At 44.8% G+C, this 243,793-nt stretch overlaps 1 protein-coding gene across 1 annotated transcript; it reads right to left on the bottom strand.

Annotated features, from left to right (window-relative positions):
• Window positions 1-998: 998 nt before the first annotated feature.
• On the bottom strand, window positions 999-209,610 carry ANKMY2 (ankyrin repeat and MYND domain containing 2). Its single transcript, XM_085630799.1, is given in 12 exon segments — window positions 999-1,220; window positions 1,223-1,356; window positions 22,395-22,536; window positions 71,118-71,246; window positions 101,481-101,616; window positions 102,757-102,971; window positions 116,025-116,185; window positions 163,926-164,024; window positions 165,539-165,677; window positions 198,177-198,241; window positions 209,270-209,561; window positions 209,563-209,610. Coding segments are annotated over 12 exon segments (1,629 nt in total). The 3' UTR covers window positions 999-1,151.
• Window positions 209,611-243,793: the final 34,183 nt, after the last annotated feature.

Genomic DNA, 243,793 nt, shown 5'->3' with positions numbered 1-243,793 from the left:
AAACCTTTAATTTTAGGTTATGTCTGAACATCTCTTCACTACGTATTGTAGACATTCCTCTGGCAACAAAACCGTTAAAGGCAATATAAATCTAAGTGAACAGTCACTTACATATGGAAATCTCATGACATCAGAGGAGTTGAAACTCCCTGGGCATGTCGTGCTCTTTTAAAAAAAAAAACTAGGCAGCATCAGTTATTTTTCACTTTTTAAATTTTACTCCTTTGCCTCAGACACATCATGAAAAGAACCAATGATTGGCTTAAGACTATATTTTGTTCCACAGAGAAAAGACATGTTATTGCAACAGCTGGACAATTTTACCATAACATACATTCACTAAACACGAATGATGACCCCACTCTGAAATTCACCTAGAAGTGCGAGTATTTGCTATGAAGGTGTATAACGAGAGGATATGAAAGTCTTCTTTCTACCGATGACAATAAATAAATAGGTGACCACACTGCACCATAACACCTTCTGCTGCATGGAATAAAATTTGTCTTTGGGCTCATGGGTCTAAAGCCTGACAAACAAAAACTACACAAAAACACATTTTTATATATAAAGACATATTTAAAAAAATATATTTCTGAGCAATTTAACTCAAATGCTTCAAAATCGTGCAATTGAAAAATACATTTTATATTCAACCCCAAAAGACACTCGTAATTTAGATTTTGTTTTTAATGCAGCAGCCCCTAACCAATCAGTTATATATTATTGCATACCACTGTAGAATATATATATACACGAGTATTCTGAGGAATCGAAAATATCGTGGACCGTTTTCCTCTTTTTAAAAAGGTCTTCCCAGCGCTCTCCTTCACACCTGCAATGACTTTGATCGAATACATAATTTTTATAAATGTACACTTAAACATTTTAATTAATGTTACAATTAAATTTTATAATTCTTGATTGGGAGGCAACGCATAGGCATTTGTCTCTGGTCTACTGCTTTTCATTGATGCAAAGATGGAAACACTGTATTCAAACACGATTTGGAGCTTTTATGAAATTATATTTTTTCTAGACAAATCAGAGGCATATCCTACAATGCACATTTCTCAGCAAAGTAGATGATGTCGCGATTTTAATTCACACCATTAACCCAAATAGCTGTGAATGCACGTCTTCCACATTGATCACTCCTCTGCTGCCTCCACTGTTTCAGAAATTGCTACATCGCTCTCAGCTTTGGAAGTGATTTTATGTCTTTTTTACGTGCAAGTACTGTTTCAGGTTGTCCGTCTCTTTCTGTGCCATCAGCACAAGAGCTCACATCTTCAGTTTCTTCTTAATGTGGGGTGGATGATTCTTCATTTGTGGTGCTGGTCTCTACTTCTTCTACTAAAGAAAAAGAAGAGTAACGAATGTGGCAAATTGTACACAATTCTCAAACCTAAAAACATCAAGTTTTGATATATCTGAATAATGAAAATTTGAAGGCAAGTGTTTAAGGTAAACGGGTGTAGAACAAAAAATGGTTTGCCGTTGTGAACTTTTCACAAACTAGCACATCATGCAAAAACAGGCTTTAGCAAGGTGGCCTTTTCTGCATGGCCAACCTCGAGTTTAGCCTTTTGGTGGACCTCATGTTTACTGGTATTATGACTTTGTGCACAGTGACACTGCTACTCAGTGCCAGGGTGTGTGTGTTCTGCCCTAAATTGGCACTGTCAAAATAGATTTCACCCAACTGTACAACTTGACTTTTCGGGCAAATGATCAGTCATGTGTGCACCGCAATGTCTTTCTGTACTACTCAAATATATGACAAAGCAAGCATTTGCAATGCAATAGGTCTCGCATTTGTGAGACTTTGAGCTACTGGCATTGTAAATGACAAACCTTTTATCTATGTGTTGGTTTTGAAAACAGATAAAAGGCATTGTCATTTATAATGCCAATAGCTTAAAATTTAGCAAATGCGAGACCTATTGCATTGCACGTTTGTATCCGTTGCCCCCACAGACCTGTCTACACACAATCATCGACACTGTGGGTCCGATCTATAGACAGCCATCTCCTAAAGATCCCTTGGTGTATGCAGACACAATACCAGTAAATAGCAGCCACCAAGAACTGCCTTACAGGTGAAACAGCCGCAGTCCCTTTCAGACCAGACCCCTCCTGCCCCCTTTTGGAAAGTTTCCACAGACACGTATCCACCATGGGACTCTTTCTACACACACAAACAAGATTGACCTCCCCTACAGGTACGCTGACGCGATTTTCTGTACAAACCACCCTGCCTAAAGGTTAGTTTAGAATGCCCCACCTTAAGATGAAATTGCAGAACGTGCTCCACCAAACACCGATTCACACAGCACCATCCGCTGGAAACCAGTGAAAAGACTACTGTTCTGCTTTACAGACCCGCCTGCCTACAGCACTTTCCTATAGACCAAGTTACAAACAGTCCTTCCGTAAACAACAACACTCAGAAACCACACCTTTCATTTTTAGGTCCGTCTATAGCTAGTCCTGCCTTACAGATTTGTCCACGAGTCACCTATCCCCACAGATCTGTCCATGGGTCACTATCCTCACATATCTGTTTACTGACGGCCCTCCTCCGCAGACCAGTCTACAAGCAACTTCCATCTGCGCCTTTTGTTTTCCTCAAACTTCGATATCTGAACAGCTGATGAAGCTCATTAAATCGTTAATTGCGCCTGATGCGGACTCTCGCTCTCCCCTGCAGCTCTCACTTTCCCCTCTCCAGCTATGCATCGCCTGGCCGCCTTGCCTGATATTCCTTCACGGAGCCATGCATAGCGAGGGATGTTGCTCTGCCACCTCCAGACCCTCTCTCCCACTCCACCTCACCTCCGCTTTCAACATCTGTGCATCCATTTCACTCACCTCTCCACACCCCCCCCTCCACCAAACAACTGTTCTCAATCATTGGTCACCTTTAGCTAGTGCCCCTCAACCAACTCCCTTCCCGCCCCACCCTCCCCTCCCCTCCCCTCCCCTCCCCTCCCAGACCCTGATAGGAAATAGATACCTCGCCAGCTCGGCACAGTCAGTAACAGCCAAGTGACAGTCCCACTGATCTTCAGTGGCTCGCCCACCTCTAACTGGAATATATTTGACATATTAATAGGTTTAACAACCTTTAACAGCATTGCATTTGCCTAAAAAGGAGCGCATGCTGCAGCCCCCCCGCCCAAAAAACAAACAACGACGAAAAACCCGAGTTAGGATACAAAGGCTGAAAAGGAGACGCGTATCAGGAAAGTCTAATGCGTTCTGTGGAGCGCTTGTGACGGCGCTATTGGAGACATTCTTAACAGTTACTTCACTGACAACAGCACGGCCCCCGAAAACCGAACGTCCTGAACTTGCGCTACGTGTGGCCATGCGTTACGCTCGGTTCTCCAATTTTTTTAAAAAAAGCATTTTGGCGGCGCGCGCGATAAAAGAGTTGCGCGGCCCGCCGTATGCGCTTTATAACACAAGCTGCCTCCATTGCCAAAGCAGAAAGAAACAAGCCTGAAAGCGTCCTTGGTTACAAACGCAACACTCTGTGTCACAAGTGCAGCAGGGGCATGCTTTGAGCGCGCAAAAGTGAAAACGAGCCGTACGCGTGCACATCTCCTGTCCTCGCACGCCTGCTGTCTTTGATGCTTGTCCTGTCCTCTGGGCGGGTGCACATGTCTTGTCCCCCTTCGCCCACCAAACCGACAACAATAGATCTCGCCAAGGCGAGCAGCGCATGCGCTGCATCGCTAGGCGAGACCTAAACATGTGGCTCACAGAGGCACCACTGTGCTCTGGCTGGCTGCACTTTGAAAGAACTACTGTGACACATTGATAATTCATTAAATGTGCCTTGTAAACCGCAGCCCTGGGTGGTTAATATATAAAAACTAGGTACATTATGCATTAGTGTGCCCTAACAACAACGAAATGTCTAAAAGATGTTCACACTAATAAGTAAAGGTAGATTTTCCATTAAGAGACATAGGCATAAATAAAACACTTTATCTTCAGCTGGGGGAATGCGAACACATATTCAAGGTTTTCACTTAGCTTTAAATATCTACTTTTGTGGTCGAAGATTTATTATAAATTTGGTAACTCTATAAAACTATACTTTGTGCTGACTTAGGCAAAAATGTCTTGGAACCAGATTTTTGCTCATCTCAAGTCCAGCAGCCCAATTCACATTCATGGCTTGAGTGAACTACCTTGCTCTGCAGAGGATAAGTCTGACCTCTGGGCCCAGGAAGACAGGAGTGTTTTCAACAACTGGCCACTTAACACAGATTATCCATCTCCGAGGGAGACTAGAACATTTGTCAGTACAAAATACAGCTGTCACATTGCCTCTTTTGACTTGGAGATGCCAACTGGGGCCAACATAATCTGCTTGCATACATTTCCAGGGGGAAGAAGCCAGTTACTGACCCTGATAGAGGGTAACGATTTCTCTAAAAGACAGGAATGACATGGGTTAGGGAGAGTTATGCCCCTTCTGATGGAGGAGGAAATTATCCATGATGGACTATTTACACTACGTGCTGCAAAAGGAGGTGAGCATATGGTGAGAAAGAAGGCAGGAGTGGGTAGGCACAATTCTACCCTCACTGGCTAGCACACAAAATACAACCTCACCACCACCTTCTCAAATCATTATTGAGCCAATGAAAACCACATTCTCCTTGGTCTTGTTCTTGCTCAAGAACACCGGATGGTGCCTCTCTTCCTCTTCATGTAGTGATTTATTCATGGGTCTTAGTGACGATTGGCCTAGGGAGGTGATGGCTGGACCAGGGAGTTGGGCACCAGCGATGTACAGTAATGTGGTAGGGCTTATTGGTGTGGTGTAGTTGTCACAGCCATATTTTGTAAATATCTGAAGACGACAGCCCTGCTGAAATAAATACTCAATGGGTCCTGACTCCTGCTGGCACTCAGTGACTGAAACTGCTCTCCAAGGGTCAGGTGGGTGACACCCTATTTGCCTGATCCAAACAAATTGAAAGAAGTAGGACTCCTAATTGCAAGATGGCCCGGCTGACTAGAGAGGACTGGAGCCTGCAGGTGCACTGGCTTGAGAGACTTGGTGTGTAAACACCTGCCCTGAGGCCATGGGGGCTGAGGAAGTGAATAGAAAAAAGTGTTCTAGGAATTGGAAAAAAGTGGGATTTAGTCATTTGTTCCACCTCTGGAGGACCAGGAAAAGGCATTGAGGTTTACTCAGGGAGGACACACTCATGGCACTCAAGAAAACCATGATACTCACTCTTAAAGCTTTTTTGCCGCGATGAAAACTAGCCCAGTGGAACCCCATGTTACATGAATATGGTTTTGTGGAGCTCTGTGCTGGTTACTGCTTCCAGCCATGCCCCACTGGTAGATTACAAGAACAAAAAAGTCCAAAGTTAAAACATGGGACTGGGGTGACACCAAAACCAATGGCTTCAGGAGGAGCTTGATGATAACATATCCAATTTCAACCACCTGTACCCACCCTCAGGTTTGGATCTGGCCCTACTGGAGAATTTTGACCTTCTAAGTAGAACAAACAAGATGATGTATAGGTCCTACACAATGCAATTGACAGTTTTTTTGCCTCTTTTTTGCAATAAAACTTAAAAAATGAATATCTCCAGTTCCCATTATCCAGAACTGTTGGGGGGAGGAGGAAAGGGGGGGGGGAGGGAGCGTGAGCGCTTTTATTGTGTTTTATACATAACATAAGAACACCCCCTCCCCCCCAAAACCAAAGTAACACTGGTATGACACACCCTTCTATTACAGAAGATCTTTGGGAATGCAGACTTGCTGAGACATTGACAACCTCTTAGCTCACTCCAGGTTCCTGTAGATCAACCACTTGATCAAATTTCCTGGAACCAACCCTGACTTTATATACTAATTCTTTGGCCCACATGCATGACTCCATGCCTACCTTCCATTGTGACACCAATGGAGGTTCCTGTTTGTCCCACATATGAGCAATGTCCCTCATGGCCACCGCCAGAGCCACATTGCAAAACAGGACAGTGAATTTGGGTGAAGTTTCATCACTCCATATCCCTGGGGAAAACAATAGCTAGGTAGCCTCTGAGAGGTACAGATCCCCCTGTGGCCAAAAGCGTTGTAGCCTTGAGCACTCCCATATAATATATAACAGTGTTCCACGCAGACAACAGCCACCTATCATCCAACGTCTTGCCCAATTGGAAGACCCTAGTTCTGGTGTAGTATACATAGTGAACTATTTTCAGTTACACCTATCTGAATCTTGACTTAATGGCTGCCTCCCGTGATTTATCGGATTACCTCACCCAAGTCATCATCTGTCACCATTGCCATGTCTCCTTCCTATTTACCCCTGAGAACCGAGAGGGAAGATTGACAATTATTAACAGTGTCCTGTAGATTTGGGAGATGTATTTGAGTAAGGGCGCCATCAAAAGTCTGAACTCAAGTGGTCTTTCATGCGCCACTTCTTGTAGAAAGTCCTTACACACCTTGAAGGCATGTTGAATCTGTCTCTGCCAAAATATCTGGTGGCCCCCTGGTCGAACTGCTGCTGCAGCTCAGAAAATGGGAGGAGGCTCTGTGGACCCCAAACATCCAAAAGCTTAATTATCCCAATCACAGCTCATTGTTTCACTACACTCTAGTCTCCAGAGGTCTCCCAGAGCAGCGGATTCCCACAGCAGGCCCTTCAACGTTAGGCACCCCTATCCCATTTTCTTAGTTGCTACCTTCCATATATTAACTACCATGTCTGTGGAGGAGTGATGGCGAGTCGGTCGTTTTTGGTCATTTAACTTCCTCCTTATGGGAGGGTTCCTGCCAAGTGGCGAATGCCCAATCATTGATGTCCAACAGCTGTGTGGCCCAGTAATAGAAACGAAGGTCTGGTAAAGCTAATTCCCCCTTTAGGAGCACCATGTCAATGTCTGCAGAGCTATGCGGGGGGAGGGTTCCCCCATCCCAGAGTCCTAGACCTGTTAACTTCGTGCATTGCCCTGAACAATTCCTACGGCACCTCTTGAAATGTGTTCTTCAACAAATAGAGAAACTTGGGTAAGGTAATCCTTTTGTACAGGGTGGCCCTACTCACTAGCAACAGCGAAAGGGACCACCAGTGACCTACATCTCTCCTGCATTCATCTGGAGCTCATCCAAGGTTGCTCTTTTCCAACGCCCCAGGTTCCAAGACAACCTGGACACCCAAATATCGGAACCCCCCTTCAGTCCATCGCAGAGGACAGGACAAGTCTGCAGCTGGATCCAAGCAGTCAAAGGTAAGGCAATAGATCTATGCCAATCTCAACGGACGCCCGAATATCTGTTTAGAATCTGCAAACTAATATGTCAATCACCTGTATTAGGCGACTAGCCAGTAGCCCTAATTCTGTCCAGGATTTCCACTTTCTTGTTTAAAAGAGTAATCGGCCCATAGGAGGCACATTGGTCCTCTGACTTTCCCTCTTTATGGATAAACAAAAGGGTACCCTTCATTAAATCTCAGGACAGACAGCCTTCTCTCCTGGCCTCGTACAGCATTTTACATAAAATTACATATTAGTCTCCAAACTCAGAAAAATAATTCGGAGGGGAAGCAATTTGGCCAGGAAGTGTCCCTCTGGTTAAGTTGGTGTATGGCCCCTTTGATCTTGGTTGTGCTAATCTCCCTGTCAAGAGCCACTGAGTCCTCCCTCTGCAGAATAATGGTAGGCAGGTCCCCTACAAACCCCCATATATTGTCGCCCAGCACCCAAGGCCTAGGGCTGTACTGTACCACGAGGTGAGTTAAGAGGGTCCTGTCTATATCATCCGCTGACTCTACATGCAACCCATCTGTTTTAACCACTTGGGTACCCAGTGTCTCCTTCCTCTCCTCTCCCCAGCCATGCCAGCAGTTTGCTTGCCTTGTTGCCAACTTCGTACAGTGTTGTTTGGCCCGATATTGGTCATTTGCCTCGTCCTTCACCAGCCATCTTTACTCTTTCTTAGTAAGGGCAATATGGTGCAGGAGCTCGGGACTAGGCTGGAGCATATATTCTTCCTCCCATTCCAACAGTTCAACCTCCAGTTTGGTTACCTCCGCATTTTATCCCTCTTTTCCCCCACATCAGTGTGGGATATTAAGCACCCCCGCAGAACCGTTTTATAAGCCTCCCATTTCACCACCTCTGTGGTCACTAACCCCCTATTTCCCTGAAATACAATTCTGTGTTATAGTCCTCAACATGCGATCAGAGGTTCCCTTCGGCAGATTTTTAGTGTCATGCTAGAGACCCCCTTGTGTTCGGGGGCCAGAAATTAGTCCAGTCTGGACATACAGTCAGCCAAGCCAGCTGTGTAAAAGAAGTGCCTTTCCCCGGGGTGGGTATTTCTACAAATTTTAAGTAAGCCCATGGCATCTGTGAACGTATGCGGTCACATATCACTTCCTGAGGGCTGCACAACCCTCATGAGCCAGTCCAGCTCCCCTTGTAAGGTAAGGATGAGATCCCCGCCTATAATAGTGGTGTCTTGCAGGGCCTGCACCAACCACGAACCCCTCTTTCTGAAGAAAGTTGAATCCCAGGCAGGAAGTACCAAGAAGCAATGACCATCCGCTCTCTGTTCCATTGCTCCAGCAGAACCGCATAGCTCCCTCTCCGGCCTGACTAAGTCTGAGAGATCTCTAGCAAGAGGGACTTCTTTACCTTTATCCCCACGCCCCTGAAGCCTGGTGTGAACCCCAAGTGGACTATTACTGTGTATCTGCCTATCCTCAGAAAAGCAGTTATCACCCACCAAGTGGGTCTCCTGGAGCAGAATTATACCTGGATTGTCTCTAAACAGGAGATGATCTTATAAACAAGGATAAACCCAAAATGTTTAAGAATCTACTATATGTACAAAAAAATGGTTCACTATGACCTCAATCAAAATGAGAGAACATGGTCTTCACTGATTTAAGACACATCTTGAAGTACCCAAGGCAAGACAAATAGAGTTTTCAGCTATTGCATTCTTTTTATCATTATTATGAATTTTTAGCTTTATTTTTTTTAAGGAGATCGAGTGTTCACACATAAGTGAAGAAAAGTGCAGTTACAAGTGATATAAGAAGAAAACGTGTGTCACACATAAAATGACAGATGACTCCTTTTTGCTATTATTGTAGTTTAGGAAACGGAGTCTATACAGTCTATTGTTGACAGTGTTTTGACCAAACACTAGCAGATGCGCACCTTGAGGACAGTGGAATCACACACCAGTCTCCACAATCAACGATTCTTGCTCATTATATTGATTTGGTCGCAAGCCGGCCTTTCGTAATATGAACTGGTTCATAAAAGCCCTGATTGAATGCTTACTTCAGCTGGTCGCCCTATCAAGTAACCATTTAGGACCATTCCCCATAACAGGGCACCCCTCAATGCCCTAGGATTTACTCCTTCCCTGCGCTGCAGGCAGGGCTCACACGGTTTGGGACCGACTCCCACCTTACTGTTGCCCCACATACTGGGTGCTCACGCCTCGTCCAGATAATGACCATTGCCAGTGGTCGAAGCGCCGTTGAAAATAGACTGGTATACACTCTGTTTCCCAAACTGCTAAAAAGGAGTCATATGTCTTTTTATGTGCAATGCATATTTTCTTCGTATATCACTTATCACTGCACTTTTCTTCACTTATGTGTGAGCACTGGATCTCGTTACAAAAAATAAATGCATATTAATGAAAAAAGAATGCAATTACTGAATAAACTGTTAAACCGTATTAACTGCCTGCCTTTAGCCCCCTTTTTGTCTAGCCTTGGGTACTTATTGATTATAGATGTGTGATTGATGTTATGGTGAACTATTGTATTTATATAATCTATATATAAAACAGGAAACAGGACATCACTTCTCTCTTCACCCCGCTACCCTTCCCATTTACATTCCAGGAGCTTACGACTGACTCCGGTTGTCAGGCTTTGTCCCCATACTGATGGAAGGTTGCTCTGCACCCCACCTATATGTCCGTTGCAGTGTCAAACAATCCCCCCTCACTTTCTCAAACCACAAGTGTAAAACTGCCTGCTTCACTAACACCAAACCTTATTTAGATTATATCGACATCAAGTCCCGACCCCTTACTATCGGGCAGACTAATCACTCAGTCTGTTGTGCAAGTTTCAGTCCCAGCATGTAATGTGCCTCAGGTCACCGGGGTCCTTGCACCTCGTCAGTCTCCGCTGTATTCTCCTCTCCTCCGTAGTCTGTCCCAGCACTGCTGATGTCTCGTCTCATGATTTGGTGTATTGGGAGAAACTTGTGTGCTCCCCTGTCTTGTAGAGCTTGCAGGGCGCCAACCCTCGAACCAGCTCCATGCATCCTCAGGAGTGGAGTAAAACCAAAATGTACCCTCATCCAGGACACACAGTTTCGCCCTGAACAGCATGGAGTATAGCAGGTTGTGTTTCTAGAGTTCTGGCTTATCTTCGTCAAACAACCATCTTCAGGCCTCAACTTCTTGGGTCAAGTCTGGCTGAAAATCCAGGTTTAACATTTACTCAGTAAGATGTGAGCCATATATTGTCTGGTTCACCATTACAGATGGGCCTAAATATGGGACAAACCATAGTTCAAAGAATTGGGAAACACTTACTGAACAAAAATGAAATTGAATCAGGACAATACTCCATGGAGTCATAATGACTGAGTATTTGAGATCTAAATCTGCTATGCTGATAGAGATCCAGATTTCAGAAAAATCGTTAAAGACTACAATCATGACATAAAAGAGGCCGGATGAAATAAACAAGGAGATGCCACAATGTAAAGAAGCAATCTAAGATTTAAAAATTCCTCAAAAATCGGAAATTTCCTTTGTGAAAACATACCCTTACTCAGCACCAGATTATGTAATTTCGGCTATAAGAAAAATAATTAATCGACAGATAACAATTCAATAGATGGCAAATAATCAGATTCAGATGGGCGGAGTAGTGGAGAGGAAAATAAGGGAAAACAAAGAGGCAGAAATAAAAAACAAAACGTGGGCACAACATTGGCAGAGCTTTAACCGCTACCAAAATACAATTCCTGTTTCTTCCCACCTCCAAACGGTTTTGTGGATGGGGCATTGTTCCAACAGCCCAACCTGATAAATCCTGTCTTCATTCTTTAGGAAACTGAAAGCCTTTTTTGAGAGAACACCTAGTAAACTAGGTGACACAGAAAAACAGGGGACATAGGTCTAAAGGAAAAACACCCTTTCTGTCCCCAAGACCGTCCCAGTCAAGGTCCTAACCTTTTAATAGGCTGGTTTCAATGAGGTGGAGACCTTGCAAGTAGAAAATACAGAGGTGTTTCACAATATGACCAGAGAGGAGACTAAAGCCCTAAATGAATTAAAAGCTACCATGGACATTGCCAATACACTAGTGGATAAAGGTGGAGGCACAGTTATACAATCCACATTGGCTACAACAATGAGTGCTGACGACTCCTCCACGACCCAAAAAACTGCAAGATCATAGAGATTGACCCTACACCACAAATTAAGTTAGTGATTAAACAATAGAAGGAGCTGAATCTGACCAGATTATATCCAAAAAGGAAGCAGAGTTCCTATATACTAGTAATACTGTTACTCCGTATTTTTACACTCTCCCAAAGATACACAAAAATAGGACTGCTCCTACAGGACGCTCTATAGAATCAGGGATTAGTTCACTGCTTGAATATGTATCCAGTTTGTGATTTTTTTCAAAAACCTTGAGTACAAAAGACACCCACATATTTGGAAGATACTAAGCATCACCTGAATATATTAAAGATCTCTTGAATATATTAAAGGAAATACAGTTTGATCCTGACCAAAACCTATTAATGAGCTTAGACATTGAAAGCTTATATACGAGTCTACCACAGGATGAAACCCTTGAAGTCATACAAAAAAAACCTTGAGCAGGGACAATGGGAGTACACAACACCAATAGCGTTTGTGATAAAATGTGCATGTTTATCACTTACAAAAAAATGTCTGAATATGAAGGTACCCTCTTTTTGCAGGCATATGGAACTTCAATGGGGAGTACCTTTGCCCCTAGTGTGGCCTGTCTGTATGTCCACAATTCTGAAAGCAGATTTATTTTAAATTCTAACAACCCCTTTCAGAATATCGTAATTTTATGGAAAAGGTAAATAGATGATGTAATGGTCATCTGATTAGGGGGTCTTTTGTTCAGCTTACGTTTTTTCCCGTGACAAGAATTTAAAGTGTGTGTACACACACACGTGTACACCCCCCCCATTCCTTAACCTGACTATTTTGACAGAGGAGGGCAGACTACACACAACAACTTATAGAAATCGTACAGATAAGAACACACCCCTCACGTTTGACGGCTTTTACCCTCGCCCTCTTAAGGAAAACCAACCCTATGGCCAATTCTTACAGCTTAGACAGAGTTGCAGTAGAACAGTAGATTTTAACCAAAAAGCCAAGACCCTTTCTGAAAAACTGCAGTTCTGCGAATATCCGGAAAACATAATAAACAAACAAAACAAGGAAAGAGCTAGAACAGGAAAGCGCTCTTGGAACATAAGATACGCAATATAAGAGAGATGCCTTCAACCTATGTTACCACCTTTAATATAGTTTCCAACCAGGTCAAGAAAATCAAACAAAAACTGGTGCATCCTTAACACAGGTCCAAGTAAATGGGGAAAAACCATACTTTCTTATAAGTGTGCAAGACGTCTGAAGAATATGCTGGTATCTACTAGACCAAAGAATTACAGGGACACTAGAACCATGGTCCTAAACTGTTGGGGTGTCCCAGACGTTGTAGAGAAATATCCCTGTGGAAACTGTAGTATCGATCACCAAACAATCACAACAAAAACTCTGAATTTAGGACTAGAAACCACATGGACTATGAGTAAATACACAAACTGCAATTCTACATAAGTCATATATATGATAACCTGCCAGTGTGGGTTACATTTCACTGGCATGAAAATGAAAACTTGAATCTGCAAGCATAGTATCATCAGTTGCAAGAGATGTAGCACCAAAATATTTCTTGTCAACAGAACACACCACAAATGACCTGCAATAGGTCATCATTGAACAACTTGAGAGTGGTTCACGGAACCCAGACAAGATTAGATAAGAAAAAGAAAAAAATTGATTTACCGACTTTCCATCCATAAGACATGATTAAATGATTATACACCTTAGAACACAGTTCTAATTTAAAATTAGCATACTTGTAAAGTGAGTTCTAAAATTCTTCAACCACCAATGTTCACTGATATTTTCACAGGTTTTAGAATTCGTATGGTTTCAACATGATATTAGGTGAGAAATGTAAGGCCTTGCACAGTGGACAGGAACCACTGATCAAACACGGTTAATTTGCATTATTTTTGTATGATTCAGAACTTTAAACAGGGTTAGTTTCCCTATCCTTCGCTCAGGCCCGGACTGGCGATGCCGGGCACCGGGCAATCCCCCGGTAGGCTGCCAGGGGTGGGGGCCGGTTTTTTGGCCGGGGGCCGGTTTTGTTGCTGGGATGGGCGGGGGCCTATTTTTGTGCACTAAGTACTGTTCAGTAGTCACTTTACTCACTACTGTACTCTGCTGCATCTCACTCTCTCCTCGGCTCGCTCCGTGGCAGAAAAAAGCACAATTTAATCAATCTCTCCATGATTTTCGGAGGTGGGTCGGGTGACGGGTCTCGCGTGCGCGCGCGCTGCGCAGAGGTCTCCCTCGCCGCGTCTGCGCGACCTGCTCTTAGGTTTCAGTTCACCCACCTTAGGGGGGTGGGGCGGGCGCCGTGGCTGTTGGTGGTGACACATGCGCATTGGGGCTCTCACAATTAAAAGTGCGCGTGACCCCCTGATTCCAGAACCCAGAGACTGAGACCGTGACAACGAGAGGCCTTCTCTCGCAGTTGCCACCCCTTAATTTAATTATTAATTATTTCTAGTTCTATCTCCCCCTGGCCCTGCCTGTCCCTGTGTCCCAGTGCCGCCCGCCGCCAGGTGAGTGGTGTTTGCATTTTTGCAAATTACATTTGTAATCCGATAATGCACAGCAGAAGGTGTGCAGTAGGAGCGTGGGGTCAATGGGTAGGACCGAAGTATATGTAGGCAGGGAGCTGAATAAACATTGGCCATAAAACTGCTTGTTTCGCGCTGACCCGTTTAATAAGATGTTGTGTGTTTTCAACTAGATCAATATTCTTAGAAGCAGTTCCGTGTTACAGTTTGGAGAGGCATTATTCTAGTGCAGCACTTTTGAAGTCAGTACTAGTTTGTTACACTAGGCATTCTTGCCTTTTTTTGTTGTACAGGAATGCAGTTGTGTTGATGACATTACCTCTTTTGGTACAGTATTACCTGTGGGCGTTACTTCGGCTGAAGTTCACTGTTTCAAGTTGAGCCAATTTTTGAAATTACAAAACGTTTTTAAACATGTTTGGGCGGGAGACATACATATTTAGGGACTGCAAAAGAACAGTTCATCCTACTTAATTGATCTAAAAAATTATTGAAAAATATTAAATGATATGACCCGTGATACAGTTTGTAAATTTTAACGTTTCTCTACATGTTTCCTAAAAATTACAAATATGGCCCAACTAAGAGACACAGAGTTCCATTTAATGTACCATTCAGTCCGATTACAGTAATGCCTCATTGTCTCCATTTCAAATGATCCATGGAACGTGGTGATTCGACTGTTGTGTGAGTACAAATAATTGATTTTCAATGGCACCTGCGACTCAAGACCGGGCTGGAGCGGGCCAGAAATTTCAAAAGCAAAAGGGGCCTAAGGAAGTAAGGGGCAAGTGGGCTACTACTAGGCACAGGCCCGGGTTCCGCAACGTAGTGGCACTGCACCGACTTTTGTTTGTTGCTGTTGCTTGCCTAATATGAATGTGAGCAGGGAGCGAGGTGGTGGCTGGCCTCAGGCCTGGCACTGCAGCCAGCACGGGTTTATGATTATCGCCTACTGCCTGACACGCGACGCTGCTCCCTGACACTAAAAGCCGCAGGACTGGGTGACTGTCCAGCGCTGATTGACAGTCTAGTTCACGGTGCGATGTGCGTCCCCTGTCTCATTCCTCTCCTTTCTTTTATTTGCTCCCCTGTGAAATGGATCCAAAAAAAAAAAAACACTTTTGCTGGAAATGTCGTATTTTTCTGTTATTTTATTTCCAAGGTGCAGCTTCGGGAATAAAAGGTTAAAATATGATAAAATAACTAAATAAAGTAAGACAGAGTGGTAGCAAGCTGGCCAGATTGATTTTATTAACACCCAAACACATTAGCGTCACTTTTACAGAGTTTGCCAGTGAAGCGCTATTTTTGTTTTCTTGTCTTTGTTTTTCCTGGGCTTGCACCTAGTGCACCAATCCTGGAGGTGCTGCAATGTGTGGATTGGAGAAAAGAAATGTGTACTGCGGCTCTGCGTCCAGGGATGTGGTCTTTTTTACCCTACTGCTTACATTTTGTAAGGATATAAGCAATGGACGTTAAAATGGGTCCATTCAGGGCCTTGTTGTCATGTCCTCAACTTTTCAGGCAAAAGCACTCACTGATTTCTGAATAGTGAGTGTAAAAGCGCTAAGCTAACCATGTTGTTCCTGCTTACATTTCACATGGTTTGCTAATTTTGCATTCCCTTTGAGTGTTTGCTTTTCCAGGATGTTGTTACTATTTTTTGTAGGCCACATATTGCTCTTGTCTAGTGCGTCATTTAAATTGAGCCACATCCAGGTGTTTATAGCCGGCAACAATTGGGTTGTAATTGAAGGTAGTGTGAGTTTTTCTCAGTGGGGCAGTATGGTTTTCAGTGGGGAAGAGGATGTGCCACTATGGCCAGAGCTGCTGAATTTGGAACTGGTGAACCAGATTCAGCCTTAATAACCAGTCCATTAGACCACTCTCCTGAGTGAGCACAACCCATGCTAGACCTTAGAAGGCTTCGCAAGACCTTAGAAGCTCTGGTGTCTTAGCACCAGCAGGCGGATCCTAGCAGTGGCAAGTGTGGTTTAACCTTCAAGGCTTGTCCACCACAATCCATACTGAAGTTCAACTCCAGTCTTGCGGGCAGGCCTATGAAGCAGCACACCCTAGAACAGTGACTGTCATTGAGGTCACAGGACCCTTGAAGGGCCAGCTCTAGGGCAGTGCAACCGGTGTGACCGCACCGGGTGCTGACTTTGGGTGGAGGCATTATGTTTGCAAGTATATTAAGAGTTTAAAAGCGCTTGCTGCCTCCTTCCTGGCCTCCAGCAATTTTCGGCATCAATAAAAATGGCATGATGAATCTGGTGTTGAATGTTCTTCCTTGAGAGAGATCTGCATATTGTTTAGTGGAAGTTTTGACTTATGGAAAGGTAGCTCAGAGTGTTAATGTGCCTGCTGCAAAGAACATGTACCATGCAGATCACAAAGTGCACATAATGTAAATAGGTCAGTGGGCTACTGCTTTTGTCAGAGAGATCCTATTGTTACTTGCAGTTAATAAGTTAAAATCCTAACATAGACCAGTGAGCTATTAATGCAAAGGGCACCACCAGTGCTAAGGCCGTCCCTGCCCTTGAGGGCAGTCTTCCTCACTGACCTGCCTGTGCCTGAGGCTGCGAGCAAGACTCCGGCTATGCTAGCAGGCTGCACCACTACCTACCAGGCCCGGTTCTAGAGGGTGGGCCAGGCCCACCAAACATGAGCCTCCTCAGCCCTCGCAGTCGCAGTGAATCTGCCACCGATGTACAACAACAATAAAAACTGTTAACTTGTGATTTACAATCCTGCTGCAGAGCAACCATTTGTCGGTTGGTAGTTCGTAAATGCAGATAAACTGAATTTTGTGGGAATAGCTCAATGGGTTACTACCTCTGTCACAGATATCCTTGTGTTACTTGCAGTTCAGAAGTTAACATAAGACAGTGACCAATGAACTGTCATAAAAAAACTACATACAAACTTCGCTTTTTTTGTGTTGTGATGTAGTTAGAACTTCTCCATTCTTTCATTATTCTAATGTTACTAATAAGAGTTTGTTTGGGCAGTTATACATTTTTATCAGTAAAGCCAACCCTGACCACTGGAGTACTCTTTAAATCCTGACTTTGTGCTTCTCCGAGTCCCGACCAAACCCCCGTAAAATATACTGCCCACCAGAATGGATGAAGTGATTTCTACACCTTGTAATCCTCATTAGTTTATGTGACATTTCGCGTAAACTGATTTTGATTTATTGTCTCTGTATAATGTGTGCTTGCTGTTATGTAAAGTACTGTGACACCTTACACTGATATGAGTAGTGCTATACAACGAATGGAATGGGTATGAGAGAGGGGCAATGGAGAGATAAGGGGCACTAGTGGAGGGTGGCAGTGAGGGAATACCAGAAAGAGGTCATGGGGTGGGGGGAGCTACGGAGAGATGAAGGGTGTGGGTGGCAGACAGTGAGGGAGGGTGGCAGTGAGGGAGTCAGAGGAGGAGGTCACGGGGTGGGGGGGAACTACAGAGAGCTGAGGGGCACTAGTGGAGAGTGGGAGTGAGGGAAACCGAGGTGGAGGTCATGAGGTGGGGGAACTACAGGAGAGATGAGGGGTACTAATGGAGGGTGGCAGTGAGGGAAGCCAACGAGGATGTCATGGGGCAGGGGGAACTACAGAGCGATGAGGGGCAATAGTGGAGGGTGGCAGTGAGGGAATCTTATGAGGAGGTGGGTCACAGGCTGGAAGGGAACTACAGAGAGATGAGGGGCACTGGTGGGGGTGGCAGTGAGGGAATCCGAGGAGGAGGTCACGGGGTAGGGGGGGGGAACTACAGAGAGATGAGGGGCGCTAGTGAAGGGAGCAGTGAGGAAATCCGAGGAGGTGGTCACGGGATGGAGGGGAAACTACAGACAGATGAGGGGCGCTGGTGGAGGGAGCGGTGAGGGAATCTGAGTAGGTCATGGGGTGGGGGGCTACAGAGAAATGAGGGGCACTAGTGGAGGATGGAAGTGAGGGAATCTGAGGAGGAGGTCATGGGGTGGGGGGGCTACAGAGAAATGAGGGGCACTAGTGGAGGATGGCAGTGAGGGAATCCGATGAGGGGGTCATGGGGTGGGGGGAAACTACGGAGTGATGAGGGGTGCTGGTGAAGGATGGCAGTGAGGGAATCTGAGGAGGAGGTCATGGGGTGTGGGAGCTACGGAGAGATGAGGGGCACTGGTGGAGGGTGGTAGTTAGGGTGTCTGAGGAGGAGGCCATGAGGGGGAGTGGCTACGGAGAGATGCTTCATTTGAGCACTATTTACAAAACTCAGGATATAAAAATCATTTAATGTTTGCACATTGTCTTGTACACTTTTTACTCTGAACCGTTGCACAATTGTTTGAAGTTAAGTGCGTTTTTAAATGTCTTTATGCTATTTTATATGAAGAATAAATTGGTTATATTTAAATTCATGTTTTGTGCTCGACATTTCATTTTTTAGTGTTCTCTGTAGGAATGTCTGTGTTTTATGACTGTGTATCTTGGTGCTCCTTAAGGTAATCATTTACTATGCTTTAAAAGTTAATACAATCCAATATGTAATGAAAAATGTGTTGAAAAATACTTTTTTTTTTTGGCCTTTCCGTCTCCCAAATTTCTTGTGTGGGGGGGACAAGTTCAGCCCCCCCAAACTCCCCCTAATAGTGGTTGCTCACTGCGCTTGCTTGCTACACACCATGTGGGGGCTGGTCTCACTTTTATTTCTCTCTGATTTACTACTTGTGCCTATTTTTGGTGATCTCTGAAAGAATGTCTATGGGTACATATGACTGGGTGGGTAACCTGGTGCTCTTGAAGGTCATCATCTACTATTTACTGTGGTTTGAAAGTTGATACAATTGAATATGTAATGAAAAATGTGCTGTAAAATTCACCATTTTGGTCGGTTGTTTTCCAAAATTTTCTTGGGGGGAGAACCCCCCCAAACCCCCCTAGTAGCGGCCGGGCTCGCTCGCTGCGCACGCTCGCTACGCGCTGGACGGAGGCTGGTCTGCAAAATTTGACGGGGGCTGGTCTGCCACATTTTGCCAGGGCTGATTTCCGTTCCCAGTCCGGCCCTGCCTTCGCTCAGTACCAACAGTTCTTTTCAATATAAAGACAACATTTCTCTTTTTTTTTTTAATGAGTTGGGTAGTCTTAACAGTCACATTCTATACACTCTGTTCGTTGCTGTTCCAATTACCGAACAAGGACCACACTGTGGGTAGAAGGAGTATGTATTCTTTTTGAAAAATCAATAATGTTCAAAATCTTTGCTTGTTAAAATATATAAAATACAGTGTCTTTGAAAGCTTGTAACCTTTTAGATCTGCTGTCCTGTCAAGTTTCGGGTTCGGCCGCCAAGTCCACAGCGCCATGACGCTTGATACCATATGTACAATACAGCGTCTTCGAACACCTGATACCTTCTAGATTTGCCGTCCCCATTCTAGCTTTGGGACACGGACATCACTCCCACAAAGTGTTGAGATGCGGTCATGCGTGTTCCACGGTATGCACCCGGAAGACAGCAATTAAGCCTCCATCTGCGTGCAGAGGCTAACATGCAGAGCTTAGAGGACATCAACCAGGTCTGTAGCTGGCGCAACGCCTTGATGAAGTAAATCTCTGGGGGATGGGGGCTCTTGCACATAGAATATTGTCTCTGTGGGAGACACATGCGATGCCAACAAGATTTTAATGAAAATAACTCTTGTCCAGTGTGTGACTACAGGGTCCGCCCACCTTTAAGTCTCTATAATGCATTAGACAATTCCAATCAATGAAGGTCAATAGGCCTTATTATTGAGTTTTGTTGCTCGTTATGCACGTACCCCAACGCTAATGATTAGAATCAAGATCACGGGGGAACTTCAATGTCCCTCTTTGATGCACTTTGAATCCGACTGCATGAGCTGGATGCGGTTTTAACAGATCAAACTACACAACTCATATATACAGCTACAGATGAATACTTTCAATATTACCTGTATAACGATGTCCTCTTACCTTAATCATTACAAGTGATCCTACAGGACACAGTCCTGTGTTGAGTGTAACGGAGAACGTAAGTTACGATATCATTTTATGAAAGCACAATCAATAGTATGCATGTGTTCACTCGTGTTTAATTAGCACACGATAAAACAGATATTTTGGTCCTGAAGAAAGCCATTTAACCCTTAGTAGAATCTAATAACATAGCTCTAACATGTAGACCAATATGTGAGTGATAAGACTCTTGTGTCACATCTAGTGTTATCTTTAACGTTATCCAAGGTTCCCATTATTAAGTATTTTCCTTCCTGGTAGGGATAACTTAAGGTAAGTTGAATAATCTTGATCCCTGATAAAAACAACCAGCCCCCACTATAAAACAGACCTTGTAGCGCACACAGATGCATTAGGAGTCTTGGGTGGGAACCCTATAATGAAGCAGGTCACTAACGGATGTTAGTGGGTGAGGGTTCTTCTAAAAACGAACTAGGAGTTCACGTTCATTTGGTCAAGGGATTTATTAGGACAATGGAAGTGGGCTCTCTCTTGTTGTTTGGTTGATATAGATGGGAGGGGAGTGAGCCCTTACCCTTCCCACTCTCTTCTGATAGTGACTCCGAAGTCTGGGAACACCATCACAGTCTGGTTATCGAAGAGCAATGCGCCCCGTTGCTGTGCCCTTCGGAGCACAGTGTTCGGATGTCTAAAGTGCAGGAAACGTGTGATGATTAGTTGTGATCTCATACCTGTTCTGGAGGGGTCCCAGGTACTCTATGGGCATTCTCCACTGAAAAGTGTGGATAAATGCCACTCTTGATCAGTTTCGTACTCACAACGTTCTTTTTTAAATCTTTTTATTAACAAAGCTCGAGAGACCATACAGTACAAAACAATACCAAAAGTCCATACGTGGAGAGACCCCAGTAATCAGAAGCGGGTTAGATATAAGGGAGAAGAAAGACAATATCACATTACTCATGCCACCAGCATCTAAGTGCCTACCCCTAGCTCTCTGTACTTTTGCCATGGTGCCCACACTCTTTCCCATTTCTTGGCACAACCCCAGCTTTTATATATAGTTTCTTCGGTCCCTGTTCCAGGCATCTCGGAGGGTAGTGAGGGAGTCCGGTACGTTGTTAATTAATTTACGATATATCGTGGAGGTCGGTTTCTCGGTGATCGGGTCAAGTAGCAACCTGTCTTCTAACGGGGAGTACTCTGGGATAGAAGTACCACTATGCACATGCGAGCGCAACGCGTGTAGGAGTCTAACATGGTGGTATCCCTGTGACTGATGAAGGTTATATTCGCTCTGGAGATCTGCGAACGTGATGGGGGAGTCCCCTTTCTATACATCCACTAAATACTCAATTCCTATCAGTTTCCACCCCCTGAAACCCGACAGAGCGGCCACTTCGCGCAGCTTGTTACCCAACCACAGTGGGGTTTTACAGGTCAGTTTTACCGCCCACCCCAGGAGTTTATTAGCCTCTCTCCAGCACTGCAGCACCACTTTGGTGTGATCGGGCCACTCCGGACGCGATCTGCGAGCGTACAGGAGGGATTCACAGTTTCCTCCCGGCATAAACATTCTGTCCACTCTGTATGCAGGTTCGTCAACGCCCACATACATCCAATCATTTATCACCTGAAGCTGCGAGGCCCAGTAGTATATAGCCTGATGTCCGGAACTGCCAGGCCACCATCATACACCCCCTTGTGGAGCTTGTGCAATGCAATCCTTGGAGATCCACCCTCCCACAACAGAGTTCTAACCGCCTGTGGTATTCGTTTGAACTCAGTCGGGAGGACAGGGTATGGAGTGTTTTGGAGAATGTAAAGGAGCCTCGGCGTAGTCACAAAGTTCTTGATGATTTTTTTCTACATTGGTGCGCTCTGCTTTCTCAGAAATCCAGACAAATCTTACATTGTTGTGGCATGACCTGCCTTAAGCATCCTCTGCTCTAGCGCACAGACACTGTGTGATGACTTGGTGGACTTCTGCGCTCAGGATCTTGTTGGAGGCCTCATGTTCCAATATGGCTGTTTCAGCAGTGCCCATCCACTCCGCTATTTTTCCCATGTCATTTCAGATCAGAGTGAAGTCAACTGCCACTGTGTCTATTTTGGTCTCAGGCACCATGAGGGACTCCAAAATGGTCCATAGCAGTTCTTTAAGGGTATAGGCCTACCAGCTTGCTTGTACCTCAACAGCAGCATGTAAATAGATTTATGCAGATTTACCAAGGCTGTTGATGGCTTATTTAATTTTCTCAATACACATTACTTAATACAAGCGCACATTGTCTATTTAATGTGCTCAGACAAATATTAGTGTAATGTATATTCTTTAATTGCATGCAAAATACAATTTATTACTAACCTTTTCTCTGCAAATGATCTGGTTTCTCTCTTAGTTTGGCAGCTTCAGCTTCCTGCTTTTCTCGTTCTGCTTTCAGATTTTTGCAAACTTTTTTGTGAGTAAACCAGTGAGCCTTCTGACAGTCCTGATCACAATAGATCACCTGTGAAGAAAAATAAAGAGGATGATGTATTTTTTCTCACAATAAACTGTGAGAGTCTATTTACATGAAAGATTCCAAGAACCTGGTCATATGCTGCAAATAAATGCTGTTCCCCCCAACTGAAGTATACTGGCACTCCTTTACTTGCTCAATCAATCAATCGGAACATTTGTAAAGTGCACTACTTACTCGTGAGGGTCTCAAGGCGCTGGGGGAGGGAGAAGAGGGGAGGGGGGGGGAGCGGTGCTGCTACTGCTCGAATAGCCAGTTCTTGAGGAGTCTTCTGAAGGTTAGCAGGTCCTGGGTCTGCCGTAGGAGGATGGGGAGGGTGTTCCAGGTCTTGGCGGTGAGGTGGGAGAACGATCTGCCGCCGGAGGTCGCTCTTCGGATGTGGGGGACTGTGGCGAGTGTGAGGTCGGCGGAGCGGAGCTGGCGGTTGGGAGTGTAGAAGCTGAGTGGTCTGTTGAGGTATGCTGGTCTGGTGTTGTGGAGTGCCTTGTGTGCGTGGGTGAGAGCTTGAAGGTGATCCTCTTGTTGACGGGGAGCCAGTGCAGGTCTCTCAGGTGGGGTGTGACGTGGCTGCGGCGAGGGATGTCGAGGATCAGGCGTGCAGAGGCGTTTTGAATGCGTTGAAGTCGTTACAGGAGTTTTGCCGAGGCTCCTGCGTAGAGAGCGTTTCCGTAGTCCAGCCTGCTGCTGACGAGGGCCCGGGTGACCGTTCTTCTTGTTTTGGTGGGGATCCACCTGTAGATCTTGGAGGGCATGCGGAGCGTGTTAAAGCAGGAGGAAGCGACGGCGCTGACCTGCTTTGTCATGGAGAGAGTAGAGTCGAGGAGGAACCCTAGGTTGCGTGCGTGGTCGGTGGGTGTTGGAGCTGTTCCCAGTGCTGTCGGCAACCAGGAGTCGTCCCAAGCCGAAGGGGTGGAGCCGAGGATGAGGACTTCCGTGTTTATTGAATCTTTTTTTTTTATTATTTTTTTATCCTCATACGCCTCTGACCCCAACGAACAAGTTACTTACCTTCGGTAACGATGTATCTGTAAGAAACATTAGTTAGTTAGATTCCTCACCTTAGAATATCCCCAGGCGTCAGGCTGGATCCGGAAAGATTTTTCGTCAGCAATACCCCTTGCGCGCCGCTAGGCGTCGTCTGCGGCTCCGCGTCCGTCGTCGGCGTCGTGCTCCAGAATGACGTCGGAGTACTTAGACGCCGCCCTCGCGCGCTGACGTCAGTTCTTGTACATAGCGTTCCGCGCCAGGAACGCAGAGCCATGCAAGAGGCCGACACTGGTGCCAAAAAATCTAGGGCCCTGAAAAGGATAGCCTTAACCCTAGATGTCGGTTCACAGAATGGGGAGGATGGGTGGGTCGGTGAGGAATCTAACTAACTAATGTTTCTTACAGATACATCGTTACCGAAGGTAAGTATCTTGTTCATCTGAAAGAAACATGTTAGTTAGATTCCTCACCTTAGAATAGATACCCCAGCAATACCAACCCCGGTGGTGGGTCTGCGAACCAAGATCACACCAGTAAGTCCTGGAGAACAGCCAAAGAAGCCGTCTCACCGGACTTGGCTGTCCAGGCAATAATGTTTGGCAAACGTGTGCAGCGAGGCCCAAGTTGCTGCCTGACAGATGTCCTGCAAAGGGACCCCTCGGCCCAGGGCAGTAGTCGCCGCTGGGGCCCGGGTGGAATGGGCTCTCAGCCCTACATGAGGGTTCTTTTTAGCCAAGGAGTAACAAGCCTTTATACACAAGACGACCCACCGCGAGATGGTCCACTTGTGTACTGCCCTCCCCTTTTTAGCACCCACATATCCAACAAAAAGCTGGTCATCCACCCGGAACTGTTTGGTGCGGTCCAAATAAAAGGACAGCGCCCGTTTTGGGTCCAGACGGTGGAGCCTTTCTTCCTCTTTCGAAGGATGCGGAGGCAGAAAGAAGGTGGGCAAAGTGACAGTTTGCCCGATGTGAAAGGATGTCACCACTTTCGGAAGAAAGGAAGGACGAGTCCGGAGAACAACCTTGTCCGGATGAATAGAAAGAAAGGGAGGCTCAGAAGATAGAGCCTGGAGCTCACTCACCCGTCTAGCCGAGGTGATGGCTACCAGGAAAGCAGTCTTAAGAGTCGGAAGACGAATGGGACAATTGTGAAGAGGCTCAAAGGAAGCGCACATCAGAAAAGTCAAGACTAGATTCAAATCCCACTGAGGCATTACGAAGGGGACAGGGGGAAACATGTGAGTAATGCCCTTGAAGAAACGAGAAACAACAGGGGATTTGAAAAGAGAAGGCTGATCAGGAAGCCATAAGAAAGCAGAGATAGCAGAAAGATAACCTTTTAGGGTGCCCAGAGCACAGCCCTCCTGGGCCATAGAAAGAAGAAAGAGGAGAACCTCAGCAAGAGGGGCAGAAAGGGGATCCACAGCCTATGCTGTGCACCATGCCACAAATTTGTTCCACCGGCAGGCATATACCGATTTTGTGGAGGGACGCCTGGCTGCCAGAATGACATCACAGACTTCAGGAGGCAAGTCAAATGGCATCAACTGTCGCAGCTGAATCTCCACGCATGGAGGTGGAGACTCGGGTGGAGGACCGTCCCTGCTGCTGCAACAGAAGGTCCTCCTGAAAAGGTAGTCGTATCGGGGGATCGATTGACATACTGAGTAGCTCGGGATACCAGTACCTTCGTGCCCAATCCGGGCGCCTGATCTTCTTCAGCACTCTGGGCAGAAGTGGTATAGGCGGAAAGGCGTACAACAGACCACAACTCCACTCGCGACGAATGGCGTCCCCTAGCGAGTGCCGCCTTGGAAACTCCAACGCGCAGAAGTGCTGACATTGCGCATTCTCTTCGGTGGCGAATAGATCTAACCAAGGCTCTCCCCACTGCCGAAAGAGGCCTTGCGCCACGTCCGAGTGTAGACGCCATTCGTGATCCATCATGCACCGGAGCTGAGTTAGTCTGCTCTGGCGTTCAGAGAGCCCGCCAGATGTTGAACCACCAGGGTGATGCCCTGATGTTCCAGCCTCGTCCAGAGGCGCAGAGCCTCCTGACAAAGGGTCCACGACCACACCCCGCCCTGTTTGTTGCAATACCACATGGCGGTGGTGTTGTCCGTGAACACCTGCACCACACTTCCCCGGATAAATGGAAGGAATGCCTTCAGTGCAAGTCGGATCGCTCTCAGCTCCAAAAGGTTGATATGGAGCCGAGACTCCGCCGGAGACCAGAGGCCTCTGATCTCAGCCTCCCCCAAATGGCCCCCCCATCCCAGGAGGGACGCATCCGTCACTACTACGTGCTCCGGTTGGGGTAGGGAGAGGTATCTGCCGCTGACCCAATTGTGGTTCGTAAGCCACCACTGCAACTGCTTCGCAGTGCCCTCCGAGATCAAGACATGGTCGGACAGGTTGTCCCGTTGCTGGACCCACTGAAACTTCAGGTCCCACTGCAGAGACCGCATTCACCACCTGGCGTAATGCACTAATAGGATGCAGGAGGCCATCTGACCCAGAAGCCGCAGCACCAACCTGACCGAAACCCGGGATAGAGGCTGAAAAATGGGAATCAGAGCCTGAATATCCCGGACCCGCTGTTCCGGCGGATAGGCCCGGAACTGTGCCAAGTCCAGAACCGCTCCGATGAAGAGGAGCTTCTGGGAGGGACTCAGATGCGACTTCGGCACATTGACGGAGAACCCCAGCAAATGCGGGAGGGCGGCACTAGTCTGGAGGTGGGAGACGACTTGCTGGGGCGAACCCGCCTTCAACAGCCAGTCGTCGAGATAGAGGAAGACTGGAACCCCTAATCTGCGCAGATGAGCTGCGACCACCGCCATCACTTTCGTGAACACCCGAGGGGCACTGGTGAGGCAGAAGGGGAGCACGGTGAACTGAAAATGCTCCTGACCCACCGTGAATCGCAGGTAACACCGGTGGGCCGGCAGGAAGGAGATGTGGAAATAAGCATCCTGCAAGTCCAACGCTACCATCCAGTCTCCAGGGTCTAGGGCAGCCAGAACCTGAGCTAAGGTGAGCATCTTGAACCTCTCCTTCCGGAGGAAGGACATTGACGCTCCTGAGGTCCAAGATAGCGCGTAGGCCCCCTTTGCCCTTCTTGGGAACCAGAAAGTAGTGGGAATAGCAACCACGACCTACTTCTGGACCAGGAACGCGCTCGACGGCCCCTTTGGCCAAGAGGGCTGCAACTTCCTCCCGCAGAAGATTCAAGTGATCCCCCGACATACGGTGGTACTGCGGTGACATGGCTGGAGGGGTCGTTTCGAAGGGGAGGGAGTAACCCCTTCGGACGATTTGCAGCACCCACCTGTCCGACGTGATGGAACGCCAGTGGAGCAGGTGATAGCGAACTCTGCCACCCACTGGCGAGGAATGGGCCTGAAAGCTCGGACTAGGAGGGCTTTGAGGCGGATGCTGCCGGGGTGGATGTGAACTGACCGGCACGTTGTCCCCCGGGACCGCCTCGGCGGAATCCACGTCCGCGACCACGTGCAGGTTGAGTCTGCGGCCGGTGGCTAGGCAGACGTGAGGGGGCGCCCCTTCCTTGGCCACGAAAGGGGCGAAAGGCAGAAGTTTGCGGTCGCGGGGCCGAGAGGCCCAAGGACTTGGCCGTAGCCCGGGAGTCCTTGAAGCGCGCCAGCGCACTATCCGCCTTCTCGACAAAAAGGCGAGTGCCATCAAAGGGCATATCCATGAGGGTACTCTGGACATCCCCCGAGAAAAGACGTGGTCCGCAGCCAGGCATGGCGACGGAGTGCCACTGTGGTTGATATCGCCCTACCCAGCGAGTCCGTAGTGTCTAGTCCACATCGTATAGCATGTCGTGCTGCATCTCGTCAGTCGGCGAGAGCCTGGGCGAGCCGTGTTCGGGCCTCCTCCGGACAAAGGGGCAGCCTGCCCTCCACCGTACCCCACAGAGAGTGGGAATAAAGGTCCAAGAGGCAAGTGGTATTCAAGGACCGCAGGCCCAAACTAAGGGAAGAAAACAGCTTCTTTCCGAACTGTTCTAGCCTCTTGGATTCCAGATCCGGAGGAGCGGACGGGAAGGAGGATTGGGAAGTAGAGGCCTGGATAACCAGACTCTCGGGCGTGGGGTGTTGGGACAGAAAACTGGGGTCGCCCAGAGCGGGGCGGTGGCGCCGGGCCACGTTCCGATCTACTGGAGGTACTGTGGAGGGCTTGGACCAGGTGCCCTGCAGAACGTCCACTAGTGCCTCATTGAACTGCAGCAGAGGCTCCGAGGAGCTTGCTGACGGTTGAAGCACTTCAGTGAGGAAGTTAGTCCTCACGGCCACAGCAGGCAACTCCAGCCCAAGGGCGTCGGCCGCCTTGCGCAGCACCACTGAAAAAGCTGCACCTTCCTCCGAGGCCACAGTCGGAGGAGAGATGAAACCAGTGTCCGGGGAGGTGTCCAGACCACTGGCATCCCCCAGTTCGTCTGCCCAGTCCTGTGATAAAAGGGCCTGCCTGCCCATAGGGTCCTCAGTCGCCCCCGTCATCCGATTCCTGATAAACAGGGGGGAATAACCGGAGCCGGGCGGTAGATGAAATGTTCATCCATCGGCGTCGGACGGCGCCACACCGGTGACGGGCCCGGACCGGGGCTGAACCGGGGAACGGCGTCTACCGGAGACGGCGCCGGAGGTGGAACTGGTGTCAGCGCCGGCGTCGTGAGGACGACCGGCAGAGATCCAGGCCTGGATCCCTTGGGGACCTGCGGCGTCGGGACCGAAGTCGTCGACAGCGCCGCCGGCTCGCGAGGTCGCCCAGTCGAGCCCACGGGGCCCAAAGGCGCGCCGGCAGGCGTCGACAGCGGAGCCAGGCCCCTCATGGCCGAGAGGAAGGCACTGATCTTCGCCGGAGTTGCGTCAGTCCCAGGGACTGGCGGGTATGGGGACCGACGCGGCTCCTGCGGCTCCGACGGAGCCGCGGGGGTGGGACCACCCTGACCCTCGACCGAGTCGCGCGACCGGAGAGGGGAGTCCGAAGAGCGGTGTCCCCTCTTGGACTTCTTTGAGTGCTTCGACTTACCCAAAGACTTCGAGCCCGACGAGCGGTGATGGTGGCTGTGGCTCCGCGACCGGTCCTTTGACCTCCTCCTGGCCCGGGACCTTGAACGGCGCAGGCCGAGTGTCGAAGCTCGAGAAGCTTACAGGACCGCTCCCGCCTAGCCTTCGAGGTCAAGGCCCGACAGTCGAGGCACGATTCCGCATCGGGGTCGGGCCCCAGACAGTAAAGGCACCGGTGATGGTGATCCGTCACCGACATCAGTCGGTGACAGGAGTCACAGGCTTTAAACCCAGGCATCCTACCGGCACCAAAGTCGAGTCGACAGTAGACCAAAAAGAGTCAAAAGGTTTAGTCAAAAAATGATTAAGGGGTAAGCTCTTCCCGGATCGGCACTGTCTGGCGCGGAAAAAAGAAGAACTGACGTCAGCGCGCGAGGGCGGCGTCTAAGTACTCTGACGACGTCATTTCGGCGCACGACGCCGACAACGGACGCAGACGACGCCTAGCGGCACGCAAGGGGTATGGCTGACGAAAAATCTTACCGGATCCAGCCTGACGCCTGGGGATATTCTAAGGTGAGGAATCTAACTAACGTGTTTCTTTCAGATAAACTGGTAATCCGCAGATCGCCACTGTTACTCATTTTGGAGAGGTAGGTTTTATGGGGTGCTGCCCCATCCCAATGTCGCCCGCCTACCAGTGGTTCACCTACATCCTACCTGTTGCTGACCTCTCGTTATTAGTAAGAGGATGGTCATGCTCTCCGCAGATTTCAGGAAACCGAAGACTGTGGCTGAAAATAGAGCCCATCTTGGATCACTATTACCTGATGACCCAGCGATACCAACGGGGTCCATCGCAGTCGGAGAGCTTCCCATGAGGCCTAATCGTAGGACAAAAAGAAGGTTTCCTATACATAATACAGAGACAAGTTAGTTTTATCTCTGTCTAGGCTGGAGTCGAATTTAACAGGCAGTCCCAAATAGCTCTCTTCTTGCTATTTTTTAGTCTGGCCAGGTCAATTTTAGATGTCTTATACACCGATGAGAGCCATTCCGAATGTGTAGGAGGCAAGGCCTCAGCCATTTCTTACAAATTTCTCGTCTGGCCAACAGGATAGCAAAAAAGAGAAAACATCTACTGTGGCCAGTAATTTCAGTTTGAATACCAAAAATTATTAAGCTGAGGGTAATGTGTACTGGGTATCCTAAAATAGACTTTATAGTGGAACCCACTTTTTGCTAGAACTCAGAAATAGCAGGAGAAGTCCAAAACATGTGTGTGTCGGGGGGCCCTTTCAATGCAAAATTTTTTGCATCTGGCAGGTGGACCATTGGACATCTTAGAGAGTCTAGATGGGGACAGGTAGGCGCTGTGTGTGGTGAAATAATGATTTCTTCTCAGTCAAGCTGGCTTCACAACTGAGAACAAAGTATTATAAGATACCTGCGATAACTCAGCCCAATCCCCCTCCAAAATCAGTTCTTCCCATAATTCACCCGCTAGTCTGAAATCCCAGTCTATGGCCTCCTCAATTGCCCAATAGAAAAAAACTACCTCCTTCTTGCCTGCTGGGTTTTTAACAAGGTGTTCTTCAAGATCATTCCCCAGTCCAATCGGTTTTTTATGATTTTGGGACCAACTTTTTAACTGAATATACTTAAATCTAGACATGCCCCCTTCCAATTTCTCATCGAGTGTTGCCCAAGAAAGGAGAGAGCTGTCTTCAGTTAAGTCTCCCCATGTTAATAGACCTGCTGTTTTTAGTGGTATGGCCAGTGTGTCCCTAAAACAACTTGGAGACCCCGGGCTGTCCCACAATGGAGCTAATCTAGAGTAATACCCCAGACCCGTTGACGTTTTAATTCTGGCCCATATTTGGGCTGCTCCCCATAGAACCGTCAGCCTAACTTTCTTTAAAAAAAAATTGTCTCCATATTTAAAAAGAAAACCTTCATGGGGAAGCCCCGCCTGATCCAGCATTGCTTTGAACATTTTCCCTCTATCTGATGAATCTGGGGATTTCAACAACATTCTTGAGTGGGTTAATTGAAATGCCCACGCATAATACTGAACATCCGGGAGTGCAAGACCACCCTTTTCTCTTCTCCGTCTTAATTTTTTCCAGGAAATCCTGGTTGCTTTGTAGGCCCACATAAATGAATTAATTGCCTGCTGGAATCTGTCGATCAATTGTTTGTCGAAATGCAATGGAATAGTGTTAAAGAGAAAAGTTACTCTTGGTAAAATTACCATTTTTATCAGGTTTACTCTGCCTAAAATGGTCAAGGGAAGATGAGCCCAGGATCTCATTTGTTTTTGGCTCTCTTTAGGAATATTTGAAAGATTCACCTTGGCTATCTCCTCAATGTTAGGGACGATTTTAACTCCCAAGTACCTCATCTCATCTTTAGTGTGATATCGACCCTTTGGCAAGTTTCAGGTCATGATTTCAGTCTTTCCTGCATTAACTTCGTAGCCAGAAACTCTACCAAACTCCTCTGCGAACCTGATGACTTGAGGAAATGATGTCTCTAGATCTCACGAGAGGATTAAAATGTCCGCATACAGGGCTACCTTCCTCACCCATGTACCACTCTTGAATGGCAATATGGCTGACTCCTCCCTAAGAGTCTGAGCAAATGGCTAAATGTACAAGTCAAAAAGGAGGGGAGAGAGAGGGCAGCCCTGTCTTGTTCCTCTCTTAATGCTGATAGGCTTGGTCAGTTTACCGTTGACTACCAGCCTTGCCGACGGGTCACTATATGAGTTTAATAATTCGGCAGAACTTTGGACCAAAATTCAGTTTCTCAAGTACGGCAGCAAGATAATTCCAATTTACCCTGTCAAAGGCTTTTGTTGCATCAAGCGTCATGGCCGCCAGTGGAAGGGTAAAATTGGAAGAAAAATCAATCGGTCCTATCAGGTCGTGCGTGAGATCAAAAAGATTTCTGCCTTTGAAAAACCCCTTCTGGTCAGTATGTAGCAGATCTCCTGCAACTACTCCTAACCTGTCGGCCAAACTCCTAGTGAAAACCTTATAATCAGAGTTAAGGAGCGAGATGGGTCTATACGACCCACAGTTGGTAGAGGATTTACCTGGTTTCAGAATCAAAGTGATGTTTGATTCTCCCCACGAAGTGGGTGGTGTAACCCCATCTACTAGGATCTTATTAAAAAGTATGGCCATGAATGGAATTATGACTTCACCGAAGGATTTATAGACTTCGGCAGGAAGGCCGTCCGGCCCAGCCGCCTTTCCAGCTTTACAAGCGGAAAGTGCTTTCCTTACTTCCTGCTGCGAGATTTCCACCTCTAGATTTTCCAGTTCAGTAGATTCTAAAACTGGGAGATGGACCGAGTTTAACCAATCTCTAGCAATGGTTTTATCTATGCCGTTATCCTCTTCATACAATTCCTTAAAAAAGGTATGGAAGGCGTCTCCTATCTCATCTTCATTACTTGTTAGTGTATTAGCATCTGCAACATATATTTCCTTGATCAGGTTACGCACCCTGTCTGAATTAGCCTTCCAGGCTAGTAATCTACCAGCCCCCCTCGCCGTATTAAAAATGAGCAAGCCTGCTCACCTCCCACCTACTGGAGATTCTAGCCTGAACTGTGCTTTCCAGAAGCGCTTTGAGAGATTCCAATTTAGCAATTAATATTTGAATTTGCTCCTGTCTCTTACATATTCCTTTTTTCGACCTCTTTCATTTGACACTCTGTAAGTGAGATTTCTTCCCTATATTTCCTGTTTTTATGCAAGATCCTATTTGTGACTAAACCCCTCAAAAAGGATTTCAGGGTGTCCCAGACCACAATGACATCAGCAGAGCCAATGTTGATGTCTAGGAAAGTTTTCATCTCCTGGGACATATAACTAATTTCCTCTTTATCTAAAAGGATTGTACGGCCAAGCCCTTTGCTGAACTTTCCCTACAAGATCCCAATCTATAGAAACGGCCGCAAGATCCGAAAGGTGGGGGGTCAAATAGCCTATACCTTTGATGTTGCTTCTTAAATCATTGTTGATTAGAATATAATCGATCCTGGATTTGTGTCTGTATTTTTTGTTATAGAAGGACATCCCCAATTGGGTGCCCGACCTCTCCCTCCAGATATCGATTAGCGCATTTTGCCTCATCATTGTTTTCAAAAAAGCTCTAGATTTAGACGGGATGTTACCTCTGCTATTTGGGGATTTATCACGTAGAGGATTCAGAACTATATTAAAATCCCCTGCAAAAATTGTCCTGGCAGGAAGCCCCAGCAGATTTAAAAAGATTGTTTTTAAGGTTGAAGGATCATCCTGATTAGGACCATAGTAACCAACTACAGTGATAGGGGTACTCTCCACAGAAATCGTTGCTATAAACCATCTACCACTTGAATCCGTCTTCAGATCCAGAAGGCTAACATTAGCTTGCCTTTTAATTAGTATAGCGACCCCCCTAACATTAGCCGATTGATCAGAACAGAGACAGTGTTCCACCCACCTAAGCTTCCGACATATTTCAGTAATTTCTTTTTTGTTAAGGTGGGTTTCCTGCAAAATAATTATATGTGCGGGTGAATCCTTTAAATATTGTAAGATTTGTTCTCTCCTATTCTTAACTGAGAGGTCATTTATGTTCCATGACAAACATTGGAGAATTCTCATGGAGGATTAAGGAGACCACAGTTTGACTTTACCCCATCCTGCAAGGAATCTACGCTTGACCAAAAGCGGTGGAAAAAAGAACATGGAAGGACTAAAAGGTGAATGAGAATTACTTTTTTTTCTTTTTTACCCCTCTGCTCCCTCACCCGTGCTAACTCCACCCCCCCCTAACCCTGCCCCTCCCCCCTTGGAGAACCCAACCCCTATTTACCTGGAGAATCCAGGTTATGCCTGCCGGTGAACCCTGCTCTGCCTTATTTTTACTTTTAGTTTATGATCGTGCTGGTGCTGGGTGTATAAATATATTTTAAAAAAGTAGTTAACTCATGTGTACCTAGTGTGTATCAAATATTTCTGAAAAGGCTAAATGTTCAAACATATTTCCAATAATGCAGCTACTGGGACAGTACTTAACCAAATTCTTTTTGCACCTCACCCAAGTTCTAGCAGATGAACTACGAAAACTGCGTAGTTTATCGTAATGTAGAAAAGATTATTTTAAAGTCTCTAGAAGATCATCTGCCTCCTGCACTGTTCGCACATTGTGCATCTTTTTATTAAACATGATCCTCAATTGGGCTGGGAATTTAAGTTGGGCAACGGCCCCCAACTTCTTAAAGTCTTCCATTCTCTTCCCCAGCTCCAATTGGCGATCTAGAGTGACACGTGAAAGACCCGACCTAATCTCAAAAATAAAGTCTCTCGATTTCAAAGATTTCAATTTAAGGGCACCTTAATATTCTCTCTTTTAATTCAAAGGTGAGAAAATTTATGAGGACTTCCGTATTGTCAGAGTCAAGCTTCAGTCGGCTGTTCTTCAGCCACTCGGCGACGGCTTTCATTCCTTCGTAGAGGTTGGTTTTGACAGTGAGGGGGTCCTTGGTGAGGGAGAGGATCAGCTGGGTGTCGTCGGCGTAGGAGATGATGTTGAGGTCATGTAGTCGGGCGACATGGGCAGGCGGTGCCATGTAGATGTTGATCAATGTTGGGCTGAGGGAAGAGCCCTGGGGTATGCCGCAGATGATCTTGGTGGCTTCGGAGTGGAAAAAGGGAGGCGGACGCTCTGGGTTCTGCTGGAGAGGAAGGAGGGGGCCCAGTCCACAGCCTTGTCTCGGATCCCAGCGTCGTGGAGGAGTGTGCGTAGGGTGCGGTGGCAGACAGTGTTGAAGGCGGCTGACAGGTCCAGGAGGATGAGGGCCTAGGTTTCTCCGTTGTCTAGCAGGGCCCTGATGTTATCGGTGGCAGCCATGAGGGCAGTTTCGGTGCTGTGGTTGCTACGGAAACCGGACTGGGAGGGGTCCAGGATGCTGTTCTCCTCGAGGTAGCGGGTCAGTTGTCTGTTGACTGTCTTCTCAATGACCTTCGCCGGGAACGGGAGCAGGGAGATGGGTCGGAAGTTCTTGAAGTCCTTGGGGTCGGCCTTGGGTTTTTTGAGTAAGGCGTTGATCTCGGCATGCTTCCAGCTCTCCGGGAAGGCTGCTGTCTTGAAGGAGATGTTGATGGCTTTCCGGAGATGGGGTGCGATGGTGGTGCTGGCTTTGTTGAAGATGTGGTGTGGGCATGGGTCTGACGGAGATCTGGAGTGGATGGTGTTCATGATTTTGATGGTGTCGTCGTCGCTTATGTTGGTCCAGGAGAGCAGGGGGGTCGGTGCGGACGGTGGCCATGGGGACGGAGGTCTCAGTGGTTGTTGGGGCGGTCGTGACGTTGAAGCTTTCGTGGATGTCTGCGATCTTGCGATGGAAGTGGGGGCAAGGGAGTCGCACAGGTCTTGCGAAGGTGGGATGTCATTGGTGTTAGAGCTGGGGTTGGAGAGTTGAAAAGCTCTCTGCTGTTGTGTGCGTTCTTGTCTAGGCGGTCTTTGAAGGAGGCTCTTTTGGCGGATCTGATGAGGTGATGGTGTCTGTGGGTGACGTTCTTGTGGGCTGCGTAGCTGTCCAGTGTCTGTTCGCGGTGCCATTTCTAATCTAGCTTACGGCAAGTTTGCTTGGAGGCCTGGAGGTCTTCAGTGAACCAGCTGGCTTTCCTGTGGGTGTGTCTGTTGGAGGGTTTCTTGATCGGGGCGAGGGTGTTGGTACAGTCGTTGATCCATTGCCTGAGGTTGAAGGCGGCGGTGTCGGGGTCGGCGGGTGGGCTCCGGGCGAGGGTGGTGGTTAGCTGGTCTTTGGTGACTTTGCTCCAGCTACGGCGGGGGATCTGCTGGGTGCGGTGGGTTTCTGGAAGGTGAAGGGAATGAACCGATGGTCGGTCCAGTCGAGTTCGGTGGTGTGGTTGAAGGAGACGTGGGAGCTTGCGGTGAAGATGGGGTCAAGCGTTTGGCCGGCGGAGTGGGTGGGTGTTGTGATGAGTTGTCTGAGTCCGAGGTTGGTAAGGTTGTCGATCAGGGTGGTGGAGTTGCTGTCGTTGTTGTTTTCGAGGTGGAAGTTCAGGTCCCCGAGAAGGATGTAGTCTGTGGAGGCGAGGGCATGAGTACTGACGAAGTCGGCGATGGAGTCGCTGAACTGTGGTCAGGGTCCCGGGGGGTCTATAGAGGAGGGTTCCTCTGAGGGTGGTGTTGGGGTTGGTGTGGAACTGGAAGTGCAGGTGTTTGGCGGTGCTGAGGGTGTCGTCGGTGTTGGTTGAGACTCTTAGAATGTTCCTGTGGACGATGGAGATTCCTCCTCCTGCTCCGTTGGTGCAGTCCCTGCGGGTGATCTTGTAGCCGTCCGGGATGGCTATGGCGATGTCGGGTGCCGAGGAGGGGTTCAGCCAGGTCTCCGTCAGGAAGGCGACGTCTGGGGAGGTTGAGTCGAGTAGGTCCCAGAATTCAACAACGTGTTTGCGGGCGGAGAGGGTGTTGAGAAGGATGCATCTGAGGTGGTTGCGTTCCTTCACGGTGGGTGGCTTGATTGATCGGATGCTGAAGAAGCTGTAGTTCCGTCAGGTGAAGGTTTCTTGGGTGCGCTTCGGGCGGCCAGGAAGCAGGTGTGTGATTGTCCGGTTTTGAGGGCGTCTTGGTGTTCGCGGGGGCCAGGGGTTCTGGCGCCTGGCGCGGTCCAGGTGCGGACAGGCGCAGACGGGCTTGCCTTAGGCGCACCTTCGGCACACCAGCTGCGTGCACGCTGCACGTGTCTGCTGCGCGGCCACCATAAGAAGGGGAGGTGGGAGGGAGGGAGAAACAGCTGGGAGGTGGGACTGGACGATTGGGTGAGAAGTGGCGCAAGTGGGAAAGGAGCACAGAAAAGCGAAACTAATAAACTAATACACGAAATGCAAGCAAATGCTCTAAGATGAAGTGTAGCGAGCGGGGGGCGGGGCCGCAGGGGCGGGAGAACCACAGGAGAAACGGCGAGCAGGTAGAAGGGTACAGGGGACAGAGATGGCACAAGGGGGAACAGGGGGAATGCAAGAGTACAAATAACAGTACAATCGGGAGCAAAACAATTATAAAACAGTTACACAAGCAACCTACGGGCCTCAAACACTAGTCAGTGCAGCAGCAGCGGGCTGGGAAACACGTGCGAACAGGTGGTGCTGTTGCGGCGTGGGGGAGCGACCTGCCGGTAAAGTATACACCACGATCAGAAGCACATTTATACAGCACTGGGACAGGTGGAGAGTGGTCTTCGAGACAAACGGGTGCAGGCAAAATGGGACAAGTACACCTAGCTATGAATGGTTCAATTGCCAATGTGTAGCTGACCCCACTTTCCCGTTTCTGGGTCAAAATGGACGGGAAATGTGTGCATCAGAAAGAAGTGAAGTCACAAGCCCATCTCTCACTGCTAAGGAAGGGTAACAGTCCCAGAGATAGAGAACAGATAAAATGTTTGAGGAGGAGAATTGCAGTTGTGTGAAGAAAGAAGTATCCATCCACTACTAGCAAGGACTGCCATAATAACTGGAAATAATCTGCAAAAAGAACCACCAAGAGAAGTAATCAAGGGTGCCGTTTATAGAAAAAGACATTGTTGAACACACCCTTAAGGTATCTAGAAACGCCAGGTTTAAACTAATAATTTATTATATCCTACATAGGGCGTACCTTACACCAGCCAGAATCAGGTGATACTTCCAAGTGGAGGAAGTGGCCTGTCCACGATGCATGGAGAGAGAGGCGGGTATTCTTCACATGCTGTGGGATTGTCCGGGCTTGAGGGGATTCTGGGAGGCGGTACTAACAGTAGTCGAGAACTCTACAGACAAAGAGGTACCACATACACCAGGCCACTGTATACTAAACTGGTTCCCACACATGGGCAAGACAAAGGTCACTGGGAGGTTTCAAGACCCAGCATATGTATTAGCGAAAAGGGAAATCACGAAGAATTGGAAGGATGCAAGGGGGCCAAGAATAGAGAGTTGGAAAAGGGAGCTAGAGAAGTGGGCAGATGCATAGGGAACCTGGAAACTGCAAGAGCATGGGGAGACTATTGGACCACATGAGGACACCGGACTTAGATGAGACAGCAGAAGCCCTACCAAATTCGCTGTTACCGGAAAGGAACAATGAGATGGGGACACAGACGGAATAAGATAGGACAAAGGCTGTACACCCACCCACCACACACAGACCCCAGACAAAGATAGAGCATACAGAGCAAGAAGCGAATACACAATGCTGGAAAATCTAAACTACAAATGAAGCGAATCGTTAGGGGGTTGGGGGAATGTGATTTGAAACCAGTTGACTCTGGTGAGATGTTTTTCATGGAGAAAGGTGCTGAATCCCCTAATGCTATGGTTTAGACAGACAGACCTTAGGCATGTTCTAGAGGGATGGGCAGATACCTTTAGTTTCATATAAGGAGGGCAGAGCAAGGGGAATCAAATTATCTACATGTACCATTATTTCCCCTCACATCCTGGTCTCAGTGCAGATTGAGGATTGTCCCTTTGGATGCTGGGCAGAATGCCTCACGTTTTCTCCTATATTTCAGTGGTGGTGTGAACTGGCCCAGATACGTTCCACCAGGCTGTCTTTCACATAAAACACTAAGGGTGCACTGACAGCATTTTTTTTATTTTGCTCCATATTAATGACAATAGATTTTCTTTGTTTTTGTTTGTGTTTAGGTGACAGATACTCTTGTCGGGGAACCTATGAAGATTAACAAGGCCATCAAGGCTTAAAGAAAGAAACATACTATATCCTTACATAAAACAGAGAACAGATATGATGAAAAGTTTTTGAGTTCATTTACTAAGTGTGTCACAATCCAAAAAGCATTTATTTTTATATATCAGTTGAAGAACAATGGAGGCCATGTGTTAGAATGTTTTATGAGGCCGAGCATGCACCTTTCAGACCTAAAACAGGACAGGGTTTGTGAACTGGTAGAAAAGTCCAACACTTCTTCAAAAAGACAAATTCCTGCAGCTTTCTTTGGGAGAAAAACTTAACAACTCTGAATTTGTTTGTGCTTCTGTGTTGACAAGAAATTCATCTGGTTACTGGAGTCAGTCAATTGGTAATCGCACCAAAGGACTTTATCCAGGGAAAAGAAAAAGTTACTTTCCCTGTGTCTTTTCACAGCATCTAGTGCTGTAGATTCACATGCTCTTATTCCTGCTATCTAGTGTTGGGCTTGGATATTTGCAAGTTGTTTTTCTTCGAAGAAAGTCTTTTGAGTCACATGATGCACTGACTCCACCCTTAGTTGGCAATGCACATGGGCACAGACTCAACAGAAATTATTAATATTTTTGTTTACACAATGAACAAGTTACTTACCTTCGGTAACGATGTATCTGTAAGAAACATTAGTTAGTTAGATTCCTCACCTTAGAATATCCCCAGGCGTCAGACTGGATCCGGAAGATTTTTCGTCAGCAATACCCCTTGCGCGTCGCTAGGCGTCGTCTGCGGCTCCGCGTCCGTCGTCGGCGTCGTGGGCCGGAATGACGTCGGAGTACTTAGACGCCGCCCTCGCGCGCTGACGTCAGTTCTTGTACATAGCTTTCCACGCCAGGAACGCAGAGCCATGCAAAGACCGACACTGGTGCCAAAAATAAAATCTAGGGGCCTGAAAAGGATAACCTTAACCCTAGATGTCAGTTCGCAGAACGGGGAGGATGGGTGGGTCGGTGAGGAATCTAACTAACTAATTTTTCTTACAGATACATCGTTACCGAAGGTAAGTAACTTGTTCATCTGAAAGAAACACGTTAGTTAGATTCCTCACCTTAGAATAGATACCCAAGCAATACCATCCCCGGTGGTGGGTCTGCGAACCAAGATCACACCAGAAAGTCCTGGAGGACAGAACGGCCAAAGAAGCCATCCCTCCGGACTTGGCTGTCAAGGCAATAATGCCTGGCAAACGTGTGTAGCGAAGCCCACGTCGCCGCCTGACAGATGTCCTGCAAAGGGACACCCCGTCCCAAAGCAGTAGTAGCCGCTGTGGCCCGAGTGGAATGGGCGCGCAGCCCAACAGGAGGGTCCTTTTTTGCCAAGGAATAACAAATTTTAATGCACAAAACGACCCACCGAGAGATGGTCCGTTTGTGCACAGCTTTCCCCTTCTTAGCACCCACGTATCCAACGAAAAGTTGGTCGTCCACCCGGAACTGCTTTGTGCAGTCCAAATAAAAGGAGAGCGCACGTTTTGGGTCCAGACGGTGGAGCCTCTCTTCCTCTTTGGAAGGATGCGGAGGCGGAAAGAAGGTGGGCAAGGTGACAGACTGCCCAAGATGAAATGGAGTCACACTTTCGGAAGAAAGGAGGGACGAGGCCGAAGGACAACCTTGTCCGGATGAACAGAGAGAAAAGGAGGCTTTGAAGATAAAGCCTGGAGCTCACTCACCCGTCTAGCCGAGGTGATGGCTACCAGAAAAGCAGTCTTAATCGTCAGTAGACGAAGAGGACAATTATGTAGAGACTCAAAGGGAGAGCACATGAGAAATGTGAGAACAAGATTCAAGTCCCACTGAGGCATTACAAAAGGGACAGGAGGGAACGTGTGAGTAATGCCCTTTAGAAAGCGTGTAACTACAGGGGACTTGAAAAGAGAAGGCTGATCAGGAAGCCGCAAGAAGGCAGAGATGGCAGCAAGATAACCTTTCAGGGTGCCCAGGGCAGAGCCCTGCCGGGCCAAAGAAAGAAGAAACAGTAGAACCTCAGAAAGAGGGACGGAAAGGGGATCCACAGCCTTTGCTGTGCACCATGCCACAAATTTGTTCCATCGGCAGGCGTATACCGTCTTTGTGGAGGGACGCCTGGCTGCCAGAATGATATCACAGACTTCAGGAGGCAAGTCAAAAGGCATCAACTGCCGCCGCTCAATCTCCACGCATGGAGGTGGAGGCTGGACAGGTTCGGGTGGAGGACCGTCCCCTGCTGCTGCGACAGGAGATCCTCCCGAAGGGGCAGACGTATCGGAGGATCGGTCAACATACTGAGTAGCTCGGGATACCAGTACCTTCGTGCCCAATCCGGAGCCACCAAGATGACTTGGGCCCGGTCGTGCCTGATCTTCTTCAGCACTCTGGGCAGAAGTGGTATAGGCGGAAAGGCGTACAACAGACCGCAACTCCACTCGTGACGAAAAGCGTCGCCGAGCGAGTGCCGCCTTGGAAATTCCAACGCGCAGAACTGCTGACATTGCGCGTTCTCTTCGGTGGCGAATAGATCTAACTAAGGCTCTCCCCACTGCTGAAAGAGACCTTGCGCCGACCTTGCGCCACTTCGGAGTTCAGACGCCATTCGTGATCCATCATGCACCGGCGGCTGAGTTTGTCTGCTCTGGCGTTCAGAGAGCCCGCCAGATGTTGAACCACTAGGGTGACGCCCTGGTGTTCCAGCCACGTCCAGAGGCGCAGAGCCTCCTGACAAAGGGTCCACGACCCCACCCCGCCCTGTTTGTTGCAATACCACATGGCGGTGGTGTTGTCTGTGAACACCTGCACGACACTTCCCCGGACAGAGGGAAGGAAGGCTTTCAGTGCAAGTCGGATCGCTCTCAACTCCAACAGGTTGATGTGGAGACGAGACTCCGCCGGAGACCAGAGGCCTCTGATCTCCGCCTCTCCCATATGGCCACCCCATCCCAGGAGGGACGCATCCGTCACTACGACATGCTCCGGTTGGGGAAGGGCGAGGCTCTTGCCCTTGACCCAATCGCGGTCCGTGAGCCACCACTGCAACTGCCGTGCAGTGCCCTCCGAGATCAAGACATGGTCGGACAGGTTGCCGTGATGCTGGGCCCACTGAAACTTCAGGTCCCACTGCAGAGCCCGCATGCGCCGCCTGGCGTGATGCACTAGTAGGATGCAGGAGGCCATCAGCCCCAGAAGCCGCAACACTAGCCTGACCGAAACCCAGGATAGAGGCCGAAAGATGGGAATCAGGGCCTGAATATCCCGGACCCGCTGTTCCGGCGGATAGACCCGGAACTGCGCCGAATCGAGAACCGCTCCGATGAAGAGGAGCTTCTGAGAGGGACTCAAGTGTGACTTCGGCACGTTGATGGAAAATCCCAGCAAATGCAGGAGATCCGCCGTAGTCTGGAGGTGGGAGACGACTGTCTGGGGCGAGCCCGCCTTCAACAACCAGTCGTCGAGATAGGGGAAGACTGGAACCCCTGATCTGCGCAGATGAGCTGCGACCACCGCCATCACTTTCGTGAACACCCGAGGGGCACTGGTGAGGCCGAAGGGGAGCACGGTAAACTGAAAGTGCTCTTGGCCCACCGTGAACCGCAGGTAACGCCGGTGGGCCGGCAGGACGGGGATGTGGAAATATGCGTCCTGCAAGTCCAACGCTACCATCCAGTCTCCAGGTTCTAGGGCAGCTAGAACCTGAGCCAAAGTTAACATCTTGAACCTTTCCTTCCGGAGGAAGGCATTGACGTTCCGGAGGTCCAAGATAGGGCGTAGGCCCCCTTTGCCCTTCTTGGGAACCAGAAAGTAGTGGTAAAAACAACCACGACCTACTTCCGGGCTCGGAACGCGCTCGACGGCCCCCTTGGCCAAGAGGGCCGAAACTTCCTCGTGGAGAAGATTCAAATGATCCCCCGAGATACGGTGGTGCTGCGGTGGCATGGCTGGAGGGGTCGTCTCGAAGGGGAGGGAGTAGCCCCTTCGGACGATTTGCAGCACCCACCTGTCCGATGTGATGGACCGCCAGTGGAGCAGGTGATGGCGAACTCTGCCGCCCACTGGCGTGGAATGGGCCTGAAAGCTCGGACTAGGAAGGCTTTGAGGCGGATGCTGCCGGGGTGGATGTGGGCTGACCTCGTCGTCCTCCAGAACCGCCTCGGCGGCAACCACGTCCGCGACCGCGCGCAGGTTGGTTCTGCGGCTGGTGGCTAGGCGCACGTGAGGAGGCACCCCTTCCTTGGCCACGAAAGGGGCGAAAGGCGGAAGGCGGGGGTGTCCCACTTGTGGGACACCCCCGCGCCGCACGGCCACCAGCTGCTGCGTGTGCCCCATTGCCTGCCTTACTGCCTCGCCGCCGGCCTCGCTGCCGCCTTGGTCGCTCCCCATTGGTTTTCGCCATTTGTTTTGCCCTACATTTGTGCTTGTATTTTTTGTGCCGTGTGATCGTTTCTCTTGCTGTTTTCGCCATTGTTTTGCCCTCCATTTGTGCTTGTATTTTTTGTGCCGTGACATCGTTTTCCTTCCTGTTTTTGCCATTTATTTTGCCCTCCATTTGTGCCCGTTTCATTTAATGTAATCTCTGTACCGTGTCTGTTTCCTTCCTGTTTGCCCGCCTACCTCGCCGCCCTCCGCTCTCCCTCCCCGCTTCCCGCCACCGCCATTTGCCCCGCCCCTTTTCTCTTCTGTTCCCTCCCCGCTCCCGCCTCCCAGCTGCTCCGCCCACCCGCGCACTTGGCCTTAAATGGCGACCGTGCGACGCAGGTGAGTGTGACCCACTTGTGGGACACCCCCGCGCCGCACGGCCACCAGCTGCTGCGTGTGCCCCATTGCCTGCCTTACTGCCTCGCCGCCGGCCTCGCTGCCGCCTTGGTCGCTCCCCATTGGTTTTCGCCATTTGTTTTGCCCTACATTTGTGCTTGTATTTTTTGTGCCGTGTGATCGTTTCTCTTGCTGTTTTCGCCATTGTTTTGCCCTCCTTTTGTGCTTGTATTTTTTGTGCCGTGACATCGTTTTCCTTGCTGTTTTTGCCATTTATTTTGCCCTCCATTTGTGCCTGTTTCATTAAATGTAATCTCTGTACCGTGTTTCAGTTTCCTTCCTGTTTGCCCGCCTACCTCGCCGCCCTCCGCTCTCCCTCCCCGCTTCCCGCCACCGCCATTTGCCCCGCCCCTTTTCTCTTCTGTTCCCTCCCCGCTCCCGCCTCCCAGCTGCTCCGCCCACCCGCGCACTTGGCCTTAAATGGCGACCGTGCGACGCAGGTGAGTGTGACCCACTTGTGGGAAACCCCCGCGCCGCACGGCCACCAGCTGTTGCGTGTGCCCCATTGCCTGCCTTACTGCCTCGCCGCCGGCCTCGCTGCCGCCTTGGTCGCTCCCCATTGGTTTTCGCCATTTGTTTTGCCCTACATTTGTGCTTGTATTTTTTGTGCCGTGTGATCGTTTCTCTTGCTGTTTTCGCCATTGTTTTGCCCTCCTTTTGTGCTTGTATTTTTTGTGCCGTGACATCGTTTTCCTTCCTGTTTTTGCCATTTATTTTGCCCTCCATTTGTGCCTGTTTCATTTAATGTAATCTCTGTACCGTGTTTCAGTTTCCTTCCTGTTTGCCCGCCTACCTCGCCGCCCTCCGCTCTCCCTCCCCGCTTCCCGCCACCGCCATTTTCCCCGCCCCTTTTCTCTTCTGTTCCCTCCCGCCTCCCAGCTGCTCCGCCCACCCGCGCACTTCGCCTTAAATGGCGACCGCGCGAACGCGCAGCGGTCACGCGCAGCGGTCACGCGCAGCGGGCGCGCCGATGGTAAGCCCGTCTGCGCCCGTCCGCGACCGGACCGCGCCAGGAACCCTGGCCCACGAAGACCCCGTCCTACCCGCCTGACGTACTCCGCCGCCACCCTCATCGCACTCAACACCGGCCGACTCCCAGAATGCCACCAAGCCACACCACGACGCACCCACGGACCTTTCAGCTGCCACGCCTGCAAATTCACCTGCATCCGGACCTGCCTCGCACCAGCACCCGCCAAGTCAAACACCAGCAGCACCCACCTCAAGTGCATCCTGCTCAACACCCGCTCCGTCCACAGCCATCGAACTCTGGAACCTCCTAGACGCCACAGCCCCTGACGTTGCCTTCCTCACGGAGACCTGGATGAACGCCTCTTCAGCTCCCGACATCGCCATCGCCATCCCAGAGGGCTACAAGATCGTCCGGAGGGACCGCAACGCCAACCAGATGGGAGGAGGCATCGCCATCATCCACAGGAACACCATCCGTCTCACGACCAGCACCGACAACACCCTGACCAGCGCCGAACACCTGCATTTCCAGATCCACACCAACCCGAACACCACCCTCAGAGGCACCCTGATCTACCGACCCCCGGGACCACGCACCCCATTCAGCGAGGACATCGCCGACTTCGTCAGCCCGCATGCCCTCCCCTCCGCTGACTACATCCTCCTGGGAGACCTCAACTTCCATCTGGAGAACAACAACGACCGCAACACCAGCACCCTGCTCGACAACCTCGCCAATCTTGGACTCAAGCAGCTGGTGTCCACCCCCACCCACCTCGCCGGACACACACTCAACGCAGTCTTCTCCTCCAGCACAGACATCAACTTCAGCCACGCCACAGAGCTTCAATGGACGGACCACAGCTGCGTCCACTTCACCTTCAAGAGAACGACGACCCACCACCACCAGCAACAGGCCGCCCGCAGAAGCTGGAACAAGATCACAGCAGACCAGCTCGCCACCTCCCTGAGCCAGCACCCTCCTGCCAGCTCAGCGAACCCCAGCCAGGCCGCCGACAACCTCACGAAGTGGATCAGCAACTGCGCGGACGAGCTCGCCCCGCTGAGGACCCCGCCCAGCAGACCCGGCAGCAAGAAAGCCCCGTGGTTCACCGACGAACTCAAGAGCTCCAAGCCGAGCCCTCGAGAAAGTCTGGAGAAGGGAACCTACACCGGACAACAGGACCACCCTCAAGCGGGCCACTCGGAAGCACCACCAGCTGATCCGCGCCGCCAAGAAAACTGCATTCAAGGACCGGCTGGACAACAACGCACACAACAGCAAGGAACTCTTCAACATCGTGAAAGAGCTATCCAACCCCAGCGCAGGAAACAACGACATCACCCCGTCGCAAGACCTCTGCAACTCCCTCGCTTCATACTTCCACAACAAGATCGCGGACATACACAACAGCTTCAACAACCAACCAACGCACACCATGACCGAACAACCACCCCCCACCACCACCCTCCACGCCTGGACCCCGATCAGCACCGAAGACACCATCCGCACGATGAACTCCATCCACTCCGGATCACCAACCGACCCCTGCCCTCACCACGTCTTCAACAAGGCTGACGCTGTCATCGCACCCCACCTGCGAGACATCATCAACACATCCTTCGACACCGCCACCTTCCCTGAGAGCTGGAAGCACGCCGAACTCAGCGCTCTACTCAAAAAACCAACAGCAGACCCCACCGAACTCAAGAACTACCGCCCCATCTCGCTCCTCCCGTTTCCAGCCAAAGTCATCGAGAAGACCGTCAACAAGCAGATGGCCGCCTTCCTCGAGACGAATGGATCCCTCGACCCCTCACAGTCCGGCTTCCGAGCCAATCACAGCACCGAGACCGCCCTCATCGCCGCCACCGATGACATCCGAGCCCTGATGGACAACGGAGAAACAGCGGCCCTCATCCTCCTAGACCTCTCCGCGGCATTCGACACTGTCTGCCACCGCACCCTAGTACAGCGCCTCAGCAACATCGGAATCCAGGACAAGGCGCTGGAATGGATCATCTCCTTCCTCGACGGAAGAACTCAGAGAGTCCGCCTACCACCGTACAAGTCAGAGGCCTCCGAAGTCATCTGCGGCGTCCCTCAAGGATCCTCTCTGAGCCCCACCCTCTTCAACGTCTACATGAGCCCCCTCGCGGCCATCGCACGCCAACACAACCTCAGCATAATCTCCTACGCCGACGACACCCAGCTGATCCTCTCCCTGACCAACGACCCCGCCACCACCAGAGCCAACCTACACGAAGGGATGAAAGAGGTAGCCGAGTGGATGACGACCAGCCGCCTGAAACTGAACTCTGACAAGACGGAGGTCCTCATCCTGGGCTCTTCACCCTCCGCCTGGGACGACTCCTGGTGGCCTCCCGCCCTGGGCACCGCACCCAAACCGACAGACCATGCACGCAACCTGGGCTTCATCCTGGACTCCTCCCTCTCCATGACCAGGCAAGTCAACAACGTCTCCTCGGCGTGCTTCAACATCCTACGCATGCTACGGAAGATCTTCTGGTGGATCCCCACCGAGACCAGGAAGACCGTCACCCAGGCCCTCGTCACCAGCCGACTGGACTACGGCAACGCCCTCTACGCCGGTACCACCGCCAAGCTCCAGAAGAGACTCCAGCGGATCCAGAACGCCTCAGCCAGACTCCTCCTCGACATCCCACGAACCAGCCACATCTCCGGACATCTGAGAGACCTTCACTGGCTCCCTGTCAACAAAAGAATCACCTTCCGCCTCCTCACCCACGCACACAAAGCCCTACACGACCAAGGCCCGAGCTACCTCAACAGCCGGATCAACTTCTACGCTCCCAAACGCCACCTCCGATCAGCCAACCACGCCCTCGCCGCCGTCCCCCGCATCCGAAGAGCGACTACAGGAGGAAGGTCCTTCTCCTACCTGGCCGCCAAGACCTGGAACTCCCTCCCGGCCGACCTGCGCCTGACCCAAGACCACCTCTCCTTCAGGAAGAAGCTGAAGACCTGGCTGTTCGAGCAGTAGCGGCACCCCCCCTCCCCCAGCGCCTTGAGACCCTACGGGTATGTAGCGCGCTCTATAAGTGTCACTGATTGATTGATTGATTGAAGTTTGCGACCGTGGGGCCGAGAGGCCCAAGGACTTGGCCGTAGCCCGGGAGTCCTTAAAGCGATTCAGCGCACTGTCCGCTTTCTCGCCAAAAGGCGAGTGCCAACAAAGGGCATGTCCATGAGGGTGCTCTGGACATCGCCCGAAAAGGACGTGGACCGCAGCCAGGCGTGACGTCTAAGCGCCACTGAGGTAGAAATCGCCCTACCCAGCGAGTCCGTAGTGTCAAGCCCACATCGGATAGCATGTCGCGCTGCATCCCTCCCATCGGCCAGAGCCTGGGTAAGTCGTGTCTGGACCTCCTCCGGACACAGGGGCAGCACGTCCTCCACCGTATCCCACAGAGAGTGGGAATAACGGTCCAAGAGGCAGGCGGTGTTCAAAGAACGCAGACCCAAACTAAGGGAGGAGAACAGCTTTTTGCCAAACTGTTCCAGCCTCTTGGAATCCCGGTCCGGCGGAGTGGTCGGGAAGGAGGATTGGGAGGTAGAGGCCTGGATAACCAGGCTCTTGGGGGTAGGGTGTTGGGACAGAAAACTGGGGTCGCCCGGAGCAGGGCGGTGGCGCCTGGCGACGTTCCTGTCCACAGGAGGGACTGTGGAGGGCTTGGACCAGGTGCCCTGCAGAACGTCAGTGAGGGCCTCATTGAATGGCAGCAGAGGCTCAGTGGAGCTTGCTGCAGACTGAAGAACCTCAGTGAGGACGTTAGTCCTCACAGCCATGGCAGGTAGCTCGAGCCCAAGGGCTGCGGCCGCCTTGCGCAGCACCACAGAGAAAGCAGCACCCTCCTCCGAAGCCACAGTCGGAGGAGAGATTAATCCAGTGTCCGGAGAGGTATCCAGGCCACTGGCCTCCCCCAGTTCATCTGCCCAGTCCTGTGACAGTTGAGCCTGAGCGGCCATAGGATCCTCGGATCCCTCCCAGTTGTCCCCATCATCCGATTCCTGGTATGCAGGAGGAAGGATGGGAGCCGGGCGATAGACAAAATGCGTCTCCAGCGGCGCCGAACGCGGCGTCCATCGACGCCGTATCGGCGCTGGGCCCGGAGTGGGGCTGAACCGGGGCTCGACGCCGAGCGGAGTCGGCGTCGGAGGTGGTACCGGTGTCGATGCCGGCGGAGGAGGCGTGACGAGGTCGACCGGCGTCGGCGGGGACTCGGGAACGGGTCCCTCGGGCGCTTGCGGCGTCGAGGTCGGAGCCGTCAACGGCGCCGGGGCCGGAGCCGCCAGCAGGCAAGGTTGCCCAGTCGGGTCCGCGGGGCCCGAAGGCGCGCCAGCGGGCGTCGACGGCGGAGCCAGGTTCCTCATGGCTGAGAGGAAGGCACTGACTTCCGCCGGCGTCGCGTCAGTCCCAGGGACCGGCGGGTATGGGGACTTGCGCGGCGCCTGCGGCTCCGCCGGAGCCACGGGGGTGGAACCACCCTGACCCTCGGCCGAGTCGCGCGACCGGCGAGGGGAGTCCGAAGAGCGGTGTCGCCTCTTGGACTTCTTGGAGTGCTTCGACTTACCCGAAGACTTGGATCCAGACGACCGATGATGACGTCGGCTGCGGCTCCGCGACCGATCCTTGGACCTCCTCCTGGACCGGGATCGAGAGGGGCGCGGAGCCGAGTGGCGAATCTCGAGAAGCTTACGGGACCGCTCCCGTCTAGCCTTCGAGGTCAGGGCCTTGCAGTCCGAACACGACTCCGCGTCGTGGTCGAGGCCCAAGCAGTAAAGACACCGGCGGTGATGGTCCGTAACCGACATCAAGCGGCTACAGTCAGCACAGGCTTTAAAACCAGGCATCCTACCGGCACCGGAGTCGAGACAAGATCAAAAAGGATCGAAAAAGTTAGTCAAAAAGTGACTAAAGGGGTAGCTCTCCCGGATCTGCGCTTACTGGCGCGGAAAAAAGAAGAACTGACGTCATTCCGGTGCACGACGCCGACGATGGACGCGGAGCCGCAGACGACGCCTAGCGACGCGCAAGGGGTATTGCTGACGAAAAATCTTCCGGATCCAGTCTGACGCCTGGGGATATTCTAAGGTGAGGAATCTAACTAACGTGTTTCTTTCAGATGGGTGATATTAGTATGGAGTGGCAAACAAACGCAAAATAGTGCATGTGAATTGTGAAAAGGCGTACGTTGTTGATAGGAAAGAGATCTGTAGTGTCACATGCTTCTGTGGAGGAAGGCGGGAACATGTGAATCTACAGCACTGCACATTCGGAACAGATGCTTCACATGGTGCTGTAGATACATATGCTCTCCGCAAACTACAAAGCACTACCCTAGTAAATGTGGTAGCTAACATGTACATGATGCAGATGTCTGAAATAAAGTCCTTTTAAATGGAGTACCAAGCTGTCTGCCAGGATATCCACGCAATAATACATGTTGAAAGTGTCTGGCGTTGAGCAAGTGCCTGCCCTACATATGTCACCTAGCGGGAAATTGTCAAGCCCATGGTTGCTGCATTTTTGCATGGAGGCAACGGGAAAGACACTTTTGGCCTGGTGATACAAAGTTTGGATGTACTTTACTATCCATCGTGCAATGCTGGATTAAGAAATAGGCTGGCCTATATGGGGTTTGGCAAAGGCTACAAATAGTTGGTCAGCTTTGCGGAAGGGCTTTGCCCTATGAACCTATTACATGAGAGCTCACTTGGCATCTAGGGTGTGAAGGGCTCTCTCTGCTACTAAGTATGGTTCACGAAAGAAGACTGGGAGCTCTATAGTTTGGTTTAGATAAAAGGAGAAACACACTCTGGGGAGGAACGTTGGGTTGGTTTTGGGTACAACCCTGTTCTTGTGGAATGGAATGAAGGGTTCCTGAAATTTGAGGGCCTGTAACTCAGTAATGCACCTGAGAGATGCTATGGCTAAAGAATAGGGTAAGGGCTGAATGTTAGGGGGGTCCCATGAGCCTGCTAAGGTCGATATTAAGATTCCACACAGAAGCAGGGGGAACCTTGGAAGGAATGATAGTTTTGAGACTATCTATGAAAACTTTAACCACGGACATGTGAAAAAGGATAGAGTTTTCCTAGTTTTGCATCTAAGTAGCTATTGACATTGTTAACTGGATGAATGTAAATTCACTAAAGCTAAATGGGGACAAACCTGAATTTCTATGCTGCTCGGCAAGTAGAATCCCCATGACTCTCCCCCATAACTTTTGGCCCCTTTCATCTGGAGAGGAACGGCAGCCAACACTTTCCGAAAGTCAAGACAATGAAGTCGGGCTTTCCACAGCTGAGCAGATTTGACTATGAATGAGCTGCCCTCCCCGTTTAGGTCCTCAACTGAATTTGTGCAATTTAGGAAGGCCTTGAAGTCCGGGATATGCCTAAGTAACCGGATTGGTCTGCTGTGTGTGCCTGTGCATTCTGTGGACAGTATAGTTCCTATATGTAAGCTTAGCACCAGGATACTAGTTGGTGACAGTGCGCGCTACAAATGTAATAAATAAATAAATGGAGCTTAATTGAAATGTATGTAAGGCCTCATTTCTGTAGAGGAGTAGGTAACAGATCGGTTACAATGTCTTGGACTGTAGGCTTGAGGGAGTCCAGGTGATGGGGGATACAATGATGGGCAAATCTTTTCCATTGTGCTGCATACAGGCTTGTGTAGTGGACCTGCGAGATTCACATAGATGTCCATGCACTCCTGCGGAAGGCGCAGGTAGCCAGATTCTAGGACCTCTGGTGTCAGATCGCTAGATTGAGCTGTTTGGGTATCTGACGACCTAGGTTTCTGGTGAAAATTGCTGTTATTGGGGAGCTTTTTTTTTTTTTACTACTACGATGAGGGTTTGGGACGTTTGCCACACCTTTCTCACCACATGTGGTAAGAGTGGGAGCGGCAGAAAAGTATAAGCAAAGATTCAAAACCAGTTCAACCAAAGTCAATTTCCCATGGATTGTGGGTAACTAGAGGTAAAGTTTGGGCATTTTTTGTAGTTTCAAGCAGGGCCGGCTCCAGGAATTTTTATTTGGGTAGGCCAAGAGTGCTTTCGGGGGGGGGCCACTGCAGCAGTCACGGCCGGCATGATGGGGTGGGGGCACGGGGGGTTGTCGCATTGGGGTTTAGTTTAATAATATTAATTTTAACTAATCAGCATGGAGAAGGACAGAGTGTGCATGACTGGTTTGGACGGCCCCAGAGCGCCGACCAAATAGTCTTTACGCACTCAGGAGTGGGCACACCACTCCTCCCCTGCCCTGCTCGCAAAGCAGCCCCGCCCACCCACAACCAAACAAAAATGGTAATAACTGAAAGTTATTACCATTTTATGTTTCTGCTTCTCGCAAACCGTGAACCCTGTGCTCCGAAGTCAGCTGCCCTGGCCGTTGCACCACACCTCCAACAGCAGCGGTTTGCCACGGCTACTGCAGGCTGACACCCACTAATCTGATGTGATTTCCTCTCAGCTGGGAAAGAAATCTTGTAAGTCTCCCCTGACAGTTATGTGACTGGGGGAAAGATGGGGCAAGTTAGTGTGCAGAAGCAGAGGCCCCCTTGCTGGAGCTGCATCTATACCTACGCTTGTGTGTGTGCCCCCTGTAGGCCCCCCTGATGTACCCTCTAGGTGCCTGCTGGTGGAAACAGTATTGTTGCCACTGGTATGAAGGTTCAAGATCCAGGCAGGCAGCCTTGGCATCTCCTCTGGACTGCTACCTCTGAAAGAAGCCTCTGGATTGGGGGGCAGCGGGTCTGAAGGGCACCCATGGATATGGTAATGTCAGTATCCTCCTTTATTTTCTACAGCACCTCTTCAACCTGAAGGCCTGAATAGATAGTCCTCATCTAAGAGCAGGTTGAGGAAATGCTGTTGTTCCTCTCAGGCTTTAAGCCTGAAATGAAGACCCAAGAGTGTTTGCGAATAAGGATCCTTGTGAAGCTATGCTGGCAATGTCTAGGCTGCAGCGGATAGTGTCACTTGTTATAGTCTTACCCTTTGAGACTATTTCCTTTCCCCTTTTCTGGGATTCCTTAGAGAAATGCTTGATTGGTTCCAGCATCTCTTCTCATTGAGCCCAGTCACAGCAGGAGAAGAGCCCCACCACTGAGTTGGCTATCCTCCAATTGGTGGTTGCCCCTCCCAGCACCCGTTTTTGCCTGCAGCGCCAAGCTTCTGGCTTTCAATGTCGGGCGGGAGAACAATGGCGATGGCTTGGGTGGAAGCAGGAGTGCGGTCATTTAGGATGGTGTCACCAGGCGGGCAGGAGCTTCTTCGGCTACAAGGCGTTTGGTTGGTGCCAACCGCATCCTAAAGGGAGCAGAGACCCTGAAGGCTGCCCAGACTTGGATACCTAGATATCTTAGCAGCCTCTCCAGGCTAAAAAGGTTGGGGTGGGGGGGGATTGGCTGTGACAAATTACAGCACTGATAAGTCCTCGAGGCCCGAAGATAGAAACAAGGACGGGCAGGGGGGAAGAAGGCAGAGAATGGTACCTGGACTGTGAAGTAAGCAAGTTATGACTTTAATTGTCACAGATTGTCACGGATCTACTGATTACCAGCTATCAACCCCCAATCGATAGTAGCAAACCCACAAAATCCCAGTGATACCACATGGAATATTTAAGTTTCATTGTCTATTGGTTACTGTATGCTACTGGCTGTTTGCTTGTCAATATTATCATCATCCTTACCTGAGGAGACCGATACGACAAATTAAAGCGCTCAACTATGCGCTCTGGAAAAGCAAGAGCGGCGCAGCAAAGGACTAAGCCAGCAAAAAGAACTAGACAAAAAACTCCGGACCAAGACCCAGTAATATGTCTGGACGAAATTATAGGGTTGGACACATCTATAACTACTACAGTTGGTCCCTCAAAAAAATGAAAATATGCTCTCTGCACAGGGAATAAAGGGGACAAAATAACAGATTACTAAACTTCGCAATCAAATTAAGTGTATTTATTAGATTCCAGAAGCCCTGACGTAAATCAACCTATGGCAAATAACACAGTATGAGAAAGATCTAATTACAGTAAAAGAAGCAGTGGGCGCCAAGATCCACAGCAAGATAGGCAACCAGTTAATTCAGGCATAATAGAAGTAGACATCCATAATAATCATTTTACAGATTCCTTCTCAACTTTAAACCTCAGCAATTGGTAAAATGTAAATGCCACATGGCCCAACCAACACTTAGTAGGACCAGAGACTTGCGAATAACCATCAATCAAACTATTAGAAATGGCATATTAAAAAGATAAAGCAGATATGGTACAGATAAATTATCAAATAGTACCTTACGTAAACCGTGTGGATGGTAGTAGGAGCCAGGGGGACGTTACCACGACTAGTTTGAGTCCTTTTATGACACGTAGTAGCAGCTCTCTGATACTAATGTAACTTATCAATGGGAAAACCAATACCGAACCACTGGAGAAGGAAGATATTGAGCAAACAGCCAGAGAAGTATCTGGGAGTACCTGGGACGCCTTCCTGTCAACCATGGATGCCATGGCATCGGCACTACATCATCAGCCGGATAAGCTGGAACTACAGTTAGACCTCTTAAACATCTTAGCAGTCCACGTAGTGGGTATAGACAAGAAACTGCAGGCTCTAGGTCTTATTCAGAGAGCGCAAAATTATAATTACACACAAGTTACATGTCAATGCGCAATTTTAGGGGATAAGCCACAAGTGTTGTCCTCAATTATTTCCAAAATTTTGACAGAGGTAAGATGCCAGTCGGTCAGTAGGACGGAAAATGTACCTGCGACTATTCATATAACGGACGAAAAAACAGTTTGCAAGATTCAAACTGAGAACCTCGTTTTAATCTCTCAGCTACATTCGAAACAGGCAACAGTCCAGTAACTGAACAATTACTGAGTGACAGAGAGATCAGTCCCTCAAAACAAGTAAATGAGGAAAAGGTTGAGAGTCAAGAAACAACAAAAACGGAGGAAGTCTTTATAAAAAGGGAAAAGAAAAGGCAAAGGAAAGCACGAAAGAAAGGGAAAATAGACCGACAAAAAAACATACTGCAATTGTTCTCGAAAAATAGTACATGGGAGTCAGGACACTAAGCATGGGAAATTAAGGCTAGATTGAGCAAAAGGAAGCCTCGCAGGTATGCCAACAGGAACCTTCACAGAAAACCGTGCAGGAACTAAATTAAAGTCTCCACCTCAAATTAAGGGGCGAGAAGACCAAGCTGTACCTAAAGAGGTGCAACAGGCATCAGACCAAGTGGCAAGAAACGAAGGCCAATTTGAAGGGGTAAACTGGGACAAACGCCAAAAACAGGAAGACAAAGTTATAAATTTTACATGGAAAGAGCGGGATACGCTGAAAATGGGATCAGTCTTTGGCCCCTCTATGACACAATCAAGAAAACTGAATGTTTTTCTTCAAACTAACTTAACAGTACCTCAGTACCAGCAGGAATGCCAACACACCCAGTACATTAGTTCTCAAAAGGATAAAAGAGTACCTGTATATAAATATGAGCATGGAAGAGACAATATTCAGGGAAATAAAGTGCTGTTAATCCCCAACTATAATTCAATAGGGGCTTTTGATTTCCTAGAGGAACAATCGTAAAACTCATCAATGAAATTAACGACTTAGCACATATTACCTCTTTAGATTTGACTTTGGTTGAATTTAGACCACATCCACACAGAAGTAATAGAGAAGCAACCTTTACAACTTGGTCGACGACAGCTATAGCACAGCGAACAATGGAAAATGAAATCACCTTTACCTCATGGGGTACTGAGCTACAAAAATGTGAACCTCTGCGATATGCTGGACCACTCCTACCTGACAAACCAGGAGGAGTATCAGTTGTAACAAGAGGTACAGTGCTAAGGGGAGCAGTGTACCAGGACTAGATCGTTTGAAAATGTAACTATTGTGAAGCCTTTGATCAAGACCCCATTGAACGTGGACAGAAAACCTCCATGCTCGTTTACAATCTAGGGGCTTGGGTGGGGGTGAATCGGCAACACGTGGATCTAATTTTTAATCGATCTTAACAACAAAAACACAAAATGCCAGATTACAGCCATCCCTTCTAAACATCTGTTCATGGAACACACATGGATTGAGTAATATCTCACAAGAAGAAGCAAGATCATTTCTGCAGAACTATGATCTTATTTTGTTACAGGATACATGGTGCCTGAAGGCACTGCATATAGTAAGCTATGTAGGGTTCATTGCCCAGCGGAAAAATCCTTGAAATATGGTCACCCAAAAGTGGGACTTGCAACATACTGTTCAGCCAAATACATCTAGGTTACAGAGTATCTGGACATGGAACTTAATTGGCTTCAAGTCATTAAACTGAACCCTAAGGTGGTATCAAGACCGGTAAGGTATTGTTGCTTATAAATGTTTATTTACATCCAAATAAAGCAAAGAAAGAGGCACATATGGCAATACTGATCAAAACAACAAAAATCTTGCAATAACAGTATAACCATGCAATAATATTGATAAGCGGTGATTTTAATACTGATCTCAGTAAAATTAGTGCCACCAGCAACAATCTCATGGGGGCAAAGTTTAGGAATAAATTGGAGGAATTTAAAATGAAAATTCAAAGGACTCCCCAGCATCAATTACTTTCATTAGTGGTACTAAAAGCTCGAAAATAGACTACACTGCAATCAACGAGACAGCGTTGTCCAAAGTAGGACACTTTTCAATTTACCCACGCTCTGTAAGGGATCTCTTTCCGCTATCAATCAGGATCTTTTATAATGATACTCGGATCCCGACGACAAACAACTTAATGTCTCCACCGAGAACATATAACTTAAAACGCTTAAGATGGCCGGGTAAGGGGATTGAGGAGTTGATGGCAGTGCCGGAACAATCGAGTCTATAAAAAGTAAGTTAAATGAGCAAGAGGCAGTGAAATCAGAAACTGACAAACGTGTAAAGGAGTGGAAACACCTGAGGGATTTACTATTAGCTACATTTCCATCAAAACCCCAATGGTTGAAATATCTGTAAGGAGCTAAAATAGGAGGGGACAGTACAAGGAATCCTTGGAACAACAAGGATCTATGAAGGCAAAAATCTCAAATAACACGAGAAGCAAGACTAGTGGCACAGGAGCAAAGACAAGGCAAGAGACCCAATAATATCCTGCTACAAAAACTAAAAAAGAAATATTGCTGAAAAGAAAAAAGAAGATATTACGAGGATCTATGGAAAAAACTTCTTTAGTCCAGTAAACAACAAAATAGTAAAATATTCTGGCAAATAGTAAATGGCCTGGTATTAGGAAAGGAAAGGCAGAATAATACAGGAATTGATGCAGCACCTTGGGAAGCCCACGTCCTGGTTATGTAGTCAGTGCTGGAAACAAAGAACAATAATGACATACTGTTGTCCCAAGCAATTGGTAAACCTACCCAAGGAACTCAAGAAAGCAAAGACGAAATAAAGTCTCATAAGGAAAGATCGAATGACCCTGCTTGGCAACGTAGAACAACTTAAAGGAATAATAAGATTAAAACTTGAGGGAGCACTAGGCCCAAACGGTATCCCAAACGCCTTATTTAAAGCAGATGTAGATTATTGGGCCCAGTATTTAATCCAAATGTTCAATGATCTTTTTTACACAAATCAGATAACGGAGTCCTGGAAAGGCAATATTATCCATCCTATATTTAAATATGGCAATCCAGCAATGCCCCTCAATTAGAGGCTTATAGCATTAAATTATGTTAAGGGAAAACTCTACGAATCAAGTTTATTGGAACACCTAAAAACATAAGTAGAAGAAAAACACCGAATATCAAAATTCCAGGCAGGACTTAGAGCAGGAATGGAGACATTAACTAACCTTACAGCGTTACCCTACTAAATCGAGATGGCGTAACATTGAAAAAACAGTTTATTTGCATGTTCTATTGACCTTAAACTGCCTTTGACTGTGTGCCTAGAGGTCGTTTATGGGAAAAACTGGAAGAATGGGGCGCTCCGGAAGAACTCCTAAGGGCAATTATGGAGCTACACGTAAACATGGGCACAAGCTAAAATAGGAGATGGAAGCGGGGTACCATCCAAAATTAGGACAAATAATGGTCTTACACAAGGATGTGTCTTTGCTCCGAGCCTGCTTAATTTATATCTAGCAGATCTGGGCCAACGCTTTGGATTTGGAAAAGTATCACCCACCAATTCTTGCTGCAAAGCAATTGGGCTGTCTACAATATGCATACGATATAGTACTACAAAGAAAAACACCAAAAGATCTACAACCGAGTATTAATGCCCTAAACAAGTAGATGGTAAATCAGGGGCTATATCTGAATCTCAGCAAAACCAAAGTGATCCGGCTAGTTGACTTTAAGTTTAAAAATCATGCGTGGTTGTTGGAAGGGACAAACTGAAGGAAGTACGCTCATATACATATCTGGGGTTTACTATGGATAAGCAAATGTCTGGCAAACCCCATCTGTTAGCCATTCAGGCCAAGGCACAATCAAGAACATATGGATTCAAAATACTAAAACAAAAATTGAATTGTCAGTCGTTAACCTATCTACTCAAGATTATGGAGGCTCGGTTTCTACCTTCGCGATCTTATGGTACAGAAATTATGCGGGGTTCGGAAATAGAACGTTGAACAGGAGCCAAACAAAAGTTTATAGATCCGTATTCAATATTCCGAAATCGGTATCACCAGCTCAAATACATTCGGAGTTTGGTCTAAAAGAAAAAATCAAGCACATCAATGTAAAAGTGCTTTTATAAAATTGTGTTGGAGTTTGCGAGCATCAGAAAGAGGATCTATAAGCAATTTATGCTGGAAGGAAATCAAGGATCAGCAACTTAGGAATACAAAAGAGTCCTGGGGAAGTCACTTAACTCTGGCTATAAAGGATTTAGGCATACAAGGAGCAAGGGGACTAACAATGTGGAAAGCATCTTTCAATCAAGTTCTAAGAACTGCAATGTGAATAGCATCAAACCTAAAAGATAAAAATGCATTTGCACAAAGGAGACGTGCCTGGACAGTAATACATTTGTATTCCAATATAGGCGCTCAAGAGTATTTGGCAGAACATTTTTCATTAAGATAAAAAAAACAATTTATGTTATTCCGGTTTGGTATTATGGAATAAAAAGACTTTATCCCATCCTGGAAAAAACAGCCACAGAAGTTATCTTGTAGATTATATGGAAACAAAAAATAAACATTAACTCAGTTATTATATGTCTGTCCTGTACCCTTGGCGCAAAGGAAAATTATCTTGAAATAACTATTTAGGAACATGGGAATTCGCTCATGACAGCAAGCCGTTATCATCCAGCTAAGTGGATACTCAGCTGCCCTTGGTTGTAGGGGAGTACAGTTCATAATGCATTTATTCAAGAAAATTTCTAATATAGGGTTAAAGGACTAAGAACTGTGCTTGTCAGTGCTATCAAATATATGCATTATAATATTAACTGAATCCTGTTTTTAAGTATAAATTGGCCCTTCTGGCCCAGCAGGATAGAGGTTATAAGGACCATAGCTCACAATAGCTTGTTATTTTAAGAAGAGGCCATAATAATAAGTTTCCATATTATGATTTTATGCTTGGTGAGATGTGATGAAAAAATAGGAGGGTGGACGCTCCAAGCTCTGGAAGAAATGAATTAGTGATGGTTTTAAAAATGTGTTGTTTTTAGAGTGTTAATAATACATTTGTGATTGAGAATGTTAATTAAGAAAAAGTAAATAGTGCATATAAAGAACATTTAGCTTTAGAAAATCAGCAAATGGAACTTAATATGTGGTAACATCTGGGAGGCATCTAATGAACAGTGATATAATAATTAATTGTATGCAATTTTTAAAAACTGTTTTATGATAGTTTTGTACTGCAGACTTACATCAATGATTTTAATTTTGTAGTGTTGAAAAGGCTTTAAATAACTAAATACAATAAAGACATTCTGGCATCTTACTTCACATGTGTGAGAAGCTGTGCTGCTAGTTGAGGGAGGTGAAACCTTAAGCAACAGCCACAATCCTGGTCAGTACGACCCACAAAATGTCACTAAATTAACCTGTGCTTAACCCTCAAGTAGCTTGGCACACAAGCAGTCAGGTTAAACTTAGAGGCAATGTGTGAAGTATTTATGCAGCACATAAACTGCAATAAAGAGAAAACATACAACACAAACAAAATACCCCATCAATTTAGGAAAATAGATACATTTTTAATAAATGACGACTGCAAAATGACAAAAATCCAATCAATAGAACTGGAGTTATGAATTGTTTAGTTTAAAGTGAAAAATAGTGCCTAAAAGAACAAAGCACCAATTACGGACATCAAGTCACCTGAGACCGGGGCAAAGTCAAAAGCTATGGCTGCCCGCGATGGAGCGTGGTTCAGATACACGGGATGGATTGGGCCCAGTCTTCACTTACTTTTGGACTTTATGGAATTTTTAAAGAAAACTGAGAAGGTAATGTTCAGCAGGGCTAGGAAGCTAGCGGCGTCAGAGGATGAAAGGTCGTCCTCGGGAGCTGCTTGACAAAGTTGGCGGTGAAGATTTCTACATTTGGACTTAGTCTCTTTTATAGAAGTCAAAAATCTCCAATGGGGACTATGCTGCAGGTTGTACCCGACAAGGGCTCCACAAGACCAGATAGCCCTTCAGCGAGGAGCCGCTGAACAGTATTAGCTGCTGCGGAGAAGAATGTAGCTGGAGCTCCCACATAGTTAGGCCAACCAGTGATGCAGCTAGGGTGAATCAGCGAGGAGGTAGGCACGGTCTTCTCTGGTTCTCAGAACACTTTTTTCCTCAAGTTTTGGATTTAGGCTATCTGAGCACTTTTAGCACTACTTCCAGCACTATCTGGGCACTACTCAGTCTGGGTACGGTTCAAGATGGTTGAAGCCTTTTCTGTCCCTGAGGCTCTGATCAGGAGGGCAGCAATTAGCCCATGGAGTCACTCCTAAAGTGTAGGGTGCAAGCAGGTGTCAAGCAGCAAGCAGTCCTCTGAGGGCACAAGGCAAGCTTCAGGAAAGCAGCAGGGGAGTCATCTGAAGTACATAGCCAGCAGGCCACAGTCCTCCGAGAGTCCTTCTGCAGGTCCAGCAGTGAACTGAAGATTGGGTCTGAGGGTCCTATTTTTATACCATATGCCAGCTTTGTAATGGAAGAAGCTTCTGGAATTTTCCTCCCACAGACGCGTCTCGAATTTCCTACCTCCCAGCCCTGGTCCCAGTCTGTCTGCAGTCACAATAAGCTAGTGTGAAGTTTTTTTGGGTGAGGTCAGGCAGTTTCTCTGAAGTGTAAGTTGGGGTTATGCACTGCTCTGCGCACCCCATCCTACCAACACCCATCCCTCTACTGTGTGGCTGTCTGGAAGGAATATACAAAGGTCAACTGCAAACTACACCTAGCCATGTGACCCAGAAAAAAGTATGCAGGCACCAAATGGCTAGAACAAGAAATTGCCAAAATCGAAAAATCTGATTTTCAGAATTGAGACTTACAATTACTTAGACAGCAAGCACAACATTTTTACCTGCTCCCAAACAAACGCTATCAATTATTAAATGCAATAAGGTTACCTATTTTATCCTGAGGGAGAGGTAGTCCTCATAGTAGTGAAAAACAAATGTGTTCGTTTTTCACCAGCGGGACGTGTAAACATACCTTTCCAACCTTTTAATTCACTAGATTATGACTATACACAGAGATCCCCTACTACAGAAGGAGTAGTTTCTTTTCTGTAACTCCAGTTCTGTAGTAGGGGTATTTCTGTTATAGTCATAAGCGCCCGCCCTCCTCCCCGGTGGAGAGATAAATGTTAATGTAAGGAATGCTACAGGTCTGGCGGGTTACGCCTTCAAAAAGAACTGAAAGTAAAAGGGACCTGCTGTGCATTCTGGGATACTGGAAAAGTTCTGGAAAGTTTTCTTAAAGGCACAGTATCCTGTTCTGAGCCACAAAATGGCAGCCTATGGGGCTTGTCTGTCCATTCCTCCCTCTCTATCATTCCAGAGGCTTTTGCTGGTAGAGGCAGGTTTTTCTCTGTGGAGAAAGCTGGGCAGGCAGTGCTGTTTGTGGATGTTGGTGGAATTTTCTAGTTGAAGTACTGGACAGTGTAGCCTGTGGATATAGGCTGCATTATCTGTCTTTGAATCCTCTCTTAAGTGTAGATGCAGGTCTGCATGGCTTGACAATTTAAGAGATTATTTTTATTGCTCCGGGGTCCACGCACATGGGCGGGACTATTCACTAGATTATGACTATACACAGAGATCCCCTACTACAGAAATCTGTATTTCATGTGTCTGTATAATCTGCTACTCAAACATATAAAGTCGCTTGGAGATACGATACAGTATAGGGAACTCTATAATTTCAGCTGAATATGAATTAATTTCTCCAGGAACAAGAAACCATTTCTCATAAGGGATGCATAGCATTCAGGAGTTATATCCTGTTGCAGCACCAAGTTGATGTTACAGGTTGCGGGCTCATAAGAGTAAAATAGTCATGCTTAGGAAGACCACCAAGATGAGTGGCATAAAAGGCTGGTAACTAAGAACTTTGACTTCCAAATTTTCACTGGCGAGTTAATGGGTGGGCAAGAGTTTAAAGTGTAAGTCAATTCTTTCCTTGCTCTGTGGGTTACCACCCCTTTTCCTCTTCATTGATGGAAGAAAGTTCTAGAGCACTAGAAGATTTGTTGTGATGGACAGAGTGTTTTGTAAGGGCGGGTGGAGTGTCATTCACAAGTCCTGATCAGCTTTTACATAATCAGTACTGCAATAAACATCAGCAGAAAATAAAATACCTACCTCCAAAGGGAAGACAGGTGAAAGAGCGAGTCTTATGCACAACTTTTAAAATGGGCCAACCAGAACACCAGTGCCAATAAGCTCAATCTTGCTTTTTAATCATAATTTAGTAAACAATGTAATGAGTAGTCACTCACAGAGCCAAATAATCCTATGAACGGAACACCTACTCTTTGTAGAAATGCTCCACAGTATCCATCTCTTAGCTTCAACAACAGATAGCTTTTATACTCTCAGTAATCTTCCCATGTCAAGGAGATGAAAGGCTGTCAAGTGGCATCCAGATACTGAGTAGAGGCAAGGAGGGGATACGGAAGGGGGCACAATTTAAAAAGCACTCAAGATTCTGGAGGAATATTTGTCTAAACCTACATAAATTCTAGGACAGCATTATTGCCACTTCCAATGGTTTCACTTTAGATAGAAAAACAATACCACTGCAAGGAACAGTAAAACAATAATTCACAAATAAATGGCACAGACACCATTCTTCTATGTAATAAAAACTAAGGGCAATCAAGAAGTAAATGGCGCACAAAGTAGTAAAGTTTTATTGTACACAAGCAACATTCATCAGCTTCATCTATCACCTTCATAAAGCCACATGCACTCTAGCAGGATTAACCCCCCACGCTCTATTAAAGCAATCTGACTCTACGTTTTCTGTTGGGGAATTCAGAGAGCCACTTATGAAATTGGTCAAATAAGGAATGATCTAGGATATCCTGACAATAACGGATATGGGCAAATTCAGACCAAAGAGTTATTTCCTTGCTTTCAGTGCACACCCCATTTGAATAGGAACAGGTTCCAACAAGTTAGAGTAGATACTAATGTAATGAGCTTTAAAAAGTCTGTAGGTGTAAAGAGAGAGAATTCTACCTATGGGATCACGTCTATGCAAGGTTGTGATATAATCTTGAAGGGTTTCCCTTATGTCGAAGTAATTAGTTCCAAGAATAACTTGGTTTTCATTGTTTATCTATGCTGTTCAGTTGTTCTTTGTTATGTTTTAATACCTAACTCGTGAAGTCAAATCTGGCAACTATTCAACCAAATGTATCCTGTGATTCTGGGCAAATCACTTAGTCTCCCCGTGCCTAACAAAAATGAAGGTGTCCACATGTAATGTAACTGGTGCTATGTAAAGCGCTCTGATACCTGGTTCGGGTCAAGTTCGCGCAATATAAAACTCAGTAAAATAAAAAATAAAAGTTAAAAAAATCCACACACACTAAGTTATATGGCAATTTCTGCAGGTTCATCCCAAACTTTGTCTTCCTGCTCCCCCTTTTTTTTAATTTAAGAAATGTATTTATTCATTGGACAGTAACATCATGATAATGAAAAATGGCAGTCCTCATATAACAAAAAAAATCTGCCTTATGAAAAAGTAAGATTATACATATACATTTCATGTCTAGACAAGGCGTATAACCACATTAAATATGAACAGACTAAGGAGTTTCGAATAAATACAGTCTGGAAAAACAGTGTAAATATGGAGAGAGAACCTGCTAATGAAAAAATGTCAATTAAATAATACAGGTGTTCCTCCCCAGACCACCTTGGCAGTCCTAATAGCTTCAGATAGCATAAAAATAGTGCATAAAAGATCAAAAGATAAATTGCAATCCAAGTTGTATTCAGGGTCGACCAAGGAAAATTAATCTGGCAATTCTTAACCGAATCAAGGCAGTTAAAGCAGCATTTGAATCAATAAAGTGCAGGAGTGCATAATTTAATGCTAGTTTGCCTATATATATGTACCAGAAACACCAGTCCTCCATCGCGGAACATTGCGACCAGTTAGTTACCAGGCATAAAATGCATCCTATACCCATAATATTAAAACATATGGCTAGTGATTTCCAAACAGTTGTATACCTCATTAAGGCACCAATCTGCTTGGCATATGCCTCCTCGAAGGCCGAGGTTCTCTTTAGCTTCTCGAGCCAGCCTTTAACCGTAGAAACATTAGTGGGCTTCCAGTATTGGAGAATCAGGGATCGAGCAACAGATAGAGCAGCGGATAAAAATATTGCGCATACATATTGAGTTTCCCAGTGTCAGGGGATAAACCAAATAACCAGTCAAGGCCTCCGGCATAACCGTAATCTGTAAACATTTGCTAAAAATTGAGGATACATCCTGCCAGAAGCAGACCAGTTTGGGTCACAGGAAAAGAGTGTGGAGCCAATCCCCTTTAACCTGCTGTATACATCTAAAACAATGGTTTGAAAGATTAGGGGATATTGTATGAATCGCATGTGGGGTAAAAGAAGCCATCCACCTCGAGAGGAATACCATTTTCTTTTAAAATATGCAGCTCAAACGGATTTATACCGAACTACAGAAATATGCTCCCATTAACCATAAGACACCTGGCACAACGCTACTTCTACAAGTTTATTAGGATGATCTCTTATCAAGGGTGAATCAGGGGTTTTCCTTAGAGCCCGATGGCAATTTCCAATCCTCAGTAATTCAGTTCGCACTAGCAACTGAACAAGGCCCTGAGTGGATTAATTCATCTCTTCACAGTTACTAGTGAGAAATCCTGAGATCTGCAAAAAGCTATGCCAGAAACTATGACATTCTGGTCCCAAATGTTGCAGCATTTCTTCCCAGGTTAATGGCTGATTACCGATGAGAAAGTTAACTAATGATATAGAACAACAAGAGTTCCAGAATCTAAGTGAAGGCTTGAAAATATCTAAGCCTAAAACTTCACAGTCCTGTAACTAAACAAGCTTATGACAAGGTGGCACTTGAAGAAGCGTTTCAATATAACATCCAGGTCCACTAACACCTAATATCTTGTCCATTTCGTCAACCTGGCCGTCAGGGACAGAGGGCTGGGGACCTGCACCAGGCAGAATCTTGAACAGCACACCCAGGGTGTGTTTCCCTTGATGGTGGGTAGTTGTACTCCCCTGAAGTCCTTGCTTGCCAGGCACATGTTAAGCATAAGGGTACAGACCCTGGGTTAAAGGACCAGTGTCAGGACACCACCCATGAACTGGTGGGAGGTGAAGTGGAAACGGTGCGAGGCACCTGGGGCAACTGCCCCCCACTTTGAGAAACCACAGAGGTCAGAGAGCCCTGGATGGACTAGGGGCCTGGCTTTACAGTGGGCAGTGGCCTCTATTGGTTGTTGTCCTTGGGTTCAGAGTTTTCTCTGGGTTTGGGACAGAAGTTAGACCCAAGGGTTGGAATGGATCACATCATTTTGTTGTCCATGGTGGTACTGTCTGCCTACTGGGACGCATTTGTGAGCAAAGTAAGGGTAGGTGCTGCACAGATGGGGTCTACGATGAGGAGCAGGGATCTCCATGGGTCAGCTCAGTGGATCTAGAGAGTACAGACAGAGGGATCCAACTGTGTTAAGAGAGGCATAAAACTGGCAAGTGCCCCTACAGTAGTGGGCAATTGTCCATGTCCTATCGCCCTAAGCAGGAAAGTCCATCAAGGCATTCATTATTCTACCCTGGCTTTAAAATGGAGAGGGTAGTGTTGGAAATGGCCCCTCCTGCAGGGTCACACAAAACCTTTCGCCTTCCTCTTCCCCTTTTTCCTGAATTCGTTTTTGTTGCCTTTAGGATTCTGGGCACTTTACCACTGCTAACCGGTGCTCAAATGCATATGCTGTATACTTTAAACAAGGTAATATTGGCTTATCTAAAATTGGGGCATATTTACTTTACTTAAAAGTCCTCTGTAAAGTGCACTCCATGTGCCCAGGGCTTGTAAATTAAATGATACCAGTGGGCCTGCAGCACCGACTGAGCCACCTGCTTTGGTAGCCCTTTAGACATGGCCCAGGCTTGCTACAGCAGAGCCTGTGTGCACTGTCCAGACGTGGGTCCCTTGCTCACTTCGCCACTGGATTCAAGCTAGTCTGGCTGATGACAAGTGTTACCCTGAAACCGGTCCCAGGATGCTTGTTTCCAGTCCAGGGAAGACCTTGGAAGTTTTGGCTGGACTGTTCCCATGAGGAACAGGGTCAAGACTGATTTGCATATGGCTGGCTCTGAACTAGGGTAGCTAAAGAAAGATGATGGATCCAACCCAGATCTAATGGTGACTGGGGAGTGTCTGAAAAGTTTCAGCTGTCCGTCCATCATCTCCTTGCGTTTGCACTGTTTTAAATTACCATTTCAACCTGGCAAGTTAAACTGATTGCCAGGCCGACACCTTCCCTTTTATTACAAAAATGTTCCCCTAAGGTAGGCCCCTAGGCAGCCCTATGGGAAGGATGCTGTGTATTAAAAAAGGAGGATATGTACTTTTGAGTTTTACATCTTTGTAGTGAAAAACTGCTAAATTTGTTTTTCCACTACTGCAAGGCCTAACTCTCCCAAAGGCTAACATTGGGAATGTCTTAAAACATCTTTTAAGTGAAATCTCTTATTGGGAAAAGATAGGGATTAGCAGTTTGGAGTCTCTGGACTCCCAATTTAAAATCACAAATTATGGTGAAGTTGGATTTTAAATTGTAGGTCTGAAAATGACACTTTTAGAAAGTTGGCTTTTTTATTTTTTTACTTTAATCATGCTATGCCTCTGCCTAGCTTTGAATACACGTCTGGTTTGGGTGACAGCTGGGCTTTGTGCATTCCCTCTCTAGACAGTCACACAAAGGGAGCTGGGGTATGACATTTCCATCCTGATGGTCCATCACCTGGTAGATAGGGAGGGACGAGCGGACACTTGCACCTGATTAGGGCTGTGCCTATCCCCACACAAAGAGTTGAATACCCTCATATAGTGAGTCTGGAGCCAGGGCAGGAAAGGCATGAACCTTGTGATCTTCAAAAGCCTCTTTGAATTCTCTCCCTCTTCAAATGCACATCTGTGTAGGAGTACTGGACCCCTGACACCACCAAATCTGAACTTTGCTGGAACCAATGCCATTCTGCCAGGAAGAAGAGCTGTGCTGTAGAAGGGACCACCACTTTGCTTACTGCTTTGCTGTGTTGACCTGCTGCTTCTTGCCTGGGAGTTAGAAGGACTGGACCTGCTCTCTACATTCTTGCACCCAGGTTCTCCATGGGCTTGCTGACTTGCCTCCTGTTTTTGAAGTCTTAGGGCCATCATAGACTTCCTACAACCCTGCTCAAGCTGGTGGAGTCTGCCAAATTTAAGTCCTCCTTTGCCTGAGGTACCCACTCCAGTCCTAGTGCCTCAGTAAGTCGCAGCTTTTCTACCTCGACATCTGTGAGTTTGACCTGCTCGGCGCCGACGCATCGGACTTTGACGCCAATACAGCGGCTGTTCAATGACTGCGTTTCTACTATCAAAAGCGGCTCAACAGCGCTCCTACCACGAATGCCGCTAGACAATCTTTCGCGGCTCGACGATAGCTATCCTACTATCAAAGCCACTTTGTGGTGATGCAGCACCTGCAGTTCAATGGAGCTCGATGAAGACGCAGAAACCCTTTTCCACGGCTCAATGTTGACGCATCAGACTCTCAACGTCGACACTTGCTCTAGCTCATGTATTTCTTCGGCGGGACCTGTTGCCGGCCTGCCTTTCATCGCAATCGGCCTCAACTTTGGATTTACCTTTGTCTAGCGTGACATCAAGTAACCTTTTAGCGCTACTGACTTCTAAGCACGGTTTTAGGACTCAATCTTTAAAAATTTATATATCTTCACTTCTACTTATTGGGTTTTTGTCGTTTTGGTTTGGTTTTACTCAAATAAATATTCTCTATTTTACTAAACTGATGTGTAGTCTTTTTGTGGTGATTTTACTGTGTTAATGCAATTTAAGTGTTGCAAAAAATACTTAACACATTGCCTTACTGCTCTTTGCCAAGCTATCACCTGGGTGAGCATAGGTTAATTTAGGTTGTGTATCTGACTTACGCTGCCTAGGATTGTGGTCCCTACTTGGACAGTGTGCATACCTCTGCCATCTAGAGACCTAATTTCTAACACTGAGCTTTCTTTATCCTACCAAGGCACATTGTGATAGCCGTAAACGAGGTCACCGTTATCCACAGTCTACATTCATGCACCTTGATAGTGCCAGATTTGGACAATAAAAGTAATAAGATACTTGTCCGGTGCAACTGACTCATGGCAAATGAAATCTTTTCAAAGAACCACAACAGCAGACTTGAGTTGAAAGTTAATACAGATCTTGTCCAGAAGAAAAATACATTGTACCCCTAAGTTGCCATACAATTCTCCACTTCATAGACCTCTTAGCAACTTTAGATCCACATGCAATAAGCCAAACAATACCGCTGCAAATTATTCAACCTCTCATATGGCCCTCTACACATGCACGGTTAGGTCCTTTTATAAGGCACACCTGTTTAGTGGCGGCAAATCAATGTCTCCAACTTCACTGTAAAACCCAAAATGTCTCCCATGTCAATGGATAGCTTGGAATACACTTGCAGAAGTGGTCATTGCAGAGTATGCTGCAACTCAACAAAATGCCACCAAGAAAGCACATACTGGCTGGAGTCCTTCCCCTCAACAGTAATGATTAATGATTGCTGCAGAGTAAAGAGAGGCTCGGTCTTGGAGCAGCCAACAAGAAACATCTTGGCACATGGATGCACTGATGCCAAGTACCAAGATACAGGCAGGGGCAAGCCACATTGACTCGGTCCTGTTTTCCTCTTACAAACCAGGTGCCACTTTTTTCTTTTTAGCATTTCATATGCTTTGAAAGGTAATTCTGGGTCTATGGTAGAGGTATTATCACATCTTGCAGGTACTATGGCATGCATGTTCAGAGGTAGAAAACGATGACAACGCCGCATATGATCAAAGCAGCCTTTTCAGTAACATTAGCAATTTGAAGGTTGAAGTTAAAGTGCAATTCCAACACTAGGACAGACTCAGCAGAAAATGTGAGTTTAAACAATTTCAAAAGGAGGTGTAAAAATAACTGTTAATGGGACGGACAGGATTTCTCTGGTAAGCAAAGAAAGGTCATTTTACCCAAACTTTGTAGCACAATATATTACAGGCAGTGGCGGCTCCCCCATTAGGGCGTTGGGGCGTTGCCCCACTGCTTTCTCGCGGTGCGAGAAAGGCAGAAACATACATGGTAAAAAAACGGCCATTTATGTTTCTGCCTTCTCGCATTGCGAGAAACCAGAAGTGCCTCTGTGCTTGGTTGGGGGCGGGAGGGTGGGCGGGTCCTGCTCGAGGGCAGGGGGGAGTGGCTTACCCACTGTTGTAGGTACTGACTGTTTGGCCGTCGGCCCTGAGCCTACCAAACAGTCAATACCCACAACAGTGGGTAAGCCACTCCCCCCCCTGCCCTCTAGCACGACCGCCCACTCTCCTTTTTCCCTATGCGGGAGAAAATGGCGCGGCTGGGGCGCTCTCCCCAGCGCCTCACCAGCATTGAGATTGGTGGAGGGAGGGAGGGAGGCGGCCTTTCCAGTTGACGAGGAGCGAGGCGGCCTTTTCAGTTGACGAGGAGCTGCAGGAATTAGCGCAGGACCGGACGGCGGGAGTCGGAAGTCGTCGGACCCATCCAGAAGCTCAGTAAGTTAAAAGTTTTATTTATATTTTGAAGTAAGTTAATAATTATTAAACCCCTCCCGCCTCCCCCCATACCCCACCTGACGACCCCGTTTCCACCCCCCCGCCCATAATGCTGGCCGCGACTGTGCAGTACCACCCTTTGAGGAGTCCAATGTCAAAGTGGGTGCCGACCAAACTCGCAGTTCCAAAACCCGATAGATTTCGTTTCACACACCCGCCCCCTCTTCTTCTCAGTTCATACATAGTGCGTCACGAAGGTAGTTAGGAGTCTTGGTGCCTCTAGTACTTTGAGCCTGAAGGGTTTGCAGTGGCAAAGTCAGTGATTAGGGGGACCGAATGCTTCGTGATTGCAACCCCCTTGGGTACGTCTGCTCCGAGGACTTGGGAACGGAGCGGGTGCCCTAAGAATGACAGTCCAGAGCCGTGTGTGCGTGGGTACATTGTATGTGTGGCGTGCGTGGATGCATGGTTCTGCCTGTTGTGCATGTGTGCCTGTGAGGGGTGTGTCTATAAATGTGGCAACAGAGAAAGGTGGAGAAAGAGTGGGTTAGAGACAGACAGTGTCCGCTAGTTAATTAGATAGATAGAGGAGAAATGAGTCAGGTGCTGGGGGCTCGAGAGAGACCGGCTGAGTCAGACCGAACGAAAGACAAAGTGAGGGTGAAATTAAATGATAAATCAATCGATTCGTTCGGTAGGTGAGGTGAACGGACACGCACTTGATCCGTTATCAGACTAACCCCTTTCAACCGATCCCTCTCGTGGTTTATATGGCTCTCTTGTTCTCCTAAAGTTTGTTATTATACACACTTGCTGTCGCCGATGTCTTAAATATTCTGTTGTTGCTGTAATGTTGTTTGTAACCTGCCATTACGATCAGTAACTAAGCAATTTTAATTGTAAATATGGAGTATTTTTAATAGTTCAATATTCCAAATCTACACTGTCACAATTGCTTCATAAACCATCTTGCTTCATCAAATGTACTTTCAAATGCACTATTTTCCCACTTATTTTCAAAATTCTCGCAACACGACACTCATCAACAACTTTTACGCCCTACCACTTCCAAATGTCACCAGCCGCCACTGATTACAGGAGAAATAGAAAATGACTTTAGGTCCAGTCTAGAGACAGCTTTAGCTTGCTTACCTGCCTGGATTTTTCCTAACAAAAATACACAAATACATACAAGCATAAATACGCACATACGTTTTCATCCAGACATGATCACCCAATGGCCTGTTCAAGTTTCATTCACGTTTTGCTTCCCGACAGAAATGCACAGTAGGTCAGTTCACTTAACCAATAGGCTATCTTACGCTGTCAGACACAGCACTTTGACCGATCACATGTGCACTCCTCCCTGAAAAGGAGTGCAATTCTGTGCCAGCACTGCTGGGCCTGTCCTTTATATTTAAATTCGGATGCCAATTCTTTGCAAAATGCATGTGTTTTAGAAAGAATACATAAAAAATGAACCACTGCACACTTGCCTCAGTCACACCTATTGGCTGCGCCAGTGCTTGTTTATATTTGTACTCTCCGTACCTTTAAGTTGCCAGATAACACGCAGTAAATCTTACCATTTTGCAGACAGAACATCTTTTTTCTGCTCCTTTCTCCCCACAAGTGGTACAAAATTCAGCATCTACAAATCCCACCTGCCCAATAATAGCTTGTGTGAATATAGAGAACGCTGTTGGTTCGGAGCCCTGAAGAGAACAATAATAATAAATAAGGATTAATAACAGAAAACGAACTTGGAATTCAAATCACCTTCAGAGCTATGTCATCATTGTTTTGTTAATCACAGACCTTTATTTTCCCATATAAAATGAAAATAACAAATTAAGAGCACATAATTAGTTTAAGCATCCATTAAGTACGACACATTCAGTAAAACTGCCATTAAAACGTAAACAAGCATATGAAAGGCGTTTCTCATGTAAAATATTTAAAGCACAGGTAAAACAACTTAGTCACCAGACAAACCCTTGATATTCTTGGCCTGAATTTCCGGGTTTCTGATCGTACACTTGAAGGCAGATTCTGTTGTTAGAGAAGTAATTCCTCTTGCTGCTTTTTAAAAGCTAACATTTTATTTATTTACAAAGTTTTATATAGTTCGAACATGACCCACGGGGGTATCAGAGCACTTTAAAATATACAGTTTTTGAGCTTTAGATGGTTGAGGTAGTATACATAGATTTGGTATTCGCCATTTAATACAAAAGAGGTAGATAGGAGTATATGGATGGCACAGGAGACTAGTAGTTAACAAGGAATGATCCACGAGGGAATCAGAGCGCTTTACAATACACAGGTTATTACATATTAGGTGGTTGAGGTAGTATACATACATTCCAAATTCGTCATTCAGTACAAAAGAGGTGGACAGCAGTATAAGGGTAGCATAGGAGACTGGTAGTCATCATAGAGTTAAAGACTTAGGATGTGAATTTGTTCATTAGGAGCAGTTTTACTTATTTTTTGAAGGAGGTAAAGAAAGGAAGTGATTCCGCGAACCACTGAAGGTAGGAAGTTCTAAATCTTCAGAGCGATCCCTGAGAATGCTCTGCAACCTGTTCTCTTTTTGTGGAAGGATTGTGGTTTCAGTAGTAGTGAACTCACTACACAATAGTCTGCATCCTCCTTATCGCTCAAGCTTTCGTGCTAAGTAACTGGGGGTATTGCTATGCAGGGCTTTGTGGGTCATGCAGGTGATCTTTAGGTGTATTCTTGCCTCGTAGGGTAGCCAGTTCAATGCTTTCAAGGTCAGAGAAATGTGGTTATTTCTTTTAGTTCCTGAGACCAGTCTGGCTGCAGCGTTAAGCGAAGCCCTCAGTGGAGCAAGGTTGTATTTGGGAAGACCGCATAGAGTGGTGCTTCCACAGTCCAATTTTGGTAGCACTAGGGCTTATACCGCCATTTATAAGTCGTTCTGTGGGAGGAAGGGTTTAAGTTTCCTTAGCATGCTCATCTGATGATTAGCTCCCTTGGTGGCAATATTGATTTTCGCATGCATGTTCAACTGTTTGTCTATGGTGACTCCCAAGGATTTTGCGGAGTCAATGATTTGGGGAGCACAGTCAAAGGAAGTAAGGTGCTTCAACCATAAGTCTATCTTGGGTATGTGATTGGGAGTGGAGATGAGAAGGAATTCAGTTTTTTTGATGTTAAGCACGAGGTGGTTGTCAGTAAGCCAACTTTGAGTATTCTGCAGAATAGCGTTGAGGGAGATGAAGTCTTCTGGTTGGGACATTTTCATATACAGTGGACTGTCGTCCGCATATAGGGGATATAGATTGTTCGCAGAGTTCAGTGCGTTGCCAGGGGTTCCACGAGTAAATTGAAAAGGATGGGCGAGAGTGCTGAGCCCTGTGGAACCCCTATGGTGACCATGGAGGGTTGAGAGAGTGAAAGCTTCATCTTAATTCTTTGTGTTCTGTTATTTAGAAAGGAGGTGAACCATTGTAGCACTGAGCCAGTTAGGCCCATCCTTCGTTACAGTAGGGATAATAGGTTGTCATGCTTAACCGTATCGAAAGCGGAGGAGAAGTCAAGAAGTATCAATAGACATGCTTTGTTGTTGTGGTTAAGCATTTTAAGTATGTCGTCCATTATGTGGGTGAGTGCAGATTCAGTGCTGTGACCTTGCCGGAAGCCGGATTGGTGTTTGTCTAGGAGGTTGTAATTCTCGATGTGGTTGCATAGTTGTATTTGAACACATTTTTCCAGCAATTTCATCAAAGTGGGGATGTTGGATATAGGGCAGTAGTTGTTGAGATCAGTGGGGAGGGAGTTGGATTTCTTTAGTATAAGTGTGATCTGTTCTATTTTAAGACAGTCCGGTATGGACCCTTGTCTCAGAGAGGCGTTTACGATCTTTGACCATAGGGGAAGAATGGAGGGTTTAATCATTTTGAATAAAGGAGGTAAGGGGTCCAAGAAGTGATTTGAGAGGTTAATTGTTACAAGAGTGTTATAGATTTCTTGTTCAGGGATGGGCGAGAAGGTGTGCCAAGAGGCATTGTTTTTTGGGATTTCCGTCGGAGTACTAAAATGGACCTTGATCTGAGGGTGAAATCTAGCATCATGGGCCATAGTTTGTTAGAGGGCTTTCTTAGATTGGATGTCAAGTTTAATGGATTTTGTTTTTTCTAGGAAGAAAAATTGGCCAGCTCATTGCAGTTAGGTGTAACCAAGTCGCTTGGTTCCATGGAGTTAGGCTTGTTGTCACTTGTTATTTGACGATTTTGAAACATTTTGGGGCGTTTGATGGCTTGGTTCAGCTGGGATTTGAAAAAGTCTGCTTTAGCCTTTAGGATCTTCCTATTGTATGAATTCCTCAGCACTCTGAGTTGTTATAGGTGCTCAATGGAGGGTGCTGATTTCCATAGACGCTCCGCTGATCTTAGCTTGCGCCGATCCGAATTCAGGTTCTCAATGAACCATAGTTTGGAGAGTTTGGAGGAAACGTTTTTTTCTTGGAGGAGTGCTGCAGAGTCAAGAATTTCAAGCATTGTGTAATTGAAAAAGACTGAAGTCATGGACGTCAGCCATGTCTATCGTGGGGATCAGGGCGGAGTTGCATCGTTTTACCAGGTAGATGGGGTTGATATTTTGTATATTCCTTTTCCATTGTTTTGTTTTTGAGGGTTGACCCCTTTTTGGAGTTACTTCGATATTGATGGAGAAGGCGAAGAAAATGCTATAATGGTCTGTCCAGAGAGCAGATGCCACTCGTGGTCAGCAAGATGACATGTTGAGTTTGTCTGCCCTGAAAAATGGGTCAGAGAGATTCTCAGGAGTACAAGCTAGAATCACACCCTAAACGTATCCAGACGGGGGTTTGTGGCCCCAGAAAGCCCAGCTTGCTGCAGTACCACATGGCAGACGTGTTGTCCCTCAGCACCAGGACTGAAATGCCCAGAAAGGTGTTGCAAGTCAGCAGGATGGCATGGCTCGCCAGAAGATATATACGATAATGCTGCTGCACCGGAAACCAGAGGCCTCTGAATTCCTAGGTGAGCATCTCGACCAAAACACAAACCATCGGTAACCACTGTGATTTCCAGAGAGGATATATAGAATGTGCTGCAGGTCAAATTTGTACCAGTTATTCAACACTGAAGCTTCTGAGCTGCGTCGTCAGAGCACACAAGTCTTGTCCAACAGGTTTTCCTAATGTTAGGACCCCTTGAGGATGCAGGTACCATTCAAGGACCTCATGTGCCAAATAGCACTGGGTATCAGCAGCACACAAAATGCAAAACGGCCCAGGTTCAGAATAGCTCTTGTTCAAAACACTGGGGTCATAGAAAAAAATATACCAGACTCGCTGAGGAGGTACAATAGTCTCCGAAGCGGACATGTCCAATATAGCCTTGATAAGCAGCAGCCTCTGTTAGGGTTGAAGATGAAATTTGAATCTGCTGATGGAAAACCCAGGGGTGGATGGTCGGCAACATGAACCGGATAACAGGAATACGTGTGACCCTGGCCTGAAAAGGAGGGCAGCTACCACTGACATGACTTTCATAAAGACTAGAGGGGCCACTGTAAGGCCAAAAGGCAGGATGGTGACCTAGAAGTAGTCGGATTGCATGTCAAAGCAGGGGTTGCAGGACTCGTATATGTAAGTATGTTACCCGCAGGTCTAGGTACATCATCCATTACTTGTGGTTCAAGACCAGCAGAACCTGCCAGGGTTATCATCTTGAAACTCTTCATCTTGAGGAAGGAGTTAAAAACTCCCATCCTTTTTAGGAACTATGAAGTAACGAGAACAGCAGCCAATTCACTGCTACACACTTCCTGGGAAAGGATATTGATGTGAATTTGCTTACCTCTGAGCAAAAACGGGGAATTTAAGAATGGGTGTGTAGAAACAGAAGGGCATAACTAACTTGGACTATATGGACAGCTTATTAGACCAAGGTGTTTGAGTGCCAGCTTGGTAAGAAATGTACATGGGATTTTATCGCCAGTTTGGTAGGCAATGTCTAATCGTGCCAACCTCCCAGTCCCAGATCATGTTTGAGCGCAAACTACTGGGGTTTGGAAATGTCGCCCGGAGACAAAGATGAAGAGTATTGCTGCAGCTGCTGTTCTCGACCCCTGGTCCTACTTCTGCCTCTAGCACTATCATAGGTCTGTGTAAGGTGATGGATGGGTGAGGACGGCTGCAGCTGGCATAAGGCATGGCCCGTAGAGTAACCCTGAAACTTGCTGAACTGCTGATGGATTTGGTGGGCTGGGGATTACAACAGAAAAGAACAAGTCACACCTCGCCTGATGCTGCTCAGTAGTATTTCAGAAACAGTATTCTCTCCAAAAAGCCCCATCAAAAGCAATATCTATCAATGAAAATTGGACATAGAATCCAGGCATGTCATATGATAAAGACACTGGTACCCCACTGCATGTGTTGTTGTCAGACCCTAACATAAAACTGGTTTAGATGTGTCTGGTCCATCCTGAAAAGTTTGTACAAAGGTATCTCGTAGGACTTCAGGACATGCAGGAATAACCTCAGGTGCAATGTTTAAAAGGGTGTGACCCAAAAGACAGATGGCTTTCAAAGAATGCAGTGCAAGACTGCCTTGAGAAAGAACGTTTCTGCCCACAGCGTCTCCTCCTTTGGACTGCTTGTTTGAAGTGGCTGCAGGACAGGCGTTAAAGTTCACCCTGCAAGTGGAGGCCGGTACATTAAGACCCTATAGAGTGGAATGGTGTGACAAAATCATAGGATCACAAGGTGAGGTCTATAGCGCCTAGCAAAGGTCAGTGCAGAAAAGGGTTTTGAGCAGGCTGATACAACTGGATCAATTAGAGCCTCATTGAAGGGTAATGGAGGTTATCAATCGAGGGTCCAGGCTGCAGACTTCCATTAAGCACATTTACCTTATTCTCCTCAGGGTGGAGGGGCAGCTCTAACACTTCTGCTTCCCTCCTAACCATAACAGCGAAAGGGGGGACACTCTTCTCAGTCAGAAGCCCCCAAGGGGAATCCAGAACAAGTTCTGGAGCTGTATCTAGGCCACTGGGAGTCTACAAATCGAGATATAAGCCAGCATCAGTATATAAAAGGGACAATAAGTTATCTGCCTCCTCGTCATTTTCAACACACCATCATGTTGGGTAGGGTATTACATCAGAGTCAGACCCAAAAATAGCCTCCCTCCTCCTAAAGTACTGCTGCAGAGGTAGAGGAGCTAGAGGAGAGTGATTCTGCCTTTGTTATAATAGAAAGCCTATATGTTAAACCTAAGCTGAAAAAAGATCCGAATCTGGGCCTGGAGTCAAAACCGGATCCAGAACCAGTGCCGTGATGGAGGAAAGACAGGCAAGGTCTGCAGCACAGGGGTGGATAGACGGTCCAGCTCCACAGCAGGTGATTTTGTCGGCCTTGGTTGGCACTTTTGAAGGGCATACTGGCAGCAACTCGACTGAAGACCAGTCTGGTCCCTGAGGGGGTGCTGGACTCATGTTGTATATCTGCAGCAATGAACATCTGAAGGCCTCAACTTCCTGTGGAGCAGACAATGGCCCACATAAGTGGAGGAAGCACCGACTCTAGGTTTGACATGAGGTTCTGAAGAGGAAGGCAAAGCCAGTGGCAGGTTTCTGGAACGTCGACAAAGATCGGGAGCATCTGGACATCAAAGAACCTCTCTATATTTTCCTATGCCTTATTTGGACTAGTCCCTCAGCTATGCTTTTGATTTACCGGACAAAGACAATCTTGTGACACAGATTGGAATTGACCCAAGATATTGTGGTCCGCGACTACGTTTGGCTAGCTGCTCTTTGATGGCTTTGGGTTGCATTAGACAGCATTTGTCACTGAACTTGGGACTTGTTTGCTGCTGGTGAGGATAGGCAACTGCCAACTGCTTTTGGCGCAGTGTCCATGCATCGTTTCATAAGAGGAGTAACTGCAAAAATAAATACCTAAATGCGCATAGGAGCACTATTGTCACCTCTGTGGATAACAACTGGTCTTCCTGGACAGTTCAGTGTTATAGCCATGCTGACTACCAAAGGGAGAAAAATGAACATCTGTGTAGCTGAGAAGACTTTGTCCCTGGGACAGTCTGGGTAAAGATTCTTCCAAGTAGAGTTCCTAAAACTGTTTGGAGAAAGGGTGGCTAAACTGTACACTACAGAAGAAAGCCTGCTGTAGAGGAGTTGATCTTCCCTGCTGTAAAAGCATCTTAGACTTTGAGGAGGTGAGCGGGAGAGAAAGCATTAACAAGCAACTCCACTCTCTGGGCCCTAAAAGAAGGATTGTCACCTACTTTGCATTTGTGACCTCTTCAATGTCCCACAAGCTTCCTTGAGAAGAAGTTGATGGTCACATCGATCTCATCTCAAGGCCTGAAGACTGTCAAAGGTGAGGCTTAGCTGTTCTTTGTATTGCAAATTGCATGCAAATGTCTTTGGTAGCTGGGGAGATTTCTGATGAATCGCAGCTCTATTTTGTTTTGCTGTATTTTCTCGGAGCACCGTTTCCCATAACTACGGACATAACACTTGTGTGGGAAGCCTTAAATAGGCTTGTCAACTTCAAAGAATTAGTGCCCTTGAGTAAAAATTATTCCATCAGCTCTCCACAATCTCAATCGCGATCAGAAATTGCAAAGACATTGTGGAATTTAAAGTGGAGGCCTCAGGGTGAATAACCACAGGGACCTCTTTTATTTTCCAACGTGGTGGACGTCTGTGGACAGTACTATCTCTGATACAGGGCACTGGACGCTTTAACCACTTGTGTACAGGGATCAGCAATTCCATGTTGAGTGTGCTCTTCTGGCTAGTAAGAGTGGTATGGGTCAACAGACTCATCTGCGACAATGCAGTCTAATAACATCTGACAACTTTGCAGTGGTGCACATTTCCCATCTTTGATATACCAAGACCGTAGTTTATAACTGCTATGCTGCATCTATTAAAGGCTGAGCAAGCATGCTCATTTAATTACAAGGATCCGTAGATCCGGAAGTAGGATAATGGTATGTAAAAATGAGTGAAGGGCGCGCACTCACCATTCAGTAGATCCACTACTACTCTCTGTAGAGCTGAACTTCTGAACTTGAGCTGAATGAAAGGGGGCAAGGGCATAACACAGTCTGACTGCAAGCACAGGCAAATGTACATAATTAGTATACAGATTTTCATGCCACAAGCAGTGGCATGTTAACCACCATGTTTATAATTTTTGCCCGGAGGCAGACACACTCAAAGGATGCCTAGCACTCAATTCATCTTGGGGACAAGGTGACAATTGCTGGTAGCTCTCGACACACCCGCACATGAACGCTTCATCAGACTGTTAAAAAGAAAAAACAAGGCAGCACATATTTTCCAACTATATACTTAGGATCTGGATAGCATCCTGTATCCATTATGGGCCGCCTCAATGGTTCTTCAATTTCGTAAAGAGTTGAAGAAATTCCTCTTTAGAAAACACACTTCTATGCTTTATGCTTGCCTTTGACCCTTTACGGCCTTTTAAGCTAGGTTTGTATTATACAAATACTACATGCATGTACCAAACTGTTTCACGTCCTTTATGAAAATCTGAACAGTTTGTAAAAGTAGAATCATTTAGATCCTGTGTTGAATATCTCATCTACTGTGCATTATTTAAACAATTTTCAGCATTTATATTGAAACAATGGACATTTTACTGGGTGCTAAGGGTGTGATATAGCCATTCACCAGTATGCAAACTGCTATTATTTTTACCTCACAACTGCTTTAAAAAAACACGAATCTGCGCATTCCAGCGCAACCTAGAAGTAGTCATTCCCATTAATACCACACCCTAACAAAACACAACTTCAGCATTGTGGCAGAAAAAACTCAAACATACAGAAATTACTATAAAAGCAAAATCTTCTAGGCATCACACCAAGTCTAGCACCGATAAACAGAAATCTCAACATGTATTTCCATGTCGCACCATTAAAATAACATCAACTCAGAAAAATAAAACAAATGGTACTTCAAGACGGTGTTTGCCAAAGTATCCACACTGATGATCTCCTACATGGTTGAAGTTTATGCAGTATTAGCAGGCCTTCACTAGACAATTTCAGCTCTGCCAAGAGGTATAAATGCACGTAGCACCAAAACTGGTACAAGTAGCCAAGGTATTTGACCATTTCAAACCAATGCTAGTAAAACCGTGCTGGTTCCCAATGGAAGTGAGAATTACCTTCAAACTTGTGCTATCAACGAGGTATTCTCTGGTCTGACCTCCAAACCTTGCAAACATTTATCCCAAATACAACCCAACTTTCGGGAGGACCCAAAAAGCCCGTCTGTTTCAAATAAAGATGTCTGCCAAAACAAGTTAGAGCCTTCTCTCTCATTACAAGTCACTTGTTTCCCCACTACACGCAAGCCTTCCCATAAGTTTACTATAAACGACCATGAATTTGATGCCACGTTGTAGAATGCCAAACATAATTATTTAATAATGTATAATAATTTCCAGAGAATACAACACAACTGTGACTGGACTGACTCTTTCCATGCACTGGGACTTACCTGACAGCTATGCCATCTCCAGAAACGTTAATGTTGTGGGGCAAGTGCCTTGAGAGAATGACTCGAGGAAGTGACAGTTCCATCAATCTGTACAGTGTGTTGTGTAACACCATAATAATTTTGCTAACAAAAGTCAAAGAGTTTGGAATTTCATTAAGTTGTTGAACAAAACACGTCGGCTTTTCAAAACTGCATTAATCACTGAGGTGTTTATTCCAGCCACTAGTTTCTCTAAGACAGACATGAAATGGCAGGAGGTGAAGCAAACGATAGGGTTTGTTTTAAAGGCAATATTTTATTAGTTACAACAATACAAACCGGTACCATGTCACAGAGGAGGTTTATGTTTCACATTAGAATCAAATTAACATCGCATTGATGAGCTACCCGGGATACATTTTCACATGCCCTTCGTAATACCATCCCACTCCTTCCCCCTCATATTATTCCTCCCTGACCATAAACATAAGATTCCTATGCCTCATCAGAGGCCGACGACCCTTCATCATGGGACGCGGAGGTAGAATATACCCCATCTAGATCAATGACCCTATCCAGAAGTACCACCCACACATTAATGTCCTCGTGTGCCCTCTCATCGCGCCTGCATCTCCTCAGACTGACCGCCCCAGCCATAACCCATTCCACCACTTCTGCTACCCACCTTTCCTTACCCGGTCCAACCTAAGCCATGCATGTAATCGCAAAACGTATCTTGGCCAATAACAGGAGCAAGTGAAGGAACTTAAACGTCATTTTCTGGCCCTTTGGTCTATGGATGTCTCCCAACAAGCAGCCAACAGGGTCCATATTAACAGGGATCTACACTGCAGACCTCAAACGAACACATTCCCCCAGTAGTCATACACCTTAGGACATGGCCATGCAGAGTACAGGAAGGAGGCGGCCAGGCTGTGACATGAATCAAACCTACTAGGATCTATTCTATGCATCAACACTGGTCTGAAATATGTAAGATGAGTGAAGTGGAAGTGAAGGAGTTTGAAAGGTGCATTACTAGACACAGTCTTCACCAGTGCACATATCTGTTGACAATAGGCCTCCTCGAGTGGAACCCCCATATCCTCCTTCCAGGCCCCCACGTTGGGAACAGATCCCGCTTACGGTCCACCTTCAGTGTCTTATAAAGGGATAAGAAGTATAAGCTCCTACCCAATTCTAGAAGGCATCTAAAAGTGATTGAGGTAGCTGGGCCATAGGAAATGAGGGCCATATGTCCCGCACAATAGCCACAATATTCGCATGCAGCAGAAATTGGCCTGGCTCGATATGGAATTTTCCAGTGCCGCCTCATAGTCTACAAACTCATAATTAGGAAACAGCTCTCCCCCAGAACCTCACAACCACCTGCCCTTCAGGCGGTTAGGTCCACAGAAGTCTCTAGTAGTGTAAAGACCAGGAGAGCCCAGAAAGCCAAATCCTGAGCGTAATGGCGTAATAAAAGTTTAAGGCCTCCCCCCTGCAATGTACACAAAGGGGTCCCGCTCTGGATTTTATCCTGAGCGCTCAGGCCTGAGTACTGTTCTGAGGGGGCCCCCTGCAGCTGCCCCCCCCCCGCACCCCAGGGGATGCGGGGGCCTGTGTTACGCCCCTGCCTGAGCAAACGGGTCTCAGCCCCAACACTTAACAGTACGTTTGCATTATGATGCTGTATGTCTGTCGAAGTATGAGATATACTTCACATCCCTGCTCCCCACCAGTAAGAGCTAAGGTAGGGAGTACAGCCCCCTCAAATCCCCAACAGCGACCTCTCCCTGGGGTCCTCCTCGAATAACCAGAGCGTCGAGATTTGTATTTGGGCAGCTAAGTAGTATTGTTCTTGATTAGGTACCGCCACACCTTCCTTCTCCAACAGTAACTACTTGTAGACCCCAACCATTCTGCTCTGCCCATCGCCCCACTGGGATCAGTGACGTCAGGAGGGAGGGCAACTTACAAAAAACAGGCCCGGGAAAGCACATCAAAGGAATGCTGGATAACGTAGAGGTAACGAGGAAGAAACACCACCTTCGCAACAGACATACAACCCATGAGAGATAGTGGGAGGGAAGTCCATATTCCCATTGTGGATCGTAGGCCCTCAAAGACTCTCTCTATGTTGCATTGTTTATGCCTTTGTGGGGTATGTACTTCACAGGTATCGGAAGGAGTCCACCTCCCATCAAAGGGGCACCAGCAGTAAATTCCCTCCTCCCAAACCACAGGCAGCCAGAGACCCTAGCAGAAACACGAGGGACTTACCATAATTAAAGTGGAAGCCTGATATCTCCCAAAAGCAGTTAAGTACAACCGCAGGATGAGTAGAGGCCGCTGAGGAGATATGGGGTAATAAAAAAAGAGTCTTGTTTGCATATATGGACAACAAGTGGGTGACACACCCATCAATGAGTGCACTCTTCAGAACTGAATTATTGTCAACATCCACTCCTCTAACAGTGAGGAGCTCATCTTTTCTTTGTTAGCAAAGGAGAGACACCGGATAGCTGCCCACTGCCCTTGCGAGAACTTCAAAACTTTACAGGCCCTCTTTAAAGCAGTGATCCATTTCTGGAGGTCATCCCCGTTCAGGTAAGGAGGGACTATCCTGCCCAGGTTCCTAGTATCCAAAGAGTTTTCCTTGACTCTAGGGACACTAGGGCTGCCACCATGGGAATCTAATCCCAGATTCGTTTTTTGGACTTCCAGGCCCTCCTTGTTAGTGGCCAACTGATCTCGCCTGAGCTTGAATCTAACTCTCTCAAGTTTGATTAGGTGGTATTCCGTCTCCAAGGAGTCCTTTCTCTGACTAGAGATTGAGGTCCTTACGGAACATCCTGAAGCATTGGAGTCAGCAGCGGGAGACCTAGATCTCCTCTGTCTGCTCTGAACCCTCCTAGGAGGAATAAAGGGGGACCTATTTCTAGGGACACCCTCTGTGCCATCTGCACTATCCCCTGGATCAGAGTTCTTCCAGGTGGAGACCGCGGACTGTTCTTGATCATGCTCAGAATTAGGGAAACTAGGGGTTACCCCTCCTGCCCCATCTTCTGGAGCATCCCCATCCCCTTGTTCCTGATCCCCTGATCTGTCAGGGTTCTGGAGATTATCTGGGATAAGCAGCTCTAATAGATGCTTAGTGGTTGGATTGCTACCGGTCTTTAACTTCCTAGAAGTACACAGGGTCCTTAGTTCCTGGAACTTAAGGCCACTGTATCTAGAAGACTGGGGTACACTAGTATCCCAAAATAAAGACATGGTTACTAGGTGTAATGTGGCGCACCTACCTAACCTAGTGTAAACTAAACTTCCCAAGATTGGAGAAAGGGTTGTGCTAAACCCTTAACACCCAATCTACAAGTTCAGTAGAACTTACTTAGTCTATCTAAATACTATATGTGCCTAATGCAAGTGATTATTTTTCAATTAATCCAAGCCTATATTAGCTCGTAAAACAATGCAGGCTTGAATCCCACTGCTGCCACCAATGTGATAGGCTGGCTTAGTATATGGTGCCTACTTATGTAAGTGTAGCACCTTGCACTAATCCAGACAACCCTTATGGTGATTTTAATTGTCTTAGACAACCTTAGAAGGCTCTCTAAGTGGTAGCTGTGGAGAGCAGGCTTCAGGCTTAGTCCAAAAGGAGTGTAAAGCAGCTTGTTTTACAAGTACTTAATTTTATGATATAGGTTAAGTGAAAAAGAATCGCACAGTGTAGTTATAAAAATAGGTATTTCATTACAAACACTCACATACACAATGGTACTATCTCCTAACCGGAGATAGGAAACACAACACACAATACTTAGGTAATAGAGCACGTAAATAGCACAAATTAACAGTGGTCTCCAGGGGGAGTCCAAACCATAAATTAAAATAGTGGAATGTGAACCACGACTCAAATCAAGAAGGGACCCAAAAGACACACAAGTGTTGGGGACCCAAGGAACCACCAAAGGTGAGTACCCTGGAACCCACAGAGGCCGTATGCAGAGTGGAAACACAACTGTGTGATCAACACAAGTCAATGAGTAAGACGCGGTTGCAGTTTTAAAGAAAAATGACCCTTCCCAGTGGACCCTGAAGTAACCCAGTGGAAGATGTAAGGTTGGAGAGTCACCCCATCCGTGGATACCCCAGGAACTAGGATACTTACTCCATGGAAGCCGGGTGCATAGGTGTCAAGTGATGTTGGAAACCGCCGTAGACCACAATGGAGGACCTCAGGAAAGATGCCGCTGGAGAAGACGACGAAGGAGCCCGGTGGAACCCGAAGGTGGATTCAAGATGAGCGGTACCTGCAAAAAGAGGGGACAGAGTCTATAGCAATCACTAGAAGAGCTCCACAGAGTGTGGAGGGGGGGAACGGGAGGCACGGGGTGCTAGGAGCTAGCGGCCTCCATTAATACTATTGACCACAAGAAGCTGCTCCTAGAGTGATGTGACCTAACTACAGTTGTGAATTGGTTGTGAGTGTGGACATCTCACAAAAAGTGACGGACTGGCCTCACACACCACCTGGTGTCATGCTTCATCATCGGCCAGTCCTCGCCCTCCAAAACCTTCGTTTGATGGAGGGCGGGCATACACCTGGAGACAGGGATGCACTTCTAAACTAAAGAGTGGGGGCCCATGGGGTAGAACGTGAAGTTAAAAATCATTATAGTTACCAAGATATTTTTAATGTGATCAGTAACTATATGATGCTAAAAACAAAGTAGCGGCAGGTGGGGTATTTAGGTGTCCCCTAGCCGTCTAGTGTAAGGTCGACATGTTTCTGCCTTCTTGGCCCGAGCGGGTCCAGGGCATTCATCAGGACCTAGAGTTACAAAGAGAGGGCTCCGTTCTTACCAACTGGTAGCAAGAGAATACCACTGTGCGGGTGTGGCGTAGGCCACACTCCACTACCTAGATGGCTTCCAACTGTCAAGCTTATAGGAAAGATCAAACAAACAAATATATATATATACAACTGTAGAAGAAAGGTCAAAAGTGAAAACATGAATAACATTAATGTCAAGACATACACATGCGTAAATACCTTAACCCCTTCGGTGCTCATGACGGAACGGTTCCGTCATGAGCCACGGTTGAGCTGTGCTCATGACGGAACCGTTCCGTCATGACCACGCCCGCGCAAGAAACCGTCAGCACAGCGGCGGAATTTGCGCAGCATGGAAGGGGTTAACCCCTTGCATGCCCGCCCCTTTCCCCGCCCAGTCCCGCGCCTTCCATTAGCGGGCGGAGTTCATGACGAGCTGGACTCGTCATGGGCACAGCGCCACCGCAGCCCATGACGAGTCCAGCTCGTCATGGGCACTGAAGGGGTTAAGGTTAGTGACTAATCACGTGACATGTGCCACTCTACGTGAGTACACAAACATGTTGAGAGTAAAAAGTGCTCTCATGAGGCTTACCCTAGTTAGACAAACTACTTGCCACATGGGGGGAAGGGAGGAGACACTTCTGTTCAGTCTAAAGGGAGAGAAGAAGAATGTGATAGTCAACGAACTGAAGGTATCAAGAACGTGGACCCTTGCAAGCCTGCAATCAGGATGGAACCACAATCATTCCACAATAAAACCGGCGAACGGGTTTTAAAACAACGCGAAACCACCATTCATACTCTTACTGTCTGAGGCAGAGTGTCCCGTATTCAGCCTAAGGTGTTGCTCCTCGTCCGCCCGAACATGGGAGTGAGACCGCAAGGGCGGGTTTAAATAGCGTGCTTAATGATAAAATTGGAATCAGCCTGGGGTGATTACGGCTGTGCGGCAGTTCCTGGTGCGGTGCATCCGGAGTCCGGAGCTATCGTGGCGGCGTTGCATGCAGTGCAGTGCCTGGTTGTGCAATGGCCGATGGAGCGGGCCTATCAGAGCGTCCAGGCTGAGTCCTGTGCCCAAATAAGGAAAGCGAGTCAGGGAACCCGCCCAAGGGAGGCGGTCCCGTGTGGGCGTGCGCGTCTAGAGTTGTCAAGGGAACGCGGGCACGCATTCGGCGTACAAGCTAAGTACTGGGCCCAGCAAGGGGGGGGAGGAGCCGCCCAGGGTGGAGGTCACGTGTGGGCATGCGCGTCCTAGGTTGTTAGGGGAACGTGCCGGTGGAAAATAACAACACGTGCTATGGTGCCCCGGAGGGTGTTGTGGAAGTTCAGAGTCACGTGTGCGCGCCCCGGGTTGTAAGGGGTACGTAAAGGGGGATATTAAAACCGCATACTGCTGAGACCCTGGAGGAGGGTGCGAGGGCTTGCATGCAACGTCCGTGGGGTGCGTTGACTAAGAGAGTTCGTGAGGGGGTGTGACGGTTGCTGACGGCAACAGTGAAGGTCAACAACATGCCCTCTATATCACTCTGGGCTGGAATGGCTTGTATCCCAGGGCAAAAGGAGAATCAGGCCGCTCATGGAGGGGCCAAGGGGTCACAAAAATCTACGTGGAGTGCAATGTACTGCCGGGACACCCCTGTAACTGGGATCATGTACTGGAGATCCCTGAGGTGATTATTTCAAGACCCAAAGGGTAGGCAGGTTGCGCAACAGGAGGTGTTCGATGTATTAGGGCAAATGGCACAGGGCAGGAGGGCTGTCCAGGTGTTCATTGTCGGTGGAAGGGTCATCTATGTAGATGGAGCCATGGGATATCGTCGTTAAGTCCCTTTTCGTGGGACCGCAGGCGGAACACCCAACGTTGTTCTCTGATATGAAGAGCTCTGGAGAGGTCAGCCCTGCTTTTATTCATGACTTCAAGGACTGTCCATCGAAGATCAGTGTCTTTGTGGTGTTGCTCTAAGAAATGGCGTGTGAGCTTAGTGTTTGTTTTTTTGCATCTTATGGTGCTGCAATGTTCGTTGATGCGTACCCTGACCTTTCTGGTTGTCATGCCAACGTACTGGAGTTGGCAGGGGCATGTTAATAGGTAAACCACATTCTCAGTGTTACAATTGCTAAACTTGCGGAGTTGCCATGGTCTATCTGTGCCAATGTCGACTTCTTTGGTGTTAGAAGTGAGTTTGCAGGAAACGCACCCACCGCACGTGAAGTGTCCCACCACTCGTGGTTGATCCCAAAGCCTCTGTTGTTCCGTACCCTCTGTATTTGGCATAGTGGCGTGAACAAGTTGATCTCGCAGATTTTTGTTCCGTTTGAAAGCAAAAAGTGGGGGATCCCACTGCTTTCCCGCGCGGTTTAGAATATTCCATCTTTTCTTGATTATTTTTTGTACGGCATTAGAGGCAGGGGTAAATGTTGTAACACATACTGTTCTTTTGGTGTTCTCCTTTGTTATGTCCTCCAAAAGTGCTTCCTTTGGGTTGTTCCTTGCTCGTTTCCTAGCCTTGCGTATCATTTTTTTGGGGTAGTGGCGAGCAGCAAGTTTTTCTTCAAGGTGGGATGCTTGTTCCTCAAAGGTTGAGGTATCAGAACAGTTCCTCCTTACTCGAAGGAACTGTCCAACTGGGAGGTTCTGTCGCAGGGCCTTGGGGTGGTAGCTCTCGTACAATAGAAGGCTATTCCTATCGGTGGGCTTGTTGTGCACCTTTGTTGAGAACCCATCGTTGTCCATAGTGATGTCTAGATCGAGGAAGATAGCGTGGTTCTTGCTGATTGTGTGGGTGAATCTAAGGTGTACATCTTTGGTGTTAACCCACTGGACGAAACTCATCGCTTCTTCCTCTGATCCATTCCATATTATCAGCACATCATCTATGTAGCGCTTCCAAAGTTTGAGATTCTGTAGAAATGGATTGTGTGGGTTGTATATGAAGTCGTCCTCAAACTGTTGTACGTACAGACAAGCCATACTAGGGGCAAAAGTGCTCCCCATTGAAGTGCCAGAGATCTGGTGGTAGATGACTCTCTCGAATTCAAAAAAGTTCTCCATTAATGCGAGTTCCGCACATTCCATCACGAACTGCTGTGGGGTTAAAAAGTCCCACTCTCTATTCAGGATGATGTTTTCCACCACTTCCAATGTACGCCTCTGTGGTATGCTCGTGTATAGAGCTTCTATATCCATGGTTATTAGCCAATCGTTGGTCGTGTCCACCGTGAGGTCTCTGAGGAGACATAGGACGTCCTTCGTATCCCTGAGGTAGGACGTAGATTTTTGAACGATAGGGCGAAGGAACCAGTCACAGAATTGTGACAGTGGTTCTAATGCAGACCCTATCCCGGACACTATTGGTCTCCCAGGAGGAGGCGTCCGGTTTTTGTGGATTTTCGGGAGTGTGTAAAATTTAGGCATTCTTGGTTCTTCATTCACGAGGAAGTCTGCCTCTTGTTTGGTTATCCAGTCATTGCCGAGTGCTTCTGTGACCATGATCTTGATCTTGGTCATCAAAGGACCAGTAGGGTCAGTCCTGTGTACGGTGTAGCTGTTTGAGTCAGAGAGAAGTCTCAAGCATTCCTCTCTGTACATATCACTGTCCATGATCACAATGGCGCCCCCTTTGTCAGCTGGTTTTATGGTTAGGTCTTTATTACTGCTCAATTTCGCAAGGGCCGTGCGCTTCTTTCCCGTAAGGTTGTCAAACCCACGAGTGTTCTGGAAGTCAATCTTCTCAATATCTTTTAGTACGGCCTGTTCGAAAGCAAGTATGTTGCACGAAATGTTCTGATTCAGCGCGGGAAAGCAGTGGGATCCCCCACTTTTTGCTTTCAAACGGAACAAAAATCTGCGAGATCAACTTGTTCACGCCACTATGCCAAATACAGAGGGTACGGAACAACAGAGGCTTTGGGATCAACCACGAGTGGTGGGACACTTCACGTGCGGTGGGTGCGTTTCCTGCAAACTCACTTCTAACACCAAAGAAGTCGACATTGGCACAGATAGACCATGGCAACTCCGCAAGTTTAGCAATTGTAACACTGAGAATGTGGTTTACCTATTAACATGCCCCTGCCAACTCCAGTACGTTGGCATGACAACCAGAAAGGTCAGGGTACGCATCAACGAACATTGCAGCACCATAAGATGCAAAAAAACAAACACTAAGCTCACACGCCATTTCTTAGAGCAACACCACAAAGACACTGATCTTCGATGGACAGTCCTTGAAGTCATGAATAAAAGCAGGGCTGACCTCTCCAGAGCTCTTCATATCAGAGAACAACGTTGGGTGTTCCGCCTGCGGTCCCACGAAAAGGGACTTAACGACGATATCCCATGGCTCCATCTACATAGATGACCCTTCCACCGACAATGAACACCTGGACAGCCCTCCTGCCCTGTGCCATTTGCCCTAATACATCGAACACCTTCTGTTGCGCAACCTGCCTACCCTTTGGGTCTTGAAATAATCACCTCAGGGATCTCCAGTACATGATCCCAGTTACAGGGGTGTCCCGGCAGTACATTGCACTCCACGTAGATTTTTGTGACCCCTTGGCCCCTCCATGAGCGGCCTGATTCTCCTTTTGCCCTGGGATACAAGCCATTCCAGCCCAGAGTGATATAGAGGGCATGTTGTTGACCTTCACTGTTGCCGTCAGCAACCGTCACACCCCCTCACGAACTCTCTTAGTCAACGCACCCCACGGACGTTGCATGCAAGCCCTCGCACCCTCCTCCAGGGTCTCAGCAGTATGCGGTTTTAATATCCCCCTTTACGTACCCCTTACAACCCGGGGCGCGCACACGTGACTCTGAACTTCCACAACACCCTCCGGGGCACCATAGCACGTGTTGTTATTTTCCACCGGCACGTTCCCCTAACAACCTAGGACGCGCATGCCCACACGTGACCTCCACCCTGGGCGGCTCCTCCCCCCCTTGCTGGGCCCAGTACTTAGCTTGTACGCCGAATGCGTGCCCGCGTTCCCTTGACAACTCTAGACGCGCACGCCCACACGGGACCGCCTCCCTTGGGCGGGTTCCCTGACTCGCTTTCCTTATTTGGGCACAGGACTCAGCCTGGACGCTCTGATAGGCCCGCTCCATCGGCCATTGCACAACCAGGCACTGCACTGCATGCAACGCCGCCACGATAGCTCCGGACTCCGGATGCACCGCACCAGGAACTGCCGCACAGCCGTAATCACCCCAGGCTGATTCCAATTTTATCATTAAGCACGCTATTTAAACCCGCCCTTGCGGTCTCACTCCCATGTTCGGGCGGACGAGGAGCAACACCTTAGGCTGAATACGGGACACTCTGCCTCAGACAGTAAGAGTATGAATGGTGGTTTCGCGTTGTTTTAAAACCCGTTTGCCGGTTTTATTGTGGAATGATTGTGGTTCCATCCTGATTGCAGGCTTGCAAGGGTCCACGTTCTTGATACCTTCAGTTCGTTGACTATCACATTCTTCTTCTCTCCCTTTAGACTGAACAGAAGTGTCTCCTCCCTTCCCCCCATGTGGCAAGTAGTTTGTCTAACTAGGGTAAGCCTCATGAGAGCACTTTTTACTCTCAACATGTTTGTGTACTCACGTAGAGTGGCACATGTCACGTGATTAGTCACTCACCTTAAGGTATTTACGCATGTGTATGTCTTGACATTAATGTTATTTATGTTTTCACTTTTGACCTTTCTTCTACAGTTGTATATATATATATATTTGTTTGTTTGATCTTTCCTATAGGCTTGACAGTTGGAAGCCATCTAGGTAGTGGAGTGTGGCCTACGCCACACCCGCACAGTGGTATTCTCTTGCTACCAGTTGGTAAGAACGGAGCCCTCTCTTTGTAACTCTAGGTCCTGATGAATGCCCTGGACCCGCTCGGGCCAAGAAGGCAGAAACATGTCGACCTTACACTAGACGGCTAGGGGACACCTAAATACCCCACCTGCCGCTACTTTGTTTTTAGCATCATATAGTTACTGATCACATTAAAAATATCTTGGTAACTATAATGATTTTTAACTTCACGTTCTACCCCATGGGCCCCCACTCTTTAGTTTAGAAGTGCATCCCTGTCTCCAGGTGTATGCCCGCCCTCCATCAAACGAAGGTTTTGGAGGGCGAGGACTGGCCGATGATGAAGCATGACACCAGGTGGTGTGTGAGGCCAGTCCGTCACTTTTTGTGAGATGTCCACACTCACAACCAATTCACAACTGTAGTTAGGTCACATCACTCTAGGAGCAGCTTCTTGTGGTCAATAGGGACAGAGTCTATGCCACTCAGGAGTGACCACCGAAACCTGAGATGCAGGAACTGTTCACGGTGCCCTTGAAGTTGCAGCTGTGCGGACCAGGCAACGCTGTGGAAGACCAGGGGCCGGAGCCGTTTACGAGCTGACCGACGTCAGATGTCAAAGCCCATGGGGTCAGTGTCCGGCTGGGGCACCAACAAACCTTGGCAGCAGCAAACAACGTAGACGACAAACAAGGTACATTGTCAGGACCAGCGAAGTCAGAGCAGCAATGTCCAAGTGACTCACCAAGACCAGTGAAGTCAGAGCAGGCCCTGAGCAAGCAGGGGAGCCCACTGAAGCCAAAGAAGACCGTCAAGAGGACCCACGGGCCGAAGGCACAGGAGTAGCAAGAGGACCTCAAGCAGCTCACCAATGAAGAAGGCCCACAGTGCAGAGGAAGCGGTGAGGGCAAAGATCTTGGCTGCAGGAGTTGCTTGAGGTTGGAGCTTCTTGGAGCCCGAAGATCTCTGGAGGAGAGTCAACAAGACTTGGCAACAGGAAGGAGACAAGGTGCACATGGGTTCTGTTCCAGCGGTTCCGACGAGGGATGCTGGCCTCAAACTAGGTATGAAGACAGTGCAGGCCTCAAGGGAAATGCCGAACAACCACCTCTGTTGCAGAGCCTTTTGGAGTCCGTGGGATCCCAGGATCTGCAGACTGGTCAGCTGCGTTGCGGTACCGTCAGATGCATGGGTGCGACTCCTACACTCCAAGGGAGATTCCTTCGGGTGTCTTGGATGTTCACAGACCTGGTGAAGAACCTGTATAGAGCACGGGCACAGACGTTGCAAAAGACCAGCAGAACGACAAGACCAGGAGCAGCAGGCATCTTCCCCGTGCAGTCTCGGTTCACAATGCGAAGTCCAGAGTGGCCAGACGGTCGAAGTTGCAGTGGTATGTAATCTGAATCCTGTCCCACGACGAGTCTAGGAACCCACCCACAGGTAGGCCCTAAAGTACCCTTAGGAAAGGGTTGGGACTATTCAGGGGTCCCTCCCAGAGGAGGGGCTGGACAGTGGGGAGGATACTCCCATGTCCTTTGTCCAATTTCACGCCAGAGCGGGAGCCAACGTCACCCTGAACTGGAGTATGCAAGGAGGGCACCGAATGTGTCTTTCAAGCAGTCTCAGTGGCGCTGGCAAGCACCCCCACCCTGCCCCAATACATTAAACTCTGTCTGGGAGGTGATCACACCTCCCAGACAGAATACCTATTGTTCTGCCTTCCCCTGCTCGAGCTTGGCTCTGCAGCAGGGGAGCAGATACTTGTCTCTGGCTGGCAGCAGCCCTACCTTGCTGTCCGGTTCTGGAAGACTGGTACCGGGAGCACCAAGGGCCTCCCAGAGGAGCTTAATAGTGCATGGAATCATACCTCCCACACTGTTTACCGTGTGGGAGGTGTGATTCCAACATGTTTGATACCGAACATAACATGGTTTGCTCCAGCCAGTTTAGAGATGGTCATCGCGTAATGATGCATGGCCACTCTATAGGTCGTAATGGCTGATGCACTTAAAACCCGGGAAAATGGACTCCGAAGGTTGTAGGGGTGTCCTGCTCATGCAGGAGCACCCTCACACTTAGGACCCAGCACCCTGCCTTTAGGATTGAAAGGCCTGCCTTAGGGGTGACTTATATGTTTTAAGTGTAGTGACCACAGGTATAGGGAAGCTTATATCTGTCATAAGTGGTGCTAGCACCAGCTTCACAGGCTGCAATGGCAGGCCTGGAGTCACAATTTGAGTCATCTCTCAGGGGTGGCATAATACATGATTCAGCCAATGGGAGACCTCTGGTGTACCTATTCCCAGGGTACCTTAGTACCATATACTAGGGACTTACCAGGGTACACAAGTAGCCAGCGTGGAGTGGACCCAAGTACTCACCATGTCCAATTTGGGAAGAAGCACAGAAAATGGGGTTCTGATTAGCAGTATCCCAGTCAGACTAGTCAGGAAAACATAATGACACCAGCAAAAAGCGGGGGTGTCCATGAAAGCAGATCCTACAATGAAGAAATACTGTAACTCAAACTGGGAGGAAATGGAACAACTAATATCGTCCAAAGATGTAAAAAACTATTTGGCAACTGGTGCACTCTGGAATGGGAAAAGGTCTGCTTAAGGTTTAGTATTTAGTATCACAATCAGCATGGATAGAACATGTCGAAAACACTTATGTGACTGGGTATATAGAGTCCTCACAAAATCTTTATATAGCAGATAAAAAGCTTCTGACAAAAGGGGGCAGATCTTGTCCGGCCTGAAGATAACTCCCTTTTAGGCAAGCCCCTGAGGCCGCTACATATCCTGCACAATCCTGGTGATGCTCTCTGCATGGGGATATGAAAACAAATGTGGTATGCCCTGCTGCTAGCCATACCACAGTGAAAATTGCTTGCCTGATTGCCCCCGGAGAGTGAGCTGTGGCAAATTGCACCGTAGGAGCTGCCGTGGCAGCCGTGCGGCTCGTCTGATGCCTACTGCAAGCGGAGTCGAGGGAGCCAAAAGCTGTGCTGGCTGTCAGCTGATTGGAGGTGACAGCGCTCGGAGCTGCTTATCCCTGCGGCGGGATGTGGTGCTGCCGCCTCGCTAAATGCCAGAGTGGCATGTGGAGCAATTGCACTCGGCCCTCCATGACTGAAGCAGCGCATGAAGTCTACCCCGAGGATTTTGGATGGCCTGCAGCGCTGCCACTTTGAGTGCCGGTGTGGGAAGAAAGCGGCCTAGGCCCGAGGAGCACCTACGCAGAGCCAGTAAGTCGGCTGTGCACTGGGCGCCGAGCGGGCCATTCGGGGACCAAGAGGACCATCTGGGGGTGGCCTTAGTAATCATCAAGCCAACCAAGCGTGAGGTTCCGGGCACGGCTGACTGCCTTGCTTCCCCATCCAAGGCTCCGGCGGGGGCATAAGAACTGTGGACCGGTCTCTCTGGGGTGCTGATGGCCAGTGGAGATTGGCTGCCATAATGCAAGCGGAGGTACAGTTGTTGATGTGTCACAGAATAATTAGGCGTTTCCCCCATGACAGTGCGGAGAGCTCGAGGCAACTGGTGTTGACTGAAGACATCGGACTGTTCATGGGGCAACACATTGAAGAAACAGGACCAACTTCAGAAAGCGCCTCCCTGCTGTGGTGGGGTGTGGAGCTATTTTTTGTGGCCTGAAGATTTTGTGGTGGTGCCTTCCTAGTCATGAGCAAAACTGACAAATCTCAGTCTAAACTGCAATTCAACTTTCGGAAAACCCCTAAGAGACAAGACAAAGGCACTATGATGGCTGAAGGGTCGACAGGTGCAGTGCAGCCGGAGGTTGGCAGTGACATGCGGCTAATATTAATAGAGATGCAACACAGTCTCACCACAATTGATAGGAAGATTGACAACCTGTTAGTCCAAATGAATAAAATGACAGAGGGCTTAGACAAACATACCGAATGCCTCGAGATGGTGGAAAGATGGTTGACTGAGGTTGAGCAGGTGTCCGCCTCAGCGTCCCAGAAGAAACTGGACAAGGTGCTTGAAGTGCTGCAGGCTAAAGCAGAAGACCTTGAGGCAAGATCGTGGTGCAATAACTTATAGATTGTTGGTCTGGCTGAATCTACCAATACTGGCAACATGGAGAAATTTGCGGAGCAGCTTTTGATAGATACTATGGGGTGAGAGACTTTTTCTGAGCTGTTTGTGGTAGAGCTCGCTCAGTCGTTGGCCCCCAAGCTGTTGCCGGGAGTTCGGCCGTGTTCGGTAATAGAAAGACTACGAAATGACAAAGACAGTGATGCGTCGCTCCACAGGGTGCGTAAATTGAAGTACTGAAGCAAGGGGGTGCAGAGATTTCGATCTATCCAGACATCACATAGCAGGTTCAGAAGGCATGGAGGCAGTTCTTCACGGTCAAGCAGAAATTACAGGAACTCAGGGGGGGATTAGTAGAGCAACATCTGTTCCCATGTCTGCGCCACAATGCTTGGGTAGGTTTTGTGTTTCGAGGGAAGGCGGTGGGGTTGGGGAGGGATCTATTTTGCTGCACAGTTCTGCAGTGTGGGTGGTGGAGGGGGAAAGGTATGAACAACCACTGCGAGCACATAAGAGCAAAAATTATGCACCGAGTAAACTGTACTGTTCTTTATCATTTGCACAGTATGTTGCATGATGGTATCTGGAGAGGTGTGTGAGGAATCAACTGCAGCGAGGAGCCCATCCTCGATAAAGTTCCTTACTTGGAATGTCAGGGGGTTAAATGATTTTTGGAAAGTACGCAATGTTGTGGCTTATTTTCAGAGGCATTGCATCGCTATTCTACAGGAGACGCACCTGGTACTTGACTGTGTGTCCTTCGACCGGCAGTTTGTGCCCTTCATGAATCTCCTAACAGCTTCGGCTGTTAGATCTCTGGTGGCACAGATTCCCCCCAGGTGATGCAGGATTTATGCAATAATCCACAGTACATGATATTCTTATGTGCATCGAATGCTCCCTCTTGGCCAAGAGCTTTGCAGCACAGGTTAACATATGCAAGCATTTGCCACACACCTACTCCGATAACTCACCGGTTTTGTTGAAACTGACACTAGATGAGCATGGGCCCCCTGCATTTGCCTGGAGATTCCAGTCCAATTCCCTTCTGGATACAGTGTTATAGAAGAAAATCATGCAGGCCATAGACAAATCTTTCACTAACAATATTGGCTCAGTGGCTAGGTTTGAGACGGTCTGTGAAGCCTTTAAAGTCTACATCCTGGGGGCTGGGTGGGGTTGTCTAAGATCTACAAACACACTGGCATGCTGAGGTCACTCAGAGGTAGGCTGACAAGGTTGGAGTCCGAGATAGCAACACTAGAGTGCACGCATAGTGAGACAGGCAAGAGAAGTGTATTGGGGGAGATGAAGAGCTAGAGGAGTACCACGAGGTGGCACATAGTGAAACCGCACATCTGAGTAAATAAGCACCTGAAAGGATCTATGGGGAAGGTGAGCAACCAACTGCAATGCTTGCAGCGCTCTTACGACCGCTGTGGGAAGATGCCACGATTTTAGCCATCAAGGCTGAGATGGGGAAAAATTACACACCGGAGCAGGTGGTGAGACCCTACTGGCATTACTACGCGAACATATACACAACATGCATCCAACATTAAGAACAGGCCATGGCAAACTACCTAGCACACAGAGCAATGAAGTGGCTGGCTGCTGAGCATAGAGAGCATCTCATGGTCCCACTATGCCCTTCTTAGATATTGTCAGTGCTTAAAGACAGGCCGGGTGGGAAACACCAGGTACAGACGGCTGAAAAGTGGCCTTTTTACAAAAGTACCAGGTGAAACTAGTGCCCATCTTGTCACACTTTTTGAAGAAAAGGTCAATAGGGCCTGTAGGCCTTCTACAATGCAAGAGGCTCTAATTGTTACTCTAATGAAATTAGTCATGGGCGCCGACCATTGTACGCCCGAAGGTTCTTGGCAACAGCCTTGCACCTCTCATCCCCGGCATAGACGGACCTGAGCAAGCCGAGTTCATGCTGGGTCGATCACAGATATGCTAATCTAGAATCTTTTTTGGGGCTATTTACAGAATTGACCCAGATGTGTGGACTACTGCAGTATTTCTAGACGCTGAAAAAGCACTTGATTCTGAGTGGGAGTTCATGATGGAGGTGTTGAGGCGGATAGGTATAGGAGTAGTCTTCCTGCAGCTTATAAGGGTTCTATATACTAGTCCAACTGCGCGGATTAGGGTTAATGGCATAATATCGAACATGGTCGACATCACGAGGTGCATCGGAGTGGGTTGCCCATTATCACCTTTGTTTTATACTCTGGTGGCTGAGCCTTTTGCTTGCGCACTGCGCTAGTACCATGCACACCAGGGGATCAGCTTCCCCCATTACAACCTGATTCTATCTGCATATGCCGCTAATACATTCTGGCCCCTGTCCTTTATTACGTTGTATTGTTTGGCAGGCATTCAGGATTACATAATAATTGGTACAAATCCTTAATATCCCCACTCTTGGCTGTTACATCGCCTGTGCAGACGGAGTATCCCTTGAAGTGGACAATGGATCAGTGTGGTACCTGGGTATGTAGGTCCACACTGATCCAACGGTAGTACTCCTAGATAATTATGGTAAAGCTTTCAATCTGACGTAGATGGTGATGCTGCCCCGGTTCCTGTTCCTCTTCATGACTATTCTGATACTGCTCCCAAGAACCTTTTTCAGCACTCTGAAGACACTGAGGGTGTGCCTAACCTGGGCAGGCAAGCAGCTGCGCTTCAGTAGGGCTATGTTAACTCTTCCCTATGACAAAGGGGGGCATAAAGGCCCCTGATCTGAAAGCCTACTATTGAGCTGCACAATGTAGGTTTGCCCATTATTGGCGGAATGACCAGTGTGACCTACTGCATCTGTGGCTGGAAAAAGACAAAGCCTGCCCTCACCAGCTCCCTAAGAAACTGCTAGATAGGCCTGTACGGCATTAGAACACTTTTGATTTGATGAACACTACAGCATATTCTTGGAAGAGACTGGCCAAACTCCAGCCAGGGCCACTCCTGTATTCACTGCTGGTGCCACTACACTGGCATATGTGGTTTCCACTGGGTCAAGAGAAGGGGGCGGAGAAGATATTGCATGGTCAGCTCTTGTGGTGCATTGGTGAAGTCTTTCAGAATGGGACACTGCACAGCTGGGAACAGGTACGTGCACTGAATGGCACTCACACGGCGCTGGAAATGTTTCAGTATTATAGGGTACGGCACACAATGCGGGAACAGCTGGAGAAGGAACTGAGGGAGACCCCTGAGCTGCCAGCACTGACATACTTTTTGCATGATGTAATGCCCAGCACCTCATCATAAAACTCTACACCTGCTCGCAGAGTGCACGGCAGTCAGGAGTTACTAAGGCGAGGTAACATAACATGTGTATTTGTAAAGCGCACATTCACCCCAATTGGGGTATCTTAGAGCTGAATAACAGATGTTTATTGTATATGTAGATTGGCAAGAAGAGCTAGGGGTGGTCATAAGTGACATGGAATGGACATACTGCTGGTCAGTCATTAAGACGGTATCCCTGAATAGCCGGAATAGGTTGATACACTTTAAATACCTTGATAGGGTATATTATACCCCTGCACGCCTGTTCCGCTATGGTTTGCGAGACAGAACGGGATGCTATAGATGCAGTGCTGCAGAGGTGGAGTTCGCCCACGTGACGTGGTTCTGCCTGGGAATTTGGTGCTACTGGTTTGCAATATTGCGAGAGTTAAGAGATAACGAGGGAGCAGATTGTACCATCTCCCCTCACAGAATAGCTAGGAGGTTGGCAAAGCGACCAGTCCCAACGGTAAAGGAGTGACATGTCGACATAAGGTTTTGGAATACTCAGTGCGAGGAAAACAACGGATTAGGTCCGGTTAGAACCAGAAAGCAAGACTTTTGGAGAGGCCGTACCAGGCATACCTGGCTAGAAATGAGAATGATGTGGTTGGGAATTCTGAAGGGCGGGGGAGATGTTACAGTGAACAGTGCAGACTTACAGCAGTGTGTTAGATGACTGTGTCGACCGCCAAGAGTGGTTGGTGTTTCACTGAATGGATGTGAGCGGGCAGTGGGAGAAGGATGGCAAATGAATAAGAGCCACATTCTAGGTCTGTCGAGAGACGCGCCTCAGACAATCCTTACTGTGGACCGTGCTGTAGAAGGGTTCGGAGGTAGAACATGCAATACCGCGCTGCCGACTCCCTGGGTTCCATGTATCGTGGTATAATTTGTACAGTTTGAAGTCATGTAATTGCTTTTCTTATTGTGCTCTGTATATGATTGAACAATCAAGAGAGCACTGAAGTTTGCCTGGTGGTAGCAAAATTGAAAATAAAGTGTTAAAAAAAAGAAGCTTCTGGCAAAAACTGTGAATTCCATAAAGAAAGTCATAAAAGGACTCTCTCTCTAATGACAGCAGCTGGTCCAGACAATCTCCGAGCGACAACGATACATGTAAACATCAGCTGGTGGAGTAACGGTTTTTTAAGGCTTTTTGTGAGCAATAACCCTAACTCGAGTGATACCTGACAGTTGGAACGGTGCAATCAAAACAATACAGAACAAAAGAGTCATCCTCAGTTCCCAAAAATTATAGATTGATTAGTTTGATGGAAGTGGTGGTGAAAGATAATGTAAAATTTGTTCTGAGAGAGTTGAAGGAACAGGAATCTCCTAATCCCGACTGAGCAGAGATGTTCAATGAAGGGAATTGCATAATGGAACATTGCTTTAGTCTATGGTCAACTGCGACTAAGTTAATGGATGGCAAGGGGAAATTTACTGCTTTAGGGTAGCAATTGACCTAGTAAACTCAGAGATTCTAATGAATACCCTAGAAAAGCGTGGAATTTCAAGAGGGTTGTTATGGATTCTGAAAGTACTCCACTTAGGGAAATGGGCTAGACTGGAACTGAAAAAAGGTGGCAGTCATTTGAAGATGATTAAAATAAGAAATGGTTTGCAAAACGTTTCTCTGCTGGCCCGGATACTATTTGAACTTAATCTAAGAGATGTACTTGAGGTCTTATCAGGTGACTAGGTAGTTTTCCTTAAGGATGGAAGGCCAACATGTAACCGGTTTACTTTACGTGGATGATCTTGTAATTATGGATTGGACCCAGGTAGGTCTCCAGGAAATTTTACATTTTAATATTTACAGTAGTACAGGAATGATGTTAGTGGTAAATGTGGATAGAACTAATACATTCGTGTTCGGGTAGCAGAAGAAGGTTTTTAAGTGGTATGTAGGTACGACAAAGATTGATGAAGTGGACATGTATAGATACCGCGGTATGCTCTTTTCCGCCAACCTATGTTGGAAAACGAACTTTGAGATGGTAAAAGCGAATGCCCTCCAGATGTTAAAGGGGCTATGCAAATTCAGGCGAAAGCACCAGGGGGGTTGGCGGGGTGTGGAAATCAGATATTAGACCGGTTCTAACTACACTTAAGGCATTGGTCCAATTTTATAGGCGTCTGAAACTTTAAGGTTTGAGACAGGGTGACATCAGGCTTTAACCTTTCTGAGAGAGCCACTATGAAATACTGGAATGAACTTTTAGGTTCAGAGGAGGACAAGGTGACATCGTATTGCAGAGAAGAGATTGTGAAAAGATATTTAAAATGGTCCATGAGGCCAAGAAGAGAAGTCCTAAATGTTGAACATTTTTTTCAGTGACTCTCAAAAAGTGAGGTGTGTTCAATAATGGATACAAACTCAAGAGTTAGGGATCTTAGGTACACTTCAACCAATTACTAAACTACCAATTTGCAAGATGCTTGGTGTAATCACACTACATTTATATACCTAGTTTCTTTGAACAACTATTAAATGAGACAGGATTTTTTTAGATATAGGATTGGCCTTAACCCTTTGTATTCCTTCAAAGAGCTGGCAATACTCTTATTTGAGAATGTGGGTGTGTGTGTGGGGGCGGGGTGCAGATGAAATGTACAAATTCCCATATCATATTGAATTGTTAGAATTTTAAATAGAATATGGGGTGTTTAATTGCTGGGATGCTCTGAAATTTTTATTCAATATGCAGTTTCTCGATGTGATGTGTGCAACTGGGTGTTTTCTATTGTCAATTAAGCATAAAACTCTCAGATCAATGTTACTGAGGGGAATGACATGGCAGAATTGGGAGGGTTTTCGTTTGACAAAGAAGAGAGGTCTCAGGAGTTTTTGATGATTGGATTGTAAATGACAACTCTTGTTTTATTCTTCTTAACTGAGCATATTTTGTTATGTTTAACAGACCACAGTCTAAATGAACTTATCTAAAATGTGTGTGGGAATTTGTTTTACCAAACACGTTAACTTTTACGTAAGAAGTTTCCCACAAAAATGTTTTAGGTGGTAAATTCTCCCACTAAAATGAGGTTCGCAAGACAAAGGGAGGGAGGGACTTGTTTGCCAGGTGTGGAATATTTAAAACTTCAAATTAAGCAAAGGAAAGCCTCCGCAGTTTTAGAGGCTTAGCGTTACAACTGGCCATTAAGCCCACAAGTTAGATGTAGGTATATGCTGTACATTGTAATTCTTACATTATTTTTGCACATATACTTCCTCTACTTATCCTCTGTCTCAACTCTCTACACCCTCAAACCAGAATGCTTTGGTGCAACTAGCACTACAAATAAAGAAAACCAGCCTAAAAAATGTAACTTGCACGTTAAAACACCACAGAGAAAATTCAACCCTTACCATTTCTACTGGAGAAATACTTCTTACAAGCTGCTGGAGTAGTGTAGCTTCACAATAGGGGAACTTGCGAATGCACTCTCTAATAAACTTTTCTTGATAAATGGGAAAACCATCAGTCTCTCTGCCACGAAGCAGGCTATATATAAAGCAAAGCATATAATTATTCAAACTGTAACCCTTAAATTCCGTAGGTCAAGAATACACATTAAAAATAGACTAGAATATGCTAAGCACTATGTTTAAACATACCTAAATTATGGTAATGCAAACATAATATTGCTATAACATTTTCAAAACAAATGCAAATGGAAAATTAGCCATGGTGACAGAAAGCTACAGTCCTAAGTAACAGAAAATTAGACAGTGTGAAGAAATAAAATTCACAAGGTAAACTCTAGAAAGCTACTGAATTGTGCGGGTACAATGCATATTAATTTTGATGCCATTTCGATTTTTACACAAGGCTGAATAAAATATTTAATTCCATAAGGCATCCCACCACAAAAACAATATACAAGAATACAAGTGTAGTTCTCCCTGTTTACAGGCAACTCCTTTGAAGGTCATACATTCCACAAGTTGTCAACATTCTTGCAATTTCTTCTTCCTCTCATCTGTATTTCGCCCCATTCTCTCCTACCACACTTATAACTTCTTTCCAACTTTCTGTTTACACTCTTCAATTCCTCCAACTCTCTTCACACCATCTTTCCTTTCTTCTACTCCTTCATTTCCATATACCTATCGTTTCACACTTTCTCCATGCAACATAAATACCTTCCTTCCCAATGCATGCACTCCTCAACCTCCACCACTCCAGTCTTTGCCTCTTCCACTCACATTGCCTCCTTTACCCCTTGCACAAATATACTCAGTTGCTAGCAAAAATCAATCCTGCTGCCCTGGTAAATCCTTCAACACATTGCCGATTCAAACAAAGCTAAAGAGCCATACATTGCACAAGACAAACTGGCTGAAAGCCAGTTTATGTTTAAAGATAAACCCCAGGTGTGTGTGGCTTCTCCATGAAACCATATAGAAGAGTGGGGTTTTGACTAGGAAGCATGCTAGTGGGCATTTCATGACTTTGACAAAGCAATTTAAGAGTTTTCCTGTAGTGAAAATTGCTTCTTTCACCACAAGGCACCTGGAAGAGATATAGTTTCACTTTAGCTTGAAAAACATTGAAGCTCCAAGAAGAGATGATTTTTAAACACCCCGTATCACAACCTAATATTACCACTCTCTTGAATGATTAAATATTTTAAGTTCTTACCTTTTGATAAAGTCATCAAGTTTATTTTCGTGATCTTTTAAAAACCCAATACACTTTTGGAAGATGCAACTGATATAATGCATTTTCATAGCTAAGACTTCATTCATGTCTCTTTGTTTCATGCACTTTTCACAAATTAAGTCCAACACCCTGGAGCTTTTTTGCAGAGCTTCTTCATCTGCCAAGAGAGGATTCTTCTTAACTAGTGTGACAATCTGCAAATGGTATAAATAAATCATTTAGCAAATATGTTTAAATGACAGCAGACACTACTGTGTAAATACTTAATGAGAACCCTCATGGTTGAAAACATCTATTATTCTTGTAGGTTGGTTAAAAAATGGTTCATGGTAATGCACAATAATGAAACCATAATATAAACATGTAGTCATAAACAGCAAAACTATTATACATGAACATCGCTAAAGAAAGGGAATGAAATGTGGGCCAATCAGTAGTTTAGGGCCGGATTCAGATCTCGGCAGACAGGTTACTCCGTCACTACGGTGACGGATATCCCAGCAGTAGAAATAGAAGGCAAATGCTACTTACCAGTATCCATCTGTTCTTGGCATGTAGAGCTGCAGATCTACACACTGTGCATAGATCGCCATCTGGTGTTGGGCTCGGATGTTTGCAGTTGTTTTTCCTTTTGGAAAGTCTTTGGAAGTCACGAGGTATGTGACTCCTCCTTTGGATCGTATTGCGCATGGGATTGTTTTTTGCCAGCAGGGAAATGATGGAGCGTAGTAATAAGCAGTGAAGATGCACATGGGTGCTGTATCTAAATAAGATAAACTGGAACAGATAAAGGTAGCCGGGGAGGCGGGTGGCGTGTGTAGATCTGCAGCTCTACATGCCAAGAACAGATGCATACTGGTAAGTAGCATTTGCCGTTCGAGGCATATGAGCTGCAGATTCCACAATGTGCATAGATTATTTAGCAGTACTCGCTCCTAGCGACGACCACCAGTATCTGTTGCAGTGGTTTGAAACAATGTTTTGAGTACAGCCTGGCCCACACTAGCTTGTTGCTTACTTTGCACATCTACACAATAGTGTTTAGTGAAAGTGTGCGGTGTAGACCATATAGCTGCTCTGCAGATATCATCTAAGGGAATGTTTCCTAAAAATGCCATGGAAGCCCCTATCTTACGTGTAGAGTGGGCTTTAGGGGGAACAGTGAGCATACGTTTGGCTTTGTGGTAGCAAATCTGTATGCATTTGACAATCCATCTAGCTATCCCAGATTTGGAGATGGGGTTGCCTTTGTGTGGTGGTGAGAAACAGTTGTTTGGTCTTACAAAAGGGTTGTGTTCTCTCGATGTAGTAGAGTAAGGCTCGTTTGACATCTAGTGTGTGGAGAGCTCTTTCTGCAATGGTCTGTGGCTGCGAGAAGAATACGGGCAGTTCCACAAATTGGTTTGGATGAAAGGGATAAATGACTTAGGGAGGACCTTTGGATTAGTGGGGAGAACAACTTTGTTATGGTGCATTTGCAGAAAGGGTTTTTGAATGGTGAGTGCTTGTATCTCACTGACCCTTCTGAGGGAAGTAATGGCTGCAACAAAAACAGTTTTCCATGTTAGGAATTGAAGTTCACATTTGTGTAGAGGTTCAAATGGAGGCCCCATTAGTCTCGTGAGAATGATGTTTAGGTTCCACACAGGTGAGAGTAGCACTCTGGGGGGAATTATTCTTTTGAGGCCATGAAGGCTTTTATGGCAGGTACTCTAAAGAGTGATAGGTGTTGTCTGTTTTGTAGATAGGCTGCTATGTCCACAAGGTGCAGTCTAATAGACGTGTAGGCTAGGTTGCATCTTTGTAGGTGTAGTAAATAGCCTATGATGTGTTGAATGGACATATCTAGGGGATTGAAGTTATTGTTGTGACAATAGACCACAAAACGTTTCCACTTGGCTGCGTAGCAAGCTCTAGAGGTAGGTAGTCTAGCTTCTCTAATGACGTTCATACAGTCAGGGGGAAGATTTAGATAACCGAATTCTAGGATTTCAGGAGCCAGATCGCAAGGTTGAGCGGAGCTGGGTCCGGGTGCCTGATCTCTCCATGGTTAAGAGGCGTGGAGAGAGGTATAACTTTGGTGCGGTACTACAGATAGTTCCAGCAGTGTGGTGTACCAGGGTTGTCTGGCCCAAGTTGGAGCTACTAGGATGAGAGTGAGGGAGTGTTGTTGTAGTTTGCACACCACTAATGGAATGAGTGGGAGAGGCGGAAAGGCGTACGCATATCTGCCTGACCAGTTCATCCATATCGCATTGCCTTTGGACAATGGGTGTGGATACCTGGCGGCGAAGCTTGGGCATTTGGCGTTTTCGTGGGTGGCGAAGAGGTCTATCTGTGGATGCCCCCACATTTGAAAGTACGGGTGAAGAACTTGTGGATGGAGTTCCCACTCGTGGATCTGTTGTGTTTGTCTGCTCAGCAGATCGGACATAGTGTTTGACTCCTGGGACATGTTGGGCTAGGAGAAAGATTTTTTGGGGTAAGGCCCATCTCCATATGCTCTGTGCTAGCTGAGAGAGCTGCGGAGAGTGTGTGCCACCTTGTTTTTGTATATAGTACATGGTTGTCATGTTGTCCGTGCAGACTAAGACGGCCTTGCCTGAGACATGTGTTTGAAAGGCCTTTAGGGCTAAGAATATGGCTAGTAACTCCAGATGGTTGATGTGGAGTAACTTTTGTTGAGGTGTTCACCTGCCCTGCATGGTTTGATGTAGTAGGTGAGCTCCCTAGCCGGAGAGCGATGCGTCCGCTGTCAGTACTATCTGAGGAACCGGTTCCAGGAACGGTCGCCCTTTGGAAAGGTCTATGGTGGTCCACCACTGCAGAGAGCGATGGGCACAACATTCTACCAACACCAGATCTGACAATTGACCCTGGGCCTGGTTCCATTGGCGCGCTAAGCACTCTTGGAGAGGACGCATCTGGAGTCTTGCGTGAGGTACTATGAATATGCAAGGGGCCATCATTCCTATAAGTTGCATGAACACTTGAGCTGGAAGAGAGTGTTCCTGGTGAAATTTGGTGCGTAGAGCCTGAATGCGTGCTATCCTGGCAGGACTGGGATAGGCTAGTGCTTTTGAGGTGCCTATGGTGGCACCGAGGTATTGCTTTACGTGAGAAGGTTGCAGATGGGACTTTGTGTGGTTTACTGTGAAGCCCAGTTTGTGAAGTAGTTGGATAGTGGCGTGAATGTGTTGTACACACTTGTTGTATGAGTTGGCTTTTATGAGCCAGTCGTCTAGGTATGGGAAGACGTGGATGTGTTGTCTTCGCAGGTGTGCTGCCACTACCGCTAGGCACTTGGTAAACACCCGTGGTGCTGTGGTGATTCCGAATGGGAGCACTTTGAATTGATAGTGTTGACCGCCCACTACAAATCGGAGAAACTTTCTGTGAGCTTTGTGAACGGGAATGCGGAAATAGGCGTCCTTGAGGTCTAGGGTGGCAAGGAAGTCGTTCTGGGAGAGTAGGGGAAGTACCTGCTGTAGTGTGACCATGTGGAAATGGTCTGAGTGTATGTAGTGGTTTAGGGGTCTGAGGTCCAGGATGGGCCTTAGAGTGTCGTCCCTTTTTGGTATGAGAAAATATAGGGAGTAAACTCCTATATTTTGTTGGTGGGCAGGAACTGGCTCTATTGCACTCTTTTGTAGAAGGGAGATTACCTCCTGCTTTAGAAGTGACAAATGTTCCTGTGACATTGGGCGCTGTTTGGGTGGAATGTTTGGGGGGGTAGATGTTAGTTCGAGGCAGTAGCCTAACCAAATTATTTGTGTTACCCATCTGTCTGAGGTGATGGTAGTCCAGACAGGAAGGAAATTGTGGAGTCTGCCCCCGACCGGAGTGGGATGGTCTGGGGGGAGAAGTCATTGGACAGGGGTGGAGGCAGAGCGGGAGGTGTTCGTTTTGCCTCTGCCTTTATAGTTGTTACCCCTGTAGCCGCCTCTCTGGTAACCCCTAGTGAAGGTGGATTGGGTAGGGGCCTTATAGGAAGTGGAGGCGCTGTTGGAGGAGTAGCCTCTGGAGTTGCTTCTAAAGGAAGAGCGGCGAAAGGAGCGCCTGGGAGGTTACGACTGCAAGGCTCCCATAGATTTTGCCGTGTCGGTGTCCTTTTTCATTTTTTCAAGGGCAACGTCGACGTTGGGGCCAAATAGATGTTGCTCGTCAAAGGGGTGGTTGAGGATGGAACTCTGCACCTCGGGTTTGAACCCTAAAATTCATAGCCAGGCATGCCTACGCAGGAGGACGCTGGTGTTAATTGCCCTAGATGCGGTGTCAGCTACATCGAGGGCGCAACGAATGGAGGTATTGGTGATTACTTTACCCTCCTGGATTATCTCGTTGGCTCTATTTTTGTATTTGTCAGGGAGGTGTTGCATTATGGCTTCCAGTTCATCATAATGTGCCCTGTCATATCTTGCTAAAAGCGCTTGGGTGTTTGCAATGCGCCATATGTCGGCAGCCTGGGATGCAGTTCGCTTGCCAGAGGCGTCGAGGAGTTTGGACTCGGTGGTGGAGCCTCACCTGATGCCTGGGAGTTAGCACGCTTCCTCGCATTGGAGACTACTAGGGAGTCTAGTGGGGTGGGCCTCTGATGTAGGTGGGGTCTGTAGGGGCGGCATTATACTTTCTCAATGCGAGGGTTGAGGACCCTGGCCCTAACCGGGTCTTTAAAGACCTCCGGTGCGTGCTTGATAACCCCTTTAAGCATGGGCAGAATGGAAGTGGCCCTCTGTGTAGTGTCAAAAGTATCTAGGAGGAAGTCATCCTCCACGGAGTCTGTATGGAGATCAACTCTGTGGTAGTGTGCAGCCCTATGGAGCAGCTGGTTAAACCCCATTGTGTCTTCAGGGGGGGACGGTATTGAAGGGTAAAGGTCGTCCTGCGGGATGTTAGGGACGTCTGGGATGTTGTAGTCGTCCCATGGGTCTGGGGAGCCTGTAGGAGTAGGGTCCCCTGTGGGCTGGTCATGGGGCCCGTACCCTGTGTCGTCGTAGACGTTGTCAACATCCTCATCAAGAAAGGGTGTGGGAGAATGATGAGGTGGGGGAGGTGGAGGAGAAGGGGGAGGAGGTGGAGGAGGGGGTAAAGGCAGTCTCAAAGGGGAGGTAGCAAAGTATTTTCTCTTTGGAGGTGGAGCAGGGGCAGGCTTGTCCAGCGGTCTCTTTTTGATGCTGAGCATCAAATGTCCAGTTTAAGGGTCTTTGACAAGTGTTTTTTGTAGTGGATCGGGCCGAAATAGTTCATCTGTGGGGGGCCGATCATTCGGCACCCAAGGTGTCAGAGCTGTAGGTTTTTTAAGCTTTGAGTCGGCATCGGTTCAGTGTTTTGAACCGTGTGGCTAAGAAATGTCTGGTTGTTTCCTCGGTTCCGAGATGACTTTCGGCTTCGAACAAACAAAAAACCTCACCTCACCGCAAGCTACAAAACATCCAAAACGCCGCGGCAAGACTGGTCCTCAACCTCCCAGCACCTGCGCACACTCCACTGGCTCCCCATCAAAGCTAGAGTCACCTTCAAGATGCTAACCCACGCTCACAAGGCCCTCCACAACACCAGACCAGCATACCTGAATAGCCGACTCAAACTCCACGCACCCCAAAGGACTCTACTATCAGCCCAGCTCTCCTACGCCGTGGTCCCGCGCACAAGAAAGACCAGATCGGGAGGCTGCTCCTTCTCCTTCCGCGCGGCCAGAGCCTGGAACACCCTTCCGCTCCACCTCAGACAGATAACATCGCTCCCTATCTTCGCAAGAAACCTAAAAACCTGGCTCTTCGACAGACCCCCTCCTTGATGGACTGGAACCTGTGACCACCCCCCCCCCCCCACACACACACACACACCCCAGCACCTTGAGACCCTTACGGGTGAGTAGTCGCGCTGAGACACCTGATTTGATTTGGTACATCACAAGCTGAAAAATGTTTATTTCTTATTTGTCACACTATGAAAGAGAGGAAACGGCTGGCCTATCAGTTGCGTCAACAGGAATCTTCCAGAATAATCCCTATAATAATGCTATTAAAAATTCTAGAGAAGATCTACTTATCCCTCTGAAGTATTATCGTTCCAAAATTATTATGAGTCTCTTTATACTTCTCTTAATTGTTCAGATACTAAGGGAGACGCCTTTGTTTGCTAAGCCCGATCTCCCAAAATTAACACAGGAACAAAGTGAAAGCTCAGAGTGAGAATTTACAACGGATTAAATATTTAAGACTATCGACAATTCTGCTTCTGGTAAAGCTCCTGGGGAAGATGGTTTTCCCATTGAATTCTACAAAATCACTAAAACACATACGGTCCCAATCGATAGATCTGTTTTTAATTAAACACTATACTTGAGGCACTTGCCTCCAGATTTTCTCCGTGGTCGCATCACTGTTCTTCCTAAACCTGGTAAGAACCCCTTAGAATGTTCTAGCTGTAGACCTATTTTCCTGATAAATTCCGATGTTAAAACATTTGCGAAAATCTTAGCTACCTGGCTAAATGTATTTATTACATCTCCCATCCACCCTTCTCCAGTTTCTTTAGTTCCGAGTTGTTCTTCCACTAATCATCTTCGTACGATATTACATTTATTGCGTAATAATACAGAGGAAAATGTCCTACTATCCTTAGATGCAAAAAAAGCTTTTGCTAGAGTGGAGTGGGAATACTTATTTCGTACTATGTACATGATGGGCTTTGGAAATTACTGTCACTTTGACAAAAGGCATGTATCATTTTCCTCCTGCTGCTATTACATGGTAATATATTTATCTCCTCATACGTCAATATTTATCGAGACATAAAACAGGGATGCCTATTATTTCCATTGTTATTTCTTATCGCAATAGAACCATTAGCCATCACTGTAAGGCAGAATACTAATATAAAAGGTATTCCACCTCTCCTAGTGAAATTAAAGTATTTTACTAAGCAGATTATATTCTTTTGACTCTTTCACAACTGGAATCCTCAGCCATCTCACTGATTTCTCTTTTGACTACTTCATCGTCCTTTTCAGGTTTTAAAATTAACTGGTCCAAATACGAAGCTTTACCAACGACTAATGCTACTACTGTTGCCTCTATTTGTATCCTTACTTTTAAATGGAAATGCTCTTAACTTAAATCTCCTTGGATCCTTCCCAACCCCGGTCTAAAGCATATGATGATGGATAGTTAAAATCCTATCATTGATTAGGTAAAAGAGATTTTCAACATTGGTCTCTTTTAAACCTATCACTTTGGGGTAGAATACAAATTATAAAAATGAACACAATTCCTGAATTTATTAGATATGATTTCATTACCTGCAACTACAAACATTTTTAAAACAATGTCTTCCACGACATCCAGTTTAGTTTGAGGGTGGGGGGAGAGGGCGCGAAGTAGACCTCGCTTATGTCATTCAAAGATATAGTCTTCCTCGTTGAACGGTGGTTTACACCTTTCCCCAACTAGAAAATTACTGGATAGCTCAACAATTGGCCCACTATTTATATGCTTTCTATATGCCAGGATATTCCACTTTGTATTTAACTAGAACAATCTTACTTAAAACCAATACTCCTCCTGCTATCTATTACACTAAGAGTCCCTGTTTTACAAAATTCTATAACCCCACTATATACTCTTTCCAGATTGCATGGCAAAAAGCACATACTGTTACAAAATCTCAGGCTTGATTATATTCTCCAGCTCCGTTATGGTAAAATGCTGATGTTAAGTGTATGGGGAAAGAAATCAATCAACATATGGCGTTAACACAAAATACATACAAAGTTTACCCAATGAAATTTGCTAAAATCTTTTGCAGAGTTTAATCTTCCAGGATCACAGATAAATAATTTTACTCAATTAACTTCTGTTCCCAATTCCACCTCGATCTCATCCTCCTTTATTCACCAACTGCACAATACCTTCACACTTGGAAGAATTTCAAAGGTAGTTTCAGGTATATATTCTATATTAACCAAATGTTCCTTTGCTACTGAAACATCCTATAATTTGACATCCTAGTGGTCTTCCCGATTGAACACGACTTTTTTTTTAGTTAAGGAATGGATAATATTACTGGAAAATTATAACTAAGATCTTCGAGATTAACGTAATTATTTGACAATATTACATTAGTGGCACTGGTCTCCCGCTAAACTTCACGCGACTAAACTTAGTCCCAATTCTCCATGCTGGGTATGTCAAGAACAACATTGTGACATAGTTCATATATTATGGGAATGAATTAGAATTAGTTCTTTCTGGTTATAAATTGAAAGCGGTTTGAAGAAATACTCACTTCTCTCTCAAGCCTTGATTATCATTATTACATGATATAGCAGGTCTGACGTCTATTCCTACACATACTTTTAAATGGCTTTCTACTGTTGTAAATTTGGCTAAAATCAATATATCACGTTTTTGGAAATCTGATACTGTTCCAACATTTAACTCCTGGTTAAATGATATGTTTGAAGTGGAACAATTATATATAAACTGAATGATAAACTTTTCTCATTTTGATTCTATATAGGGCCCTTTTCTGGAAATGTAGAGCCTATTTACATTTAAGTGTTACATTTTTCATATCATAATTTAGTTTTCTTATGGGACAATGCTTGTTTGAATCATTATTGACTATGTAGATACTCCCTCTTAGTTGTTTCTTATATTTTTTTTATGATTATTGCTATATACTTTTTGTTCTTGTAATGCATAAACATGGTTTTATTGCTGTTATCTTCCTTATATATTCGAAAATTCTATAAAGAATGGCAAAAAAAAAAAACAACCCCTCCCCCCCACACAAAAATAAAACCACGTTTTGTCATGACTAACCAGTGACAGTGACTGGAGTCTATCGAAAGTCGGAGCCAATTCAATTGCAATTAGTTAATAGTGGTTAAGACCAGCCCAAAAAACAACTAAGCTGAGTAAAAGGGTAACTATAACATAAACCTCTGCTCATTCATAGAACACATTAAAGCTACCTCCTGTATTTATACAGCAATGCAGTCTTTTCGACAATCATTTAGATTTCAGAATGTGAGGCAGGGAAGCTTTTGTGGATAAACTCTTTCTTTGTCACATTAACTAACTATTCACTGTCATGCCTGCAGAAATTCTGCAAGTCAGAAATGCCTCTTGTCCCTTTTCTCGTCTGAAAAGAAAGATACTAATGATTTTTACAGCAGACGAGGTTGCAGAAAGGTCAGTGATATTTTTACTCAGCTCAAAGTTCTTGCTCTGAACCAACTGCTTTAAAACTTCTTTCGCTGAACAAACATCAGATGAAGTCTGGTTCATCTGCTCTATTCCGACTGGAAAGGCAGTAATTTCATCAGTTTGCTAACTGATCACATTTAGGATTTAACAATACTTATTCACAACCAGTTATAGCGAAATAATGTTTAGGAGTTCAAAGGTTCTCTGCAGCATGGAGAAAGCTGAACTCCAAGGTTTTTTCCTGAGGTTTCTGACATTCGGCTTAGGTCTTTGGCTGCTAATGAGTACGTTATTTACCCATTTAAAAACCTTGATTACTTCAGTGCTGTTGTACATGCTCCTCTTAAATCAACAACACTGTCCGAACGTATAAACGCCTTCTCCTGAATTTATGGGATCTGTACCTTCACTAAAACTGGGTGAATCTTTACAAGGGGTCATAAATGCTCATAACCTTGCAACATAATACGCCTTAGTGCATGCGCACCCCTAACCTCATGGAACTGCAATATTACAAAAGTCTTCCTGATTTCTTTAGACATGACATCTCAGGTTATATAATGCACTCTAGTTTCACACCACTTGGTCATCAAAACTGTTCGTCAAACTGGTCTTCTGGTGAAATGTACTCTGAAGGCACAGACAACTGGCAGCCAAGTCCCCTGACACAGGCATCATGATCCTAAGATCACCTGCTACTCCTGGCATCACAATGTGCTTCCTTGTGTGTCGAACGTCACTATCAACTTTCTTTCGACACAGAGGACTTGTCCGGACTGAAGGGTCCCCCATTTTGATGCAATGACTAACTCAACATGAAGGGCCCACTCAGTATTCGAGGCCTCTGTCCAAAGTCAAAAATCTCTACAAGTATTGATTGGTTTGAGAAACCAAGATATATATCTTTCTTTACACCAATTTGATTTCAGACCTGGAACATGGCAGCAATGGGGGGGGGAGGGAGGGGGGGGGGGGGGAAATCCAGGAATCAGAAGGGCCTCAAGATTTGTTAGAAAATTTCGTCTAATGGTGCAATTGTTGAAATAGTCGTCTATTTTTATGCAGATAGATATGCCACTCTAAAGGATTGTTGGCCTTAAGCCATTGGCATTAATATTTTTCGTCATACTCCTCGCCATTATTGCAACACATACAATTTGTCTAATTGGAAAGAAAAAAATGCAAAAAGCAAGAAAACAGCAAGCTGAGAAATATATTAAATCACCTGTGGCAAATACAGTTAAGTTAAAACCGGGTGAACAGTGGTAGGTCAGAAGATTGTGTTAAGAGAGAATGGGTAGAGCCTGTTTTTTCAGGAATCCTACTCAGAAAGGGCCAAATTCACAAATCTATGTGTGCACCCAAGGATAACTTTACTGCGCGCATAGCATTTACATAGGAAACATCCTCTTGATTTTACTGAATCTTACAATTTCACCAATGTTAGAAATGGGGGTCTCTAGAACAGGAGGCAAGCTCAGTTTCAAGCCCTTGGAGACCTTACTAAAGATGACAAAGCAAACAGCAAAGTCCTTTTCTCCTTTCCTTGGCAGCAAGCAGCCATTGCAGGCCAACCCCAGAAAGCAAACAGCACAGGGGAAGTATTCCTCCTCAGCTTATCCGGCTCTTCTCATTGGCAAAGGTTTCTCTTGATTCCCAGAAGTGATCTAAAAGTCTGGGGTCTGGGCCCTCTTTTTATACACCAAAACCCTTTGTTCTCTGAAGGCAGAGAGTGTCTGTACCAGCCTAAACCAGTTCAGTGGGGCAGTTTGCAAGTGCACAACAACCTCCTTTGTCAGTGTGAGCCCTGGCTTCAGACACACCACAGAGGGGCGGAGCCGTCACTGTGGAAGGCAGGCACAGCCCTATTCAGGTGAAGATGCTACTCCTCCCACCACTCCAAATGCAGACCAAGCCTATTCAGCCCAGCCCTGACTCATCAGACTTCTGGAGCCATGGCCCTCCTCCCCCTACTCTAAATGCAGCCCAGGTCTAGTCAGCCCAGCCCTGACTCATCAGACTTGTGGAGCCGCTGCCCCTCTCCAGCCCCTGTCATCCAAAAACCAGACATGCTATACACAAACCTAGCAAAGGCACAGATGGTTAGGCAAGAAAATACCTACTTTCTAAAAGTGGTATTTTCAAACACAGAATGTAAAAATCACCCTCACTAAAAGATGCTTCTTAACATTCTGAGTTCAGGCATACTAAACTTTATTTTCATTTCTTGTTCCTAGGGTCAGTTATGTTTATAAGATGTTATAAACTAACTCCCCATTCTGGCCTATGGGAACAGTTAGCCTTGCAATAGTGAAAAACTAAATTGGTAGTATTTCACTATCAGGACACGCCACACACATCAGGGCATATCCTACCTTTCACATACAATGCAACCTGTCCACAGGGGTACGTTAGGCCTACCTCAGGGGTGACTAACGTGCAGAAAAGGGAAGGTTTGGGGACTGGCAAGTGTGTGCACTTGCCAAGTCGACATGGCAGTCCCAGACTGCACACAGGCTCTGCAATGGCAGGCCTGAGTCACATTTTACAAGTTGCTTCTGTGGGTGGCACAATCAGTGCTGCAAGCCCCCCAGCAGCATTTGATTTAAAGGCCCTTGGCACACATAGTGCACTGTACTAGGGTCTGACAAGTAAATCAAATAAGTCAATCATGGAATCACTAATTCATAACAATTCTTTACCAAGGGAGCACTTGCACTTTGGCACTGAACAGCAGTGGCAAAGTGCCCAAAGCATCTAGACCAGCAAAACATGGAATCTAACACACAGCAAAACACAAGAAGTAGAGGTATAAAATGGAAGGGAGACCCACGCCAATGGTGCCAGGTCTAACAACCAATATGTGCTCCAAAGAGTGGGCTGTGGTTATTCAAATGTGCAGACATCTACAAAAGGTAGAGAACACTCGCAAATTTCAAATCTGTGTCTCCTTGACAACAGTTAGAGTTACGCCATTTGAGGACAGGACTAATCTCAAATCTTGAAAGATAAAGAAACATCCTCCAAAATAGGTGGCATTGTAAAGCAAGGTGTTTTATTATGGAGTGAAATGAACAAAAAATGTTAACCATGCAAATGACAGGCAATACATTTACCAGAAGAAAATAGGCTAATTGAACTGTTTTGCACTTAATGCACACCAATGGTGTCATTCATTCACACGCATACCAAGGTAGGCAGAGAAGTTAAAAGCAAGTTAGTTGATGTGTATTTTACAGGGAGATTGCCTTAGTAGATCCAGGTGATGTTTGTTAGTTTAAACCTCTGCACGTTGTAAATTTGTAGTTGGTTAGATTTAACCCCTGCATATTGGAGTTGTGCATTTCAGAAAAATATAATACATTTAGAAAGGTCATGTGCAATTGTCCATAAACTCCTAAACTTTTGCTTGATAGAGCCTTACTTTAAAAACCAATGAATGTTCGGTGCTCTAAGGCATATGTCACTGCTCGTTACCTGTATACAAATCTCAGACTAAACTAGTATTACCAACCAGTTAAGTGTTTTTGTCCAACACCTGTGTGTCACCAGTCTTGCACAGCATACAGGCGTCCTATGCACAGCTAGAATCTGGCGTGGGACATCCTTGAAGGGGGTTGTGGGGTGAGACGTTTGGTCCTGGTGCAATTCTGAAGTGGTGTGAAGCCTTTCTTGAAGGGAAAAATCTGTAGGGCTGGTTTGAAGGGAGGCAGACTGAGTTGCTTGCTCACCTCTGGGAGTTATAGACTTCATGAAGTCAATATGAAGCCATCCCCATTTATGGAGGAACACAACTGTGTACATGAAATGAACAGAACCAAAGGACCAAATACATCCCTATGGTTCACAACTGTTAAATAATAATTACTCAACATTCAATATAACATATGCTTATTTGCACATTAATAGTTTGCTAGGAAAGATGGTGTATTCTTTAAAAGGACGACCAAAACAGCCGGTGTTTGAATTCCCCTGACACATAAATATTTCATAATTCTGATTGCGATGCATTAAGTGATAAGACTGCCTTACCTTAACTGGATGCAAATTTGCAGTTGTTATAATGCTGTGCAACGGCCCAGCAAGTTTCATTGGCAATTTTGGTTCTTTGTCAAGGCCTTGCAGCTTTGTGTAATAGTCTAGTTTTTCACGGGGAAAGAAGCTGTTTATAACAGTCACACAATCATGCTGACCTACAACATAAGGAAGAAAATAACTTGGTAGTAAATAAGAATGTATCTAGAACAGGTCAATTTGCTGCACAAGTTGGAATTTATAGAATTCATTTTAAATAGTGATTTGAGTGAACCATTAGATTTCATAGTACCTCCCTGTTTTTGCTTTTGTGTTTCCCATGTTTACTTAGCTTAGGTATCTGGACCCAATCAAGTACAATTATAGGCCTTTTAAACTTCCAAGTACACAGAAATCGGCATACCTTGACCAACAAAAAAACCTACTAGTCTAGCTTTGACATACGAATTAGGGCATACGGTACAACACCCCAATCATAAATGAAACTTAAAAACTAGCCCTCACAATACAGGAAAAACAAGCATTGGCAAAGACAACAGTTCATTGGCCCTGCCAAGCCAAGCTACTGGCTTTGCCAATACTGAAAAACATCTGCAAATACATTTTAAAAAATGAAATAATTTTTAAAAAAGTGACGTTTACTCATGCATGATGAATCAACACGAGAGGAAAGTGCACTTGAGGAGCGTGTGATGTTAAAGATTACGGGGCGATATGACAGCGGGGGAAGTTGAAGGAGTAACAGAGGAGCTTCAGAGCAGCGGTTGAAAAATAATTTAAAACGCTTGACTGGGAGGGATTGGGGAGGCACTGCAGCTAGAAGAGGGGGAGAGGAACACAGACCATATGGGGTTGATCTGAGAGAGGAGAGAGCAAGAAAACACATGCATTCCCGCGGATTGCTAAAAGCAAAAGAAATAAAGTTAAGCAGTGGAAGGATACAAGTCACACCATCAAAAGTATGCTGCTGTGAGGGGACAAACATAAGAAGAGAAGGAAAAGCCACTAAATAAGAAAGCAAGTGAACGTGACATGAAAGCAAACAATTGCAAGCAAGGGGTTGACCCAAACCCACTGCAAGTATTGGTATTGTTCACAATAAGTCTTCAACAGAGTGCTCAATGTTAAGTCTAGGTGAGACCTACAAAAATAAACCTCCAAGAACAAATTAATTGCTAAGGGCACCTTTTGGGTATGTCACAAGTAACAATGAAATTAAAACCAGGAAAAAATCCTCTCAAGTTACCCTTCACAACTAGTGAACCTGGACAGGCTTCATGCACAAATAAAATGCTATTACAAACACAGCCAAATCTAGACTCTTCCATGCTGGTTCAAATGTAATTCCTTGTCCATGCTGGCTCAAATGTGACACCATGGTCTCCTACTCTAAAAAGCAAATGCAGAGACCTACTATTAAAAATTGTTGTATGTTATGCCAATTATATAGATGTTAGTTTTAGGACAACTTCAGTTGTTCTGATTCACAGCTTGTGATTTATAGCAGAACCTTATTAGATTTAATCACTAACGGTATAGAGGAACACATTGTTTAGGGTTTCCCTTTTTAGGTTGAGCCTGGAGGAAACGTGCATGTGCTGCTCGCTCTGCGAGGCATGCACTAATCGACATCTACACTTTAGATGGTGCTCTCCTGCGCGGCCGAACAACCGCGCTAATATTTTGTATCCCAATGAGCCCGTAGCTTTCAGGAGTCACTCAACAGCTCGCCTCTGCCTCGGCATCTTGAATGTCAATTAGTGAGCCCTACGCGTTTCGAGGCCATCCGCCTCTCGTCAGGGGCTGGCTATCATTACTGGCGCCTGAACACTCTCCTTAATTTATGCATACTTGCGCTCCGTGCGCCGAACTGTATGCAGGGAAATGTGGTCCCAGAAGAGAAAATTAATTACCCACAGTGGGCTCCAGGCAGCGAGTTAATGTAAAAGCATTTCCTGCCTTGGTAGGAATCAAGATTAGCCGAGGCAATGTCCTTAGTAGTCCGGGCTTGCTGTACGGGCTCATTGGGATAATATATATATATATATATACATACACTGAAAAAACCATAGGTTTCACACACGTTATAGTTAGGAATTAGCATTTAAAAAACCTTGCAAATTCACTGAAAAAACCATAGGTTTCACACGTTATAGTTAGCGGAAATTTTACTGATAAAAAACCAATGAAATTCCCCCGTTATAGTTAGCGCAGGCAACTATAACTCACGCGACCGCAATCCTCTGCTGATGCTAATACTGTATTTAGACACTTATTTGCCCATGTCTTCTTCCATAAATTTTTAGCTATACATATATTACAAATATTTTTTTTTCATAAAGACACATATGTCATCAGCAGAAGATTGCGGTCGCGTGAGTTATAGTTGCCCACTTTACGCAGTTAGTGCCGTGCACGCACGGTGGGCACGCGGTGCGCTACGCGCACCGCGTGCCCACGTTACGCTAGATGGGCCATGTACGCACGATGCGCTTCGCGCACCGTGCGCACATGGAGGACATATGATGCACTTCGTTTTGAAAGGTAATATTTAAATTTTTCACACCTCTTAAAAACAATGCACAAATGGTGCCCTTCGGGCACCATTTGCACACGGGGTGGGGAGAGTGTGGATAATTTTTTTTTTTTAATGTTTTTTTACCGTACGCGTACAGTAAGCGTAATCGGCGAAATTAGCGAAAAAATAAAAATTTCGTTTTTGGCCTTGGGGGATCTTTGGGGACTCCCTCAACATGGCTAGGTGTTTTGGAGCTGTCCAAACAGCCCCTTTACATGTTTTTGTGCTTTGTATTTTAATCCACACTCTCAGTGCGAGAGAGAAAATGGCGGCCGCCGCTTCCTGGTTTCGGCCGATTCGAATGTTTACTAAGATCTAAGAGCCAATCAGAATCGCGCTCGCGCACGCCACCGTACGCGTACGGTAAGCGTACGGTAAGCGCACCGTAAGCTGGCTCAGATATATATATTGATTTAAAGGCTATTTTCTCAGAATCTACTGAACAGATTTACACCAAACCTACAAAAGGCACTTCCTTGACCTGAGGACTACCTCTCTGCCAAATTTCTAGTAATTCTGTTCAGCCGTTCGGGCTGTAGCTGTGTCTAAAGGTCCTATGGAAAAATGCATGGGAAAAACGCGTTTTGGGACCCCCCTTTTATCTCAGCCCCCGCTTGACGAATCCCCCCGAGACTTTCAGGGTAGGAGCGGAGCGGAGCGCCCCACCTATTTTGAAAAATTCGCTAGGATTCGTCGACCGGCGCCAAAGTTATTCAAAATAGAATGTTGCGGATTTCCTATGGAAACGTGGTCCTAACTATAACTACCTACTGGCGACCGCCAGTAGGTAATATTATATATATATATATATATATATATATATATATATATATATATATATCTCAGCCTAGTTTGTATCTAGAAACGTATTTTGTGTATGTAGATATATATATTCCCTACTGGTGGTCGCCAGTAGGTAGTTATAGTTACAACCTAATTTCCATAGGAAAAGCATTTTTTGATTTGCTAATAACTTTGGCGTCGTTTGACGAATCTTTATGAAATTTTCCAAAAAGTTGCACTTTCTAGGTTAGCTCCTATCTTGAAAGAGGGGGCTGAGAAAAAAGGGGGTCCCAAAATGCGTTTTCCCCATATTAATTTCCATAGGACAAGCTACAGCCCGAACTGCTAAACGGAATTACCTGAAATTTGGCAGAAAGGTAGAGCTTGGTTCAGAAAGCAGCCTTTTTTTTTTTTTTAAATAGTGCATATCCGTTTAGTAGTTTTTGAGAAGTTCAAAAAATAAGAGTCAAAAAATCAATTTCCGATAGGAAACTTTGAGCAAGGCTACAGCTGAAACTACAGAACGGAATTACCCCAAATTTGGCACAAAGGTAGTGCGTGGGTTAGAAGGTGACATTTTTTTTAAATGGACGGATCAGGGACATTACAATGGAACAGACAAGCCAGGAGGAAGGAAATAGGGGTCTGCACATGGAAACAGAGGGCTGGGGGCAAGTGGGCAGGGCAGGAGCAGCAAGATGACCATGGAGGCCAGGCAGGATGGGCACTAGAAACAAGACACACCACTGATGACATCATCCTTGTTACAGAGTGGCAGACCTCCTCTCCCCCTAATATAACCTTTGATACACACATTCAAAAATAGAAACTAAAATTTCCAAAACAATGGACATACCAATACCAGTTACAGCAACCTATTCAGTAATTCTAAGATCCACATACACTCATTCACCAACAGTCCTATACAGTCACTCATACATGTACTCACTCATCATATGTACTCATACACCTATACATCCTGTTACACATCGCCACTCATCCATAGCGTTACTCACACACATAGTCACTCATGCTAATAAAGAATCAAATATCCATTTACTTGCATATACAGTTATACACACACCACACACTTACTTCTACAGAAACTTACACATACATAGTCTTTTAAACAATCACTTAAAGAAACACATACTTATTCATACAGGAACTCTTCCAATCTCTCACTCTCACATATACTCACTTATATACACCAATACTCACATATACTAGTTTAAAACATATGTAGTTACTCATAGACACTATTGAGACAGTCATTCACTCACTAACACACACATGCGCACACTCATCCACCCATACAGTCCTGCACACATGCTGTCTTCAACACATACAGTGAGTCACTCATTCATGCACCTATGCACTACGTAATACCCCCCACCGAACCATACAGACACTCGGACACTCATACTGATACTCAAAAAACCAACTAATAACCTATATAGACACTCATGTAGCTATTCACCAACCCATGCAGCCACTTATACACAAAGTGAGAGACTGATACATATATTTACATATTTAAACATTACTCACTAAGCCATGTATTCACTAAGATACACTTAATTAGTCAGTTATACAATCAATTTTTCAAATACAAATCATCCATTTAGACACTTTTATACCCATTTATTCTTCCATAGACCTTGAGATATACATATATAAAACATATGTAATTTTCAGAAAAACACACATTCACTGGATGATGTCATCAGTGATGTCACTGACCATGTTATGAGTGATGTAATATGTGACATCATCAGCAGTGCATTGCGGGCGCGCGAGTTGTAGTTAGCTGAACTAACTATAACGGGGGAATTTCAATGGTTTTGTACGAGTGAAAAGTCCAGCTAACTAGAACGCCCCTGAAACCTATGGTTTCTTCAGTGAATTTCTAAGGTGTTTTAAATGCTAATTCCTAACAATAACGTGCCTGAAACCTATGTTTTTTTCAGTATATATATATATATATATATATATATATATATATATATATATATATATATATATATATATATATATATATATATATATATATATATATATATATATATATATATATCTACTGGCGGTCGCCAGTAGATAGTTATAGTTAGGACCCTGTTTCCATAGGAAATCCGCAAAATTCTATTTGGAATAACTTTGGCGCCGGTCGACGAATCCTCGCGAAATTTTCAAAATAGGTGGGGCGCTACGCTCCGCTCCTACCCTGAAAGTCTCGGGGGGATTCGTCAAGCGGGGGCTGAGAAAAAAGGGGGGTCCCAAAACGCGTTTTTCCCATGCATTTTTCCATAGGACCTTTAGACACAGCTACAGCCCGAACGGCTGAACAGAGTTACTTGAAATTTGGCAGAGAGGTAGTCCTCAGGTCACGGAAGTGCCTTTTGTAGGTTTGGTGTAAATCTGTTCAGTAGATCCTGAGAAAATAGCATTTAAATCAATATATATATCTGTGGCAGCTTACGGTGCGCTTACGGTAAGCTTACTGTACGCGTACGGTGCCGTGCGCGAGCGCGATTCTGATTGGCTGTTAGATCTAAGTAAACATTCGAATCGGTCGAAACCAGGAAGCGGCGGCCGCCATTTTCTCCCTCGCACTCTGAGTGGGGCAGCAAAAACAAAGGCAAAAAACATCTAAAGGGGCTGTATATTCAGTTCTTAACCACCTAGCATTGATGAAGGTGTCCCCAAAGAACCCCCAAGGCCAAAAATTCAATTTTAATTTTTTTCAAAAAATCGCCGATTACGCTTACCGTACGCGTACGGTAAAAATTAATTTAAAAAAAATAATTATCCACACTATCCACACCCTGTGTGCTAATGGTGCCCGCAGGTCACCATTTGTGCATGGCATATTACACAACTGTACATGTAAAAGATTACCATGCAAAACGAAGCGCATAATATGTCCTCCATATGCGCACGGTGCGCGAAGCGCATCGTGCGTACATGGCCCATCTAGCGTAACGTGGGCACGCGGTGCCCGCAGCGCACCGCGTGACCACCGTGCGTACACGGCACTAACTGCGTAAAGTGGGCGCGCGGTGCGCGAAGCGCACCGCGTGCTCACTGTGCGCGCACGGTGCGCGAAGCACACCGTGCGCGCACGGAACGAACTGCGTTAACTGGGCGCGCACGCCACGAATGGCGTAAAGTAACTTAGCATTTAAAAAAACTTACAAATTCACTGAAAAAACCATAGGTTTCACACACGTTATAGTTAGGAATTAGCATTTAAAAAACCTTGCAAATTCACTGAAAAAACCATAGGTTTCACACATGTTATAGTTAGCTGTACATTTTTCTGATAAAAAACCAATGAAATTCCCCTGTTATAGTTAGTGCAGGCAACTATAACTCACGCGACCGCAATCCTCTGCTGATGACATGTGTCTTTATGAAAAAAAAATATTTGTAATATATGTATAGCTAAAATTTAATGGAAGAAGACATGGGCAAATAAGTGTCTAAATACAGTATTAGCATCAGCAGAGGATTGCGGTCGCGTGAGTTATAGTTGCCTGCACTAACTATAACGGGGGAATGTCATTGGTTTTTTATCAGTAAAATGTCCAGCTAACTATAACATGTGTGAAACCTATGGTTTTTCAGTGAATATATTATATATATATATATATATATATATAAATAAAACACGCAGCAAACGATTTCAGATCAGAAATCACACGGACACCCAGGAGATTTGCAGTTCAGATTGATTTAATGACTGCAAACACAACGCGTTTCGGCTTTCGCCTTGTTCACGCTTATAGCGACATTTTTTGCATAAAGTTAAATACATTTCAAACATGTGTAAACACAGACAACAGACTGTTGACTTCAGCAGTAGTGAAAATAATGATCAAAATGGCGGCCATTTTAACACTGTCAAATTCATACATAGACCAGCTGAATGAAATAAAGTAACAATATTTACAGTGTATTTATAATGCTTGCCTGCTGCCCAAGTGGGCAAATTCACCCAGATAAGTGCCAAGGTTTTCATATGTATCGTTCCATGGTATGGAAACAATAATTGATAATATAAGGACCTATATGCATAAAGTTAACTGCACTTTAAGGTCTGGGAACATGGACAACAGACTATTGATATCAGCAATAGTAAAACCAATAGCCAAAATGGCGGCCAATTTAAACACTGTAAAATTCATATATGGCCCAACTGAATGAAAATATTTTGAAAATATTTGAAAATATTTACATATTGATTAGCTATAGCCCAAGTGGGCAAAATAGCATAAATAACTTCCCAGACTTACAAAGACTCATTCCATGATATATTAATATAAGAACTTATGTGCATCCGATAGCAGACCCTATCTGATCATGCAAAATATGCCAGAATACATTGGATAATTAATCTAGAAATATCCAAGCCAAAAATCATGTCTTACAAAAAAGTTCCAACAGTAAGCCCAAGTGGGCCAATAATTCACAAATTATAAAGCAGAAAGGCCACAAATAATAACAAAATACTTAATGACATCAGTGGTCTGTTCAGGCCTGTAGTATCACTCCCTGAAAAATACAATAAAATCTGTATAAGCGTTAAAAAACACCCATGCCAACAGATAGCACTCAATGTTGCACAATTAAATGGTTAATCACATATCAAGTGTGTAAATGTACTGACAGCTCTTCACTTGAATTAAGACCCTTAGGAGACATAGTCTCGAGGTCAACAATATATTTTGATTCCAGTTGTCTCAACTGGAGTAACTTGTTCCCTCCTCGTACATTGTCATATATTGCATCAAATACAACCATCTTCAATAGCCTCTCATTTTGCTGATGTTGATTGAAAAAGTGTCTGGCAACTGGATATTGCCTATTGTTGTGACGTATAGCTCTGATATGCTCAAGCACTCTTTTCTTGGCACGATGGATTGTGCTACCAATATATGCTAAGTTGCATGGGCATATCAGAGCATATACACAATAAGTTGTGTTGCAAGTAAGGGATTTTTTGATTTTAATTTCCTTACCCATGCTGGAAAAATGCACCACCGTACAATCAGAGCTATATTTGCATGCCTTACAACTTCTGCAGCATCTAAACCCTGGGCGGCCGCCCACTTTGGGTTTAACCGATTCAGTAACCATATTAGGGCTTAGTTCATCCCTCAGTGTTTTACTCTTTTTAAATGTGACTTGTGGGTGACTATTCAAATATTTTTGCAGATGGTTATCAGTCAGCAATACATGCCAATATTTGTCCAAAATTTCTCTCAGCTTGTATGCTTGTCCTGAAAAAGTAGTAATGAACCGCAAATTCTCTGAGTCTGATGTACGTTTCGTAGGATGCAATAGATCATTCCGTGACACCCCTTCTGCTCTCTTGCAAGCCTCACTGATAGTTTTTTGTTGATAGCCCCTATTTTTAAAGCGTTGGATCATTCTTGCTTTTTCTTTATGGTAGCTATCTTCGGTACTGCAATTGCGCTTAGCCCGCAATAGTTCCCCGTAAGGAATGCTGTAAACTAATTTGCGAGGATGTGCACTAGAAGCATTGAGAATGCTGTTACCGGCAGTCTTTTTACGATAGAGTTGTGTTTGTATTGAATGTCCTTCAATTTGTACAACAATGTCAAGGAATTCCACTGATGTTTTACTTATATTCTCTGTGAAAGTCAAGTTAAAAGGATTGTCATTAAGTTTCTTTACAAATGAAATAGCTGAATCAGTATCCCCATTCCAGATACAGAAGATGTCATCAATGTATCGGAGCCACAGGACACAGTTGGAAAATTCGGCCAATTGGAAGGCCACCTGCTCCTCCCACCAGCCCATGAATAAATTAGCATAGCTGGGGGCGAAGCAGGTGCCCATGGCCGTGCCCTGTGACTGCCGATAGATGACATCATCAAAAAGGAAAAAATTGTTCTTCAGACAGAACTCGATCATGTCTAAAATCATTTGTGAATGATTCAACAAAGAGATCAATCGTGCCTTAAGGAAATGCTTTATGGCACCTAAACCTAGCTGATGTTCTATCCTGGTATATAGGCTACCTACATCAAGAGTAACCAGGTGTATTGTGGTTCCCAGTAAATCCCATCAATGCTTGTTAAAAAGTGGGTTGTGTCACGTAGGTATGATGGTAAACTGACCACAAATGGACGTAAGTAGTGATCAATGAAGTGGGATGTATTTTCCAACAGGGAGCCAATGGATGAAACTATAGGTCTCCCTGGAGGATTAACAGGATCCTTGTGTATTTTTGGGAGTAGGTACAGGACCGGGATTTTAGGATGAGGACATTTAAGGTAGTTATATTCCTCCCATTCCAATAATCCTTTTTCCCTCCACTCCACCAAAAGTTCTCCATACTTGTGATTAGATTGCAAAATTGAATTTTTATCAGAAATGGAGTAACATGATCGATCTTCTAACTGCCTGTAACCTTCCTGCAAATAGGCCTTTTTCTCGAGAATAACGACATTCCCACCCTTGTCCGAGTGTCGGACAACGATGGTATTGTCCGTTTTAAGGTTGTTTAATGCTGCAATCTGTTCCTTAGTTAAATTCTTACTGACAGCTGGGGTTTTGGTGTACCTAAGTTTTTTCAAATCATTTAGAACACCCCTCTCAAATACCTCAATCGCATCACATTCGATATAAGGTAAAAAGACCGATTTTGGTTTAAAGTGGCTACCTGGATTGACATTAGAATCAATAGCAAACTCCTCCAAATTCAAATTAGTATCAACACTGTCTTCTTCAGTCGTAGACGATAATGCATGCAAAATTTCTATGTCATCAGTATCAAGATTACACAAAGATGTTCCAGTTTTAGTCAAATCACTTTTGTTATATTTTGTATCAAACCATTTCTTAAGTTTTAATTTACGAGAGAAATAAAACAGGTCTATCCTAGTTTGTACAAAATTAAAATTTGAGGTTGGACAAAAAGACAAACCTAGGCCAAGAAGTTCCTCCTCATCACGTGATAGATGCCGTTTGGATAAGTTCATGACAGTCATGGTTGTACTTTCTTGCCCCTTGTTGTCATTCCCATCGGGCTTCCTGTTTCGTTTCTTGCTCCTTTGTTTGGCCTGTTTGTTCCTCTTGTTCTTCCTCTGTTGCCGCGTCCTCGGTCCCTCTGCCCCGATTGCTCCTGATATTGTTCTGTCCTTCCTTGATTCATAGCCTGAAATTGTGCTAAAAAATTACTTGACTTTTTTTTGAGGAATTGAGCTGATACTACTCAAAGCTACTGATGTAGGTACATCTGACAAACTGCCATCAGAGACGTCACTTTCAATTATATCCACAGCCGGTGTTGCCGTAGGTAAAGATACACTTCCATCCTTTGCAAATAAATGGTCGTATTTTCTATGGAAGGTTAAGGTGCGGCCTGCTAGATAATCCTTATAGTCCCTTAGGAACTTGCGTTGCTTCTTGGCCGTGATTTCTTCTTCTAGCTTCTCCATCCGTGCTAGCAAGGATTTCATAAAGCTTTCCAAGACATCTTTGGCCACCAGGTTCTCCAGTTCAGCGTAAACCTGGTCGATCTCAGCTAATAGTTTGCTCCGATCTTTCAATGCAAACTTTACAAGGATCCGCATCATCGTAATAGAGCAGGCAGCTGAATTACTAGACCATTCCTCTAGCATCTCCGGATCCGGGTCCTCGTAAGTAGGTATCGTAAATATTCGCAACCCTCGTGGTTTTTGAGCTACATCGATGTATCTTTGTAGAGACTCTGCTTCCCACCATTTGGAAAGTTCCTTCTTATATAGCTTTTCAAGGTGGGTATATAATTGCTGTATCTTAATTTCCTCATTAATGTTCGTCCCTGAGTTGGTTGTATCGTCATTGACAATGCCTTGTGCAAAAAAGAGCTTGTTAGCTGTCAGCTTGCGCTTCGCCTCCAGAGCCGCAGCCATAATTATCCAAATGTATCTTCAAATCTCCAGTGCCGTTTGCCTGAAACGTGTTCGTCACAGACAGATACGGCTCCCTACTCGTCTTTTACTTGCTCAGCCCGTGCAACGGTAAAGGTAAAATCCGGACCGGACTCACAGGCAGCCGCTGGAATGGTTTGAGTCAGCCGACACAAAAGCACATCCCGCAGCGTAGAGAGTCGGGGTCCGAATAACAGCACAGCAAACGTTTCCCAAACGGTAACCCGAGATTCGTTGCTACGCCGCAGTTACTAGCCGCTTGCACTTTGTTAGTCCGGTTAGGCGCTAAGATCAACGTTGCAGACAGCAGGCGCCTGATAACCGTAGCGAGTTCCTTCTTGAATCCTTACCGCAGATAACGGGATTCCTTAAGGCATGTGCACTGCTTGATGGCCCGGGATGGTTGAGGGTAAAATGACGAGGTCAGCCTTCGTTCGTCCATTTGTGGTCAGTTTACCATCATACCTACGTGACACAACCCACTTTTTAACAAGCATTGATGGGATTTACTGGGAACCACAATACACCTTGGTTACTCTTGATGTAGGTAGCCTATATACCAGCATAGAACATCAGCTAGGTTTAGGTGCCATAAAGCATTTCCTTAAGGCACGATTGATCTCTTTGTTGAATCATTCACAAATGATTTTAGACATGATCGAGTTCTGTCTGAAGAACAATTTTTTCCTTTTTGATGATGTCATCTATCGGCAGTCACAGGGCACGGCCATGGGCACCTGCTTCGCCCCCAGCTATGCTAATTTATTCATGGGCTGGTGGGAGGAGCAGGTGGCCTTCCAATTGGCCGAATTTTCCAACTGTGTCCTGTGGCTCCGATACATTGATGACATCTTCTGTATCTGGAATGGGGATACTGATTCAGCTATTTCATTTGTAAAGAAATTTAATGACAATCCTTTTAACTTGACTTTCACAGAGAATATAAGTAAAACATCAGTGGAATTCCTTGACATTGTTGTACAAATTGAAGGACATTCAATACAAACACAACTCTATCGTAAAAAGACTGCCGGTAACAGCATTCTCAATGCTTCTAGTGCACATCCTCGCAAATTAGTTTACAGCATTCCTTACGGGGAACTATTGCGGGCTAAGCGCAATTGCAGTACCGAAGATAGCTACCATAAAGAAAAAGCAAGAATGATCCAACGCTTTAAAAATAGGGGCTATCAACAAAAAACTATCAGTGAGGCTTGCAAGAGAGTAGAAGGGGTGTCACGGAATGATCTATTGCATCCTACGAAACGTACATCAGACTCAGAGAATTTGCGGTTCATTACTACTTTTTCAGGACAAGCATACAAGCTGAGAGAAATTTTGGACAAATATTGGCATGTATTGCTGACTGATAACCATCTGCAAAAATATTTGAATAGTCACCCACAAGTCACATTTAAAAAGAGTAAAACACTGAGGGATGAACTAAGCCCTAATATGGTTACTGAATCGGTTAAACCCAAAGTGGGCGGCCGCCCAGGGTTTAGATGCTGCAGAAGTTGTAAGGCATGCAAATATAGCTCTGATTGTACGGTGGTGCATTTTTCCAGCATGGGTAAGGAAATTAAAATCAAAAAATCCCTTACTTGCAACACAACTTATTGTGTATATGCTCTGATATGCCCATGCAACTTAGCATATATTGGTAGCACAATCCATCGTGCCAAGAAAAGAGTGCTTGAGCATATCAGAGCTATACGTCACAACAATAGGCAATATCCAGTTGCCAGACACTTTTTCAATCAACATCAGCAAAATGAGAGGCTATTGAAGATGGTTGTAATTGATGCAATATATGACAATGTACGAGGAGGGAACAAGTTACTCCAGTTGAGACAACTGGAATCAAGATATATTGTTGACCTCGAGACTATGTCTCCTAAGGGTCTTAATTCAAGTGAAGAGCTGTCAGTACATTTACACACTTGATATGTGATTAACCATTTAATTGTGCAACATTGAGTGCTATCTGTTGGCATGGGTGTTTTTTAACGCTTATACAGATTTTATTGTATTTTTCAGGGAGTGATACTACAGGCCTGAACAGACCACTGATGTCATTAAGTATTTTGTTATTATTTGTGGCCTTTCTGCTTTATAATTTGTGAATTATTGGCCCACTTGGGCTTACTGTTGGAACTTTTTTGTAAGACATGAATTTTGGCTTGGATATTTATAGATTAATTATCCAATGTATTCTGGCATATTTTGCATGATCAGATAGGGTCTGCTATCGGATGCACATAAGTTCTTATATTAATATATCATGGAATGAGTCTTTGTAAGTCTGGGCAGTTATCTATGCTATTTTGCCCACTTGGGCTATAGCTAATCAATATGTAAATATTTTCAAATATTTTCAAAATATTTTCATTCAGTTGGGCCATATATGAATTTTACAGTGTTTAAATTGGCCGCCATTTTGGCTATTGGTTTTACTATTGCTGATATCAATAGTCTGTTGTCCATGTTCCCAGACCTTAAAGTGCAGTTAACTTTATGCATATAGGTCCTTATATTATCAATTATTGTTTCCATACCATGGAACGATACATATGAAAACCTTGGCACTTATCTGGGTGAATTTGCCCACTTGGGCAGCAGGCAAGCATTATAAATACACTGTAAATATTGTTACTTTATTTCATTCAGCTGGTCTATGTATGAATTTGACAATGTTAAAATGGCCGCCATTTTGATCATTATTTTCACTACTGCTGAAGTCAACAGTCTGTTGTCTGTGTTTACACATGTTTGAAATGTATTTAACTTTATGCAAAAAATGTCGCTATGAGCGTGAACAAGGCGAAAGCCGAAACGCGTTGTGTTTGCAGTCATTAAATCAATCTGAACTGCAAATCTCCTGGGTGTCCGTGTGATTTCTGATCTGAAATCGTTTGCTGCGTTTTATTTAGGGGCTGCCGATTACCCCTGCATGGACCGCCCTACGTGACAGCCTTCATCTTTATCGGGATCGAGAAGTTATATATATATATATATATATATATTATCCCAATGAGCCCATTGCTTTCAGGAGTCACTCAACAGCTCGCCTCTGCCTCGGCATCTTGAATGTCAATTAGTGAGCCCTACGCGTTTCGAGGCCATCTGCCTCTCGTCAGGGGCTGGCTTTCATTACTGGTGCCTGAACACTCTCCTTAATTTATGCATACTTGCGCTCCGTGCGCCGAACTGTATGCAGGGACATGTGGTCCCAGAAGAGAAAATTAATTACCCACAGTGGGCTCCAGGCAGCGAGTTAATGTAAGAGCATTTCCTTGCCTTGGTAGGAATCAAGATTAATTGAGGCAATGTCCTTAGTAGTTCGGGCTTGCTGTGCTGCTCGGATGAACATAGTTCCCAGCCGCAGCCTCTACACTTTAGATGGTGCTCTCCTGCGCGGCCGAACAACCGCGCTAATATTTTGTATCCCAATGAGCCCGTAGCTTTCAGGAGTCACTCAACAGCTCGCCTCTGCCTCGGCATCTTGAATGTCAATTAGTGAGCCCTACGCGTTTCGAGGCCATCCGCCTCTCGTCAGGGGCTGGCTATCATTACTGGCGCCTGAACACTCTCCTTAATTTATGCATACTTGCGCTCCGTGCGCCGAACTGTATGCAGGGACATGTGGTCCCAGAAGAGAAAATTAATTACCCACAGTGGGCTCCAGGCAGCGAGTTAATGTAAAAGCATTTCCTGCCTTGGTAGGAATCAAGATTAGCCGAGGCAATGTCCTTAGTAGTCCGGGCTTGCTGTACGGGCTCATTGGGATAATATTATATATATATATATCAGCCTAGTTTGTATCTAGAAACGTATTTTGTGTATGTAGATATATATATTCCCTACTGGTGGTCGCCAGTAGGTAGTTATAGTTACAACCTAATTTCCATAGGAAAAGCATTTTTTGATTTGCTAATAACTTTGGCGTCGTTTGACGAATCTTTATGAAATTTTCCAAAAAGTTGCACTTTCTAGGTTAGCTCCTATCTTGAAAGTTTGGGGGTGATTCGTCAAGCGGGGGCTGAGAAAAAAGGGGGTCCCAAAATGCGTTTTCCCCATATTAATTTCCATAGGACAAGCTACAGCCCGAACTGCTAAACGGAATTACCTGAAATTTGGCAGAAAGGTAGAGCTTGGTTCAGAAAGCAACTTTTTTTTTTTTTTTTAAATAGTGCATATCCGTTCAGTAGTTTTTGAGAAGTTCAAAAAATAAGAGTCAAAAAATCAATTTCCGATAGGAAACTTTGAGCAAGGCTACAGCTGAAACTACAGAACGGAATTACCCCAAATTTGGCACAAAGGTAGTGCGTGGGTTAGAAGGTGACATTTTTTTTAAATGGTGTAAATTCGTTCAGTAGTTGCTGAGAAATTAGAAAAATAAAAGTTTAGATATCTGGGCAGCGCCTAAGTCCCGTGCACAAGCTTCACTGTGATTGGCTGCCAACACTCAGGAAATGTAGGCAGCCATTTGTGGCTCGGTAGAAGCGAGTCGCTAGAAAACAGAGAAACAAAGGTAGAAAACAAGAGAAGGGGGCAGAGTAGAAACACCCTGACCCCCTATGCCTGCTCAGGGGGTCCCAGAAGGAACCCCAGGGCCCCAAAAAACCTTTTTTTTTTTTTTTTAATCAGCGCAATTCGCGCTGGGGTCACGGGCTCCCGTGTTTTATTTTAATGAGACCCCGGCGTGGGCTAGGTCCGGGGGCATTTCTTAAAAAATAATAGTGGGGGCTCGCTGGGGTCCCCGCAGTTCCGGGGCTTCACTCATGTTGGGAGGGGGGTTGCGCGGTCCCCCTCCTGGAGCCCCCCCATCTGCTTATAACTTTGGCGTCGTTTGACGATTCTTTACGAAATTTTCCTAAACGTTTATTTTTTTTGATCAGCCTCTATCTTGAAAGTTTAGGGGCAACTGGTCAGGGGGGGAGGGGACTGAGAAAAAAGGGGAGTCCCAAAATGTGTTCTCTCAATGCATTTTCCATTGGAAACTTTAGACAAGGCTACCGGTCAAACTGCTGAACGGAATGACGCCAAATTTGGCCTGGAGAAAGGTCGTGGTCCAGAAAGCGAGCTTTTGTTGAAATTGTGTAAATCCCTTCAGTAGTTTTTGAGAAATATCAAATTTTACAGATATCGATATTTGATAATTCTGACATCTGATTGGCTGAGGGGTTACGAGCACGAGCTTGCTGCTCATTGACTGAATCGTTGAAACTAGAAGTGTTGGCAGGCATTTTGTGACTTAGTCCGTATCTCTCCGTGTAGAAGCCAGTGGGTCTGTAGTGTTACCTCTGCGAGGCAACACTGGCATCTGTGTCTGTGTTCACGCTACGCTACCTCTCCCACATCACCAGGTCGCGGCAATGCCTTTTGAAGCCAGTCCGTTGGCTCGCAGGTCTGTGAGTCAGTCCATCGGCATGACCCCCTACACTACCCAAACACCACTGCACTACCCTAAACACTAAAACTACTCCAAGCACGACCTCCTACACCACTGCATTATCCTAAAACACTACCCCAGCACGATCTCCTACACTACACAAACACCACTGCACTACCCTAAACCGTAAAACAGTATCCCCAGCACGACCTCATACACTATCCAAACACCACTGCGCCATCCTAAACCACCACTGCACTGCTGTAAACCCTAAATCTACCCCCAGCTCGACCCCCTACACTACCCGAACACCACTGCACTACCCTAAACCATAAAACACTAGCAGTCCGTCGGCTCACAGCTTTGCGTTTGGGAGCAGACGGCCTGTAGCTCTCTGTGTGCAAGCCGAGCCCACGGGCTGCAGGTGTCCCTCTGCGAGGCTGAGGGACGGCCTGCAGGTCTCCCTGTGGTAGCCGGATCGCAGCTGTCACTCTGCAAACCGATATTGGGAATATAAGGCGGCTCTAAAAAGAGCCTTTGTGTTTATTAGTTGGAGCTACATATAAGTGCGGATGCACAGCTTCAGGTTATTCAGAAAAGCTCGATTTCCCTGATCTGTGAAGTGTACTCCATCACTTCTGTGGATATCAGCCATATGAAAACGTATGTTGTTGTTGTTGATCGATCCCATTCTATGGTCTCTGAGGTATGCAGAGGCAGCTTTGTTTACATTCTTCCTAGATTTTTCAATCTGAGGACAAAATTGGTTTGACCAATTCCACTTCTGTCTTTGGCATATATTGGAATATACAAAGACAGTTTGAGGCAAAAGCAACATCAATTGTCTAAAGGTGTCCTTCATTAACATTTCCAAACCAACCCCAGTCAATGTGCCTAGGTCGTTACCACCACAGTGCACAATCATGAGGTCAGGGTGTTGGAGAGGCAAACAGGTTTTAACCAAAGGGAGCAATTGGGGCCACTTTAATCCTCTTTGTCCAAACCATTTAATGTCCACATTTTGTAAACCTAAGTCTAAGTCAATACGTTTCTGTTCTGCATACCTCTTGCACCAGAAAACCTAGCTATGTCCTACGATCCACACTAGCATTTTGAAGGTATAGCTGGAAGATATGGATAGATGTCTGTAGCTCACGCAGTCTGTTCGTAGAATAAGAGATATGTTTATAGATGCAGAACTAGTTTTTAGTCTCATACAAAAGGATAACTGATTGGGTGATGAAAAGTTGTTTACTAAAAAGTAGAGTGCATATTAGTTTGTCGAAAAGCATCTTTGTCATTGGTTAATAAAAAGCAGTTCCAACGTGGAGTACATATCATAGGATAAAATTTGCTCAGTTCAACTACACCTGCTACTTGCATTTGGAAGGCACTGTTCGAACTTAAAACAATGGTGAACTTTTAACCTGCAGGTGCGTTAAATGTTAGAGAAAATGTTGCAAAAAAATATCGGTAGGTTTGAAAAAATTATGAACTTTTATCCTGCAGGTGTCGTAGAATGTTCTAGAAAGTGTTTTGATAGAATACGTTCAACGTCTCATCTGTATGTGTTCTTAAATTTTTTTAAAAACTGTTTATATGGAAAGTTGAAAAATAACCAATAGAGAGAAGCTTTGCAATTTGAAAAAAATCAAGGAACAATTCTGATTTGTTCTTTACATGTATTTATGTGTGGAGTAACAGGGAAATTGTGTCATTACTGGTTCCATTCTTGATGAGAGCGGTGCATTACATGTACTATTTGACAAAGAAAGAATTACATGCGTTTGTGACATTTGGAATATGCATACCAACTACGAACATAAGTTAAATTATGCTTAGTGTGGAAATAATGGCGAAGGGGTAACAGTAGAAAATTCATGTGTTATTAACTTAACAGAGATGGAACAAAAACCAGAAATGTTATGTGGACAATTTGTGGTCTCATTTTTTATACTGAGAGGTAGATTTCAACATCAGTGAAGACTGGTGTGTTACTGGGAGGCTTTGGATTTTGGTGTTGGGGAGCGTTTCTTCAGAAGACATTTTTTTGTAAATATGTGAGAGATAAAAAATAAATGAGTATGTTCAGTGTATATTTTCAGTACGATTTTGTTCAGAGTGCTAAAGTAAATGTGATTAATAGTGAAGGTAATTGTCAGAGTGTGTTTGTCTGCTGAATATACGCAGGCCTTTAAGTGGTCCGGGTCTTGTCACTACTGCACTCCGCCACCCATTTAAGACAGTTGCCAAATTTTTCTTTCCACTTAAAGCTGTTAATATAAGTTTGCGAATTACACCTTTATTTATTCTGTCCAGCTCCCACCACCATTTTGTGCCCCCAGGGGTACTGTTTATAAAAATAATCTAATACAGTTCTTCGTATTATAAAAATAGCAGTTCTAAGTTTATTGCCATATTGGTAGGGTTTGTACTATATAGAGAATGTTGCAATCAGTTTTAATGGTATAAAACTGCACTGTGTTATGTTGGAAACATTACATATGTATAGCTTGTGATGTTATATTTTATACTGTGAGGTACATTTGAATATAACAGGTGTTATACTGCGAACCCGTTCAGAATGTGCACAGATTACATGGAGAGTAAATGGACAAAGTAAACGTGCACACTGTTTTCTGTATGTATGCATGGTTAGAATCATTTGATGATACTTTGAGATATAATCTAAACAGTGTTAGTGGTTTATAATTGGGTACTCTGCAACGTGTTAGTAGTTAGTGACTAGATGCTGCTTAAGGGATTATTTATTGTTCGTTCTTACGAAATAAAGGTGTAGAGGGGCGTTGCTTTCAAGAGATATTTTATAATTGTGTGAGAGATAAAAAAGAAAAAAATGTTCTTAGTAAATTTTCTGAACGATTTTTTCACACTAGTAAACTAACTGTCAGTATAAGTGATGAAAATTGTTAGGTTGTGTCTCTATGCTGAATATATGCAGGCCTTTAAGTGGACCGGGTCTTACCGGTGCTGAACACTGCTACCACTTAAAGACACCCGCCATTTTTTTCATCCCACTTAAAGCCATACATATACGTATATTAAAGGAATGGTACAAAAAGTTTAGGAATTACACTTCCGTTTACTCTCCTTATCTTCCACGCCCATTTTGTGCACCCAACAGTATTGTATATAAAAATTAAGTGATAGAGCTTTATCTAGTATGAAAATAGTAGTTATACTTTTATTGGCAGGGTCGTGGGATGTGTAGTGTAAAGAGAAGGTTGTAATCAGTTTCAATGGTAAAAAAGTGACGTGACATATGTTTGAAAAATTACATGGTTTTAGGAATAAGCTCTCACTCTGCGAGTCCTCGGGCCCGCAGTTGTACCTCTTGAAAAAAAACACTGGAAATATACAGCAGCTCTCTCTGTACGAGACACCCAGTCTATGCTCCCTCTCCCCACATCACTGTCCCGTACCTATCTCTTTACAACTGGACGGTCCGCACCTCTCCCTATACTAGTAGGCCCGCAGCTGTTAGTTTGTGAGCCGGCCCGCAGCTCTCCCTCTTCGAGCCGACGGGCCGCAGCTCTCCCTCTACGAGCCAGCCAGTTGGCTCATAGCTCTCCCTCTATGCCCTAGTCCACCAGCTCGCAAGTCTCCCTCTGTGAATCACAGGTCGGCTCCCTGCTCTTCGTCTGCGAGCCGTGGGGCCCACAGTTTTACCTTTGCAAGCCATCACTGGAAATATACCACAGCTGTCTCTCTACGAGATATCCCCTTCACGTTCCCTCTCTCCACATTACTGTCCCGCATGCATGCATTTGCAAGCCGACGACCCGCATCTTTCCCTATAGCAGTAGGCCCGCAGCTGTTCCTGTGCGAGCCGGCACCGAGCTCTTTGTTTGAGCCGACGGGCCGCAGCTGTTCGTCTACGAGCAAGCTAGTCGGTTCGGAGCTCTTCCTCTACGAGCCAGCCGGCCGGCCCGCAGCACCCCCTCTGCAAACCATTGTTCGGCTCGCAGCTCTTTCTCTGCGAGCCAACCTGCAGTTGTATGTCTGCAAGCCAAAACTGGAAATATAGCGCAGCTCTCTCGGTCTGCGAGATACCCCCTTCACGATCCCTTTCTCCACATCACCGTCCCGCAGCTATCCGTTTGGAAACCGACAGTCCGCACCTCTCCCTATATCAGTTGTACCACAGCTGTTCATCTGCGAGCCGGCCCGCAGCTCTCCTTCTGTGACCCGACGGGCCGCAGCTCGACCTCTACGAATCAGTCAGTGTGCTTGGAGCTCTTTCTCTACGAGCCAGCCCACCGGCCCGCTGCTCTCTCTCTGCAAGGCATTGTCCGGCTCGCAGCTCTTTCTCTGCGAGCCAAACCACAGTTGTATCTCTGCAAGCTAACACTGGAAAAATACCGCAGCTCTCTCTGTCTGCGAGATACCTCTTCACGATCCCTTTCTCCACATCACGGTCTCGCAGCTATCTGTTTGGAAGCCGACGGCCAGCACCTCTCCCTATACCAGTTCGCCCGCAGCTGTTCCTCTGCGAGCCGGCCCGCAGCTCTCCTTCTGTGACCCAACGGGCTGCAGCTTGACCTCTACGAGTCAGTCGGCTTGGAGCTCTTTCTCTACGAGCCAGCCCGCCGGCCCGCAGCTCTCTCTGCAAACTATTGGTGGGCTCGCACCTCTTCCTCTATGAGCTAGCCCGCTGGCTCGCAACTCTCCATCTGCAAACCACTAGTCGGCTCGCAGCTCTTCGTCTGTGATCCGTCGGGGCCGCAGTTGTAGCTCTACAAACCAAGACTGGAACTATACCGCAGGTGTGTGTCTACGAGATACCAACTTCACGCTTCCTCTCCCCATATCACCTTCCCACATGCATGATTTGCAAGCCGACGGCCTGCACCTTTTCTTATAGCAGTCGGCCCGCAGCTGTTCCTGTCCGAGCTGGCCTGTATCTCTCTTTCTGCGAGCCCACGGGCTGCAGCTGTCCCTCTACGAGCCAGCCCGCCAGTTCGCCGCTGACCCTGTGCAAACCACTGTTGGGCTCACAGCTCTTCGTCTGCGAGCCGTCGGGCCCGCAGTTGTACCTCTGCAAGCCAACACTGGAAATATACCGTAGTTCTGTCTGCGCGATATATCCTTCATGCTCCCTCTTCTAACATTAGCGGTTTTAGCTATCTCTTTACAAGGCGACGGCCCGTAGTTTTCACTATAGTATTAGGCTTGCAGCTGTTCCTCTGTTAGCCGGCACGCAGCTCTCCCTCTGCGTGCCATGTAGTTTAGCAATTCTGCTGTCTGTGTCATGCAGTTCTTCAATCATCCATCCAGCACTATCTACTTACCCTATCACTCTGCCAATACGTAAGCACTTATAAATGTACCATGTACTCGGTTTGCAGCACTGTAATCATTCTAGTTAGTAGTTGAGTACTTATGGAATTGCCTAGCCACTAAGACAAGTACAGCTATAATATTCCGTGCAGTATCTATCCACACCTCCAACCAGCTACATACTATTGGTACACTCCTATAAATAACCAGTTAGTACCCATGCAGTCTAGGAATCATGCTGTCAGTCCCATGCACTTTTCTAATCACCCTTCCAGCACAATATACTTATCTTATTACTCCGGTCATATCTAAGCACTTATAAATTTATCATCCACTCTGTTTGCAGCAGTGTAATCATTCTAGTTAGTAGCTATGTACTTATGGAATTGGGTAGCTAGTTAGACAAGTACAGCTACAATATTCTGTGCACTATCTATGCACACCTTTAACTAAAGCCATTCCATTGGGTTTTTTCTGTCACTCTCTGGATCGCACCCAGAAAAGGGGCGGAGGGCTCGCGGTGATATATAATGAATCGCTCACCCCACATTTCTCACCTGTCTGTGTGCAGGGTTGTGAAGCACGGTCTTTTAAAATCTTTTCAGCTCTCTACAAGCCTTTTTCTGGGATCCTAATCTATCGTCCACCAGGAGAGAGGAAGGGATTTATGGATTCCCTAAGCGGGATATTAGAAGAAGGTTTAAGTCAAAAATCATATGTAATGCTTGGCGATTTTAATTTTCATCTGGAAAAGTCTGACGACCCAGATACAGTCAGGCTTAATAATATTATGGCCATAGGAGGTCTCGAACAACTGGTCTCTTTCCCGACTCATATCAAAGGACACACCTTAGATGGTATTTTCTCCAATAACTGTGATCTAGCTAATATCTCCATTCTTCCGATTACTTGGTCTGATCATTTTATAGTTAATTTCGAATTAAAATGTGCTACGAGGTATCCTACTGGCCCCATACCTAAAAAGGAAATTATTACTAGAGCATGGGGGAAATTAGATGTCAAACAACTAGAATCCTCTCTCATTGACACTATGTATACAGCTCCACTGGACATTGAAGAGGCCACTTGTTCTTATAACAGCTGGATAATGGATGCGTGTCTTAAACTGGCACCTCCAAAAAAAATGGATACCGAAAAGGGCATCTCCTACTGCTCCTTGGTACACAGGAGAGCTCAGGGAGAAAAAACTTTTATGTAATCAGGCTGAAAGGATATGGCGGAAGAATTATGCCATGTCGGATAAATTAGATTATAAACTAACAATTTCTAATTATAAACAAGCTCTTATGTCAGCGAAGAAAGGACATTTCTGCACCCAAATCATGAAAGCTAAATCTGACTCTAAGGAGCTGTTTAAAACAGTCATTAAACTGTCAAATCCTAGGAGGCCGACTTACTCTGTTGCTCCGGACTTCTGCAACACCATCGGGGCGTTCTTTCAATCAAAAGTCGAGTCAATCTTTACTTCTTTGTCAGAATCGATTGATTTAACTCTAAATGATATCAAAGCGGAAGTCTCTCATCCCCCGGGCAGCACCTTGGACTGCTTCTCTCCTTTGCAAATCGAGGACACCGTGAAACTTATGAATAGCATAAAATCTGGTGCCCCGAGTGATCCCTGCCCCACATGGATCATTAAACAGTTAGCAGATACCACTTGTAGGGTTTTGACACCTTTATATAACGACATAATTCTATCAGGATTTTTTCCAAACACGTGGAAAAAAGCTTCAGTGCTTCCGCTACTGAAAAAACAGTCTCTTGATCCCAAGAACCCATCAAATTATCGTCCCATCTCTAGACTCCCATTACCAGCCAAAATACTGGAAAAGGCCATAAATAGGCAACTTAGTGACTTCCTTCAGCACAACAACCTGTTGTACTCCTCACAATACGGCTTCAGAGCTCTTCACAGCACTGAGCTGGCACTCCTCAAATCAACTGAGGAGATCAGAGAGGTGATGGATAAGGGAGGTAACGCGATGCTGATTCTCTTAGATCTATCTGCGGCCTTTGATACCGTACATCACATGGTATTACTTAAACGGCTATCAGAGATCGGGATAGGAGGTCAAGCATGGAATCTGCTCAACTCCTTTCTTAAGGACAGGTTACAAACCGTTGAACTCAGCGGCAATACCTCCGAATCCTTTTCTTTGCCTGGTGGGGTGCCGCAGGGATCATCTCTTAGTCCCACTCTTTTTAATATCTATGTGGCACCCCTGGCTGGCATTATCAGAGCTTTTGGATTTCAGCTCACCTCCTACGCGGACGACACTCAAATTGTACTGTCAGTGAGGGAGGGAGCTGAAAAAGAAACAGGAGTACGCTTTTCAGACTGCATGGGTGCTATCTCTAGGTGGATGTCGGCCAATTGCCTCAAGCTGAACTCAGCTAAAACAGAGATTTTGAGATTTGGCAACAACCCCTTAATGTGGACACCAGACTGGTGGCCTGCTGATCTTGGCCTCTGTCCCACACCTTGCAAGAAAGTTAAAAACCTGGGCGTTGTGGTAGACGAAAAACTCAATATGGGAGATCAGGTCAGCAAGGTGATATCTGGATGTTCTCTGATATTGAGAATGATTAGGAAAATCAGGTTCTTTCTTTCTGAGGGGAACCTGAGAACGGTGGTGACTGCACTGATATTGTCACGTCTTGACTATTGTAATAGTCTTTATGTCAATATACAAGCTCAACATCAAAATAGGCTTCAAACTATTCAGAATGCAGCTGCTAGACTGCTGACCAGGACCCCTAGGTCGGTCTCAGTCAAAAGAGAACCTAAAAAGTTACACTGGCTCCCTACTCATTTGAGATCCCGATTCAAGGCACTATGCATAGTATTTAGAGCCTTGAACGGGACCGGCCCACAGTTTTTAAGAAACAAGTTTTCCTGGTACATCCCGTCCAGAACCCTTAGATCAACGGGCGCTAAACTAGTGAAAACCCCTGCTTCAAAAAAGTTAATTGGGGAGGTAGAAGCTTTGTAACCAGTGCATCCAGAAGCTGGAATGAACTTCCTTTCTCACTAAGAAACACCCCTGACGTTTGTGTGTTCAGGAAGGGTCTTAAAACATGTTTTTTTTCTCAGTTTTAGTTATGTTATCTGCTTAGGTAGTTAATGTTTAGCGCCAGGACACCGGAATGGTAATCGTGCGCTTTATAAATTTTTAATAACACAACATAACTAGCTACATACTATTGGTACACTGCTATAAATACACAGTTAATACCTGTGTAGGGTAGGAATCGTGCTATCAGTCCCATGCACTTTTCTAATCACCCATCCAGCATTATCTAGTTATCCTATCACTGCACCAAAACCTAAGTTCTTATAACTTCAACATGCAGTCTGTTTACAGCACTGTAATCATTCCAGTTGTCATGTACTTATGGAATGGCCTAGCCATTAACACTACTATAGATAAAATATTCTGTGCACTATGCATGCAGCTGTCTAACCAGGTACACACTATTGATATAGTCTTGTAAATACCCAATTAGTACCTATGCAGTGTAGGAATCCTCTTGTCAGTCCCATGCACTTCTCCAATCAACCATCCAGCACAATCTATTTATCCTATCACTTCCCGAATACCTAAGCACTTATAAATTCACTATGCACTCTTTTTGAAGCACTGTAATCATTCCAGTTACTAGTCATGTACTTATGGAATGGCCTGGTAGAACTATAATATTCTGTGCACTATCCATGCAGAGCTTTAACCAGCTACATACTATTGGTACACTTCTGTAAATATCCAGTTAGTACCTATGCAGTGTAGGAACCCTCCTTTCAGTCTTATACACTTCTCCAATCACCCATGCAGCCCTATCTACTTATCCTATCACTCCACCAATATCTAAGCACTTATAAATACACTCAGGCACTCTCCTTGTAGTATTGTAATCTTTTAGTCACTAGCCATGTATTCATGGAATGATAGAGGTTGTTACCATGCAGTTCCATAATTAGATGTGTACTATTAATGCTGTGCTCTAGTATCTTTCACACTACTCGTACACTACTCGTACACTACTACATTTATGCAGGAAGCACTGTTCCATTGCTGAAATAATTGATTTAGTTTCTTTCTATGTATTTTTATAGTTATACATGTGAATATTTATATATAATTATTTTAATTATATTAAATTGTTTTCAAAACTTTTCGTCTTTTACAGATATTTTGCATAATTTTTAAGAAAGAGTAAAAATGACAAGAAAAGAGCAAAGAAAAAGAGAACACAGAAAAGAGGTTTATTTAAAACAGAAAGGAAAAGAGGAATTAGATCAACAACAACATGGATCTTTGAAGAAAAAGTGTTCTGATAAGAGAAGTAAAGATTTTTTTTTAAACTTGTAAAAACAGTTTCTAATTTCAAAAATAAAAAAGACCGATACAACAAGGACAATGAAACGAAAGGAAAAGAAAAATGTACAAGACAGTAAAAAATTGGTTTATCGGAAAAGAATTATGTTGGAAGCAGGAAAAAACTGAAATTCGAAAAAGAATCTATAAAAGTAGAGTACTCCAAAATTTACTAAAAAATTTAAAATATATAAAAGGAGATCAGCATTTTACAGACAAAAAAAGTGAAATTGAAAAAGCCTTTGAATTGAAAAGAAAATTATTTATCTTAATTATAAAAAAGATTGAAGACTTTAAATACAATAATGCAGCTTATGAAGGACAAATGTAAAAGGAAAAGAATTGTAAATAGAACTAATTTTTTAATGAAGAAAGTTATTTTCAAGAAAATAGATTACTGCATGCAATTGATACCTGTGGTCGTTCTTATGAAGTAAAAAATGGCTTTTGAATTGAAAGAAAAGATAGTTCCTAGAAATGTTGAACAAGTAATAGCTGAGGAAGTTCAAGGGAGACATACCCAGGTTCCAGTGTTTACATGGGATTGTAGTAGTATACGTCAACAATCTATTGATATTTTACTTGATTTCTTGAGAGAATATGGAAGAAAAACTGTGAAACAGAAGATTAATATATTACAAGAACTAGATCCTTGCAAAGTGAGAAAATATACAGGGTTGCAAGGTCATTCTCTGGCTTGTCTTTCTAGGAAAGTGTGTCAAAGTCGTTTTCATCATTTAAGAATGTTAGCAGTACATCATTCCGAAATGCGAAAGTTAGTTAGAAGATTATACTCCGTGAAAAGTCCTGCATTATGTTTAATAGAAATTAATACAGCTCTTTTGCATGGTTCAGTGTTGGATGTAAAAAAAAGTTTGTGATGGTATAGAGTTACGTTTCTTTCCTGGTCAAGAGGAGTGTAGAGAAAGGGAGAGTTTGATAAGTGTAGGTGTTGAAGAAGAAATGGAAGATAGTACTGAAGTGAAGTTTGAAAAAGAAATAAAGTTTAAAGTAGTGTCTGGTGAAAATCCCAACTATGTTTGTATTTTTTTTTTTGTCCTCGTACATGGCATTCAACCGATGGATGGGACTGGGTGCATACTAACTAGGATGACCGTTTCTGCACCTTCACCCAGAGAGCCAAGGCCTTATTAAACTATGTATCTGGAGATATGCGATCTGTCCGAACTCCAGCAGTGTTCAATATGCCTTAATCATTGGACAATTATACCTCTTATTCTATGCATTAATAAAGGCTACCTTTACATATCATCACTTGAGGTCATATCCCAAATTGGTTTCCACATTTTGATCCGCCTAGACGAACCTTTAATGCAATCTAATCTACAAGTGTTCTTAATGTATGCAATCCATTCTCTTAATGAGGGTGCAGTTTGTGTTACCCATTTTGTAAATATTTCTCTACGTGCCATAATTATCAATGCAAATAATAAATGTGCTTGAGAGATGTTCGCTATATAATTTTTATTACCTCTGTGCCTTATGCCAAAAACAACAAGATCAAGGCTTACCTGAACTTCAAAGCCTAGAGTTGTGGAGGCAAACTCACCCACCTCACGCCAGAAGGTCTGGATTACCGGACACTGCCAAAACATGTGTACATCATCCGCATTTTCCAACTCGCACTTAGGGCAGTATCTTCTCGTGCTTCCACCCAGTTTGGCCAATTTTTTAGGATACCAGTAGGCTCTGTATAGGGTAAAGAGGTCATTCCTTCTTAAAGGTGCAGGACGGATATTTAGCCAAAGTGCTGCATATGAGACTTGCCATAAAGTGTGGGTATCCGCGTCTGGCATGTCCGATCTCCATAGCTCCTCTGGTGCGGGCAGTTTGCTGTCCTCTGTTTCCACTAGCATCCAATGCCACTTGGACACTTCCTTTTTAAATTCTAGGTCTTTCACAAATTCACCCTCTCATTCTTAGTCTAAACTGAGCTGTCGTTGATTCCGGATCCAACTTGCCAATTGAAGATACTTAAATTTTGACAAAGTATGATTCGTTTTTGAGACAAGTAAATCCCAAGGAATGAGAGAATCTCCTTCAATTAATTCTCCCCAAGTTATGCCTGCCCTCAATAAGGGGAGAGCTAAGATATCCGAAAGACATTCTGGGGTACTTGGAGAGTTCCAAATTGGAGCTTTACTACTATAATATAATATACCCATGACTCATTTAATTTGTACCCAAATCTCACAGGCAGCTTTCAAGACTTTAAATCTAATGTTCAAAAAAAATTTGGGATGACCATATTTAAATAGGAAGAAGTTACCTTCCTCTGGGAAGTTCTTTTTTAATGCTTGCAGATGTGACATAGGATTTTGAGCATTGTCTAATAGAAGATTTCTAGTATTTTTAAAAAAGAAAACCCAATGATATAGTTTGAAGTCCGGCAGAGTGATTCCCCCATCCACTTTCTTTTTACGTAATTTTTTCCATGCTATTTTTACTGCTTTATTTTTCCATACAAAGGTGGTCAGATCACTTTGTAATTTCTGCAACCATTCTGATTTAAAATGTATTGGTAGAGCATTAAAAATAAACGTAAACTTTGGAAGAATCATCATTTTGATCAAATGTGTTCTACCCAGTAGAGATAATGGAAGATGCATCCATGATTCTAGTAAGGTCTTGGTTTCCAGGTGGAGCTTCTTAAAGTTGATAAACGCTATACTATCCAGGTCCTTGGTTATCCTGATTCCCAGGTATTTAATCTCTGGTTTTTCTAATTGCGCATTTATTGGGCCATTCCAGGTCATTGTTTACGTTTTGTCTTTATTTACTAGATATCCAGATATTTTGCCAAATTTTTCCATTAATTTCATTATGCGTGGCAATGCAGTCCCTGGATTCGGTGTATAAACCATCAAGTCGTCTGCATACAGGGCAGTTTTAATTTCCCAATCTGTATATCTAAATGGGATGATCCCAGTATCGGATCTAATTCTTCTAGCCAACGGCTCTATATACATGTTAAATAATAAAGGGTACAGGGGGCAGCCTTGTCGTGTCCCACGACCTATTTTAATTTTGGGTGAGAGTACACCATTTACTGCTATCCTTGCGGTTGGTAATTCATAAATAGATTTTATAGCATTTAAGAAGTTATCCCCCAGGTTGTTTTGTTTTATAACTCCATATAAGTATTGCTAGTTTACTCTATCGAATACTTTAGCAGCATCTATCATTAGTACTGTTAATGGCATTTTTGTGGTAGTAGCTATGTCAATGGCTGTAATTAGTTCATGTGTTAGGTCCTTTAACTGTCTATTTTTCATAAAACCCTTTTGACTAGGATGTATACTGTTCCCCAATGTCTTGCCCAACCTTGTTGCCAAAATGTGTGTAAAAAGTTTATAATCACTATTTATTAATGAAATTGGCCTGTATGACTCACATTTTAGTGAGTCTTTCCCAGGCTTTAATATTAAAGTGATTACAGCCTCGTGCCATGAAGGTGGGATGGGAGCTTGATGAGTATATATGTTATTAAATAACTTTTGTAAATGAGGGGCTAGTGTCTCATTTAAGATTTTGTAAATTTCTTTGGGGAGACCATCTGGTCCTGCAGCTTTTCCCTTCTTTAAATTAGAGATTACTTTCCATCTCTAAAATAGTAATTTTCTGATTCAAAGTTTCTTGCTGTTCTGTATTTATGCCAGGTAGGGGATCCTGTTTCAACCACTGATCTAAGTTTGATTGTAAATCTATTTTCTCTTCCGTGTATAACTCTTGAAAAAAATTACCAAATGCCTTACCTATACTAGCGTTGTCCTCACAAGTTTTGTGAGTGGCTTCTTCTTGTATTTTCCTAATCTCGCCTCTCAACTGGTCATGTTTTACCTTCCATGCGAGGAGTTCCCCACAACCTTCCCCATATTCGTAATGGGCCAATTTACTGGCTTCCCATCGTTCTTTGATCTTCCCTTCCAGGTATTCTACCAATTGTGCTTTGGCCTCATTTAACTTATTCTGTAATTCTAGTCTTTTGGCGATATTTCGACAATTTATAAGGTTTTCTTGTGCTGTTTTAATCTTTTCTTCATATGTTTTAATTGTTTTTTTCCCCTTCCTTTCTGAAAAAAGCAGAATGATTTATCAGTCTCCCCTGCAGGTAGGCTTTGAAGGTGTCCCAAACTATATGTAGTGGTGCTGAATTTAAATTGGTCTCAAAAAATGCAATCACTTCTTTTTTTAATGTAATCCCCACTTCATGTTTGCCCATGAGTGTTCTATCTACAGTCCATCTGCGATCAGTTAAATTACCCCTCATTGACATTTCTAACCTCACTGCTGCGTGGTCTGACAAATGTTCTGGTTGATGTGCAACCCTAATGTTCCCCTCTCTTAATCTCTCACTCACCAAAATTAGATCAATTCTTGAGGCATGTGAATATTTTTTATTATGGTATGTGAATTCTCTTTTATTTCCTGCAGTGAGCCTCCATATGTCCAGCAAACTTGGGTTCTTTATCAATTGGTGAACACTTTTTCTCATTTTTGGAGCACTTCTGATGTGCTGTGGGGACGATCTATCGAGTAGTGGGTTCATTATAATATTAAAATCTCCTGCCATAATTATGTTATTTCTAGTTTCTAATAGATGTCTATATAGTTCATTTAGAAGGGAAGGGTCATCTACATTAGGACCATAGTATCCTACCAGCATGAGACCTAATTCATCTATTTTGATGTTCACAATTACCCATCTGCCCCCTTTGTCTACCTTATAATCCTCTATTTTAGTATTTGCCTATTTTTTTAATAATATAGCCACTCCCTTAACATTACACGATTGCGGAGTGCATACCATATGTGTTATCCATTTGTTTTGTTTAAGGATGTTTTTCCATTCCTCTTCCCGTAAATGTGTTTCTTGCAGTATAATTATATCATTGTCAGACACTTTGATTAATTCTAGAATCTTTCTTCTTCTTTTATGTACTCTCAACCCATTAACATTCCATGATATTACTTTAAGATTATTCATTTTCTTCTGCCCCCTTGTTCTTGCTCTTGAGGTTTAGGGCCTTTTTTTGCTGTCCAATTATGCCATGTATGAGGATATTTTTTTTCTTATTTTTTTTCCCTAATGCTCCCCACCCAGTGCTACTATTTACACGTGAAAGTGTGCGTGTCTCTTGTTGAGACCCTCCTCCCACCCTAGGGAACCCCTTGGAGCTCTGGCGTTCCTTACTCTTTTTTTAAAACTAATGTGTGTCTTTTTGACTTTTTATGTGGTCTATTAGGTTCTCAACCTCATTAGCTTCCCTAAAGTTATGCATTTTATTCTTCCACATAACTTTCAATGTGGCTGGGAATTTTAGTTGCACTGTTACCCCTAATGACTCAAGGGTTTTGATGTGTTTTTCTAACTCCCATTGTCGAGTTAATGTAGTATTGGCTATATCTGACCTTATGGAATAAGACCAGTCATCCTTTTGAAATACCTTTGCTTTAAGGGCTGCTGACAAAATTGCCTCTTTGATGACATAGGTACGAAAATTCACCAGTATTTTTCTTGGTTTATCCCTTTTTGGATCTCATCAAAAGGGTTCTCTATGAGCTCTCTGGGTCCCAGGTTTGGAATTCTGGCATGGCCTCCTTAATAATAGTCACCACAAAGTTTTTTAGATCCCCCTTCTCCAAGCCTTCCAGGACATTTAAGAGCCTTAGATTGTTGCGTCTGGAGTTATTTTCGAACGCCTCTAGCTTATCCTTAATTACTTTCTCACTAGTTTTTAATGTTTTGATTTCCTTTTGATTATTTTTTACCTCCTCTTCTAGCCCCTCGGAAGCTATCTCCATTGTTGTCAATCTTGCTGTTATATCGGCCATTTTGATTTCCAGATTCGCGCATGACACCTGTATTTTCATTTGATTATTTTCCGATATGGCGAATTTCACGTTTATCTCCTTAAAGAGTTGTGTTAGCATTGAGCTTATGTCTATAGAGCTTCCTTTTGTTTGTCCATCAGGGAGGCCTTCTAAGTATGTGTTAGTCTTAGAGATATTTAAGTTGTGTTCAGTTTCAATTGAATCCTCCAAAGGCGTACCTGTGCCCTCTACATCATGTTGTTCATGTTGTTCTAAAATAGAAAATCTATTTGAGGTAGTTAAGCTGGTTTCCGCTATCTGCTTGTCCATCCCTATGGTTGCCATGGTTTCTGTAATAACTTGAGCAGATTGAATCTTCAATGGTGTCGGTGTATTTAAAGGATCTGCTTCTTTTAATTTCTTCCCTTATCCTTATTAGTACTCCCTTCTCCTTCTCCCTCAGCTAGTAACTGTATACACTCTTCATTCCTCAAGGAATATCTGTTTTTTATCAGTTTTGCGTTTTCATGTGAGAAACCCTCTTTAAAAGAAACATTTGTATGATCATAGTTTGATATTCTATTAGTCAATTCTAGTGTCTCCGGGGTCGTTTCACTACTTGTTTTAGCGGCTCCTGTCTTGTCTGTCTTATCTAACCAGTCTATGTTGCCTTGTTGTGACTGGGCTTGTGCCTTTTCTCCCCCCTCTATTTCGCCAGGCCCAGAGATGGGAATAGATTTTTTTTTCTTTTTAGAGTTAATCCTGCCTTTTTTGGGGGTCATATGGTAGCCCACACAATGCCTCAAATGGTCTTCTTTGTCGTTATTTTGGGGAGTTTTAGTTACTCCCAACTTATCCTCACATCCAATTTGGTTGTTAGACAGCACACCCCTCTGTCCTCTCAGCCTCTCTCCCCCGCCTTTACACTCGGGCACAATCTTACCTCGTATCCAGATCCGCTCCGCTCTCTGCCCTTCGCCTCCTCCACGGGTCTCTCTGCTCATTTCGTCTCCGTCTCCTGTAACCCGGAATGGAAGACGCACTGCTGCGAGCCGGCCGCACTGCTGCGAGCCGGCCCCTCCACAGCAGCCGAGCCGCACGCCACCACGGAAAGCCAAACGCGTCCGCAGTCGCTGCCGCGGGTGTAGCTGCATACACAGAATTACCCCGCTCCACCACTGCTGCTGCGCCAGGATCAGGGTCGGGGAGAGACACTCGGGGCACCATGAGCCGACACCATAAGCCACCTTCTGACCTAACGTACTCTCTGATAAGTTTCTGGTAAGTTTTGACACCACTACAGGTTTAGGAAGAAAAACACATCCACTGTCTACTATATTGAAAAATCAGGGACAAACCCGGTATTTCTGCACATTTTTTACTGCTTGTCCGTTATGTTATATCTTGGAACGCCGGGGCTCCACGACCGTGCTTCCTAGCCGCTCAATATGTGTGTTTGTATTTGTTGTCAATGTGCTCATAAAATTCAAACTGGGAATGCAGATGTGTTTTTAAAAAGTGAAAACATAAACAATGAAAAATGGAAAGAATTTGCTGCTTATCTGTTTGTGGAAGGTCATTTTGAGTTAGGTACTCTACAATGTATTTGTAAATATTGTTACAATAAATTAGAAGAAAACAAAATGCCATCTAGAGCTGTCCATAATGACTTAGAATTAGTAGCTATACCGCCTGAACTTAAAGATCTAAATACATATGAGGCCATCCTTATTCAATCTGTGCACCCTTTTCAGGCTATAATTCGTATGGAACCTAAAACAGGTAAGCTGCCTCCAACAGATCTACTAAGAGGTTTAATAGGAAGAGTTGTGGGTTTACCTTTAGATTTTAAGAAAAATGTTGAAGCCGCAGGTGTTGAAAGAGAGGATACGGAACCTGTAGTCATTCTTGTTAATGGTGTACCCACAAAGAGTCGGAAAATATGGCAAGAGTTAGTAGATGTGAGGAAAGTTCATAAGGCTACATTATATCTGGTGCAAAACAATATTTACTATAAAAGTGTAAATGTAGAAGAGGAAGAAATGACTTTAGAAGATGAAACAGATATTTCAAGTGGACAAATAGAACAAGCATTGGCATAGCCAATAGGTCTCGCCTTTGGGACATTATAAGTGTTTAGCCATGCAACAGTTGATGTTGCACCAAGGATATTGTACGGCATAATTAAATACTTATAAGGTCCCAAAGGTGAGACCTATTTGCTATGCCAATGCTTGTTTACATTGCCCTGTCGCTAAGCCCCACCCTAGTGCACTCGAAAAAAAGACAAAGGTTAATTTCCTTGCAACAACTATAAACAATGGTTATGTAGCAAAACAATATCCAAGAGAATTAGTCACCCTTTGCATTATTTTAAGCGTGACACATAAAACAAAGGACACACAGATGATGGACGGAATGCAGAGCAGGGAGTGTCTTCCTGCTTACAGAATAGTGCAAAAATGTGAAAGAGAAATGGTGGGGGTCATATGTGCCCACTACAAATTATATATTATTTTTAATAAGAATTATTTTTGATTTGGATATTTCTATACACTTGTCTGTTTTCATTTTGATGGTTATTCTTTTATTTTCTTTTTTCTTATTTTAAAGTTTTTAATAGAAAATGTTAGCCAAGAACCAATAACCTATCCACATCCTACCATTCCATGAAGCACTTCATGCACAAAGCATGCAACGAGTTATTTAATTATTTAGCAGTTTTATAAGGCGCTATTATTTAGCAGTTTTATAAGGCGCTATTGTGCATCATTTTGGTTATGTCAGAGTGTTTTACAGAGTGGTGAAACAATAAAGTTGTATTGTAGGGTGGAGAGCTTAGAGCCCAAATGAACAGATGAACAGATGAATGACTAGATGCATCTGAAGTCCTATTATTGAAATCTCTGTTCTGTGTTGAATTTATTCATTTATTTATACTTGTATATGGCATGAACTAGACCTGGAGACAACAGAAGGCTTCAACTAAAATAAGATAAAATAGTCCAATACAATAATCGGGGCCACTAGAATTCTGTGATTTTGGGGCTGCAGCCTTTTCTGCATAATTATGGATTTATCCCATTTGCCACATAATACATCATCTGCTGCATATTATGCAGATTTTAACAACAACAAAAAATGCTCCTAGCACAAACGAATCAAAAGTTAATAAAAACGCACCAACACATGTTCCTGTGCAGTGGAAGGTCCATTGCAAAGATGGACTGGTCATCTTTCAATAGTTTACCGCTGTATTCCGATGTCAAACGTGTATTAATAAGGTTAAAACTTTTCCCAGTGTTAACGTGTAAAAATGGCAAAATAATGAAGTAATACGGTCACAAAATATGCCGCTTTACACCACCCAGTTTGCCTTTTCTTGCCGCATAATTCTAGTGACCCGAACCCCAAACATGGTCATTAAGTCCCACATCTAAGCAGAGATGAAAGAAAGCGAAGGGGCAAGCCACGAGTGTTAAAACCCTGCTGAAAGAGTGAGACAAGCCATGAGACTGACAGAAAATAAAGGCCTGTATTAGTGAAACATTATCAAAGACTTGTCGGCGGCGTGAGCGCGGACCCAAAGGGAAACTGCCAAGTGATGTCATTCTCTAAGAACTTGCCACCCGCAGTTCTTCGCACCACAATTAATGGTAATGAGCACTATGCAAACACATAATTTGGAGTCCAGCCTGATCCAGGGAATGCGTTTGCGGGTTGTGTCATTTCCGTTATGGGGGTTAAGCCACGGCCGGTCTAGCGTATCCTCAGTAAAAATAGACATGGCGACTGTTAATAACCCAGATATGTTTTTTATGGCACATCTTGCTCATTTTGCATAGCCATCGCTTCTGCCCTGCCTGCTTTCGGAGCCAATAAGCAGCTAATGAGAAGGGCCTGGATTGATGTGCATTGACGTCCATTCCGCCCAGCTGAGCTCCAGTCCTGTGATAAAGCCTTTACGAATACCCATTACAACAAACAAATGATGGACGGAATGCTGACAATGCAGACATTCTCCCCCAGTCAAGAGATCTGGGTTAAATCCATCGTTCTTTTGCCCACTACGCCACCCCAGTTCAGACATGGCCATATGCAAATCAGTCTTGACCCTGTGCCTCATGGGAACAGTCCAGCCCGAACTGCCAAGCCATGTCTTCCCTGGACCGGAAGAAAGGGGAGAATGTCTGCATTGTCAGCATTCCGTCCATCATTTGTTTGTTGTAACGCTTTTCACCCTAAGTGGGATGGGTATTCCCAGACGTGGGACCCATGCTCACTACGCCACTGGAGTCAAGCTATCCTGGCTGATGACGGCTGATAGCCAGAAACCGGTCCTAGGATGCTTGATTCCGGTCCAGGGAAGACATGGCTTGGCAGATCGGGCTGGACTGTTCCCATGAGGCACAGGGTCAAGACTGATTTGCATATGGCCATGTCTGAACTGGGGTGGCGTAGTGGGCAAAAGAATGATGGATTTAACCCAGATCTCTTGACTGGGGGAGAATGTCTGCATTGTCAGCATTCCGTCCATCATTTGTTTGTTGTAACGCTTTTCACCCTAAGTGGGATGGGAATTCCCAGACGTGGGACCCATGCTCACTACGCCACTGGAGTCAAGCTATCCTGGCTGATGACGGCTGATAGCCAGAAACCGGTCCTAGGATGCTTGATTCCGGTCCAGGGAAGACATGGCTTGGCAGTTCGGGCTGGACTGTTCCCATGAGGCACAGGGTCAAGACTGATTTGCATATGGCCATGTCTGAACTGGGGTGGCGTAGTGGGCAAAAGAACGATGGATTTAACCCAGATCTCTTGACTGGGGGAGAATGTCTGCATTGTCAGCATTCCGTCCATCATTTGTTTGTTGTAACGCTTTTCACCCTAAGTGGGATGGGTATTCCCAGACGTGGGACCCATGCTCACTACGCCACTGGAGTCAAGCTATCCTGGCTGATGACGGCTGATAGCCAGAAACCGGTCCTAGGATGCTTGATTCCGGTCCAGGGAAGACATGGCTTGGCAGTTCGGGCTGGACTGTTCCCATGAGGCACAGGGTCAAGACTGATTTGCATATGGCCATGTCTGAACTGGGGTGGCGTAGTGGGCAAAAGAACGATGGATTTAACCCAGATCTCTTGACTGGGGGAGAATGTCTGCATTGTCAGCATTCCGTCCATCATTTGTTTGTTGTAACGCTTTTAAGAATACCCATGCATTAGCTCCGCTGACATAATGTACAGCTTTCATACATTCCCTAGCATGCAAACATGCAAAATTCCCAAATAGTCTTTGAGTTTTCGCCCCAAGCCTTTCAGATACATATTGTGAAAAACGTAATTTACAGCGATGTACAGTGTATCTTGTGGCAGATTAGGATAAAAACTTTTATTACAGTCTCCAGAGAACAGACACGTTCAAGCTTTGAAGGCAAATGCAGGTCTATAACAAGAAGCGCGAGCAAAAATAGGTGATGGAGACGGCGGAGCAAATGAGTGGCCGGGACGTGTGGGCGAGGAGACTCTTATTACAGTGTCCAGAGAACAGACACATTCAAGCTTTCAAAGCAAATGCATGTCTATAACAATAACAAAAAGCGCGGGAGAAGCACGAGCAAAAAAAGGAGACGGAGATGGAGGAGCGAGTCAGTGGCCGGGACATGTTAACATTAGGATAAAGTGTCCAGAGAACAGACACGTTCAAGCTTTCAAAGCAAATGCATGTCTAACAAGAAGCGCAAGAGAAGGAGACGGAGAGGGTGGAGCGAGTGAGTGGCCGGGACGTGTGGGCGAGAAAAGAGGCGCGTGCACACTTAGGAGAGCAGTCTTCACTTTTCAAGCACTGCACTCGTGCTTGTGGCGCGCCGCTGCTCGCTCCCGCAAGGTAGATGCCATCACAAGCATGAGTGCAGTGCTTGAAAAGTGAAGACCGATGGCTAAAGGCCCTCCTATGCAGCGCATTCGAGACCTAAAAAGGACAGGAGGAAGCAAGTACGCCTCATATTTTTAGTTGTGGCTGTAGTAGCTCCTAAGCACCACTAGAGGGCATATGTGTAATAGTGCCTTGATGCATAGTTAACTTGTGAAGGCCAGTGCCATTCAACTCATTCTGACCTTCCACTATCCCCCTCCGCAGCACCAGGGCACATAAATAATGTCACATGCGGTGTGGGTTGCAACGGACGGTCAGCAAGCAGTGCTGCCTGTAGACTATGAGCATGCGCAAAGCTGATTTAGATCCATCCACTAGCAATGGGATGGCAAGCCAGCCTTAAAGTCAACAGAGGGGATTTTCATGCCCTAATGAAATTTGTCTCGGACAAACAGATGAGCAGGGCAACACTCCTATCCAGACCAAGAACGGCCCTTTCCTCCAGAGACTGGGGGGGGGACAGACCAAGGGCCCATTGAAAAGCTCTTTATCCGAGTGGCACCTGTTCCCAGCCTTGAAAATACGGAGTGCAGCAGAAATTGCTTTGGCTTACATGTTAAAGTGTACTTTCTATGCTTGCAGGCCTGTGGACATTTATTGATTTATTAAAAACGCGATTGGATATGACGTATGGTGACGTCATTTATTCTATTGTATTCTATTGTATCTATATTACATCGCTTTTCCACATTTAATAATTTTATGACGTATGGTGAGGTACACTATGGATACAGCCGAAGATATCTTACCACAATGAAGAATTACTGGAGCTAAATATACAATTAATAGTTGTGAATGTCGTTAAACAATTCAGACATGCCCTGGTATCTTGAAACTGTATTCTTTTTGATACAGATTTCAATTCATCTATATTAGAAAGCACTATAATTCAACATAAAAACTGCCACTCATACAAGAAAGCTTCCATACATCAACTCCTTTTGCGTTGATTACATTTATTGGAAAATTACTGCAGAGCATATTATGGAGGTGGGATAATTTAATACTACTTATACTTAAGAGCCTTAATATGTGTTTTGAGAGTTTTGATGGTGATTATCCGGGCGAGATACCCCACAGTTGTGTGAGCTACGCAAAGTCTGGGACATAACCATAGTGTCCACTCCCCAGTCCTCCCTTATTACTTACGTCACAAAAAGTTGCCATATCAGGTTGAATTTATGCATTCGGTTATGGAGCGTGGCATACAGTTTCTTCATTGAGTATATGGACCACACTTTCCCCCACCACATGTTGCGTGTAACATGTTGAGTGTAGGCGCCTCAGCAATTTCTACATCTGGGCTATACTTAGGTGGGCCGCAAGTAAGAGATGGGCAATCTACTTTCCTAGTGAGTTGATTATGGGCAATACTGCCATCTAATGGACGGCTTGTGAAATATTTTAATTTGGTCAAAAAGTATCGATAGAGAACCCCCGTTTGGATACATTAGTGGGTTAGCTTAAAATAACAAGGGGGCTGGTTGTTCTCTTATCCTGTTGAACCATATGTTAATAATTTCATCCCTGGTTCTTGTTAGTAGGGTGCTTGTTAGTCATCTGATATTTTAAGGGGCCAAGCCTAAGGGTAAGTCTCAAGTTTTTGCGTCTACTGTCTTGCTTGTTTGGCCTTGTTCATTTTTAATTTTTTAACAACTTTATTTTTGGGGTTAACAGTGGTTCACAAGGTACACATAAGGATGGACACTCCTACACACTCGTTGTTTACACTGATATAACGTAAACGTTGACATTGCTAAATGTACGTTCTTACATGATTACGCATAGGCTACATCATGCATTTAGATTTAGAGTTCTACAAATTTTACACGGTGGGCTTCACCTTTTATAACCCCTCCATACACTTTTTCCAAATACTGAAGGGAAACATTTTAATAATGTTGGATTTGAAATTGTACAATTTAGTTTCAAAAACTAAAAAAAAAAAAAAAAAAAAAAAAAAAGGGGGAATAAAAATAGAAAATAATTAGCGTTGTGGGAAGGGAGGGCAGTGGGGGCCGGCGGTTAGAGGCGGGATCTTGCTTTTGGCAGAAAACAAGCAGAAACTGTGGTAGGACGGCCAACGCACAAATAACGTGTTTACACGGACATTATACGTTGTATTGACTTGCGCTTTCGCAGTGTGCGATGTCATGTACTTGGATATAGGAATCACTGTATCTGCGTTGCAACGCCGTGCGTTGTGAAAATTGACGGTGTCACGGTGTTTGCGATGCATTACACGCGTGGTAAACGCACACGTTGGAATCGTCTGCGATGTATCAACATACATCCCCCTGAGACAGCAAGATAGGGTCATATCACATGTTAACTATTAAGTATGTTGTTACATGTTTATTTTGGGTCAGTTACACTGGAAAAATAGGGTTTCATTTCCAAACGAGGAATTGTTTACTGAAAATAGTGAGTGAAATACTGGACTGGACTATTAGGTTGTAAAATAAACAAGCGCTGCAGCAGGGGGAGAGGGCCTGCGCCGGATTCCCTTGCGGGAGCGAGCAGCAAGGCGCGATAATTGCTAACATATGGTGCCGCTGCTCGCTCCCGCAAGGGAATCGCCAAACATGCACGTGTTGCCATTGAAAGCAATGCAACGCGTGCACGTTTTTGGCCTCAAAACCGTCTTTTTCCTATGCAAAGCATGCGCTCTGCGTAAGGGAGACCTAAAAAGTGGAGAATTCAAGAAAAGAAGAAATTTATGAACATTATACTATACACCCTCTACATTCAAAAGAACTGATAGGAGATACTATTGAATTGTTCCAGATGAAAAAAGCAAAAGGAACTCCCATGAGTGTGTGGGGAAAAAAGTTTGGAAGCTCGTTGTTTTCCGCAGCTGTTCCCTACTGGAAAAGGTGGACGACATGATGAACGACCAGTTCAGATTCCAGCTTCAGAATATCGTACTTTAAGACTCTCCTCAGAAGAACCAAGATTTCGTCAGTGTATTCCATATTTGTTTCATCTTTTATTTGAGAGTGATCCGTCTGCACTTTCATATGCAGTCAACCATATATTAAAGACTGGAACGCATCTTTCACATGTTTCTGCAAAGGAATTTATGTGCAAAGTTGAAGAAAGAGACGAACATTTAAAATCACAGTTCATTAATTTGATGACATGTCAACATGGCAATAATGAATATTGGTATCGAAGTCATGGGGAATTAAAATGTATGTTAAGAAACTTAGGAACTCCTACCTGGTTTGTTACACTTAGCTGTGCTGAGTATGCATGGGATGATTTACTGGATTTTCTACGAGAAGCAAATTCAAATATAGAAAATATGGAATTGAAGACACCTGGAGAACTGTATTCCCTAGATCCTTTAAAAGTCTGCAGATATTTTAATCATAGATTTGAAGCTATGATGTCTTTCAACTGTAATACAAAAAATCCACCTATTGGTGAAGTTATTGATTTTTGGGGGAGAAAAGAATACCAAGCTAGAGGTGCTCCTCATATGCTTTTATGAATCAAGGATGCACACAAATTTTTAACTGATTCGGATGAGTCTGTTTTATCTTTTATTGAAGAGTATGTTACCTGTGCAATTCCGAAAACAGGAGGGCAAAATATCTTAAGCCAGCCAGTTTTACGGTTTCAGAGTCAGCGATGTGAAAAATATTGCCGACGGAAATATAAGTAAAAAGATAAATTTTACACAAAATGTCGATATGGCTTTCCACGTCCAGTAATTTCCAAAGGAAGAGTGAACAGTTTTATGTCAGCAGTGAGGCATACTATCACACAAAAATCACCCAAAAATACTTATAATATAAAAAGAACAAATGAATCGAAGTACAATAATCCGGTGATCTTGAAGATGTGGAATGCAAATATGGACATACAATATGTTGCAGATAACTCAATTGCAGTTTCTCGCTATATCACGTCATATATTACCAAGTCTGAGAAGACAGAATTGAAAGAAATGTGGGAGGAAATTTCACAGGAGAAGACACTTAGCAAAGAATTGTACAGCTTCAGCTTGAAGATGCTTTCACATAGGGAAATTGGATCCTACGAATGTTCGGATCGATTGACATCTGCAAGTTTATATTCAAAGTCAAGAGGAATCATCTGGATAAGTCTAGGCCTTGCTGCAGCACGAAATTGAGTTTTGAAATCTGTACAAGAAATTGAATACTTGGCACTGAATAAACCAGAAAGTACAGATATTCTGAAATCAAATATGTTGGATACATACTATCCAAATTTAAGTCCATACCTGGAAAAAATATGTCTATATGAAATACTGCAACATTATAGTTTAAAAAAAAAATGTTACAGAAAAAATAAATGAAGGAAAATATGCTATAATTGTATCTGATGGATGTTTGGTAAAGCATGCCAAAAAGAAATTTGATGAGAGTTTTTCCATTTAGCTCTTCTGCAACTCTTCAAACCTTGGCGGATTGAAATGGAATTACTTGGAGATTTTGACTGCTATGAAGATTCTTTCAATGCATGTAAAGATAGCATTGAACGTACAATTTTTCCAAATTATCTCCAAATGTTGAATGAAGAGATTAATCAAGAAAAACTATTGCAGCTGAAATTGCTAGAGATAGTTCATAAGATAGTCAGAGTTCTGCTCCACAAAGTCAAGATCCACTAGGAGAAGCCATACTTGAAAATGAAGCGGCAATAGCAGTGAGTGAAGTGGAAATGGTGATGCAGCAAGCACAACAGGACAATATTGATTTGGAAAATTTGAAGGAACGTCTGAATACTGAACAGAAAGAAATATATCATCACGTTACACAACAGATACAACATGGATTACTGCATGAAAAGAATGATTGTCAATGTACATCATTTAGACCTATTCTTATGTACATCAGTGGATAAGCTGGAACGGGGAAAGGTTTCTTGATTAAATGTTTGTCAAGTTATCTACAGAAACAACGGATTCACATTTGTCTTGTGTTGTAACTGCTCCAACTGGGTTAGCAGCACACAACATCAAAGGGATTACTTTACATCGTCTATTTATGTTACCAGTAGAACATGAAAATAAGTTGGGATACCACAAGCTATCTGGAGAAGCTTGTTTCGAAGTTTCAAAAGTACTGAAGAAAATGAAACTTCTGGTAATTGATGAAGTAAGCAGGGTGTCAAACTTAATGCTTGCGTTTGTACATTTGAGGATGCAGCAGATATTAAAAACAAGTTACAATATTTTATTTGGAGAAAAATATGTAATTGTATTTGGTGATCTACTACAACTCACACAATGTGAAAGGTCAACCGGTATTTAAGACCCTTCTTCATGAAGACACTAAAAAATCATTGGGCAGTATTGGAAATGTGAACATTTGGACTTATTTTGAATATAAAGAACTTACTAAGAACATGCGACAAGCAAATGACGAAGATTATGAAAACATTCTTCACAATATTAGAATTGGTTTCTTAACAAAGGATGGAAAGAATGTTTTATAAAGTCGGCTACTAAGAAACTTGTTTCCAAAAGAAAATGTTTCAACTGAAACAATCTACTGAAGTATTGCAGAAAAGAAATCTATAATTTGCCTTATTCCAACACTGAAAGAATGCTCTACATTCAATGAAGAACTCTTGAAACTGGGGAATGAACAGATAATGAAAATGGTAGCTATTGATAAAATAGAACATGAAGGAGTAACTATTCTTTTGTCAGCGAAATTGCAGTTAAAATTAGACTCTTTGGAAAAATCAATATCTAAGACTGCTGGTTTGGAAAAGACCTTATATGTATATCTAAACTGCCAGGTAATATTACGGCGTAATTTAGATGTTGAGAAAGGATTAGTAAATGGAGCAATGGGGAAAGTTGTTGACTTTGTTAATTATGCAAATAGAGATGGGATTGAATTTTTGAAGATTAAATTTGATCAGATTGAAGAGGTGAAACAGATTGGACGCTGTTCTGTTTGTTTCTTGCTTGTAAAAGATTTGTATGTTCGCAGAAAACAGTTTCCTCTTTGCTTAGCTTATGCAGTGACTATTCATAAATATCAAGGTTTAAGTGTAGACAGTGCTTTAGTAAATATTGGAAGTTCTGTGTTTAAGGAGGGTATGGCATATGTTGCATTGTCTCGAGTAAGAACGTTATCCGGATTGTATTTGATTGATTTTGATGAAGAAAAGGTTAGTGCAGATGTAAATTGTGTAAAAGAGTACAATAGGTTAAGAAGACTCTATGCTCCTAGTTTAGGTGTATATCCTATTTATGAAAAACGTTTAATACGTCCAAAACAAAAATATGATAAAAATGTTACTGAGGTTGCAAAGAAAAAAAGAATTGAAAAGAATGATGAGCCTGGAAATAAAATAGAAGAGAAAACTGTTGCTAATATTGTAGTATATCAGTTTGAAAATAGTTCAGGTGTCAACTGCTATGCTAATGTAATTGTCAACGTTGTGTTTTTTTTAGAAAATATTTTTGAGAAGTTGAAAACTGATAAAACAAAAGTCTATACTGCTTCTGATGTGCGGAATCTTCTGGATATATGTTCTGGATCTTAACAATTTACACAGAATGTACAGCAAGATGCTCAGGAATTTCTTATGTTTATGCTTGCAGTATCAAAAGATGAAGGTATACAAATTGAAAATCTGTTTGGACTACATTACAGATGGAATCATAGATGTGACAGCTGTTCATTTTCATCTACTACTAAAATAGACACTGAACGATCCATATATTTGACAATGCCAGATTTGAAAACAGTCTTTTTCAATGATTTAGTAAAATCAGCTAATCAACATATGGAATGTACTCAGTGGAAATCAGAAATGTTGTCAACATTATTTATACAAAGATGTGGACAATATATTATTTTAATGCTGCAACGTTGTAGAGCAGATGGAACAAAAGTGGAAACCAAAATTAAAAATTTTGTGACAGGTCAAGTTTCAATTTCAGGATGAACTTTTAAAACAGTGGCTATTGTTTTCCACGATGGAACTACTTCAACATCTGGACACTATACTGTATATTTAAAATGCAATAAAGGATAGACACTATGTAATGATGCACATTTAGAGTATACATTTTGGTTGCCTAATGAATTACCAAATTCATATTTAATATTTTTGATATCAAAATTCGGAGAAGATGTTAACATGAAGTAATCAGTATATTTTGGATATATTAACAACAAATAATTTCACAAACATCATTCGGCCTATTGGGAAGGTGTTAATATGAATTCAGAAGTTTATTTTGGATATCCTCAATGCAAATGTTTTCAGAAACATCCTTGGCCTTTTGGAAAGATGTTCAGAATTACGGTTTATATAATTGATTGTTTTTTCATATTGCATTTTGAAAAATGTGTTTGAAAGAAGGTGCTCATATATGTAATCTTTGTGTTATAAATATTGTATATAAGGATGTTCATTTGTGAAAATGGAAATAGAGAATTGAGTTTGTAGTAGATATTTTGAAGATAGATGTGTTTTTTTAAAATAATCTTATTGATTGTATTTTTTTGCCCGCTGTCACCTGACGATCAAAATTGAAATCACTGTGTAGGGTGAAATTCAATAGATTCTGAAGATAGCAAGAAAAGGCAAATTGAATAGGTGATGTAATTGTATACTTGTGTTAAAAAAAGAGGTGAATATATATTACTATTAATTTGATATCTACTTGGAAACAGGTAAGATTAATTTACCCAGGTACTACCCCTTGCAATCTATCAAAGACACTGTCACTTACCATGCCCATCTCCAGTCACCCAGCCAGTACTATATACTAATGCAATCTGTCCACTAATAACCAAGCACTTATAAATACACTATGCACTCTCTTTACAGCACATAATCATCTAGTTACTAGTCACGTACTTATGGAATGGCCTAATTAAGAATATAAGTAGAGCTACAATATTCTGTACACTATCCATACAGACCTCTAACCACCTATATACTATTTATACACTCCTCTAAATACGCAGTTATTACCCATACAGAGTAGAAATCCTCCTGTGAGTCCGATGCACTTCTCCAATTACCCATCCAGGCAATACGTAAGCACTTATAAATTCACCATGCACTCTGTTTGCAGCACTGTAATTATTCCAGTTACTAGTCAAGTACTTATGGAATGGAGTAGCTACTTACACAAGTATCTGCTATTATTATTATTAATAGTAGCTTTCAGGGAGGATACAGTTAGAAATTAGCATTTAAAAAACCTTTGATGTCATCAGTGATGTTATCAGTGATGTCACTGACCATGTCATGAATAATGTAATATGTGACGTCATCAGCAGTGCATTGCGGGGGCGTGAGTTATAGTTAGCTCAACTAACTATAACGGCGGAATTTCTATGGTTTTGTATGAGTGAAATGTCCAACTAATTAGAACGTCCCTGAAACCTACGTTTTTTCCAATGAATTTCAAAGGTTTTTTAAATGCTAATTTGTAACTATAGTGTCCCTGAAACCTATGGTTTTTTCAGTGAAAAAATATATATTTATATATATATACACATATACACACACACACACAAAATCAATTTCTAGGTATAGACTTGGTTTAACTTGGTATATTGATCTTAATTCTCAAAGCCATTTTACCAGAGTTTGGTTATGGTTATTAATTCACTTTCAAAGTGGCCCGCACATACATCCAGCTGAACCAGCACATTAGTAGAACTTCAGTTTAAATGTGACAAAAAGTGCGAGTATTATCCAGGGCTGACCACTGCACGATCGCATACAAAAACAGTGAAAACAACGAGCGCTTCAATTAATAGATTTTTTTTTATGAAGCACTAATCAGTGTCACGTAGTCAGTTTCCATTTGCTCCCAGTTAAAAGCAAGAGTTAAATGAATGCAGCGCTTGTCTGTCGGAACAGTTGCGTCAGAGATGACACGAATAGTGATATCCCTGTGAAAGGGTAAGCAAAGCCAGGCAACGGGAGCAGGAACTGCCCATGTGGAGTCAGCTATATGTCACAGCCCCTTGTGACTAGATGTAAAGAACTAAATTGTTCACGCCTCGTTTATCTTGAGAACCGCATGAGGAACTTTCACGACTTGTTCTAAAAACAGATAAAACAAGCATTTGCAATGCAATATGTCTCGCATTTACGAGAGTTTGAGCTATTGAGATTGCTAATGACAATGCCTTTCATTTGTGTTTTCGTTTTTAAAACACAAATAAAAGGCAGTCATTTACAATGCCAATAGCTGAAAGTCGCATAAATACGAGACCTATTGCATTGCAAATGTTTGTTGTAATTAGTGAACATGACTTCTTACACAATAATAAGGTCTATTCAAAAATGTATTGCAACTGGCTACAAACAAACATATAAAATCTCATACAATGTTTGTTTTTAAGTAAAATCTACTATTGCTCTTTTTAAACATAACACAACCCGTCAGTGACTTCAGTTTGCAGTGAGGGCTTTGGAGGACTTCATGTTAATCACTGCGGTGTGTATTCACTGCACAACAGAGCTCGTCTAATCCCTTCATTTATTTCACCCAAAAGCAGTTTAAGTTGTTGAGGTTCTGATTGTTTGCTTTATATAACACAAATGAATCTCACATTCTCAAACCTCTTCGAGGTTCACTGTGATGGAGACATGCAGCCCCTCATCGAAAAATGAAAAGTAGAAAAAGGCCCTAGGCACATGGATAAAGAAGATTAAAAAAATCCACAAAACTGTTACACTACAAAAATTAAAAACGGTCAATCAGCTTACCAACAAATGCTGCCATTTGAGCAGCTGTTCTTCCAACAGAGTTGACAGCATCTGTGTCTGCTCCAGCCTCTAGCATTAACATTGTAATATTTTTTTTGCCTAAAAAGCAACAGAGTACAAACGTTAACAAATGTTTTCTTATATTGCCCAAAGCAAGTATATAGGATTACATTTGTTTTGTTTCAGAAATACATATTTAAAAAACGTGCTCCAATTCTTTAGGATAACACACTTAAACATTGATTATCTCATTTATTATGAAGTCTGAAACACTAAATATAAATATCGCTGTACTAGCATGTAGGTTAGCTTAAGAAGAAAGCAGGCATTTAAAAATATAGTTTTAGAACCACTGGTGCTAGGAGCAATAGGGCTGCACAAGTGATAAGATATGAACAACACCTTTACTGGTCACCGAACACAAGAAACTAACATCCCAACCCTCTTTTTCCATTGTTAAAGAAAACATAAATTGAAGTCTGCTGCATGCTTTCACATCATTCAAGTCATTAATTGTGGCACTGCAGGGGATGCCCCCACTCCTTTAAGACAAGAGAAAGCAGGTGGTTTCCATCTTAACTTCAAATAGAATTTTGTCCCCAACTTTATGGAGCTCTCTATGACTTCTTGCTGTTATCAATCCTGTCAATGCACAATACATTTTCTGGCTTGTTCCATGTGTTAATATAATTTTTACGCACCCACAGATAACACCAAAATCCTGTTTCATTTGATTCAATATCTGGGAACTGTTGGTATACAGTTTCAGGAGTGTCAGCTTACCGTGCATAAACAAATGGGCAGTCACTGATTAAAAGGAATTTCAGAACAATTGACACGCATAGATTTGGTGTCAGCAATGAGCTCTACAATGACCCAGCAAGCCGTTGATTTATTTCTGTGGCGACAAAGGATCAAAGCTTTTGATTGGCCTATATTTTCATACCATCTTTGTAACTACTCCCTAGGGTTCTGGATTGCCTCCCGTCACTGTCCAGACATCATTCATGGTAATCCAATATGACAGGCCATCTTCCATTTTAAGTTCGGGATTCAGAACAGTGATGAAAAGTCCATGCCTCTCAAAGAGGAAAGCTGGTGGAGGAAGCTAATTAGGTAGACCGATGAGTCACAGACAACTCTTGGGTAAGCTTACTAACCAAATTCGGAAATCATCATACATATCTCCTTGCATTGGGTATGAAGGAGAATATTTGCAAGCCACTAATAATTTTGGTACTCTGTCCTATCCAAACGAAATAAGCAACGATCAATGATTACTGGTTCACAATGTACTGGTACTATATATAGCCGTCACTTTCTTTAAGTGACATCAATAATATTTCAAAGAGAAGGATAGCGAAGAGAAAATAGATATATGAAAAAGGAATACCCATTTATAAAATTGCATTGTTTAAAGATAATGTAAACTTAAGTCAATGACTATAATATCTTTAAAAAGATCCAATGAGTACATCATATCATCACAATCAAAGATGAGAATGCCATTTTTTCCTAACTTTGTGATACAAATTATATTTCTAATAATGATACAAAAGTAAAGAATATGCTTTAAAATCTCTTTATCTTTTGAAATTTCAATGTACACTTACCAGAGAGCCCAGCAAACATCAAGGCAGTATATCCATGCTCATGCTCATTGCAATTAACATCAGCTCCATGTTGGAGCAGAAGTTTGCACATATCCTCACGACCTTTATATGCTGCATGCATCAGGGGTGTCATGCCATGCTTGGGAGAAAAGATATTGAAATGTAAATATAATCATGTCAATAATTAGGATGAAGATTATCTGTGGGAGGTATGTACAGACCGAAGAAAACAATCATAAGTTTCAAGTATTACATTATTCAAAACATTCTTAAATTATTCTATTATCAAATGGAGGCACTGAACACGAGATGTCCAAATTTTCAAAACCACTTCAAATTATTCTGACTATCCAATATATGTTTTGTGCCAAAACTTCCCTAACTAAGACTGTATAAATCAAAGTAGAAAGATCTTAATCAACAAATTAATTGAAAGCACACAGTATGACAGTCCAACAACCCGGAAACTTTAAATAAACAATGTCCTGATACACAGTAATATGGATTATATTCAAAAGCAAAAAAGAAATAAATAGCTGCTCAGAAAAGCTTGTGACACAAACATTTAATTACGACAACAACCAACAAAACACTGAAATGTAGTATTTTACTTCAGGTGTGGACTAAGATTGCACTTCGTTCAGAGCCAGTTTACCTCATTTTGACCACTTTGGGCATTATAAAGTTTTCATGTTAGTCAGATGGCAACCCAAGTGCCTCCCATCTCTCAAGAGAACCTCTCAGAAGGTGCTCAAACTACTGCAATGATGAAATAGTTTACTTGTTTTAGGTCAAGGTTCTGTATTTGTCTAAATATCATCAAGTATGAATTCAAAAAGGCTTAATAAACAGCACGATAAAAAGAGGATGGTAAAAGATCCAAAGATAAATAAAACAAAAACTATAAACTACATAACAAGACTTACAAATTAAGCAAACTATCAACGTATTAGAATGTCAGCAGCATCATACAAGTGAACTAAAATGCTGGAAATAGGAACTAAACTTCCTCAGAGACAGACAAGTTATGCTGTGTATCAATGTCAGCAGTATAAGCATTCTTGAATGTTTCACAGTGTGTAACAATCGTGATTCAAGGACATGTTATTATGAGATTTATGAGCAAGCTGTGGACATGAGTTCTATTTTTTGTGGTTTGTTGAGTTCTCTTTGTTCCGGAGTTTGTAATTTTATGTTATCCTAGATTAGGAGCCGGTTCTCAACATTCATTTTACAATGCTGTAACCTAAATTTAAAATTGATCTCATCACATCAAAATGTTCAACGTACAAGTGATAACCCTCTTTGGAATGGAAAAATGATCTACTTCACTGAAACAATCTTTAAAAAGTTATATTTCAGCTAGTCATCTGCATGATTTCTGATAATAATAATGGATCACATGTAACGATCTATTCAGAGTTTTCCTTGTAAAAAAACATGTGGCAAATAAACTGCTCCTTATATAAAGATTAAAAATATTGAATTGTATCCCTTTTTCGAGATGCCTTAATATTTGTTTGCCGTTCCTCTAGTAATCTAAAATATTTTTTCCATTTACTTCTTTTAAAACAATGTTGCACAAATAAGCTTTGGCAATACCTTGGCACTGGTACTGGAAATGAGGGACGTGTTGCCTTTGCCATTACTTGTTCTCCTAAGGCGTGGAATCAATCTCGACAGTGATATCTTATTCAATGCTTAATCAAGGTTTTATACGTTTTAAACCAGCTTTGGAAGTTTGAAAATAACGCAAAGTTCTTGGCCTATAAATGATTAATTCACATTTGAAAATATCGATCCTTAGTAGGTCTGAAAAATCTATGGCACAAATAACATTAAAATTGAAACTTTCAGCACTGTGTTGCTTATGTGTATGGTTTATGTTCTTCAAACACCAGTGAACAGATTGACACCAAAACACAAAAAGCACCTATGTTTGACCTGATCCATCATTTACTCACTTGTCTCTTCGAGGTTTTCTGGATTCTGTCCCGCTGTCTTTAATGAACATTTGTGCAAAAACGTTTCTTTTAGTTCTAATAGAGACAAGTATTTTTTGGACTCGCCCTAGAACTCTGCTCTCTAAGCCAATCTACACAAGTTGCTAAGAAATATAGAGGCCGATTCATGAAGTTAGACCAAAGGTATAGTTTATTTTAACTTAACCATTTTTGCCCTTACAAGTCAGCCTCACCCAGCACACACTCCATTTGGTCCTGGAGGCTATGAAAAACCATTCTTTTCTTTTAAGTGCCATCTGAATCACTTTTTTAAAATGTTAACTAAACTAAAGCCCAATTTTGTCACTTGCGCAAAACAGTCATATTGGTCCCTCCTACTACATCAAACAAGACGACAATCAACCGCCTTGTGTCTTTCTCTCTGTATTTCCATCCAATAGTGTTCACATTTTGGCATAACAGATGAGTGTCTGTTACCTGCTGTGCTTTTTGACATGACTAAGGTCTTCTTTGCACCCCACCTTTTAAAAGCCTCTAGTGTTTCGAATCTGAAGAATTTCTTACAGGCTTAGAGCATAAAGGTCTAGAAGTTTTATTATGTGCTTCAAATGGACTAGTGTTTCTTATTACCCTACTATCACATTACAATTAAACACAGTCATAACAAACCCTACTTAGAGCCCTCTTGTCTGATATTCCAAATAACTTAAACAAAATGATAAAGTCAATAGGTTTGCTTTTTGCATAAAGCACACAGAGGCACATGTGCCCATGCTTCAAAGTGCAAGCACGCACGCGCACACACACTAATTCTTAAAAAACATACATAGACACACATATACAGAGTAAATACACAGGCTGACAACTCCAATTCAGGGACACATACAGAGTAGCAAATCTGGCAAGTGACCCCATGTCATATATGACATCTTTAGCTGGTCTTGCATTTTTGGTCAGCAGCATTTTCCATGCCGGGATTTTTCAGCCCATGTCTATATTGGTAAGAATGGAACTACGAATCATGGAATACAAAGTTGTGTTGATTTAAAAAAAAAAAAAAAAGTAAAAAACATGTCTGCCATTGTTACAGACAAGGACCATCAAGAATATAGCTTGAGCACAAATGCAAAAACTTATAAAGAGATTGAAAAAATGCACAGTGTTCCTATTTTTTGATAGTGTGGTGTGCTCTGAACAAAAATGCATTCTCTATGTTTGGAAAAACACAATATCTTGTTAACAGGCTTGTAAAAAAGACTAACTCCTTCTGGGGACAAAAAACCCTTTGACGACTTGGCTAGGAAACTTTAATTCATAAAACAAAAAAGGATGAAAATCAAAAGATGGTGGCCAATCAGTTCAGATCTGCTGTCACCCAGGTCACGTAATACGCCTCATGGTTGCTCCAGAATCTGTCGATGACTTGCACATAACCGTGTTTTGAATGGATTCAAGTTAACGTTGCGAGTTAGAGGTCGGCTGGTATGCTAGGTCACTGTCTGCAGGTATATAGAAACTGAGATGTATCAAGGTCTATCAGGCATCAGGTGTGGTCCAATAGAAGTAGAATCGAAGAATATACTTGTATGTCGGAGATCTTCTAATTTATAGACAGTTCATATTTATAGCCGCCCCACCGACTTTAAAAAATAAACATCCCGTCGCCAAAGTTTGTCCTCGAGAACAATCCTTAGTGCCCATGTTTGGAGTTACTGTTGGTGTTACGATAAAATGATAAATAAAGTCTTACATAAGAAACAAATAATAAAAATGTCACGATGTTCTTGAAAAACTGCGAACTTTGCAGTTACTACACATGCCATAAGCCATTATTTATTTAATTATTAAGGAGTTTTATATAGCACTAGCCTGACCCGAGGGTATCGGAGCGCTTCACAACAGTTTTTGAGCAAGATCCATACAATAAGCAGTATTCTACATATAAGTTCGGCAGTCCAAGTGTGCTGATCAGCATTGAGGTAGTACCTGAGTGTCAGAGTCCGGGTTCTTCACAGAAGCAGAATGATGCTAGTTCCCAATGCCCACTTCCCGGAACCCACTGCGGTTCAGGCAGCTGTTCCGGAAAGGAGGAAAGGGGATTTGGACAGAGAAGAGACACTCCGACTACTCCTGGACTTCCTCCGCCTGCCTGCCAATTCTTCAGGTTTATTCTATGGCTGGATTTGGAGTTCACCTAATGCACACAAAAACAGCACCTAGTAAATCTCCCTAAACATTGCTATAATTGAATATAGATTCGCTATGCTATCTTGCCTATAGCCTTTATCTTTTCCCCTACCAGGTTCTGCTGGAGTCTTGCTTCTCTTCTTTATTACAGCTGCTTCAGTTTTCTACTGAGGGACTGAAGATTCCTAATGCACACTAGGGAAGAAATCCATGGGTTAACTCATTCTTTTCCCTCCCCCCAATTATGATTTGCTCCACCTTATATTCCCACCTGCTGTATGCTTGAGCGTCTTGCAATTATTACTCTTGGGTTGAGCAGGTAGAATTACTCAACCGGTTGTTACTGAGTAGTTCCTTGAAGATGAATTGGGATGACAATGTTCAAAAGTTCTAGTTCTTATTGATGCGCGCAAAAGGAACAAGGTAGGTAAAAAGGGGAGGAAAGAATAGGAACAGCGCAAGGGCTCAGGACAGATGAAAAGATGAAATCCTTTACTGGAGTGACCTTACTTGACTGGTGAAGAAGTTCAAATCCTTCACGGTGAATTCTGAGGTGAGCCCGTCACAGGATACACTGTTGCAGAAGGGGCTCAGCAAAAGACTGGCTCTAGAGCTGGAACCCAGTCACTGGTAGTTTTTCAGGTTCTTGCTGGATACCGAAGTCTACCACCAAGAGGAAGCGTTTCTATTTCACGCCACCCTAGCGGTAACTGCTGGAAAAGGGAACGTCCGTCTTCTAAGACGCGACGCGCCACACAAGGAACTGAATGCTTAGAAGTTCTGACGGAAGAGTTACTTCCCAACTGCCAAACACAGAGTCTAAACGGAACTTCTCACAGAAGATGAATTATCAGACGGAGAGAGAACTCACACGACTACTCGTCTCCTCAAGCAAATTGAAGTGCGCAGATTCGCGCGTAGTCTCGCGGCTCGAAACCTAAAGTCTCGCGAGAATTTACAACTGCATTAACTCAATGCCGCATCATGGAAAAGCAAGCGGCCATCTTAAAACGTGCAACTCTCTCCTAAACATTGAACCACAAGTTGCACAAGGAAGGTTTTACGAGGATTCTGGATCTCTGATGGCGTCTTACACATGTCGCACTAATTTGCTTCCTGACAGTATCCCCTCTCAATGACCGATTTATCGGTCTTGGCTTAGAAGGATGCTGTAAATGAAATCGTTTAATCAACAAGGGGGCATGTACATTTTGCACTGGCTCCCAAGATCTGTCTTCTGGGCCATAGCCTTTCCAGTCCACCAAATAGAATAATTTTTTGTGCACTCTTTTTGAATCCAAAATTTCTTTGACCTCATACTCTGGATGTCCCTCAATCTTCAAAGGAGGTGGTGGTTTGCCTAAACGAATGTGAGGTACTGTCTTCTTCAAAAGGGAAACATGGAAAACTGAATGAATACCCAAACTAGAGGGAAGCTTAAGTTTTACTGTCACAGGTCCTAACACTTTTTCAACAGGATAAGGACCTACATAACGAGGTTGGAACTTCCTATTGCCCTTTAAACGAAGGTTTCTAGATGATAGCCAAACTAAGTCTCCTATATGAAATGTGGGTGCCTCTTTTCGATGTTTGTCTGCCTGCTTCTTGTAATTCTCTTTTGCTTTAATCAAGTTAGCTTCAGCTGTTTTATGGACTGAGGATAGATTCCCTAAGATGTCCTCCACTGCTGGTACCCCTAAATCTTCCTGAAAGCTAAAAGGATTGGGATACAACCCAAAATTAAAAAAGAATGGAGAAAACCCAGTGGAGACATTAGTGGCATTGTTATGAGTGAATTCTGCCATCCACAACACGTCCGCCCATTCGCCACCCCGATCCAGAAGGAACAAACGAATATATTGTTCCAACTCTTGATTAACTCTTTCCGTCTGTCCATCTGTTTCTGGGTGGTAACTGGTCGAAAGACAAACTTCCACCCCCAATCCCTGCATGAATGCCTTCCAAAAGCGGGACACGAACAGAGGGCCACGGTCTGAGACCACTACCTTAGGAATTCCATGAATCTTTACTATGTTCTCACTAAAGAGTCTAGCTAATTCTTGGGCAGCGGGAACCCCTTTTACTGGGACAAAATGGCTCATCTTGGTAAAGGTATCTACCACCACCAGTATTGTGTTGAACCCTCGACTCAGGGGCAGGTCAACAATTAAATCCAATGTAACAGTGTGCCACGGATGCTTAGGAGTAGGTAGAGGTTGCAAAAGCCCCCCGAGGACCCTGTCTACTGGACTTCCCCTGTGAACAAAGCTCACAAGACTCTACATAGCGTTTGATGTGAAGTCATTTTGGGCCACCAGAAATAGCGTTGAATCAGATCTTGGGTCTTAAGTGTGCCTTTATGTCCTGCTAAAGGTTGATCATGGCAGTCTTTCAATGCTCATTCTTGAAGTTCTTTGGTGGGTAAATACAAAACGCCGTTATGATAGGGCAAGGAGTCAATAATTTCTCTGCCGCTCTCCAATTGTACCCATTCCTTCATCTCTACCTCAGGCATCCATTTCCTGACTTCTTCTTTGTAATTGAGCAAAGTCAAGGAACATACAAATTTAGTAGTTGGAATGATTGGCTGTGGATCCACTGAATGTTCGAAAGCCTCAGTTTGTATCCTGGACAATGCATCAGCTTTTCCATTCTTGCTCCCAGGGCGATATGTGATCACAAAATCGAAGTCTGCAAAATAAAGGGACCAATGGAGCTGTTGAGGTGTTAAAGTCTTAGCAGATCTCAAGAACTGAAGATTCTTATGGTCTGTGAACACAGTTATTGTATGTCTGGCTCCTAGCAGATAATGTCTCCATTCTTCAAAGGCATCTTTCACAGCTAACAACTCCTTCTCAGCCACAGTATAGTTGACTTCTGCGCAGTTCAACTTCCTAGACCTAAAGGCCACTGGATGCAATTGCCCCGTAGATTTGTGTCGCTGGGATAAAACTCCTCCAATCGCTTGATCAGATGCGTCAGCTTCCACATAGAAGGGTTCAGTGGGGTCTGCATGAAGCAAAATCGGGGCTGAGGTGAAGCTGTTCTTTAAAAAAGCAAAGGCTTGTTCGGCTTCTTCTCCCCATTGGAATTTGACCCCCTTTTTGAGGAGCTTGGTAATGGGAATGATCTTCTGTGAAAATCCCAAGATAAATCGCCTGTAGAAGTTGGCAAATCCCAGGAACCGCTGAACCTCTTTTACATCTTAGGCTTGTTCGGCTTCTTCTCCCCATTGGAATTTGACCCCCTTTTTGAGGAGCTTGGTAATGGGAATGATCTTCTGTGAAAATCCCAAGATAAATCGCCTGTAGAAGTTGGCAAATCCCAGGAACCGCTGAACCTCTTTTACATCTTTGGGAGATGGCCAATCGATGACGGACTGAACCTTCTTCATATCCATAGTAATTCCTTCTGGAGACAGGATGAATCCAAGGAATTCTACAGACTGCATACTAAAAGCACATTTTTCCAATTTCACGAAGAGCTGATGATGACGAAGTCTCTCAAGGACTGATTTAACATGCTGAGTATGTTCTCGTGGATCTTTAGAAAAGATTAAGATGTCGTCTAAATAGACCACAGCTATTTTATCAATCAAATCTCCCATGATGTCGTTGATGAAATGCTGAAAAGCTGCAGGGGCATTACACAGACCAAATGGCATCACCTGGTATTCAAACAACCCATATTTTGTTCGGAATGCCGTCTTCCACTCATGTCCTTCTTTCATTCGTATAAGGTGGTAGGCCCCTCGAAGATCAAGTTTGGTAAAAATATGAGCCTCTTTAATCTGATCCAACAGTACTGAGATTAATGGAAGAGGATAACGATTTTTGATAGTTACCCTATTGATGGCTCGGTAATCTATGCACGTTCTCAACGATCCTTCTTTCTTAGGGATGAAAAATAGTGGAGAAGAGACCGGGGACTGAGATGGTCTAATAAATCCATTGGCTAAGTAGCGATCTAAATATTCTTTTAAGTAGACATTTTCTGCTTCAGTTAATGCATACATTCTACTGCAAGGCAACATTGCACCCGGTTCCAAATCAATAGCACAGTCATATGAACGATGCGGTGGCAGTTTTTCAGCTTCTTTCTCATTAAAGACTTCTTGAAATTCTTGATACTCAATCGGAACCTCAGTGGCATTCACCACTCCAATCACTTCCGGACTGAAGGCCAGCAAAGCGGCTTGCGAGGGTTCCATGTTTCCGGAAGCCGAAGGGAAACAATGCTCCAAACAAAATAAAGAATCCATACCCACAGTTCGATTCTCCCAATCAATAGTGGGATTATGTATGGTTAGCCAAGGAAGTCCTAAGATGATTTGGAACTGAGGAGCATCAATAAGGTTGAATTGAATTAGTTCTCGATGTCCATTAGCTTGAACGAGTTCAACAACTTCAGTATGATGGGTGATTGGACCTGAAGAAAGATTCGTCCCATCCACAGCTCAAACTGATTCTCTTCTATCCTTTAGTACTGTTTGAATTCCAATTCTCTTGGCATACTTAATGTCGCAGAAATTGCCTGTGGCACCTGAATCAATCATAATAGCCGCTCCCATAACTTCTTGTTCCCCAAATCTTAAAGTCATGTGCAAGATTAAATGAGGGGCTTGAGTTTGAAGTGTATTCATGACTTGATGGATGGTTAGAGTCTCCTGTTCCCTTTTCGCCATCTGAACGACTCCTTCTGCAGATGGTTTTACGCATTTCCCGAAGCGGGACTCTTCGGTCTTTTGGGGCATTCCTTCACAAAATGCCCAGAACCACCACAGTACATGCATAACTTCTTAACTCGCCTTTGTTCTCTTTCTTCCTTACTCAACGGACCTCGTATGGAGCCAATCTGCATAGGTTCACTCTCTGCAGTTTTTTCCAAGTTCTTACTTCCCTCTGAACGCACTTTGTCAAATCGAGGGTAGTTCCAACGAAACTCTCGAAACTTCTTTTCACCTTTTCTTTCAGAGCTGCGAAAGTCGATTTCCAAAACCAGATCTATTAACTCTGAAAATTCAGTTGGTCGGTTCGGGATCTGGGCCTGCGTATCTTTAATCTCATCTTTTAACCCCCTATAGAACAGGGCTGCTCTCTTCTCTTCTGGCCAATTAGTCTCGACCAACAACTTATTAAACAAGTCAAATAGGTAATTAAGTCTTTATTGCCTTGTCGCAGCTCCAACAGTTCATTATCCGTTGCCTGAGAAATTTTGCGTCTGTCAAAAATTCGAAGGAATTCAGCCTTAAACCGATCAAAATCATATAAGAGTGGATCATCCTGAGAGATTAGAGGCATTGCCCAATTTGCAGCATCACCACTCAAGTAAGATAGAACGAATGCCACTCTAGACTGCGCATCTGGAAATAGTGCTGAGCGACACATAAAATGTAATGAACATTGTGTGAAAAAGAGTTGGGCCTTTTGGGGATCCCCACTAAACTTCTCTGGAGGGGCCGATGGAATAATGGGCGAAACTGAATGAAGTACTTGTGTGATAGTGCGTGTATTTAATTCTGAACTGGAACTAGTTGGACCGGTTTGGGCAGAACTAGATGCTCCCCCTGTGATCTCATTAACTCTTTGGGATAATATCAAGGTCTCCTGACGAGAAGCCTGAATTTCTTGCCTTAAATTTTTATTTTCCTCACTGAGACTTCCTAACTCACGCTGAATCCCTAGCAACATTTATCCTACAGCCTTTAAATTAAAACGATCCGCCATTCTGCCTGGGTGAAAGAACTACGTGGGCACTTCAATCTGTCAGTGTCCGGGTTCTTCACAGAGGCAGAACGATGCTAGTTCCCAATGCCCACTTCCCGGAACCCACTGCGGTTCAGGCAGCTGTTCCAGAAAGGGGGAAAGGGGATTTGGACAGAGAAGAGACACTCCGACTACTCCTGGACTTCCTCCGCCTGCCTGCCAATTCTTCAGGTTTATTCTATGGGTGGATTTGGAGTTCACCTAATGCACACAAAAACAGCACCTAGTAAATCTCCCTAAACATTGCTATAATTGAATATAGATTCGCTATGCTATCTTGCCTATAGCCTTTATCTTTTCCCCTACCAGGTTCTGCTGGAGTCTTGCTTCTCTTCTTTATTACAGCTGCTTCAGTTTTCTACTGAGGGACTGAAGATTCCTAATGCACACTAGGGAAGAAATCCATGGGTTAACTCATTCTTTTCCCTCCCCCCAATTATGATTTGCTCCACCTTATATTCCCACCTGCTGTATGCTTGAGCGTCTTGCAATTATTACTCTTGGGTTGAGCAGGTAGAATTACTCAACCGGTTGTTACTGAGTAGTTCCTTGAAGATGAATTGGGATGACAATGTTCAAAAGTTCTAGTTCTTATTGATGCGCGCAAAAGGAACAAGGTAGGTAAAAAGGGGAGGAAAGAATAGGAACAGCGCAAGGGCTCAGGACAGATGAAAAGATGAAATCCTTTACTGGAGTGACCTTACTTGACTGGTGAAGAAGTTCAAATCCTTCACGGTGAATTCTGAGGTGAGCCCGTCACAGGATACACTGTTGCAGAAGGGGCTCAGCAAAAGACTGGCTCTAGAGCTGGAACCCAGTCACTGGTAGTTTTTCAGGTTCTTGCTGGATACCGAAGTCTACCACCAAGAGGAAGCGTTTCTATTTCACGCCACCCTAGCGGTAACTGCTGGAAAAGGGAACGTCCGTCTTCTAAGACGCGACGCGCCACACAAGGAACTGAATGCTTAGAAGTTCTGACGGAAGAGTTACTTCCCAACTGCCAAACACAGAGTCTAAACGGAACTTCTCACAGAAGATGAATTATCAGACGGAGAGAGAACTCACACGACTACTCGTCTCCTCAAGCAAATTGAAGTGCGCAGATTCGCGCGTAGTCTCGCGGCTCGAAACCTAAAGTCTCGCGAGAATTTACAACTGCATTAACTCAATGCCGCATCATGGAAAAGCAAGCGGCCATCTTAAAACGTGCAACTCTCTCCTAAACATTGAACCACAAGTTGCACAAGGAAGGTTTTACGAGGATTCTGGATCTCTGATGGCGTCTTACACATGTCGCACTAATTTGCTTCCTGACAGTACCCCCTCTCAATGACCGATTTATCGGTCTTGGCTTAGAAGGATGCTGTAAATGAAATCGTTTAATCAACAAGGGGGCATGTACATTTTGCACTGGCTCCCAAGATCTGTCTTCTGGGCCATAGCCTTTCCAGTCCACCAAATAGAATAATTTTTTGTGCACTCTTTTTGAATCCAAAATTTCTTTGACCTCATACTCTGGATGTCCCTCAATCTTCAAAGGAGGTGGTGGTTTGCCTAAACGAATGTGAGGTACTGTCTTCTTCAAAAGAGAAACATGGAAAACTGAATGAATACCCAAACTAGAGGGAAGCTTAAGTTTTACTGTCACAGGTCCTAACACTTTTTCAACAGGATAAGGACCTACATAACGAGGTTGGAACTTCCTATTGCCCTTTAAACGAAGGTTTCTAGATGATAGCCAAACTAAGTCTCCTATTTGAAATGTGGGTGCCTCTTTTCGATGTTTGTCTGCCTGCTTCTTGTAATTCTCTTTTGCTTTAATCAAGTTAGCTTCAGCTGTTTTATGGACTGAGGATAGATTCCCTAAGATGTCCTCCACTGCTGGTACCCCTAAATCTTCCTGAAAGCTAAAAGGATTGGGATGCAACCCAAAATTAAAAAAGAATGGAGAAAACCCATTGGAGACATTAGTGGCATTGTTATGAGTGAATTCTGCCATCCACAACACGTCCGCCCATTCGCCACCCCGATCCAGAAGGAACAAACGAATATATTGTTCCAACTCTTGATTAACTCTTTCCGTCTGTCCATCTGTTTCTGGGTGGTAACTGGTCGAAAGACAAACTTCCACCCCCAATCCCTGCATGAATGCCTTCCAAAAGCGGGACACGAACAGAGGGCCACGGTCTGAGACCACTACCTTAGGAATTCCATGAATCTTTACTATGTTCTCACTAAAGAGTCTAGCTAATTCTTGGGCAGCGGGAACCCCTTTTACCGGGACAAAATGGCTCATCTTGGTAAAGGTATCTACCACCACCAGTATTGTGTTGAACCCTCGACTCAGGGGCAGGTCAACAATTAAATCCAATGTAACAGTGTGCCACGGATGCTTAGGAGTGGGTAGAGGTTGCAAAAGCCCCCGAGGACCCTGTCTACTGGACTTCCCCTGTGAACAAAGCTCACAAGACTCTACATAGCGTTTGATGTGAGAAGTCATTTTGGGCCACCAGAAATAGCGTTGAATCAGATCTTGGGTCTTAAGTGTGCCTTTATGTCCTGCTAAAGGTTGATCATGGCAGTCTTTCAATGCTCGTTCTTGAAGTTCTTTGGTGGGTAAATACAAAACGCCGTTATGATAGGGCAAGGAGTCAATAATTTCTCTGCCGCTCTCCAATTGTACCCATTCCTTCATCTCTACCTCAGGCATCCATTTCCTGACTTCTTCTTTGTAATTGAGCAAAGTCAAGGAACATACAAATTTAGTAGTTGGAATGATTGGCTGTGGATCCACTGAATGTTCGGAAGCCTCAGTTTGTATCCTGGACAATGCATCAACTTTTCCATTCTTGCTCCCAGGGCGATATGTGATCACAAAATCGAAGTCTGCAAAATAAAGGGACCAATGGAGCTGTTGAGGTGTTAAAGTCTTAGCAGATCTCAAGAACTGAAGATTCTTATGGTCTGTGAACACAGTTATTGTATGTCTGGCTCCTAGCAGATAATGTCTCCATTCTTCAAAGGCATCTTTCACAGCTAACAACTCCTTCTCAGCCACAGTATAGTTGACTTCTGCGCAGTTCAACTTCCTAGACCTAAAGGCCACTGGATGCAATTGCTCCGTAGATTTGTGTCGCTGGGATAAAACTCCTCCAATCGCTTGATCAGATGCGTCAGCTTCCACATAGAAGGGTTCAGTGGGGTCTGCATGAAGCAAAATCGGGGCTGAGGTGAAGCTGTTCTTTAAAAAAGCAAAGGCTTGTTCGGCTTCTTCTCCCCATTGGAATTTGACCCCCTTTTTGAGGAGCTTGGTAATGGGAATGATCTTCTGTGAAAATCCCAAGATAAATCGCCTGTAGAAGTTGGCAAATCCCAGGAACCGCTGAACCTCTTTTACATCTTTGGGAGATGGCCAATCGATGACGGACTGAACCTTCTTCATATCCATAGTAATTCCTTCTGGAGACAGGATGAATCCAAGGAATTCTACAGACTGCATACTAAAAGCACATTTTTCCAATTTCACGAAGAGCTGATGATGACGAAGTCTCTCAAGGACTGATTTAACATGCTGAGTATGTTCTCGTGGATCTTTAGAAAAGATTAAGATGTCGTCTAAATAGACCACAGCTATTTTATCAATCAAATCTCCCATGATGTCGCTGATGAAATGCTGAAAAGCTGCAGGGGCATTACACAGACCAAATGGCATCACCTGGTATTCAAACAACCCATATTTTGTTCGGAATGCCGTCTTCCACTCATGTCCTTCTTTCATTCGTATAAGGTGGTAGGCCCCTCGAAGATCAAGTTTGGTAAAAATATGAGCCTCTTTAATCTGATCCAACAGTACTGAGATTAATGGAAGAGGATAACGATTTTTGATAGTTACCCTATTGATGGCTCGGTAATCTATGCACGTTCTCAACGATCCTTCTTTCTTAGGGATGAAAAATAGTGGAGAAGAGACCGGGGACTGAGATGGTCTAATAAATCCATTGGCTAAGTAGCGATCTAAATATTCTTTTAAGTAGACATTTTCTGCTTCAGTTAATGCATAAATTCTACTGCAAGGCAACATTGCACCCGGTTCCAAATCAATAGCACAGTCATATGAACGATGCGGTGGCAGTTTTTCAGCTTCTTTCTCATTAAAGACTTCTTGAAATTCTTGATACTCAATCGGAACCTCAGTGGCATTCACCACTCCAATCACTTCCGGACTGAAGGCCAGCAAAGCGGCTTGCGAGGGTTCCATGTTTCCGGAAGCCGAAGGGAAACAATGCTCCAAACAAAATAAAGAATCCATACCCACAGTTCGATTCTCCCAATCAATAGTGGGATTATGTATGGTTAGCCAAGTAAGTCCTAAGATGATTTGGAACTGAGGAGCATCAATAAGGTTGAATTGAATTAGTTCTCGATGTCCATTGGCTTGAACGAGTTCAACAACTTCAGTATGATGGGTGATTGGACCTGAAGAAAGATTCGTCCCATCCACAGCTCAAACTGATTCTCTTCTATCCTTTAGTACTGTTTGAATTCCAATTCTCTTGGCATACTTAATGTCGCAGAAATTGCCTGTGGCACCTGAATCAATCATAATAGCCGCTCCGATAACTTCTTGTTCCCCAAATCTTAAAGTCATGTGCAAGATTAAATGAGGGGCTTGAGTTTGAAGTGTATTCATGACTTGATGGATGGTTAGAGTCTCCTGTTCCCTTTTCGCCATCTGAACGACTCCTTCTGCAGATGGTTTTACGCATTTCCCGAAGCGGGACTCTTCGGTCTTTTGGGGCATTCCTTCACAAAATGCCCAGAACCACCACAGTACATGCATAACTTCTTAACTCTCCTTTGTTCTCTTTCTTCCTTACTCAACGGACCTCGTATGGAGCCAATCTGCATAGGTTCACTCTCTGCAGTTTTTTCCAAGTTCTTACTTCCCTCTGAACGCACTTTGTCAAATCGAGGGTAGTTCCAACGAAACTCTCGAAACTTCTTTTCACCTTTTCTTTCAGAGCTGCGAAAGTCGATTTCCAAAACCAGATCTATTAACTCTGAAAATTCAGTTGGTCGGTTCGGGATCTGGGCCTGCGTATCTTTAATCTCATCTTTTAACCCCCTATAGAACAGGGCTGCTCTCTTCTCTTCTGGCCAATTAGTCTCGACCAACAACTTATTAAACAAGTCAAATAGGTAATTAAGGGCCTCATGTAGGTAGCCAAATACCGGTCGGTAACGGCCGATTTTCGGTAATTATACCGTTACCGACCGGTATTTTGGCTATTGGTATGTAGGGGGTCAATTTCTGGAATCGGAATTTACCGATTCGGTAAAACTACCGAATCGGTAAAATTACCGAATCGGTAACGTTACCGATGTGGTAATTTTACCGATTCGGTAATTTTACCGAATCGGTAAATTCCGATTCCAGAAATGATATGTAGGGGGAGTGTGTGGGTGTGTTTAGGAGTCGGTATTTACCACCAACTTATAGTTGGTGGTAAATAGTTAATGTATGTGTGTATGCATTTTGAAGCGCGTAGCAGTGTGCAATGTGGCATACATACATGCCCTTAGGGCATGTATGTGTGCCACATGTGCACACATGGCCGAATCAGGGGTGCAACAGGGTGTCAATGTGACACCCTGCCACCCTTGCATTTTCTCCACCATTACCGAATCGGTATTTACCGATTCGGTAATGAGGCATACCTTCCCATCAATGGGAAGGTATGCCTCATTACCGAATCGGTAAATACCGATTCGGTAATTACCGAATTGTAACGAATCGGTAAAAAATACCGACTCATTACCTACATACGAGTTACCACTTCTAAAATACCGATTCGGTAACGTTCGGTATTTTAGAAGTGGTAACTGGTATGCTACCTACATGAGGCCCTAAGTCTTTATTGCCTTGTCGCAGCTCCAACAGTTCATTATCCGTTGCCTGAGAAATTTTGCGTCTGTCAAAAATTCGAAGGAATTCAGCCTTAAACCGATCAAAATCATATAAGAGTGGATCATCCTGAGAGATTAGAGGCATTGCCCAATTTGCAGCATCACCACTCAAGTAAGATAGAACGAATGCCACTCTAGACTGCGCATCTGGAAATAGTGTTGAGCGACACATAAAATGTAATGAACATTGTGTGAAAAAGAGTTGGGCCTTTTGGGGATCCCCACTAAACTTCTCTGGAGGGGCCAATGGAATAATGGGCGAAACTGAATGAAGTACTTGTGTGATAGTGCGTGTATTTAATTCTGAACTGGAACTAGTTGGAACGGTTTGGGCAGAACTAGATGCTCCCCCTGTGATCTCATTAACTCTTTGGGATAATATCAAGGTCTCCTGACGAGAAGCCTGAATTTCTTGCCTTAAATTTTTATTTTCCTCACTGAGACTTCCTAACTCACGCTGAATCCCTAGCAACATTTCTCCTACAGCCTTTAAATTAAAACCCTCCGCCATTCTGCCTGGGTGAAAGAACTACGTGGGCACTTCAATCTGTCAGAGTCCGGGTTCTTCACAGAGGCAGAACGATGCTAGTTCCCAATGCCCACTTCCCGGAACCCACTGCGGTTCAGGCAGCTGTTCCAGAAAGGGGGAAAGGGGATTTGGACAGAGAAGAGACACTCCGACTACTCCTGGACTTCCTCCGCCTGCCTGCCAATTCTTCAGGTTTATTCTATGGCTGGATTTGGAGTTCACCTAATGCACACAAAAACAGCACCTAGTAAATCTCCCTAAACATTGCTATAATTGAATATAGATTCGCTATGCTATCTTGCCTATAGCCTTTATCTTTTCCCCTACCAGGTTCTGCTGGAGTCTTGCTTCTCTTCTTTATTACAGCTGCTTCAGTTTTCTACTGAGGGACTGAAGATTCCTAATGCACACTAGGGAAGAAATCCATGGGTTAACTCATTCTTTTCCCTCCCCCCAATTATGATTTGCTCCACCTTATATTCCCACCTGCTGTATGCTTGAGCGTCTTGCAATTATTACTCTTGGGTTGAGCAGGTAGAATTACTCAACCGGTTGTTACTGAGTAGTTCCTTGAAGATGAATTGGGATGACAATGTTCAAAAGTTCTAGTTCTTATTGATGCGCGCAAAAGGAACAAGGTAGGTAAAAAGGGGAGGAAAGAATAGGAACAGCGCAAGGGCTCAGGACAGATGAAAAGATGAAAATCCTTTACTGGAGTGACCTTACTTGACTGGTGAAGAAGTTCAAATCCTTCACGGTGAATTCTGAGGTGAGCCCGTCACAGGATACACTGTTGCAGAAGGGGCTCAGCAAAAGACTGGCTCTAGAGCTGGAACCCAGTCACTGGTAGTTTTTCAGGTTCTTGCTGGATACCGAAGTCTACCACCAAGAGGAAGCGTTTCTATTTCACGCCACCCTAGCGGTAACTGCTGGAAAAGGGAACGTCCGTCTTCTAAGACGCGACGCACCACACAAGGAACTGAATGCTTAGAAATTCTGACGGAAGAGTTACTTCCCAACTGCCAAACACAGAGTCTAAACGGAACTTCTCACAGAAGATGAATTATCAGACGGAGAGAGAACTCACACGACTACTCGTCTCCTCAAGCAAATTGAAGTGCGCAGATTTGCGCGTAGTCTCGCGTCTCGAAACCTAAAGTCTCGCGAGAATTTACAACTGCATTAACTCAATGCCGCATCATGGAAAAGCAAGCGGCCATCTTAAAACGTGCAACTCTCTCCTAAACATTGAACCACAAGTTGCACAAGGAAGGTTTTACGAGGATTCTGGATCTCTGATGGCGTCTTACACATGTCGCACTGATTTGCTTCCTGACACTGATTCCTGAGATAACCTCATAGAGTGCACGTTGTCTTGGGGTTGAACCAATTAAGGGGGGGAGCAGTTGGGGGTCGAATAGCAGGGTGGGGGAAAGTCTTAGAACTACAATGTCAGGAAGAGATGACGAGCAGGGAATAGTGTATTGATGACTGTAGGAGAGTAGGGTCTGCAATCCTATGATCACCCAGATTTTTTGCTTTTGCTTCATTGGTTTACGACTTTCTCCGGCTGTGGGCCTGCCAATCAGACCCACAGCCTAGCTGTTCTCTCTCGAAATTAACACACATGTACGTTAGGTGCATCCACTAATTGGAACTGGGCCACCTTGTCAGTCCCTGTCTCAGCATACCACAGGTATCCAGGGCATCGGTGTACCCAGGGCCTACCAGGGGCTGAAGCATGTATTATGCCACCCCTGGAATGGCCGCCCAAATCTGACACAACTGGCTGCACGACAGCTGGGGCCACGTGGTGTAATCACCCGTTGCTGTAGGTGTAGTATTCCTACACCTAACCCTAAAATGGACACATGGATTCCTATCAGTCACTCCTATAGCAGGCCTTATCAATCCTGAAGGCAGAGTGCAGGGAATCATGTGGGACGGTGCTCTGGCGCGAGCTGAGCCCGTCGACGGCTTGCGGAACCAAGCCCTAATAGCCGTTCCATGGTGACGCGGGCCAACTACTTTTAAGGCATTATAATCCTTGCGGTTATTTGCTAACTTTGGCATCGCATCACCTATACATGTCGAGTAAGGTGTCATACGAATGGGAATACGAACCCCTCGCCAGTCCTGGTGACGGGGTTAGCATTCCCCCCTTTTAGAGGGACACGACATGGAAGTAACCTTGAACCCCGGTTAAAGTTGACTCAAGCCTCAGCATCACAAAATGGATGCTGCCACCAGACACAAGTCTGACCTCCTGCTGCTGGGGGACCTTCCAGCAAGGGGAGCTTGGACAAAGGGTTTCCTGTCGAGGGCGGTGTTAGCACCGTCCCAGACAGGGTTTGTGTATCCCAGGTAGGCAGGGCTGAAAGGAAGGTGACTGCAAGTGGCACCCCGGTGCTCACTGTGCATAGCCCGGCTCAAACCAGTTTCGGGGGCACACCAGCCCCTGAGCTGGCGCGAAGCCGGACAAAGGATCGGGGTGTAACCACCCCCCTCCTGGCTCCACCCATAGGTAGAACCTAGTCACGGGCCAGCCCCTTTCTCTTAGAATAAAGGTAGGAGCGAGTCCCCTTCCCAAATTGGATAATCAGATAATCGGATAACTCCGAATCACGAACTACTTTCCACGAAAGGAACTCTTGACTATTTCTGAAGACTCTCCCTTGTGGCTAAGGAGTAGCCACCCTGCACCAGCAGGCACCATCTAAGCGCTTGCGGTTTGCTGTAAGTCTCTCCTACGGATCAAGACTGCCCAGCTCGACGAGACCCGAGTTCCCTGCCATCTCTGACCTTTTACCTCCCTCATCAGCTCAGCTGAGAGTCGTAGGTGTGACGAGACCTGCGGGACCGGCTATCTTCAGAACCTGCACGACGCTTATCTAGCACGCCCACCGAGGGACCCTCGAGTGAGTGCACCTAGGGTTTGAGAAGCCCTAACCCTGAGCAGCTCTAGCATCGAAGTCTGCCTCCCCAGCATCCCCGAGAACTGCGTGGGGGCCCTTCCGCTCCTTGTTGTTCACCGCGTTGTTCGACCACTTGCCGACCGGCTTGTGGCCCTCTTCACGACGCACCACGATTGTTTCATCACTAGTCTGGTTGCTCCAGACTGGCTCTTGCTCCCCTTCAACAGAGGAGTACCACGGACCCTCCTGGTCCACTCCCGACGCCATCTTGACTCCCCCGCCTGGGTGGCCACTGCCAAGATCCGCTGCCCCTTCCTGGGCCCAGCATCATCGACAGCAGACACCTTCGTGGGACAGCTCGCCCTCCATCCTGGTCGCCGCCGCGCCTCCTGGTCCGAGGAACAGCCGAGTCCGACGTCACCCACTCACCTGGTCGAGGTGACTTCAGCCGGTACCCTCCTGGTACCCACACGATCGCTGGCTAGCGGTTGAGAACTGAGTCCCCTCTGCTTTCAGGTTTTCCTCCACCACCGATCCAGGCTTGGATCGCTCTGAACATCGTCACTGGTCGCCTGCCAGCAACTTCTTCTTTCAGGCTCCTGAGACTACACGAGGACTCCCGACATCTTGACGAACTTCACGCAGCCGCAGCCTCCGGGCTAGGTAACTCGAGCATCTCGGTGCTCCATCGCAGGTTCGCTCTACAAGTGTCCAGTTCCTTTTTCGTTTAGTCCCACTGATCGGATCACTCCGGAATCAGTATCTCCAGACTCTAACCATTCGCATTTCACTGTTAGTGTAGATGGTTTCTCGTGCCCCTCGGGCATTTGTGTAAATTGTGCAACTGAAGTATTTTCCTAAGAGTTTTGTAGTGTGCTTAGCTCCCTGACTCATAAAGAGCCAGGGTAGTCTTGTCATAAATAAATATCCTTTTATTTTCATAACAACTTGTGTGGTGTCCTTTCACTTGGTGTTCAAGGGGTATATGTGATGGTAAACAGCTGGCTTAACACGCCCTCTAGAGTTTAGCCTAAGACTGCTCGTATCCACGCTACTAGGATAGCTGGTCTAAAAGGTTGACTTACAACCAATCATCAATAAGGGTCGTTTGGAATGATACACAGTGATCACTAGAATAGTGAGCACTACATATCAGGCCAACTTCTCACATTGGTGAGCAGCGGTTGGGATTTGAGCTTGCTGTTGTTTTACCACACACGTATCCTAAGAATATCGCAGTGAAAGATCACATAAGTACCCAGGTACATATAACTTAACTTAGAATACTCCGAGTTCTACTGAACCGGCTGTTGTAGTGTAACAGGGCTTAGCACACCCTGACTACAACTCTTAGCAAGGGATCAGTAGGTAAACCCATAGTGTAGGTAGGTGCAACACTTACACCTCACTAGAAAAGCATGTCGGTCCACGGAGAGTCTGCAGGGACTCCCTTAGTGGTCAGTGACCCTCCACAGGTCGTGTCACGATATGCAACTCTTAGCTTCAAGGAGATGAGACAACTGTGTGCCTCCCGGAAGCTAAACCAGGGTTCTAACCCTACCATCGCAATACTGATAGGTCTCTTAGAGGCGTACGATGCTAGGAGGTCCTCTAACCCAGGTCCCCCCAGTGCAGATGGGAACATGCCTCCCTTAGAGGGAACCCTCGGTGACCCAGACCTCGACCTCCACACAGAGGAGGAGGACGAGGACGAGTTATCGGGAGACGAGGCAGACAAAGGTCCAGTGGTAGTCGGCAGGCTTACAAGGACCAACTTAAGCAGGCATGAGAATGGAACTGGGGGAGCCCCGGGCCCACGCTCAAGCAGGCTTAACCTTGGGAACGGACGAGCTAGGTCTCTCTCCAGAGGCTCTGGCAGATCGGTTCATACACATGTCTCTCAGGCACCTTCTCAGAGAGGAATGACTTCCCCTCAGAGGAGGGAGCATGAAGCGAAGATGCGGGAGGTCAATCTGAGGATCGAGCGGGAAGAACTTGCCCTCGCCAAAGAAAGACTTGCCTTAGCCCGAGAGCAGAAATTAAGTGGGTTAGATCCCACTGGTGGCAGCGTTCTCAATAGAGAGAAAGACAGGGGTATAGACACTAGACACCTGAGTAAAATAGTGCCCCCCTTTAAACAAGGGGACGACATCCACAAGTGGATAACTGCCTTGGAGAGGGCCTGCACTGTCCAGTGCGTCCCCCCAAGTCAGTGGGCAGCTATACTGTGGCTTTCCTTTGAAGGTAAAGGAAGGGACAAGCTCCTCACTACAAGAGCTGAGGATGCTAACAACTACCAAGTCCTGAAGAACACACTGATTGATGGGTTCGGCTTAACCACGGAACAGTACCGGGTGCTGTTCCGAGACACCCAGAAAATTCAGTCTCAGGATTGGGCTGACTTTGTCGATTGTGCCACTAAGGCTTTGGAAGGCTGGTTGCTGGGTAGCAAGGTTACTGATTACACAGGATTGTACAATCTTATCATGCGAGAACAGATTTTAAACAACTGTCAGAACCAATTGTTGCATCAGCACCTTGTCGACTCGGATCTGACCTCTCCCCAAGAATTGGGAAAGAAGGCAGACAGATGGGTCAGAACAAGGGTCAAGCAGAACCAGAATCAGAACCAGGGTGGTCAGAAGAAAGCAGACCAAAAGGGTAACAAGAACGAACAAAATGACCAGAAGTCTTCGACAGGTCCCCAACAAACCAAAGAGGGTGGGGGTCAGGCTTCACAGAAGAAGAAGACTCAAGAAGGCCAGTCAAAAAGGTGGTGCCAATACTGTAAAAGTAAGACTCACTGGTTTAGTGAGTGCACCAAGAAAGGAGGGCAAACTCCTACCACTGCAGCCCCTAAGGCACCTGCGCCCCCTAGTACAGTCAGCAGTGGTAGTGCGCCTCCCAAGGCATTAGTTGGGTTAACCTTGGGAACCGAGGGGAGTGACGACTTAGTCGGCACGCTCACTCAGGCCGTCCTTGTCTGTACAGGGGATATGGATATGTCCCCTGATGCCAGTCCCAATACTTTGGGCAAATACAGGCAGACACCTTTGATAAATGGAAGAGTGGCTCAGGCCTACAGGGACACGTGTGCCAGTGTCACCATGGTGACGCCTAACTTCGTGGACCCTGGACAGATCATGCTAGGTACCAGTTACCTAGTGACCAATGCCAGCAACGTCACTACCAATCACAGTATGGCAGTTGTTGATTTCTCCTGGGGAGGGGTAAGTGGCCCGAAAAAGGTTGTGGTTAGTTCAGACCTCCCCGTAGAATGTCTGTTGGGCAATGATTTGGAAACGTCACAATGGTCAGAAGTGGAACAGAGGACTCACATGGAAATGTTAGGTTTGCCAGCACATGTCCTTGCTGTGACCAGGTCACAGGCCAAAAGATGCCCCACTGAACAGGTGCTGGATCCTGGAAGAACGGACCAGACACCTTCCAAGAAAAGGAGCAGTAAGGGTAAGGCTTCGCCTTCCCCCTTGCCCCAGGTCGTGGATCAAGTCTCCGAGGAGGCTGACCTTAAAGAACTGAGGGAAACTGAGCCGCAAGAGCTTGAACCTGGTCAGGTTGAGTTTCTGGGCTCAGGGGGACCCTCCAGGGAAGACCTGGGGAAGGCACAGTTAGACTGCCCCTCACTTGAACCCCTCAGACAGCAGGCCGCTGCTGAGGCTGCAGGGAACGCCACGGGTACCCACAAAGTGTACTGGGACGATGGACTCCTGTACTCTGAGGCAAGAGACCCCAAACCTGGTGCGACTAGGAGGCTGGTCATCCCCTTGTCTCTGAGAGGTTTCCTTCTCACCTTGGCCCACGAGATTCCCCTTGCAGGTCACTTAGGCCAGAATAAGACTTGGGACAGAATTGTTCCACACTTTCACTGGCCCCACATGTCCGAAGATACGAAGGAGTTTTGCCGCTCCTGTGTCACTTGCCAAGCCAGTGGTAAGTCAGGTGGCACGACAAAGGCCCCCCTCATACCACTACCAGTGGTGGGGGTACCCTTTGAACGAGTGGGGATCGACATTGTCGGACCAATGGAACCCCAGACAGCATCAGGGCACAAGTTTATACTGGTGGTGGTGGACCACGCCACCAGGTATCCTGAAGCTATTCCCCTTAGGACCACTACGGCACCTGTGGTGGCACGGGCCCTACTTGGAGTGTTCTCCAGAGTAGGCTTCCCTAAGGAGGTCGTCTCAGACAGAGGTGCAAACTTCATGTCGGGATATCTGACTGCTATGTGGAAGGAATGTGGTGTCAACTACAAGTTCACCACACCCTATCACCCACAATGCAATGGGCTGGTTGAGAGATTCAACCGGACCCTAAAAGGGATGATTCACGGACTACCTGAAAAGCTTCGGCGGAGATGGGATGTCCTGATACCCTGCCTCTTGTTCGCCTACAGAGAGGTCCCGCAGAAGGGGGTTGGCTACAGCCCTTTTGAGCTTCTGTTCGGACATCCTGTAAGGGGACCCCTTTGTTTGGTAAAGGAAGGATGGGAGAGACCTCTCAGAAAGCCGGCATCAAACATTGTGGACTATGTGCTCGGTCTCCGCTCGCGGATGGCGGAGTACATGGAAAAGGCGTCTAAAAACCTTGAGGCGAGCCAAGAATTACAGAAAGCTTGGCACGACCAAAAGGCTGTCCGGACTGTGTACCAGCCTGGACAGAAGGTGTGGGTGCTGGAGCCAGTGGCCCCAGCAGCACTCAAAGACAAATGGTCTGGGCCCCACACGATCATTGAGCAAAAGGGAGAGGTCACCTACCTGGTAGACCTGGGAACTCCCCGGAGCCCCCACAGGGTGCTCCACGTAAACAGGCTCAAGGCGTATGTCGACAGGGAGGGCATGGGCTTGCTCATGGCCACAGATGAGGGACAGGAGGAGGAGAGTGACCCTCTCCCGGACCTGCTCTCTCAGAACCCTGACGATGGATCAGTAGATGGTGTTGTCTTTTGTGGCAGCCTCTCTGGGCATCAACAAGAGGATTGTAAACAGGTTCTTCAATCCTTTCGACATATGTTCTCTCTGACACCCAGTCAGACCAAGTGGTGTACCCACGAGGTCGACACTGGGGACAGTCTGCCCGTAAAGAGTAAAATCTATCGGCAACCTGATCATGTCAGAGACTGCATCAAGACAGAGGTGCAGAAAATGTTGGAGCTGGGAGTCATTGAACCCTCGGACAGCCCCTGGGCTAGTCCCGTAGTGCTCGTGCCGAAACCTCACACCCAGGGCGGTAAGAAAGAGATGAGGTTTTGCGTGGACTACAGAGGTCTCAATGCGGTCACTAAGACCGACGCCCACCCGATACCGAGAGCAGACGAACTTATCGACCGGTTGGCCTCGGCCAACTACTTAAGTACGTTTGACCTGACAGCTGGGTATTGGCAAATCAGGTTAGCTGAGGAGGCCAAGCCCAAAACAGCATTTTCTACCCCGGGTGGGCATTATCAGTTCGTGGTAATGCCCTTTGGTTTGAAGAATGCACCTGCCACCTTCCAAAGGCTGGTGAATCGAGTTCTCACTGGGTTGGACGACTTCTGTGCGGCGTATCTGGACGATATCGCTGTCTTTAGCTCCACCTGGGAGGATCACCTGGTCCACCTGAGGAAAGTGTTAGAGGCCCTGCAGAAGGCAGGCCTCACTATCAAGGCCACCAAGTGCCAGATAGGGCAGACACAGGTTGTATACCTGGGCCACCTTGTAGGTGGAGGCCAGGTTCAACCATTGGAGAGCAAAATACAGGCCATCCAGGACTGGGCTCCTCCAACCACCCAGACTCAGGTTCGAGCTTTCTTGGGCCTGACTGGTTATTACCGGAAATTTGTCAGAAATTATGGATCCATTGTGACCCCGCTAAACGACCTGACAAGTAAAAAGATGCCAAAAAAAGTTCAGTGGACAGCAAGCTGTCAGAAGGCATTCGATGACCTAAAGCAGGCCATGTGCACAGCACCTATCCTAAAGAGTCCAGACTACTCCAAACCATTCATTGTCCAAACAGACGCTTCGGAGCTGGGTGTGGGAGCTGTTCTATCGCAACTGAATTTTGATGGTCATGACCAGCCCATAGCTTTTATTAGCAGGAGGCTGACCCCCAGAGAGAAGAATTGGTCAGCTATTGAGAGGGAGGCCTTTGCTGTGGTTTGGGCCCTGAAGAAGTTGAGGCCATACTTGTTTGGCACTCACTTCAAGATTCAGACCGACCATAAGCCCCTCTTGTGGCTAAATCAAATGAAGGGTGAAAACCCCAAACTACTTAGGTGGTCCATTTCCCTACAGGGGATGGACTTCACAGTGGAGCATAGACCTGGCACTGATCATGGCAATGCAGATGGGCTCTCCAGGTATTTCCACTTAGAGCAAGAAGACTCACCTGGTCAAGGTTAGCTTATTGTCCTAAAGTTTGGGGGGGGGGTCATGTAGGAGAGTAGGGTCTGCAATCCTATGATCACCCAGATTTTTTGCTTTTGCTTCATTGGTTTACGACTTTCTCCGGCTGTGGGCCTGCCAATCAGACCCACAGCCTAGCTGTTCTCTCTCGAAATTAACACACATGTACGTTAGGTGCATCCACTAATTGGAACTGGGCCACCTTGTCAGTCCCTGTCTCAGCATACCACAGGTATCCAGGGCATCGGTGTACCCAGGGCCTACCAGGGGCTGAAGCATGTATTATGCCACCCCTGGAATGGCCGCCCAAATCTGACACAACTGGCTGCACGACAGCTGGGGCCACGTGGTGTAATCACCCGTTGCTGTAGGTGTAGTATTCCTACACCTAACCCTAAAATGGACACATGGATTCCTATCAGTCACTCCTATAGCAGGCCTTATCAATCCTGAAGGCAGAGTGCAGGGAATCATGTGGGACGGTGCTCTGGCGCGAGCTGAGCCCGTCGACGGCTTGCGGAACCAAGCCCTAATAGCCGTTCCATGGTGACGCGGGCCAACTACTTTTAAGGCATTATAATCCTTGCGGTTATTTGCTAACTTTGGCATCGCATCACCTATACATGTCGAGTAAGGTGTCATACGAATGGGAATACGAACCCCTCGCCAGTCCTGGTGACGGGGTTAGCATTCCCCCCTTTTAGAGGGACACGACATGGAAGTAACCTTGAACCCCGGTTAAAGTTGACTCAAGCCTCAGCATCACAAAATGGATGCTGCCACCAGACACAAGTCTGACCTCCTGCTGCTGGGGGACCTTCCAGCAAGGGGAGCTTGGACAAAGGGTTTCCTGTCGAGGGCGGTGTTAGCACCGTCCTAGACAGGGTTTGTGTATCCCAGGTAGGCAGGGCTGAAAGGAAGGTGACTGCAAGTGGCACCCCGGTGCTCACTGTGCATAGCCCGGCTCAAACCAGTTTCGGGGGCACACCAGCCCCTGAGCTGGCGCGAAGCCGGACAAAGGATCGGGGTGTAACCACCCCCCTCCTGGCTCCACCCATAGGTAGAACCTAGTCACGGGCCAGCCCCTTTCTCTTAGAATAAAGGTAGGAGCGAGTCCCCTTCCCAAATTGGATAATCAGATAATCGGATAACTCCGAATCACGAACTACTTTCCACGAAAGGAACTCTTGACTATTTCTGAAGACTCTCCCTTGTGGCTAAGGAGTAGCCACCCTGCACCAGCAGGCACCATCTAAGCGCTTGCGGTTTGCTGTAAGTCTCTCCTACGGATCAAGACTGCCCAGCTCGACGAGACCCGAGTTCCCTGCCATCTCTGACCTTTTACCTCCCTCATCAGCTCAGCTGAGAGTCGTAGGTGTGACGAGACCTGCGGGACCGGCTATCTTCAGAACCTGCACGACGCTTATCTAGCACGCCCACCGAGGGACCCTCGAGTGAGTGCACCTAGGGTTTGAGAAGCCCTAACCCTGAGCAGCTCTAGCATCGAAGTCTGCCTCCCCAGCATCCCCGAGATCTGCGTGGGGGCCCTTCCGCTCCTTGTTGTTCACCGCGTTGTTCGACCACTTGCCGACCGGCTTGTGGCCCTCTTCACGACGCACCACGATTGTTTCATCACTAGTCTGGTTGCTCCAGACTGGCTCTTGCTCCCCTTCAACAGAGGAGTACCACGGACCCTCCTGGTCCACTCCCGACGCCATCTTGACTCCCCCGCCTGGGTGGCCACTGCCAAGATCCGCTGCCCCTTCCTGGGCCCAGCATCATCGACAGCAGACACCTTCGTGGGACAGCTCGCCCTCCATCCTGGTCGCCGCCGCGCCTCCTGGTCCGAGGAACAGCCGAGTCCGACGTCACCCACTCACCTGGTCGAGGTGACTTCAGCCGGTACCCTCCTGGTACCCACACGATCGCTGGCTAGCGGTTGAGAACTGAGTCCCCTCTGCTTTCAGGTTTTCCTCCACCACCGATCCAGGCTTGGATCGCTCTGAACATCGTCACTGGTCGCCTGCCAGCAACTTCTTCTTTCAGGCTCCTGAGACTACACGAGGACTCCCGACATCTTGACGAACTTCACGCAGCCGCAGCCTCCGGGCTAGGTAACTCGAGCATCTCGGTGCTCCATCGCAGGTTCGCTCTACAAGTGTCCAGTTCCTTTTTCGTTTAGTCCCACTGATCGGATCACTCCGGAATCAGTATCTCCAGACTCTAACCATTCGCATTTCACTGTTAGTGTAGATGGTTTCTCGTGCCCCTCGGGCATTTGTGTAAATTGTGCAACTGAAGTATTTTCCTAAGAGTTTTGTAGTGTGCTTAGCTCCCTGACTCATAAAGAGCCAGGGTAGTCTTGTCATAAATAAATATCCTTTTATTTTCATAACAACTTGTGTGGTGTCCTTTCACTTGGTGTTCAAGGGGTATATGTGATGGTAAACAGCTGGCTTAACACGCCCTCTAGAGTTTAGCCTAAGACTGCTCGTATCCACGCTACTAGGATAGCTGGTCTAAAAGGTTGACTTACAACCAATCATCAATAAGGGTCGTTTGGAATGATACACAGTGATCACTAGAATAGTGAGCACTACATATCAGGCCAACTTCTCACAATGACGGCTATCCATTCGGGAGGGAGCGGTTGAGGAAAAGGACTTTAAGTAGTTTTTTAATTTTGTGAAGGACGGGATAGTCTTGATACTGACTGGAATGGCGTTCCAGATTTTGGGTGCATTTCCGGTGAAGGACCGTGCAGCAGTTTTTTGTTTGCGTGTTTTCATGGGGATGAGTAGTAGGGTAGTGAAGCTCATGAGGTTCCTTGTCTCTTGAGTTTGGCAGCCAAATACTCAGGTTTTCCTGTATGCAGGGCTTTATGTGTGAGGCAGGCAGTTCTGTATCTGGCACGTAGTTCGACTGGGACCCATTTCAGTTCTCCGAGTGCTGGTGAGATGTGATCGTATTTCCTGATTCCAGTGACCATTCTAGTTGTTGCGTCAAGAGTAGTTTTGAGGGGGGCTAGGTGCGATTTTGTTGTACCAGTGAGGGTGGCATTCCCATAGTCGAGTCTGGATAGCACCAGTGATTGGATGGCTTGTTTGAGGTCGTTGGTTGGGATGAATGGTTTTATTTTGTAACTTCAGGTTGACGAAGGCACTCTTTGCGGAGTTCTTGATGCGATTGGCCATGTCGAGTTTTGAGTCTAGGGTGATTCCTAATGATTTAACAGAGTGGGTCAGAGTGTGATTGCCGTTAAGAGCATCCAAAGCTTTTAGCCATTCTGAAATATGAGGGTTCTCCTCTTTGTTGGAGATGAGGAGTATTTCGGTTTTGTCTTGGATGAGTTTTAAGTGGTTAAGCGACAGCCAATGTTGGATTTCTTTTAGAGTGACATTTAGTCTGTGAATGTCATCAATGGAGGAGGTTTCAATATAGATTTGGGCGTCATCTGCTTAGAGGTGGAAAGGGATGTTAGCCTGTTTGAGTAGGGTGGTGAGGGGTTCCATGTATATGTTGAACAGTTGAGGTGAGAGCACGGAACCTTGGGGGACGCCCCTGTTGACAGGGTGTAGGTCGGAGGTAAAGTCTTTTATTTTTATCCTTTGTGAGCGACTGTGTAAGAAGGAGGAGAACCAGCGTAGGACCACCTCATCAGCTCCTACCCTTTCTTGTAGCGCCTCGATGAGAAAATGGTGATCAACCGTGTCAAAGGCTGCCGATAGGTCTAGGAGAATGAGGAGGCAGCATTGGTCGGTATCGAGGGATTTGTGGATGTCGTCTGTGATGTTAAGGATCGCGGTCTCGGCGCTGTAGCCTTTTCTGAAACCCGATTGGTGGGAGTCAAGAAGGTTGATGTTATCCATGTGCTGAGTCTGTTGTTAGAGGACGCATTTTTCCAGGATTTTGGATAGGAGAGGGAGATTGGAGACGGGTCTGAAGTTATTCAGTTCCTTGAAGTCAAGGCCTGTTTTTTTTAGTAGAGGTGTGACTTGGCCAACTTTGAGGCATTCAGGTATGATGCCGGTTCTCAGGGAGCGGTTAATGCTCTTGCACCAGAACGGGGCTATAGAGAGACTCCGTTTTTTGGTCAGTTCGGTGGGAATCGGGTCAAGGACGTGAGAGGCTGGTTTTGAGGTGGAGATCAGTTTGAGGATCTCAGTTTCCGGGATGGGGTTGAAGGACTTGCAGATTTTTGTGGGGTGCTTGGGTGAGCTATCTACGGTCACTGGAGGCAGGTTTTTGCAGACTAGGTTGACGTTGATGTCCAGCGAGTGCTCAATCTTTGTGATTTTTTTCTTCGAAGAAGTTGGTGAAGTTTTCACACAAGTCTTTGGAGGCCTGTAGGGAGGATTCCGGGGGTTTGGAGGTTTGTTGATTTTGAACAGTATGTTGGGCCTGTTTTTGCGTTGTTTAGGGCGGCGCAGAAGAAGGTGGATTTTTTGATGCAGATGTGTTTTTTGTATTTCCTTCGGGCTGCTTTGAGTTGTTCGAGTAGGCTTGAGGAGGGGTTGCTCCTCCATAGTCTTACTGAAGCTCTCAGTTGTCTTCTTTCGTTGTTAATGTCCGCGTTGAACCAAGATCTGGATGGGATGTTCCTGTTTATTTTTAGTTTTAAGGGGGCCACTTGACCTAGAATGGATGTCCTGTTTGTGTTGTAGTGGGCGGTGAGTTCTGTTGTGGATAGATCATCCGTGGAGGCAGTGAGGAGAGAGGTAAGCCTTCTCTCTAGGTTAGTCATGTTAATCTGGGTGAAGTTTATAGTCCATTTCGGAGGGTCTTGGGTGGGGGGTTTAGGTGTGATAGGCTGAGTGAGGTGGAAAAGGCTGAGTGAGGTGGAAAAGGCTGAGTGAGGTGGAAAAGGATTAAGTGGTGGTCGGACCAGTCCAAGGGCAGGATGCGGTCTATCATGACAGTGTTGTGCTGGACGATAATGGTGTCTAGGATTGCTCCTTTGTTATGGGTTTCCTCTGAGCAGTGTTGGGTGAGGTTGTTGCTGTGAAGCAGCTCCTTCAGGTTCTGGATTAGCAGGTTGCTTTTTTCATTCCAGTGAAGACTGAGGTCCCCTAGAATAAGGTTGTTCATATCTTGCAGAGAGCAGTGGGCAATCAGGTCGGACAGGTGTTCGGTGAATGTGATGGTGTTGCCTGGGAGGTGATAAATGAGGTGGCAAATTAGTGTTTTATTGTTGCTTGTGCTAGTTCCTTTTGCCTCTTGATTGGCTCCCAAGTGAGGTGAGAAGCTCAGATTGGCAAGCCTCATTTACAAATCACTGCATGTTAAAACTCCCTAAACCTCACTAACTTGCTCAAAACCTACAATAGTGAAAGATCTGTAAAGCACAAAAACACTATTTTTGCAAAGCTCTTGTTTGAGATAATCTCTTCTTCAACATTATTCATTTGCTGGTACGGATACCATTATCTGGAACCCATATAAGGCAAATTTAGACTATACGCCAGCCACATGTCCTTCCACAATTAAAAACTCACCTTTTCACAATAGCTCTTCCTAGTGATTAGTTATCCTCAATGCTGATCTCATCCGATATATATGCTTTTGATTCCTTTCTCTCCTATTGCTATTTTTCCTTCAGTATTAATTCCCTTTCCTAGATATTTGTTTGAATCAAGTTATCTATTCAGTTGCTGCCCTTGTTACTGCTACTTTGGCATGTAATATATATTTTGAGGCGGGGGGGGGGGGGGGGGGGGAGAGAAGGGCAGTTTTATATAGACCAAACTCGATCCGAAGGTACCAGAGCATTTTACATGAGCACCGGTGGTGTTACAGATTAACACATTTATTTTGTTAGGCACAGGGAGATTAAGTGATTTTCACAGAATCACAGGATGTTGATCGTCCCTGTCCAAACTTGAACCCCGTTCCCCAGCTTCTAGATCGACCGCTCTAGCCGTTAGGCTACATATGTGGTACACAGAGCTGACATACTTCCCAGTGATGCAGCACTTTGGAAAAATCTCATACAAATAAATATATGCCACCCTTTGAAGGAAGCGGGCCAGTGCAGGAAGACACTCCCTCAGATAGCAGTCCAGAGCATCAAAGCATGGACCTACTTTAATCAATAGGCACCTTTCTGAATTAGTGGCACATGTAGGATTTTCTTTTCTCCACGTAGGTTTTAATTATATACAAGATGAAAACGAAACAATTATAGACTACATGCCCATGACTAGGACATCGCATTGCAAACAATCACTAAAGCAACACAACAAAAACAACAAAGGATACATGCAATGTCCCTCAGTGGCCTATTGCCCGCAACAAGTCATTGATATCATATCAGCAATTTCCATACTAAAAGAGAAAAAAAACATAGCTCGCAGAACTCCAGTTGGAATACTGTGGGCTGCTTAGACCATAAACGCCCCTCCCACATCTAGTGACCTTTGGGGGGGTGACCCCACTTGGTTTGTGTAGCAAGGACACTGGTGCATGAGGTGAGGCAATTAAATGACAGCAATGAAAAGTAATAGGTCTATCTATCTAACCGAATAGGTCTGGCCCCAGCCCCATACACTTCATGACATCCTGGAGATAGGACCAGCAGAAGGAGTCAAAGGCTTTCTCTAGCGAGAGAGCCACTCCAACCAAGGGTTGTTGCACAAGTAGGATGAAATCTAGGAGTGGTGGTGGACTTAAATTCATGGTCGAACCGAGGTTGAATATGGTGTTTTAGTTTGTCAGTCCAGGATTCTTGATCTTAACTTGGTTATATTTCAAAGTGAGCAAGTATTTCAGCAGGCCAGTAATTGGCATCAATGTGTCTGTGTTCAAAACATCCCTCAAAACATTTGTTCATATGTGTAAAACTTTAAAATACACAGCACATAATATAAAGACTTCAATAGGAAAAAAAATATATCTTCCAACATACCTCATCCAAACAATTGACACGAACATTCTTGTCGCCCAATAACCTTGCAGCATCTTGAACATTTCCTTAAAAAAATATAAACGATTTTCATATCAAGAAATGAAAGTGTATATCAAAGATCAGATTCATAGATTTTTTTAATAAAAGAATATTAATTGGAAGGATCAGTTGTGATGATTTCCTAAAGAATTGAACAAATCAATCCTTTTACATAAAATCTGTTAGGTCTGTTCTAGATCAAATCTAAACAGTTTTCAGTTTTAATCTTGGAAATAATGCCAGGGAAAAATAACAGTTCCAAAAACCACAAAAGAAGTGAAACAACAGGCATCAAATGAAACAGCCAGTACAATACGGTTGACCCAATGGCAACACAAAAACCATGCTCCCATTTCATAGGGCTATACTGGTTGTTGAAAGTGCTCTCCCTCGTTTTAGTCCCTTGCCTGCGACCTATAACTCGAGTTCAGAGCATTTAACAAACCTCAGTAGTGGGCTATAAGGCTATATTCTAGGGTGGAGAACTAACAGCAATTTTTGCTGGCCATTCGTGAGGATCTAAGTGCATAAATGCTGCCACTTGTAAGCTGAACGGATTGTTTTGGCTAAATCATCACAATGTTAGGCACAGCTCCAGCAAGTCAGTGTGATAGCAGTTTGGGACACATCATTCAGAAATGTTCCACTGCATAGAGCTGCCCCACACAATACCAGGTGACAGTGCTCCAGAGGATCACCTGAGGAACAGTGTACATTATATACACAAAAATATCCAACCCTTCTCAGACAAATACAGCATTTGGGTTATTTGACCATCATCTTATTGAGAGAAGGGATCAATTATAATTTGCTTGAGGAAAATATGTGGACTTCTCTAGAACAGTGTTTCTTAACCCGTTGCATGCGTCGGACGGCCAGTCACAGTGGGCGTCGGACGGCCAGTCACAGTGGGCGTGTGCGGAGGATGGCCGGGGGCCATCCGAACTCCGTCCACTCATTAATTCACCAGCACCGCGGCGGAATTCGTGCCGCGGTCAACGGGTTAATCTGTGGTCCTGGGACATCTGGGAGCCCACAAAGCTTTCTCAGGGGGTCTGTGACTACTTAGAAAATGAAATATTATTAAATGATTGAGAAAGTGTATATAAATAAAGAAACAAAATGTAAAATTAAAAATGTCTAAACGTTCTGTAAAGGCAAAGGAATTTGAAATTGGAGGCTACAAATTAAAGACCTGATTTAGATCTTGTCGGAAGGTTTACTCTGTCACAATGGTGATGGATATCCCAACCGCCGAAATATAAATCCCATAGGATATAACAGAATTTATATTTGGACGGATGGGATATCTGTCACCACTGTAACCCAGTAACCCGTCTGCCGAGATCAAAACCAGGCCCGAAGTTTACATCCTTCGATTGACTGCGGGAGCAGTGCAAATGCATCAAACAGAATATAGTAAAGATGATTACTGGCCTCAAATGAATTGAGGAAAGCTCCCAACTTCCCATTTAAAACTAAATGTTTATGTTTTATATATTTGTGTGTGAATTAAATACAATATTTCATAATTTGTGCATTTGTTTCATGAATTCTTGTTTCTCTATTTTTTTCGTATTGTTTCCAAATCATCGAAAATGCTAAGATGGGGTCAACACCTTCCAATAATGACTTAGTTGGGGTCCCAGGATTTCAATAATGATTCTGTGGGGGTTCCCATAATGATTAAGAGGTAATCCAGAGAAGTGAAATGGTTAAGGACCGCTGATTTAGACCACCCCTACCCAGTGAAGTGAACTGTCAAGTGCAATCAGGATAGTGCCATTTTATTTATTATATGATTTGGAACACTGATGGAGGTCCACATAAAGGAAATATCCAAATTAAATAAATAAATATATATTTCTGCACACAAAATTACATAAGTGTAGGCAAGCCTTGAGCGTGGATGAATAATGTTATTTATAAACACCAATCTTGAAGTGAAAACGTACAAAGTGTAATCATATGTTCCATCATATGTTCCAACATACAATGTTTTCAAAAAAATCTCCTTTTTAATATTCTGGATCTCATCAGGGACCATTGTGCCCGATACTCTAGAACTCTTGATAACACCTATGATCGCCTGAACTTAAGGGGGCCCACACAACTGATACGATTCTATATCTACTCTACAATACAAAGATTCACTAGAACCAAAGTTGCTGGCATAAAGATTGAAAATATAATTTGCCCAGTCAGAAAGCATCAAAGATAATAATTGCTGAGTCGTTCACTCTGGAATCACAGTACAGTGCAATTAAGTGCCAATATTTTCTAAGATAGGCTGAGGGCGGCAGATTATCTCAAATTAATGAGTTTAAAGTCAGCTTCCCTTCTCCGTTCTAGGTCCTTAATTTTAGATCTCCTCCATTAAGTCGATAAATTTCATCTTGACGAAGGATGGAGAAGGAAACAAATGATTATCTCACCAGCTGATTTCCTGTCTTTAAATTCGAATTAGCTTTTTTATTTAACAAGGGATTTTTACCTTTGCCAAACTAAGGAAATGTTTTATGTGCATGTTGGAAATGGCCCTTTTTGCAGGGTTATCCCCAAACTTTTAGCTTCTTCCTCCTATTTTTTCCTGACCTGTTTGTGTTGGCTTTAGGACTCTGGGCACTTTACCACTGCTAATCAGTGCTAAAGTGCATACGCTCTCTGTGTAAATTGTGTTATGGATTGGTGTTTCCATGATTGGATATTTGATTTACTTGTTAGTCCCTACTAAAGTGCACTGAGTGTGCCAGGGCCTGTAAATCAAATGCTACTAGTGCAATGATTGTGCCACCCACATGAGTAGCCCTGAAAAGTTAACTCAGACCTGCCATTGCAGAGTTTGCGCACAGTTTGTAACTGCCATGTCGACTTGGCCAGTGTACACACTTGCCAGTCCCTAACCTTCCCTTTTCTTACAGGTCATGCACCCCTAAGGTAGGCCCAAGGTACCCCTGTGGGCAGTGTATGTGAAAGGTAGGACATGCCCTGGTGTGTGTGGCATGTCCTGATAGTGAATTATGGCCAATTTCGCTTTTCACTATTGCAAGGCTACCTGTTCCACAAAGGACAAAATGGGGAGTTTGTTTATAACATCTTATAAACATAACTGGCTCTGGGAATTAGGTAGGGAAATAAAGCTTAGTATGCCTGAACTCAGAATCTAAAGATACATCTTTTAGTGAAGGTGATTTTTACATTCTCACTAGGCTTCCTCCTGAATTGCAAAGGACAGGGGAGCAGAGTTTGAGATTTTTGCATTTAGGTCAATTTACCAGATGATCATATCATTGTTCCAGGTGTGGGGTGTGTGGGGGGGGAATAAATACATTAGTTAACAGAAAAAAAGAGGAGACACCTTCATTTATAACTAGTTTTATACACATGAATAATTTTGAGGGATAAATAACCAGTATATGGTTCCAAATAAGACAATTCTTTAACAAAATTGATATTCCCAAGCTTGCATGTCCCCCTATTATCTGGTTTTGCCTCGCCAACAAAGACAAAATAGTTTTCACACGTGAAGTCGGGGCATTCCCAGGTTTCCAGCAGACATGCGATCGCTGAATTAAAATGCTTTAATGTATTCGATTAAACCTCATGTTGGCCCAAACTAGCCCAATTCCATGATATGATTGTTCCCAATGAGCTACCTCCACAACTCAGCCTGTAATGAACAATTGCTATTCAGAGTTCCCGCCACCCAACTCCATTTAGAGAGCTTGTTCCCCTGCTCTAATTCAAGAGAACGAAGATCAACAGGGTCCAATATTTTTATAGCTCTACTATACAAAAACATCCTTAGGGTTCCTTGCAATAGGTAGTTCTTATTCTGACCGGGCACCTTCGACTTGTGTAAGTCTAACTCTGTTCCCTGCACAACAAAGGTTAGATCAATACTCCTTGAGGAAATAATCACAGTGCCTCATTATCAAATTTACAATAATCATTGAACCAAAAGTAATTCTTGAATTAGGTACAGAGGCTGATTAATTTTTTTACACAATTTCTATTTTTTTTAAACTTCTTTTTATTTAACCATATGTTAGAACATATCGTAGTTATTTTTAAGCAGCCAAGTACATATACATCCTTTATTGTTTTAAAGCCGCCAAGTACATTTACAGTGTCATTGGTATAAAGCCATACATTTATCCCATACCCACAATTTAAGTCAGGCTGGACGGTCTTGTACATCGTGCACAGTCATGCTCGGGGTCTCCCACTCGGGTCTATTGGATGTGGGGGATGCATGTGTTTCCCCAATAGGCATTCCACTTTTCCCAAATGTGTTCCCTCATCTTGGGGCATCCTCTGCCTTCATAGACCACCTTCTCAGCCATCATACACCAGTCCATGTCCTTCTTCCATTAAGCTAGTGTTGGTGTATTTGATAATCTCCATCTCCGGGCAATAGTACGTTTTGCGATCATTGTCCCCATAGTTACCCAGATTTGCTCTTTGTGAGTGAGGTCTGTAGCATCATATATATGAAGAAGGCACCATTTAGGCAGGGGGTGTAAGGCTATCCCGCACACTTCTCGTTGGCACTGTACTGCAGCTTTCCAATATGTTTTTGTTTCAGGACAGTCACATATTATATGAAAGAAATATCCCTCTCGCTCGCACCCTCTACGACATTTAGAGTCTGCCACCCTTCCCCCAGGACAGATATGACCTATGGAATACCTTTCATTGAATTAATCTGAGTTTTGAAGACATAGCTGACTCTTTCGGCGAAGCTATGGCCTCTAGTTAGTCTTCGCCCTCTAATACCCTTAGGTCGGCTTGCCAGTTTTCACGGAGTCTTTGGAGGGGGACGGGAGAGTTATTGATGAATTTTGGTAAGTGAGGGAGCTATCTCTATGGTCCATACAGTCAGTTAATAATCTGTCTTCTAGTGGGGTTGCCTCTGGCAGTACTTTGCCAAGTGGTTTGGCTGCTATTAAAGCGTGTCTTATTTGAAGTTATCAAAACATTTCGATGGTTGCTAGGTCATATTCTCGCTGTAAGTTTACGAATGGGACGACGTCTCCTCCAGGCCACAGGTCCTTCACGGTACGGATACCTAGCTGGTCCAATTTCTCAAAGCCTGACTGGGGCGTAGTGTTCCGAGCACTTAAGTGTCCCAGAGTGTTGTTGCCTGTGTTATCTTGGCATGCCATCCCAGCCTCCCGTGGACCAGGTGCCATAGTGATTATGTACACATTTTCAATATTGCTTCTCTTCTTCAATGTCAGGGTCTCGATTTCCGATAGAGCATGCAAGATTTTACTTCTATTACAAATGTGCATTTCATGGTCAAACAATATAACTAAGTCCAACGTAGTCATTTTAAGTTCAGGGCCCAGATAATCACTATTAGAGAGTTAAAGATCATTCCCAAGGACAGAACGGTGCACTACTGGGACAGAAGCATTTGCTCCATGATTTAGTGTACTTCAAGACCTTATGTCTTTCCAGACTAGTGCACTTTGACAAGAAGCGGTCCATGTATGAGGGACTTCATTACCATCGTTCTCCAAAGGGACCCTGGGGATAGAGAGGTCACCACATTGAACATTCGTATGATGCAACTGTACTTTACAAGCTAGTTCTTGCTAATTCACCATTATCTATATTTGCGGAATTAGGTGAAACAGTGTTGGATGCCTCAGTAGGAATGCAAGACGAAACAGTCTGGATAGACAATAACTTGCCCTTTTCAGAGTTGTCCACAGCTAGCACATTCTCAAATCTCCATTTTTTCGCATTTCGCTTCATGATACACCTTTTCTTCTTGCATCTCCCTTTCTTTTGCTTATTACCGGGAGGAGCTTTAGATTACACTTAACACTTTGTTCCCCCATCACAATCCACAGAATCCCCAAAAGTGAAAGTGCTACTATACAAGATGGGCAAAGATGGTTGGGTTTTCAAGCTTTGGGGAAGTAGCCCCCGCTTTACACTAGGAACTGTTTCAGGGGACTTTAAGAGAACCTCTTCTTTTAACGATTTCTCATATTCAGCTCTTTGTCCAGCATTGTAAAATCCTCAACCATACAGGTCGGGTCACCCATTGAAGAGAAGGACTTGAGGAGGCACCCAAACATGGACTCCCCACTGAGCCTTTTCCTTGGGCATTATCCTGTGCCAATGTGTACAGAGCGAGCGGATATCGCCATTCCCCTTACCTTCTCTTCCTTATTGGGAGATATTAATTATGAAAACAACAAGGGGGCAGCCCACTCCCTGCTTGACCATATGCTTTCAATGACATACTTGTATCCATGCTCGTATTCATGTGACGATTCAAATCACCTAAAGGGCTGACCAGAACAACAGAGGAACCGACTTCTTTATTCGCCCTAGTAAAAAAGCCTGAAACTGCTGGGTAAGATTTAAAGTGTTGCAGCCGAGATCTTTTCTTACAAATAATTTACTTTTTTACCTTCAAAGGATGATCTGACACAATTATATGCTCAGAGCCCAATTTCTTCAGTGTCATCTTAACCAGGGCACACTTGAGAAGCCACACCAGGGAAAGGAACGCACAATACTGCCTCCTGGTAGGCACGAGCACCCTTAGCTGCTAGATGACAAAGGACCCTAAGAGATACTAACCTGCTTAAAAAAAACCCTATTAAGAGTCTTGGTCAGGGGCCAATGCAGGTCAGTAATGCATGCTGTAATAGAGAGGACTCGCCATTTGCTACACCTCCATACCATGCTGGTGCCTGCTAGTGATTACTGGCACCTAATTGCAAAAATAGACAGCTACCCCTACAACTTCCTACAGCCGGTATCACATAAGCTGCAGCAGCTTTGTCCTCTCCTGTAGTCTCCCGGCCACCTCTTCTCCACAAATAAGACCAAATAAGGTAGCTCCACTCAACCAAGTAGCCGTACATGATATGGCTGATACCTTCGCTACCGCCACCTGCTGAGTTGTGACGCTACCTTCATCAGTTTAACTTTTTTTACCGTGGTCCGATCAGCGATGAGCAGGGATTAATGGGGATAAGGGGGGGGGGGGACTGTACAGCACAAGCCGCACAAGGAACTACCCCAACCACCTCTGTGCGTTCGATACTCACCCTTGACTTAAGACACACTTATTCAGAAAGGCAACACTCCCAGCCTAATTGGAGTTGGCAGAGGGTATTGAGGTGACAGTATGTTTGTGGTTTTTCTGTTGAGCGCTTAGAGACCGGCGGTGATAGGCGCTATATAAAAATCTTATAACATAACTTGGGCAGCTAATGCCACTTTCAATCCTTCCCCTTTACACCCCTACCAGCACATCCACTGGGGCACCATGGGGGGTCAAACAAGACCAGGCTTGACGGGTGTGATGGGCGTCTATCGTGCCCATGCAACGGCTGTATTTGCACTATATCTAGACCTGTGAATCCAAAACTGCAGGTCACGACCAACTGGTGGATCATAAGCTGATATTTAGTGGGTTGCGAAAGTTCAAGCAATAAATAAAGATGGTTTTAATTTCTGCATTTATCTGGTCACATTTGCTGTGCTTAAAAGACAGAGGTCAAATGTCAGACTATGTGTTCTGACAAATTGCTGCTTATGTTTGTAACATGGGGACTGATGTATAGAAACTCATCTTACTTTGTGTTCAGGGAAATAAAAATAAGGACAATTGTGTAACAATCTTGCTGGGGTACACAAGTGTGAAAGGAAAGGCTGTGTATATATCATTTTTCGTAGCACAACAAATTGTAAATATCTGAAAATGAACAGTACACATTCAGCTGTTAGGAAAGCAAAAATGAAGCACTTTTTGGTAATTCTTTAATTTGACAGAAACAAAGATTTAAATAGGATTAGAACAAAATCGAGACACCACTTGGTGAAGTACAAATAATAAATATTCACTGAAACCCGGTTTCCACACATTATTTGAATGCAATATAGTTTAATCAGAAAAACTGTATGTCAATACAAAATGTGCTGACTGTAAATGCCAATGTGCTAAAACACTATACTTTAGTTACACACACACAAAAAAAACAATCACCTGCCTCATGTCCTTTGAAGATAGGTGGGTTGCAAATGTTTGTCATTCTAAAAAGTGCATTGTAGTTCTAAAAAGTTTTGGGTAGCCCTGATCTAGGCAATAGATAACTTGCTACAGATTTTACCACTGCTTTACTTCTTAAGGTCTCTAATATAAATCATACTCTGCAATGAAAAGAGTATCCTGTATGCAAAATTCAAACACCAGGACATCGTGAAAGGAGGACAGTTCCTGGTGAGCTATCTCATTATTGCAACAAATGTTAACCCTAAAACGGGTATGAGCATCTGGACGGGCATGCAGCTGATGTATTATATAAACATGTTTTCTGACAAATGTACCAGGAGACGAGGTAAGGCAGTGATACTCAAAGCAAGGCTCAGGGTGCAGGCGGCCCTACTGACCTTTAAATGAGGCCCCTTGCTCAACAGCAGTACTAGGCTGCTGTTGACAACGCAACACTAACATTAAAACAAGCATTTTCAATGCAATTCACATTCATGCGAGTTTGAGCTATTGGCATTGTGTAAATGCAAATGCCTTTTATTTATGTTTTGGGTTTTAAAACATAAATAAAAGGCAGTCATTTACAATACACATAGCTTAAACTCTCGCAAATGCGGGACCTATTGCATTGCAAATGCTTGTTTTTTTGTTCCCTGCAAAATGCCATAATTAGGCCCAAGGATTATCATACCGAAACCTTTCTAAAATGAAAAGGAAAAGAAAACCATTTTGCTAGATTGAATAGAACAATGCTTGGAAGTAAAGAATAGCTATGTCCCGCCCCGTGTTAAGCATGCTAAATGGAAGGTTTGTCTTCAAATTGCTGCATTTTATTTCTATAATTCCGCTGAATTTCCATTTCATCAAACAGGCATTTATTTTTCCCCCAAGTTAACTTAACCAATTCCTTGCGCCGGTGGGCGTGTGCGTTGGACGGCTCCCAGCCGTCCTAGCACACACCCATGGGGGAAGCGCTGGCGCTCCCCCCGTGGGCCACACTTCAAGCTGCCCCTACCGGAGAAGGCAGGGGTGTTTCTCCTCAGGGGAGAGAGGCATTTTACTAAAAAAGGCATCGGGGGGAAGGAAAGGGTTTTCCTTTACCCAATGCCTCTTTTGAGCATTCCTGCTGCACGATCATGCAGCAGGAATGCCCACTAGACACCAGGGAATTTTTTATTTTTTTTATTTTGAAAGTGACTGTTTGCGGGGAACGGCCCCTTAGGCAAGGGTCGCTCCCCTTTTGGGGGCAATGTTTTTTGGCTGTGTCTGCCCTTTTTTTTTTTTGGCTGTGTCTGTCCCCAAAACGTGGCAGATCTCGTAATTTTTTTATTCGGGCCCACTAGACCACCAGGGATATATTTGTGGGGAGTGGACCCTTGGGCAAGGGTCGATGCCCTTTGGGGGTAATGTTTGTGGCTGTGTCTGCCCCCCAGGGCGGCAGATCTTGCCATTATTAAAACAAATGGGGCCCATTAGACCACCCGGGATTTGTTTGTGGGGAGTAGCCCCTTGGGCAAGGGTCGCACCCCTTTGGGAAGCAACATTTTGGCCGTTTCTGCCCCCCTGAGGGGCAGATCGGCTGATTTTTTTTTTCTATGGCCACTAGGCCAACAGGGATGTTTTTTTATGTTGGGGAGCGGCCCCTTGGACAAGGGTCTCTCTTCCCTTTATGGGAGGATGATTGTGGCCATATCTGCCCTCTTTGGGTGGCAGATCAGCAGTATGTTTTTAACCCTATCTGTCCACAAGGTGGAAGAGGCCACAAGACACCAGGGTTTTATTTAATTTTGGTGTTGGGGAGTGGCCTCTTGGGCAAGGGTTCTCCTTTTTAACGCACTCCTCAAAGCACCTACGGAGGTGGAAAATCGGCCTCATCAATAGATCACTCGCTTCTTTCTCTTCTGCCATGAACACACAGGACTCCGTGTCACTGCTACACACAATGATAAATTAATCTTCTCCAGGCACTCTGGGTGCTTTCTTTTTGAATCCCAGTTATTCTTGACTCGCATCCTTATCTTAAGTCCATAGTATCCAGGTTGACTTTCATCACCATGTAAACAAGCATCAAAAGATCAAACTCTTCACAACACAACACAACTCTTCTCTGATCACTCGCTAACAGCTTTTGGGGCAGATTTATGAGCCCCTTGTGCCACTTTTGCGTCACTTTTAACATGGGAAAAGTGACGCAAAAGTGGCGCAAGGGGCTCATAAATCTGCCCCTTAGTTCCCAAACATGTACTCTTAACATCCCTCAAGCTCATCTTTCCATCTGACTTTTGACTTAATTCTTCTACTAAAGGCCCCTGACAATCTGATGAGGTCTTGATATGCATGACTCAGAGGTATTTACTCAGAGGTAGTTGAACCATTACGTATGTTACTGCGTAAAGGTGAAAAGTATATGTGGACCGAACTTCAAAAAACTGCATTTACAAAGATAAAGAGTGCAATTGTCTTAGCCCCATCTTTGAAAACGTATAACCCGGAAGGTACCAACAGCATTACAGTTGATGCAAGTTCAGTAGGCATTGGGGCGGTGTTCATACAAAGTCAATGGTGATGTTTACACAATAGCTTTTATGTCAAGACGTCTGCTGGATGCAGAAAAACATTACAGCACAATTGAGAGGGAAGCCCTTGCTTGTGTATGGGCTGTAGAAAAGCTCAAAATGTACTTATGGGGAAAACGGTTCGAACTAATCACTGATAATAAACCGTTAACTTTCTTAATGGATGGTTATGGCTAGGGAAATGGCAAATTATCTGCGAGTTTGGTAAGGCTTTTAGCAAAGCTGCATGAGTACAATTTTTCTATACAATGGAAATGAACCACACACGATGTGAGTATCTACATATTTCTAGCCCATGGAAGAGACGTTCACAGTTCTAGTGACCACTAAATCCCACGACTATAAGCCTTCCTAATGCAACCCCCACCTCTGTGCAATCCAGACCTGGCTCTCAGGCCACATAACTGGTCAGAGAGGAAGCGCAACTCATAACTGGTCAGAAAATGCCCTACCTTTGGAAACAGCAGTTATTAATTCCTTCTCTGACTCCGTCAGGTCCCGCTTATTAGAAGCCATTGCCGTCTCCCACAGAAGAGCACGCAGCACTCCTCGCCAGCAACCCCACCAGGTTATATTACAGAAGAACAAACAGAAATATCGAAAGGACACCCTGTGCGCCAGACTCTCCTAAAACAACACATACAAATCAGAGCCAGCACAGACAGACAGGCAGCTGACGTCTCCGGGGTGCTCACGCCGTGCACGACGGACCGCTCCATGACTAAATGAACTGGGGGAAGGGGGGCTTCTTCATAAAGAATTCGAACAGCTTTCTCGATGTAAAACAATACATGTAATTACAAATATTATGCGATCCTTTGCTCTCTTAATTCGTTCAGTTGCCACACAATATCTAGCCGAATTAATTCAGTTCAGGGCCATATTTTCCTCGCAACCTTAGTGGTACGATCCGTTGGCTCGTCCTATGGCGTGGGAGAGTTAAATCTGTGTTCTACGCCCTATTTGAGTTCTGTGTATGTATGGGCACGTCCTAGAATGGCAATACTCTTTTGAAGAGTATGCGCACTGAGAAAATTGCACGTTTTACTTGTAGGTCTAACGAGGACACCGCAGAACTAATAGAGTTATAGCTGTATGACTCAATTAGATTGTTGTGTGTGCGGTGTAAATGTGCAAAATAGAACTACTATTTATTTAGGTCCAGAAAATATTTCGTATATGCCACAAACTTTTGAGAACTAAATTCTGGAGACATATTACAACGACATTGAATTACAATCCGTGATATTAACGGTTTCTGTCCCCTTTACAAGATGGCCGCAGCGCTGTAGTCCTTTTTCGCAAGAGCGAAAGTGACGACGGCCGAGTCCTTTCATCCTTCCACTGCAAACTAATTTTGAATACGAAATTGTTGCTCTACAACTAGGTCCACAGACCCCGTTCGGCAAAACTGCGTTAATTTTAGACATTACCACTTACTCAAGAAGGTGTGAAGTAGGGATTTGTGACAAAACTTTCAAAGACACAAAAGACAAGTTCACTTTGCCTTAAAGGGAGAGGGCATTTTTAGGTCGAGCCTGAGCCAGTGCCGAAGCCCTGCTCTGGCTGATGATCTGTTGCAGTTCAGTACGGGAGAGAATCCCAGCCCACTTCTCTGCCCATATTTTTCATTGGCTTTTGTATTTGTCTTTCGTAAATGCTGTCTTCTGATTCCTAAATAGGCTTGTTAGTCCCTCCTTGTTACAGCCATGTCTTCATTCGTAACTTCCCATGGTTACTGGCCCCTTTACTTGGTTGTTACATGGCACATGTACTATTTTATTTATTGAGTTTTGCATACATTAGGCACGACGACGTGCTTTGCTTACATGCAGCGGGTTAGGCCCGCTTTCGAAGAACCTGGGACAATGGCGGCCGTTTGCAATGTCATAGGTCTCGCATTTAAATGCAAGACCTATAGCATTGCAAATATTTTTTTTTATAAACCTAACCTAGGGGCGTAGCTGTTTGTGTGCATTCCTCCTGCTGCTGGGAGGTAAAATGGGTGAAGTCGCAGCTCCGCTTCTGCTGAATGTGCTGCTCTCTTGGCTGGCACTGTGTTGTCCTGCATGCCTCTTTGCACTTTGATAAGTGCAGTGAGCTTTACATCCTCATGGTTCACCGTGCCTCTATGTCGGGGGTCTGCAGCTGGGGCGGGGGCCCGGTGGGACCATGGCCCTTCTAGGGGTCACTCAGCAGGGGCTGACTGGCGCATATTTGGTGGTGTTGTCGCGTTCCCCCGGTGAAGTGTTTTGTCACTCGGTTTAGAGCCCCAGTGCTTGTTTGAGTTGCTGTGCCAGTGTTGCGCTTTGCACAGAGACTGGAGCAGTGTTTTTCTGTTGAGCCGAGGAGAGGTCATGGGTTGTGTATATATGTGTAAAAGGTTTCCCCTAAGTACTTTTAGGTCCAAGAGGAGGGGAGAGAGACAAATGAAGAAAAAGAACCTCTTATCTGAACTATCCTATTTATGCAGTATTAACCACTTATGTTTAATCACTTATGTTTAGCAAAAACCCCAGAATACAAGATTACTTCAAAAACATTTTCATTATTTTTATTATTTTCTTTTTTTTATATTAAATTGTAAATAGCAAAACAATCATGTGTGTTCTATTGGCATATAATTTGTATATACATCATACATTACTACAAACAATGTTTCCACATTAATTGGATTTCATAAATACTTGTGAATTTAGAAGACAACACAGTTTAAGAAAAAAACTTGTGAAAAAGAACCCCCGAAATTATATGCCAATAGAACACACATGATTGTTTTGCTATTTACAATTTAATATAAAAAAAAGAAAATAATAAAAATAATGAAAATGTTTTTGAAGTAATCGTGTATTCTGGGGTTTTTGCTAAACATAAGTGATTAATACTGCATAAATAAGATAGGTCAGATAAGAGGTTCTTTTTCTTCAGAGGTCATGGGTTGTGGTCAGCAATTTGCAGCAGGTCGTGGACTCTCGTGGCTGCTTTTGGAGTCCACATTCCGTCTGGAGCAGTACCGGTCGGGATTGGTTCTGGGTCCAGGCAAACTTGGCTTGTCAGCTTGCAGGGGGTGACTTGTGGGCCTACAGGAGTCCATGCTCCACACTTCACTGAGCTTTATACAACACGGGGCCACGCTATTCAAACAACTGCAGTAGACATCTCGCTCAATTCACTGTAACAGCTTCCTAGAGAGGAGGCTCCTGTGTTGTTAGAGAATGGAAACCACCCCACCCGCCATCCCAGCACAGAGTTAGAGAGTGGGTCACTGAGCACAGTGACCCCTTCCCTCAGAGGCTGGTGCAGATCTCCCCCAAGTGAAGGAAACCCTGCTGCACTCGCTGAATAAGACGTCGCAGAGCAGAGACCCACAGAGATGGCTAAGCATAGGAGCCCCTGTCTACAGACTCAACAGGTTTCCCACATCAGAGACCCCGGATGTGACGTTCATTATTTTACTAATTCAGCAAGTTGCCTACAGTATCATGCTGATACCAAGTAAAATCAGTGGGGAAATCACTAATGTGCCCTTGCCTCTTAAGCACTAGCTTAGTGCCTACCTGCCATCCTGATGTGGATGAATGCCACATCACACGTTACTGCGAGTAATGCAATATAGATTTCACATTTTGATTCCAAAATAACCTTTTCTGTCCGTACCAGCATTAATTGATGCAGGTAAATACACCAAAGTTGGCATGATGGTGGAACCATACTGAAAAATCTCGTTCTTTTGGTTTGGTGAAATCCAATTAGTAGTCTTCAAAATATACCTGCATGACGAAAAGGTACTGAGTGAAACTGAAAGAGTTAATATTTTGTATATTTGGACCGCTATTATGAGCTGTTCACAAACAGTTTTCAAATGAAGCTGACCCAGTTAGGCAGATCTCGCTGTAATTCCGAAACAACACAGTTCGCTAACCGCCACGATCTGCTCGGTTCCTGCGACTTGAACGGTTTTGTTGTCCCATGGGCCACAGCATTTGGTTACTGGTGTGGCCGAGGGCCGCATTGATGCCAGCGGAATGTGAGTGGGGCCTTGCAGGCTGGGCGTTGGGGAAGTGAAGCAGGTACATAGTGTGGTCAGTGAGTCATTGAGTTATTTTGAGGGTTTCAGTCCATACTGTCTTCTAAATGAATCCCCATGTCTATAGAAGAGTCCTAGATTTGATAATACTGTGCTAAGCAGTATCTGAATCGCTATCATTTTACCAGCCTTCTCTACTTCCTATCACTTCATTATTGAATTGGAATGAAGTAGAATTGCACAATGTGCAACCAAAAGAAAACTACAATATATCCCAGCTTCCCCACTTGATAAATTGTGTGATCCTAGGCAATTGTTTTATTTCACTTTCCCTCCTTTTTCTTCGTTTCACATGTAAGAGCATCTTGAAATATACGTGTTCAGGATATGCAGTGTCAAAACCTTCTAATGTGTTTGATTTAATAAACTATTATGTTATCCATGTATAGTAACCACCCAGATGGTTCGACAGGACAACTGACTTGCTTCTTAGTTCACTATTGGCATTGTTGTCGGTGTGGGAGGAGGCAAGAAAGTTTCTATATTCATTAAAAAAAATTATCACTTAAAAAAAATACTTTTAAATGCTCTGATACAATCTTATGTACTAAGCTGAAAAGCTCCTGCATGTTAATGAAAAAACTTTTTGGAATTTGAAGAGACTTTGTCATTTTTAAACTTGTTTGTGGCAAGACTTCTTAAAAATGAATGTGTTCAGAAAGTTAAGTGGTGCAGGATACCTTTTTTTGCTTCTGTTTCTTTTACTTCTGTTATCTTGTAAATAAACGCTTGCCCGTTTATTTATCATCTTTCTGAAAGTAAGTGCTCTCTTAAGTACACAGCAGCCGAGGTTGTTGTTCACCAAGGGGCCGCATGTGAAGGTCAGGGGTTTGCAAGCGGGCTGTACTTTGATTATCACTGCTTTTGACTGTAACCCAGTAAGCCTTATATACCAGAACCCACGATCAACATACTTCCTTTTACAACACACAATTGCCATCACATCCATCCATCCACTACAAAACACATAAGTAAAAAAGATTGATATTTACAAAGCCAATAGCTCTAACTCTAAAACATGTGAGACCTATTGATTGCAAATGCTTGTTTTGTCTGTAGATGCCTATTTTAGACCCCCAGAATACTGCGGCATACATAAGTTATTTTGCGGCACTATATGTGACAATTTGTAGCACGTTGTTAAGCTTAGCGTCATTTTTGCTACACTTTATTTTGAAAAATATCTTTAGTTGTGTATAGTTTTGTTTTGGATTTTAAAGTTAAACTATAAGAGACCTTGGGAGTACATGCACTGTTCTTTGATAAAAGACCTAAATGTGTAGTTTGTACATAGTGAATGTGGCTAGCTCAAATTCTACAAGGTATAACAATCATTGGCAACGCAAATAGGTCTGGATTTAAAATAATGTTTAAAAGTAAACGTCATGGGAATGGATATGCATTTGTGTGGAAGCAAACAACTCTCGAGTAATATTGATGTAGGTTAAAACAGGGATGAACTGGGAACCCAAAACAGCCCTTGCAAATTTCTCAGACCAGCCCTTCGGGGAAGTGCTGCCTTGCCCCCGAAGGCTGGAAACGCTTGCTTGCTGCTTTTGTTACTGAGGGCAGATATTGCAGCACTGCTGGAAAACTGACGCACAGTAACAAAACTGCCCCCCACCGCTGCAAAACCAGGCCTGCTCTTCCAGCCTCCTGGGGAATCACCCAATGTTGGTACTGCCAGTCCGGCCCTGGTTTAAAATGTCATGCGACAGTTGCACTGTCAAGGCAGACCGTAACATCCATGTAAGGTAACAAGACTGCCATCTTCCCATCAATGCTGTTGCCATAGAAAAACACCATAAATTAGTTATTTAAAACACTTTAATAGCATTACAATGCTGTTGGAAATGACCCTTTTTACAGGGTTACCCCAAACTTTTTCCCTTCCTCCTATTGTTCTGACCCTCTTTTTCTTGACTTTAGGCTTTTTGGCACTTTACCACTGCTGACCAGTTCTGAAGTGCATGTGCTCTATCCTCTAAACATGGTATAATTGGTTTACACCTGTTTGGTGTATTTAATTTACCTTTAAGTCCCTGGTAAAGTGGTATGCCATATACCCAGGGCCTGTACATTTAATCCCAGTAGAGGGCCTGCAGCACTGTTTGTGCCACCCACACAAGTAGCCTTTCAAACCTGTATCAGGCCTCCCACAACAGGGCCCGTGTGGGCAGTTTACTGCTACTTCGACTTGGCATTTAAAACCACTTGCCAAACCTTATTCTCCCCTTCTATTACATACAAATACTACTTCTACGGTAGGCCCTAGGAAGCCCTATGGGCAGGGTGCTGTGTAAATAAAAGGTAGGACATGTACAGTTATGTTATGCATGTCCTTGTAGTGACATACATCCTATTTCGTTTTTCACTACTGTGAGCCCTACTCCTCTCATAGGTTAGCATTGGGAAATCCCTTATACACTTTTAAGTGTGAAAATAGTCCAGCCAGAAATACCAAGACAGGTCCTCCCTGGACCAGAAACAAGCATCCTGGGACTGGTTTCGGGGCATCACTCCTCATCAGCCAGGCTAACTTCAATCTAATGGTAAAGTGAGCACGGTACCTACGTGTGGGAATACCCTTTCCAATTAGGGCGACTATAACAACATAAAAAGGTGATGGACGGAATGCTGAACATGGTCAAACATTCACCCCTAGTACAGAGATGAGGGCCTAAATCCATCATTTTTTTGCTCACCGTGCCATTCCAGTTTGGACCCAGCCATATGCAAATCAGTCTTGACCCTGCTCCCTGTTAGAAAGTGGACAGTTCTCTGTGTTTATAACTCTATGTACTTTGAAGCCTGTCTTCAATACACGTCTGGGCTGGGTGGCAGCTACACTTTGAGTATTCCTTGTAGACAGCCCCAACACAGGAAGGGCTGTGTGTAACAGGGGATTCATCTGCATTCTGATAGCCTTCATGGGCAGGCATGGGGAGAGGGGAGCTCACACTTACACATGAATAGATTGTGTCCTGGCCTCATACAAAGGGCTGATTTACCACCCAACTGGTAGTCTGGAGCCACGGCTATGCTGAAAGGTATACTTATGCACTTCAGAGAGTTCCTTTGAAATCACCCCCTACATCAAAGGCACTTTTGAGTCTAATTACCAGGGCTCTGCCCCTATTTAAACAGTACACTACTGGACTTGAGGAAGAACTCTGCTGGAGTGAAGACTGCTGTGCTGTTCGGATTGCCCCTTTGCCTGGACTGACTGTTGCAAGGAACTGCTGCTCTGCTTTAGTGAGCTGCCATGCTGCCTGCTGATCTTGCCTTGCTGAGGACAGGGACTGGACCCATCCACTTAAATGACTCAAAGGGTTTGCTGGCTTGTTTCATGTTTTAGAAGTCTCAGGAACACAAAAAACATCCACTATCTTCTTCTGGTGCTGCTGTACTCTGCCATCTTCGAGCCCTGCCCTTGCCTGAGGCGCTCCTCCAGTCCTAGGGCCTCAGAAGTGGTTTTTGCTGCACCGCAATTCTTTAAATCAAGCTTTTCATCTCTTCACAAGTGCAAACGGGCCCATTCGCTCCGAGACTACGTCGCTCCCATGAAGGATCAGCACGAGCGGGCGCAAGATCATTTCATCTGCGATGCCCAGCGGCTCTTCATGCTCCGCGGACCTCTGTCAACGACGCTCACCGTGCCCCTCGGCAGACCTTTTCACTGCGAACGGGACTCTGTGCACCATTCTTGAGAAGGTAAATCTTCAGCATAACTTATCTGGAACTGTATCCGACCCACGCTCTGTCGCGGTTAACTTGAATTTTCGGATTTGACCCGGTCTAGTGCGACCAGATACCCAAATTGGAGCTATTGATATCAAAGCACTGTTTTTACATTTATTCTTTAAAAATTCATATCTTAACTTCTACTTATTGGAGTTTTGTTGTTTTGGTATTGTTTTACTCAGATAAATATTCTCTATTTTCTAAACCTGTGTGGAGTCTTTTTGTGGTGTTTTCACTGTGTCACTGTTTGAGTTGCAATAATACTTTTCACATTGCCTCTTAAGTTAAGCCTGCATGCTCTGTGACAATCTGCCAGTGGGTAAGCACAGGCTAATTTAATGTGTGTAGCTGACTTACCCTGACTAGAGTGGTGGTCCCTACTTGGACAGGGTGCAAATCTCTGCCAACTTAAGACCCCATTTCAAGCAAATGCCATGTGTGTAACTCTGAAAGTTTAAGCTCAGGCAGCTGGATAAATAAACAAAATGATTACAGCTGTGTGGGTTCAAGCACTTTTTTGGGGAAGCACACAACTTCTGCCCAATCAAAACATGTACTCCTGTTTCCCAGGATGTAACTGGAACCAAAGCCTCTCAACTGGTGGTTCTCTAATAATTGTCTGGTGACAGCCTGGATTTCTCGCTCTCGCTCCCAAGCAATTGTTACACCACCACGGACAAGGAAAAGAAAAAGGCAGTCTCCTTGTTTCTACCTGGCATAACATACCTGTAGCTCTGAGAAGGCAACAAAACTGTGAGAGCCGATCAGAGCTTAGAAGCAAGAGACGACTCTGCATGACGCATCGGCTCATGCAGGGGCACAATATCGGAATCTGCTTGGGAAGCCAACAGACAAGCAAGCATATTTTTTTTTTAAAAGTACTCCAAATACTAAAAGTAAACAAATGCCACAAGATGACAGTTCCTTTTATTTCAGCAGTTTTGTTAAAAGTAAAGGGCATTGTGTGCCTTCTCAGATTTCACAGAAAAATCGTGTTCGCGGAATTGTGAAATGTTGGGAGAGCTGGAAGGTCTGCTTAGTGTCCCCATCACATCGAGTTGCCAACTAACCTATCGTGTAACCTCTTTAATGTCTCGCCTACCAGTAGAATCTGTCTGTTTGCCCACAGAAGTGGCATTTCTTAGCTATTAATGAGAAGTCCACCTTTAACACAAGAGAGGGTTTGTCATTCTGAATCCAATGATACGAAACGTGATGAGGCTGCTCCACTGTAAGCCACTATTGCAGCTTGAAGTAATTTCAACCATTCCCCCATTCTAACCTATTGGAAGAGGAAACCTCAGAGGTAGTGAAAACACACATGGGTATTCTTCACTACCTAGGCAGGAAACACACATGAGTACCTGTCCTACCTTTCACCTACCACTTGCGTCACCCCCAGGCCTCATTCTAGGACTGCTTTAATGTTAGTGAAAGGCACTCACAGCATTGACCAATGTTTCAGAAAGGCCAAGCTGAGCATAAGTGCAAGTGTGCACACCCAGGGCTGCAATGGCAGACTTGAGACATGTTTGAAAACATCAGGCAAGCACCACTTCCAAACATGTGTTGGAAGGGGGCGCCCACTGTTGTGTAGTTCCTAATAATACATAGGATCTGGGCATTTAGATAACTAAAACTAAGGGATTGGGGTACAGACTGATTCCAGACACCCCCAAAGGATATGTTCGCATTTAGACCAGCTAGCTCACTGTGCCACCATAAGCCCCCTAACCTTACCAAGGATCGAATAGTTTCTGTCAACTATCGAACACGACAACCCTTTATCCTACAGGGATCATGGAAACAGTGCAGTACCTTTCGCTCAGTCAGTCGTGCTCACTAAGTCTCAGAGACATTCACCGAATAAACAATGAGGACGTTTTCAATAAGCATTTTTTGAACCAGCGTCAATCTAGAATAGAACATGTTTGCTGCGACATTCATTAGACAGAAGCAGGTATATAAGATTACAAGCACCGACAGAGTAAATAAAAGGTAGAATTCTACCATGGTGCTAAAACAGTAAATATATGCAGGCATATCGATACATGGCAGTAATCGAGCGTACTCCTAAGATGTAAACCCTATCTAAGTGTACCTAGCATGTATGTAGGTGTGAAGCCATGAATACCCCTAGCAAAGAGCCAACTTCATTACCTGATGGGAGAAAATGACGGACCCAATTTTGACTTCGAGCTGGACACCCCGCCAGGGATGTCAGACCACTGCATGCTGGAGCTTCTGCTGGCTGGTACCTCAGCGTCTAGTGTCAGCGTGAAGCTTCTCCTCTGATTGCCCAGTGAAGTTGTGGTTCTCTTATACTCAAAAGGTACCCTCAGGGTTTTTTATTTTATTTATTTATTTTATTTGTTGGTTTTGTAGAGCGCCTGCATCATCCCCGGAGGGGTGTCTCTGCGCTTTAGCCGAGCTGCTGGCAGGCTAATGAAGAATGTTAAAACAGGGAGGAGTTGAGAAGTTTCCTGAAGCGCAGATAGTCAGGACATTGCTTCAGGTGTGAGGGAAGCTGGTTCCAGTACAACGGAGCAAGGTAGGAAAAGGATTTCCCACCTAGTCTTGCTTTCCTAATCCTGGGGACTTGGAGAAGTGATTTCTTGCCTGACCTAAGAGTCCTAGAGGGGGAATAAGGCTTGAGATTCCTGGAAATGTAGAGAGGGCCTCTATTATGCAGGGCTTTATAGGCTGTGCAGCAGACCTTAAATTTGATACGCTTGCGGATTGGAAGCCAGTGAAGTCTGTGGAGCAGGGGGAGGGAAGTGGTTTTGAAAGATGAATTTGTGACGAGTCGCGCAGAGGTATTCTGAACTACCTGTAACCTGCTGAGGGATGACTCATTCGCTGAGACCAGGAGAGCATTGCAGTAAAGACGGCTCATAACCATGGTCTGAACGAGAGATTTCCGCGTATAGCCAGACAGGAGAGGGAAGACTCGTCGTAACAAGCCCAACACATAGAAGCAGGTGCTGGCAGTGTGGCAGCATGCTCCTTTAATGTTAAGGCACGATCTAGGCGAATGCCCAAGTTTTTGACTAGGGCTTTGGGGTTGGGAGGCGTGCCGAGAGCTGCCAGCCACCAATCTGGGGACCAAAGAAGAGGGGCATCTCCAAAAAGCAATATCTCTGTTTTTCCTGTCTTAAGTTGGAGAAAATTACTTTTCATCCAGTCTGCAATAGCGGTCATTCCTTCAGAAAAGGTGGATAGAGCCGACGAGGAGGATTTGTTGAAGGAAAAAAGTAGCTGGGTGTCATCAGCATAAGAAATGGACAGGAAGCCACGTGACCTGAGAAGGTTGGCCAAGGTGGCAATATAGATGTTGAACAATGTAGGGCTCAAACACGAGCCCTGAGGGACGCCCTTGGTCAGTTCCCTCGTCTTAGACTGAAAAGGTCCTAAATTGACGGTCTGAGTGCGGGAGGACAGGAAGCTAGTCATCCACTGAAGGGCAGGCCCTCTAAGTTCAATCTCCTCCAGTCTCCTAAGCAAAATCTGGTGTGACACCGTGTCGAACGCTGCAGAGAGGTCCAACAGCACAAGAATAGTGGAGTGGCCACTGTCTGAGGTCATTCTGATATTATCTGTGACCTTCAGTAGGGCAAACTCCGTACTGTAATTGGGCCTAAAGCCAGATTGAGAGCGGTCCAGACAGCCATTGTTTTCGACATGGGTGGATAGATGCTGATTGATGTATTTTTCCAAGACTTTGCTAAAATGAGGTAAAAAGGGAGATGGGACGGAGATTGGAGAGTTCTTCCATGGGGGCCTTAGGATATTTCCGAATGGGGATGACCTGTGCCGCCTTCCAAGCCTGTGGAAGGTGGCCCTCTTTCATGGAGAGGTTAAGGATAGTGCCTACTGATAAGGAGAGTTCGTTTGAAAAGGAGGGTGCTACTTTTCCTGGGATGACATCCAGGGGAGAGCCAGATTTGACCGAACAAAGTAAGGCGGCTGCCACCTCATTTGACATAGGCAGGAAGCTATCAAGCAGTTGTGGGGTGGTAAGAGCAGGTGGGGCATGGGAGGGTGCAATCCATTGTTGGCTCTCGGAGGGGCAATCTTATCGTAGATAAGGTCATTTTTTTGTGAGAAGTACTGGGCGATGTCGTCAAAAAGGGCTTGAGAAGCGGTTTCAGGTTTTTCGCAGGCCTTTGGACTGGTGAAGGATTTCAGTATCTGAAATAGGGTTTTTGGAGCATTCTCTGCTTTAATTAGCTGTTAAGCGATGAACGTTTTTTGTGCACCTTTTATATTTTTGTGATAGCAGGAGAGAGCATTCTTAAAATTATCTTTGTCCCTCGGTTCCTGGGACCTTCGCCAGCGTCTCTCCAGGGTTTTACATTTTCGTTTTTCGGCACGCAGCTCAGGAGAGTACCATAATGATTAAGGTCGCCTGGCTGTGTTCAAAAATGTTTTGAGGGGCACAAGCAGATCAATGGTCCTGGTGACCATTGAGTTGAATCTGGCCAGTCCCTCCTCAGTGTGGGAGGGTTTAGCTTCGGTTTCCCAGGTTGGTGAGAAAGCTGCCAAGAAGCTTTCTAGGGAGATCTTATGCCATTGTCTGCGGACGCTGGGGGTATTAGCGGTGGAAATAGCAGTCATGCTTGGGCCCTGAATAGTAAATTCAATGGATGCATGGTCTGATCACGTCAGTGGTTGGGGGCGGGGGTTCACACCGGATACAGGAAGAGTTAGAAGAAATTATATCTAATGTGTGACCCGCGGAGTGGGTTGGGCCATCATTGAGCTTAGTAAGGCCAAGAAGAGCTAGGTCTGCAAGGAGCAGCGATGTGTCAGGGAGTGTTTCCCATTCACTGTGCACATTGAAATCGCCCAGCAGCAGGAATTTATTTGTAGAGATTACGTAGGGAGCAATAATTTCTGCAAGCTGGATTGAGAAGTCTGCCAACGGAGCTGGAGGCCGGTACACTAAGGCACCATTCCAGCTAAGTTGCGGGTGAAAATCAATATTTACGTTACTGTGTTGCTCAAGTATTGAGACTCAGATGCAGTCTTTATGAATTAAAGCAATCCCGTCCCCCCTTTTGAAAGTCTGTCCAAGTAGCCTATAACCAGGTGCTAGCGCTAAGGTGACAGCGGGGTTGGAGTGTGGCTTAAGCCATGTCTCGGTCAGAAACCAAGGTCAGGATTAGCCGAGGTGAGTAAATCCTATATTGCTTCGCATGCTTTGGTGGCTTTGTTAGGCACCTTCCCAAGTTCAAGGGAAGGAGGAGAAACTACCTTAGTAATAAGGGGAGGTAGGGAAGAGCTACGTATCGATGCTACATTGCTACTAAAGGTGCTGCATTGGAATTGTATTTGCAACCACGCTCACAACCACCCAATGATGACCCCACAAATAGACTCCACACAAGTTTTATAAAAACAAGTATAAACTTTATATAAAAAGATATACCATAAGACCACACGATATCAATCCAACATATGAGGTTGTGTACTATTTCTCCTGGCCGGTTGTTAGGCCATCCTAATATGAATACTATCCTGCACTCCTGTGGTTACGAGAGTGAGTTGTATCAGTATCAAGAAATGATCAACGTGAACAAGAAATTATTTAATGTTGGCGTGCAAGCTCACTGAAGTTGTAAGCCCTAACACCCTGGTTAAATACTGCAAAGAAAAAGACCTGGTAGCCCAGACCTGTGAGATGCACTGCCGTGTCCTATAAGGTTTCAACAATCTCAACCATTTTTTTTCAATTTTAAATTCAAAACTGCTCAGACTTTATAAAGGATCTTAAACAAAATGTTTATAAATGAGATTATATTTTCTCTTTTAATATAATATATTCTCGTTTCTGTTGTAGCGCGACGCAGATACTTTTTCTAGATCCATTCAACAATGTATAAAGACATTCCCCCGAGGAAGGGTTTTCAAACCTGAAATGCATTGGGAGTAACATTCTAAATGTTAAATTGTTTCCTTGACACATAAACAGTGTATCACCCAAGTCATCAATTGTAATGTACAACATGTGTTTTTGGATTTCCCTACTGTGAACATTATACAGAGGCAACTCGTTTGAATTAATTTGATTTACTTGTATAAAAGAGAAAATATAATCTCATTTATAAACAGTTTGTTTAACATCCTTTATAAAGTCCGAGCAGTTTTGAATTTAAAATTGAAAAAAAATGGTTGAGATTGTTGAAACCTTATAGGACACGGCAGTGCATCTCACAGGTCTGGGCTACCAGGTCTATTTCTTTGCGGTTGTTAGGCCAGCCAGCCCTTGTAAATTCTGGCGATATTAATGAGCACTTCTAAACATTCTCCTGTAATCCTAATATCATGTTATACAGTTCGTAATGCTAGAATCAGGCATTTTTGCAATTTAAAAATATTGTAAGGCGTAATGCAGCAATCAGACACTCTGCAATGTAAAAAGAATGCAATGCGTAATACACTAATCAGGTAATTTGTTATGCATGAATAATGCAATGCGCAATACGCTAACAAGGTAGATTGTTAAGTGGAAACAATGCAATGCGTCATACGACAATCAGGTAGTTTGTTATGCAGATATAATGCCATGCACCATACACTAATCAGGTAGTTCGTTAGGCAGTAATAATGCAATGCATAATACTCTAATCAGGTACTCCGTTATGCAGAAATGATGCAATGTGTAATACAACAGTCAGGTACTCTGTTATGCAGAAATGGAATAATGCGTAATACACTCAGGCACCGATCACTGTGCCTTGGGCGGTCTCTCCGCCTCTCCTTCTGACTTGCAACAGTTGCCCCCAACACGGGTACGATGTAATCAAAAAGTGCAGCTCCGCACTCCCGCCCCTGTACTGCTACTCCCTTGGCAATACGGGCCGCGATACGTGCCAAAGCAGAGGCTCGCGCTACCACAAGGAGAGAGAAGCCGGGAGCGTCTCCCTCCGAGCCCGCGCCCCGCCCCAGGAGTCGACACACGTTACCGGGGGGGGCACGAATTCACTCTCCTCTCCTCGTCCAGCGGCTGGGCCTCCAATGCAATCTTTGTGAATTGGCAACGGCGGGCTCGGGCCCGGCCGGCGACTCAGCTCCTCCGTGCTGCCAGTCTGGGCCGCTACAGTTCCGAAGATCTTAGGCTGCCACAGGGCACACGCACACAGTGTCGTTGAGACGTCCTTGAGCTTCGGGTGCACGATCACTGGGCACGCTACACAAAGGTCTCAGGCTGCACGAAAACATGCGCACAGAGTCACTGAGACTCACTTTAAAACCGGTGCACACGATTACAAGGCAAATCCCCATGAAGGTCAAATCAAATCAAATAAACTTTATTCGGTTTCACGTGAAGAAAACCATAAAAGTCGCAAAACATCCAAATTACATTTAAAACAGGATTCCATAAAATTGTAAGCCAATGAAATATCATAAAACCATTGCACATCCTCCCATAGTAAACTCTGGCAAAGATATACAGTTCGATATCCAACAGAGGACCCCTTAAAATAGCAGTTGCCTAAACGGTTATCCTAGCCTTCGTAAACATTTATCTCCACAATAGATTGGCGAACGGGTGACTATTTATCCAAACACGCCCTGGTTCTCACAGCGGATTTTAAATAGCCCACAATAAAAAAGATACAATCAACCTTCAACAATTGGAGGAACAGGAGAGCTGGGCGAGCCAGATTAAAGTTCATCTTCTTAAAATAGGGACTAAAAAATATCTCCGGGGAACCTCATAAAAGTTACAGAAAAACATAAAATGTAGTAAGTCCTGTGGAGACTCTCCGTCGCTGCCACAGGGTGCTGACAAATGACCTCTACTGCACCCTCTTGGGAGGGCAAGCAGGAAGAGAAAAAGATCCAGGCAAAACCTGGACAATAAAAACCGCTCATAAGTTGATAGAGACCCCAGGAGATAAGGCTCGGCAGAAGGAGTTGTTTTTAACATTAGAAATTTGCCTACAGTAGATTAACGTAATTCCTGCTCATCCCTTTCCAATTTCCATAAACTAATGAAGGATTTCCTAATCACCTCCATGTCTTTTTTTTACAATAGATTCGGGATTAGTAAATAGGTCAACACGCCCTACCGCTTCGAATGTTCTTTTAATGTATCTAATCCATGGCATTCGGGCAGTGTTATCAAGAGACATACACTCCTTTAAAATTGTTTGGTTGAGAGATAGTTCTGTATTCAGCCAACAGTTTAGCCAAAACACAAGGGGTGAAGTGCCAGGGTATCACTTACAAAGGGCACCCATTCCTCGTGGACCACCAGATTCGACAGAGCACTCAGAACACCCAACAGGCATTTCAAGAAAAGGTTCTCTACCACCTGTAGTGCATCTGTGGCAGTATGCCCCCAGATTTTACTGCCGTAGCAAGCTATCGCTACACTTTTAGCCTGGTAAACTTGCAGCATAGCTGCTATTGGACGCTTGCCTAGTTTAGAAGCAAAATTAAAAATGGACGCATTCACACAAACCAGATACCCTTTTTTCCTCTGGATCAGTGGCCCCCATTTTAATTGATCATCTAGTTGAATCCCCAGGTATGAAAAAACATCCGTGCAGGGAACTTTAGCACGGCCTACTCTAAATTTAAATCTTCTTTTAGGACGAGTCCCCTGCAATATGTAGGATTTCGAGTTGTTAATTGATAAATCTCGATCCGACATAAAATTTGAGAAGACGTCTCGCAAATATTGGAGGCCCCTAGCAGTCCTAGATAACACGTCGTCCGCGTATAATAGGACAGGGAGCCCACGTCGCCCCACATATGGGTAATCTACCCCTGTTGCTATTAGGGCTCTATCTATATTAATAATGTAGAGATTAAACAGGAATGGGGCCAGGATACAGCCTTGACGTACACCCCTCTTTATATCAAAATCCCTAGAGGCACGAAGATCCTTAGAGAATCTAACATTAGCCTTGGTTGCCCTGTGAAGATCCTCAAGAAAGTTAACAATAGTATTCTCTACCCCCATGCTCGGCATGAACTGCCACAATTTGACCCTGCTTACACAATCAAATGCGGATGATAAGTCCGTGAAGGCTAGGTAGATAGTTCTGGATCGAACAACTATATATTTGCTAAGTATCATAGTTAAGTTAAAGGATTGGGCCATTGTTGACCGACCTAGTCGAAATCCATATTGGACATCGGAAATTATCTTATTCTCCTCAGCCCAGGTGGATAGTCATTCCAATAATACGCAGCCCACAACCTTAACCACCGAGTCAATAAGTGAGATCGGCCTATAGCAAAAAGTGCTATTACGATCACCCTTCTTGAAAACGGGTACGATAGTTAAGGTAGCCCAGGTATCAGGGCAGCCATCCTTGGCTGCTGCGTTAAACACAGCCGTAAGTACAGGTGCCCTGTCTGTCGGACTTGCTCCATTGGACTTCCAAACATAGTTTTAAACTGGAGCACCCATTCGTCCTCAGTAATGTTGGAACCTAGTTCACCCCCAGCTTCCTGGTCAAAAAGCGGTCTATTAACTATACTCCAGAACCTAGAGGTATTCCTAAGGGTGCTCGATTCTAACAACTCCTACCACGCCTCCTCTTTCACGACACCCTTCCGTTTGGCCAATGACAGTTTGTACTCTTTACGACAGGCTCTAACCAGGGCATGGTTTCTCGGTTTAAAATTCAGGGCTTCCTTCAGCTTCCTCGCTGCCTGAGAGCATGATGAATCAAACCATCTAGGGTTTAGAGTAGTTTCTTTACGTGCTGAAGCACTTAAAAGTTCTCTGACTTTAGTGGAGATACTTGAAAAAGTACTGATGACCTCCCTCGGGGGAATATCTACAGAGGTACACAGTGCTAATTCTATAGCACAGGAATCTCTAACTTCACAATAAAAATCATCTGGAGAGATCTGGGACCATTTAAGCCGTTGTGTACCCCTATTCACCCCTTTACTATCTCTAAGTAATAGGGGGCCATGCAATTGGACACAGAGCGGATTATGGTCACTGTAGACACTTTCCAAAATGGTGAAACCACTGAATAAAAACTGTAAAGAAGAAGAATTTAAAATATAGTCTATAAAGGAACCACTACCTCTCCCTTTAAAAGAGGGGACAGGAGCTACACTATGCGGGTCAGATAAGGACATGACTGACATCAAATCAAATTCATTTATTAGATTGTTTGATAATTCCCCTGAAAAAGGTGTTGGAAGTGGAACCCCCTCATCCGAGGGCAGCCTAAATTAGCAGTGCTTGTAGCGCTAGGGTCTCCACATTGGTGGATATTAAAATCACCCAGGACCATAAGATTATGTAGATTAGAGCAACAAGACTGCCTTATATATGAACTCAGCAATGTAATATTGCAGACACCTGGGGGACATACCACAGAATTATAAAAATGTATAAAGCCCAATCTAAAGGCCCCCGTTTGAATTCCAGAGCCTGAAGACCTGGACTTGATGATGCCAAAACCTGAATCTGGCAGTCTACCGCCAGAGATATATAGATGACTAGTCCACCCTTTGCTCTGCCACACACCGACGGGGAAGCTGGGACAAAAAAAGCCTTATAACCCTCCATGAATAAGCTGCAATCCACCAACCACATTTCCTGTAAACAGATCACACTAAATTGTTTCATGAATTGCAACCAAATAGGATCATAAAACTTATTGGCCAGACTTGCAATATTCCACGATAAAACATTATTATCAAAAGTGCAGGAGACTCCCTTGGCTTGAACTGGGGAACCCTGCTGTTTAGGTTCAGGCTCAACAGCAGACAATGTGGGGCTCGTAAGTCAATCACACTCCACCAACCTGGCTAATGATGAAATTCTATTTGATAGTTCCAACAAGGGGTTAGCGATGTACTGCCGACCTAACAGACCTTGTGAGTGAGCTACGGGTGGAAGCGGTTGTACATATGCAGGAGGAAATCTTTGTACGCGACCATCTAAGGGGGCTTCCAAGTTGGTGTTCCTAAAGGAGTACCGTGGAGTATTAGGTTTATAAAAGAAGCCTAAAGGTAAGGCCCTAACAGAGGACCCAGAGCTAGGAGGAGTGGAATATGGGTCCCTGAACAGAATCCTTTCGTCAAGATGTGGTCTATTCAAATTTACAATAATACAATCATCAGTGCCAATTTTACAGGAGCTACCTATCCAGCTCACTCTACGCACCATAATGATATTTTTAGCCACCCTAAACCCCAAAGTGGTATTATTTGATAGCCAGTGAATTACTTTATTCTTCAATTGGCCATAATCCTCTTTCATTCCAGATGGGAGAGACAGAACATTCCCTAAAACCACCACGTAAGGGGTAGATTCAGGCGGTAAATGAATAACTGGTAGGGACTGAGCCTGGGCCTCTTTACACCCCTGCATTTCCTGGAACCGATCACCGGAGGGTTGACTTTCATCCGGGACCCGTGTCTGTAAAGATATATCCTTACTCTTGCCATGGCCTTTACACATTGTTACCAGCCTCCCCTGTGCTAAAGCCTGCGTTGGTGTTTGGGCTTGTGACTGCACCAAGTTATTGTTAGACAGATTTGTCAGCAACAAAGTGTCCCTTGCATTACTTGCATTATTCAATCCTGGCCTATCCCTACGCCCTCCTGATAAAGGAGGTAGTCCAGTGTGATTATGGGCATTTAATCTTTTCTCAATCAGAGTCAGCCTTTCAAGGATCGGTCCCAATTTTAAGTCCAGCAGGTTACTCAACGCTGCCTGGAAGGATTCCATAGCCACCAGGGGTTCCATGGTAGGGGCTAGTGAGGTGGATGTCATGGGCTTAGTAATCAAATTGGGTTTAGATTTCTTCGCTTTTCCCCCTATAGCTTGTGATTTCCTTTTGGTGCCTCCACCAAGCTGAGCATTACCATTACCAGGCAGATGAATGTTCTCGCTTCTGGTGGCTAAAGAGGTTTCCATTGGCTTCTTAGTTGGGTAACAGCATTCCCTTGTGGTAGATATAGTTCACTACCTCCCCCCCCCGTCTTGCTAATTATGATAACAGGAGAAAAAGGCATTGACATGGTCTTAGAGGCTAGTAACAAACTGGGTGACCCAGCACCACCCTCCGGGCCATCTTGAATCTCAGAGAAGATCGATAAAGTCTGAGATTTGTTATCCCCCTCCGCTAAGGACACAAGTGTCGACAAGTGGAGGGTGAGAGATACTGGTTGGTGACCTGGAGAGACGTCTGTTGACCAACTCAATCTCCTTGTCTATCACTGCTGCTGCCCGCTGCAAAAAAGAATCCATGGTGGAAACTGAGGCGATAGTGCCAGTCTTTGCCCTTGCCGTGGCTGATGCTGTCTTGTGCCTAACCATAGCTCAGCAGGATGAAAGCAAGGGTGATAAGTACTGTGGACCCAGATAAGGTAGACAAATGTACAGCCCTAAGCAAAGGGCCCCCGGAGCACAACACGATCACTCCAACCCCGCGCTCAAACAGCAAATCGCATTAAAAGAATCAGTGCAACAAGGGGCCAAGACCAAACAGCAACAGAGGTCAGTCCTACCTCCTCCGTCGCCAGAAGTTCCACAAGGATAGGCAGCTATGGGAGATAAAGGCTGCTCACAAGGGGAAACCAAGAGAATAGGCCCAGCCCGGCCTCTGCCGGCCTCAGACGAGCGCAGACGGGGCACCCGCACACGTCCCACGCTGCGGGAGCCCACGCAGATTCTTAAACGCCTCCTGGTGCATTTGGATGATGAAAGCGGCTCCTGCCGCTAAGCCCGCTGGAATCAGTAGTCTGGGCTGATTGCTGCACCACCACACCACACACGGTCTTGGAAAAATGGGTCTCGAAGGTCTCACGGTGCACAACGCACACGCACACAGCTTCGATGAGACTCACTTGGATTCCGGTGCACACGATAACAAGGCAAATCCTCATGAAGGTCTCACAGTGCACAACACACAAGCACACAGCATCGATAAGACTCACATGGATTCCGGTGCACACGATAACAAGGCAAATCCTCATGAAGGTCTCACGGTGCTTGACGCACACAGCGTCGATGAGACTCACTTGGATTCTGGTGCACACGATCACTGGACAATCCTCACAAAGGGGTTCAGGCTGCACAAAGCACATGCACACAGCGTCGCTGATCCTTCCTTGGACTCCAGGTGCCCACGATCACAGGGCACGCCTTACGAGGGTCTCAGGCTGCAACAAGCATGCACCCACAGTGTCGCTGAGACTCTCAAGGAAACATTTGTGTTCCTGTGTTCCCACAACAGGGGGCCAGCTGACCTCGGGCCTTGGGGATAAGTTACTTCAGGACACAGCACACAGCAAAGTCCTTTCAAGCAGGGGGACACAGCACACACAAAGTCCAAATAGCCTTTTCTTGGTTAAAACAGCAAACTACAGGCCCGCCCCAGAACACATAGCAAGGGTCAGTCCTATCCTTCAGTCTCTTCTGTTGTTTCTTCCTTGGCAAAGGTCCTCTTGACCACGAAGTAACTCCAGTCTTGTTCACACTTGATCAAACTTTTCTCCAAAGTTCAGGGGCTTCAGCTCTCACAGTTATATCCCTCAATGGCTTTGAAGTCTTTGTGTTCAGGGGGCACTGACCCCTGTTCAAACCAGTTCTGGGTGCCTCCCTGCCAGTGAAACCTTCTTCATTTGATTAGTGGACCTGGATTCTCAATCACTCAGCAGGAGATGGGACAATTATTTTATAGCAGCAGCCCAAGCCTCTTCACCTCTAGGGGTGTCTCCTCCCCCTACACTCCAGATGCAGTTCAGCCTGTTGCTGTCTCACCTCCTCCCCTGGGTCAACACATTCCCCAGATCCTGTCGCTTTCAAATCCAGACAGTCAATCCACAGCCAGACAGAGACACACAGAAATGTTAGAGCACAAAAACTCAGCCACTTCTAAAAGAGTGGCTTTCAAACACACAATGCAAAAACCACCTTCATAAAAAGATATGTTTTTACATTGGGAGTTCAGGCATACTAAACATCAACTTTCCATCTTAAGCCTTTGGTAAGATAGGCGGGAAAACATATTACACAGCCTCCCCATTCTGTCCTATGGGCAAGATGGCCTTTCAACAGTGAAAAACGAAATGGAGATTATTTCACTGTCAGGACATGGCACACACCTTAGTACATGTCCTACATTTCACATGCACTGCACCCTGTCCAGGGGGTACACTAGACCTACCATAGGGGTGTCTTAGGTGCATAGAAAGGGTAGGGTAAGGTCTGGCAAGTGAGTGTACTTGTCAGAGCAAAATGGCAGTTTAACAAACTGCGCGCAGGCACTGCAATGGCAGGCCTGAGTTCCCTTTTTAAGGCTACTTGTGTGGGTGGCACAAATAGTGCTGCAGGCCCACTAGTAGCATTTACATTACCAGCCCTGGCACACTTTACTATGGACTTTACTAGTAAGGTAAACATACTAATCATGGACAACCAATTACCAATATACTTTATACAGGGAGCACTTGCACTTTGACACTGTTTAGCAGTGGCAAAGTGTCCAAAGCATCTAAGTTGGCACCACTATGTCAGAAAAAAGGTCTGGGAGAAAGCAAAAAGTTTAGGGACTTTAGGTAAAAAGGTCCAAGTCCTACAATATGGTACTAAGAATCCTCATGCATAATAAATTAGGCTAGTTTTCGACGAAAACCTCATAACATTTATTCAGCATATAACTAGGTAAATGGTCAGCACCAGAACTGTCATGTAGGGCAAGGTAGGACAAATGTAAGTGAAAGGTCGTGCAGGTACCTAGGCCTATAATGGGGCTCATAACAGAACTTTCACACGGCATTACAGTAGGAAAGTGCCCAGAGTCCTAAGGCCACAGAAAGAGAATCAGTAAAACCCCTGTCTTGTCTCATGGGAAAAGCAGATCTACTAGGTAAAGAAAACCCACATGGGAGTTCTTCACTACCTGGGCAGGGAAGACCCATGTGTACCTGCCCTGCCTTTCACCTACCACTTGTTCTGCCACTCAGGGTTGGCCGATGATTTAGAAATGCCAACATGAGCATAAGCACAACTGCGCACCCACAGGCCTGCAATGGCAGGTTTGATACATGTTTGAAAGGCTATTTCAGTGGGTGACACAATTTGTGCTGCGGCCGACTATTAGCCAGTGCCCTGGCTATGTGGTTTACCTCTTTTACAGGGAACTCACAGGTACAGCACCTAGACCAATTACATAAGCACCCCTTCCAAGAATATGTAGGAAGGGCACTTGCGCTTTTCCTCTCCAATACAGTGGAACAGTGCCCAGAGTCCTAAGACCACGAAAAGAGAATTAGGAAAAACCAGGAGGAAAAAAAGCAAAATGTTTTAGGGAAATCTCCTAAGAAGGGCCAAGTCCAACATGTTTCCGCAATAAAAGATGCTACGATGTGGTCGCTGCATATACAGATGTTTGTTTGGTAACACATAGCTCAGATGATATTTGTCAATAATGTTTTGTGAGTCTACATACTAACGTCCTACAATGCTTTTATCTTTATTGTTGTTTATGTTAAACTCAATAATGAATTTTATAAGAAAAGTAAATGGCAGCCCAAGTGGGTGCATTGGTATTTAAGCCATATTCAGAGGTTAGGTGAGGTGAGGTGGCGTGATCCCTGGTCATGATGCCTCCTAGATGAGGAGAGGGTGGCGGACCAGGTCACTGAGGGCAAGCATCCCTGTTTCCACAGGAGCCGTTCCAGGCACAACTTCACATCATGATCTAAAAGAACATTTTTGTATATAGAGTACCAGATTGGCAGCATGATATGCTGAGACACAATGCAAATTTTTGACTAACTTTTAACATCCCTGAAAAAAATTGTTGCTATGTTAGCCTCGCAATTTGACAAATTTATAAATACAGCTAAAGCAGATACCAGCAGGCTTGGCAATTACACATGCGGGTTTACTATATTCTTTCAATAATATCTCTCGCCTTTCCAGTGGACACTATTTTGTGCTGTTCATCCTGTAAAATTTTGTGAAAATCCTCTAAGAGTCATTGGCATCTGGTGGATGGTGTGGGCAGGCCTCTCTAATAAAGGTAGGTTATGGTTTGCCCTCTACTCACTCTTCAAAAATGTGGTGCATGGCATACATAGGTGATGTGAAAAAACTGAGACACATTGCTGAACTTCCTTTGTTAGGTCTCGCCTAGGCAGCACGCATGCGCTGTCTCACTGAGACATCTAGTAATCCGTAGAGCGAGATATTGTTTTATTAATGCAGTGTGCATGCATAATATATTCACACTGTGAGATAGGGTAACAGATCTTGTTTTAAAAATGTACATTATATAATTACAAAGTATGCATTAAAGAAGATTTTAAATGGTTAACATAAGCAGGCCTCAGTAGGTGACGTGCTGCTGACCGAGTGGTAGATTTCCGATTTGTCAAGACGAGGGTTACCATTGTGTATTGTATGTTGTGTTAAAGGGTTGCTCGAAGCCTCCTTTTGTTCTGAAGCCCCTGGTCTTGTTGTCCTAGTTATTAGTAGGAGTCCCATAGATAGGTGATATTAGGTGGGCGAGCACAAGCAGTTGCATTGTCACTCCACTTTTCTAAAGTTGTAAGAATGTCTGAGATGGTCCAAAATGCAATCAAATGTGGTAACAAAATGTGGCTTTTAATTTGGCACTTAAGGCTTTGAAATAAAAAATGGACAGTTACATTGTAAATGTGTCCCATTAAAGATCACATGATAAGTTATATAATAGTGTGTTCCCTTTTGCAGTGTATCTTTTAGAGACAGAGCATATAAGTTCAGGAAAAGTGTTTTTAAAGATTCACATGTCTAAACAGAATACTGAAATTTATGGAGTTGACTTCTCATCTGTTTCTTTCCCCGGTCTTCAAATGGTTATGGTGTGTCTTTGTGTTTCTCTATTACCGTTCAGTTTATTTATTTTTGTATTAAATGTATTGTGTTTTTAATGGTACTCAAGCAACCAGCTGGTTGCTTCAAAGCATTCGTTAAGGGGACGAGGGTCAGGAATTACCATTAATCAAGGTGAGATCTGCAAGTAAGGTTGGGTGGCCAGCCTATCAGTGTCTAACATGTGCTGAGATGAGGAACTTGTAAATAACCCTGTGAGGGCAGTTTAGACCCAGCACTAATTGCTTTATTAACCTTCCTGCTTCCTCCAATTTGCTTAAAAATGCACCGTTTGTCCACTCTTTTTTCAAACTTTTCTCTGGGGGACAAGCCCCCAATCCCCCTGTTGTTCTTCGGGCTCGCTCGCTACGCTCGCTCACCTCACTGCAGTATGACAATAATGTTACGCCTCACCACTTTCAAATGTCACCAGCCACTACTGCAAGAGTACTTTGTAGTCATGAGTGTTATCTGTTCTCCAGTTTCCTAGGCGGTATGAAAGAAGTGAATTCATCTTATCAGCCGGCTTTTAGCCTGAAAGATTGTTATGAAAAGCATTATCTCCAGACCCTATCAACATACCAAGCCTCATCCCTTCCAGAACCAATGAGTGCTGTCGCTAGAAACGTGCCACTACTTTCAAAAGAGTGTAGTTGTAAGTAAGACACTGTAAATGTCAGAAGCCCCACCACAAATGATGTCACTTGAGTGGGGCTCCCTAAAAAAGAACATAGCCGCGCCCTGAAAGATCAAGGGTTCTAATAAAACCACGGCATTCCACGTACAATTTTTACAGCAATATTTTTACAAATCTGTAAAGAAACTATTTTAGCACAGAAGATTTGTAAACTTCATGGCGAGCCCCAGAACTGGCAGCAGTATATTACCTTCATGTGCATGGAATAGGCTGTCTGGGGGTAGGTTGGTTTAATGAAATCAGGCCAGGGGGAGTGGTTCAGTTAAGACTGGGTGTTAAACCTAGTTTTCGAAAGGAAATGTACGTATAGAGATAAACATGTTTATTCCGTTTTTTAACTGTAGGGATTAAGTCTAGAATGAGGAGGTTGGCGCCAGTTGCTTTTCTGCATAGTCAGGTAAATTACAAAAATCTTTGTTCATGTTGCAGCACTGTTGAATTCCAAAACATAGTCTCTACCAGACAGGTTTAGGTTTTGTAGATCTTAAGGATGGGAGTAGACATTCTGATAGTCCTATGACACATATTAGTCTCGATGGGAATATAGCACTTAATAGAATGTGTTTTTTAAATAATCTCTCCCCAAAGTCTTAGATTTTCCCAAATAATTTAAAAACCATTGTTTCCTTGCTGTCGATTGATTATAGAAGTCAAATGGTGCAAAGGTGCTTAGAAAGGGTAAATGTTTGGTATGTTGCCGTACAAAAGAAGTTATTATTTTTATTAATAGTAGTAGTAAAAGTTGAAGTAGTAGTAGTAGTAGTATTTTTGCTAAATATTTTCAAACCTCTCCTACAGACCGGGGGATATCTGTTGTTTGAAAGCAAGCATTAGCTAAGTCTGACACCACAATTCTCACACTTTGCAAGTGAGACTCACACATTTGAAGATTATGTTGACCTCTCAAAACTGGATAAATATTACACATGGCAAGAATGGCTAAAAACTAAATAAAAAATTTAATGATATTCATAGTTCTGATGGGTGCAGCTCCTGGGAGCTGTAGAGGTTTCAGGGAGCAGACCCATAGCAGTAGGAGCTCTCCTATAGACCACTTCAGTTTATATGAGAAGACACTTTGGACTCCTTAAAGTCTTATCCACTACTTTTTAAGCCATTATTCTAGCGAAGATGTGGTTTCATTTATCTTACATTTATTTTATTTCTTCGTAATTTGAAGCATCTTCTCATGTTGTCATTGATATCAAAGATTACATTTCATGATATTTACACAGTAACATATTAATGTTACATATTAATGCAGTTGTGGAACTAAAAGTCTCAGAATCAAAATGATTTTGCCAGTGCTTTTAGTACTGAGATACTACCACTTGGCAGATATTTATTTATTAAGGGAGTTTCATAGAGAGCCGGAATGTCACCCTTTTCACCACTTCAGAGCACTAGAGTATATAATATTGAATCAACAGTAAATTAGTGTTACTAGTACAGTGCGGTAGACAACAGTGCTATATGTGAGTACACTTTCAATATACTGGTATAGGTTTACACTGTGTTGATCTTTGATTAGAAGTCATATCTGTTAATTGAGAAACATTTGAGACTTCATAGATGGCTTTTAATCCTGAGTTTCAGTATCCAACCTGCCCAGAGAAGCAGAGTTTTCATTTTGGACTATCACAAAATGGTGAAACCCATGATTGTGTCACTGAGCAGTAATTTAAAAAATCTACATTGAAAACATAATGTCACAAACACACCCCAAATTAACTTGTGCTCACGCCATGGTAGCCTGGTACAGAGCAGTCAGGCTTAACCTAAGAGGCAATGTGTAAATTATTTCTGCAACACTTCAACAATAACACAGTGAAAACACCACAAAAAGACTCCACACTAAGTTAGAACAATAGAGTGTATATTTATGAGTAAAACAAGACCAAAACATCAAAGATCCCATAAGTAGAACCAGAGATATGATTTTTTAAAGAATTTCGTGAAATATAGTGCTTTAAACCATAAAGTGCCAACCGGGGAAATCTGCTCGTGCTTGACCAGGGTACATCTGAAAGTTCAGGCCGACAATGAAGGACTGTGGGTCGATTACAGGAACCAAGTTGGTCCTGCTATAAAGTACCTTGGTTGCACTGTTGACAGAGCTGAGATGTGTGAAGCATGAGGTGATGCGTTGTGCTGAAGTACAGGATTCATAGGTGATGCGTCATCGTCGAGCCACACAAATCAGGGTTGTGTCGTCGTTAAACCGCAGACTGTAGGGGGTGCGTCTATAACAGGAGGTGAAGAGCCTGCGCAGAAGGCGATTCAATGTCCTCAGTCCTTACAGTAGTGGCAATGCGTCAGCATCAAGGGAGATGCGTCGGTTCCGAACGGTGCAAACGTCATCAATGCATGGATTTTGGTAGTTGCAGTACTTTATACCGACTTCCAAGGGCCCAGAACTGGATTGGCACGACTTGGCAGGACAAGAGTCTCAGATGGTAGTGTGCTGCCGGTGAATGAAGTGAAGTCTTTGATTTCCCTCAAACATCCAACAGAAGGCAAGCAGACAACCCCTTGGAGCAACTCTGGGTTCAAGTGGTGTAGGCCCAGTCCTTCTCACCCAGGCAAGGAGGGCAACAGAAAGTAGGCAGGTCAGTACAGTAGAAAAGCAGTTCTTCCAGAACCGCAGTCCAGCAGAGTAGCAGTCCTTCAGCAGCACAGCAGCCCTTCCTGGCAGAGTATCCACAGTTCCAGAAGTGTACTGAAGTGGTAGGGTCAGAGGTCCAGTTGTTATTCCCAGTGGTGCCTTTGAAGTGAGGGAGATTTCAAAGAGGGGCTTCAAAGTGCACAGAGATCCTCCTCTTCGTGCCCTCGCCACAAACTTACTACAAGGGGATAAGCAGTCCTTTGTGTGGCCCACTAAGGCCCATCAAGTCACAACTAAGCTCCCATTGTGTCAGACTGTCTACAGGGAATGCACAAGGCTCAGCTGTCACACATCCAAGATGTGTTTTGGGGACAAGCAGCAGGCACACAGACCTAAGAACATCAAAATACCATCTTTCTAAAAGTGTTGTTCTTTCAGTTGTAATGATACATTTAACTTTACTATTAATTATTATTTATTATTACAATTCCATAGGTACTAAACATGACAACGCTACCTCCTTCCACTTAGGATTTACTCTTATTAGATGCAACAAGGACTCACCAATGTTAACCTAGGAGAAGGATAGGCCTCACAGTAGTGAACAACGAATTTGGGAGGTTTTCACTACCAGGACATGTTAAACTTAAAAGTACATGTTGTATGAAAGTGCCCCTTTTTGAATGGTTACCCCCCACATTTTGCCTGACATCTGATGCAACATGACTTGATGTGCCCTGAGTCTTTGCCAAACAGGTTCCCAGGGCCTGTGTTTTTTCCCCAAAGCTATACCTTTATACCCACAATTGGCACATCTCTGGCCACAGGTAAGTCCCTTGTAAAAGGTACCATCGGTACCAAGGGCACTGTGACCAGGGAAGTCCTCTAAGGGCTGCAGCACCTATTGTGCCACCCTTAGAGACCTTGTACCCTAACACTTACACACTGCCATTGCAGGCTGTGTGTTTTGATGCAGAGAAAAGTGAAGAGTTGACTTGGCACACATCCCTGTTTGCCATGCCTGCAACCCACTGCCTGTGGTCTAGGTAAGTCCACCCTCTTGCTGGGTGCACCAGCCCTCAGGTGAGGGTACAGAGGCATGTCCATTATTAGACATTGTAAGTGTAATAAAGCCATAAAGAGTGTTAGAACTGGGGGCCTCTAGTTGGCAGAGGTACCTTTGACCAAATAGGGACCCTTGCTTCTAGTCAGGGTAAGGGGGTACACTCCTAAAATAACCCCTGCTCACCCCCTTGGTAGCTTGGCATGAGCAGACAGGCTTATCTCAGAGGCGGTGTGTAAAGCATTTGTGAACACATACAGTAACTCAGAGACAACACTACAGATAGACACCACACGAGTTGTAGTATAAAAAAAGTATTTGTATATAGTCTTAACACAAGACCACAAATGACAAAAATCCACAATACTGTACTTTAAAAATGGTAGAAATAGCTTAATTCTCTTAAGATGGTAAATGCGACACTTTGAGTTCAATGTACCTTAGGATGCGTACCGCTATACAATGAAAGTGTTGCAGGGAAGGTGATGCGTCGGTTCCTTACATGCAAGAACGGTGATGCGTTGGGTCCCTACTGATACGTAGGGGATGCATTGGTTCTTCTCTGCGAGGGGAGGTGATGTGTAGGTTTCTTACTGTGCTTTCGTGGCGATGCGACCCGCAACGCCGTGATGCGATGAACATCTGGTGCAATGCGACAAAGATGGCGTCTTCTTCTTGATGCGACATGATGCGTGCATACCCAACGGCCGTCTGGTGACACAACGATTCTTCTGAGCCGCGACAGGCCCTGCGACACGCTTCTCCGGCATCTGATGCGACAGCGACACTTTTCTCCGGCGATGCGAGGCGCTTTAGCATTGATGCGAAAGCTGCAGCGGCGGCGACACGCATCTCCGTTGATGCGGTGGCATCTGATGCGACGTCGATCCTCTTCTCCGGCGATGCGATGACAGCGGCGGGGAAACGATTCTTCTTCATGAGTTGCGCTTCCAGCTCCTTTTGACACGCAGTCCCTCAGAAAGCCCAGCACAGCAGCAGGCACTTCCAAAAGACTCTTGGGGAGCTGGTTGGTGAAGTCTGTTGTCCCTGAGACTTCAGCAGGAGGCAAGCTCTATCTCAAGCCCTTGGAGATCCTTCACAAGTTGATGAAAGTACACACAAAGCTCCTCTCTCCTTTTTTTGGCAGTCAGGCAACCACTACAGGCCAATCCCCCAAGCAGCACTTCAGCTTAGGAATAGTCTCTCCTCAGTCTCTCTGGTTCCTCTCTTCAGCCAAGGTTTTTTTTTGTTTCCCAAAAGTGATCTAAAGTTCTGGGGTCTGGGTCCCCCTTTTTATACACAGTTTCTCTTTGTTCTCTGAAGGCAGAGAGGCCTTTGCCTAGTCCAAACCAGTTCTGGTCAGTCGTGGAGCACTTTGTTGACAAGACTCCTTCTTTCCTTTCACATTGTAGGCCAGGGACATCAGACGCACCACAGGAGGGGGAGCCAGCATTGTGGAGGGAAGGCACAGCCCTATTCAGGTCCCAGGTGCAACTCCTCCCACCCATCTACATGCAGATCTCTCAATTCAGCCCTGTGCTGACTCACCCTGTCTCCTGGAACCCTCCAGCCCCTGTCACTCAAACTCCAGACAAGGAATACACAACCTAGTAGAGGCAGGCTTAGATAGTTAGGCAAGAAAATACCTACTTTCTATAAGTGGTATTTTCAAACACAGAATGTTAAAACTAACTTCACTAAAAGATGCATTTTATCATTCTGAGTTCAGGCATACTAAACTCGAATTTCTACCTAGTTCCATGAGTCAGTTAGGATTATAAGATGTAATAATCAAACTGGCCATTCTGGCCTATGGGGAACAGGTAGTCTTGCAATAGTGAAAAACGAAAATGGCTGTAATTCACTATTAGGACATGCCATACACACCAGGGCATGTCCTACCTTATACTTACAATGCACCCTGCCCTTGGGCCTACCATAGGGGTGTCTGATATGAATAAAAGGCTAGGTTTAGGGACTGGCAAGTGGGTGCACTTGCCCAGTCAACATGGCAGTGCCAGACTGCACACAGGCTCTGCAATGGCAGACCTGAGACACACTGTTATAGGCTGCTTCTGTGGATGGCACAACCAGTGCTGCAAGCCCACCAGCAGCATTTGGTTTACAAGAACTGGGCACTCTCAGTGCACTGTACTAGGGTCTGACAGGTAAACCAAACCAGACAATCATGGAGTCACTAATCCATATATCAATTTACCATAGGGAGCACTTGCACTGTGGCACTGGATAGCAGTGGCACACCAGCAAAAACACATGAGGCAACAGCAAAAAATGGAAGGGAGACCCAGGCCAAGGTGCCAGGTCTAACAAAGAGTATATGGTCTGGGAGTTGGTCATTACGAACTCCACCAGTCCATAATGGCTTTACTAAAACCTAGGAAGTTTTATAGCAATCTTTTCAGCACATTAATCCCACACTGATGCCAGTGTGGGATTTAATATAAAATGTACTGAGGGCATATTAGAGATGCCCCCTGAAAAACGACCAGCACTGGTGTGGTTCCTGAATGGCTGCCTGCCGTTTGTCACCACCACCCAGGTTTCTGGACCCCTGGGTAGAGAGCCTCTGCTCTCTGGGTCCAGAACCTAAGCCCATCCTGGGCAGGGGTGTCATGCCTCCTCCCCCAGGATGGGCTGTGTGCCTGCCTTTTGCTGGCCCCAACAACTGGCTCCCACTGGTTCTGCCCCCGACTTTGGGCGGTAGAGTCAGCAGGAAAACCAAGCTTGGAGGAGAGGTGTGCCCACCTTTGCCAACCCCACCCCTCTGGTAGGGGAGGGGAGGTGAAGCACACATCTCAGTCCCCTCCATCTTGAAGATGAGGGGACACAACCATTTAGGAAGAGGCCCTTGCTCCTCTCCCAATTGATGGTGGCATAATGGGGGGTACACACCCCAAGGAAGGGACCCATTTCGTCCCATCTCTGACCTGAATACAGCCAAACCCCAGCATGCCCAGCAGACAGCTGCACCCCAGAGGACCTGCCCTGCAACCATCTTTAAGACTCTGTCTCCTGTGAGCTTCGGACTTGCTCAACAAAGACTCAGGCACAGAATCTGGATCTATGCGGATCTGCGATGTTGCACCACTCTACACCTGACGCCCACGGCCCGAGTTCGAGTGGCCCAACACCACACAAAGGTCTTAGCTATCCCGATCTGGGATCTGGTGATCCCCAACCTTCCTCAAGCTTCAAGCTGATGCCTGCAGCATCAACCTGAAGGGTCCCCCAGACCGCAACTGGAGCGGGTAATAACTCAACACTAAATGACATCCCTGCACCCGATGCTCCACGGCCATAGGTGGCCCAACCAACAGTATCCAGGCATCCCCTAAGATCCCAATTTACCTCTTCAGCCTGTGGTCCCCTTCAGGAAGCCTCATTGCCCGATCCTGCAGCATCTTTACCAAACTGGAGATCCTCATTGAAATCCATAGGGCTCCCGGCATCGTCTTGGCACCCTGCACCCTGCTGCCCCTGTGCCACTGGTGGTGCAGCTCCTGTGATGATTCTTGGCCCCTGCAGTGCTGATCTCTGCCCCAGAAGCTTTGCTTCCACAGCCAAGAGGCTTGCCGGTTAGCAGACCCTGACCGAAGGTCCCCTTAGCCCCATTGGCTAACATTGGGCCCCTGCACTCTGCACCCGGCCGTCCCACTGGTGGTGGAACTTGAGTGCCTACCTAGACCTTGGGGAACCTTGGTCCTAACCCCCCAAACTCCAAATTGTAAGTCATGTACTTAACTGAGAAACTGCTAAACCTTTTTCTACCATAGGAACCCATGTTACGATTTTGTTCCCAAAAAGTATTCTGTCGAGTTGAACTTTGTATGACAGAAAAAGTAACTAAACTGCAAACCTTAAAACGTCTTGCAAGATCCCTGGTGTGGTATCTAAGCATACCACCCCAAGTAGTCGATGTAATCAAAAAGTAATTTAAATGTATTCCAAAAGTAATTACTGTGTAATTTGAACTGTTCTTAAACCCAATACCACCCTGTAATGATTACAAATTCAACCTCAACAGCATTTCCTTGTAAAGTCTTTCATTGAGAGTATATTTCACTTACTTGTGCCAAGTCCTGCTTGGTTGTAGAAATAAAACTTAAGTATACCTTTTTAATACTTACCCAATAGGTCTGGATTCTGTCTCTGAGTGTGTACCATCAGTCTTGATTGAGCGAATACAATAAATGCTTAGCACACCTTCTGGATAAGCCAAACTGCTTGCCCATACTACCACAAAGAGAGCTGTTAGTACCTACCTAATTTAGTTTCTGCTATACCTCCGGGGACTCCCTGGACTCTGTACTCAATATGCCATACTTTGGTATGGTATATACAGAGCCAGCTTCCTACAGTGCCCATCCTCCTGCCCTGACAATGTGGTGCTGTAGTGCCAACTTTATCCGAGGGCAGGTGGAGGCACCTATTCTGCTATTCGTGCCTTATACTTAGGGTTCAAGTCGAGGCTACATGCAGGTTACAGCATCCACCACTGTTTTCACAGGGTGAAGGCTGTCTCACTGCCAGCAATTTGGCCCCCAATGAAATATGCTGAACTTGTCCCAGTGTAAATTCAACAGCTCCTGCAAGTTGTGTGTTTTCTTTCTGAGCAGCAACATGCAGGCGATAAGGGGGCTTTCTCATTTTCACATCCAGCTGGGCCCGAGGTGAAGGCCTGATGTAAAAGGGCCATCAGCCCTCCTTTTGTTCTATTGGCATTTTGGCTGGGAGCTATCCGAAGCCTCACACCTACAAGCCAGAGCAATGGAGGTGAAACCAAGGCACACAGCTTGTTCTCACTTGACAAGTACTTAAGAGAAACTACGATTTTTAAAGCAAGCTTTTGACTTGCTCAACCCCTCTATGAAAGAGATATGCATGCACTGTAAGAATGTCAGGTGTATCGGTCTGAACGAATATTTGAACAAATAACAGCTTAAATACCACAATTAAAAAAATTATTTTAGAGCAATATGCATCCCAATGTATTGTATCGGAGTGATGTACATCACACACACACATTATTGAGAGACAAAGAGTGTGTAAATCAACGTGAGGATGTCCTAGATAAGCCTATGAGTGTTACAAGGTGTGGGAGTCACACATCGTCCTTAATAGCTCACTGTGCTAGATTATAAGGGTTATAATTTATGAACTGCAACTTTCTGTGCTAAAAGCCAAACCCACTTAAAGATGACAAATAGAAATCTGTCATCTGCATGTTACAGGATGCACTTTACAGGAGACACAATAAACCTCTATGCTACTCTGAGTCAAAACTGTGACTACTCAGAACACAGATATCAGCAGTAAATGCATTAACTGCTACAGTTATTTTACCATAATTATTATTCCCTTAGATTTACTGGGCATACAAAGCTCTCTGCAGCAGATGTCTTGACCCCATAAAATATTTTAAAATGAAGTCTTTGCAGTCCATTAAGCCACAACAGATTTACTGCCATGTTTCTCCTTGTTGCCAATTTCGTTGTGGTACAGTTTTTTTGGTTGATAAATGTCAGACTCCTTTCCATGACTACCATTTCATTGTGACAACTTGACCACTAATTTATGAGTTCCCAGAGTAACGTTTTTCCAGTTTCAGCACTGCTGTAAGAATCTTTCACAGGAATATGAAAAGTTGCTTCGCAATTCAAAAAAGTGTATTTCGTTAAAATGCAGACATTTTTTACCATAGTATTTCAGATTATATCACTATATTGGCATGCATTTACTAAAAGTGATAGCTTGAATTTAGTGTGAACTCGGAAACATTTATGCCAACCCTAACCTAACAATAATGTTGTTAATAAACTACGAGACAAGTCAGTGGCCATGGGTATTCTATATGTGCCCTTGTAGTTATGTTTGTTAATACATGTCAGGCTCCTTTCCATGACT

The sequence above is a fragment of the Triturus cristatus genome, chromosome 10, assembly GCF_964204655.1.
Source record: "Triturus cristatus chromosome 10, aTriCri1.1, whole genome shotgun sequence".
NCBI classification, from domain to species: Eukaryota; Metazoa; Chordata; class Amphibia; order Caudata; family Salamandridae; genus Triturus; species Triturus cristatus.
This window is presented reverse-complemented; position numbering and strand designations above follow the sequence as displayed.